Here is a 261838-nt window from a genome sequence, read left to right as displayed (position 1 = left end):
AAGGGTTAAAATAAATAATTAGATTAAAATAAATAAGTAAATAAATAAATAATGAATCTAACAGTTCAGCTATAATGAGTTAAAAACTCAATATATTTTCAGAATAATATTTTAGACATCTACAACAGTTCTTTCTGGTTCTGGAATCTGAGAGCCTTTTCCAGCCATGCTATATTCAGCCAATATCACTACGGGAACCATTTCACCGTTTGTATTGCTCTGCTGGCAGCATTTCTCACAGCGAGTGGCATGGCGAACGAGCAAATCCATCCATAATTTTAGAAATATTACTGTTGTTGTGTCACGGAATTTAGATTTAGTTATTTAGACCTCAAATATGTGCCTTGTATGTAAACATAATTTGTTTGTCAGTCTTTGGTTTTATTAATCTACTTGCTCCAGAGCAAATCGATTTGGCTAAGGGCGAAGTTAAGTTTATTAACTTTATATTATGAAATGAAATCCTGTAGCCTAACTAGAGTGCTGCTTTTGTACTTTTGACTGAACTGTTTGCCTATGTTTATTTCCTATTGTACAAACATATTTTACTTTTATAGTCTAATCTTTTTAAGTGACATGACATGTGGCCAAGTAGTGTCCCATACATACTCTGAATTTGTGCTCTGCATTTTACCCATCCAAGTGCACATACACTGTGAACACACACCCGGTGCAGTGGGCAGCCGGTTTTTTCCTGCAGCACCCGGGGAGTGATTGGGGGTTAGGTGCCTTGCTCAAGGGAACCTCAGATGTTGGTAATTAGAGTGGAAGAGAGCGCTGTTCATTCACTCTCCCCACCTATTTCCTGCCGGTACTGAGACTCAAACCTGCGACCTTCAGGTTACTAATTGTGATGAAGATATCTCTGGCTGTAGTCCATACACAGTGTCATCGTCTGTGGCTGCAGAACCCAGGAGGGGGGGGTTATCGCGTGTATTTCACACGTATTGTGTGACCACATAATTCGTGAGCTTTGGCTTTACGTCGTATGCGATCTACTGAAACAGTGTGAGTTGATACCTTGTTGAAAATATTAGTGTATGCCCGCCCTTATTGTTAAAATGACAAAGATATCGCTTTCCTCGGCGGACATTCAAACTGATTTTGTGATTATGAATATAAGACCTGAAGATGAAGGTAATGCACTCGTAGATAATGCATTTAGTTGATCTCTCTCTCATAAACAATTCAGTCAAACATACAAATGAGCAGTGCTCTAGTGCAGGATTTAAGTTAAATATAAAATTATGAACTTAAAGGGTTAGTTCACCCAAAAATGAAAATTCTGTCATTTATTACTCACCCTCATGCCGTTCCACACCTGTAAGACCTTCGTTAATCTTCGGAACACAAATTAAGATATTTTAGTTGAAATCCGATGGCTCAGTGAGGCCTCCATAGCCAGCAATGACATTTCCTCTCTCAAGATCCATAAATGTACTAAAAACATATCTAAATCAGTTCATGTGAGTACAGTGGTTCAATAGTAATATTATAAAGCGTCGAGAATATTTTTGGTGTCACAATTTTGGGGTGAACCCTTTAATTTTCCCCTTAACCCAAATCGATTATATACTCCAAATGAATTATATCTCATGTTTAACCACTATCTACATACAAGCCACCAGCAAATTCCTGAAGGACTGGCCCGCTCTCTGCGGGTACATGAGCATTGAATGGGCGCTGACAGCCTGGAGCTCACATCTTGCGAAAGCGTCTAAACAAATTGTAAAATAGGCGCTGTTTATATATGAGTCATATATTTCAGGTTTAAATAACTACATTATCGCCTAAAACTCTTAAAACTACCTTCCATGACACAGCAACAGTAGTATTTTAAAAAAATAAAAAAATATATGGTGGATTTGCTCCACCGCCATGACAGTCGCCACAAGCGGAGTGATACAAACGGATGCAACCGTTCCAGTGCAGATACTGCGGGAATATCATATGGCTCTCAGCCAATCAGATTCGAGAACCAAAAAGGACTGTTGTATAAAGAGCAATCTGGCACGGCTACTCTTGTGATATTGCTCATATTTTCCACAATATAAATTGGGTCTTTGTACAAGAAACAATATAGATGCCTTTTAAATTTAAAGGGCTAGTTCACCCAAAAATGAAAATAATGTCATTTATTAATCACGCTCATGCTGTTCCACACCCGTAAGACCTTTGTTCATCTTCAGAACACAAATTAAGATATTTTAGTTGAAATCCGATGGCTCAGTGAGGCCTCCATAGGGAGCAATGACATTTCCTCTCTCAAGATCCATAAAGGTACTAAAAACATATTTAAGTCAGTTCATGTGAGTACAGTGGCTCAATATTATTTTACAAAGCGACGAGAATATTTTTGGTGCGCAAAAAAACAAAACAAAATAACAACTGATTTAGTGATGGCCGATTTCAAAGTACTGCTTCAGGAAGATTTGGAGCACAAATGAATCAGTGTATCGAATCATGATTCAGATCGCGTGTCAAACTGCCAACGGCTAAGATTACGTGACTTTGGCGCTCCGAACAGCAGATTCGATACACTGATTCATTTGTGCTCCGAATCTTACTGAAGCAGTGTTTTGAAATCGGCCATCACTAAATAAGTCGTTATTTTGGTTTATTTTTTGGCGCACCAAAAATATTCTTGTCACTTTATAATATTAATATTGAACCACTGTACTCACATGAACCGATTTAAATATGTTTTTAGTACCTTTATGGATCTTGAGAGAGTAAGTGTCATTACTCCCTATGAAGGCCTCACTGAGCCATCGAATTTCAACTAAAATATCTTAATTTGTGCTCCGAAGATTAACAAAGGTCTTACGGGTGTGAAACGGCATGAGTGTGAGTAATAAATGACAGAATTTTCATTTTTGGGTGAACTAATCCTTTAAGGATGGGGTCCCTTGCATGAGGATGATTATATTTGGGGGTCCATGGCATCTAAAAGACTAAAATATTTCTGACTTAAGTAACTAGGGCACTTTGGTAGACACTTTAATTTTTTGTAATGGAACAGAGATGCAATGTTGTAACTGACTATTCTTTTATAATTTTATTAATGATATGCATTAACTATAAAAGGTCCCCTTATTTTCCCATATTGAAAGAGGCATGTCAACAAACATTTTCCAGCCCCTGAAAATTCGGGAAGGATGTTCTTTTTCCCAGATTCCAGCCCTGTGACCACAACGAGACGTGCAGACCAGCATATACCCTGTGTCTCATCCTTTTCCACAACCCAATGGAAAAAAACTGAGAACATTTCCCTGAAACAGGCCGTAACACGTGTGTGGACTCTGATTTCTTCTACAGCAATCATTTAGAATACACTTGAAGACTATTTAAACATACTGTATGCATACGTATACGTATATGAATGAGATCCTATGGAATTATGCGAATGAACTACTAATTTGGCAAAATGTAAAATAGTTCTAAAAATGCAGTACAGTGAGTGTGTTGTCCTTTCTCACTGTAATGTTTTGAAAATCACAATTACAGATCCTATGTAATACAATGAAGTTCAAGGAACTTCAGGTTTGAAGTTTCCTTTTTGAATCCAGGGGATATTGAAGCGAGTGCAAACAACAGGGATGAAAGAGTTCATGGCCATGCTCCATCTCCACTGTGTCCTTGAGGGAAACATTTGCTCTGGTGTAGTTTCCGGCTCAGGGACTGTTCCTGCCAGGTCTATTATACGTTGTGTTTGGACGAAAGGGTTTCTGTGAAATTCAATTTTGAATTTATTAGCATTGCCTCTGCTGGATTGCGGTAAAGAACTGTGCTGTTGGTGTATATGAATGAGGGAAGCAGATGGACACGTGCCAACTCTAATCTGCAGTAATCTCCTTCATCCTCCTGTTCAGAGATGATCTCTCCATCCCTCAGCTGCAGCTGAATGGACACAAGGGACTTTGAAGAGAGGGATCAGAGAAACATGCAAAGATCTTTTGCGTAGCACTGTGCTGATGCAGTACAATAAACATCAAGCTATAAAAACACACACACACGTGCATGTATCATTGCCCTGTCAAGACTCTTTAGGCAATAAAGAAGAAAAGACCTGTTTGCTCACACTTGCCTCTTAAAGCACAATGAGTGTAGCTATACATCTGAAGATGTCTTGATGTCTTGATGTCTTTTTTTACCCACAGGGACTCCTGATCTAATCGTTACACCCTTCATTTATCAAGACAGAAATCAATAAAATAAACAAAATCGGTCCATGACAAGGTTTTGGAGCTGAAGTGGTGCTGAGACTGAAATGGATTTTCTGCATCCAATAAAGGGGATTCGTACAAGCAGAATAGAAATCAATAAAATGTAATTATGGCCCACTGGACCTGGGAATGGCTGGAAACTGATCTGTCACCAAGGCCTTTAAGAGACGCATTACAGAAGGCTAATTTTATAACAGCTAAAATGAGTTTAGATGCGAGTGGGAAGGACAGCAGTCTGTCGCCAATACACAAACTGACTATTAAATCAGGGCCGTACAGTTCCATGTCAGCTTGTTTGATTTGCCTATATTGATATGCATTCTAAACCAACATGTTGCATGCATGCTTATAGACTGTTGTTCAATAACTATATGCCAAGAAAAAAAATATATACATATGCAGTTCTGCAGGAATAAAGCTAAAGCCTGTGAAATATCTAAATTATATTAGATATATTAAATATACAGTACTGTTCAAAAGTTTAGGGTTAAGATTTTTTTTTAATGTTTTTGAAAATTAGAGTAAAAATAGGAATACTGTGAAATATTAACGCAATTTTTTTAATTAATATATTTTTAAATTTAATTTATTCCTGATGGCAAAGCTGAATTTTCAGCATCATTACTCCAGTCTTCAGTGTCACATGATCCATCAGAAATCATTCTAATTCTAATATGTTGATTTAGTTCATTTTCAAATTAAAATTACCCCAAGCTTACTCTCCCCTCAAGCCATCCTAGGTGTACAGTATGACTTTCTTCTTTCTGATGAACACAATCGGAGATATATTAATAAATATCCTGATGCATCCGAGCTTTATAATGGCAGTGAACGAGATCAGCGAGTATGAAGCTGAAGAAAGTGCCTCCATCCACATCCATCCATCATAAACTAACTTCACATGGCTCCAGGGGGGTTAATAAAGGCCTTCTGAAGTGAAGCAATGCGTTTGTTTAAAAAAAAAAAATCCATATTTAACAAGTAAAATATCTAGATTCCGCCAGACCACCTTCCGTATTCAACTTATGAAGAAAGTGTAAACTGGCGTCGTGTCAGTTAAGCTTTTTCCGTAAATTGAATAGGGAAGGCGTAGGATGGCATCTACGCTAATATTAGTCTTTCTGTTTATCCCGAGGTTTACCGTAGTCAACCGGATCCGGGCCGTATCCAGCTGAGACCAAGGACCGGTGCCATAACACGACCACAACGCAGCCCTGAAGTATCAGCAGAGATCGAGTCAACTAGATCATCCATTGTGAAGACATCATCAACACGACAGCCAGTGCCACAGTTCCTCAACAGACCGTCCATCCCGGCGTGATGAATACGATCCTCAACTGGACACGACCACAACACAGCCCTGAAGTATCAGCAGAGATCGAGTCAACTGGATCATCCATTGTGAAGGCCTCATCGACACGACAGCCAGTAGCACAGTTCCTCAACAGACCGTCCATACCGGCGTGATGAATACGATCCTCAACTGGATGGAACTGAAATAAATACTTTGATTGCTGCGATCCTATCAGACTTATGATAGCAACCTGATTGTAACAAAGCACTGTTCGCCAGAGGAGAACTGGCCCCCCGACTAAGCCTGGTTTCTCCCAAGGTTTTTTTTTCTCCATCTTAACACCTATTTGCCACCTGTTTGCCACCTGATGTGACCTGATGGAGTTTGGGTTCCTTGCCGCTGTCGCCTTTGGCTTGCTTAGTTGGGGACACTTGACATTTGATATTCAATAGTATTCTTGACATTTATTCAACAGTGCTTTGATCTGCCTGCATTGACACTATTATTTAAGAGCTGCTGTGCAGCCAAATTATGTACCAGTTATCAATGTAAAGCTGCTTGGACACAATCTGCATTGTAAAAAGCGCTATATAAATAAAGGTGACTTGACTTGACTTGACTAGGATGTAAGCTTTTTGAACTGCTAGAGTTTTACACTTTCTTCATAAGTTGAATACGGAAGGTTTTCTGGTGGAAGCTATATATTTTACTTCATAACTTGTTAAAGATGGATATTTTTTATACAAACATATCGCTTCACTTCAGAAGGCCTTTATTAACCCCCTGGAGCCGTGTGAAATACATTTATGATGGATGGATGTGGATGGAGGCACTTTCTTCAGCTTTATACTCGATCTCGCTCAATGCCCTTATAAAGCTCGAATGTGTCAGGATATTTATTAATATATCTCTGATTGTGTTCATCAGAAAGAAGAAAGTCGTATACACCTAGGATGGCTTGAGGGTGAGTAAAGCTTGGGGTGATTTTTATTTGAAAGTGAACTAATTCTTTAAGAAACACTTCTTCTTAATATAGTATATTATTATCTTATTTTTATAACATATCTTATTATTATAGGATATTATATTAAAGGATTAGTCCACTTTTAAATACACTTTTCCTGATAAATTTACTCACCCCCCTGTCATCCAAGATGTTCATGTCTTTCTTTCGTCAGTCGAAAAGAAATGAAGGTTTCTGATGAAAACATTCCAGGATTTTTCTCCTTACAGTGGATTTCAATGGCTACCAACAGATTGAAGGTCAAAATTACAGTTTCAGTGCAGCTTCAAGGGCTTTGAACGATCCCAGATAAGAAATAAGGGTCTTATCTAGTGAATCGATCGGTCATTTTCGAAAAAAATACAACTGTTTATGCTTTATAAACAAAATATCGCATCGAACGTACTTTCTGCTTCCGCATTCTTCATAACGCTTACGCGGAATGTTCTACGCCTTCCCTATTCTACTTACGGAACGAGCGCGGCGCCAGTTTCGTTTTTTTTCCGTAACTTGAATAGGGAAGGCGTAGGACATTCAGCGTAAGCGTTATGAAGAATGCGGAAGCAGAAAGTACGTTCAATGCGATATTTTGTTTATAAAGCATAAACGGTTGTATTTTTTTCGAAAATGACCGATCGATTCGCTAGATAAGACCCTTATTACTCATCTGGTATCGTTTAAAGCCCTTGAAGCTGCACTGAAACTGTAATTTTGACCTTCAACCTGTTGGTAGCCATTGAAATCCACTGTAAGGAGAATAATCCTGGAATGTTTTCCTCAAAAACCTTCATTTCTTTTCGACTGACGAAAGAAAGACATGAACATCTTGGATGACATGGGGGTGAGTACATTTATCAGGAAAAGTGTATTTAAAAGTGGACTAATCCTTTAAGTTTGGTTGCATTATTAAGAAACTTTCAAACATGTAAGTTACCATGTTTGTCATTAGAAAAAAATGCAATGTACAAAATAAGGCTGCCATGGTCAGTCAAGCAAGAGCCATTCAAAACCGGAAATTTGCAATATAACAGAAATTGCATTTCATAGTGCACTGAGGGGAAAAGAGCAAGTCATGCAGGGCACAATCTTACAACATGAATGGCCTGATGTGACGAGATCAGCCATCTTACAGACCATGTAGCTTTTCTGCAAAGAGAACCATCACCGGCATTCACAATGAATGAGTCTACACAAAGGACCACAGTACAAGAAAAGTGTATGGCAAAAGATGGAGATGCTGAAAGATGTATAAATGACTGATATTAAGCAAGAAACATAGAATAACTGTGTTAACTGGCATTGAAGGACCAGGAAACTCTGAGTGTAGACCGTTTTAAGATGAGTCATTCAAGTGCCACAAGAGAGTGTCCTTGACCATACAAGGACTTCCGTGTCTGCCTATCCCCACATTGCATGACTGTAAATGGTTCTAAGCACTCAAGTCAGTGCTGTGTTTGTTGGTCTCCCACAGGAAAGTGGGCTGCTGACGTTGATTCTCCAGGAAATCCTCCTCTAGTGTAATTGGGGCTGGGCCAGACTTGTAAGGGCAAGTTGCTTAATGGTGTCTCCCATGACATCTCTAATGTTTTTCTCACTCAAGACCAGAGACCTGTTGCTAATTTTTATTTGCTCCATTTGTCACCGCTAGCAAAAGCATGATAAAGCAAAAATCAACCATTCTATTTTGTAGGATTTTACTGAGGTAGTGGAAAATGTTCAGGGAATACCCAAAGACACTCATTACTATTCTCATTAGGTTAATGTTTTCTTCAAAGCTTGACTTTACCTTGCAAGCAACCCATCAGCAACCAACCTTAATCTTTTTTAAAAGTTGATGAGGATCCCTACTGACCATTAGCTTCTTGTTTGATTAAATGTAAGAGGTTGCATCACCCTCCCTTTCCCTAATGAAAAAAAAAAAAACATGGTTAAACCAGCCTAAGCTGGTTTCCTGGTCTCCCAGTCTAATATTGTGCCTATACAAAGCGACCTTTGCAAATCCACGTCCTTTGTGTCAGAAGAAGCACAAGCATGTGGATTACGTCATAAATGGCATCAATTTCGTGTCGGGACTTGGGGACTTCATTGTCAAGGTGGAGATCTTGTACATATTCGTACTATGTGATGCATATGGAAACTTACGATTTTTAGAAAAAAGGTCCAACTCTACATTGAAGGTTTTCAATGGGGTGCAAGTAGAAAAAATTAGATCATATTAATTCATACAAATTATCCACCACTCAGCTAAACTGCAAAATAGCTACAAACTGCAATGCGAGTGTGTTGGAAAAAACATTTAAAAACTAAGATGAGCAAACCGTCTTAGGCTTGTTTTTTTTAAGCAAGGAATACTATTTTCACAACAGTTTACAGTTTTCACAACTGAAACTACTGCACAAAAAGTAATAATGGGAAATCAGTGGCAAATATGCAGAGGCATGAAAGCAAACGGCAAAAAATGTTTTGCTCTGCTCGGACTGAGAAGATCCATATAAACAACATTAAAGAATGATGAGGATAAGGAAAAGTCACTGGCCTCAATATAAAAAATTGAAACTGGTCAGCATTTCACCTGAGTGTGTTAGCCTTTAACCCCTCATAACAACAGAGGTGAGATGGCTTCTGGTAGATAGTCACAGACAGAAATGGTCTAAGAGAACTCAATACTGCAACCTTTATCAACAATAAAATACATCTACAGATGCTGGAGTGAAATTCTGACCTAAAACGTAATAGCAAACAAACAAACAAATAGACAAAACAACAAACTGCACACGTAAACTGAAATGTATGAAAATATTTTACAAAACTAGTTTCCATTTAAAATACATTCTCATGGGTCTGATTTTGAATCTTGTTCCTTGACACCAGAATGATTCGGACAGAATTAGTGATGCTCCTGCATGACATTTGTCTGTGTTGGAGACAGCAAGTGCAGAGGGGTCAAATCAAGTTTCCTAAACATTTAGATATGAACACTGTTACATCAGTTAAATACAGACCAGCTCATCTGTTGATCAGATTGGTGTAAACTGGTGTCTTCTGGAATAAAGCATCTCATGGAGATCTTTGCGAATCACTTACAATGCATCTGACACAAAGACAATTACACTCTTGTGCTGAAGCAGAAACATAGGCCAAAAATAATCTTATAGCTTAGGTACAGACCAAAAAGCTAGGCCACTGAAATGAACCGGCTTTGATAAACTGGTATCCAAATGTTCTTTTAGACTGCTCCGGCAAGTTTCAATTGTCACAATGAATTTGGTTCTATCACATCACCGAATTCTCCTGCATTCCGTTCCTTCTTCATAACATCCCACGTTTCTTCGTCTCTACTTTGCATTTCCGAAACCACTTTCAAGAGTTCAGAAGAGGTAAAGGAGAAGTCACGGAACTCGTCCTGATTGATGGATGGGATGATGCCGTCATCAATGGGCGTAAGAGTAGGATCCTCTTGGGTGAAGTCTGGATCAAAATTATTCACATCTTCTGCAGTTTTCTGGGGATTTTAGATTTTAAAATATATAAATCTGCATTTACATTTACAGTATATTATATTTGTTATTTTATATATATATATATATATATATATATATATATATATATATATATATATATATATATATATATATATATATTTTTTTTTTTTTTTTTTTTTTTTTTTTACTCACAATTCTGGGCTTGAAAGGTGGGTCAAGCTCTCGCCGGTTTAGCTTGTCCCAGTCAATGCCAGTAAAAAATGCGTGACTGGTTACAGCAGTCTCTCCACCCTCTGCAGCCACACAACCCAGACGGCGGGATGGATTCTTTGTCAGAAACTGAGCAAAATAAAACCAAAAACATTGTCATCATGCATATGTCTGTAAAACAAGCACCTACTTTAAATGTGTAAAATGGCAATACACACCAGATACTGTATATATTAGTTTGTTTCTAAAAACAAATTCACTAATAAAAAAAAGAAAGTGCCCAAAGCTATTGAATGTTGTGAATCCTATCAAATCTCCATAGTAAGATTAAACCTTCAATATCAGTAATCAGACTCAAGTCCTTCGAGAACGTGTATGTAACACACAATCATTTGTGGGAGGTTGTGTCGAGAGTATCAGTGTGTGCTATCAAATATAACTAAATCATATTAAATCAAATCGAATCAAATCAACTCCGGCCCTACTTCTATGGTTGTCTAAAACACATACATGTACACACACACACACACACACACTTCGGGTAAATCTAACACCCATTAGGAAGCGCAGCTGGGTACCATACATCAATGACAAACTTGTTGCTCAGAGGGATCATCCAGTTTTACTGACCAAAAACAACATAGAAAAAAAAATATATAGCCTTTATTAAAATCCTATAATATTTTGTCTAAATGAATAAAATACTAAAGTCTATTTATTTATTTTTTTAAATGGTACAAGTGAATTTAGGCATAATGTGCATTATAAAAAAAACTGATACTCATTTTGATTTACTAAAGATTGCATTTAATGGCATTACTAGTGTTTTTAAGATTAACTTTAGGTGAGCATTAGATGACAGCAAAGGTAATCTCAATGTAAAAATAAAAAATAAATAAAATATATATATATAAAATATTGGCCAATAACCTATGCCATATTGTCCATTGCTCCTTACAATGGTTTGTGTATATTTCTGGGCCGTCTACATCAGATAACAGCACAGCAGTGCAACAGCACGGAGGTCTGCTATTCCAAAATTAGAATGCTTTTTAGCCACTCTATTGATCTATTCTTTGACTCTTGTAGGTCAATGTCATGTTGGATGTCCTAGGTTTTCACTATTTTTCATCCCAAGCAAATATCAAGACATTCTGCTGTAGAATTTCCAGATTCAACTGGGAATTTAATGGTCCTTCAAAAATTGCATGTTACTCTAAGGGAGAAAAAAAAAAATCATCCCCAGTAATATTACCGGTACTATGCTTCACAGTGAGAGCAAACACTATAGAGTGAGAGCAGGGGGTTGTGTGGCTGTGTATATTTGATGTGAAGAGTCGTTATTTTTAGCTAGTCATGTGAGAGCAGTGGATTGTGGATCGAGGCTAAATATAGTTATGTAAGAGAAGGAAAGAGTATGAGGGACAGAGACAGATCAGATGGGAGTTATTTACTGTTTACTGATGTTCATTGTTGCATGAACTGACAGTTTAAATCACACCATATGCCTCCCACTAATCAAAACATAAAAGCAGACACTGCTCCATTCAAGGCAATTCATGTCTGGACGACTCCAGGTCTCTTAAGCGAACACTGAGCAGCTCACCCCTTTCAATATGTTCACAGCATTTGTGCCGAGCCAGGAAGCGTAGACAATCTCTTCGGTTAGGATGGACTCAAAAAGGTCATCCTCATTCTCTGCCTCAAAGGGGGCGTGGCCAGATAGCATCTCATACAGAAGCACACCGAGAGCCCACCAATCAACCGACGGCCCGTACAGCATCTCCTGAAGGATCTATAGGAACATATAAAAATCACATTTATTACATTTAGGACATCCTACCATCCTACCTATTTTTGTGAGTGGATATGCATTGCTAAGGACTTCATTTGGACAACTTTAAAGGCAATTTTCACCCTCAGATTCCAGATTTTCAAATAGTTGTATCTCGACCAAATATTGTCCAACAAACCATACATCAATGGAAAACTTATTTATTCAGCTTTCAGATGATGTATAAATCTCAATTTTAAAAAAAGTTGATCCTTATGACTGGTTTTGTGGTCCAGGGTCACCTTTTTTATATTGTTCATTTTGTATATTTGGTCATTGTTAATTCATGTTAGTTAATGCATTCACTAATGTTTACAAATGAGAACTTATTGTAAAGTGGTACTGTAATTTTAGTACTTGAACTTAAATGAAAATGAAAATGAGAAATGACGCTTTGGCAAATAAAATACATTTTTCATGTATTATTTAATTTTTATTTTATTTCAGCTTTATTTCAATTAACATTGTGAAATAATTTATTAAATATTTGTAATATTTAGTATTTTTTTCATTAAATATTTTTCTGTTAATAACATCAAAGCCAAAAAAGGATCCATATTTGTGTTGCCATAGAAATAAATGATTTCAGTGAACGTGAACAACTCTGAGCAGAAATCTGAAGTGGCATCTGATACTTAAAGTCCTTCTGACGCACTTCTGATTATGCTAGAATTCTGAGATGCATAATTTTGTGTGTGTTTTAGACAGCCGCTGAGTGCAAGATAGAATGTCATGAGTGTTTGAATCACCTCTGGAGCAATGTAATCAGGAGTTCCACAGAAGGTACCCGTGACAAGACCCTCAAACATTCCCTCCTTACACATGCCAAAATCAGCCAGTTTACAATGACCATCCTTATCCAGCAGAACGTTATCCAACTTCAGATCCCTGAAATAATACACATACACGTATAACAATATGTCCATATTCAGACCATTATGGCAGAGAGAGAGGGAAAGAGAAATGTTATGTGTTAATATTTTTTGTTTACTTGGTAAATCACTTCTGCATTAAAAAAAAAATTCACTTGGTAAATCACTTCCTTCTTAAAGAAAAATTACAAATGGCACTTCATGTCAAAATGGTTATTTAGCTCTCACATATACTCAAAATAATGTTTATACTATATCATGAATTCATATTCAGTCAACAGTAACTGCATGAGTGCTGATATTTTGCCATTTGCCATGTAAGCCAACTCATATTTTATCGTTTCCCAGTCGAAGCAGTAAAGCATTACAGCTTTAAAGGTCCATGTGGTTTAAGGTTTGTAATAATGGAAACGCTGAGGTAAAAGGTCTCGCGGTGGTAATAAACCTCAGAGGACATAGGAGTGGTAATTAAAAAAGGAAGTGTAAGGAAAACATTTCAGAGAATTCACCGAACAGAAAAGTTCAACCGAGAAACAAAATTTCTGTCATCATTTGCTCACCATCATGCTGTTCCAAACTCTTTCTTTCTTCCATAGAACACAAAAGAAGAATAGCAGTAGTTTGGAAAAGGCAGCTTGAACATTCATCTAAACTTCACCTTTTGTGTTCTATTGAACAAAGTGTTCGTAACATCATGGTGATGGTGAGTAAATGATGCAAGAATTGTCACTTTGGATGAAATATCTTTTTAATTTCTGCATCTAACCTGTATATAATCCCTTTGCTGTGAAGGAATATGAGAGCAGACGTGATCTCCGCTGTGTAGAATCTGGCTCTGTTCTCCTCAAACTTTCTGGATTTCTGAATATGAAACATCAGATCTCCTCCATTCACAAACTCCATTACAAAGAACAAACGATCCTGTGAAAGGATTAAAACGTTAAGATAAATATTCAGCTATAAAACAACGATAAACACGAGATTACCACCTACAACATTAAGAAATCCAGGTTCATACAGGAAGTCTCTTAGAACAGTTCTTAAACCAAACAGACGGTAAAACCAGCATGTCAGAGCCATTCGAAGATTCATGGGAGAGCGCAATGTAGCAGAAACATAAGTGCTGTTTAGTCAGCAAAGTAGACTGTAGGAAACACAGGATTATGGGATTAAGATGGTTGGAAGGTGATCTAAAATCAAAAGCATCATAAATTTGAATTGAGAGCATGCTTGAGTTCAGCACTGCATATTGTATATATCAAACTCAGACCGCACACCCAGGGACCACCCATAGTCAGTTTACTGACCTTATGATCCGTGTTGCACACAAAGCTGGAAAGCAATTGTGAAAAGCAATCATTTTCAGATTGTGAAATAATCAGAAGGGTAAGATGTGGGAAGACGAAGGGTAGGGTAAGACTTAACAGTGCGCATTTACTGCGAAACTGACCATATTTTGATATGACTTTAGCATACCGGGTGATGATGCATAATCCAAAATATTAAGGAAAATGATAATTTTCTCTGTTACAGAAAAAAAAAATAATAATAATGAAAGGAGGCAATTTTTACCTGAATACTGGGACAAGAATCCCACCAGGGAAAATTATTCCCAATTTGATTTTTGCATAATACAATAAATACATCTAACATTTTTAATTATTTATTTTTCTTTACTTAATTCATGTAACATGCTAAACCAAATATTCCATTAATTAATATTATAACTAGATATATTATACAGTTACCCCTGTTCTCAAGAAACCCAACCTCGACCCCTCTGTTCTATTTCAAATTTACCCTTCATAGCTAAATTACTGGAAAGCGCTGTTGCCTCCCAACTCTAGTCTTTTCTAAGTAATCTCTTCGATCCCTTTCAATCTGGTTTTTGCCACCTCCATAGTACTGAAACTGCACTTGTAAAGGTATTGAATGATCTACTGCTTTCTGGTGACTCTGGTTCTCTGTCTATACTTTTGCTACTTGACCTCAGCTCTGCCTTTGATACCGTCTCCCTTGAATTACTTGTTTCTCGTCTCTCTGATTTGGGTATTTGGGGTTCTGCTCTTTCTTGGTTTTCTTCCTATCTCTCTGACAGACAATTTTACATCTCAGTTAAGGATTTTCGATCACCTACTGTCCCCCTGAAGCGAGGTGTTCCCCAGGGATCCGTTCTTGGGCCTTTATTATTCATAATTTACATCATAACACTTGGTCAGATTTTACAACGTCATGGTCTCAACTATCATTTTTATGCTGATGACATTCAATTATACTCAATCCGCACACCTACTCTCTACCTCCCCAAACAGACAAAATCTCTGCTTGTGTGAAAGACATAAAAGATTGGCTTAATTCAAATTTTCTGAAACTCAACATGGACAAAACTGAGATTATTTTCATTGGAACTCCCTCACTTACCAGCAATATTTCTACAACATCCAATACTGTTAAAAATGTAGGTGTAATAATTGACTCCACCCTTTCCTTTCAGTCTCATATTACCTCTATAACCAAATCTGCATTCTTTCATCTAAGTCGCATTGCCCAACTCCATCCCTTCATCAGTACCAAAGACGCTGAAACTGTCATCCATGCATTTGTCCTAATCACGCCTTGATTACTGTAATGCCCTTTTCATTGGTCTACCTGCCAGCTCCATTTCCAGATTACAATACATTCAAAACTCTGCTGCTAGAATACACACCCATACCAAGCGTTCTGCTCACATCACCCTAATTTTGTATGATCTCCACTGGCTCCCAGTTGCCTACCGTATTAAATTCAAAATTCTCCTGCTCACTTTTAAATCTTTGCATGGCTTGGCTCCCCCTTATCTTTGTAATATGCTCGTCCCCCACTACATTCCTCTGACTCTGGCCTCTCTTCAATGGGGGGCAGATCATTCAGTACTATCGCACCCAAACTCTGGAATTCTCTCCCCAGCTCACTCTGTTGTGTTAATAACAGCACAGGAATAAACAACAACAAATGTGTATAGCCAATCAGCATTAGGGAGCATATGACGGTGAAGGAGAGAGAACGAGCAAGAGGAATATTTGAAGAAAGACTGCAGAAATAGAGATAAGGCACAATAAATCAGAGAAAAGTTCAGAAGAAACACTGGAAAATTAAGTGTTGTGACTAGGCAGGAGCTTTAGAACCTGCATTAATATTAGGAAAATAGGGCTGCACGATATATCGCATGAGATTGTCACGCGCATTTCGTCAGTAAAGCCGGTTCCCTGATTACCGCTAAATCGCCATCACCTGCTTTCAAATGGAGCGGCATTTAATAGACAGAACCGTAGATCACTGAAAAGCCACGCAATATCGCGTTCATATCGCAGATGAATCGCCTTTGATAATGAACGCGATATTGTGTGGCTTTTCAGTGATCTACGGTTCTGTCTATTAAATGCCGCTCCATTTGAAAGCAGGTGATGACGATTTAGAAAATCTTTCCAGCGCGGGAAGGCCTGAAAACGGACACGGAGGTTGCTTTGATTCCGCTCCACATGTGAGTAACACTGAGTTTGAATGTCATTTTTTTTGCCTGTGCTGTTGGCAACTTACAACAAATTCTTGTTTGTATTTACTATTGTATTGGCCTACATTTTTGTGCTTCCTCGTCATCCATCATCTGCGCTTTATTTTTTGTGATGCATTATTTTGTTGCGCTTCTGCCATGATAAACAGACATCCACTCTTGCATTGCATGTGTAACGGAGGCCAGCTAGTGAGAATTGTGCTGGTAAACTCCTTAACTCAAAAGGTCGCTGACGACCGTTACAGAATGTTTATCGTCCTTGTTAGTGCACTCGCCTTGCATGCCGGCGATCGGGGTTCTAGACCGACTCGGAGCAGGGCGGGTAGGATTGGAGGGTGAGTTTTGGAGGTGGAGCAATGATGAGAGGGGTGTGTTTGTTTGAGTGGATACAAAAATATCGCTTACCCCACCTTTAATGATAATTTCTACTGTGTTTCTGTACAACTGTTCAAAGACCGGTGCTCTTCCATATCAATCTGTTACTGTTTTATGATCCATTTCCAATTTATCCTCCCTTAAATCACACGTAAAACCTTAACTGACTGTGGTTGGCTGCTTTTAATCAGTCAGACGTTTACTTCCTGTCCAAGTGAGCGGCTCTTCACTAGGATATGCAAAGTGGACCAGATTTGCACTATAGCAAAACAGCATGGCACATCCACTAATGATCAAACCCATCACATTACCAAACATAGACACACGCAATCATTGTGAAACAGTCCCACACACCGCAGGCCCTCTGAGATCATTGATTTTTACCGCCGCATTGCATTGCTATCTCAAGAAACCTGGCCCCCGAAGGTCATGAGTGTGCTTTGTATGTCGCTCACGTGTGGAGGTTTAAGAGATTGATTGCGTGTGTCGGGGCTGTGAAGGAGCAGAGAAAAATCAGTTCATAAATTCCTTTCCTCATCACAATTACACTGTACACACAACAGTGAGACCTTGAGGATCTTCCTGTACATCCATGTTCACGTGAACTCTGCAGTAATAAATCCCGAGAGGTCATCATGTCAGATCTGTTCTGTTGGAATGAACATGAAGTCTGTCTTTATATCCTTTTGCAATCAGTGTTGTTAAAACCTTCTGTGCACTTAAGGTAGAGTAAGTAAATACAACACCATAACCAAATGTCACAGTGTATAATATTTCAAGTGGGTCTGTGTGATTGTAAAAGCTATGCTAGGGGATTCAGTGACCTCTAAATTATTCTACATGCTTCAAGTAAAACATGCAAGCAGATTATAGTGGACAGCTGACCTCTTACAACATACAAACAGGGAAACTACAAATACACAGAAAATGCCAAGCAGAATGTAACCCAGAACAAAACGCATTGATGACGTTTGACCTGTGCTTAATCCTCTACTGCCACCTACCGATAATGTGAAAAACTACATGCTCTTATTAAGAGAATATTGTATATACATAAAGCAAGGGCATGCAGTCCATATAAGCTGTGAATGCTCTGCATACATAATTAATATTAACAACTATAAATTCCTTTTTATACCATAAAGTGTTTGAGGAATATCATAAAGCTTACATGATAAAATATTGGTAATGTGTATGCAACTGTCCGTCATTTATTTATTTATTTGCCAAACCACGGTAATTTTCTTCAAATTCTTACAACAGCTTTCCCGCCTATGCTCTGTTGTTATGTATCGTCATGACTGTCATGTGTTTGCGTATGTATGCGTTTCTCACCGGTGTCTGGAAGCAGCAGAAGAGCTGAGTGAGGTAAGGATGAGAGGAAGCGAGGGATAACACTCGTTTTTCTGTCATGGTGCACTCCACATCATCATCCTGCAGTATAATATCTTTCTTCAAGACCTTCACTGCAAACACTTGATCTGAATCATTCAACCGGACCAGCATCACCTATTTACACACAGTATCAACAGCATGACTTAAAAGCATGTGGGGGGGTCTTTCCTTTAATTTGTAATGGCATAGTCAGTCTGAATTTATGGTACAAAAACTAAATATTTTAATATTAAACAGCACAGCCCACTGAGGCATATTACACTGTATAGAAGTTATTAGTACTGCAATGATCTAATGTTTTTTCCAGAACGTATCAGTTTTTCCAGTGTACAGCAAAAATAAATTAAAAAAGGTTAGTTTTTTAAACATTTTGCATAGATTCAAGAGAGTAATATTGGCATAAATTATTATATTATCAGTGACTGTAGCATGTATTTTATTTCAGATAAGGATAAAAATGTGAATACTTTGCGTAAAAAAATAGTCTGCGAAATTTGTGCTACATGAACTTAAAGTAAATAGGAATAATATTAAGCACAGACCTTGCCAAAGCTGCCTTTTCCCAACACCTGCAGAAGTGTGAAGTTTGAGATTCCCAGTTTCCAACTCTGCTCTTTTTTAGATTCCTTTCGATCTCCTCTCACACTCATCGTCCGGAACTGAGTGTCCATACCTGTGAGACCCTGAGAAGAGAGTGAACAAGTGATTTATTTTAAGACTTCATTAGATTATTACTTGTTCAGTGCTATACATTTCACTATTATTCTGTGGACGGTCTTGTGCTACTTCTCTTATTTCGTTGTTTACTTCCCTAAAGTTTTGTTTTGCCCTATTTTCCCTGCATGCAGCATTGTGAAACATCAATAAAGCACAATAAACTTCAACTGAGAGAGATTTACACAGATAATCAGATCACATATTTTACTTTCTAAAAGATCGTGTACACATGCGTGTATTTAACGTACCATGGAGTTGCGTTTGGTCATTCCTCCCGGCTGAAGGCCCATTTCTGCCAGTTTATTGGCCAGTTCTACATTGTTGACTCCACAATTTGGTGCAACATTTCCCTTACAGCGGATATGGACGTTCATTTTACAAACTACAGACATAAAAACACAACACACTAAATGAGCATCACAAAACGTAAAGTATGAATAAGACTGATGGGTTTCAGAGGAACAAGGAGTGTTGACAAAAAAGAAAAGAAGTGAGTACTTTTGCATTGCAATCCTTGCCGTACGAGGCCCCACAGCAGAGAGCCACAGTGGTCACAGAAGGTAGGAACCTTATAATTGTGGATGTTGAACTTATGGGGAATGTTTATACTGAAACCCTGATTTGTAGTCTGTAATGAAAAGGAACAAATGCATAATAAATAAAAATTTACATTTCAGCAATTCTTCTTCTGACTAGCAGGTGGAGAAATGGCATCTGTGTTTATCTGGACACAGCCAATAGACATTTCTCCAACACACAGTTTGCAAGTTTCTCTGTAATTCTATGGGCAAAATTTCAAATAAAAAGCCCAAAGATGAAAAGCAAAACCAGATCAAATCATCTTGTGAAAATCCCCACACACAAAAAATGAACTATAGGGTTAGGGTTGCGTGTTACCTGTTCCTTGGCAGGTTTCTTCATGCGTGGACACACTGTAACCACAAACTGATGGCATCGCTTGTGTACCACACAGGTGCACACTAACACACACAAACACACACAGCTGATTATAACCTACATTACAATGAATTTAAATACACATAATAATCATTAATACAGAGACAGAGTGTCTACTCACCTTGACATTGGTAGCCCTGTTTTCCAAAAACACCCCTGAAACACAAAGAAAACGCACATAATGTTTGTGAAAGGTTTGTGCAGTCACTCACTTTAAGCATTTGGACACAAACATACGTGTAAAATACTTTTTACATAATGAACCCTATTTATGTTATGTGCAATTTTTGATTATAATAATAACTTTGTCTGTATAGAAAAGCCATTCTACATACAAAAGAAAGTGTCACCTAAACTGGGCTTGTCAATAAAATTTAGCCCACTTACCAAATAATGAACTCTGCATGACATTCTGCAATGTTTTAAATGTTACAAATAACTAATTTGTAGGAATATATGCCTGCAGCATGTCTCTGTCTCTTCGAAATTCAAATGGCAATCATTCATAACATTTTACACATCACCTAGTGAGTTTATTAAATATTTTAGCTAATTTGATTATGCTTTCAGCTGCCAGTATGAGTGTAACATTCTCAGGGGTTTAAATTTTTCTTAGCGTTTAAATTCCACCTGCAGAATTCCACAGATGCACAATTTTTAGATAATGCTGTTGTTAAAAACACTTACAATAACCTTATTACAGGGACAGTTCCCATGCAAATGAATATTAATATCTTGCTCAAGGACTCATGGGGATTTTAACTTGTACAGTTTCAGTTGCATGTTTTAAAATTCACAAAAAAAGTGTCAATTATAAAAAAAGAATGTGTTAAAAAAAGACGTGAATGTACGTGTTAGGTGCACTACCATATAAATTCTTTGCAGTGGAAGCAGAACGTTGGTTGCTTTAGGAAGGTCGACATGAACTTGTGCCCGTTAACTTGGTGGATTTTCCTTCGGACTGCCTGCTGCCGTACTCGATTAAATTCCTTATAGGTACGTGCGTTTCCTCCAGCGTCATCTAAACACAAAGATACCGAAAAAAAATTATTACTTCTTTATGAATCATGATGCATGATCTTTTTAGAACACATAGACATTTCCTGTAAAGCAATGAAACATTCTTTTGAATATGCGAGGGGGGAACAGTGATAGATTGCAGGCCCCTTAGTTCACTGCTATTATTAAGTCTAGTCTATTCTCTGAAGGCCTAACCACAGGCCTTTAAAGGAAGCCAGCTTTACACCCTCCTGCACAGTGTGTGTGCGATTCACACATAGCGTACACTTCATGCATGATGCTCAAGATGCTCTGACAGATGTCTATTAAAAAAAAACGTGTGACTGAAGTTGGCTTTGTGTGTCTTCGAGCACCACTAACATGTGTTGACAAGTCTGGTAGAAGTTTAACAGTTAGTAAACAAATATCTCAACAGCAAGGGGAGGAATTTAGGATTTCTTCTTTTAGTGAAAAGTGTATGTGCGTTTTTCCATCATAATGGCCTAGACAGTGCAATTCATTTTACTCCATCAGTAGCTACGAAACAGACCCCGTGTGTTCTCGGTACGCTTCTACGTTCCCGTCGAAACAAAGTCAGATTGACTGTCGAATCAATGTTTTCAAATGACATTCAGTAAAAGTTCTACTTCTGCATAAAGAAATTTAAAAGAAAGAAAGACTGAGACAGAAAGAAAGAGCTATGCAAATGAGAGAGGAGGGACTTACCGTCTATAAATGAGCCTGTGAGATTAACATGGATGTAGACCTTACCCTCAGGCTCAAGGTCAACCTGCAACACAAACACAGAACTTGAGAAAAACTTTTAAATTGCATTAGATATAACTTTAGATATTAAATACTAAATAAGCTATTCTTACATTAATTATTTACATTAAATATATTCAAAATTTGAATAATAGTGAAGTGATGAAAATGACAGAACAGAAATAGAAATAGTAAAGGTATGCAGTGACAAAAATGTTAAACAAATCAAACTTATAATTTAGATTCTAGAACAGGCTTTCTGACCAACACACTTCTGTTTTTACAGATATTTGTGTGACAAAGAAACACTTAAGAATGGAGTGTAACTACAAAAAAAAAAAAAATAATAATAATAATAATAATAATAATAATGTTCAATGACTACAGAAATTCCAATTACTTTTCTATGACCTAAGAAGCAATAACTGTGCCAAATTCAACCAATCATGCAAACACTGCTTTGCTATCCAACACTGATAGCAGTTGCACTTTTACACCACGGAAAATGTAAATGAGGTCAGGCAGAAGTGAAATATTAGAGCTGGACTTCAGTTTACTGTAGAGCAAAAAAGAGAAAAGAGATAAATGGAAAGACAAACTCAGAAATGGAAAGAGACAGTGAGAGATAAAGTGGGGCGGTCATGGGCCTGTGGTAAACTCGTCTGTGGAAAACCAATTTTGTGGGCATGTGTAGACCTGCATTTGATACAGAACTAAACCCTGTGTGCTTGTGTGAGTGTTTTTTATAGAATCATGGGTAAAAGAAATGTTCCAGATGATTAAAAAAATTTATATAAGAACTATGTTAATCTATGTAAATCTCCCTTTATTCAGATTTTATGTTTTCATTTTTTCACTATTTTATAGTTTATTTGCAGATAAAATAACTGGAAAATATAAAATATATTTTATGAAATATATTCTCTGAAAAATCTCAGAACAATCTGATTTCATAGAAAAAAAACAAAAAAATGTAAACAAATTTAATAAATGAAAAAAGAAAAAAAAAACAATGAAAAAACAAACAAAATGAAAAGACAAACAAAACAGAAAAAAATCTTAAAAAGACAATGCAAACAGATCTGTTTGTAAATAGATATGAATTGGAAGTCATATATGACTTATTTCTGTACTTAAGTACCACACATAAAATACTAAGGGACACATATCACTGAAATAGTTATCCTGAGATATTGCACAACCAGCCAACCAGATTTTCAGAATTTTTAGCTAATTATTGATTCATTCAGAATTTTTAGCCAAACAGAAAAGCTCTTTACAATCATTTATTTTGTGTGTTTCGTTTTGCGGACATCAGGTTGGCGGACATCTTTGAAAGACTAGGTTGTGGATAGAAATAATATCATCATTAAAGAATACTGTGATATATACAGTTATATATACATAATTAGCATATGGTATGTACTTAAAATCACTACTAAATTTCTGTCTCTTTCACATTATTTTAACTGTACTTTTTTTTTTTTTAAACAGTGTTTGCTTAAGCAACTTTCATCTGAGTTCAAATGAAATGGGTTTTTTTGACCACACACATACTTCCTTTCATTTGGTCTGAACTGAAAGTAGACCAATTCACACGGACTGTGTGGAGTCTCGGCAAAATATACGACTTCCATTTTATACAATTTTTTTTAATGCTAGTTTCACTGACTGATAATATTGCATAACAGAAACTGCTGGATTCCTAGAGGCAGTTCCCATATAAGCTAACACACACTTACTTGTGTGTAGTGTTTTGAACTGCAGGTTTCACTACATACCATTTGTCCCAAAAGCCTGAGGCTCTACACAAACACAGATACAAACACACTGACAGAAACAAGAGACTGAACCTTGGCGGCAAAAGAAAAAAAAAGAAAAAAAATCCCACAGCCCAGACAGAAAGAAAGTGGAGTTTCATTAATTAGTGGTTATGTGATCTGCAGCTGCAGAACCTGCAGAGGCTTTTTATCTCTGAGGTTGACTAAACTTCATGTGGAACTCAATAGAAATTGGTCATACACACACAATAGTTCAAAAGTATGGGGTCAGTAAGAGACTCTGCCAAGCCTGCATTTACTTGATCAGATATACAGTAAAAACAGCCCGACTTGGTGCTTAAGAAACATTTCTTGTTATGATCAATGTTGAAAACACTCACAGCTTAATATTTTTGTGGAAATGTATTTTTTTTCAGGATTCTTTCATGAATTTAAAGTTCAAAAAGAACAGCAATTATTTGAAATAGAAATCTTTTCTAACAATGTAAATTAATACTTGCTGAAATAAAGGGATAGTTCACCCAAAAATGAAAACTCCGTCATCATTTACTCCCCCTCAAGTTGTTCTAAACCTGTATAAATTTCTTTGTTCTGCTGAACACAAAGGAAGATATTTGGAAGAATGTTTGTACCCAAGCAGATCTCAACCCCCATTGACTACCATAGTAGGGAAAAAAAATGGTAGTCAATGGGGGGCGAGATATGCTAGGTTGCAAACATTCTTCCAAAAATCTTCCTTTGTGTTCAGCAGAACAGAGAAATTTATACAGGTTTGGAACAATTTGAGGGTGAGTAAAAAAAATTAAATTTGGGGTGAACTAATCCCTTTAAAATATTAATTTCTTTTAATAGAACGGTACTGACCCCAAAATTTTGAATGGTAGCGTATACTTTCATTACTGTAAACTGCAATACCAAAACCCCTGCTTCGGCCCTTAAAGATGTGATCCAGGTGTCACAGTCAAAACAAAGAATATTACACAAGCCAAAGGTATGTCCTATACCAATTAATTCATGCACACTTTAGTCTGGGCTGACTAGATATCCCAATTTTTCCAGAATTGTTCTGTTTTGAGGCTCTTATCCTAACATTTTCTTTCTTATTTTAAACATTTAAACCAGAACCTTTTTGAATCTTGAGTGAAATTTGTTTTTAGATGCATACTGCACAGATTACATTGGTGGTTATCAACCATGGGTCTGGGGCCCAATCGGGGGCCTCAACAAACTTCAAGGGGGCCTCAAGATGACTCAAAACAAGACAAAACAAGCATTGAAATAAGCTAAAACAACTAAAAATCAAGATATTATTAGGTTCAAGCTGTGACAATGTCATACTTCATCCAAAACTACTGTAAACATTCCTTTAACAAACAATTCTATTTTATGCATTATGTTTTTGTTTTTTGTTTTTTTTTGGGGGGGGGGGATTACATATTGAGATTACATTTGTAAAAAAAAAAAAAAAAAAAAAATTAAACAAGCACTTTAAACAAGTTAATAATTTAAAATATATACTTCCCCTTATACACAGTTTAACCTAAAATAACCCTGATGCTAATAACAAAGTTTAAGTCCATGTTACTGTCCACTACATGAACAAACGTTCAAATTTGTCAGGACACGTAAAACAAGACGATCGGTCAATCTAAAAATAATGTTCCTGTGCACATGCATTATGGGAAAAGAGAACTAATGGTACTTGGGTTGATTAATAAGGTTAGAAGAAGACATTCACCACTTCTGCTGAGTACAGACAAGCAGTGTTGTGTGTGCATGTTTGGCCTGGTCACTGAAATGCTGACACTAAGTGTTTTATAACTACTGTTTTCCTAGTAGTTTGCAGCAGTGTTGAGTTAACACGCACACTGAAATAAACTAGATCTGAGGGCGATGTGTAGACATGGAAATTGTGGTGTTCAGACCATACGAAGATGCTAAAACCACAGAGCAAGATGTCAGCCCGCCTACAGAGCAACCCACCTATAGAGAAACTGAGGGTCCAAACTGTACTGACTGACTAAGTCCTGACTTCCTTTCATTAAACACTGATCATGCATTAGCATCTCTGTGTCTAGAACTGCAGTCAATCGTCTGATTCTGGATCAGCGAGCAATGCATTGCCGGACATATTGGTGTAAGTGTGAAGCCACTTCTGATGGTGGAAAATGATAACACTCATAACCTCTATATGTATCTGCTGTTCACACACACAGAGAAGAAAAACACAATGCACAAAACAAAAGAGATTAAAAGAAACAACACAACAGAATACAATAGAACAGAACAGAATAAAGAAAAGAACACCGCGCAATACAACACAGTATGACAAAACAAAGATACACATCAAAATACAAGAGAAAGAACATTGAGGTTTAGGGGAAACAGAGTGCTGCAACAACCTTAGTTTAACCAACTAGAAATGAGCTTTACCGTAACCATAGAGCACTATGCTACAAGACTAGCACCAGATTCTCATTTCGTTTAATATAGAACACTGATATAACGTTTGTATTAAAATAAAGTTAATTTTAAAAAAATAATAATAATAATTTCAAAAAAGTAGAAATATCATAGCCACAGATAGAGAGGGCTGTAATGTGTTCCTACAGTAGACACAAAGATTGCACAAAAACAATGTATAGCCTACTTTGCCGAAACAACTAAAGCAACTTTAAAACTAAAACAGTATAGGCATACGTTGCTTATGCTAATGGTTTCCTTTGCCGTTTTGTGTTTCAGTTGTGGTTTTGAATTACAATTCCTAATTATTTACCATTTCATGGCATTCCTGCATCTCAAACAGTAGAGCATGGTGCTAATAATGCCAAGGTTGTGAGTTTGATTCCCAGGGAATATGAACTGATGCAACAAACTATACCTTGAATGCACTGTAAAGCATTTTGCTCTACCAAATGCATAATTGCATACGTAAATTTTGAATCGAAATGTTTAAAAACACAAGAAAGTTGGTGGGATGATGGTAATGACATAATATTTACATTGAACAAGTAAATTTTATAACCACAATACATTCATGCATACATTTTAACATGTTTTCAAGTAGGCCTAGCGTTCCAACAGACCTGGTAGGGTGGGTAGATCGTAACAACAGTATTCTTTATACTTGATATTAATTTATAAGTATATTTCTAAACTTTTTTCATTTGCAGAAGGCAAATATGGGAATACTCTTGCAAAGCTAGAAACACATAGCACAAAAAACAGTTTCGAGACATTGAAATACTGTAAAATATAACGCTCCCCAAGCCATTTTGTAGTATGCTGACTGTTTATGATCCAACACTATGGTTGTTGTCATGTCTTTAGTGTCCAAGTAAGTATATATCAGTAATGCACAGATATAAACAATACTAATATATTTATTTTAGCATTATTAATTGAATTCTGGCCTTATCAACATGCACTTTTCTACAAACACAATACCACCAGTTAGATCCATAGACGCTCGCGGTCTGCCTCCTCAGAGCAAACATATCTGAACTTTTCAACTATATGATTCAAAGTGTCAGATGTCAACATCATACATGTGGAAATTAAATCCCTACCAATTTAAAGGCAAAGAAATTTCTCAGAATTTTGTTATCAGGTGAAGGAGAGATATCTATATGATAAACATTCCTCACCCATCCTTCAAAAGACTCCTCTCTGTTCGTACTCTTCATTCAGATCATCAAACTGGATGGTGCAGTTGGCCACGAAGTCATCGTACCCGATCGGTGCGTCATGAAAAACGGCCAACTCTAATTGCTTGCCGCTGTTGACGTTAACGGAGAACTCCTCGTTATAAGTGGGCATGTTGGTTTTTTGCTTGGTATGCGTCTGTCCGATTTTATACTCGTCCACTTTTACGATGATATACGGGTCCAATGTCTGGTTCGCTTTGTTGAACATCACGGCGTGTCGCAAAGAGGTGGTCGTGGGCTTCAGGTCCACCGCCTCGCCGATGCGCAACTTCAGATACCCGTTAAACTTCATGATGTCCTCTAAACTGGAGCCTAGCAAATCTAATCCTAACTGACTTAGTGAATGTTGGACATTGTGTCACTTAAATGGGAGAGTGTAAATGCGCAAACGCACACCAGTTAAAAGCATCTGAAACAAGGCGCTGTTTAAAACACCTGCTTTGCGGAAGGACTGAAGCGAGAGGACTGACTGAATAGGGAAGTGAAGGAGTTTACGCATGAATACGCGTCTCCCTCAGGGGATTCAATCATAACAATAACAGTTTCTTTCAAGCTCTCTCTTTAAACCTTATTGTTTTATTTGTTACGCGAGGTATTAAGAGATCGGCTTTGTAAAGTTCTAATCGACTCCGTCCATATTTGCTTGAAGTTTGAACTCAAACGCGTGTAAGATAAGAGCGGTCTTTACTCATAAACTTCTGAGTATGTTTTAGGCAGACAAACTGAGCGATAGGGTGTTGCAGGAGAGAAACTTAGATATTTTTCTTTAAACAAACACATGGGTGCACCATCTTTGAAATAGTCCTACCTGCATGTGGAATATGTGGACAAGGAAAACACACCTGTTTTATTGTGAGCGTGACTCTGGAAACCTCCGCCACCTTTCGGCAGGATTTTCTAATGTACATTTATGTTGATTAACGGACGCGCGCACCTAGCGGTTTCGCAAAGGAATAACAGTCAAAAGGATTAAAGTCGTCATTTTATAATAGATAAAATTATTGAATATTTTATTTAATGAAATATGGAAGATATTGTAAATAAACAAATGAAAAAAAATTATAATCAATAGTATAAATTTATTGGAAGGTTAATATTAGCTAGGCTACTTAAAAGGGTTAGTTCACCCAAAAATGAAAATTCTGTCATTTATTAGGCTACTCACTCTCATGTCGTTCCACACCTGTAAGACCTTCGTTCATCTTCAAAACACAAATTAATATATTTTTGATAAAATCTGATGTGATGAGGCCTCCATTGCCAGCAAGATCAGTTCCTTTTTCAATGCCCAGAAAGCTACTAAAACATATTTAAATCAGTTCGTGTGACTACAGTGGTTCAACCTTAATATTATAAAGAGACGAGAATACTTTTTGTGCGCCAATAAAACAAAATAACGACTTTATTCAACAATATCTAGTGATGGGCGATTTCAAAACACTGCTTCATGAAGCTTCGAAGCTTTACGAATCATTTGTTTCGAATCAGTAGTTCGGAGCGCCAAAATCATGTGATTTCAGAAAACGAGGCTTCATTACGTCATAAGTGTTTCGAAATTTCGAAAGTTCACGTGACTTTGGCAGTTTAATACACACTCCGAACCACTGATTCGAAACAAATGATTCATAAAGCTTCAAAGCTTCATGAAGCAGTGTTTTGAAATCGCCCATCACTAGATATTGTTGAATAAAGTAGCATTCTTTCTTTCTTTCTTTCTTTCTTTCTTTCTTTCTTTCTTTCTTTCTTTCTTTCTTTCTTTCTTTCTTTCTTTCTTTCTTTCTTTCTTTCTTTTTGGCACACAAAAAGTATTCTCGTCGCTTTATAATATTTTATCAAAAATATATAATATATTTTTGATAAAATCTGATGTGATGAGGCCTCCATTGCCAGCAAGATCAGTTCCTTTTTCAATGCCCAGAAAGCTACTAAAACATATTTAAATCAGTTTGTGTGACTACAGTGGTTCAACCTTAATATTATAAAGAGACGAGAATACTTTTTGTGCGCCAATAAAACAAAATAACGACTTTATTCAACAATATCTAGTGATGGGCGATTTCAAAACACTGCTTCATGAAGCTTCGAAGCTTTACGAATCATTTGTTTCGAATCAGTAGTTCGGAGCGCCAAAATCATGTGATTTCAGAAAACGAGGCTTCATAAGTGTTTCGAAATTTCGAAAGTTCACGTGACTTTGGCAGTTTAATACACACTCCGAACCACTGATTCGAAACAAATGATTCATAAAGCTTCAAAGCTTCATGAAGCAGTGTTTTGAAATCGGCCATCACTAGATATTGTTGAATAAAGTAGCATTCTTTCTTTCTTTCTTTCTTTCTATCTATCTTTCTTTCTTTCTTTCTTTCTTTCTTTCTTTCTTTCTTTTTGGCACACAAAAAGTATTCTCGTCGCTTTATAATATTAAGGTTGAACCACTGTAGTCACATGAACTGTTTTATATGTTTTTAGTAACTTTCTGGGCATTGAAAAAGGAAATGATCTTGCTGGCATGCAGGCCTCACTGAGCCATCAGATTTCATCAAAAATATCTTAATTTGTGTTCTGAAGATGAATGACGGTCTTACAGGTGTGGAATGACATGAGGGTGAGTAATTACTGACATAATTTTCATTTTTGGGTGAACTAACCCTTTAATTTCAAGGGTATAGGCTACAAATAACATACAGTAACATTATAATACGTCATACAGTCATAGGAATTCAGCTCACAAAATAGTTTGAAAATTCCTGTTTATGAACATCATCCCATTTTCATTTATAAATAATTAAATCAGTAAACAAACAAACAAAATTAATACATATCCTAGGCTATATAAAAAATAATATGTAGGCTAATATAGTAATTGTATACAAGTTAGGCTATATAGGCCTAAAGTCATATATCTGGACTTGACTTCATTTACAGGATGTTTCTCATGAATTTGAAAACCTTTTGCTTGAAATATAGGCTTATTAGGCTATAGTACAATGAATTATATATGAATTGTCTACATATAAACAAAATGGGTTGAGTGTACATGTGGGCTCTGATTAAGTTGGCCCAAGTCTATAAAGTATAAAACACTTTTCCAGCTGTTGTAAATTCAAAGGGGAGACTCCAAACACTCTCTGCTCTGTCCAGTGTCAGCTGTCTGAGAACAGAGAAGTATAGAATAAGAGTTTATCTCAGACCGTCACCTTCAGTGATGAAGCTGAGGTCTGGCAGATCCACTCTAATGATTCTGGTGTAGCATCAGAAATAGCCAGCAGGAGTCACTCATGCTCAAGTATTCAACCATCAGGCCTACCTGTATTTTACAAACATATACGTTCAGTTTCTTTATGGACAGCTTACTCATAAGTTAAGTTGTCCTCTGACTTTGTTGTTCCAGCTGTCATACCCTTACATCTCAGCATCTCTCTCTCTCTCTCTAGTTTTGTATGGAATGAACCAGTATTAAAACACTTCTTCAGCACCAAATCACCTTTAATGGTCTTCATGGTTTAGCCCCCTCCTGAGTCTTCATTAAAGAACTGCCCTTTTCACCCAGAGCGCAGTGTGGGAGAGTTTAAACTCAGGCCATTGTGGAGAACAGAACTGTTCTGGTCACAAGGATTTTTCTGAAATCAGGCAGTTATCCTGAACTTGAGCATGTGTTCAGAACAGAGCAAATGTGTATTTTACGACATATGTGTGCCTCTGGTGTTTTATATATATATATAAGCTATATATTATTTATATATAATTTCTTTGTACACACATACCTTAAAGTTTTAGCTACTAAAATAAGCTGTTGTCCCAGTAGTGGGGTAAATTGTCACAATGGAATTTGCCATTAAAAAGCTTATATGTGTCCCTGGACCACAAAACCAGTCATAAGCGTAATTTTTTTTAAATTGAGATTTATACATCATCTGAAAGCTAAATAAATAAGCTTTCCACTGATGTAGGATATTGTCAGGATAGGAAAATATGTGGCTGAGATAAAAACTATTTGAAAATCTGAAATCTGAGGGTGCAAAAAAAAAAAAAATCGCCTTTAAAGTCCTTAGCAATGCATATCCACTCACAAAAATACAATTTTGATATATTTATGGTAGATTTAAATTTACAAAATATCTTCATGTAATCATGATCTTTACTTAATATCCTAATGATTTTTGGCATAAAATAAAAATAGATACTTTTGACCCATACAATGTATTGTTGGCTATTGCTACAAATATATCAGTGCAACTAATGACTGGTTTTGTGGTCCAGGGTCACATATATAGTCTTTTAAGCAGAAAAAAATAATTAATAAAACAGTGAAAATATAAAAGGTAACATTAAAAAATAAATTACATAAAATTATGGCATTTAAAAGACACAAATGTAAAACACAAACAACATGATCCATCCTTGTTCTGAAAAGAAAAAAAATTTCAGTTAAAATCTGTCTTGATTTATTTAAGTTTGTAAATAGTCTCTTGTATGTTATAACAAAAATATATCATGATTTAACATCAAAAAATAATTGATAGGTAGCCTACTATGATGCGACTGCATCCCGATGTGACAACTAGCCCCAGTTCACAGTCACGCATGTTTACTGAAGCTCTGTTATAGACATTAACCATACCTGACCAAACACGTATACACATGTACAAACTCAGCAAAGCCTCCGAATCCCATTCAGCACATAGCAGGAGTTTGAAATAGTTCCCAAATCTGTCATTTACACACACACTGTTACGCTTACATTTATTGAACTCTTGCTACACCACGTCAAGCCGTGTGACTCGTAGAGATGTGGATGAGGTATTTATGGGTGAAAGGCCAAAGTGTGTGTGAGTGCGCGTTTACTGGCTGGTATTATTACTCAGTGTTTGGGAATGGCAACAGCTGCGGCAGGAGGGCGTAAAAGAAGAAAAACAAAAATCAGAGAAAGAAAGAGAGAGTGAATGATGGAGTGTTTGGGGAGACAAGTTAAAAAAGAGTGACAGGGAGAGAGAGCAGAGAGGACAGAACAGAAGTGTTTTAAAGCAGAGGAGAAAGTGTGTGACACAGGGCAGGGTAAGTGTGTGTGTTTGAGTAAAATGAACTCCAGATGTGATATGGTCTCAGCTCAGACCAAGGCGTCAGAAACAGAATTAGAGGTTTTAGAAGGCAAAGAGAGCGGCAAGAATTTTAGAGAACACTAAAGAGTCACAATAGAGGTAAGGCAGTGTGTGATTGGGTGTGTTTGTTTCTTCCTAACAGAGTCTTCAGAATGATTTACTGGATGTCTGTGACACAGGGAGCACGGTTACTGATAGAGCATGAAAATCAATTCAGGAGGAAGGAGAAGAACAGAGATGCAGAAAAAGTCCAGGGAAAAAGCAGATGTCTGCATGAAAGGGCCAATCGACATGAAAAGAAATCAGACAGTCATACAGCAAAATCACCTTGTGTAGGCAGGGGTTAACGGTCAGCAGATGTCTCTGCTGGTGTGTGAATATGGATTGCGGTCTAAAGGTAAAGTAATCACTGCAGGACTAAATTCAGGCTGAAAAGAGACATAACTCCTGTCTGATGTCCAAGAGCAGTGGATCTCATTTTTTCACTCACTGAAACTTAGCATGAAATGTTGTTTTAAAGGCTTTTTTTTTCTTTACACATTTACTCAAAAGGCCCACAGGCACACATGATTTCTTCTACTTCCACATTTAAGGTGAATGGGTGAATTACAAAACCTGTCAAACAGTTCACCCAAAAAAACAAAAATGTAATGTGACATTGTATGTAATAATAGAATAATATTATATTTACCCATTATATTTGTTGTATTCATTTAATTTGATTTTTTAAAAAATCAACTGCAATTTTTTGTTGTAATGCTATAAGAATTACTGTATTAAAGGTGCCCTAGATTCAAAAATTGAATTTACTTCGGCATAGTTAAATAACAAGAGTTCAGTACATGGAAATGACATACAGTGAGTCTCAAACGCCATTGTTTCCTCCTTCTTGTGTAAATCTCATTTGTTTAAAAGACCCCTGAAGAACAGGCGAAACTCAACATAACACCGACTGTTACGTAACAGTTGGGATCATTAATATGTACACCCCCAATATTTGCATATGCCAGCCCATGTTCCCAACATTATGAAAGGCATTAGACAAGGGCAGCCAGTATAAACGTCTGGATGTGCACTGCTGAATCATCAGACTAGGTAAGCAAGCAAGAACAATAGCGAAAAATGGCAGATGGAGCAATAATAACTGACATGATCCATGATATCATGATATTTTTAGTGATATTTGTAAATTGTCTTTCTAAATGTTTCGTTAGCATGTTGCTAATGTACTGTTAAATGTGGTTAAAGTTATCATTCGTTTCTTACTGTATTCACCGAGACAAGACTGTCGTTATTTTCATTTTTTAAACACTTGCAGTCTGTATAATTCATAAACACAACTTCATTCTTTATAAATCTCTCCAACAGTATAGCATTAGCCGTTAGCCACGGAGCAAAATCAAACTCATTCAGAATCAAATGTAAACATCCAATTAAATACTCTACTTACGCGATTAGACATTTTGCATGACGAACACTTTGTAAAGATCCATTTTGAGGGTTATATTAGCTGTGTGAACTTTGTTTATAACTGTTTAAGGCAAGCACGAGCTCCGTGGGCGGAGAGCACGAGATTTAAAGGGGCCGCGCTGCATAAATCGGCGTGTTTATAATGATGCCCCAAAATAGGCAGTTAAAAAAATTGAAAAAAAACCCCCAACAACTATGGGGTATTTTGAGCTGAAACTTCACAGACACATTCAGGGGACACCTAAGACTTATATTACATCTTTTGAAAACATGTTCTTGGGCACCTTTAAAGTAATGAGAAACTAATTGCAGTCATCATTGAGAATAAAAGGAATTATAAAAAGAAACAAATGCTAAACAATATGACAATACAAAGGAAGATATTTGGAAAAATGAGCAGATCTCGCCCCCCCATTGACTACCATAGTAAATTATATACTATGGTAGTCAATGGGGAGCAAGATCTGCTTGGTTATAAACATTTTTTCACATATCTTCCTTTGTGTTCAGCAGAACAAAGAAATTTATACAGGTTTGGAACAACTTGAGGGGGAGTAAATGATGACAGAATTTTTATTTTTGGGTGAACGCTCTCTTTAATTGTCATGAAAATAGTGCCATAACAAAGAAAGAAAATACTTTTTTTGCCAAATATTTTATCTTTAGTAAAACGTGTTTTTTTTTGTGAGCTTCACCTCAACACCAATCCTCTGCAAACCATAAAACATCTTATTCGATTTCACTACACTATGGTTTCATCATGCGTTTTTGGTAATGCCACACAAAGCCGTTATCTTGACCATACCTCTTACCTGCAGGTGAAATCTTACTGTCATCCTGAGCTGCACAATGCTTTATTCACACACCTCAAGAATAACACAACTACCATATTTCTCTAAGTACATGTGAGATTGTGCATGTGTTACAGACAGCCTTACTTTGGGCGGTCTCTCAAGCTAATGCAGCATATTAGAAACAGCAGGAGAGAGCAAAGGCCACAGACTACATACACACACACACACACACACACACACACACACACACACACACACACACACACACACACACACACAGAGCATTTGTTTTCCATTATCTGACATACAGAGAACCCTCTGTCCAAATCAATGAAGAAAAATCAGCCTGTCTATCAATCTTTCTCACATGCAAACCAGCAAAAACACACACTAATGCTTGGATCTCTTAGACTAAACATGGATCACAGACTCCATTCCAGATGCCACAGTACACAAGCCAGTGAGAAACCAGTTTTAATTCTTATTTCCCTTTATTTATTTAATTCCACATAAAAATACATCAAAATTGTCATTTTGGACATATAAACAGGGTTGCAATGGTAAAACAAAACACAAAAAAAGTATATTTTCAATTTATTATTATTTTTTCTTTAAAAATAGAATGAAAAAATATGTGTTCTAACCTTAAATCATCACAGAAAATCTTTGGATAGTGTGTTGGTATAGAATACACTGAAAGGTCTGAAAAATCTTCAAAAATCGAATCCATAAAGGTTAAATCATTAAACCAGAGGTGTTTTTTTCTTCTTTTTTCAGACAGACACAATTTTCCAATTCATTAAATATCTGCATAAATCTAATATCCACATTCAGTTATTGAAAAATCAGCAGTGCAGCTGCTTCATTCATTGGTTTCATCTGTCTTTTTACAGATCACAGCAACCGTCTGATTCAAAGATTGTCAAACTCTGCTGTCATTCAGAATAGATTACTATCCATTTCATTGCTCTACTGGATATTGTGAATTTGATCGTGTCTGCGTTCAATATTCAAGTGACATTATAGCTTTATGAGAACATTAGGAGTGTCATAAGAGTACAGTTGGCTTATCTCATTGGGATTCCCTTCTTGAAGCAGCATTTGGTCCAGTAAACAGTCTGACTGGTGTATAACCTGTAAAATTAGGTTCTTCTTCAAGGCAGCATGCGTTCGCGCTCTCACAACTCATGCAGTGCAACGTGTCCCACAATGATGATGTCAAAGGTCAAGGACCTTGAACCCAGGAGACAATGATGACACACAGGCTCAGTGTACCCACAACCAGGCCAATGACCAACAGAAAAACTGCCTAGAAAAAGAGAAAGGTGGAAAAGATGCTTACAAAAAGAAAACTGAAGAAAGCAACATAATCAACATATTTAAAAAAAAAAAAAAACCTTTACAATACAAAAAATGGAAAGCCAGTTATGAGTCAGACATATTGTACACTACCAGTCAAAAGTTTGGGGTCATTAAGTTTATTAAAATATATATATATATATATATATATATATATATATATTTGCTGATGAATAGAAGGTTCAAAAAACATAATTTATTTGAAATGGAAATCTTTTTTGAACCTTCTATTCATCAGCAAATCCTGAAAAAAATGCATCATGGTTTTCACAAAAACCTTAAGTAGTACAACAGTTTTCAACATTAATAATTAAAAGAAATGTTTCTTGAGCACCAAATCAGCATATTAGAATAATTTCTGAAAGATTGTGACACGATGATGCTGAAAATTCAGCTTTGCCATCACAGGAATACATGACATTTTAAAAGATTTTAAAACAAAACGCAGTTATTTTAAACACTAGTAATATTATACAATATTACAGTTTTTACTCTATTCCTGATCAAATGAATGCAGCCTTGGTGACCAGAAGAGACTTCTTATAAACATTAAAAATCTTACAGGGTTAGTTCACCCAAAAATTTAAATTCTGTCATTAATTAATCACCATCATGTCGTTCTACACCCGTTAGACTTTCATTCATCTACAGAACACAAATTAAGATATTTTTGATGAAATCTGAGAGCTTTTATAGACAGCTACGCAACTGACACTTTGACGCTTCAAAAAGTTTATAAAGAGATCGTAAAACTAATCCATATGAACTGAGCGGTTTAGTCCAGATTTTCTGAAGAGACACGATCACTTTATATGATGAACAGATTGAATTTAGGCTTATATTCACATGTAAACATTCATCAACTCACATCAGTTTTGGCAAACGTAAACTCAAGCATGTTTACTTGACGTGCGAGAACCAGTGAGGTTCATTCTCGTGTGTTACACAGCACATTTGAAGTTTCAAGAAGAGGTTTGTTCTCGCGCGTCCAGCAGGTTTGGTTGAGCTATCTATTTATGTTCACTGATCAATGTTTATATGTGAATAAAAGCATAAATTAAATCTGTTCATCATATAAAGTGATCATGTCTCTTCAGAAAATCTGGACTAAACCGCTCAATTCATATGGATTAGTTTTTCGTTCTCAAAGCGTCAAAGTGTCATTTGCGTAGCTGTCTATGAAAGCTCTCAGATTTCATCAAAAAGATCTTACGGGTTTGGAATGACATGAGGGTGAATATATAATGACAGAATTTACATTTTTGGGTGAACTAACCAACCTTTTACCAACTCCAAACTTTTTAACGGTAGTGTATAACAAATGGGTAAAACTCCCTCAGAACCAACGGTCTAGTGCAAAGCAACTAATGTGTGTAGTACTGAATGTATGCAAGACTTTAAATACCCCTGCTGAATTGAGAGATCTGATTGGGTCAGAGCTGATTCTCAAATAAAACATTCCCGGATACACAAACAGCAAACACGTGGAGGTCGTAGAACCTGGAATCACACATGAAAAGGTATGCAGACACACACATATATAAACATACCTGTTTAACTGCTGAGCAGTGAATTTAACAGTCAAGCACATGTAGAGCGTATGGACACACACTCACCGACCACACCAAAGACATTCCTGATGTCAGGGACGAAAATAGCGAACACCAGCACAAGAGTGAGGATGAAAAAACAGGAAAGTGTATGAGAGAGCCAGGAGAACTCCCTCTCTCTCCTGCATAACATCAACAACGCTTTACGTGCCTGAGAGATAGAAAGAAAGAGAGGATGTGTTTTCTGTATTTCTTTTTTGAATAGTTCACAGTCTGGTTTTTGACTTACTGGGAAGTGAATGAGAGGCACAGTGAGCAGAACGGCCAATAGAATCGCAAGACGCACTGACATCACCAAAACATCCCGCGGAAGGTAGGTGTCGTATCCTAGCAACAGCTCTGATTCCACGTGTTCTGCGGATAAAGAATGTTTGATAAAATCAACTTCTTCATTAACAGATTAATCCAAAGAGTACTGATCTAAAACAGTAAAAATTATATTCCAGGAGTGTGAGACACAAACACTAACCAAAAACACATCATGCAGCTAATCATGGGCTTTATTCATGCTGGAATATTAGCATACTAATAAGTACACACTGACTCTCATCAAATATTTAAAGATACTTTGTGAAACCATAAACAACTTTTCAAATATTAGTGTTCCAATAGCCTGAATCGTCAGCCCCACTGCAAAAGGGATCATATTTTCCCCAGTTGTTAATGTGTTAATATGCACACAAAAGCAAGACAATATGCATACAGCAAAATCAGTGTAGTGCTAACTAATGAACAAATAACTGGTACGAGCCTGTTCTTTTTAGTGAATCAAAAAACATACAGCACAACCTGTGCAGTGTGATTCATGAGCAAATGACACTTGATTATGATTCAGAATAAGTTGTGTAGTTTAGGTTTGTTAAACTTAAACCAATTTTTTTTTTTTAGTAATTCTAGTTATCATCTCCCAAATAAAAATGGTTATTTCACATTGGTTGGATTTAAAATGATGGTCAGGGTCTGACATTATTTTCGACTCGTTTGTGACACTAAAATGTCACATCAAGCATTGCAGGATACAGTACAGAAATGAAGCTAAGCACTGCAGGAAGGTTGATCTCCAAGAGCAGGATTAACACACAAAACAAACACTTTGAGGATCTTGTTGTGCAGCTTGAGCAATGTTCTTACTATAGAAGGTGAGGTATCCAAAAAGGGCAGAGATCAGATACACTACGAAACTAAGAGAGATGCTGACATTTGTCACATTCTGCATTCTCCGCTTTGTGGGTCTGAAAAACACACATATTCACACAGCAAGGCAACAACAGACTATATATGTGGCAGAAGCACAGAAAGAACGGCGATGAGTGAACTGACCTGTGTAACTCACAATAAATGGGTAAAACCGCCGTATGGCACAGGAAGGAGAAAGCCATTGTTGGGACAGCATAAGCACTCTGCAAAGCGCGCACACACAGTCATTTCTCACCCTCCTGATGCGTGTGCGGTTATGCTATAATATTACAACTAATATTTGGGTTTCTAATAGTCCTGCAAGGCGGTCTTTAAATCAAAACATAGCTCTCCTTTCTCAGGAAAACACACACACACTCACCTTACTAGAGATCACAAACAGTTGTGGGGTGCACTCGGAGGTATTTAAGCTCTGTGGATAGAAAAACAATGTAAATTTGATGTGAATATGAAGATTAGAATGAAATCAGGACAGTAACAGAATGAAAAACTACTTTCTGATATTTAGATCACATTATCTATAGCTGAATATCATGAAATTAAGGCTTTGACCTATGGCTTAAGAGGGTCAAAGGTCACATCCCTTATTAAAACAATGCTACTTCCTTTTTCTGAAGGGCTGGATCCAAACGTACTCCACAAAATATCTGAGAGTTAAAAAACGTTTTTAGTAAGGAAGCCCATTTCCTCCTTGCCTGGAAAATCCAGCCTCACCACTGTACCAGCGGATGAGTCTGGTCGGCCATTGAATCAATTCAATTTCTAGGGCGGATATGACGTTAGCAAAGCGACAAGAGAGTCAACAGCGAAAAGTAAATAATTAATGTGTTTTTGGTCATTTAAAACAGAATTCACGGCTGAATAGAACGAACTCTCGGGTCTCCCGTGCGCAATCTTTGTTGATATTGAAGGGACTTTCGCCACACTAGAGTGATGTTGTTTGCGTCACTGAAATAAACAAATCTGATTGCATGGTACGGTTTGGAGTTGACTCGAATCGCGACAGAGGGCGGACTGACCAGACTGAAATATCTTGTAGAAGATATATCAGTCTGGCCTTGCCAGGCAAATTTACTCCACCCACACCAAAAAAATGCTCCGATAAATTGTAATTCAGACATAAAAAGTCAAAATGATGGCACACTAAATCATTTATGAGATGAAAAGACAAAATTACGACTGTCATAATTTTAAATTTTTGTCAATTTTGACTAAATTAACTGACAAAATTTTAATCTCATAATTATGACTTTAGAATTATGAATTAAATTATGATTCAGCGGCCCGGTTTCACAGACAGGGCTTAAATTAAGCCAGTATTAGGCCTTAGTTCAATTAGGGCATTTAAGTTGCTTTTATAAACGTACACTAGAAAAAAACATGACTGGTGTGCATCTTGAGACAAAACAATGGCTCTGACATATTTTAAGAAAGACAGTGCAAGTTGCTTTCAGTTAAAACAGCTCAAACATGCATTTTAGTCTAGGACTAGCTTAAAGGGTTAGTTCACCCAAAAATGAAAATTCTGTCATTTATTATTTACCCTCATGCCGTTTCACACCCGTAAGACCTTCGTTAATCTTCGGAACACAAATTAAGATATTTTAGATGAAATCCGATGGCTCCGTGAGGCCTTCATAGGGAGCAATGACATTTCCTCTCTCAAGATCCATAAAGGTACTAAAAACATATTTAAATCAGTTCATGTGAGTACAGTGGTTCAATATTAATATTATAAAGCGACGAGAATATTTTTGGTGCGCCAAAAAAAACAAAATAACGACTTATATAGTGATGGCCGATTTCAAAACACTGCTTCAGGAAGCTTCAGAGCACAGTTATGAATCAGTGTATCGAATCATGATTCAGATCGCATGTCAAACTGCCCACAGCTGAAATCACGTGACTTTGGCGTTCCGAACAGCAGATTCGATACACTGATTAATTTGTGCTCCGATGCTTCCTGAAGCAGTGTTTTGAAATCGGCCATCACTAAATAAGTCATTATTTTGTTTTTTTTGGCGGACCAAAAATATTCTTGTCGCTTTATAATATTAATATTGAACCACTGTACTCACATGAACTGATTTAAATATGTTTTTAGTACCTTTATGGATCTTGATGGAAGTGTCACTGCTGGCTATGGAGGCCTCACTGAGCCATCGGATTTCAACTAAAATATCTTAATTTGTGTTCCGAAGATTAACAAAGGTAGACTGGGTAAACCCAGCCTGATCTGCCGGCGATTTGATTTTGCCCGGCAACTCAGTCTAGAAACCCGTACATTCATTTCTGCTGCATCTGTTACACTTTTGCGGGAACCAATCACAGACTGGCTTCTCCACCTTGCTCGCTATTGGCGGGTACAGAGCTCTTTCTATGGCTCTGGGCGGGTATAACACGATGACGTCTCTCGCACGACCGTCAATCCAATTCCTTTTAACCTCTCAATGATGCTAAATGACTTCTTTAGTTTAGCAAACAAATCGCTCAACTGGGTGTAAATACCACTCACTTTCATGTTTTTTTGCACAACCTGCAAAAATCGCTCGATGCCATTGCTGCTTCTGCAAACAGCTGATCAATGCTACAAACCAATACAAACTTAAGCCTGTCTGGAGTTTTCGCATCGCTCTGCAAAAGTACCTCACCCAGATCGTTGATCTGATTGGTTGAAGGACTATCCAATTGAGTGCTAATAATGCTTGTTGATCACGCCTCTTGTGCAGTAGGAAATACATAGCAAACTCCCCAGACCAATGTTCAATTTTAAATTGAGCTTGGTCTGGTGATAGCCAGACAATAACAAAGGTTTTACGGGTGTGGAACGACATGAGGGTGAGTAATTTTCATTTTTGGGCGAACTAACCCTTTAAGCCTTGTCTGTGAAACTGGGGGTAAATGTCTTAAAGGGATAGTTCACCCAGAAATGAAAATTTGATGTTTATCTGCTTACCCCCAGGGCATCCAAGATGTAAGTGAGTTTGTTTCTTCAGTAGAACACAAATGATGATTTTTAACTGCAACCGCTGCCGTCTGTCAGTGGTATAATGCAAGTCAGCGAGAACTTGGACTATAAGAGTAAATAAAACACGACAGACAAATCCAAATTAAACCCTGCGGCTCGTGACGACACATTGATGTCCTAAGACACGAAACGATCAGTTTGTGTGAGAAACCGAACAGTATTTATATCATTTTTTACCTCTAATACACCACTATGTCCAACTGCATTCATCACTCGATTCGTGAGGTCTGATCGCGCTCTGACAACGGCAGTGATGTCTAGCACTCATTGAAGTATATGCGCGAGACATCACTGCCGTTGTCAGAGCGCAATCAGACCTCACGAATCGAGTGATGAATGCAGTTGGACATAATTTATAGGGTTTAATTTGGATTTGTCTGTTGTGTTTTATTTACTCTTATAGTCCAAGTTCCCGCTGACTTGCATTATAAGACTGACAGATGGCAGAGGTTGGAGTTAAAAATCATCATTTGTGTTCTACTGAAGAAACAAAGACACCTACATCTTGGATGCGCTGGGGGTGAGCAGATAAACATAAAATTTTCATTTTTGGGTGAACTATCCCTTTAAGTCATAATTTCTTAGCATGTCATAATTTAATAACTTAGTATGTCATAATTTCAAATTTTTATGTCACTTTGACACAAAAAGTAGTGTCAATTTTGACTTCATCTAATAAATATGTCTTAGTATGCATGTCATAATTTCAACTTTGTGTGGCAGAAATGGGTTTCCATACTTTAGCCTGTCTGTTGTGATGAAAACGAAGTTACATGGAGGTTCTACATGGGTTGTACTGAAGCCTACTGTTCCAGAACTGCCCAAGTTGTGTTTTGGGTATTAATTTGGGGTGTATTAGGCTAACAGACTGGTTGTGAGGGTGTGTGTGGGGTCTTTACCAGGCTCACAGTGGAGTTCAATGGCAGCGGGCAAGGAATGGACCATTTTTTTACCACCACCTGTGAGAGACATGAAAACATCAACAAGAGAAAGAGAGAGATGGAAAGACAGATAAATAGAGAGAGAACAACTCACCACTACAGTAAAAAACAACATGAAGAGGAATGCAATACTGCTGGTGTATCCCAGGAAACCTGAAGAGAAGAGAGAAACCAAAGATATGCATTCTCTCACACACAAACAATATTGAGAAAAACAAACCCTGATGATACTCACCAATCTTTGGAAGTAGAGCCAATGGCAACACTATAATTACAGTGACTAAAATCAACAGGGTAACGCCATTCTCAAACCACTTTCTATGGACAGAAAAGAAATGCATGACACACTTTTCAAAATTTTGGGGTCAGAATGATTTTTGTAATTTTTTAAAGAAGCCTCTTATGCTCATTTATATTTGTTATATTTATTTAAGGATGCATTAAATTAATCCAGAGTGGTAGTAAAGACTTTTAAATTCTTCAGAAAATGTATATTTCAATTTGTTCTTTTGAACTTTCTATTCATCAAAAATCCTGAAAAAAAAAAAAATGTATCACCGTTTCCACAAAAATGTAGAAAAACAAGGTATGTGTATTGATGCTTTGCCAATTTTGAAGACAAAAGAAGCATTCCAAAGTACTTTAAAAACTTTTACTTTAAAATTGTGATTGAGAACCAGAAGACTGAATCTTTAACAGGTTGGTGTTTGTGAGAGATCTCCTGTGGTTCTCTCTTAAAAACAGGGAGGTACTAGACATCCCAGCTTCAGAAATGAAGATAAATTACTCCACTGAAAGAAAAATGTTATTTTACAGTAAATGGCTACAGTCTCAAGCGTTTATACTGTGGCCAGGTTGTGCTCCTCCCAGAGAGATGGAGTAGTAATGTTTGTGTGTGTCTGGGTCTGGTCACAGTAATTGTGCTGGTGAAGGGAATCTTGGGCAGCACGACTCTCAATGGTCAGAACATATGTGCGAGATTTACGTGAACGGACCTGTAATGCAAACCAGCTGTGTGGGGACGGGGCACAGTCGAACCACAGCTCAGAACAGCGGCTAATAAAATAATGACCATTACGTTCTTACTCTGGAATACTTTCTCTTTCCTTTCCTTTGGAAACTCGCTTAAAGGCAGAGGATCGAGAGAAAGAGTGTTTATCTGCCAGCGAGTGAATGATCCTGTGTGAAAGTGTCCCTTTCTTCCTGAATCATGTTTCTATTTTGTCTCTGCTCATGGATTTCCTGTGGATTCAGCCATATTCTGTTTTAGCATGAAAACATTGAATTCAGATGTAAAACATATTTGTTCTGATAAATAAACCACAAACGCTACCATTCAAAAGGCTGTAAGATTTTTAAATGTTTTTGAAAGAAGTCTCTTATGCTCATTTAGGCTACATTTATTTGATCAAAAATACAGTAATATTGTGAAATATTGAAATTTATAAAAATTGTTATCTATTTTTATATGTATATTATAAAATATAATGTAATTTATTTCAGTGATGGAAAAGCTGAATTTTCAGCATTGACTACTCCATTCTGATATTATGATTTGGTGACCAAGAAACATTTCTCCTTATATTATGAAAACAGTTTCTTAATATTTTAGTGGAATCCATGATACATATATCTTTTCAGGATTCTTCGATGAATATAAAGTTTAAAAGAACAGCATTTACTTGAAACAGAAATCTAACATTATAAATGTTTTTACTGTCAAAAATGTAGTCAATGTAAAGCTTTTTTTTTTTTAATCTTACTGACCCCATACTGTAAACGGTAATGTATCTTTCATTTTAATCTGAGTTTTTCTCCAAAATGACACTGTAAATAAGACATTTTGTTGGTTGCTTGGTTTCTACTTTTTGTTATACTCATTCTAAACATCAAATATGTTCTGATTATCTAATATTTTTACTTCAATAAGTGTTTCAATTTCAGTGAGAACAGAAAAAAAATGAGTGGACACAGGAAACTTGCATTGCACATCATCATAATGGGTTATGAGGGTGTGGTAATGCAAACATATATATATTTACCCAGAAGTCTCTGTGTTCATAAAGCCGGTGATGGCAGCAGGCATTTCAGACTTCAAGATGAACAAGTAGCTGGACATGGCTAGAGAAAGAGAATGACAGCACATTATAAACACACGCTATACAACACCTCACACATGCACTATAACAGCTCATAATGCAATCTCTCTCACACACACACACCAAAATCCACTCAGCAAAATCCAAACCATTCCACCGACAGAGTCACAGCCCTTTTAAATCCCAGCACAGTGCTGAGGTCAACATACTCTGAACTAACACCAACATGCTAACAGTCACAAATTCATATCATATGGTCATATATACACACACAGATGATTAACACATAGCTGATGCCATGATTGCTTTGCATCCAGACTGCAAACCTGACTGCAGCCATACATTTGTTCTCACACTATCACACAGTTACTGCTGTATTAAAGACAGTGTAAAAGTGAGATGAAATTTATGTTAAGTCATTATGGTAGATTAATAAGACATTCTGTTTTACTGCTTCTAAACACCACATAACATGCAGAATACTCACTACGGTTCACAGTGAGTAGTGACCAGTGTGGAGAGAAAAACAGAAAGAAAGAGAAAAGACAGTTTTAAATGTTCATATTCACTTTACACCATTCTTTAGTATAGCTGTTGTTCACAGGCTAACCTTCTATGCTAACTTCTTTGGTGATACAAAATAAAAGTAATATATCCTCCCAATAAAACATGTTCAAACTGAGAAAGAGAAAGAGAAAGAGAAAGGAGACTCTCTGCCTCTGGGAATACCAGGTTAAGATTAAGTAATATGACTTTAACAATATAAACGGATAAATAAAAGTGAAAGTGAAAACCTCACCACCAATGTTCTGAATGAGAATAGTACAGGCCACCAGAATCTGCACAAAACAAAAGGAAAACATGTTTTACAAGAGTAACAAGGTGCATTTAAAATCTATGGTGAATTCAGTTATGATGAGGACATCTTAGATAATGACCACAGTTATTTATTTAAATGAAACATTGCAGTGCATTATTCCAACTTAGCTGCAGGCGATCTTCAGACAAAGACAAAATCACATAAATAGAGCATTGATTTATCAGCTAGGTATTAGATCTGTGATATTAACCTTGCCAGGTCTGTTGAAGGCTTTCTCTCCAAGAGCTTCATAAGAGTTGATGCCTAACACACATAAACACATGCAATAGTGAGGCCTGTTGTCTGTTACAATGTACAATTGTGAAAGACCATTTCAGTTGCCAACAATTCCACTGTCTGTCAGCAGAGATTTTTGACCTGATGTACAGCATGTGAGGAGTTATAGACACAGAGTATGCAAAGTAAACAGTGAGTAGGGTAAAAAAAAAAAAAGGTCAAAAGTGTGAGTTGATATTACCTGTCTTGTCACAGAGGAGCAGCAGGAGATGGATAGAATAAACAGCCAAACTGGAGACCACGAGCAACAGAATACTGTGAAAAACAGAGTTGAAAAAACAGCTGATCTTCAAGCTCAAAGGATTGTTCTGGGGTCAAATACGTGGGAAACTCTATTGAAAGCATTTGTGGAATAATGTTGGTTAGCACAGATAACAATTTTGACTTGGTACGTGCCTTACTGTAACTGTATTTTTTGCATAAAAACGGATGAATGCATCAAAATAATTGTCTGTGTAATCAACATTATGCCACAAATGTTATCAACAAAGCTGAACTTGTTTTGGTTCTGGAACATTGTCTGCGTGTGTACCTGAATCCAATAATGCCTGTATTGGCCATAGCATATGAGAGACCCAGGATGCCACTGCCCATGATAGCATTCATCAGATTAAAGGCAGAAGACATGAAGGACGCACCTCTAACCTGAACACCCTGTGAGGAAGATAAATGCATCAGAAATTAGACATGACAGCGCAGCAAACACTGGAGCAAACCGAGGCAAAATAAATCCTAGATTTTAGGCAAAAGACAAAGCATGCACAATGAATGTCATTACTGTCTGCTTACGCAATGAATTACTGAAAGCACAAAGGGAAGCAAATTTTTGCAAAGACAATACATTTTCATAAGATCATGTGATGATGTGAAAGCATGAGGCGGCAGATGACATGATGTGAAATACAGATACTCTATTAATAATTTCCAGAACAGCTTTATAGATTTAATACCATGTGTAAATACTAGTACAGCACTGCATGTAAAGTTTAAACTGGATTTACTTTAATAATGCACATTTATTTGCTTTGACATGTTCATGTTCATGCCCCTGTAAAGCACTTTGTAAATATTGTTTTTATACTGTGCTGAATAATGAAGCTTATTATCATCTTAAGGTAAAGTTTAACATTTTGGGAAGTAGCTACTTAAAATTTTTAAGCAGCAGCTACTAAGAATTTTAATGTCATTAGGAAAAAAGAATAAATGGGGGACAACCTCAGTTCTTTTTAACATATTATTATGTCCACTAAAATCTAAAAATTCTATACGTCTAAAAACATTGAGTAATATAATAAATCATAAATACATAAAATATAATACATACATATGAAAGCCCATTTCTGCCACATAAGAAAAAAAATTGACCGTTTGGTAGATCATAATTATGACATAAAAAGCCTATGTTATTATTAGTCACAATTATAATAAATCACAATTACAAGACAAAAGGTCAATTGTGAGATAAATTATGACAATTACAAGATAAAAAGTAAAAAACTGGCATAAAAAGTGGGGAATGTGAGATTCTATATCACAACTATGATATAAAAAGTTTAAATTTTATGTTATAATTATCCCATAATTTCATTTAGAATCTACTTTCCACTTCTTATGTCATAATTTACCAAAACATGATTTTCTTTTCTCATGTGGCGTAAATGGGCTTCCATACATAAATAATAATAATACAAAATAGTTTATATTTGCTAGTTTACATAGGCATATGGATTCAGCCTCGTATATCATAAAACATAGTACACCTAAGTATCAGATTTTCATTGTTAATCATTTACACGTTCACGAGGGACAAAAAAACGCATCCTTTTCGTTCAGTGACACTACTCTTCTTGTTCTGGTTCTTCTTCTTAATTATTATCATCATCGAGAAATGACAGGGTGTAGTTTACCTGGGCTAACAGCGGTCTGCTCTCCTCCCCGATGGGCTCATACTCGCTCTCCGTCTGTACGCTGTAGTTTGCGCCGTTTTTCCCCATGTTCCACCGTGTAGTGTCTCTTTACTCTTCTGCACCGACCAAAAACCAGCCACTCGCTCTTAGACACCGCCGGGTCCGTCAGTGTATGTGACCGGCTCTCATTCCACCGGCTTCAGAGGAACACAAGCAAACGTAAACATCGCTATTCACGTGATTATGGACGCACGGTCACATGTCTATTTATATTTTACGTCACAGACCAATCACCGCTCTAGCACAGCCAGAGTCTCGGTCGCTTAGAAATGACGTACTGAATGTAAAAGCGTGTTCGCATGGCAGCTGTCTGGAGAGGGTGAGCTGGTACAGTTTATTTTGTTTATAAAATTAAATTTAAGATTATTTGTTGAGTTGTGTTTAAGCTATGTGGTTAAACAGTTCATTTTGTAGTTTATTATCAGGTATAGATAGTCTGCTGCTAGAAATGGGCATTTATGTAGACTGTTATGTGTATGCATTCACGAATATGCTGTAATGTTTTTCTCTTTAGACATTTTTTGTACAGGACATGACTTCATTTCTCTCTCTCTCTCAGATCTGGCAGACTTTTGTTGCTAGTGCAGAAACATCACAGCTGTATCTCTCTGTCTCAGAATTTAAACCAATTTGCAAGAATTTCCCTCCAGTTTTCCACTGTGGTCAATTATCAGAAAGCCATGACTGACAAACCCCAGACATCAACTGATCTGGGGCTCTACAAACCCCCTCCCACAGTCCGAGGAATGACAGAACTGGTCCGGGCTGCTTTCAGTCAGACAGTCAGTGTTCCTGCCATACGGATACCAACCAACGTTCTCAACAAAGTGGTGAAGAGTTTGAAGAAAGTGGCACTACAGAGGCCAGGACTCAAACGGGTCGTGGATGAACACAGTGAAGATGGCAATAAAGATTGTAGTAATGGAGAACATCGGCTGCTGCTGTTGGACCCGAACAGCATTACATCTAGAGATTCGTTTGGCAGTGAGGAGGCAGAAGCTCTGAAAGCATATGGGGTGCCTCAGGAGATCCAGAGATATGAACTGAAACTGACCTATGAGAACCTTAAGAGTGAAGAGATACTGCGAGCTGTACTTCCTGAAGGACAGGATGTGACGTCAGGATTTAGCAGGGTGGGCCACATCGCCCACATGAACCTGAGAGACCACCAGCTCCCCTACAAAAAACTGATTGGTGAGGAAAGATAATAAATGAACCAATAACTCCCCTTAAAGAGATAGTTCACCCAAAAATTGCCATCATTTATTCACCTCAATGTCATTCTGAACCAGTATGACTTTCTTCTGTGGAAATGTGTTGGTGTTTTTATCCATACAATGATAATCTGTGCGGTCCAATTTTGTTTGGCCCAAATGTTATTATATACACTACCGCACAAAAGTTTGGGATCGGTAAGATTTTTAATGTTTTTAAAAGAAGTTTTGTCTGCTCACCAAGGTTTAATTTATTTAATTAAAAATACAGTAAAAACAGTAATATTTTAAATTGTAATAATTTTTCACAATATTACTGTTTTCTATTTGAATATATTTTACAAAGTAATTTATTCTCGTGTTGACAAAGCTGAATTTTCAGCATCATTACTCCAGTCTTCAGTGTCACATGATCCTTCAGAAATCATTCTAATATGATGATTAGTTCCTCAAGAAATATTTGTTATTATTATCAATGTTGAAAACAGTTGTGTACTTTTTTTTCAGGATTCCTTGATGAATAGAAAATTCAAAAGAACAGCATTTATCTAAAATACAAAGCTTTTGTAACATTTTACACTACTGTTCAAATGTTTGGGGTCAGTAAGAATTTTTATTTTTATTTTTTTGAAAAGAAATTAATACTTTTATTCTGCAAGGATGCATTAAATCAATCAAAAGTGACAGTAAAGACATTTATAATGTTACAAAAGATTAGATTTCAAATAAACACTGTTCTTTTGAACTTTCTATTCATCAAAGAATCCTGAAAAAAATTGTACACAAATATTTTGTACAATTGTAAACAATAAATGTTTCTTGAGCAGCAAATTGACCATATTATAATGATTTCTGAAGGATCACGTGACACTGAAGACGGGAGTAATGATGCTGAAAATTCAGCTCTGCCAACACAAGAATAAATTACATTTTAAAATATTTTCAAATAGAAAAGTCATTTTAAATTCTAATAATTTTTCACAATATTACTGTTTTTACTGTATTTTTAATTAAGTAAATGCACCCTTGGTGAGCAGACGAAACTTCTTTTAAAAACATTAAAAATCTTACCGATTTTTTTTAAATGGTATATTTATTAGAATTTTACATTTTACAAAAAGCAAAAGAAAACAAAAAATACATTTAGAAAATATATACAAATCAATGAGTGATAATATTAACAATAAAAACAAAAATATAAATGATTATTAATTAATAATTAATAATAATTATTAATATCATCAACCATTAATAATAATATTTAAAAAAAAAAAAGAAAATAATAAATAAATAAAAAGACTAAGAACCAGGGTGTATATGCAGTTCCAGTGGTAAAGCACAAACAAACAAGTATTCAGTAGAAGGCAGAGCAGACAGCATATTATGCCCTACATTACTGATCAGAGCTAGCATTTTACTGGTTAAGATGATCCAGAAATGGTTGCCATATACTGTAGAATTTATCAAGGTTACCCATAATTCCATACCGGACTCTTTCCATATGCAATATTCCAGTAAGATAAGTCAACCAGGTCTGGAACTGAGGAACAGTATCTGATTTCCAAAGTCTTAGAATAATGCTCTTAGCAATAATCATTCCATAAATAATGGTGCTTTGTACAGAGATATTATGGTCTGACAAAGAAACAGAATAACCAAATAATGCAATCTCTGGATCAGGCCCAAACTTTTGAGCAGTAGTGTATATATATATATATATATATATATATATATATATATATATATATATAAAAAATATAGAGCATTATTTCAGTTCACAAAAATGGTTTTAATAGTTTTAGTTAACAATAATCTAGTTTGGAGCGACATGAAGGTGAGTAAAATTATGACAGAATTTTAATTTTGCGTGAACTATCCCTTGAAGTTTAAATCTGTCTTGTCTTTTCAAGACTATTGCGACAGAGATTCGATTCTACAATAATGAGAAATCATGAAATTATTTGCTAACGCTTCTTGCCACAAATGGACTTTGTGTTTTGTTCCAGGACAAGTAATCATAGATAAGAACCCCGGCATTACCTGCGTGGTCAACAAGACCAACACCATTGATTCCACTTACAGGAACTTCCAAATGGAGGTTTTGGCAGGCGAGAGTAACATGGTGGCAAAGGTGAGTTCAGCTAATACATGGATTCAGCATGAACATGAATTATTAAAGATACATCTGACTGTAACCTACCTTTTTTCCCTCTCTCAGGTACGGGAGAATGGCGTATTTTACGAGTTTGATTTCTCTCGAGTGTACTGGAACCCTCGACTCAGCACCGAACACGAGCGCATCGTTGCCCTCCTTCAGCGCGGCGATACCGTAGTAGACGTTTTCGCCGGAGTCGGTCCGTTTGCGATCCCAGCGGCCCGTCGAGGCTGCGAGGTCATTGCTAATGACTTGAACCCGGAGTCCTTCCGTTGGCTCCAGCACAATGCTAAACTCAACAAGGTCGACCAAAAGATAACATCGTTTAACATGGATGGACGGGACTTCATCCGGGGACCGGTCCGGGAGCGTCTGCCTGCTCTAATGAAGGGATCACAAAAGATTCATGTGGTGATGAATCTCCCTGCGCTGGCTCTCGAATTCCTTGATGCTTTCAGAGGTCTGCTGGGTCCGGAGCCAGACCAAAGTCTTTCCTGCCAGGTTGACAACCTGCCTCAAGTGCATTGCTACGGGTTCTCCAAGGAAGACGATGCACAGAGGGATGTAGTGGAGCGGGCGGAGGCGAGTTTAAAGATTTCCCTGCAAGGACGGTGTTCTGTACACCTGGTGAGGAATGTGGCACCTAATAAGGAGATGATGTGTGTGAGTTTTACCTTGCCTAGAGGGGTCCTGTACGCCACACACACCCAAGATAGAGGTAAGACACGATCACACTCACTAGTGTCATTTAGCAGCAGCAGTATTAAAACATGAAATAAAGACATACAGACATGTCTTAGTGATGGCTGCTGTACTAAAATGTGTCTCTTTTCCTCCATAGACAGTTCAGACGAGCCGTGTCCTAAGAAACAGAAGTGTGAGGATTTGACAGACTGAATAAACTCAGTTTGTGTGTTAATTTTCCTGTTAAAATGATTTAGTATTTTGTTCTTTTATTTTTTTTTTTAAATAAATTATCATTCCATGAGGGTGAATGCTTTTGCTTTTCTTTGAGACGATCACACAACCATCACTGACAAAGACTTTTTTTGTGTGTCTTATTTATTTGAAACAGCATTACAAAAATAACAAAACTGATTAACAAAAATATCTGTACACCTATTAAAGCTTATGTTACTCTTCAACATAAACGTCATAATATTCTGAACCTGGCCTTCTGAAGGGGCCGTTTTCACATGAAGTCCTTCACAGGACTCTTTCCCATGCATCCAAACACTCGCAGTCTTTCCCTTTGCTTGTGCTCGAGTGAGTCTTTAGGTAGACTGATGATCACAAGGGAAAGAGGCCACTGAAAGCGTCCTGGATGGCGCGATGGCAGGCCAGTCCTGATGAATAACCACCAGCCTGATCTTGAGGAGACGCTGTGCGCACATGATTCAGATACCTGCATATAGAGAGAGGATGATTAGCTATAACTGAGTAGTTTAACTGAGTGGCTTTGAGTAAAATCTGGTTAATCCTCTAGAGGGAGCAGCTCTGTTGTTTTACATTCACAGATTTCACAATGACAAGAACCAATTTTATTTTAAAAGAAAAATAAAATGGCAACTGTCATTACTAGAATTATACTGCATATAAATAATGTAATAATATATCATACACTACCGTAAAAGGTTTGGGTCAGTGAGATTTTTTCAATGTTTTTAAAAGAATGTCTCAAACTCACCAAGGCTAGATTTATTTGATCAAAAACAGTATTACTGTGAAATATAATTTAAAATAACTTTACTATTTTTATATAATTTAAACTATAAATTTAGTCCTTTGACAATAAAGTTTTTTTGATTAAAATCTTTGACAAAAGCAGCCAGTCTTTGTCACATGATCCTTCAGAAATCATTCTGTTGATTTGTTGCTCAAGAAACATTTCGTATTATCAATGTTGAAAAAAGTGATACATTTTTTTCTTTCAAAAAAGTTCAAACAGCATTTATTTGATGTAGAAATTGTTTTAACATTATAATTGTCACTTTTTATCAATTTAATGAAAGGATAAAAAAATTACTGACTCAAACATTTGAATGGTAGTATATATTACTTAAAGGGATATTCACCCAAAAATGAAAATTGAGTCATCATTTACTCCCCCTCAAGTTGTTCCAAACCTGTATGAATTTCTATCTTCTGCTAAAAAAAAAAATCAGATATTTTGAAGAATATGGGTAACCAAACAGTTGATGGGCCCCACTGACTTCCAAAGTATAGAGAAAAAAAAAATACTATGGAAGTCAATGGGGTCCATCAACTGTTTGGTTACCCATATTCTTCAAAATATCTTCTTTTGTGTTCAACTTGAGGGTGAGTCAATGATGACAGAATTTTCATTTTTGGGTGAACTATCCCTTTAAGCCACAAAATATGTAAGAATGTAGTTGCTTTACATAACTAAAATATCAATATTATATAACAATATATAAAATATTTCATTTCTTTATCCATATATTTTTCACAAATCGACAACTGCTTGTTACCCACAAACCACCAGGACATCAGAAACCTAATGATTGTGGGTGAGACTCTGAGATCTCACACTAGCCCAGCACCCTCAAAACACTCCAGCAGCTGGAGTCCACAGCGGCCATTCATTATGGGAGAACCGAAAATTACATGTAAACTGATACTACAGTGAGAGGAAGAGAAAGATGGAAAGAGCGAGAGGGATAGAGGGGGTCAGGTATCATCAGAAACACTTAAGCTCTTCTCAGCTTCACACGCTTTCTAAACAAACAGAGATTACTGAAGCGCTGGACCATGAGCTAATGCACACAGAATGCTGCTTCGGTTCTCCATCATTAATCCACAAACCACACAAGTGAATCACTGTCATCACATTTAATCCAGATTCTTTTGCTTTTAGTTTTGCCCAAAGTACTAAAAGCATTGATGATTGGAACAATAACAAAATGGCAAGAAAACTGCATTCATGTATTGTAACAAAATACACTAAAATTGTTTTATTCAAAATCTGATTTGGATGTTGGGGGAAAAATCATTTTTAATTAAGGATCTTTAAAAAGAAAAGGGAACAAAATCAGGTTTAAAACTAAAAAAAAATTGTTATAACTTTCCTTGTTCAACAAAAAGTCAAAATGAAAGTGCTTGACCTTTAGACAACGTATGTCCACCTCAGATGGAAAATTATACATTTAGTATAAATTAAGGCTTTTTGCAAACATTTTTGGGACAATTTAAAACCCTGATCGGTGGAATTTTATTTTCTATAAAAAACAAGCAAACAAATTACATCTACACTCTAAAAAATAAAACATTGGTTCAACAACAAAAAAAAAAAATGTTAACATTTTCCACTAGAATTTTTAACTTATGCCAATTGGGAGAATTACATTAATTCAAAGCAATATTTTGAGTTGATCCAACATAATGTTTTAAGTAAGGTGAAGACCTTTTTTTGCCACAATAAAAACACATTTTTAAGTAACATGAACTTAATAATTGTCAACATGAATGCAACTATTTAAGTTGATCCAACATAATGTTTTAAGTAAGGTGAAGATGTTTTTTTTTGCCACAATAAAAACACATTTCTAAGTAACATGAACTTAATAATTGTCAACATGAATGCAACTATTTAAGTTGATCCAACATAATGTTTTAAGTAAGGTGAAGACGCTTTTTGGACACAACGCATTTCTAAGTAACATGAACTTACCAAGCACCGCTTGTCACCATGATGGTAAATTAACAGAAACTCTTTTAAATTAGCATAACAAAACACTAATTACTGCTAAATCTCCCTTACCATTGATCTTGTGCAAAAAACATTATATAACACTTAATTTTAGCATTTACTCTCCCTTTCAAGTGTCATGAGCAAAGCATGATGGGAAATATAAATCACAGCCCAGTTTCACTTAACTTAAGTTCGTCTAAATTAAAAGAAGTGTTCATACAACTCAAAACAATGAAACACGTTTACACGTCATCAGATTGTATTTTACATTAACAGAACTTAAAATTAAATACATTTTTGATTAACTGAAAATGTTAAACTATGACAAGTCGTGATAGTATATCGAATCAATAGGCATAATTTGTGTAAACAATTACAAGTAAAAAGTCTAACAGCATTTCAGAACTTGATTTTTTTATTTCACAACAATCTTTTATATTTAAGTAATGACTAAAGGTCCCCTGAATTAGTTTTTGGAGTGTAGCTTGTTTGCGACCAATGTTGGTTTGTAGTTATTAAAAACATACATAACTGTTTGGGGGTCGGTAAGATTTTAAAACATATTTGAAATGAGCTTTTATACTCATCAAGGCATTTCATTTGATCTCATATTGTGAAATAGTATTACAATTTAAAATCACTGTTTTCTATTTGAATATATTTTAAAATGTCATTTATTCCTGTGTTGGGAAAGCAGCCATTACTCATCTTCAGTGTCAAATAATCCTTCAGAAATTATTCTAATATGCTGATTTGGTACTCAAATAAATAAATAAATAAAATCAATGTTGAACACAGTTATACTGCTTATTTTTGTGGAAACCGTGATATATCTTTTCCAAGATTCTTTGATGAATAGAACATTTTTGTAACAATGTAGAAGTCTTATCCTTGCTGGATAAAAGCATTAATTTCTTAAAAAAAAAAAAACAATTGTGTATATTTTATTCATTAAAATAAGTCAACAATAATACATATTTGACATGAATGAAACAGCCTCACACTAAAAGGAAGCAAAGATTTAGAAGAAAAATTGGAAGGTTGTTTAAGAAGTGACTAATGGGAGAGTCTGGACTATGACTAAAATGTTTGGGAGGATTTTAATGGCTGTTTGACTCTGGCTCCAGCTCTCTGATATATCCTTCTTAAGATGGACATGTTGTTGACATTGCTCATGTAGTCAAATGGATATCAGGGTTGAAACTCTGACATGAACTGAACAGTGTTTTTAGTTAAACCACACAGCTGTATCAGTGCTGACACACTGTGGTGATGATGGTGTGTGTGTTCTCTGTCAGCGGGATCTGTGTTTCATGCCAGCCTTTAATACCTAATAGAAATGTGCGTGTGTAGTTTGAGAAAGTCTTTCCGAGCACAGGATTCAGCACAGAAATGTTGCCCTCAGAAAAAAATAGAGGAAACTCTCAAGCAGCTGCTGTACAATCTGTCATTTTAACAGGGTCAGTGTCACACACGCATTCCTCAAACAGATCTGGTTGCCCGCACTGCTATGTCAGACACACATATACCAAACTACAACTCATCCACAACACAAATATCCTCATCAGAGTTCAGAGAGCAAACTCATCTATGCAGGAGCCAAGAGGCGACCTGCGATCCTCCAGGGCATAATGCGTCATTAAAACCTACTGGTCCAAAGGTACATTGCTGTTTACAGAGGCAGCAGCGTGTGTCCGAAATGCATGAAGACACAAATCATGTTGAAAAGAGAGTCGGCAACAACCAAGTCTGAATGAGGCAAACGAAAACGGGAGATCGTGTGTGTGAGCATTCCTTGTACAAAGGAAAAGCCACACCAATGCGAAATGCAAAATTCACTCAAATCTGTGGATTGAGAGAGAGAGAGAGAAGGTGAACAAGTTTAGTTTGTCCATCCATTATCCATAATCTACCCTCAGGGTATGGTTTTAAAGCTTAACTCTCTCTTGCTACCTCAGAAACAGGAGCCATTTTGCAAGCCAAATTTACTCTTGAAGCCAAGGCCAGAATCTTTGTTTTAGGCTTGTTTGCATATGCAAATTTCAAATCAGGCCCCTCAAAATGCAGTTTCCAAAAAAAAACGTACAGGCCGAGAGAGATGGAGTGATGGATGCGAGATGTGTCTGCAGTCATTAACCCCTCTAACCATACAATCTTACAGTAGGAATTCATTCACACTCGAAATGGCATTTTAAAGTATTTTATAAAACGATCTGGACAATCCAGCCATGATAAAATACACTACATAACCGTTATGATCTGAAACACCTTTTTTAGCAGTGTAAAGCATACTAAAAATGAACTAGATCTTCTATCAAAACGATGACACTCACTGAATTAGCCTACCTAAAAAATGATACAAAAAAAATAACGTATTGCTTATTGTAAATGTGTGCTTAATATTTTTATTAAGTATTAACTGTTTTATTAGGTTTTAACTGTTTGTCTTTTATAGGGGCTAAACGGATCGTTGTTCATCCGTGATCCATACGGACCAGGCCCCATGGTTCAGCACGCATGTGATTCGCGGATTAATTTCAAGTTTGACTGCCGTATACTGAAAGTTTATATTTTGCACGTTTTGTCTTACTAGTTTACACATTCAATAGATTTTAAACCATTCCGGCGCTATAAGAGGCAACAAAGAATTTACTCGCTCTGTTATGTGTGCGCACAGCCGCACACACCCGAGGCGCATTTCAGATAGCGCACAAACTCCGAATTGATTCCTCTTTCGCATCTACTTGCACTTCCATCGACACAAAATTAGGTCAAAATACCAGTATCGGCAAGTATTCTCGTAAACACAGTCGGTTATGTCTCAAGAGAAAGAGAACAACAGAAGGCTGTGTATCATTTTGGATCTTAAAGTGACAGCAGCCTATAAATACTTTTATAGCTGTTGTCTGTATGTTATTAAGGTTAATCAAACTACAAAACACAACTTTAAAGGTCCCATTTTTCGTGGTTTTTTGAAGCTTTGATTGTGTTTATAGTGTGCAATATAACATGTGTTCATGTTTCGCGTGTAAAAAAACAGTATTTTTCACATAATTTACTTATCTGTATACCGCTGTTTCCACTGTCATAAAAACGGGCTGATGACTTCCTTGTTCTATGAAGTCCCTCCTTCAGAAATACGTAACGAGTTCTGATTGTGCCAGCGGTTCCTGTGTTGTGATTCGACAGCAGCTTAGCGCTCCTTGCCCGGAAAGGTCACGCCTTTTACCATAACGTGGAGATGCACGCGCTCAGTGTTATTGTAAACATGTCTTTAATTTTACCCTATCAATTTGAGCCGGAATCAGACCCGGTGATTGGACTGCGGGATGAAAATAACAGCGTTTCGACGACATGGCGACAAACACACTCTACAAACGCAACTCTTGTGTATTCCTGTGGGCGGAGGTTAGTCAAAAAACTGTTTTAGTGACGTCATTAAAGAAGGAAGTCGAGGGATGTAGTCCAAACTGGCCGTTCGATGTAGGCGACTTCTGTTAAATAAAATATCTCGCTTGGCATTGAACTTTGAGCTTTAAAATTTTACAGATTTTATTTATACTCTAACAACAACATTACACACTAACTAAAGTTTGAAACATGGGATCACGAAGAACGGGACCTTTAAAGGATTAGTCCACTTTCAAATAAAAATTTCCTGATAATTTACTCACCCCCATGTTATATAAGATGTCCATGTCCTTCAGTCGAAAAGAAATTAAGGTTTTTGATGAAAACATTCCAGGATTATTCTCCTTATAGTAGACTTCAATTGGCCCCAAACGCTAAAGGTCAAAATGACAGTTTCAGTGCAGCTTCAAAGGGCTTTATATGATACCAGACGAGGAATAAGGGTCTTATCTAATGAAACGATCTGCCATTTTCTAAAAAAAATAAAAATGTATTTGCTTTATAAACACAAATGATCACCTTGCAAGTGCTTCCTCCAAAACCGCACTTTCGTACTCTTCAAAAAGCTTACACTGTATGTCCTACGCCTTCCTTATTCTACTTACGGAACGAACGCAGTGCCAGTTCCGTTTTTTCCGTAATTTGATTCCGGAAGCACTTGCAAGGTGATCATTTGTGTTTATAAAGGAAATACATTTGTATTTTTTTTTAGAAAATGGCAGATCGTTTCTCTAGATAAGACCCTTATTCCTCGTCTGGTATCATATAAAGAACATATATAAAGGACATCTTGGATGACATGGGGGTGAGTAAATTATCAGGAATTTTTAAATTGAAAGTGGACTAATCCTTTAGCAAAGATTAATCCATATTCAATTTATACAGTGAACATAGTGTTATTTTACATTTAATTATTACATTTCTGTACCTAAAATGAATACTACAGTTAGGCTTTACTTTATTTTAACTTTGTTAGGCTATATTGTATTTATCTGTTTGTAATTTGTGTATTTGTTCTTATTTTTTACTGACTGTTCACTTGCCTTTAATAATGAACTTTATTAGTTAGGCTAGTAGTTTTTGCTGTGGTATCGGAGTACTTAAAGTGTGCTTTAAAGGTGCCATAGAACGTCTTTTTAAAAGATGTAATATAAGTCTAAGGTGTTCGCTGAATGTGTCTGTGAAGTTTCAGCTAAAAATACCCCATAGATATTTTTTTAATAAATTTAACTGCCTATTTTGGGGCATCATTAAATATGCGCCAATTCAGGCTGCGGCCCCTTTAAATTCTCCTGCTCCCCGCCCACGGAGCAGCGCTACACACTGTTGGAGAGATTTATAAAGAATGAAGTTGTGTTTATGAATTATACAGACTGCAAGTGTTTAAAAATGAAAATAACGACAGTCTTGTCTCCGTGAATACAGTAAGAAACGATGGTAACTTTAACCACATTTAACAGTACATTAGCAACATGCTAACGAAACATTTAGAAAGACAATTTACAAATATCACTAAAAATATCATGATATCAATGATCATGTCAGTTATTATTGCTCCATCTGCCATTTTTCGCTATTGTCCTTGCTTGCTTACCTAGTCTGATGATTCAGCTGTGCACAGATCCAGACGTTTTGCCCTTGTCTAATGCCTTGAACATGAGTTGGCATATGCAAATATTGGGGGCGTACATATTAATGATCCTGACTGTTACGTAACAGTCTGTGTTATGTTGAGATTCGCCTGTTCTTCGGAGGTCTTTTAAACAAATGAGATTTATATAAGAAGGAGGAAACAATGGAGTTTGAGACTCACTGTATGTCTTTTCCATGTACTGAACTCTTGTTATTCAACTATGCCAAGGTAAATTCAATTTTTAATTCTAGGGCACCTTTAAATAATAAAAGCAAAGTTACCCTCACCCCCAAACTTTTTTTTCTTGCCGATCCGAAAAATGATCCAATCCGTGGCTCAAAAACCATAATATGATCCAAACCGTGAGTTTTGTGATCCGTTGAACCACTTAGACATGGCTCTATTCATAATATATCTTGTATTTTATTACTGAATTAAACAACAATCAACCAGATTTATGTTGTAAAACACAATAAAGCTACTGACCCTGTCCACACATGCTCCCTCTTCTGATCTGCTGATGGATTACTTCCTGTCTGGCACATGATGACTTCCTGTATGACAAAGTGTGTTTCTATAGAAAATGTCGTCTAAACATTGGCATGGTGATGAAAGCATGTTTTTCATCGCCTTAAGGAAATTGTACTGAAAAATTCCTAAACTTTTTCAAATAAATTCTGCATTAAACTTGAAAATAATGCAAAATAGAAGCATATTTACTAGTGGTTTCAAATTTTTTGGACCCCAATGCATAAGCACAACAAAATAAATAAGAGAGAGAAGCCAAAAAAACTGTCAAAAAAAGTTGTCAAACAGCTATAAATTCAGTTTTGCCAACACGTGAATACTTTACATTTTAAAATACATTAAAATAGAAAAAATAATTACTTTTATGCTCACTAAGGTTGCATTTATTTCATCAAAAGAGCAAAAACATTAAAAAAAAAAAAATCTTACTGATCCCAAACCTTTATATTGTAATGTAACTTGGATTATTTCAAAACTTTAACAAAACCTAATTAATATAAACACAAACTCGGATACAAGCGGTGTCCTGTCCAATAACTAATGTCTCTTAAACTAAATACCTTGCCCAAAACTCTGCAGACATGCCTCCAAACTCACCAGGGACATCACTCAACACTGACTGAAAATGTGTGTGTATTCTGAGAGTGTTGGAATGGAAGATTACTGATCCATCAAGGGGGACTTGTACAGCCAAACTTTGAAATATATTTATATGCAACATTGTAAGAGAAGAGGGACATATTAAGGCATTGTTATCTCCCAAAAAGTGAGGGGACAAACTACTCCTTTGTTCATACGACACACACATACACAAAGGCGACTGACTGCGCTTGAAAACTGTGTGTGTGTGGAGAAAAGGAAACTTCAACCCAATCACCTCCTTTCAAGACCCACACACAGCTGTCTTTAATAAAATGCCCCACCCAATCTGTATTTATACAGGTACAGAACAGGGACGGACACATAGGACGGGGTTCGCCCCGGGGGGGAAGGAGGAAGTGAATACATACATGACCCTCCAAAAACACAAACCAGTCCAACATAAATCTCAACTAACTCACTGTCAAAACACACTAAGACAAATAGCAAAAAACAATCTGTCTCTCTGTCAACCTCACACACACATACACACACAAACACTTAGAGTCTCGTCCGCTCTCGACTTCAAAAGACTGAAGCTGGTCAAATTCTTTGATGCAAAAACAGAGGAAAGAAAAAGATTTCAGAACGGCAGAGAAAAAGAAACAAAGAGAGAGTGATCCACCCTATCGTCTCTTTTCATAACCCTCACTCTTTTTCTTCTCCTGTCTTCTGCTTTTCAGCTCAAACCACATCATAAGATCCTCTGCTGAAGATTCCGGTGTGTATCTATGTGTGTGTGAGTTCAATACAAGTTGAGCTCTATCAACAGCATCTGTGACAGAAACACACTTACAACGAAAGGCAATCATTGCATTTTTGCCCTATAGACTTCAACTGCAAGTGTATAACTTAGGACTGCACAGTAATTTTTTCCTCAAAAAAAAAAAAAAAAAAAAAAAAATAGAATAAACATTCTTAAAGGGATCGTTTACCCAAAAAAACGAACATTCCGTCATCTGAATTTTCAACAGAATCCCTTTAATACAATGCTCTTAAAAAAAAGGTCTATAAAGAACGCTAGGGTTCTGGACTTAATTTTAAAGAATGCTTTATGCCAAAAAGGTTCTATATAAAATGTCTTAAATTACTGCATAATAATTTCATGTTTAACAGGGTTTTTTTTTCCTAGTGATAAAGTATGTTTACGAGTTGTTGAATTCATAAAATTTAATTCAACTTAAAAATGTATTAAAACAAAATTAATTAATTAAAACTAAATCCATAAAATGATCCCATGGGAACCCCTAAGAGGTTAAATGAAGCATCTTCACAGAACCCTTTAAGGTTCTATATAGTACCTCTTCTTCTAAGAGTGTACTCATTAGTAGACTAATAAAAGCTTATTTATCAGATTTTTCACAGCTTTGTTGCGATGATTAAGAAATAATTATAGGGGTAGGATATAGTACATATGAAATGAAAATCAATGCTAATCACAAATATAGCTTCAAAGACTGTGTCGGTTTGAAAAGAGAGAGAGTGTGTCTTACAGAGAAAGTCAAACTTAAGTGAAGTGTAAAACTGCAAGCATTGCAAAAATGTCAGCAGACTTCCTGTTTATCCTGGGAGCAGTGCACCATGGGAGATGTGGTTTATTTGTTTGAATAAGAGGTCATTTATCTTTGTCAAACACACACATTCTCACTGACAGAAAGGGGAGAGAGAAGGTATAAAAAAGAAAACAATAACCCTAGGCATGAATTTAAAAAATAAAATAATTTTATTTAATTAAATGTAGTCTGTTCCTCAATGCCCATTAATATAATATAATATAATATAATATAATATAATATAATATAATATAATATAATGGTAACACTTTACAATAAGGTTTCATTAGTTAACATTAGTTAACATGGACTAACAATGAAAAATACTTCTAGAGCATTTATTAATCTAAGTTCATGTTAATTTCAATATTTACTAACACATTATTAAAACCAAAAGTTGCATCTACCACAGCTAACATGAACTAACAATGAATAGTTGCATTTTTATTGAATAATATGTATTTTTAACAGAGATTAATACATACGGTAACAAATTTATTGCTCATTGTTAGTTAAAGGGGGGGTATCACACACAGTTTCTCATGTTAATCTTAAATACCTATAGAGTAGTATTGCATCTTTCATATCGCTGAAAAGTCTTTAGTTTTATCATATTTATAAAAGATACATACGCTGTACCGAGTCTTTCCGAAAACAGCCGAGTGCCTGGAGGCGTGCCGTGTGAGCGGAGCTAAAGAATTACGAGCACGAGCAGCTTTTGTGTAGAGATCGACTGCAAGCTATCAATGGTCAGCTAAACAAATGTATTTAAACACACGCAATACACCATTGTGTTATCCATGGATAACTTTTGAATCCCTATAATGAATATAGCGCATAGTGAATGATGAATAATGAATTTATAAATTCACTACGTTCGTATTGTTTACATTATATGTAATAAAAACGCGATTGCAATTATCAGTTTCTATGGTTATTTTAATCACAAATATCGAGGAGTACATCAATGTAATGCGTGAGAACAAAACTCTCAGCTCCACTTAACGCTGGGTTCTTTGGGAAGCAAGGTTATCTTTGCCTCATAACCAAAAACACACTTCTTTGGTGACATTGTTGATTTTGTGAAGTCCTGTGACCTGTGCAGCGCTGACGACGACTTCCGTAAACCCAAACGCGCGTTGATGGACATGCTCTTGCTCTCTCTCTGGTCGACGTGTGCGCGCGCTCTTCCAGGAGAAGTGCCCGTACAAGGAATTCCACCCCCGTTTACGTCACTCAGGCCCATACTCGAAAAAAAACCCCCCGAAATTTGTGAGGATTTGGAAGAGTATTTTGGCACAGAAATACTCCGTCATACGTCCAACTCGTGTTTTGAAACTTTGGCCATGCTTAGCATGATAATCCAACTCTTTAACAGTGTAAATAAGTCAGAATGCATGAAATAGCATTATACCCCCCCTTTAATGGATTAACTAATGTTAACTAATGGATTGTAAATTGTTAAGTGTTACTAAAATAAAATAAAATAATAAAATTAAATAAAAAAAAAAATAAAAAATAAAAAAAAAACAATTTCACAGTAGTAAAATGCAAGTGATTCTTACCCTTGTCGGCCCAACTGATCCAGTTCTGGAACGGGTGGCCCGTATGTGTCAATGTACAGAGGCTGATAGACGTACAATGCCTCCTCCACACGAGACACAGATGCCAAAGACACGGTCTGACCCTAAAGGAAAGAGACAGACAAGAAAGACACATTTTTGCACATCACATCTATAAAAACACTACTAAACAAAATTTTAGACAGATGCCCTCTCTCCAAAACCCCACCCTCCCAAACACGTGCATTGATTGACAGGCAGGGATCTCTTCTGATTGGCTAAAAAGGCATGGGCCACTCCCCTGACACTTGTTTACAGGGCCATCACAGAGACAAGTGTGATTTCTCAGGACAACCACTGAGGAAGTAGGTACATTTTATGCATAGTATATTAAAAAAATGCTTAGAGCACCTTAAAATGTTACATTCAAAATCTATTACTATTATTTCACATTACATTTTAATTTACCACCATTTGTGGTGAGTATTTAACACACACTCATTGTTTAAATGGAACATTTCATGTAAATGACCTCATTTAATCAAAACTAACAGACATTCTGTCTGAGATGAAGTCACACACATAAATGCATTAGCGCCAACAAACACACACATCCCTCTATGGATCCAGATCCAAGCAGGGGATCTAAAGATGTATGACAACATCACTCACTGCCAACACACACACACACACACACACACACACACACACACACACACAAGGGGGAGACTGAACTTGCTGGAGACAGACAGAAACCACAGCATGGAGGGAGTGTGAGTGTGAGTGTGTGTGTGTGTGTGGAGGGAATTTCCATGGGAGAGCTAGTCTTTACTTTGGCCTGAAAGTACTGCATGCATTTAAACAGCAACAAAACAGCAAAGTAAAATAATGGAAGACATAACAAGGAGAGAAAAAGAGAGTGAGATACAAGTAAACAGAGGCTAAAAACTAACTAGTAGTTTATAATGAACTCAAAATAACAAACATAAATCCTCTTGTCTACCCAGGCTGATCAGTTCCAAACTCACATCTCACACAATCTAGAGACTTCCATGTCAACACATACAAACCATCCCACCATAGATTACACTGTCAACAGCCTGATGCCAGTGGAAAACTCTTCAGAACTCTGGCACATACACACACACACTTCACAGTAAACCACTACCGCATCTTAACCAACTCAAAAATCTTCGAACATCTGCGCTCAACATTAATTTTAGGTGTTATATATATATATATATATATATATATATAAAGAAATGCTGCTGATGCTGTGCATGTTGAGTGACTATAGATACATATTCACTCCCCAGGGTCTCTAAAACAGAGCTGCTGGCTCGATCCATCTTCATTACTGCGCGGGGGTGGAGAGGGAAGGAAATCCCTGAGCTGAAACACCCCTCCAGTTGTCTGTGCATTCAGAGTTTCACTCCGAGCAGTTAGACACTGTTTAACGGGTCCTTGTGTTCAAATCAATCATATATCTGCAGCATTTCAACATTCAGTGCTGTCCAACGCTTTAACCTCGCCCCTGCCTGGGCAGTGAATCAGTCCGTATGTTTGACATTAACACATAGTAAACATCATTTTACGAGGTGGACTTGAATTTTACATTTTTAAAATAAACCATCGCCCCTGGTTCTGCATTTTAGACTTCTGTCTTGGGAGGCACAGAACATTTTGACTGGCACAGGAAAGGCACCACGATGCAATGGCTCATTTGATTGTTCATTCTGCGGGTGTGATAATTTTCCTTACCAAACCAACAAATACCGGTTATTATTTCTGAGGTGTGTTTGTCTTGCTTCTTGCCAACATTTAGCTACCAACCAGAATGTGTGGACTGGATTTGGGAAATTTTGTTAGAAACTGTTCCTTCTCAAAGTTGATTTTGGGAAGAAAACCAAAAGAAGGCACTGTTTCCAAAATAGATACAAAATCTTAAAAGGAACTATATACAATTCTGTAGGTTTTTGTTTAAAAAAAAAATTAAAAAAAAAAAATCACTTTTTATTCAATCATCTTGCACAAAAAGAGTTTTTGTTACTGCACCTTTAAGACTTTATGTAAATTACTATTATGATTGGCTATTCTCTTTGTATCAAGCAATCACCATAAAGTTTGGTCTACCTTGGAGATTATTCGGCCAAGAACTGCCCACTTAAAATGATTTTAATGTAACATTTGGGCTGAATAATTAAGAAATACATAACTATATATATAATAGGCTAGGTGAAATACACAGAAATTATCTTTAATTCTTTCTCCTGATGATTCTGCAGTTCAGGAGTGATTAGTGAAAGTCCACAGGGATCTTTTCATACATACAAAAGACTCAAGTGTGTAATATACATGTGCTGATTTTGTTCTGACTGCTGGGGGACTAAATGGCTCAAAACTGCCTTCTCTTTCTGCGTGGAAGACCAATCTACCCTAATCAAGATCTAATGTTTGCTATTGTAAATCAAAGTATCAGTCCTCATCGGAGATTTCAATAAGCATTATAATACGATGTGGACTGCATATAATGCTTAGAGTTCAGTGTATTTCCCCTGTACGTTTCTATTAATAACTGCACTTATTTTTGTGCAAGTGAGATGAGTAAAGAGCATCTGTTCAATAAATCATTATCTGTATGGTGTCTATAAGCAGCACATACAATATATTTGCTATGAGTAAAATATACACACAACTCTTATTTTTACTTAGCTATTTTGAAAACTGTTTTCTCACTACAGTTAAACAAAAATGTAAATTAATCACAACTATTTATTAAGATTAACTTTTTACAGCCCTTGTTTTTATCTAAAAAGATAATTGATGCAAAGACAACAGGGTGTAAATGTAAAATATGTGGTGACTATTGAAGCAAGTTGATGTAGGCAAGTAAAAATATGGGCAGAATTGCGAAAATAGTATTTATGGAGATAAACTGTAGCCTGTGTCTCAGAGGGCAAACGTTTGAATGTTTACAGAATATTTTATGCAAACAATTCTCTAATCATGGTTATTCCTGTAGTTGTAAGCTTTCATTTGAGTAGTCTGTTCTCAGAGAAGCACAAAACATATTTTTCTGATCCAGGTCGGCTACAGGTTTCCAGTGTATAGGTATAATCATTTTAAGATATTATTTTTATACCTGTTTCAGTTAAAATGTTGCACAACAATTGCATGTATGTAATACAAATATTTGCGAGAAATAAAATATTTCTTGATGGTGTGGATGTGAGGCTAACTAATGGGGCTGTCTTACCTTGTTTTTACACAAGGTAAAGCTTTGCTATATTTTATTTTTAAATTTAGTTAAATTTACATATATGTACATTTACAGTAGGCATAACTGGTCTGGGATTAAAGGTCCCGTTCTTCGTGATCCCATGTTTCAAACTTTAGTTAGTGCGTAATGTTGTTGTTAGAGTATAAATAAAATCTGTAAAATTTTAAAGCTCAAAGTTCAATGCCAAGCGAGATATTTTATTTAACAGAAGTCGCCTACATCGAACGGCCAGTTTGGACTACATCCCTCTACTTCCTTCTTTAATGACGTCACTAAAACAGTTTTTTGACTAACCTCCGCCCACAGGAATGCACAAGAGTTGCGTTTGTAGAGTGTGTTTGTCGCCATGTCGTCGAAACGCTGTTATTTTCATCCCGCAGTCCAATCACCGGGTCTGATTCCGGCTCAAATTAATAGGGTAAAATTAAAGACATGTTTACAATAACACTGAGCGCATGCATCTCCACGTTATGGTAAGAGGCGTGACCTTTCCGGGCAAGATGCGCTAAACTGCTGTCGAATCACAACACAGGAACCGCTGGCACAATCAGAACTCGTTACGTATTTCTGAAGGAGGGACTTCATAGAACAAGGAAGTCATCAGCCCGTTTTTATGACAGTGGAAACAGCGGTATACAGATAAGTAAATTATGTGAAAAATACTGTGTTTTTTTACACGCGAAACGTGAACACATGTTATATTGCACACTATAAACACAATCAAAGCTTCAAAAAAACACGAAAAACGGGACCTTTAAGACATTGTATATGTATATACACCATGAGTCCAAGTCAATTTTCTCTTCATGGACAGTAAAGTGTATTGCATTCACTTAGGGTTGTCAAAAGTACTGACTTCGGTACCAAGTCGGTACTGAAATTTTAAAAATGTGACGATACCAGCGTTTTCCCCTAGCATTTTGAATTTAATTGGCCATTGTGTTCACACGCTCAACAGATATGTCTGTGACTGGCTACAATGATCAATGCTTCAAAAACATTTTGTAAATAGGCATATTTGACGCAGACGTCTATCAGTGGATCCCTAATATATCCTCTGATAGACGCCTACTTTCAAAAGTTCCTGTGTGAATCTGTGTCAAAGATGTCTATTTACAACATGTTTTTGAAGCGTTGATCATTGTAGCCAATTACAGACATATCTGTTGAGCGTGTGAACACAATGACCAATCAGAGGTGTTTAAGAATCCGCTCAACAACGCTCAAAATGCTAGGGGGAAATGCTGGCATAATCACATTTTTAAAATTTCAACACTGACTTGGTACCGAAGTTGGTACTTTTGACAACCCTACATTCACCTGACACAAACATGAGTGTGTTTTAAATGCCATTGGCTCATGTAATAGTAATATCGGGCTTAGTAGTATTTTAAGTGAGAAAGAAATTTATCCTTAATAATTTACGTTTACATTTTATGTATTCGACAACAGAAAAGCAACAGGGCTAGAAATCATCATACACAATATTTTTTCATGCACATTTCATGCATTTTTTAAATTATTTTTTCATGCATTTAGCATTTTATACATTTTGTCTCTCAATATCCAAGATGTTGATTTTGCTTTAACAACTTCAAATATTTAATGATCAAAATCATTATGAAATTATGTAATAATTTCAGTTTACATCTTACATTACAGTTAGATCATTTTAATATATTAATAATTAAAATAGTTTTAAGTCATCTTGCATACCCCTTTGAATGTAGTGGTTCAGAAACATTGCTTTAAAGACATGTGTATTGCAATACATAATTTTTGCTAATAACTATTGCTTAAACCGCAAACAAAAATTGTCCATAAAAACTTTTACAGTTTTCACAAAACCTCATAAAAAACATGTGTTCTGAGCAAATTTCTGAAAAAGGTTTTTTTTTTTTTTTTTTTTTTTTTGGTTAAATCCAGAGGAATGCAAGAGAACGGCGAAAGGTTTCTGTTTCACATGAGGGATCAGGCGGGAGAGAGCATCGGGACTCTGACTATGCAAGTCTTCAGGACGCACCAAGGTCAACAAATATAAACTGTCTATCAGCACCTCTGCTGACCTTCACACACACACACACACATACACATTCACCTCAGATCAGCACATTTTAAAATGATCACACACTCACACTGCTCTGCATGGGACACAAGAGAAAAATGTCACAAAAGCACACATATTAGCACAAACACAACAAAATATACACATAATCACATGATCTTAAATATCTTGTCCTATTCACAGCAAAACAATCACCAGTCACTGAATTCACACTGAGAAAGTGTCCTGAATTTACTGTGTAACACTAGTGAACACACATACAGGTTCAGTGGGGATAAAGTGAGCTTTGTGGACCCTCCAGCTGGCATTAACTGAGCTCAAGTAACAAGTGTGAGAGCCAATGCCCTCTCTATGCCCTGTAACACACACTATTTTGATCTCAAAGCCTCTACTGGCTCTCTCCACATGTATGTGGAGTATGAATCTGCCTGCAAAAAGTCAGACAAACGCACATATTGCTTAACTGCACAGCTCTGAAACATCTGTGTGTTAAATATAACCGTATAAGCGTGCCTCCTGCCTTGTAGCGAAAAGCCATCTATAGCTGACAAATACTTTTTTGCCGGTACTATCCTCCCTGTACCAAGATCCATGCCAACATACACACCACTCATCTCTTCATGCCAACCACAAGACACATTTGTGGAAACATATGCACTTGGATACACAAACACACACACAATTGTGCATGCTGTTTCTGTTTTTACTTTCAAACGGCAGTTTTTAAGATGTATTGCTCCCCCCTGATCCAAGTTTGCATACACATTCATGACATGTTGGTTCAGGTCTATGTCCTTTGCAGTGACCGCTGAAGGGATTTTTTAAAAGAACAAACCTGTTTTACCTGCTTTACAACACAGACGCACCACAAAATGATATAAACACACACACTCCCACGTCATACTCAAACACTGCCTAATACAAACATGCTGGTGTGTCTGTGTGGATGCAAAAGCTAGAGCACATGTATAATGTGATGAATATTACACAGGTAACAGTGCATGTGATGCTACATAAGATGTTTATAAACAAATGAATAGCATTTAAGATGTAAATTTAGCACAATTAATTGTAAAAAAAAATAATAATAATAATAAAATCAACATTCACTGCCCAGCCCAAAAAAAAGTTGCTGTTTGGATTTAAAGGATTAGTTCACCCAAAAATTAAAATTATTCCATGATTTTCTCACCCCTTTAAGCAAACCTAGGTGTATACGACTATGCTAGTACATCATGTCTTTGTGTACTACGTCGCGGAAGTTAATGCTTTTTGGACGTATGTCAAACGTGTATGGCTGTCCCACCAGAAGCTCATTATTTTACTTCATAAAGTTTTAAATAAGGATATTTGTTTTAAACAAACACATCGATTTGCTTCAGAAGGCCTTTATTAACCTCCTGAAGTTTGAATTTTGGGCTGCCATTCACAACCATTATAAACCTCAGAGGACTAAGGATATTTTTAAATACATCTCTGATTGTGTTTGTCTGAGAGAAGATATACACTTAGTCATAGTCATATACACTTAGGATGGCTTGAGGGTGTCAGTAAATCATTGAATAATTTTCAATTTTGGGTGAACTAACCCTTTAAAAAGGCAAATGCTTGAGAGTCTATGATTGGATCATTATTGCAGTGATTATTATGTTTCTAGCATGTTATATGTTTGCCAAAAGTTCTTCTAACTCTAATTGATGAAGTGTGTAGCTTGACCAAAGATCTTGACCAAAAAATTATGGAAATAACATCACAACATTTATTTCTATCAAGAGTTGCATCAATTTTTGGTCAAGATCTTGTATTGACAATGCAAGAGGTGAGCACTCTGAAGTCTCCTCCAGTACATCCCAAAGACTTTCAAAGAATTCAAGGTCTGGACTCAGAGGTGCCAATTCATGTGTAAAAAATATTTCTTCATGCTCCCTGACAACCATTCTTTCACAATTTGAGCCTGATGAATCTTGGCTATGTCATCCTGGAATATGGCCATTATGTCTTCCAACATTGTTGTTTTTAAGAAATGAAAAGCTACACACTCCAATTAGGGTTAAAAGAAAACATATGCCAAACATATAACATGCTAGAAACACAATAATCACTGCAATAATGTTCCAATCATAGACTCTTAAGCATTCGCCTATTTAAAGGTGCCATCGAATTGAAAATTGAATTTACCTCAGCATAGTTGAATAACAAGAGTTCAGTACATGTAAATGACATACAGTGAGTCTCAAACTCCATTGTTTCCTCCTTATATAAATCTCATTTGTTTAAAAGACCTCCGAAGAACAGGCGAATCTTAACATAACAACAACTGTAACGTAACAGTCGGGGCATACGCCCCCAATATTTGCATAATGCCAGCCCACGATCGAGGCATTACACAAGGGCAGGACATCTGGATCTGTGCACAGCTGAATCATCAGACTAGGTAAGCAAGCAAGGACAACAGTGAAAAATAGCAGATGGTGCGATAATAACTGACATGATCCATGATATCATGATATTTTTAGTGATATTTGTAAATTGTCTCTCTAAATGTTTCATTAGCATGTTGCTAATGTACTGTTAAATGTGGTTAAAGTTACCATCATTTATTACTGTATTCACGGAGACAAGAGAGTCGGCGCTATTTTCATTTTTAAACACTTGTAGTCTGTATAATGCATAAACACAACTTCATTCTTTATAAACCTCTCCAACAGTGTAGCATTAGCCGTTAGCCACGGAGCACAGCCTCAAACTCATTCAGAATCAAATGTAAACATCCAAATAAATACTATACTCACATAATCCGATGTATGCATGCAGCATGCATGACAAACACTTTGTAAAGATCCATTTTGAGGGTTATATTAGCTGTGTGAACTTTGTTTATGCAGTGATAGAGTCGAGAGCTCGGGAGGGGGCGGAGAGCGTGCGATTTAAAGGGGCCGCTGCATGAATCGGCATTTCTAATTATGCCTCAAAATAAGCAGTTAAAAAAATTAATTAAAAAAAATCTATGGGGTATTTTGAGCTGAAACTTCACAGCCACATTCAGGGGACACCTTAGACTTACATTACATCTTGTAAAAAAACGTTCGATGGCACCTTTAAATTCAAATGGCAACTTTTCTTCTGGCGGGGCAGTGTGGGTGTATACATGTATAAATTAAAATAAATAAAAAAAATTTAAATACAAAAAAAATTACAAAATGAACATTTAATTATGACTAATCATAAGCCTTCACTTGGTGGCTTTTCTTCAGCAAATCCTAGGATTCATTTGATTAATTATTAATTAATCTGATTAAAAATGTAATCCACTGACAGTCCTACAGATTATGTGTGCATGCATGTGTGTTGTTTCCTCACCATCATTATTCCAGTTGAGAAGATGTTTGTTGGTTTGACGTTTTGCTTCTGTTTTTCTATCTGGGTCTCCAGTTGGGCGGCTCGATCTTTATGTTGGGCCAAGAGCACAGCCGCAGGTAACTTGGAACTCTCCTGCAAATGCAAAAAGTGCTTTTCTTTTAAATTTTATTTTGACACTTTAATTGATAGTAGAGAGGGAACAGTGATGGGTAGGAGGGGAAAATTGGGAAATAACACAAGTTGGGCTCAAACTTGAACTGCATAAGCACCACAGCTCTACGCATTTTTTCGGCGAGAGGGCGGGACAACCCGTCACTCACGTGAGATCACAGCAATAGCAAACCACAGTGAACCAATCAAATCCCGATGGGCAAAATCAAACAGCTCAATTTTTTCTTGTTCAAGAAGCCGTTTACTCAGATATATCACAATAGGAAAGAAAAGACTATAGTAACTTGCATTTCATGCCCACTTTAAAGTGTGTGTGTACTGTGTACCAGTTTATCCAGCAGTGCCTGTTTGTTTTTCCTCTTGGCCTGTAGTTGTCTCTGTTCTTCCTGCAGGGTCTCCAGTCTTCTCTGCTCTGAATCCTGCTGCTCCTGTAACAACAGCTCCTCCAACTCCTCCTGCTCACGTGTCTAATTTAGAAACGACAATCAATTATAAATAAATAATTAAAATTAAATAAAGGAGGTTCTCGCTTGTGAAATTATCCATCTGTCCAATCAGAACCATGCACACATACTCACCAGCTTGGCTTTGTTTTTCTGTATAATGTCTCTGTTATCTCGCTGGTACTGTTCCATTATTTGCTTGGTCCTTTCAACATCTACGTTATTAGTCAGGTTAAACACTGGACACACAAGGAAATACATTTAAAACACTAACAATAACATTTTTTTTAAAAGATAATTTAAAAAACAAATGTATCATATGAATGAGTAAATTAATGACATGCGTATCTCACCAATATCCTCCACCTGCTCCAAGTAGTCATTATATTCTTTCAGAGTGGAAAAATCAAATTCCCTCTTATTATAACTGAAAGATGAAAGAAAGCAAAGACACATCATTAAAATATTATAATTGGCCATTAAGATAATTGGGTCATTCCGTGTCAACTCAACCAGTAGTCCCTGGATAAAAAATTTGATTTTGATCTTTTTATGGTGAAAAAAAATACATAAATGAAGGAGAAAGCCAAAATATTAAATATCATGAATTTATATTTCATGACCTCTACAAACCCTCTACAAAATAGTGGATTACTCAGTTAATATACATCCATTACATTTAATATTTTGGCTTTCGTCGCTATTTATTTTGGTCTTTCTTCAGAAAAAATATTAACAAAATCAGACATTTGAGCCGGGGAAAGTTTCTGAAATTTGGTTGATTTGACATGAAATGACCCAATTTTGGATGCACGCCATGCACACAGACACTTTTTCTGCCACATACATTTTGAGAACCTTCTTTCGGATCTCCACCTCTTTGTCGATGGCTGGATCTTCGAAGAGCTGCACGCGGAAATTACTCTTTCTGAGAGGAGTGTTACACTGCACACAGTTACCTGAGCCACGGACAAACAGCATGTCCACACAGCTCTCGCACCTGAAACACACACACAAACACAGACATTTTACTCAAACTGGCAGAAGGTCTGTTTAAAGAGAGTCAAAATAAACAGTAATGAAATGTGAAATCTGCTGGAAAAACCTTCAGAAGCGATTCCACACAAACACACATTTCAATCATCTCACTGCTTCAGAGAATGAAATTTGGCCACAGAAACTTTCCAAAAGGAACCATAAATTCGACTAATGGATATAACAGAGCCTGATATTTGTGTGTGTGGTGGTCTTATTCAATCATAATGGAGTGATGATGGGATGGGTTTGAGGCAAAGCAGACATACACATTAAGGGCTGACAAAGTAAAGTGTGTATTAGAAACCAATGTTACTTCTTGCCCAGAATTTATGCAAAATATAACTAATGCAGGGTTTCAAGTAGATTTCTTAAAAATACAGTAAACAATTTTTCCACTGAGCAGTTTAACTTTCCTTTTCTCTACCTGTTTTTCATTCCTCCCTTATTTTTGTGTCAGCTTTCAAACTTGATTTTGATTTGTGCCTGTTCAAAATGACAGGGAGTGTAAATAACACCGTGGACAAACTTTCTGTAAACAAACTTTGAGGGGAATGAGGGGAAATGACTGGAAAATAAATTAATGCAGATGAAAATTATTGCAAATATAAAACCTAACAAATAAGAAAAGCTTATGCTTTTGTTAAGAAAATCTAACTAAAAATATTTCTTATTTTAGATTTTTAAAATACATTGATAAAATATAATACAAAGGTTTGAGATAAATAATTATTTTTGAATTAAATTAATGCTGTTATTCAGCAAGGATGCAATAAATTGATCAAAAAAGATGTTTACATGTTTTACAAAAAGTACAGGTGCTGGTCATATAATTAGAATATCGTGAAAAAGTTCATTTTTTTATTGTAAATTATTTTTTTAAATGAAAATTTCATATATTCTAGATTCCCTACATGTAAAGTACAAAAATTTCAAAAGTTTTTTTTTTTTAAATTTTGATGATTAGAGCGTATAGCTAATGAAAGTCCAAAATCCAGTATCTCAAAATATTAGAATATTTCCTAAGATCAATCAAAAAATGGATTTTCAAAACAGAAAAGTTCAAGTTCTTTAAAGTATGTTCATTTGTGCACTCAATACTTGGTCGGCAGCACATATTACAGCAAATGACTTGCTCCTAGCACAAATTACAGCAACAGTGAAGTGTGGCATGGAAGTGATCAGCCTGTGGCACTGCTGAGGCACTATTCAGCCTTCAGATCATCTGTATATTGTTGGATCGACGGTTTCTCATCTTTCTCTTGAAAATATCCCATAGATTCAGGGGTCAGGCATGTTGGCTGGCCAATAAAACAGTAATATCATGGTCAGCAAACCACTTATAAGTGGTTTTTGCACTGTGGGCAGGTGATAAAGTCCTGCTGGAAAAGGAAATCAGCATCTCCATAAAGCTTGTCAGCAGATGGAAGCATAAAGTGCTCCAAAATCTCCTGGAAGATGGCTGCATTGACTTTGCACTTGATAAAACACAATGGACCAACAACAGCAGACGTCATGGCCCCCCAAATCATTACTAACTTCAGAAACTTCACACTAGACTTCAAGCAGCTTGGATTCTGTGCCTCTCCAGTCTTCCTTCTGGGACCATGATTTCAACATGAAATGCAAAATTTACTTTTATCTGAAAAGAGGACTTTCGACCACTGTTCACTGTCCAGTTCTTTTTCTCCTTAGCCCAGGTAAGATGCTTCTGACGTTGTTTCTGTTTCAGAAGTGGCTTGGTAGTCCTTTTCCTGAAGATGTCTGAGTGTGGTGACTCTTGATGCGCTGACTCCGGCTTCATTTGACTCATTTTGAAGCTCTCCCAAGTGTTTGAATCGGCTTTGCTTAACAGTATTCTCAAGCTTGCGGTCATCCCTGTTGCTTGTACACCTTTGCCTACCCAATTTCTTCCTTCTAGTCAACTTTGCATTTAATATGCTTTGATACATCACTCTGTAAACAGCCACCACATTCAGTAATGACCATCTGTGACTTACTCTCTTTGTGGAGGGTGTCAAGCAAGGACCATTGCCAAGTCAGCAGTCTTCCCCATTAGTGTGGTTTCAAAGAACAAGAGATACCCGAAATTTATACTGTAGGGATGGTCATTTAATGAAACTCAAATGTAAATATTCTAATATTTTGAGATACTGGATTTTGGACTTTCATTAGCTGTACGCTCTAATCAACAATTTAAAAAAAAAAACTTTTGAAATGTTTTACTTTACATGTAGGGAATCTAGTATAAATGAAAGTTTCATTTTTTAAAATAATTTACAATAAAAAAATAAACTTTTTCACGATATTCTAATTATATGACCAGCACCTGTATATTTCAAATAAATGCAGCTCTTTTGAACTTTCTATTCAATCCTGGAAAACTACAAACAACAAAAATATTGAGCTGTGTAGCATTGATAATAAAAATAAAAGTTTCTTGAGCACCAAATCAGTATAATAAATATCTGAAGGTGAAGGATCATGCAAAACTGAGGACTGGAGAAATAGCTGCTGAAAATTCAGCTTTCCAACACAGGAGAAACATTTTAAAATATATTAAAAGAGAACGCTGTGCTGAAAACCATGTAACACCTTCATTGACCAGCCAATTTTCAAAAAAACCCAGCCTTTTAAAAATTGCTTAAGTCACTCGTTATGCTATATTATCACCAAAAATTGGATTCAATCTTTTTGGATTCAAACTTGTTTTCTTTCAATTCAGACAGATTTTGTATTTATTTTTTTTAAAAAGATCCAATATTTGGTGATGATATTTCATAACAAGAGATTTATAAGCTATTTTTTGTAGGCCGGTCATTTTTGACTGGGAACACCACAAGAGTAACAAGATGGAAAATAAATTGCATAAAAGTACAAAAATTTTCCAAAACATTTTGGGAAGTGGTTATACCCTCTGTGAGCAAAGTCAATAAGTTTTAGTCCAATGCGATAACACTAAACATTTTCAGGAAAAAGAAAATCCTCTCCGGGTCAAAAAGACCCGAAAAGATAAATTGTAATAATATTTCATATCACCACACTTTTTGATCAAATAAATGCAGCCTTGGTAGGCATGAGAGACTTTGTTTGTTTTTTTAAACATTAAAAATCTAACAGGCCCCAACTTTTGAACTGTAGTGTAGTGTTTTTGTTTGTGACGGTGGCAGTGAAAAATTGCCTGGGCATGTAAAAATATGAAGTACTAGACCGACTAGACCAAATGCTCCTTTTTGATCCATGAAATGGGATCAGGACACATCACAGACCTGAATATGTGTAACCTGCATGAGCAGTACAACTCAAAAGTGTCAGGAACGTGTACTAACCACCGCATGAAGCACCATTTCTCAGCTGATGTCTGCCCTGGGTTTTCTCTGAAGAATCTCAATTGTTTACTTCCAAATTACTTTAGAGGATAGACTCTCCCTGACCCATGACCTGAACAACATGGGCATGCATGTGTGAGTGAGAGAACTACAGACCTCAAAAAGCCTGCAAAACAGTACGAACACAGACTTTCAAGTGAATAAATGCTAGACATTCCCTGCTCGTTCCTCCTCTCCCGATCCGTGTTTGTCAGCATGTTGAGAGGTTACTACACTCCTCTAACTCAGCACAACTGACCCCATCATGCACACACAAAATCTGCAAACCCCTGCATTTCACACACTCACACACACACACACACACACACACACACAAGCTACCTGTGTCCCTCTCATCAACTATCTCTCACACACACCTACCTGTGCCCTTCCATCTTCACTGCAGCAGGTCAGAAGGACACACTCGCCATCAGCCTAATAGTCACAAACACGTGGGTTTCTTCAACTACCTGTCCAATTGGTGATTTTTAATAAAACAGATTTCAAGTTTTCCAAATGCTTAATCAAATATCTATTTAATTATTTTACCCTTGTAGATTTTCAATCTTAAAATACAGGAAATAAATCATAAAAAATATTAATTACATAATTACTGGACTATTATAAAAGTTATAACAATCAAAATAAAGAGTGAAATAAATATTAAAATGGTTAATAATTATGTCAAAACATATACATTTGTGTACAAATTTTGTCTCTCCAGTTATAGCATGATTTCCATCACAAGAGGTGCTCTACCAAGAGGAGGTGCAACCAAAAAATCAAAATGCATATGAACCTGAAAAGTGAAAAAAGGTGATTTCCATCACAACCAGTACATTTTTTAGTTTTATCAAAAATGTTATCAACAGTGCCGATGAAGAACATTCTTGTGATAATAAATATGAGGTGAAGAACTAAGAAAACAATTGTTAAATATTAAAATATATATAAAATCACTTTTTAATTTGTTCAAAAGTACATATCTCTAAACAATTACTTCAGAGATCTGATCTGAATTTCTTGTTCAATTTCAACTAAATGCACATGGTTAGCTAATCAAAACTGATGAGTTGTTTCTCAATGAAACTGTCATACTCTTCACAACTTCTAAACATTCTTTCATTATGTGATGACACACATGCATCCAATCAGTTATCAAAATCTTATCAATAACTAGGTTTGAAATGTTTTGAGAGAGTTCCTACAGTTTCAGACAATGCAATAGAGTTGCAATGTCCCATAAAACAGTTGTGACAATTGCACTTATACAGTTTAGAGAATGTTTTAATAAATGAATGACATAAAAACTGAGAGTTTATTTTCTCTCTCAAGCCCAACGGGTCAGAAGTTCTCATAGTTGAAGAAACACTAGAAGCAATATCTTCTTCCACTCCATCAACTGTATTTAATCACAAGCTACAGTCATTTATTAGCTGTAATTCCTTCATCCTTATGTTCTGCATACAGAGGTAAACTATCATGAAATGAGCAGGGGAGAGTATGCTGGACCGTCTCCAGCAGTGTGTCATCAGTGTGTAATATATTCATACGGTCTCTGAGTCCCAGGTCAGCAGTCCACTGTGAATCCTTAAGAGGTCAAGGGCACGCAAAGCACGAGGAGTCACATGACTTCAGACACATATCTCCCATGAGATCCACATAGTAGTCCCTCTCTGTTCAGGTTTCTGTGGCAGAATGTCTACTCCCATGCTCCAAATGAATAGCTAGTTTGATCTCACTTGTTGACTGTATTCATCTTGAAACGGAAGTTGCAATAGTCTTTTCTTCCCTATTGTGATGTATATCCGAGTGAAACGGCTTCTTGAACAAAAAAATTAATTAGGGCGGGACTTGATTTTGTTCATCAGGAATTGATTAGATGGTCATGTGAATGACAGGTTGTCCCGCCCTCAAGCTGAAAAATCATTTATAATAAATACTGCACTATTCCATAATATAACATAAGAATTGCCCATTTTGATTTAATGGGGAATTCAACACACTTCGTGGAAACAATTTCCACCAAAATACCATAATTACTAGTTATTGTTATTACTACACCACCAATTCTTTAAAGGTGCCATTGAATGTTTTTTTTACAAGATGTAATATAAGTCTAAGGTGTCCCCTGAATGTGTCTGTGAAGTTTCAGCTCAAAATACCCCACAGATTTTTTTAAATTAATTTTTTAACTGCCTATTTTGGGGCATAATTAGAAATGCGCCGATTCAGGTTGCGGTCCCTTTAAATCGCTCTCCGCCCCCGGAGCTTGCGCTTGCCTTAAACAGTACATAAACAAAGTTTACACAGCTAATATAACCCTCAAAATTTTCCTTGCTTGCTTACCTAGTCTGATGATTCAGCTGTGCACATCCAGACGTTAATACTGGCTGCCCTTGTGTAATGCCTTGAACATGAGCTGGCATATGCAAATACTGGGGGCGTACATATTAATGATCCCAACTGTTACGTAACAGTCGGTGTTATGTTGAGATTCGCCTGTTCTTCGGAGGTCTTTTAAACAAATGAGATTTATATAAAAAGGAGGAAACAATGGAGTTTGAAACTCAGTGTATGTCTTTTCCATGTACTGAACTCTTGTTATTTGACTATGCCAAGATAAATTCAATTTTTTAATTCTAGGGCACCTTTAACCTTTATTTAACTTTCCAGTGTTTCCCAATGTTTTCACTGGTCAATTTTATTTTATTTTGTAAATATAAACAAATTTTGATTTTGATTGCTGCAACACACTCCAAAAAGGTTGGAACAGAGGCAAAATAAAAGTGAAAATATTATAGAATATCCAAGATAAACGGTTTTGAAATAGTCCACAATTCACCAGGTGAATTGGAATTAGGTGAGGGTCATGACTGGGTTTAAAAGGAGCATCCACCAAAAGCTCAGTCTTTGCCAGCAAAGATGTGTCATGGCTAACCACTTTGTGCCAAATTTCATGAGAGAATTGGCAAACAATTAAAAAATTACATTTCTCAATGCAAGATTGCAAAGTATTTAGGTATTTCACCATCTACCATACATAATATTGTGAAAAGATTCAGAGAAACCAGAGAAATCTCAGGCAAGGCAGGAAATCTCTGTATAATGTGCGTGACCTTCGAGCCCTCAAACGGCATTACATGAGAAGCCGTCATGCTACTCTGTTAAATACTGTCACATGGGCTTGGGAGTACTTTGGAAAACTGTTGTCACTTAAAACAATCTGCCACTGCATGAAGAAATGCAACTCTAATCTCTGATATGCAAGGAGAAAGCGATACATCTGTTCAATGCAGTTCTCCGGGCCCAATCTCATCTCAGATGGTCCAAAAGAAGGAAATGTGTGCTGTGGTAAGATGAGTCCATGTTTGAGACCAAAAATGAGTTCCCAATGCCAAAGACGAAAGGGACCATCCAGACTTTCATCAGCGACAGGTGCAAAAGCAAACATCTGTCATGGGTGACTTGCATATGTGTGAAGGTACCATTGAAGTGGAGGCGTATACTGGGATTGAACAGAGACATACTGCCATCAAGATGACATCCTTCCTGGGAAGCAAGACAATTCTGATTCTGCATGTGCTACAACAGAGTGGTTTCGTAGACACTCTACACTGTAGAAGGGATGTACTTGACTGCAGTCCAGATCTGTCTGTTATTGAAAATATTTGGCCCATCATGAAAAGGAGAATCAGCCAGTGATGACTACGGACTGTTGAGCAGCTGTATTGTATCAGGCAAGATTGCGCAAAAATTCAATTGCAAAACTGCAACAATTTGTATCCTCAATTCCCAAACATTTAAAAAGTGTAATTAAAAGGAAAGGTGATGTGACACAGTGGTAAACACATGTCCCAACTTTTTTGGAGTGTGTTGCAGTCATCAAAATTCAAATTTATTTATATTTACAAAAAAAAAAAAAAAAAAACATTGGGAATTTTCTCTTTGTTCTTTTGTCAATTAAATAAAGGTTAATGAGAATTAACAAATCACAGATTCCTGATTTTATTGCATTTTACATAATGTCCCAACTTCTCTGTAATTGGGGTTGTAGAATAAAACTGTCAGTTTTGGGTCGGCTGTTCTGACAGATCTGTCACTTTTCCTCTTGTTTCAGTCCTGCGATGTCTCTACATCTGACGTCCACTGGTCATGTATCAAAAAACTATACTATTTGAAGTACATTACATGTTAAATTACTATGGTTTTACAGTAGTAATATTAACCGTATTGTGGCTGAAACCATTGTCGCCATGGTAACTTTTTTGTAAGGAGAGCCTCGCAAACAGTTGAACAACGGAAGTTAGATGTCATAAAAACATCGGTTTACTTCACTCACAGGTTGAAACACTGGCCTGGTTACAGCACATATACAAGCAAAAACAAACCAGATGCAAATAATAAAACGTTTTGTCTTGGACATCATGAATAAAGCCTCACTTCTGGATCTGTGAAGGTTTAAGATCTGCACAGGTTTGAGTAAGAAATCTGACAGCAGGTACTTACAGCGTGTGTCCACACACATTGACCATCAGCTTCAGAGATGGATTTCTGTATTTAGTCGTCTTGCACCTCGGGCATCCCTGGTCATCCATTATTGTTAATAATATTAGTTAAAGTCCGTCTGCAAAATAAATAAACAAACAAACATATAACAGTAATCAATGCACTCTGCAGCTCACAACAGAGCGCACAGCAATGTTACATTCAAAATTGTCCGGAAAGAAACACGTACGTGTAGTACAACCGTTCCCATTCAAACATTGCTGAAGTTTGATATCTGTCCAGCGCTGAGTTTCAACGAACGAACGAACGAACGAACGAACGAACGATAGATAGATAGATAGATAGATAGATAGATAGATAGATAGATAGATAGATAGATAGATAGATAGATAGATAGATAGATAGATAGATAGATAGATAGATAGATAGAACATTCACCAACATTGTTTTCAATTTTGATATTTTATTTTATGTCTCATTCCTTTTATTTCACCTTGTTTTCTGTTTATTAAAAAAATTAATAGCCTAAATAAATATCAGTTGTGGTTGTAGCCTATTATAGGCTATAACAATAATTGTAGAAACTAAGTTTTTAAGAGATATTGCCAAAAAGAAAAAAAGAAATAAGGGGTAGGGCTTCTTATTTTGTAAATGTCTGTATCGTTTGAAGTGTTGTAAGAGAAGTCTGAGTCTGTTCAGAGTAAGCTCAGAGTAAACACACAGCAGCACACAAAGGGCTCGAATGATTTCTCACCTATAGCGCAGGTGAGCTGCGGGAGCGCGTCACGGCTGAGTGACACATTCGTTTTAATAGTTTCGCCTTGAAGCTGCGTTCGCCCCGCCCCTTTCGAAATTTCTTGTAGCCAATCATGTGTCCAACCCCCCAACCATCGGGCTGAGAAGTCACGCTGCCGGAGCGAAAGGGGAAAGCTATCCACTTACAAAGAACCCGATATCACTCGCATGGCGCACGGGTAACCTGATCGGCTTGGGCAGAAACGAGGCGGGGTGACGGACTAAAGGAATCTGAGGAGAAGAATAAAAACAATGTCTGTTTCCTCTAGTGAAGTGACAGTGGCAGGCGACATCAAAAAGGAAAATGTGAAGTACACGGAGATTCTCGAGAGCTCCACGGACAGTCGGGGGCACGTCAAACTCCTGACTCTGGAGACTCCGGTGGCCGCCGGGATGCTCGTCGGGCAGCAGCAGCAGCAGCAGACCTCTCCACCGGAGCGCAAGATGCCCACTATGGACTCTTTGTCTGCGCACACTTCACCCGCAGCAACCGCGAGCTCTTTGGCTTTCTCACCGGAGCAGGTTGCGTGTGTTTGCGAAGCGCTTCAGCAGGGGGGCAACGTGGATCGACTCGCCCGGTTTCTGTGGTCTCTCCCGCAGAGCGACTTATTGCGCGGTAACGAGAGTATCCTCCGCGCTCAGGCGCTGGTGGCCTTCCACCAGGCGCGCTACCAGGAGCTTTACAGCATCTTGGAGAGCCACAGCTTCAGCCCCTCGTGCCACTCTGCACTGCAAGACTTATGGTACAAAGCCCGGTACACGGAGGCGGAGAAGGCCCGTGGTAGACCGCTAGGCGCAGTGGATAAATATCGCCTGCGACGCAAGTTTCCCCTGCCCCGGACCATCTGGGATGGAGAGGAGACGGTGTACTGCTTCAAAGAGCGCTCCAGGAACGCGCTGAAGGACCTCTATAAGCAGAACCGGTACCCGTCCCCGGCCGAGAAGAGGAATCTGGCCAAGATCACAGGACTGTCCCTGACACAAGTCAGCAACTGGTTCAAAAACAGGAGGCAGAGAGACAGAAACCCGTCAGAGGCGCAATCCAAAAGGTGAGCAAACCTGGAAATGATCAATGAATGAATGAATGAATGAATGAAGAGTTAAGGAGTTTGTCAAGGATTTTAATTAAGTTCTGCTGGCAAGACTATTGAGATACAGTAGTTAAAGCAAAGTTCTTGAGTGATCAAGGCATTTCTTGGCACATCTTGGCAAGTGATCAAGGCATTTCATGGTTTTAAAAAAGGTTTCTGATTGTATGCTTGTGGATTGTCTTCTACATTTAGATTTAAATCTTTAATTTATTCACAATGATCTTAAATCACAGAGGAGAAAATCAGCTTCTAAAGGTCATTATGTACATCCAAACGTGTGCATAAAATGTATCGCGTGAGTCACCACCTCGTGTGCATGTGTGTGTTTATTTTTGAGTGAGTAGCTACTCAGGATCCATTGACTCGTAAGGTTTGCCCCACCACATAAATCACTCTGAACTATTTACTTTTCTTTTTAGCCAGAGGGGATAGGAAAACCTCCTCTTCAGCACTCAGTTTTAACACACACACACACACACACACACACACACACACACACACACACACACACACACATGCACTGGTAATACAGGATTCACTTTAATGTTTAAAACTCTTTGTGAACAAAGCTCCAGCGCACCTGGTGGAGGTGACCTTACACACATACATATATATGTTTTTTCCATTCACAGAAAGCTGATGTCACACGCTGCTTGAAGCATTTTGAAGCAATTGTATATTCTTATCACTTGAATGAGGCAATTTTATAATTTACAGCTTCACTCCATGGCCAAAAAAAAAAAAAAACTAAATAGTTCTTATACTCACAATTCATGTTTGGACTTGTAATATCACTCAGAAAATGCATATATTTGTTCTATATAGGACATCTTAAATGCCTCATTCACTCATTCATGCTGCAATGCCAAATGTGGGGGTGTGGCATATGTGATATTAATAGGCCACGTCAGGCGTTTTCAACCTTTAAAGCAGGGATCCCATTTAGAGTCTCAGCCAGGAACCCCTTTTACAAAGATGTAATTAGCATTTTATTACTAATATATTGACAAACATTTATAATGTATAATAGATCACCAATGTTTGAAATTACATTTAAAATGTATAGAATATGTTTGAAAGTTCTAAACCCTATGTATCTAAACCCTGGGGCTATATGATATTAAAATTAAATTATAATATATTTTATGTTTTTAAACTCAAAACAAGCAATGGGTCAGTGACGCAGTGGTTTCGAGACGAGTTTACATTTATTTTTAAACGCGACGCAAAGAGTAAAGACGCTTGTGTAGACAGACAGAACGCGTCTTGTGTTCAAGCTCCCAAACACGTAATGACGTTATAACTAAAAAAAAAAAAAAAAAAAAAAAAAGGCAAAATCTTTTAGCTGGCTGTGAAGAGGAACACATGACAGTTGTGGAAGTCCTGTCGGAGTCACACAGCTGCTGCAGTCATTCATTATACGCGCCCTTCTCTCTCAACTAGACGAATTTATGTTTGAACAGCTGAAGTCACTGTGAAATATCGACTTCAGCGCGCAGTGGATGTATCGCGCTGTATCAGACTTTAAAACATCAGCTAAATTTAACTTCTCGTTACTGGCGGGCCCTGCCCGTTTGGCGAAGGACACTGTGAACATAAAGTTGACCATTTGTGAAGGCATGCTGTGTTCGCGGGGTTGTGTCGCCATAGGACCAAATGGTGTGCGTAAGTGCGTAAAAGAGAGTCTGTAGTATAGCCAGGATTAATCCTGACAGGCGAAGGCTGTGATCTAGGGGGTCCCGCGGTGTGAAGTGGATACTCACCTCTCCATTTGTCTATGCGCGCTCCCGTCTCCATCTTCCTGCAGCTGCGTCAATCCGCGCTCACGTACAGTTGAAAGAGTGAAAAGTTGGTTGGTTCATAATACAACATTCCCCCTTTCATTTTCAACGTGTTTTGCATACAATATTGCCAAAAGCATCAACAGTATGAAATATTAAAATCATCTTTCAGCATCTCTTTCACACAGTTTAGAAATATTGGAAGGTAGGTATAGGTTTGAGAGTTTGTCCAAGTTTTTCTTTCTTGTTTTTTAAAATATATCACAGTGAAGGAGAAAGCTTGTCTCTCAACTTCACCATTGTCACAGTGAGCGCAGATTTTTTTTGTCTGTGATATATACTTTTATATATAAACTTATATAAAAGTTTGTTTTTACATAGCTAATATATGTGTGTGTACTGTGTATAATTATTATGTATATATAAATACAGATACATGCATATATATAAATTTAAGAAAATGTGTTATATTTATATATAACAAATTATATAAATAAATATATAGAATATGCATGCAAATATTTCTTATATATGTACATATTTAAGAAAATGTAATATATATTATATATAAAATATTTAAATTTATATATAACAATTATAAAATATATACAGTATATATATGCAAATATTTCTTAAATATATATACATATTTAAGAAAATGTAATATATATTAAATATATAATATTTAAATTTATATATAACATAATTATATAAATATATATACAGTATATTTATGCAAATATTTCTTAAATATATATTTAAATATTTAAGAAAATGTGATATATTTATATATAAAATATTTATATTTATATATAACAAATTATATAAATATATACAGTATATGCATGTAAATTTTTCTTATATGTACATATTTAAGAAAATGTGATATATTTATACATGCAAATATTTCATATATATATATATATATATATATATATATATACACACATTTAAAAAATAAATATATATACTGTATATATTTAAGAAATATTTGCATGTATATACATGTATGTGTGTGTATTTAAATGTACATAATTATAAATGGCACACACACATATTATGTAAAAACAAACTTTTATTTTGGATGCGATTAATCGTGATTAATCGTTTGACAGCACTAATATAATATAATATAATATAATATAATAACAACGAAAGGGACAGATTTCAGTTTCAGACCAATACTGAAACTGGAATCTCTGTGTGCAATAAAAAATTGTGCAAAATAATAAAGTAAAAGTGTCGTGATGGAGACTCAAAGGTTCACTGTCTTTCACTCTCTCTCAGCGAGTCAGATGGAAATCACAGTACGGAGGATGAGAGCAGTAAAGGTCAGGAGTCTCTGTCCCCGTGTCCGATGTCGACCTGTGCTGATGGGACGGTGGGTAATGCAGTCGTGCCTCTCTGCTCTGGAGCTCTTGAGGCCGGGGTTATCGTCCAGCAGGTTGGAGACAGCAGGAATTCTGTCTCGTCATCGTCTGTAATCTTTAACGGAGTCTCAGTCAACACGCCCGCCTCCGTTTTCCACAACGGCACCCCTTCGTTCCTCTCCACCACAGGACATGTTCTCTTCAGTGGCATGAACTTGGGACTCCAGTCGCTGGCTTGCAGATCAGTGGCAGAGTTGGAGATGGATGGTGAAGGACAGGATAAAAGGGTAACGGCAGACCCTGCACTGGTGTACCCCTCATTTCACTGCAGTGTGAATGGGACAGATGTAGAGGTGAAAGCAGAGGATGTTAGGCAGGATGTGTCAGTTCAGGACCAGAACACGTCCATTAGCTCGCCGTTCACTGTCACCTCGACCGATGGCTTGCAGCTTGAAGGTTACAGCTTGGTTCCTGAAGCCAATGGGACCTCACTGCTGAGCAACAAGATGGTACTTCCTCCCTTGCAACTCCCATCATCCTCTTCACCCTCATCAGTTACACAAGGTGAGTGAGCCTCTTCAAACATCATCAAAGATTACATCAAGCATTTGAGAAGGATGAGAAGAGCACAAATCTTGTGTTTGTTATGAAGGTCAAAGACGTGATCCTGCAACTCGTATGTACGATGACGTTAATACACCTCTCTTATGATAAGCATGTTTTAATTTCTGTATTAAATAATATTTAATTTTTAAACATTTAATTCACTTTGATATGTTTTTGAGGGCATAATGTCAGAAATGTCAGGGTGATACAACTGACCTGATATCATACTGAAGGAAAATCTTCAGTAAAAGAATGACATTCTTGAAAAGGAAACCTAAATGGCATCAATTATTCAATTATTATTTGTTATTAGAAAACAGAAATAAGTTTGGGATCAATAAGATTTTTAAATGTTTTTAAAGAAGTCTTTGTTTTTGAAAAACAGCAATATTGTGAAATATTATTACAATTTAAAATAACTATTTTCTATTTTAATATATCTTAAAATGTGATTTATTACTGTGATGGCAAAGCTGAATTTTCAGCATCATCACTGCAGTCTTCAGTGTCACATGATCCTTCAGAAATCATTCCAATATGCTGACTTGGAAACATTTTTTAAAGGGATAGTTCACTCAAAAATGAAAATTCTGTCATCATGTACTCGCCCTCAAGTTGTTCCAAACCTGTATAAATTTCATTGTTCTGCTGAAAACAAAAGAAGATATTTGGAAGAATATTTGTAACCAAGCAGATCTCGCCCCCCACTGAGTACCATAGTAGTCAAAAAACACTATGGTAGTCAATGGGGGGCGAGATCTGCTTGGTTACAAACATCTTCTAAATGATGTAAATGATGACAGAATTTTCATTTTTGGGTGAACTATCCCTTTAAGAAACATTTCTTATTATTATCAATGTTGAAAACAGTGTATTGCTTAATAATTTTTCAGGATACTTTGATGATTAGAAATATATTTGAAATACAATTGTTTGTAACATTATACAGGTCTTTACTGTCACTCATGATCAATTTATTGTATCCTTGCATTATAAGTCACATAATTTGACCTTTTATGACAATGCAAGGATAGGTCGTAAAATGTCACGATTTTCCCTATTCTTTATCATGGTCAATCTTATTCACTGACCCATGAACTGTATATCCTTAATATTTGTTTACCACCAAAAAAGGTTTAAGAGCTTTATCTTTTCTCTGATCTTCTGTCATCTGTCAGGTGTTGTTGATGGCAGTTCTCCTGCTCCCGCCTCTCTGTGTCACCTCCGGGTGGAGGAGCAGGACAGGCTGCAGCTGACCTCTCTTGAGCCCAGCGCCGCTCTCTACGGCCTGGCTAGCGTACACACACTGTCTGCTGTAAAGAAGGAACCTTTGGAGACTCCTGGTAGATACCTTTACCACCTGGGTTACTCCCATGATCCCACCCACAGCTCCCCCACCTCACTTAACACCACCATGACAACGACCCAGCAAGACTACACTACTCTCACAGTGAGCGTACCCTTACTCGCCCAAACGGACCTTACCGGCGAGTTCAGAGGTCATGATGCCCAGATGACCTCGAGCCTAAATGGAGACTTCCTATGTGCAGTTTCAGAGGGAGGGAAGGGAGAGATGAGAGAAGTGGAGGAAGAAGAGGAAAAACATCTGACAAAACTAAAAACAGTCCATATAGAGGAAGAGATGACTGACCTTTGAACTTAATAGGAGAAGGAGGTAAAATACTTTTTACTGAAATCACAATATTATTTTGGATTATTGATTGAGTTGTTTTTTTTATGTTTTCAGCCTCTAAATGTTTTATTGTTTTTTAATGTAAGTATTAAATTATTTTGGTGAATCTGACTCCAGTTTGGTTTGGAGAACCTATGCAAAGTTTATTTGAAGAATACAGTTTTTGAAAGTGTTTGTTTTTGTCTTTCCACACACAGATAATTTTTTCAACTATACTCTATCAATAGTTATGTATAACAGGGGTTTTCAAACAAGAGACTTCTAGGGTGTCCATGGAAAAGTTTACAGAAAAAATCTAGTGTAAATAAATAATAAATACATAAATAAATAGAAGTTCACAGAAAATAATAAATAAAAATAAATACATAAAAGTTCACAGAAAATAATAAATAAATAAATAAAAATAAATACATAAATAAATAAAAGTTCACAGAAAATAATAAATAAATAAATAAATACATAAATAAATAAATAGAATTCCTGTTTTTGTTATGCTTTCATTTGATTTCATTCTTCTTTCTAAAGACTGGCTGAAAATCCAAAGATTAATCATAATTATTTTATTATTTATGTTTCTCTACATAACAAAACTGATGTGTTGAATATAATAGAAACATAATAACATAATAGAAACTAAATATTTTTTCAGATAATTTATAGTATGTGTACAACATTATCTAATACTAAAATATTATAGTAGAAATTGGGACTTTATACCTAAACATATATAGCTTTTTATATTTTAGGAATTTTTATTGAGGCCCTTTCTAAGGGAAATATTATTTGAAATGATCCATGGTATCAAAACTTTTGAAAACCCCTGGTATATGAAATATATATATATATATATATATATATATATATATATATATATATATATATATATATATATATATATATATATATTCATATTTCCTCCATATTCCTTCTATTTCATACTATTTTAAGAGTTTACATTAACTTTTGAGCTACAGGTAGCAGACAGCTCTTATTTTCGCTCCCTCTTACAGTGGGGAGTGTGGACATATGTGTGTTTTATGAGAGTCACCTGCTAGTTTCTGCCAAGAAGAGTTGAGGTTAGCAGACAGGTGGACGTCTGGTCATGCGTCATCTGAGTCGAACCTTAAAGGTCACGTCCCTACGGAAACACATGCACAGACACACTTTATAAAAAATACAAAATCTGTGACAATCTTCATGGCATTGTCATGGTCACTATGCTGACTGCATCTTCCAATTACAATAATAATATGCAAATAATATGCACTGTAGATATCAATACAAATCCACAATGTTTGCTTATACAAATTAAAGGATGAGTCAGAATGGTTGGTAATTGACAGCTTGCCACAGATGCTGCAAAGTTTAGGGTGTTATCAGTACACAAAATGTACTGAAAACTACTTGATTCGTTTGAGATGCAAACTGTTTTGAGTTCAAAATATGGGTAACTTAAAGGGATAGTTCACCCAAAAATGAAAATTCTGTCATCATTTACTCACCCTCAAGTTGTTTCAAACCTGTATAAATTTCTTTGTTCTGCTGAACACAAAGGAAGACATTTGGAAGAATGTTTGTAACCAAGCAGATCTATTTTTTTATGGTAGTCAATGGGAGGTGAGATCTGCTTGGTTACAAACATTCTTCCAAATATCTTCCTTTGTGTTCAGCAGAACAAAGAAATTTAAACAGGTTTGGAACAACTTGAGGGGGAGTAAAAAAAATTAATTATGGAGTACACTATCCCTTTAAACATTTGATTAATCTCATCATTGCAAGCAGATCATGTGAATTTGCTGTCAAACTGAATGTCCCCTTAAAAGCAATAACAACCAATAAGAAAAATCAAGCTTTTAATTTAAATATTAAACAAAAATATCTAAACAGATGTTAAAAGGACATGTCAGCACAGCTGTAAATGTGAAAAAACTTTATATGATTGTGTATGTGAGTGAGTTGAGTGTTTGTCAGAAAGTTTGTACGGCAGATTGTGTGCATCTACAGTAGTTTTTGATTTTGAGTTTGTTCTTTGTGCCTTCCTGCTTTCTGAAGGTCAGCGTTTGGTTGGTCTTCAGGTTGCCTGTCATTTTTTTAATTGTTATTGGTGCTGGTTTGACATCTGCAGTATTTAACTCCAAGCTATGCAGCCATTTTGGGACTGAGAAACGACTTTTAGAAATCAGAGATGGTGAATGAAAACTCTTCTACAGCAATTAAAAGGTTATACGTGTGAAATGAGCTAATGTACGACTAATGTAAATGTATGAGCAAAAAGCAAAACGCATTGTGAATATTATTTTAGCATGAACAAAAATGTTATTATGTATTTTTCTAAAAAAAAAAATGTGATCCATTAAATATTTATACTGGAAAAACAGCCTCACCCGAGTGATTTCATTCATGCCTGTGAGAGATCTTGTAAACTCCCAACGTAGATTTGTTTGCGTTCTCATGTTATGTCTACAGTGGATGTTAAATATTCAGACGGACAGGAAACATGCAAATAAAAAGATTTAAGTAGCCAGGGAAGGGAGGGAAGCAGAGACCTGATACAGAAAGGCCAGGCCGGGTGCTGGAAAATCAGCGGTGATCGTTTGCACATGCCTGGTGGTCTGGAGCTTGTTAGCAAGCTGCTCTTGTCTGAGACTCCTAAATTCAAATAAACAGGAGGGCGATTTCTGGAGGCCCTGCCGCCTCCTGTTAGGAGGGGGTCCAGAAACAGACAGAGAAATTGTCTCTGATTTGTAAATGACTGTTACAGATGGCATTGACAGGCATTGTGTGGATCTCAAATGCATTGTTACAGCTTTAAAACCACAGAAACTCAAGCTAGCCAGCGGAACAATTTTAGATAAACTTTTCCTCGAAATTTAGCTGAGAGAACTGGTTTGGATGCCAAACAAATCTGAATATACAGTACCATCATCTCAGCAATATTGCTCTTTCAGACTCCTCTTGCAGAGTTGGGGGAAAACAGGCCAGGACAAAAGAGCGAGTGAGATAATTGGAACAGATTGTATGAGGAGAGGAAATAGGAGCATTGTCACCTGTTCCCTAACAGCCTAGGTGACCCTGTTGCCATGAGAGATGGCCAGGTATCAGATAACACCAGCTCGAACAATGAACGCAGTGGGAGAGAAGAGTTTTTTGGCGAGTTGTGAGCTGATTCTGATACCGCGCAATGGTTTCATGTCATATTTTTGTCATTAACAACATGCGAATAAAAGCGTGATGGTGATCTAAACCACTCAAGCATACCTCACACTGAGCATCGGTGAGATGCGGTAATAAAAAATACGAACCTCTCAAACCGAGCCTTATTAAAAACTATGACCTCTCACCTTTGGGGGTTTCAAAAGAGGGGGGACTTAACCCTGAATAGCAAACAGAGCTGGATTTGTAACCTGAACCTCCCCCCACGCCCCCACTAATGAGAGGTGAAAGGGCACACGCTGCTCCTCAGCTGCGTTTCATACCTGCGTGTGTGAGTGTAAGAGAGAGAATTTACTGGTTTGGATGATGTTTATGAACCAGACCAATAAGTGTGAATGTGTAAATGTAAATGCAGAGTGCCAGATATACTTGCTCACATAGGGAATGTGAATACCAGTGTTTATTTGAAGCCTTAGGCAGAGAAGATCTGGGAGATGTGAATAAATGCCGTTATAAGAATCATACAAGTTGAACCTGAACTACAACTATCTGCTTATGAGTCTGAATATCAAATTGTGTCATCAAACTTACATTCTTTGCCTTCAGGGATATGAGACTGCCATCCTGTCATTCATCTTTACTGAACTTTGACCTCTACAGCCTTACACAATTTCTTTGGTATGCCTGCCTAGAGAGAGAGAGAGAGGGAAGGAGAAGTATGGGGCAAATTTTTCAGGCATACAGCACAAGTTTTGTATAGTTACAGGCCACTAGTACTTTTCAGATGTGCAAAACTTAGTGTGTTTCTGCAAACAGCTGTAGGCTTCTACAATTTAAAAGGGGTTTTTGATTAGTCTGGAGTAATTATTGATATGGTATGTCATCATTTAGATAGATAAATGTGTAATTGAATGGCACAGGTTGTTAAAAATGAAGAGAGTAAGCATTAGAATTTCAGTGAAACATGCACGCACGCACACACACACACACACACACACACACACACACACACACACACACACACACAGGGGTTAATCTATGCCCCCTGGTGAAATTGGACCACAGAGTGAGAGAGCACAACTGTTTTTTTCATTACTTCTTCTGACAGCCCACACACACCACTTTATAAGAGTGCAGGACATTATTCTTGAATTCATTTAATGAGTTTTACCTTGTTCCAGATGATCTGTAGCGTGAATAGAAGAACGTAAGAACAAGACAGAATTACAAACTAAACAAAAAATATATATATTATTAAAGTACATGAAATAGATCATAAATATTTAACAGAAGGCATTTCATATAATACTCATTTGTTTATTTGTGGCAAAAGCAGATAGATGTCACTGACTGGCGCCCTCTTCCTGTAGTACGAAAAAGTGACACTTTGAGTCTGGAGATTGCTATGGATCTATTTGGGTTTATTGTGCAAGTAATATATAGTTTTCTTTCCCCTTTAGAAATGTATTGGTATTGAGCCTGTTTAAATAAAATATGCAATTATAACACAATTCCTACATGTTTGATGAATATATGTCTAATTATTTTCTTTCTAATTATAGTCTTAAAAGATGTGTGTTTAGTTTCAAATATGTCATCTTCTTTCATCACCAGATTGCTTTTTTAAAATCCTTAAACGATTCAAACCTGTTAAAACATTGAATTATTTTAAGGACAACGGAGATTAAGAAGAGATTATTGCACTGTAAAAATGTAATCATACAACAACAAAATCCATTTAACGTATTCACAATAATTTCACAATAATTCAGATTGATTGATCATTAATTCATTTCAAATTGTTCGAAAAATTAGTGCAATTACGTTATCATTGCAGGTTGTGACTAATAATTTTACTTAAAAAAAAAGTTAAATAAGCAACACTTGTTTTCTTACAATCTGTTTTATTTGATAGTTAATATAATTGTTTTCGTTTGCATCCAAATCAGAAACAATCAGTCCGTTCAAATAATCTCATACAGCTCAGACTGATTTACCTATTTTTCAACGTTTTTGACGTTTTACATAAATCAAGTCAATATGGGCCTATAGTAAGTATGACTTTGTTGCATCTAATTACGTGCCCCAGTCATTAAAACTGTTGCTACGCCCCTGCATCTAATTAAAGGCATGACAAATGCGACAAAATGTTTAAAAATGCACTCAACAATGCAAAAAAAAAAAAAAAAAAAAAAAAGAGTTGCTGTTTAAAACGAATTCAAATAAAAGGCTCCGTTATCCAATCAATATTAGGCTACTTTAAAACTGGAACTGGTATTATGCAGTAGTGCTGGGTTGTTTTTTCTCCCTAAAGCGGCTGGAACAACGTCTAATTAGCGGTGGATTCTCCTCCGCTCAGTCTTTCATTTACACCTCACAGAAAACTCATAAACACACACTCAGTGAAAAGCAAACAGTTTACACCTTCACAGTGGTGGAGCACGGACTACTAAACATGAAATATGGTGACATTTATGCTGCAGGATCTTTTGTGTGTGTGTGTGTGTGTGTGTGTGTGTGCCCTCACCCTGTATCATCACAGTAGAGCTCATTGGCAACGTCGTGGCCGCGCTGTGCGTGAGCGCGCGCGCTTCTGTTAGTCATACCATAACATCTTGAAATGATCATGATCTGAGAGAGGGCACGTCGCCGTGCTGGGGGCTGGTAGAGGATCTGGTGTGGGATGGAGGGGGTGCATTGTGCTGGACATACTACCGTAACCTGAGCAGAGCAGCCTTCGGCCCACGTACAGTTCAGGAGTTAGGCAGCAATTATGTACACATTTAGATATTTTAGAATATATTTATATAAGCACTGAAAATACCTAAGTGGGTCACACTTCACATTATACTGTGAATTTACAAAAACAACTAATACTAATGAACTTGATATAATTCGTGATTAATTTTAAACAGTGTGTCACGATAATAAAAAATTAAGCAAATCATGTAAATTTGACTACAGCAGCAGAAGCTCAGATGTATATTTTATTTACATTTCTGATTCTCATAGAATATTTAAATTAAGTAGATTATTCTAAAATGCACTTAACATCTGCTTGCTGAGTAAACCATGTCTGTTCAATGGCATTAAAAACCATTTAGAAAAAAGAAGAGGGCGGATAAACGCCTCGGTTCGACTGAACACGAATGATTGTTTTCACAGGTGTCGAGGGGACCAATTAAAGATTACACTGATACTAATTAGCATTAGGGAATATTTAGAGTCAAAAATTCTCACACCGTTCTAGAGGAAAAATGAGAGGAATATTTTTTCCAAAAAATTAAACAGCCTCAGGCGGGCCAGCTGGATTTCCCGGTGTCATGTTACGGATATCTTGAGAGATAAAGAGCTGTGACCGGGAGACTAAGAGCTCGTCAAGCTCACAAGTTATTCGCTAATGGATCGGTATAGTGTTTCAGACCCACCTTACAAAACCACACACACCAAATGCTTCAACGACGGGGCTTATGTGCATTTTCAACAAGACGAAATTGTTAAAAAATTAAAACACTAGCTATATACACTGATAAAATAAAGGTTCTTTAATAGAGATACAGAGGTGCCAGTATTGGGTCATACAAAAATCAGAATAAATAACTATTATTGTAACCTATAGATTTTTGGCATCAAGCTGAATAACTTTTATTAATTCTGACTGGAACCTTTTTGAGATTTTTGAGACATTTTTAAGAGTGCATTGGCTATACAATGGATTAATCGAAGCGATATGACTATATCCACAAGTTACCAGAAAACACTAAAAGTCGAATTCATGTAGATTTAGGACGGTGTATTGAATCCATCATTAAAATATAAAAACTAAAGCCATTCATTCTCAAGGCCAATGACTTCAGGAAGCTCAACTGGCAGAAATAAGACCTCAGGTAATTCATATCGTATTTTGACGCATGAAAGACAAAATGTTATTATCTCATGTATGAAATTATTTCCACATGTATTAATTAATTATTATAGAATGTTGCCTGTATCATTTATTAATTAGTAAAACGAAGTCAAGAATAATGTATTAGAATATCTTTACTACATTTACGATAACTGAAACTGAATAACATAATAAATATTCTTCTGCATCTCCCTTTGAGCATGTCTGGCGCACTCTTGAATCCTTCATCACACCTTCTGACCCTCTACAAAATTAACAAGCTGTGAAAATAACACCCAATTAGGCGCACACATTGGCCTCGTTTTTTGATGATTAATTATAGAATCTATAATAGCCAATAACTAAAAACAAAACAGAAGTGCAAATCAATTTTAACTGAAAGAGCCCATGTAAATAGTGTGATGTCAAGAAAAACAGAAGGCGATGCAAATGCAGGATTCAAAGTTGTGGAGGTGCTTGTGATAATTTAATAATTGATTAGTAGCCTTTCAACGGTATAGTGTGAGTGAGTGAGTGAGTGTGTGCGTGTTTGTGTGTGTGTGTGTGTACAAAGTCTCCAGTTTCAGGCCTTGACGTCCGCCCTCCGGGGAGGAAACGGAACGGATCTGTAGATGCAGTTCTGCTCTGCTGGCCGGTTCCAGAACAGACCGGGACGAGCTAATCACGGAATGACGCTGTGCTGGGGTTCTCTGTCATATATCCATACTGCATCTGATTTTCACGTGTGCAGCCCAGAAGGGTGACAGAGGTGCCACACAACCGGATAGCAGACGGTTATCAATATTGGAGCTGCATCAACAGATAAACGTGGCACGGGGCTTTTTGTCCCAGGGATCATTTGAGAGGAATACCAACAGAGCCTTGGATTAGGAGGGTATTACGTAGTGGATTGCATCGGGGCGCCATGTCAATCTTGCCCTCTTTCGGCTTTACACAGGAGCAGGTCGCGTGCGTCTGCGAGGTGCTGCAGCAGGGTGGGAACCTGGAGAGGCTCGGACGTTTCCTTTGGTCCCTGCCAGCCTGCGACCACCTCCACAAGAACGAATCCGTGCTGAAAGCGAAGGCCGTGGTGGCCTTCCACAGGGGAAATTTCCGTGAGCTCTACAAGATCCTGGAAAGCCACCAGTTCTCCGCGCACAACCACCCGAAGCTGCAGCAGCTGTGGCTGAAGGCTCACTACGTGGAGGCGGAAAAATTGCGGGGTCGCCCGCTAGGAGCTGTGGGCAAATACCGAGTGCGCAGGAAATTTCCTTTGCCCCGTACGATCTGGGACGGTGAGGAGACCAGTTACTGCTTTAAGGAGAAGTCACGGGGCGTGCTGCGTGAATGGTACACGCACAATCCCTATCCATCTCCACGGGAGAAGCGGGAGCTGGCGGAGGCAACGGGACTGACCACCACACAGGTCAGCAACTGGTTTAAAAACAGGAGGCAAAGAGACCGGGCAGCCGAGGCAAAAGAGAGGTGAGATCTTGATCTAACAAAAGTAGCCTAATAATAATAAATATATAAACATGAGTGCCTGAACTAATGCTTTCAAAAATAAAGCGAAAAATAGTTAATTATTGCAGTCACGCGCACTGATAACAACAATGTTTGACAAATTTATCACTGTATCAAAAACATAATGTAGTCACTCAAATTTTACCCTAATAATTTAACCCATAGGCTACGCGATCTAATTTTATAATTTGTATAAATAATTCATATTTTATAATTATTATTACTTTGTACATTGTTTTTTTTTATAATTTGGTTAGGACTAAAAATCTCTTTTTGCTATAACGAATTTTTCTTATTGCACTGAGAATTTATGTATGCTCATGTTCGTATAATTTAAATAAAATTTTTTGAAAGTTTGATTCAGTATAAATACTGATTTACTGATACGTTTTGTATTACATTCTAAAATCGTCTCGAATTCTTGAAAAGTTTTCTTTCGTAAATCTGTGATGACAGTTATCTTTTTAGTCATGTTGACATACGCGAAGTCAGTGCGTAAACAATCAGAAGTTTTTTTCTTTTTTTAAAAAACATAAAGCAAACATAAAGCATCAGCTTTTCTTTAGCCGATGTAATAATTAATTGAAAATTAAACTATTTTGAAATCATAACACTAGGCTATGTTAAAGTTAAACACTTTCTAATAAGCTAATGTGTAGCCAAATTCGAGGCCTATGACATGTCACTTAGCCTGTATATAATGTTAAAATGTAATATTCATCCAACAGAGAAAACAGCGAGAACAACGGCGTTGGCGGTAAGCAGAACCAGCGGTCTCCGCTCGACGGAGTCAAGTCGCTCATGTCCAGCTCGGAGGATGAATTCTCTCCGCCGCAGAGCCCCGAGCACAACCCCGTGCTCCTCCTGCAGGGGAACATGAACAATCCCGTGGCTCCCTCATACCCAATGCCCGGCCTCGGTGCACAGCATTCGGTGCACAGCATGCAAGGACATCCGCATCAGATCCAGGATTCACTACTGGGATCTCTAACATCCAGCCTTGTGGATTTAGGATCTTAGGATTTCTCGTTCACGTTTTAAGCGACAAGACTTATAAACATAACCAATATTTACGACATTACCGCATATTCTTATGACGCAGAGGACGTTTGCTGATGTAAACTATTATGTTGCAAATGATTAGAAACGGGGGGACGATCAAGAGTTTCTCTGAGTTTGGGGAATTTTGAGTTTACTGTAAAAGTGCATCAAATTTGTAAAACCAGCAAGGCCAATATTTAAGAATATTCACAGTATTGTTGAATGCATAAACTTTTAATAATTTATGATGTTTTAATCAAAGTTAATTTATAGAAAGTGTTCTGAATTGGACAGGGATTCTAATGAGAAAAGCATTGGTTTCAAACATCTTCAACTAAACTATAGATGTGGAAACTGGGTTTCGTTCTTTATTTTTTATTCAGTTTAAATATAGCCTAATATGTAGCCACTAGCCTACATTTACTACATTCTTGTAGTTTTAAAAACAGTGGCTCTCCAACGTCAATTTTTTTTTTTTTAAATCACAAATTTTTAAAAACTCTTTGAGCATTTGTCTTTTAGCGTGTTAATAAAAAATATCATAAATAGACAATAAATAAACACAAAGGCATATTTAATAAAAATATGTCAATCCACGTGACACGTACAAGCCGGGAGCGAGCATGGGCGCGTGAAAAATGAGAACGCCTGAAACGTCAACAAGAAAAATTGGCCCTTATGCAGAGGGGCAGAGAGACGCCAAGGCGCCAGGCTGCGCGCAGGGCCGAGTTTGACTTTTTGACCGTTATTTAAACTGGTTAAAAACGCACATATTGAGTCACTTTAAGCCTTAACTTTAAGTTTGATAAAAATTATATATGTATATAAGTTCAATACAATGACCGACTTAACAAAAATGAGAGCGGAAGAAAGGGGGAGTGTTGTTGTTTTCACTGAAAATTGACACGATCCGCAAGTGCCGCTTTAAAGACCCTCCACCCAAAACGCCTCGTCCACCAAAACCTCTACAAAACCGTCGACCCAAATTAAAACAATTGTGAACTTTTTGTTCTTCTTTGTGTACAAACTACAGACACTGCCAAACAATTTTCAACAAATGGAAAAAAATAAAATTTAAAAATCGAATTTTTCGCATTTAGATATAGGTTAGCATTTGCTAACATTTCAAGACAGAAAGATAAAATATGACAATACATTTCCAAATCCGTAATGAAAGCTAAAGTTTCTGGAATATTCTGCTGTGAGATCAGCTCGAATTCGCCAACTCTTTCTCTCTCTTACCTCGATAGTCTCGTGTCAGTGTAAGTGGTTCTGAACAGAGAGCGCAGAGGGTTTCCGGGCCCTAATTAGAAACATTCTCCGGGTGTAGAGGGGCTTGATTGCAAAAATGAGGGGGACACCCTTTCCAGCCTCCACAGGGTGCTGCACTACAGAAAATTACCTTTGGAGTTCAATAAAGTCTGTTTGTCTGACTGTCTGTCTATCTATCTATATGGGATTTGAAAGGAATATTTATAGGTTATTCCCTGTCACATAAACACAGGTGATTTTTACAAAATATCTTTAGAACTGAGTGTAAATATCATATTGTGCCTGACCTAAATTCAGGAATTCTTCCAACAATAAGGCCAATACTGGGCCTGAATGTCGGCTGTGGTTTTAATCAACAGTCTAATTATATTTTGCACATATAAACATTCCTTACATCTGCTTTCCTCTTATTGGTAGTTTCTACAAAACAAAGAAACTGAGAACTCCAAATAGCAAAAAATTGGATTTCACTTTTGTGTCGGTGATGTAGCCAATTCTCTGTTTTCTCAACCAATTGGTAGACCACATTTTGGTAGCACAGTAAAAGATTAAAAACACACTCTTAAACACAATATTGTTCCAAAAGGGGCTTTTCACATGCAGTGATGCCATACAAGAACCATTTTTGGTTCCCCAAAGAACCTTTCAGTGAACAGTTCTTAAAAGAAAAATTTTTTTTTTCTTAGTGTGAAGAACATTTTAATAATCAAAAGAACCTTTTTCTACTATAAACACATTTTTGTGCAATGGAAAGCTTCCATGAATGGTAAAGATTCTTCATGCACCATAGATGCCTTTAAAAAACCTTTACTTTTAAGAGTGCTTATCAAACCCCCAACCGCAGTGTCATTATTAAACATCTTGTTGTTCAGTCTTCACATTGAAGTGAGAGCAGAAGGTAAAAGCATTCTCACACTACACACATCTCAAATGATTGCTTGAGGTCAATACTTTTTAATTAAAGAATAAAAGGGAAAAAAAGTGCTATTTTTTAAATCTAAAAATATAACTAATAATTTTCTGTCCACTGATGTTATGTTTAAATAATTTCTCCAACTGAAAACCATGAAAGAAATTGGACTAGACTGAGTATTGATCAGATTATGATGTCAAACGTATTGTATTCTCTGGAACAAACAAAATGCTGTGAAAAACTTCTGGTGGCAATCTGTATGTGTCAGTCACTCTCACACACTATCTGTTTGTCAGGTATCTTCACCTGCACAGGTATTCACTCATCCAGAACTCTCAAGAAAACTGACCCATAAATGGGTTTTGGGGGAGGGGGCGGCACTGAAGGAGCTTTTAAAGTGAGTCTCAAGAGAGCCAGAAGAGGGGGATTTTGTTACCAGTGATGCATAGAGCTGACAACACTTCAACCAGCCAGACCCCCGACAAAGACTAACATGTGTTTGTGGGAAAGGGATATGGGTGATACATCAGTTTTGAAATCCACTTTTCTGAAGGTCACTGAAACTGAAGCAGCCATTTCTCACTTGCAGTATTTTATCAGGACACACACACACACACACACAACTCAGAGATAAGATAATGCTTATATATCCAGCAAGAGGAACTGTAGGCTATGTGTATAGACATTTACATTTGCACAGATGTGTTTCTCAAATTAAACATCTTGGCAATAAAAAGGTGCATCTTTGAAACAATGCCTGTCAGAAGAAAAAAATATGATTAATTTTGGCATCTCGTTCAGGCTTGGAAGCATTAAGCCAAAGTTTCACTCCCCAGAGAGGGAGAAAACAGGATAAAACTCTAGATGGCTCCATTAAAGAAAGAAAAAAAAACTCAGGAAATGAAAACAGAAATATGATAGCTTCCTGTTTTTCATTGGGACTTGGAGCATTCTCCTTTTGGGGTTATAATTGTTACAATGAGATCAGTGTGATATAGTCCAAAACCTTAGACACACACACACACCCTCATCTTGTAGTTTAATCCTGGCGTGCTTCTGCTGGCTGACATTCCAGTGGCAATTTTGTCTCTCTGGATCACCGTGATCTAGATCCACATTGATTATGGAATTCCGGTAAAGTCCTGATATCAGCGGGAGAATTGGACAGACTACACAAAACCATTCCCTAGCATGGATTACTACAATAGGGCTTCTCTCTCTTTTCTCATCATTTACTTCTCTTCTTACTATCTGGGTTTTCAGTCAATATGCTGTCAACACTTCTGTGATTAATTATTTAGCTAGCTATATAACTTACATATTCATTATCTAATAGTGCAATTAAATTAAGCATCATCAGCTTTGAATACAACATTTCAATAAAGAGGCTTCCGGAACAGACATATCTATTTTCCTGATAAAACAGGAAGGGATTCATGAGCATCCGAAAACACAAATTTCCCTTATTTGTCTATCGCACACATTTTAAATGTCTGTACACTTTGTTTTGCTAACACGTCGACTCTGTTGTCTTGACTAATTATCTCATTAGTTCTAGCAGGAGCTGGTAAGAATCATAATTACTGTGGCTGCAGGGTTACTTACCACAGTGTCTCTTCTGCCCTCTGGTGGTAATGTTAAGCATCACCTAAAGTTCGAATCAGGAAGGCTGATGGACTTCTGTTATTCTAAATCACAGCAAATGGGTGAAAACAACGAATTATTTAGTTAAACAATGAATATAAGTTGATCTATAGCTTTAAAATAATAAAATTAAGAGAGGCTACCGGAGAAATGTGGCTATTCATGCGTCGCGGCAATAGAAAACAAGGTAAGAAACTGCAAAGAAAAACAGCCTTAGATATACAAACAACTATAGGAGGTTGTACACACATTTTCTATAAATTACGTGTGTATCAGTTCTGTAGGCTAATGGCAAATCTTAGAAATTTTGTAGAATGAACTGTGGGCTACAAATAAACAACTTTGATAATTATTTCATGTCAAGATCAGGTATTTGGTATTTGTCTCCCCCTAGCGACTGACAGGAGGAATTGCATTATAAAACATTGTATTGTATAAACTCTAAGCATCGTAGCCTACTGGTATAAAGTTCAGTTGTAATTTGGTGGTTGTCCTGCAGGAGTCTGTCTCCTCGCGGTTATTCCCGAGCACTAGATGTAGGCTACGACGGTTTTCAGGTAAGTTACCAAGCTTTTGAGTTGCCAGAAGGTTGTCGCTGTAGTAAAAATACTGTTAAGAATTTTTAGTGAAAATCAATGAGAGGCTACAGATGATCATGTTGGCTATGGTCACGTGGACCGTAAAATGCTCACAGTCAAATAGCTCTATAGTGTATTGAGAAGCTGTCAAGCTTCGGATCGAGCACAATTACTGACAGACTGTCGCTTTTTCAATAACCCTCATGCTAGTTTTCTTCTGACAGCCTTTATGTGACATTAATTGTCGGCTTCATTCTTTCTGACTGGAAGTGATGACGTACTTCACCATTGCCCCTGGATTTCAATTCACATTCGTTTTCTTTAAAGACTTAAAGTTTCCGGTTCTTGTTTGAAGTTGTTACGAGGCAGCGGTCGAAAAGCAGTTTTGTATCTTGCCAAGACAGACGACAACACTTTCTCATTATTGATATGTCTGTAAAGATCAGACTAGAAAAAGACATCACTACACATCTGCTGCACAGACATCAAGAACCTCAAATGAATATATGTACAAGTCTGAAATGTTCAGGAACTTTGTGTGAGGTGAAAAAAAAAACTTTTTTGTGCAAAATGTAATCCATTTTGACGATTTGTTCATCAATGTCATTATCGTTATTTTATAATAACATCTGTTTCGACCCATCTAGCCTACCTTTTAACAATAATTTTGTCATTTCTATTATTTTCAGAGTTTCAGTAATTCTATTTAAAGTGGCAAAAAATATATATATATTCAAAATATAAACCGAAGTGGATTGGATATTTGTATCAGTGCATGTTGTTGGAGGTTTATCATAGCCTTAAAGGGATTTTCCACCCAAGTAGTCCATTGTTGTTTTGGACCCCACTGACTTTCACTGAATGGGCAAAAACAGTTGAAGCATTCTTCAAAATATCTTCTTTTGTGTTTCGCAGAACAAAGAACGTGTTTGGAATGATGGCAGAACTGTGTTTTTTGGTGAACTGTTCCTTTACGTTTACTTATGTTAGTCTAGATTTGAAATATGACAAACAAATCTGTTTTAATCTGATTTAAAGTGTATAAATGTGAACCAATATACAAGGAAAGGTCCTGTCGTGTAGCTGTCCACGGTGCTGAATGGCGCCTATTTCACTGAGTGCGATTCTGTCATTTACAGAGCAAAACTTTTTTTTCCTTCTTTTTTTTTGTGTGTGAGGATTTCAGTGACATCCAGAGTCTGTAGATGTCCATGTAGGCTACATTTGAACCATGAGTTTATCTGTAGTAGGCTATGTCTGTGTAGCACCTCAAATGGCCGAATAATCTTTTAAATGAACTGCGTAATTTCTTAACTCTTCGGTGAACACTTCACCCACAACTAACACACCTGCTCATGAAACAACTAGGTCTATATCCGTTTTAGATCATAATTCGTAAGAAATTATGTATAATGAACTCATTTGTAAGTCGCTTTGGATGCTAAATAAATAAACATTAATAACACAGTTATACGGTGCCGTCATTCATGGTTGTTTTGCGGCATTTGTTTCAGTATAATGATGCAGGCAGTGGATCCGTCCGGCTAAAAAAGGGCACTGAGCTGGGAGTCATGCCACGCCACATTTGACCACCAGAGGTCGCAGCCAAAAACAAATTCTTCAAAATAATCATGTATTTGTGACCAAAGACAAATGCACAAATATGAACCCGCATGCATATATATATATATATATATATATATATATATATATATATATATATATATATATATATATATATATATATATGCGGGTTCATATTTGTGTATATATTATTATGATTATTATATATATATATATATATATATATATATATATATATATATATATATATATATATATATATATATATATATATATATACACACACACACACACACACAGTACAGTCCAAAAGTTTGGAACCACTAAGATTTTTAATGTTTTTAAAAGAAGTTTCGTCTGCTCGCCAAGGCTACATTTATTTAATTAAAAATACAGTAAAAACAGCAATATTGTGAAATATTATTACAATTTAAAATAACTGTTTTCTACTTGAATATATTTCACAAAGTAATTTATTCTTGTGATGGCAAAGCTGAATTTTCAGCATCATTACTCCAGTCTTCAGTGTCACATGATCCTTCAGAAATCATTCTAATATGCTGATCTGCTGCTCAAGAAACATTTAATGTGTACAATTGTACAAAATATTTGTGTACAATATTTTTTTTCAGGATTATTTGATGAATGGAAAGTTCAAAAGAACAGTGTTTATCTGAAATCTAATCTTTTGTAACATTATAAATGTCTTTACTGCCACTTTTGATTGATTTAATGCATCCTTGCTGAATAAAAGTATTCATTTCTTTCATTTCTTTTCAAAAAAATAAAAATAAAAATTCTTACTGACCCCAAACTTTTGAACGGTAGTGTATAATGCTACAGAAGCTTTGTATTTCAGATAAATGTTGTTCTTTTGAACTTTCTATTCATCAAGGAATCCTGAAAAAAAAAGTACACAACTGTTTTCAACAATGAAAATAATCATAAATGTTTATTGAGCAGCAAATCAGCATATTAGAATGATTTCTGAAGGATCATGTGACACTGAAGACTGGAGTAATGATGCTGAAAATTCAGCTTTGCATCACAGGAATAAATTACTTTGTCAAATATACTTAAATAGTACACAGTTATTTTAAATTGTAATAATATTTCACAATATTACTGTTTTTTTACTGTATTTTTAATTAAATAAATGTAGCCTTGGTGAGCAGACGAAACTTCTTTTAAAAACATTAAAAATCTTAGTGGTTCCAAACTTTTGGACTGTACTGTATGTATATATATATATATATATATATATATAAAAGGCACATAGGATACTTAGCCAGTTAAGTGCTTCAAGAAGAGGCATGTTTGCAGTGTTTTTTGTTTGTTTGTTTGTTTGTTTTTTTAAATGAATTAGACATTTGCTATTTGACTGAAGCACAACAGGCGTGACTAGCCCACAGAAACAAAAAAAGTGTAGTTCACACAAACAATTGGGAGAAGAAGAAAAATCGTCTTTCTCTGAGAGGAATATACAAGACTTGTAAATTTTAAATAGTCACCAAAACTTAACAGGCAACCTCAGGCTACATGTATGAATGTGTAACTACACGTCCTTTTCAAATGGGACCTTGGGTTTATTTACATATACATAAGCTTATTTGACCATTTTCTTTCCACTTGCAGAATGACAACTATGCTATAAAAGCGTAAATAACTGACATTGCTGTTTTTTTAGTGTTACATCGAAAGTGATAAAAATGAGGTTTATTGGGTATATATTATTATGATTATTAATATTATATATTTGGACTTCTAGACAGTGAACTCCTCAATTAAACGTCCCAGAACGTTACACACTCACTCACACAAATGAAAAAAGTTTGGATTTCTGTACCTCTGGCAACCCCCGGCGGAGAGTTTTCACGCTGAGGCTTTGGGGAGGGGAAGGCGGGGTGGTTCTTTGTTAGCTCGGCCCTCTCCAACTCGTCATTAGTGCTGATTACCGTTGACCAATTTGACAACCTTATTGACTGCTAAAAAGACTTTTTCATCGTCCCACCCTGCACTCCCCAGAGCTCAAAAGAAACGGAAATTTTCCACCATTCTGTATCCAGTGTTTAAATAAAGCCGTGCTCCTTTCCCCTCCCTTGCTTTGGCTCCTATTTTCTCCTTTTTCTCGGAAGGAACACTTGGTTTGGCCCCGCCGTTGTTCAGACTGAAAGAAGATTGAAAAATACAGCTTGTGCTTTTTATTGGGAGCGTTAATGAATGGCGCGGGTTAAACCCAGGTGCGCGCCGTGAACTCTTCAGGCAGTTGGGAAACAGAGGCGCTGTGTTTTTGCGCCTGCTCCTTCACTCATTTACGACATAAACAACTTAAGCAGATTTGAGCACTAAGAACAGCGAAGCCGTGCTTTTAAAATATCATAAAATATTTACAAACATTTATTTTTCATCCAAATATGAAAAAAATGAAGGTTATAAAAAAACGAATAGGTTTGCTTTTTCTCTTTTTTTGTAGCTTCTGGCTCTTGACAAAGATAAACCATTCTTTTTTGAAAATAATTACGAAAACGATGTAAAAAAAAAAAAAAACAAGTTAATTAAGTAGCCTATTATGTAAACAATTAAGTATTTTGTTGTGATTATAGCTTAACAGTCGATGAATGTAAATCTGAATGTCACAAGGCGAATAAACCTACTAGATATAAAGAAAAATATAGTAAGTTATTATAGCCATGTACATAAAACAAGCTTGTAAATTAAATGAACACAATTTTGCGCATAGAGAGAACATTCATAATAAAATGAAAAATAAACAAAGAGTATTTTCAGCAATTGGCAGCAGTGCCAAACTCCTTTGGTAATAAATTATTTGTATGAAGCTTGCTTAGACCACTAGCCTAGGTTCTGTTTAAACAGCAGATCACAGCTTAGGTTGTGTTGACATCCGGGAGAGCGTCTCGGCCTTTCGCTGACCCTGTGCTGTCAGAGCGCATTACACCACGCGAAGCGTTTTAGCCAATTACTGCTCGAGTGTGAGAGAGATTGAGCTCGCAGAGAGGCATTAAAACATGCAACATATTTGATCCCCGTCTGTTCTAAATCTGTTCTGCAGCATGTGACATTCACATTTTGAACTGCATATGTTTACTTTGGATTGACACATGGACATCAATTAAAGAAACAAACATGAAATAAAACATATTTGACTAATTGTGTCACTGGACACACAGGAATAAGTGTCGTAAAGAAAATACCGTTGTGAAATTGCGATCGTTATTTAGTTCAACAGTGATTTTATTTTTTCAATCATGTTTTTTTTTTTTTTTTTTTTTTCAAATTCACGACGCTCAGCATTACGCACAACAAAAATGATAAAAAAGCACACAAATAAAAGGCCTAGCGGCCGATGATATTTTAAATAAGCAAATAAACATCGTTTATATATTAAAAAAACAAGTGAACATTAAAACATTATTCAGTCTTTTCATGATAAAGTACGCACATACATAATAGGTTCGGCCCTCAGATAGCCTATGAAGATTTTTTTTTTTTTTTTTTTTTTGGTCTTTCAAAAACTCCCTTTAACTGTCTTCTTGAGAAGCACTGCGCATTTTGTTGATCACATCAACGGATGGAAAATGAAATTGTATGACGCTATTTTTCCATCCTTCATTTTAGCCTCTCTTTGGGCCGGTTGCAGGCACTAAATTTTTGTAGTTGTTAGATTGTCTCTTACAGTTCTTCTGTTTGCTCTTTTGAAGCCTGTCACGCTAGATGTCACATTCACTGTCGCTGGAGGTGATGGAGATGGCGGAGGTGGCGGCCTTGCTCGAGAGACTGACTTCTGGGCTTGAGGCGGGACCCAGGCGGTCTACTGTCGTGTCATCGTCCCCCAGCGATCGGACCGAGCCACCGGACAGAACCTGCTGCTGTAGCCTACAGGGGTGAAACGAGACAAAATGTCAAAGAGGATACACAGACATTCGTAGCTTTCAGTGGGGTGAAAATGTCTTAAGATCTCTGATATAAGGTTAATCACTCTTGGATGAAGATTGAATTATTCGACTGTGGGAAACTACTAAAATAATTTGACAAAGATAGTGCAAGGTTGTAAGTGCATTTACATAAACTAATATCAAATACTGACTGCTGACAAAGTAAACTTTTCTTATAGCATTCATACAGCTTCAGCACCAACATATTTTCTTGGGTAGAGCAAAAAAGATTTATAGAAATATATGTTGCAGCATATAAAAACAAACCTTGAATTACAGAATTTAAAGCATACTGTCAATTTAACGATTTGATAAAGTGAGAATGCACATTAGCATCTGTTTTGTTTATATAAGCTTCCTAACCCTGAGAAATTTTAATTTTATTTATTATATCTATAGAATTTCTATTGCCAAACCATTCCGGCATGAAATGTTATGCATCAGCAGATATGCAATAATAATAAATTTTGGTAACGTGAACAAAAGCAGGTTTGCCAACAACTAGTCGATTTGGATATGAATTTTAAGTGAAATTACGCAAGAATCTCCAACGAAATCTAATGTTTATTTTTTTGGAATAAAGCTAATAATGGCAGTAAAGTAATAAATAATATTATAATAATATAACATAATAATAAGCAATTGATTAGCGTCTTTATGCAGCTCAGTGGAGATCCCTGTACCTGTTCTTGGCCGCTGCCGCCCGGTCTCTCTGCCTCCGGTTTTTAAACCAGTTGCCCACTTGTGTGGGTGTGAGTCCGGTCGCCTGCGCCAGCTCTCTTTTTTTGCTCGGGTTCGGGTAAGGGTCCTGCAGGTACCACTCTCTCAACAGATGCCGCGTCCTCTCCTTAAAGCAGTGTGTTTTTTGTTCACCGTCCCATATCGTCCGAGGCAGTGGAAACTTCTTTCGGACGCGATACTTGTCCACGGGTCCTAACGGACGCCCACGGAGTTTCTCAGCCTCCTGGTAATGCGCCTCGAGCCAGAGCGCCTGCAGCTTCGCGTGTGAGTCCTTGGTGAATTTGTGGTTCTCCAGTATGTGGTAGAGCTCGCGGAAGTTGCCCGCGTGATACGCCACGACCGCTCGCGCGCGCAGGACAGACTCGTTCTTCCCGAGGACTTCGCAGGCGGACGGCGCTACCGGGAGTGACCAGAGGAAGCGGCCGAGCCTCTCCACGTCGCCGCTCTCCTCGAGCGTCTCGCAGACCCCCGCGACCTGCTGGGGGCTGAAATTCAAGATGGGCAGCTGGAACATGGAGACTGTAATCTCTCTCTTCTTTGGCCCTCCTTTCTGGTGTTGCTCCTCGTTTGTCTCGCTCGTCTTTTTGTTCAGCCTGTCTGTCAGAAAACGGCAAAAGTTAACAGCCGTGTCACAAAACGAGCCAGGGAGCGATGCCGTGCGGCAGGCTCAAGCAGCCTGGACGGCAAAATCTCTTCTTTGATTGAGTGTGAGCATAAAAAACTGGAAGCAAGGTGTTTTCTGAGGAGCAAAATAAAAGAACATTTAGCCCCTGCTGCCGCTATTCTATTGGAGTTGTCAGATTGGCTGCCTGGTTGCCATAGACACACGTCAATCACTGTCAGGTCTGCCAATCACGCGTGAAGCTGCACTAGATTTCAGCACCACCCAGCGCGCAACAGCGCCTTTCAGTGAAAACGTCAAAGCGTCATTTTGACCTTTACGTTTGTGCTCAGAGACGCTGAATGTAATGTTGTCGTTTGGTGGAAATCTGGAAGCAACCCCCTCTGAGTCGTCGATAAAACGATAGGAAGGAGGGTCTGTTAAAATACAGCACACACTATGGGTTGAAAGACATTAGAAAGACTTTCTATGAAAAGCATATGCGGTATAAACAATACAAATGATTGTCTGTTCAAAGTTGCACTTTTTACGAAATATTTTCACAGCGAAAACGTTCCTGCATGTAAATAAATAGCTTAAAATTTAAAGCTTTCCAAGATTTAGAACCTAAAATGTCATGAGGCACGAAATATAGTCTATCCAAAAAAAAGTTAAGAGTTGAGCGTGAGTTGTCATTGAACAACCAGTAGCCTAGGTCTATAAGCTGTCATCTCTAAAAAATACAACATGGATATCATATCTCGTCAGGAAGAAAAAAAACCCTGTCAGGATGTAGAAAGAAATGTCATGCATGAAATCTATCAGAATTGGCACCACAACATATCTTGTGCGGCTGGACTAACTCACAACCCCTAACCAACATTACAAATGATACGTATATGATACGTAGATGCTGTCCTCTGATTTAATACCACGCACTTCTTTTTGTGCTCGCTTAAGATGAGATGGTTGGCAGTGTCCGGTCTTATTAAGGCATGCCTCGTTTCAGAGGTAAAGTTCAGTCTGACGGAAGGGAGAAGATATTATTACACAGATACACATAACTTCAACCGAAAGTGCTTTTTGCATGTTTTATATCCAGGTATGGTTAGGCATGAAATTGTTCTTCCTCTATAAGGAGATGTATGATGCGCCTCGCGCAGGATAAGCAGAATGTCCACAGAATTTGAGTACATCTCAACTATTAATGTAAAATGGATGCGTTTAACGTGTTGAGACTGACGACAGATTGTATATGACAGGGAACTTAAAATCCAATGGACACTGTAAAACCATTAGCATTTAACATTCTTCATCAGTAATAACATTCAAAGTAGTCGAAGAAGTCCACTGGCAATTTAAATTTTAGTTGATTTTTTTTTTTTTTTTAAACAGTAAACCTTCCGCATGTCACCTCTTCATTACAAAGCGATTGAAAATAGTAGCTTCCCAATGAAAGATTGTCAAAAATAGACCATGCACACATAGATATCCAGCCTATTAAATCTAGGCGGAGGATCGTATTGTGTTTGGCAGCAGAGTTAATCAATTATCTATAGGCCCAAGCAGGTTTAAACCAAACAATAATGACTTGACAGTTGGCCGTAAGAATGATAGGTAGACACAATAAGACGATTAAAGCGAACATTTAATCTATCTCAGTACAGTTTTAACGCCGACCAGTAAAATAACCAAAAACAAAGGATTTGCGATTCCCTATACGTATATGGTGACAGGCTTTGGGGAAAAACAATACCAATGGGTCAGAAACAGAGCTGAAATATTCAGAGTTCTGTAAATATTTCATACAGTAGCCAAGACATACTGTAAACTCAACATAGGGAATGCTTTTTGGCTTTTGATATCATTTGACGACTCTGGTCAATAAATAATGACTTTAAAAACACGGACTTTGTAAGGGAGGGTAAGGAGGGAAAGTCGAAAGATTTTTATTTGTTGTCAAATAACCCATTACTCTTAAAATAGCCTGACTGTAATTTCACATTCACTCAAATTGTTTTTAAACAACTAATGTCTCTGCTTAAAAACAAAATGGGACATTTATGCATGGTAGTTATCGCCCAAATAAAACGAGGAGACTCATTCGTTCCGCTCTTACTCTTTGCTTGTGCTCCGTAACTTCAGCGGCGAAATGACTGACACTCTGCGTCATGCCAAAGCGCGAGCCCGGGATGGAGCGCGCACGAGCTGAATAATAAGGATTGCACACATATAATGCCTGACACCGCTATCCCTGAACGGCTGAGAGAGAAAAAGAGAGAGAGAGTAAAGATAAGGAGTGACACTCATACAAAGAGTTCTGTTATCTGCTTGTTCTCTGATACAACACAGACACACAAATCAGAATTCATAACCCATGAATTCTGTTAGAAAAACTTATCATGTGCCTATAAAAAGTGACATTTCTGCATTTAGCAGATGCTTTTATCCAATGCGACTTTCAAGGTACACTGCATTTAAGATAGGCGTGTTCCCTGAGGATACATGAATATTTATAAAACAAGAATATAGGCTACAACATATAACATAAACAATATATAAACAATACCTGTCTATGTTATTTTTTCGCACAATCCAAAAGTGAAGTTGTTGATGGAATACCAGTACTATATTAGAATGATTTCTGAAGGATCATGTGACACTGAAGACCGGAGTAATGATGCTGAAAATTCAGCTTTGCCATCACAGGAATAAATGACATTTTAAAATATAATCAAACTGAACGCAGTTATTGTAAGTTGTAATATTTCACCATATTACAATTTTTACTGTATTTTGATCAAATAAATGCAACCTTTAGTAAGCATAAGAGACTTCTTTCAAAAACATTAAAAAGCTTTCCAACCCCAAACTTTTGAACGGTAGGCCTATATGTTATTCTGCATATGAGAAGGCTTTTGAACCCATATTCTTTCTGTTAATGCAGCGGTTTCTTTTAAACAGGGTGCACACACATTTGAAAAATGCCATCCGCTCCGTTGTCCTCTCAGCTGGTTGAGGCCGAACGCTGGATGACTCCTAGGCCAGGGATTTACGTTCTAATTAAGATATCATGTCTGGCAGAGCTGAAGTGGATTGCTAATACTCTACTGGCCCAGATAATAGCAAATGAATGAGGGATTCAATTAAATAAAGTCTTTGCTTGCTTTAGTACATAGACAAACCAGATGAGTTACAGACCTCTGTGAGTGTGTGGGCGTGTCTTTATGACAGATCGGTGTCCAGCCATGGCATTGTCCCGTTTGGATGTAATCTGGGATTTGTGGTAACAGAGAAGACCTCTTATCCTATGACCCTTCTGGCTTATCCTGCTCCCTCTCTCTCTGTTATCCAGCAGCAGGACAGGGATAAGCGACATCCATTTCCAAACCAACAGGATCCAGTTTATTTCTTTATCATTCAGTATGTCATATCTTTTTTTACATTTAAAAAACGTTGAATCTACAAAACTGCAATCTAAGTCAGTCAGTTGACTACATAGCAAAAGCAAATCTCTGATGCTGCTCTCATTTAATTTCTTTTTCTTAAATACGTACACCCAAAATGAAGACACCTTCATAGTCCAAGTGCAAACAAAGTGTCACAAACAGCACACACCAATTGCTAATGTTACTAATACTGGAATCCCCCTATTAGCATAACAGAATTTAAACACCAACAAAACAACAACCCTTGGCTTTTAAACCCTACAATGCAATATCTAGTCCATCACAGACACAAATGAGACAGCCATTTTTGGTCTACATTAACTGTTACCTGGCAACCAGACACACCACTTACCCCTGATCTGAAAACCACAGCTCAGTCACAACGCTTGTACGACTTATGGTGACGTATGTGGGCCTCATATGTTTTGCTTTTTCTTTTGAATCATAATGGAATGAAGTTAATGATTTGATGAAGTGAATTATTTTAAACAAGCTAATAATCTCCCAACAATACATTTATGAAGAAACTGCTTCATTTACAACTGAATGTCAATACCTGATGTGATGACAGAAGAGGGAATATGTCTTTTTAAAGTCATCTTTATATACCTTTTTGATGAAGAGCCCTACAAAAAGATAGTTTTACTGTAAACCTGAGAGCAACTTCAGATAGGGAGGGGGGTGCAGAATTTCAAAACACACTGTTAAGAAAAATCTGTCCTTTTTACAGAAAAAAAAAAAACTGTCAGCTGTTGTTGCCAGAATAATTCAGAAAAATTACAGTAAAAAATGTATATTTAGAGAACAACCTGTACATTTTTAAGCAGGTAAATCCAACAGCCATTTTCTGCTGAACCATCATGGTAACAAACCAAAAATTACACTAAAATAATGCAAAAAACATTAATTTAACAACATAAGATGTATTATAAACCCCTAATACACATAACTGATAACAAAAAACTAAGAAGAAACAATTAAAGGTGCATTATGTAAGAATTTTGCAGTAAAATATCCAAAAACCACTAGGCCAGTGTAATATATTTTGTTCACTTGAGTACTTACAATATCCCAAATGTTTCCAACTATTTGTAAATCGTGAGAAAATTGCAATTGTAACCAAGGAGTCGCCTGTCAATTGCGTCATACCTGCGTAACCCTCGGTTTCCGGTTTTATTTTGTAGAAACCATGGAAACACCAAAGACGCTTTAATATTTACAAGTTTTAATAGACAAGAGAACAACTGTTTTGATATATATAGCTTAAGTTTAGTCTTATTGTTTAAATCTAATTTTCTTGATTTTTAGCGAGTACTGTGCTTTACCATGCCTCAGAGAAAAACACTATTTTGTCAAGTAGCTAACATAGCATAATCAGATGCAGCTTTATTTTTAGTAACAGTAATACAGAATTTTCTCCATCATACAATACGTTTTACAATTAATTTCATGCCATTTATCAACACAAGCCATCCAGCATTTAATAATATGATATTCTAATATCAATCTAATTTACTGCAATGTGCACCAAGTGTCTCAGAGCAGCCGCCGAGCAAACGCACACAGTGACGTTATATAACATCATTTTCAACACGTATCTAATATGATAAACAGAGCTGTGTTACCTCATACTCATGACCGGAAAAGCGGAAGCGGCGCCGGCGACTGTGGCATAATAAAAGTTCTGCTGCTCGCGGTGTGTGTTGCGCAATCGCTCCAGCGGCCTCGTTCAGCTCCCACAACACTCGGTCCTGCTCTGCTTCATACTACAGTAACGTTAAGAATCGCATTCATGAACATGATTTCTTCCCGAGTCCTATCCTGATTATTTTCTACCGGCCGTTGATGTGAAGACCACATGTACCAAGATTCCACGCTCAAACTTGCCATCACCAAGCTACGCCTTTGTTTTGAATAGGCCTCTAGCGGATAGAAAATTTTACAGTGGCAAGAAAAAGTATGTGAACCCCTTGCAGAATCTGTGAAAATGTGAATAATTTTAATAAAATAAGAGAGATCATACAAAATGCATGTTATTTTTTGTTTAGTACTGTCCTGAGTAAGATATTTTACATAAAAGATGTTTGCATTTAGTTCACAAGACAAAACAATAGCTGAATTTATTAAAATAACCCCATTCTTAAGTATGTGAACCATTGATTCTCAATACTGTGTGTGGTTACCTGATGATCCATGACTGTTTGTTTGTTTTGTGATGGTTGTTCTTGAGTCTCTTGTTTGTCCTGAGCAGTTAAACTGAGCTCTGTTCTTCAGAAAAAATATCCAGGTCTTGCAGATTCTTCAGTTTTCAAGCATTTTTTGCATATTTGAACCCTTTCCAGCAGTGACTGAATGATTTTGAGATCCATCTTTTCACACTAAAGACAATTGAGGGACTCAAACACAACTATTAAAAAAGGTTCAAACATTCACTGATGCTCCAGAAGGAAACACCATGCATTAAGAGCCGGGGGGTGAAAACTTTTGAATTCAAATATCAAGGTAAATTGTACTTAATTTTTCTTCCAGGAAACATTCAAGTATCTTCTGTTGCTTCCGAAGGGCAGTACTAAATGAAAAACAATGATATTTAAACAAAATAAGAAAAAATGTGACATCTTCATCCTGTTCAAAAGTTTTCACCCCCGACTCTTGATGCACGGTGTTTCCTTCTGGAGCATCAGTGAATGTTTGAACCTTTTTTAATAGTTGTGTTTGAGTCCCTCAATTGCCCTCAGTATGAAAACGCCGATCTCAAAATCATTAAGTCACTGCTGGAAAGGGTTAAAATATGCAAAAATGCTGGAAAACTGAATAATCTGTAGGACCCAGAGGATTTTTCTGAAGAACAGAGCTCAGTTTAACTGCTCAGGACAAACAAGAGACTCATGAACAACCATCACAAAAACAGTCAGGGATCATCCAGGTAACCACACACAGTATTGAGAATCAATGGTTCATATACTTATGAATGGAGTTATTTTAATAAATTCAGCTATTGTTTTGTCTTGTGAACTAAATGCAAACATCTTTTATGTAAAATATCTTACTCAGGACAGTACTAAACAAAAAATAACATGCAATTTGGTTGATCTCTCTTATTTTATTAAAATTATTCACATTTTCACAGATTCTGCAATGGGTTCACATACTTTTTCTTGCCACTGTACATTTTGCACCTTTAATATAAAAACCATCAAATGTAAAGTTTCACTGGGAATTCTGTCAGTTTATGGCTTTTCACTGTAAATTCTAAGATGATTTGTTCTTTGTACTTAAAAAAAATGTACATTTAACAGTATTTTACTGTAAAATTACATGTATTTTTTAATATATATAGCAGGAACTTACTCTTAACTAATTAACAGGTTTTTACTGTCACATTTTTACAGTGCATTTTTTAACTTTTACAGTTAAAATTACAATCATTTTTTACAGTGCATTTTGGGGCATTATTAAATATGCGCCGATTCAGGCTGCGGCCCCTTTAAATTCTCGTGCTCCCCACCCCCCGGAGGTCGAGCTTGCCTTAAACAGCATAAACAAAGTTCACACAGCTAATATAACCCTCAAAATTGATCTTTACAAGGTGTTCGTCATGCAGCATGTCTAATCGCGTAAGTATGGTATTTATTTGGATGTTTACATTTGATTCTGAATGAGTTTGATAGTGCTCCGTGGCTAAAGCTAACATTACACACTGTTGGAGAGATTTATAAAAAATGAAGTTGTGTTTATGAATTATACAGACTGCAAGTGTTTAAAAATGAAAATAACGACAGTCTTGTCTCCGTGAATACAGCAAGAAACGATGGTAACTTTAACCACATTTAACAGTACATTAGCAACATGCTAACGAAACATTTAGAAAGACAATTTACAAATATCACTAAAAATATCATGGATCATGTCAGTTATTATCGCTCCATCTGCCATTTTTCGCTATTGTTCTTGCTTGCTTACCTAATCTGATGATTCAGCTGTGCACATCCAGACGTTCTGCCCTTGTGTAATGCCTTGAACATGGGCTGGCATATGCAAATATTAGGGGCGCACATATTAATGATCCCGACAGTCGGTGTTATGTTGAGATTCGCCTGTTTTTCGGAGGTCTTTTAAACAAATGATATTTACATAAGAAGGAGGAAACAATGGTGTTTGAGACTCACTGTATGTCTTTTCCATGTACTGAACTCTTGTTATTCAACTATGCCAAGGTAAATTCAATTTTTAATTCTAGGGCACCTTTAAATAAAAAAGTTTGCTTAATTTAAAATGAGAAATAAAGCTACAATAATAATAATAATAATATAAGAAAAGATAGATTTATTTTGAGAGAAATGTGCCTCGATATATTTTGGATAGACCCTCCCCTAGGCTAAAGGGCACATAAAAATAAAACGGCTAAATAAAACATACTAGAATATCGTTTACCTTTTGACAAGAAAAACATTCACACATTGACCAAAACGGATATATGTTCTAAGATGGGAGACTATCCAGAAGCCTGCAGACAAGTCATTGCTCTATAATCTCTAAAATAAAGCATTTGATTAAACAGGGCAAAATAAAAGTCAGACATATGGATGTCTGCTGCTGTTGTGCTTTTCAGAGAAATACATAATCTCCGCCTTTGCTGATAGTGAATGAACAGACTTTACTGCTGCTGAATGAGCTCAGCTACACAGCTTACAGACAGACAACAGCAATGTGCGTATATATGCAGATGACAAGGTCAGCCAGTGTGTGTGTCGGCAGGATGTTTACGGCTAGGCTTGATCCCTCTACTTGGGGCGTATGTCAAATGCCAAACTGACACTTTTGATTTTCATGAGAAAGATCAGGAAACTGCATGTTTGTGTGTTGGAGAGCATTACAGATTTAAGGCAGATCATTCACTGGTGACAGGTATGTGTTCAAGTTGTTTGTGTTACTGAGCTAAAGGAGAAGAGACAAAGAGAAGTCGGCCATATCTCTATGAAAGAAACTACCACATGTATGTGTGATGCAGTGATTCTGACAGCTAGTGACAGCAGAGACTCATCTCACTTTGACTCCCAGCAGGCACACACACACACACATGCACAGTAGTGAGTAAATGTGGCGTGTGACTGCACTAGGTCTTCTGATCGTCTGCTGTCTGTCCTATGAGAGTTGTGCTGTGATACTCTTGCAGAGAGTGACTCATAAACTTGAGATCAAGCCTTAAGCCTTGCAACAAAAGAAAAATATTCTAGTTCACAGTATCTCTCCTGTACTTAAAGAGAGGGGTGGTCTTTAGTGGAGTGAGTTTGTCTAAGACAATTCATCCTCATAAAGATACACAGGTTAATCCTTTTAGCCAATCAGCTAAAAAGACAAAGCCGTCTGTTATAGGGTTATTTTTAAAGTTCAGCATCACTTAACATGTTTGTTTGTTTTCTGTTGTGGAAGTGGCTTTCCATTGACTTCTAACTGAGTCAATTATTATCTCCTAAACTGACTCGCACAAGAAGAAAAAGAAAGAAAGAAAGAAAGAAAGAAAGAAAGAAATTATGAGACAATGAAGGTAGTTGTAATAAAAAAGAAATGCAAATCTATCAAAAAGAAAGAAAAAATGCAATCTTTTTGTCCACAGTATACAAGGTGGCTGTAAAGACATTTACATGGTTTTAAAATATTCTGTTTTAAATGAATAAGAAATAAATTCTATTCTTTTGAACTTTCTATTAACCCTCTATGGTACAGCTATGGCAACAATTCATTTCTACTCATTTCCTTGTTATTCAGAAAATAATGCAATATATTTCACTATGTTAATTAAAAGGGCAGGCCAATGATATGCTGTTTTTAAGTCAAATGACATTTGAATGTCCCTCAAAAACTCTCTTTCCCACTGTCACCCTCACACGGAAGACACCTGTCGAAGTGCTCCAGAAATTGCTCTATTAACCTCATTTCTAAACATCTCTTCTCAAGGGGTATTTTTTTTGCAGCATCTTTGATAAGTAAATTAGATATTTTTATTCACAAATCAACTTTGTCTAACAGAGCCTTTCTTTAAATTGCGAAAATATACCAAAGTGGAATTGCAGTAATGTATTTTCCCACTGGGATTTTTTATAGATGGTAGCATCAACAATATGATTGTGGTTATTTATTTATTAGAAGTGTTTATTGTAGTATAGTTGTATGTATGTATAAATAACTAAATTATTTCTTCTTTTCAGAAAATGAATACAGCAATATTTTACGGAAAGGGCAATAGGAAGAGTGCAGAGTTAGCTCTTCCATGTGATGAGAGTTAGCCAAATGATAGGAAATGATGGGGATTAAATGATAGTGATCTACTTATTTTTGGTTTGCGTAAGTTCCAAGAATATGAAACTATCAATTACTAAAAGAAATGTGCATTAAATAGAATAGAAAATCATAATTTTATAGAAAAATCTTTTTTGATTTGTGTGATTGAAGCTATTTCATGTAATAACTTATTTGAAAAAAATATTTCATGGTTAGAACATAATGCGAACCATAATCAAAGAATTTGGGTAAAAATCATCATGGTTTCCACAAAAATACTAAGCAAAGGTCAATTCTACATACAAAAATATCTGAACACAGAACTCTGAGCAATCCAATAAGAATCAAGTATTCCAATAACAAACAATACAGTATTCATTGGCAATGATGCTTGCTAACATGATTCTAGTTCCAGCCTATGTTTTCCTGTGAATCTATTCAGTCAGTCAAAAATTTCAGAAAGACAGACTTTAGCTTTAAAAACCGGGCCCTGACTTGAGCACTTGTCTGTCAGTCACCTAGCAACAAGTCCTCACAAATGCACCATCCTGTCGTCTCTCTCTCCGCGCTCCGGCCTGCTGAGAAGGGTCTGAGTCTGTGTGTGTGTGTGTGTGTGTGTGTGTGTGTGTGGAGTGTTTTGGGAGCTGTGGAGTTCACGGTACTCTACTCCCTATTGACCAGGAAGTCCTTTCTCTGAGCAGCGCACAATACCAACAGAGACAAAGCAGCCAGGAAAGAGGACAGTCCCTAAAAAACACTCACACTCACACACACACACACACACAGAGTCTCTCACAATCATACGCACGTTCTCGCTTAAGAGGCATATCCCAAGGAAACACACACATACACAACGCACAAACACAGCAGACCTCCCCGAAAACATGGGGGCCTCTGCCTTTGTCTGGCAGCCTAATGAAAATGATGTTCTTTTTCTATTTGGAGCTTGTTAAGGCTCACAGACTCTTTCGCTTTACTCCCGCTCTCACTCAACTCCCCCACCTGCCCTCCGTACACGGAGGTGAAGGCAAATACTGCAGAACAGATGAGGACGATTCCTTACGTGTGTGTTCTTATATGATTTATGAGGGCAAAAATGTCTATAATGGCACGGTAAACATGGTTCCCGTGTCTCTGTAAACCAAATGGCTTAAAAAAAAACATAGGCTACTAAAGTTTTTTATTATTATTATTAAAAAAAATAGGCTAGCTTACCAAAAGTTTTCTGTGATGGGTAGTGAAAGGATTAGTGCAGTTTGTAAAAAACATTTTGCCTATGGAGAATCCCAATATAGTCACATTTAGGCCTATGTGTGTGTGTTATGCTTTTTCAAAATAAAGCCTCTCAAGATGAGACGCTACAAATCAGCACAACGAATGCGTTTGAATGTTCTGAAATCACCAGACATATAATCTCGTGAAAACAGACACTTGAAGAGTGTCATTTATGCTTTTAGTTTCAAGGAATAAATAAAACAGAACAAATAGCGTGGATTATTTTGAGTAGGCTATATGATTTCAATTCACATCCATCACATAAAAATACAACAGCTCTCTCAACGAGTCTCTTGAAGATTCACGTCCCCTTCGGCTCTGGTGAAAGGACAGAGTATAAATAGCGTGGAGAGATCTTACAATTTCTTACAATTTACAGGGTCGACGTTTTTGCATAGGAAAGTCAGTGGCCTGTAGCAGAACCACACTTTATTTAAGAAAAAAAAAAAAATCCATTAGAAAAAAAGACTCTTAGAAACAAGATAAGAATGGCAGACTTTCTGTTTCTCCTAACCTTCCTGACTTAGGCTAAGTGTTCACGGTCTTTGCTGTGGCTGCTAACCTTGACTGTCCACACCAGAATACGGTTTCATTTTAGATTTGCTGTCATTTTCAACAGTGACCCACGCAGATGCATACCAGGGAGGTAGCCTACATAACAGAGACGGCATGCAAGGCAATGAAAGGAATGTTTCTGAGGTGAAGGCCACTCAGTGTAGAAGCAAAGCTATATGAGTCTTTAATAAAGGCTGTGAAGACATTTTAACAGAGCATGGCTGTTGGATGTTTTTTTTATCCATTACATCAAAATTCCATCTGTTTTGGATCCATAACAAATATTTACTACAGATATTTCTAAGGCATCTAAATGCTAAAAATTCTTTAGGCTATGTTGGTCTCTGCTTTGGTGATAAGATGATTTAACACTTTAGGGGTCAAAAAAGGGAAGATTAGTGAATGGAGACTTCGTCATTGCTGTTATTTGGGTATTTTGAGATTTAATCCCTTATACAGGAGACTACATTCCCGTCAGGTTTATGTTGTTTTAGAGCTCATGGCTTTACAACCAAGACGGCTTAATTAGAGAGATTAAATCTGAACCTTCGACCTGCTTCTTCAGTGCCAACAACACCTGAAAACACCTAAAAACATCAGTGTAATCTAAACCACTGGGTAAAATTCATCACACTGCCCCAAGCTATAGGGGAAAATATATCAGAGTAGCCTAAATTAAGGATAAAATCAGAGTTTCCTAAAACTGCAGGGTACATTTCTGATAAGTTGGTTCTATAAATTGGGATGTACAAGACGATTTAGATTTGCTGTTATATCGGCCTTGTGCATTGAAAAAAAAAAAATATTTAGGCTACCTCTGAAATCTTGTTGCTTCATAAGTAGCCTATAGTCTAGTTTCTATATTAAATAGGCCTAATACTGCCGTAAAACGATTAAATATAGACGATTATTGTTATAAATTTAAATATAGCCTAGACTTTTTGCTGATAGCCTACAAAATATTCTGCACATTTCCTAAAGAATATCTTTTAAAACAAAGCTGCTCAAAACCTTTTTCAAACCGATTATAAGTTGTCATCAACAACAAAAAAGAGAAAAAAAAACGATGAGCTGCGCACTATTTTTTGCTAGCTATAGGCTAATCAAAAGCAGCTAATAATAATAGTAATCATTTTTAATAGTAGGCTAATATTTATTTACTAGGCCTATTAAAACAATAATTTTAACCATCATCAAACAGATTGAACAAGACTGAGGTAGGCCATGAGAAACGGATGGTGTGTTTGGAGGTCGTCATCAAAACGATTCATTATAATTTTGTCTCTTGATTTAGCACTTGATTCTACTGTTTAACCCTGTCAGGACAGATCGACCGGAATAAAAATGTTCACCAAAGAAACCTTTTCACAACTGAAGTCACAACCTACAGAGGCCTACACAGAATATCAACATATGCGGTGAAATTAATATAGGCTATTTAACAGACGAATAAAATTATATAACAAAATCTATGTCTAAAACTTGATTTCTTACCTTGAAAACAAATTGGGTTGAACGCTCTTCATACTTTAAATAGTACAGAAAGTGCTTTGAATGTTCATGGCTGCTTCACTGGTAATTGGAGGCGGTTGAACTGCGAGCCGTAAATCAACAACCTTCAAGTAGAAAAACGTCCTCATCATAATTGGGCACCGCGCTATTGTAGGCCGCGGGGGTCTGTCAGACCACCCAAAGAAGCGCTTCCTCCCTCCGGGCTTCTGTGGGACAATAGCGGGCCACTCGAACCGGCCACGCACGGTAACTCTAAATGGAGCCTGACAAGAAATAAGAAGTCTGAAGTCTTTGTCACTTGTTAAAATGTTTCAGTAGGGTCGTGCTGTCCATTTAGAGCATGTTTCTAAGCGTAAACCACTTAAAATGCATGTTTTTTATATTTATATGGCGCTTTTAGTGACTAGATGGAAAATACATAAATAGATAGACGTTTTTATTAGGCTATCTGAACGTTACTTCTGTTTTTCCAACTGGGAAACTTTTTTTAAATTTTTGCCACATTTATGTGTCTAAAAGAGTAATTAAAAAGGTCAGACACACCAAAGTATTTCAACTAATTTTTTTAACAAACTTTAGATTTTTGAATCATACCTGTAAAAGGTGTTAATTTTGTAATGCACCTGTCTAAAATATATTAGTTATTTTTCTTAGTGAATAATTAATCTGCTTCTTCATGAATATAACAGAAAAATTAAAACATTCTGAGATGTAAGGTGAGGTTTTTTCAATAATCCGGCCTCATCAAACATTCCAAAGAATTATTCCCATCAAGCAAATTAAATATCCGTTGACTATATAAAAATATTTTTCTAAAAATTCACATTTAAAGTTGCTGAATTGAAGGTGAAGGTTCAGCCACTCTTAGTCTTTGCTCTGTGAATCTAGATGCGTTAAAGTCACAACCCATGGTAATTGCCGACCTGTTCTTTTGAATTTAAATTTTATAGTATTTGCCTGCCGATTAAATCAAAACAACAGAGCTTTTGAGAGACAGCTTCAAAAGACATCTCAAAAGTATATTCAATCAAGAATCTGTATTAACAATAAAATTAAATCTATAGGTCAAATTAGTATATCAGACTTTAATGAATATGTCCTTCACCTCCACTGGAAACAAAAAGCAAGTAAGAACAAGTAAAAAGAAAAACACTTCTTGGTTCATTCCTGCATGTGATCAGCTGTGTAAGCTGCACGTGAACTCCGTTCAGCCCTGGATGAAGATTACATTAACTTGGAATAAGACTTTACTAACATATAGAGGATAGTGGTCCAGTGACAACTTACCCCACACGCTGTCAAATCCAGAGTGACTGAATGGTTTACACTACAAAAACTATAAAAGACAAAAGCATTTACTATAATGTATAATCCTATATTTCTGAGTCATATTTTACCTCAAATACACTGGTATACGGCCAAATAAATAATTCTGGGTCACTGAGGACAAAAATCATGCTTAAAATTGTCGATTGCCTCTAGTTTGCAAGATATGCCATTGGGTCAGTATATGACCCTTGACTTAAATGGCATAAGATTAGTGAGTTATAAAGAGAAGGGATCTCAATTTAAACCTTAAATGCAACTTTGACTGGATCTATGAATATGGGTGTGAACAGCAATGAATGATGCAGTCATACATGATATGAATTGCATCATATTGTTCTTAGAAGTCAATCATAACAAAGCTTACATCACTCTGTCAACAAATTGCCTTATATCGGCTCTAAAAATCATACAGCAGGGGTGCAAAACTCAGTTCCTGGAAAACCACAGGCCTGCAGAATTTAGTTCCAACTCTGCTCCAACTTGCACAGTTTTCAAATAAGCCTGAAGGACTTGAGTTTATGGTTGAAGCTATGGTTGAACTATGCCCTCCAGGAACTGAGTTTTGCACCCCTGTCATTCAGTGTCGTGCTCTCTTATTTGTCAGTGATTGATTTAGCATTTCCGTTTAGCCATGGTGAGCAGAGATGCTTCGTGCTTGTGTGAACAGTGCAGATAACTTCAAGTGGAGCCATCAATGCTTGCAGACTATTGCGGGACAGTGACAAGAGATGCTCCATTTAATGAAGACAAGAGACAAGCCAAGAAGCGCAGAGTAGACACTGAATATGACTAAACTATGTACATGATAGTTTTTTGCCTTTAGTTTCATAATAAATTTGATTTATGTAACCCTTTTGCTGATGTTTAAAGTTTCACATAAACAGGACAGGTGTCTACACAATATACATAAAATGTAAAAACTTAAATATCTTGGAAACAGTAGCCAATCAGTTGTTTTAATTGTCATATTTGAATTCAGCACATCAAATACAAATAGCACTATCTCTGAAGCATGACTTTAGACTAGTGTTATTCACATATTCATAAACCATGAAAAGGGATAATATTTTGAAATTATTTTGCAAATGTTCGCAATATTTTGTAATAGTATTTCATGGGGTTGGAGTGAAGCTTATTATCACTTGACACATTTGCTAACATTTTGGGAAAATGCTCCATTTAATATTTTATTCTTAGGCTAAATTATTCACATGGTTTTATACTGACAATTTATCAACATTTATGACATTTTCAGGACTGTTGAAACTTGCTTTAACATAAAACTAATTTTATCTGCTAGAAAACGTACTTTGACATGGAAAAGGTTTCAGAAATTAAAATTATTATTAATCATAATAATCTCACTCATCTTATCTTATGCATCTCTTAGTCCCATGAAAAAAACAATGCAATTTGTTAGATCACTGACACTTGAAGCACTCTTTCCTAACAAATTCTCCTTTTCAGTGATTACATTTGTATTACACACAGCAGAAAGGAAGTCAGAAATCTGATTAATATTATCACTAATTACATTTTACTTGCCTAAGTAAAACTTTCACTTCTGTTAGTTGCTAAGAGCCTTTGTAAAAAGCATCAGCTAAATGACTAATTAATAAACTAGCTTCTTTTAAATCTAGCAGGGTTCATTTCATGTGCATAATGAGAGAATTAATGATTTTTGTCAATGTGCTAAATAAAAAAAAATAAAAATTATATCTAAGGTGATCCTTTTGCCAGCTTATGTTATCAACATTTTGTCCATACAGTGACACTAAGCTGTAAATGTTTCCTTCTCTTCTTATTTTTTACTTCCTTGCAGTTATTTTCTGAATTACGTCTTTGTGTCTCCACTGGCTCAAGAATCGTGCCAGGCAGGATGTCTTCACAGTGCACCATTTACATATTTACCAACAAGCCTTTACTCTCTCTTGTATAACGCTAAATCAACAAGGGTGATGTGCCAAATAATCTCTTCCGCTCTTTTTTCCTTCCCTCTGCCCATTCCCTTTTTCCAAATGGCAAACAGAAGCAGAAGGCGTCCCACTGTGCAACTGAAAGACAAACTTACAGCACTATTGTCGCTGGTCAAAGTGGCACCTGTTCAACAAAGAAAAAAACAGAGAGGAAGAGCGAGAGAGAGAGGGAGGCAGTCTCACACAAAATCCAGCAATATGTATGAATCAAGAGGCATTATGATTCACATCAAAATCTATAAAAGACAGGAATCCCCTCTCTCATATTCGGTCTTTCCTCTTGCGGGAGACACTTTCTTACAGTCATCAAGCATCAGACGTCACTCTGATCCTCAACTGTGAGCTGATATATGGTGTCTATGTTTGTGTCTGACATGAAATGCCACGAGGAGAGAACTTCACACCTAAGGGTGTCAGTAACACAGCACAGTGACCTTTACTGAGAACCACATTCACCCTCAGTTGTTACCTTAAGGATCTTTTTCTACCTAATATGACTCATAGAATGACTTTTGCTGGTGTAAGCCAATATAGTCTTCTGCCATAATAAATAATATTGTGAGAGAATGCTGTTTTTATTCTTTATTAATTATGTAGCACCATACAGAGAGAAAAAAAGACAGCTTTGACAACCTAAACTGAAGAAAACATGCTCATCCTCACTGATTCTTGAGACATGGGGGAAACTGAAAGTATTTGAATTTTGTTCGACATAAGAAGTATTCACTTATGTTTGGATGCAATCTCCTGCTTCTGTTATCTCACAAAATGTGTTTGCTCTTTCCTTTTAACTCAATATGAATCAAGACCTTCAGAAATAAAGTGAAAATATTCATAAATGAGAAATAATGAGAAATCTAGTGTTCTATTTGACAAAAGAAAGAATTGAGACGAGGATGATTTCAAACTTATGTTTTGCTCCATCTATTGAATTCTTATCAGCAGTCAGAAAAAAAATCTAATGTCATGTCTCAAAAATCTGTGCCCTTTAAATCTCAATCTGATTTACATGAGGAACTAGAACAGTAGGGGTGTAACAATATATCGTGCCACAATACAACAAAATGCAACAATATGTATTGTGTATAGTTCACCCAAAATGAAAAAAATTCAAGTTTACAGAGTTTTATTGTCAGTATTACATTAAACTACTACTATAATGATGTATAATAATGCAGTGGAGGAATATTTGTGGGTCCTGATAATGCCAAATGTCTTGTGTTACCAGTAAAAATGTAATGTAACACCAAATTTTCCATTTTAACAGTTTTTTTTTTTTTTTTACCTTTTACCATACACAGTATGTCTTGAAGTATCGCACTGTGCACTGCACTGTAAAAAATGACCGTGATTTTAACAGTAAAAGACTGTAAAAATGCTGCGGTGAAAAACTGTTGATTGGTTTACAGAAAGTTTCCGTACTATATACGGTGAATAACTGTAATAGATCTAATGGTACATTTAATGTAATTTAACGGTAAAATACCGTTAAATTCACAGTTTTTGGAAGTGAAAAATAACAATTCATTGTAAAATTTACAGTGAAAAACCGTATATTGACATTCCCACAATTCCCTGCGTGATACTTCACATTTGATATATTTTCGTTGAAATAACTCTGTTTCTTCTTAGTTTTTCTCATTTTTTTCTAATCAGTTATGTACATTAGGGTTTTATGTTACATCTAATGTTGTTAAATTAATGTTTATTGCATTTTTAAAATTTCATGCATGTTACCATGATGGTGTTTAGTGTGTGTGTGAATGACACTGTGTGCACCTTCTATATATTAGTATTGTGCTTCTCAGCTTGTGGAAAAGCTGCTTGTGATGAACTTTGATTCATCATGTGACTCATCACCCCTGTGTTTGGTGACTGTCAGTGTATTATAAAGATCGAAAACAGATATTAGTACTTCATTAGGTTGGTAAATTAACATTATATCAGTTAATGAAATACATTATTTTACCGTAAATTTAACAGATTTAAAATGTAAAATTCACATGTAACTCAGTAAGTATGTTTACGGTTTGATGTCATTTTTACAGTATTGTTCTGGTAACCACAGCTGCCGGTATTTTTCCGTAGAAACAACGGGATTTTTTTTTACAGTGTGTAAAAAATGACCGTGATTTTAACAGTAAAAGACTGTAAAAATGCTGCGGTGAAAAACTGTCAATTGGTTTACAGAAAGTTTCCGTACTATATACGGTGAATAACTGTAATTGTTCTACCGGTACATTTAATGTAATTTTATGGTAACATACCGTTAAATTCACAGTTTTTGGAAGTGAAAAATAACAATTCATTGTCAAATTTACAGTAAAAAAACATAAATTGACATTCCCACAATTCCCTGCGTGACACTTCACATTTGATATATATTCGTTGAAATAACTCTTTCTTCTTAGTTTTTCTCATTTTTTTCTAATCAGTTATGTACATGAGGGTTTTATGTTACATCTAATGTTGTTAAATTAATGTTTATTGCATTATTAAAATTTCACGCATATTACCATGATGGTGTTTAGTGTGTGTGTGAATGACACTGTGTGCACCTTCTATATGTTAGTGTTGTTCTTCTCAGCTTGTGGAAAATCTGCTTGTGATGAACTTTGATTCATCATGTGACTCTTATCACCACTGTGTTTGGTGACTGTCAGTGTATTATAAAAGGTACAAAACAGATATTAGTACTTCATTAGGTTGGAAAATTAACATCATATCAGTTCATGAAATACGTTATTTTACCGTAAATTTAACAGATTTTTTTTTTTTACGTTGCTACTGTATTTTTTACGGTAAAAACTCTGGCAACCACAGCTGCTGTTTTTTTACCGTAAATTTTACTGGGATTTTTTTTACAGTGTGAGTTCAGTATCGTGACATGAGGGTATTGTTACATCCCTATAGAACAGTGTGAGCTGGAACACTCTTGAGTTTAGAAAGGGGGAAAAAAACTAAATCAACATGACGGCCATCCACTGCTCTAACTGAGATATAAAATCACACAGCTGGATCTGTCTGAGGCCAATCTGGTTTGTTGTAAAGTAACTGAATCCCTCTGAGGTAATCAGTACCATCAGCACCAATGAAAAGCTCTCTGAGAGTTTCTCTGTGGACTGGTCCCTTCAGAAGCACCACGTCTCTTCTCTGATGGTTAGGAACTGCGGTGCGGTGTGCTCTCATTACAACAACAGAAAGCAGCATCACATCAACCGCCTGCTATCAAACTCTTCAGTACTCTGCCTGTCAACCTGATTTCATGGTCAATGCATCATTGTTCCCTGAATTATTTACTTTTATTGCATGTTAGATGTGATTAGAGGGCTGTTTCATGCCTCATAGAGGGGAAGAGGATTTTCTTTTGGTTTTCATGGCACAATGCCTTTTGAATTTGGAAAGCTTGAAGATTTACACGAAGAAGACCCGGTCATGGAAATGATATATACACTACCATTCAAAAGGTTGGGATCAGTAAGATTTTTTTTTTTTTTTTTGGAAAGAAATTAACTTTTATTCAGCAAGGATGCATTAAATTGATCAAAAGTGACAGTAAAGACATGTTACAAAATATTTCTACTTCAAATAAACGCTGTTCTTTTGAACTTTCTATTCATCAAAAAATATTAAGCAGCACAACTGCTTTCAACATTGATAATAAATGTTTTTTGAGCACCAAATCAGCATGTTAGAATGATTTCTGAAGGATCATGTGACACTGAAGACTGGAGTAATGATGCTGAAAATTCAGCTTTGCCACACACAGGAATAAATTACATTTTAAAATATATTAAAATAAAAAACAGTTATTTTAAATGATAACAATAATTCAAATACATCTGTTTTGCTGTATTTTTGATCAAATAAATGCTGAGCACAATAGACGTCTTTCAAAAACATTTAAAAATCGTACTGACCCCAAACTTCTGAGCGGTATTACATATCTTACTGAAAGATGCTGTCAAGTTTAGGACACATTTATAAATATACATATGTGATATGAGACTGAGTCAAAATCAAGCAAAATCATAAAAACAACCAACACTAAGATGCCAAACTAAATGTGCATGCTAACCAACAGGATGCTCATTCCAGACATCATCTCTAAAAAGCATAAATCTTAAGAGGGATACACAAACTAACTAAAATGGAGGAGGACAGAAGTAAGGAGAAAAGGGGAAAAGAGAAGGCTTGCGCGGTATCTAGCAGAAACCTCTGAAGAAAAGGATGACTGGATCCTGGAGGAGAAGAATAGAGAGAATTGACTACAGAAAGGAGAGATGCAAGGAACATTTTTGAGAAAGGGTTAAAATAAAAACACAGCAAAGCCAACACATACACAGAAAAAAAAAAAAAAGGCACACTGGCTGGGAGAGAAATGTACATTTCTCTTGTGCATCTTATAGAAGGAAAGAAATCTTGCAAATTCCTGCAAAAAAAAATCAAAGCTCTACCGTTAACAAACATGCCCAGGAGCTTTTAATAAGGTCTAAATGAAAACGCACAGCAATGCCCTCCAGTCATTGAATAACAGAGAAAGATATGTAGACACATAACCGCATGCATTTGAAAAAGAGTGATAACTGTTAAGAGAAGTATGAGAGAACATGAGAGAAGAGATACAAAAGAGGACAGAGATGTAATAGCACGGTCAATATTATCTGTCTGCTATTAGCAGGCTGAGCTGTCTTGTAAGACTGTGATGAATCCGTGCAGCCGCAGCAGAAGGATTTAAGTCTTCCTTTCAAACGTATACGTGCACATATAAGAGTGAAACAATAAGAGGTCAGCAGGACTGAAAGTGTTTGTAAGCCCTCTAAGAGAAGAAAAAAAATGCAGTTGTGCCAAACAGCGAGGCTGTGAACCCCTCTGTGGCGAGTAGTCATCATTTCATCACTTATTTACTGCAATCTACTGCTATCTGTAACTATGCTGTAATGTAGACCCGCATTGAAAATTACTATAATTAGAATTTCACTCTAAACTCTAGTTTGCTTTATTTTACTAAACAGCTTTCATATAGATTTTTTCCCCAATTTGCTGTCTGGAGGAGTCAACACTAGTTGCCAAAAGTAAAAAAAATAAATAAAAAGTGCAGATTTTGGGTTGAATGATTTCACAGAAAAACATGTAGTGTAAGATGGTTACAGACTCCAACATTTTAGATTATGATTCCATCCAATTTGAGGATATCAAATATGTTTGATATTTTGAGATGATTTTAGAACACATCATTTATTGTTTTCATTTGTCCTCAATCAGACGCATGTTTCTATGTGAATTTGTTGTGTTTTAAAGGACTCAACTATCTGGAAGTGTGTGATCCCGAGCCATTTAGTGTAGGAAACATATATATAGTGTATGAAAACACACATTCCCGTTTTTTTCTCTCTGTAACCATTTACAAAGTCGGCAAGGGGATGATGCCGATGAGTGTTGTAAAATCTGTTCCAATGTTAAAAGTCAAGTAGTTTATTCCAGATCCATCTGATCACAGAACATTGAGAGCTTGGCTCAATATATTCCAAACCTGTATGAATTCTTTTCTACTACAAAACATAAAATGAAGAAATTTTTTTTTAGGATGTTGGCAACTACAGTTTTGATTATCATTGACTGACCATTGTCTGAGACATTTCTCAAAAAAGAAAGTCATACAAGTTTGGGATGACATGAGGGTGAGTAAATGGGTGAACTACCCTTTAAATACACTTCTGTCTGTCAGATCTTGGGTGAATATGTGCAATTACAATTCAAAATCTACCTGAGCAGCATTCATTGGTAGCAAAAATGAAAGTTTATCAGAGCTGGATTTATAAATTCTTACATCAAAAACCCCATTAGATTTTTAGAGGGTCAGAAATTATAAGCCATTTACATTCATTTAGATGTAATGTTAACATTAGTCTATTCTAAACTGACTGAGTTGGTTTTGACAGTTGCTTTTGACACTTTTTAGTCTCTTCATTCTATTCAACACACACTGCCCCCACCTGGCTGCTAAAAGACAACAAAACAGTTAAAGTAGTAAAACATTTCAGATCTGTAAATGAATAGTAGATTGACATAAAAGATCACCCAAATACACCATATGTGATGAGAATGACTACAGTTAAAGGTTGGCTGAGAAGTTAAATCCCTGTTTATCTGAAACACACATACACATAGTCTGCCCTCTCATTATGAAAAACAAAGCATTAATCTATAGGATTTCTAGCAGACATGAAAAGATTACCACTGTTACTCCCTTTTTTAATTTACCAGTTCTGTAATGAACTCCAAAAATGTTGCACAAAAGACGCACATTTGCTTTCCCCTTTCAAGATTGATGTAAAAATGAAACATCAATACTCGCATAACAAATTCATCAACATATAAAAAGTAAATGAAAAACCTCTTATATAGAGATCAGTCATTCAACTCTAAAATTAAAGTGTTTAATAACTTCTCAAGGACACTCTGGTCAGGCTAAAACAAATCACCCACAAAACCCTTGTTGGTTCCTAAGCATATGGGGTAAAATATCACTAGTGACTGAAACGCTGCCAGCATTATGAGACTAATATTTAGGATCTCTGTTGCTTCGTAATAGTATATTTTACATAAATTTAAGGCCCGTTCCCTCAGAAGCAAGAGACCACACCCACCTCAAATCTCAAAGAATGGCACATAACTGGCTATGACAACCGCTTTTACATTAAAATTCAAAAGCACTAGTAATAGATGTCAGAATTACCTTCAGCTTCTTACTGCAGATCTTGGGTCATATTGGAGGCCAGTGCAAAGATTTGCTAGGCAGAAGAAAATACTTATTTACATTCACTTACATTAAGTTTTGCGAGGGACAGAAACTATAATCCATTTGTAGTCTATTCAGTTTGCCGGACTGCTGCTTTAATTAAAAGACTTCCTGAATAGCACTTTTACCTATAAAGCTGTGCTATCCACAAATACAGGATAAGTATGATAACCATAACCCTAACCCTAAAAGAGTAAATACATAAAAACTAAAGCTAAATCAGAAATAGTTTATGGAAATCTGCAACTGACCTACACTACTGTTCAAAAGTTTTTGAAAGAGGTATCTGACAGAGATGCTGCATTTATTTGATCAAAAATACAAAAACTTGTACAAATGTAATTTAATCCTGTGACGGTAAAGCTGAATTTTCAGCATCATTACTTCAGTCTTCAGTGTCACATGATCCTTCAGAAATCATTCTAATATGCTGACATTTTAAAGGGATAGTTCACCCAAAAATGAAAATTTGATGTTTATCTGCTTACCCCCAGGGCATCCAAGATGTAGGTGACTTTGTTTCTTTAGTAGAAAACAAATGATGATTTTTAACTGCAACCACTGCCGTCTGTCAGTCAAATAATAGGAGTGAATGGGAACTTATAAGAGTAAATAAAACTTGCTTAGACAAGTCCAAATTAAACCCTGCAGCTCGTGACGACACATTGATGTCCTAAGACAAGAAACGACCGGTTTGTGCGAGAAACCGAACAGTATTTATATCAATTTTATTTTTAATACACCACTATGTCCAACTGCATTCAGCATTCGCTTAGCGAGGTCTGATCGCGCTCTGACAATGGCATTGATGTCTCGCAGTTGGACATAGTGGTGTATTAGAGGTAAAAAAATGATATAAATACTGTTCGGTTTCTCGCACAAACCAATCATTTCTTGTCTTAAGATATCAATGTGTCGTCACGAGCCACAGGGTTTAATTTGGATTTGTCTAAGCAAGTTTTATTTACTCTTATAGTAGAAGTTCCCATTGATGGCAACGGTTGGAGTTAAAAATCATCATTTGTGTTCTACTGAAGAAACAAAGTCACCTACATCTTGGATGCCCTGGGGGTAAGCAGATAAACATCAAATTTTCATTTTAGGGTGAACTATCCCTTTAATATGCTCAAAGAAACATTTCTTAATATTATTAACAGTGAAGATGGTTGTGCTGCAAATAAGTTCAAATGTACAGTATTTGAAATAGAAATCATTAAATGTCACTTTGATCAGTTGTATTGATCAATTTTGATAATGCATCCTTGCCGAATAAGAGTATTAATTTCCCAATCCCAAAAAAAAATCCCAATCACAGGATATTGATATTAAAACAGGCAAAAAAGCAAACCTTTTGTATATCATCCATTTAGGACACATCCTTCTTTGATTGTGACTTTATAATATTTCTAATCCACGTGTTTCATAATCAATATATCATTAAACCAACATATACAATAGACCTTCTTATTAGGAAATTGGGAAAAAAGCATGATAAATAAACTACACAGATCAAATAAAATAGGTTTATTTCCAGTCTGAAAAGATTAAAACAACAAAAATGGACAGTGGAACAGTTAGAGGATGACCAGTGGGTCACAGTGGGTTACAGGGAGGAGAGATTATCCTTGATTACTCACTTCATTTTGTGTACATATTTATAAATGAATACAAATATACATATCAATTATTTAACAAAAATAGCTTAGCTTATGAGGACAGCAGATGACTGAAATCAGCAAAAATAATCCTGTTGGGGTAGGAGGTGGAATTTCACAAGAGTAAAATACCATACGTGTGTCTATAAGAACGTGTGAGGCCGAACCACTGGATTACACACCGTGCTAGAAAATTTAGTTCCCTTTAGCACAAAATTGTGGTGTATTTGTGTAGAGAGCTCTGTAATATAAGAGTAAAGCCCAAAAGTTTGGGGGTGGGGTTTTGCAGGAGGCATTAAGGCTGCATTAATCACTTGGTTTATACATTAGAAGGCAGGTCCGGATAAATCATCTAAAATGAGCTACCAAGCAAACACTACAGAGCTAGCAACCACAGAAATAGGATTTCAGAGCATAAACCTAAAATACGGGGCAAAAAACTGTTTGTGACATATTTAGAAAGCGAGTCTATGCGCAATTAACAAATGCAACTGATCAAGAGTCACTGAAATTCCTTGCAAAATGCCCTTGTCAACTTGAGTGACAAGATATAACAGTAAAAACACATTCATAAACATCTCTATTACTTACAACTGGGTTTGTCTGTTTCATCGTAAGCCATTATATAACCTTTCCACACTTAAATGGACCTGTGCTTATGACTATCTTGAAGCTAAAATTTTTTTTTTTTTCCATTTAAAACCATCTGGATGTCTTACAAATGATGAGGGGGAACCTATATAATAGCAATTTATGGATCTCAAAACTGCATAAATACATCAAAACGCATTGCAAAAACATCTCAGAATCACGTCATTTGTCAATTTTCACATGAGAGAGTTTAAAGTCCTTATAAAGCCAAAACGAGGGTTAAGCAAACCAACAGCATCCTATTAAGAGTCGTCGTTCCTCATGTCTACATTCCTAAAGTGATTCCACGCAGCTTTTCGGATGCAAAAAAAAGCTTAAAAAGACACATGAAAACATCCTGGCCTCTAAGACCATCCTAAAATGTCCTGTTAATTTTAGATTCGTTTCATAAATCCTCCTATTACACAATGTTCCAGCTTCCACTGGGGAAAACACAGCTCACCAATCCACACACAAACACAATGATCTTTAAGCCCGTGTTACAACACAAGCCGAAAGCATAGAGGATACAAGGAGATTTCTTTCCGTTTACATTAGCTATACACTGTTAGATTGTCATTTTGTTACAATATTAGTTTTAAAAGTTTATTAATCACCCTGTGAGGTTCACGAAAAAGACTCAAAGTAGTGATCATTTTACCTACCCTTTTTTAAATATGCAAATATACGGGATTAGACAAAAAGCTAACTTATATTTATCAGACGCAAGGGAATTCCTGTTCATATAATCTATTCCATACATAAAAGATTTCGTTTGGGGAGGTAAGGAGGTAAGGACGCAGGGGTTTGGATTTTATCATGTCACGTTTCAGACAATCATTAGGACAAATGAACAAGCGGCAATCTCTCTGAAAACAATACAATTAAATTAATTCAGAATTATGTTACATACAGCATTGAGGGGGGAGGGGGGGGGGTGAAAAGGTGCAGGAGAATATAAACTAAGAGCATTCAAATGAATGAACGAATGATTCAATCACACACTTTAGCAGCAAACAGTACTCTGTTGCGCTCCCTATTGGTCAGAGGAACACATGTAGGCTCCGCCCAAAACCAGGCCAGCTCACTGCATCACACTGGATTTGTTCTTTGAGAAAAAAAAAATAAAAATAAACATCCAAAAACAAAAAAAGAAACATAACATATAAAATCAAAACAAGATGAAGCAAATGGTATAAGAAGAAAAATCTGAGAGTTGAGTGTTAAACTTGAATTCACTCATCACTCTCTCAGCAGTGCAGATGGGTGAGCGAGCGCTATAGCTAAAGCCTTATATGTTTGTGTCAAAAGCCTAAATATCCCCATTAAAACCCACATCATTTTAAGCACAATAAACATGCAATCTCACACATCCATTCATACAATATGCATTGATAACCAAACACATACGCTCACTTAAGACGGCCTGTCTCAGTTCTGAGTGCTTATTAACAATTGCCTTATTTCCAGCAAGTTCAGGAGATCCTCTAAGATGCTCCGAGGCCAACTTAAAGTAAAAAATCAAGAGCTGCGGTAGTGCAGAACACTGTAGAGAAGAGTTCTAGTGTTGATGATAAAAAAAGAGAATCAGTTTTAGCCCATCAGGTAACAGACACACACACCTTGCACTATGGAAGTACACACACACACACACACACAAATCACTGATTTCTCATCTGAGGCACTCAATCTCACACACCCAAACATGCACACAATTTCAGCTTAGTTTAAGTAAGTTAAAGCGGTTTCCTCAGAAAAATAAGGGGTAAAAATAAAAGACCCACCCCACCAGAAAAAGAAAAACAGTAGTACTGAGAGAACATGATTACTGTCATCTGTGCTGTGAGATTTACAAAAAAAGCTTACTGTACTGTGCTGTGAGCCCATGTCATTTACCCGTTTCACTTAAAAAGTAACAATACAAAAAGTTATTTTGTTTTTGTTAAAAAAAAAAAAAAAAAAAAAAAAAAAAAAGGAAAAAAAGACATTAAATGAAAGAAAGGAAAATGGGGAGGCAGATGAGAGGCAGATGTGTTGGGCTTCAGCGGTTGGAGAGGAAACAAAAGCAGGCAGGGCATAAAGGTGTGCCTTTTTTTCTTTTTTTTTTATAAACTTAAAACTTAGGCTGCATTTGATACAGGCTTTTTCTTTGTACAAGACAATTGCACTTCACAGAAATAAAAGCTGAAATATACAAACACACAAGGAAATGTGAATCAAATTAATTACACCAAAAAAAAAAAAAAAAAGAAAGTGTTGGATTTTTTTTTAAAGAGGGTGATGTTAAGGATAAAAGGTTTTGGGAAGAAAGTGATTCAGGACAAAAGAGTATGCAGAAAATTTCCAGAAGGTACCATTGCCTTGCACTGAGAGGGAACATTATGTGAACAAGGGGAGGGAGCCCTCATTCCCTTCCTCTTCCTCCTCCTCTTCCTCCGAACAGTCCAGAGCGGCTGAGCTGGGCTGTGGTAGGGTTCTTGTGCAGGTCCTGTAGTAGTTGAGGGTTCTTGTGCAGGGTTCTGGTGCCGGGTCCTGTAGGAAAGGTTGTTGTGCAGGGTTCTGGAAGGTTGTAAACTCTGTGCAGTGTTTAAAGTGGCGGGGCTACCACATGTCATCCGTGGATGCAGAGTCCTTGAATGGAGAGAGGAGGAGAGCAGCTGTGAGATGCCACCAAGCTCCAACCGCCAACCACTCAGGAAAACGCACGTGTGTGTGTGTGTGTGTGTGTGTGTGTGTGTGTGTGTGTGTGTGTGTGTGTGTGAGACACAGTATGAAACAAGATGAAGATAAATCAGGAATGATTCTAGGAAATGCTGATGGAAATGATGGAAAGATCCAAATTGTGGGTTTAAATGGTCAAACTGATATGCTGATTGCAACTGACAGAAATTACAGCACTTGATGTTGTTTGTGTGCCAATAGGCTTTTTTGAGATCAGAATGGTGACCTCCAGAAATAAATTCGCAGTCATTGTGAACCGGACTTGAGACACACTCAAGCATCTAAAATGCAGGATTAATTATTAAGCTAGCATCTTTGTGCGGTCAATGTATGCAATTTTTACTAAAATTTAGGGCAGAGCAGTAAATTACAGTCATGATTTGCGATGATATTGCTGCCGCTATGCACTACTATTCAAAAGTTTAGAGTCTGAAAGATTTTGTTTTTGAAATCTCATACCCAACATGGCTGTATTTATTTGATGAAAAATGAAATGAAATATTACAATTTAAAATAACTGCTTCCATTTTAATATATTTTAAAATGTAATTTATTCCTAAAATGAACTTTCAACTTAATTACACGTCTTCATTGTCACGTGATCCTTCAGAAATCATTCTAATATGCTGATTTGGTGCTCAGGAAACATTTCTATTATTATCATCAATGCTTGAAACAGTTGTTTTGTCTTTTAACTGTGATACATTTTTCAGTATTCTTTGATGAACAAAGTTCAAAAGAACAGCATTCATTTAAAATTGATTTTTTTAAACAACAATAAATGTCTTTAGTGTCTTGCAATAAAAGTATTAATAAAAAATCTTTCTGACTCAAAACTTGTGAATGGTAGTGTAAATGTACGGCTGTGACTATTACTCAAAAGGATGATTCCTCAGATTGGGGAAAAATACAGAGATTAAAATATCAAACTACACTGAATATATTAATTATATACATATTTGGATCCAGACAAATCCAAGAGAAGCTTTTTAATTTTGTCTCTGGTGTGATAGTTCACCAAATTCAGAATTGCTCAAGTCTTGTAATAGGATTAGATTATCATGTTTAGTCCAAGACTTAATCGATATTTGGAAAACAAGCATTAGAGTCAGCCTCTCTGGGCCTATTTTACACCAGTTTACAGGAACCCTGTTAATTTCTTTTTTTGTAGAACTGAAAAAAGAAAAGAAAATGTCTTTCTCACTAAAAACCTACAGGGTGTACCCAACCCAAGAAATCTATGAGGCTGCACCTACAAGCAAAGCACCGCCCAAAAAGAAAAAATAAAGAAAAATATCACCAATGACTCAAACAGCTTTAGCCCATCAATACACACACCAACCCACCACAGTTCACACTTCGCAGGCTGAACTGCCCCTTATAAACATGAATATGACATGAACAAAATATAAAATGAATATGAAGAAAAATGACAAAACTGAAATGAATAGTTTCATTGTTATTTTGGGAAGGCCTGAACCGGTTTTTAAAACACATTTGGCACTAACTGGAAGAGCAGCCTGAGATGTGGCAGGTCAAGGCTGGTAACCATGAAAAGCATCAGAATCAAGTGATGAGTGAAGTAAAGAGCACCTGAGGTACCTGATTTTCAGTCAGTTCTTCAACACTATCAGTCAAGTCTCTATGAAAAAAAAAAAAGGGATATGTGTGGATTTTTTTTTCATTTGCCACTAGTGATGCGAAAAGTATCAGTAACAAGTACATAAAAAAAAAAAAATGAATTAATAAAAATTAAAGACACCCGTCAATCGTACCAGTCATTCTACAATATTGGCAGTACCATTTGCCATAAAATGCCACGTTTATAAAGAGCAATCACGAGTCATGATAAAATGCAATGAAATCTATGTCATTGTTTTAATTTAATACAGTAACATTTATATTAATATTTAACTTTTTAAATAAAGAAGTGTGTTAGATAGATGTTTGCTAGTATTATTGACTATTGAAATCTGGTACCATGATAACCCTAAAAGGCACTATTACATCTTTTGTAAGTTCTTTTTTTTTTTAATATCAAGAACTGTACTGAATCAAGAAAGCTATAATCATTGAAATCAATCAATGACAAATTTATTCAAAAAACACTTTTTTGAAGAATTTCTTTTAAATCTAAAATCAATTTGACCAACTATTTTAAGGGGCTTCACCCTGCACTCAACCAAACCATTCCCAAGCACAGCTCAGCCTAGCCTATCCAGCACCTTCAGTATAGAGCAGATAATATGGAACAGAATGGAAACATGCACGAATGAAAGAACAAAAACTGGAACACTTGAGGTGGTGACAAACAACATAATAGTGCAATGTGACTGAATTCTAGAGCACAACAAAAATCATGCAAGCAAAAATCTCAGCATTTATACACACACAGGCTCAGGCTGGTGTACTCACTGTATCCTCGTTCCTGTATGGGTTAAGTTTGTTGTATACTGCTTCAATTACACTCCGCCTATGAAAAACACAGGAAAATGTATGAGCTTCTGAGGGAAGAAAAAGAAGGAAAGAACCATCACCTCTGTTGCAAAACCTACTGAGCTGGCCATTCATTTACATGACAATGGCATTCGGGGGCCTGAAAGAGCAAACGTTTGAAAATGGGTTTTAAAAGTCTGAGTTTTTAAAACAAATTCAAACTACAAAAACGTGAAATTGTGACTACGGTGACCTCATGTGCATGTGTATTATGTGTTCAGTCTATAGGCAAGCAGTGTTTCTTTACAAAGTGGCATCGCCAACTACTGGCCTGGCAGCAGAATACAGCATTTTTAGTCGTTTTGGAAAATAGTGTCATCTGTATGTGAAAAATGCAAAGGAAAAATGCTTCCGTTTTTAGTACATTGTCGTGTAAATTTACCCTAAAAGCATGAATTAGGGCTGCACGATTAATCGCATGTGATTGTCACCCGCATTTCGTCAGTAAAGCCGGTTCCCTGATTACCGCTAAATCGCCATCACCTGCTTTCAAATGATCGGCATTTAATAGACAGAACCGTAGATCACTGACAAGCCACGCAATATCACGTTCATATTGCAGATGAATCCCCTTCGATAATGAACGCGATATTGCGTGGCTTGTCAGTGAACTACGGCTCTGTCTATTAAATGCCGCTCCATTTGAAAGCAGGTGATGGCGATTTAGCGGTAATCAGGGAACCGGCTTTACTGACGAAATGCGCGTGACAATCGCATGCGATTAATCGTGCAGCCCTAGCATGAATCAATGGTAATTTTGATTTTGGGGTGAAATATGACAGACATAGGCTACATAATTCAAAACTTTTGAACGTTATGGCCCCAATATACTCACAGCGAAGTTTTTTCATTCTTTGTCTAAGGGTAAAACGAAGTTCGAAATACGTGGGCAGCGATATACTGTTATCGAACATCTGACGCCGCCCACACTGCTAATAGCAAATTTTAGATGAATACGTAAATATGTGCTGCGCACTTTCCCCTCAGTAACAAAATAAACAACAAAAATGAGAAAACAGCAAGCATTTTTTTATAGAAAGCATAAGAAAAGCATCTGAACATAACATGGGTATTTTAGCATGAGCTCTGCAAATTAACACTCCAGTAAAGTCACGTCACATTTATTTATTTATGTGGCATTTTATTCAATAGATTGCTTTACAGCAAGCAGCTTTACAGTATCAAACATGAAAAACAGTGTCAGTGCCTCATTTCATCAGAAGCACAACTTCATTTTCTACTATAAAGCGGCTCTCAAGTGTGTTCATGTTTTTCATCCGGAGATCTTCCTTCGAAGGACTCAACAGATGAAATGAGTCAGAGAAGAGTTCCACGTGAAAGAAGGAGGAGCCTCAGCGCACACCTCCTATTACGTTATCGTCACAGACCAATAGTAGTATGAAGGTGTTTTGCATCTGAAGCGAACTTTTCCTGAGAGTTCACTTTGGCAAGCCGTTTCAAACTCCCAAAACAAACACAAAACGAACTTTGTTTTTGCCCGATTTTGTTTGAAATCACGTCACATCAGTTCTGTTCTTCAATTTCGTTTGAAGTATATTGGGGCCTTTAGTGTATTATTGGAAAAAAGTGCTAGACAGGGAGATCATTAGGTTTTGGAACTAGAGATAAAGAGAGAGGGAGAGGTACTAACTTGCTGGCCAGCTCTCCTCCAGGTGGTAGGTTGGGGATGCTCTCAGATGCTAATGTGCGCATCACATGTACCAGGTCAGGCACACCTTCGTCCCCCTGCCTCTTCAGGATCTCTGTTTTATCAACAACAATATTTCAGAGCAATTATTGATTTTATTGATTGATTTTATTTAATAACAAGAAGTTTGTAAAGGTTAGCTCATACCTTCTACTCGGCCCTCTAAGTATTTATCAAGCTCCGCTTCCCTCTTGACAGCTTCAGGGGAAACCTTCGGTGCACTGACGAAACACACCAACACAACACTCATGTTGTCACGACTTCCCTGTCCAATCACAGAAGAAGAGCAGGGTTAATCAAAATTAAAATCAAATAAAACTAAAACAACACTGAAACAATTTGGGAGCTAAGATCGTTTTATGAGCACTCCCTCAATGTAAACATTTTAAAAGGCGCAGTAAGTGATTTCTGGTAAACGCTGTTGATATTTGAAATCACCAAAACAAACACGCCTCTACCCAAAAGGATCACACCTCTATTTTGATGCCTCCTCGAGTCCTTGCCCACATTCACGTACACACTATACTACACAGGTAACGACTATGGCAGAATCTGCTGTGCCTGCCACCCGAGGATATGATGTCATCAATAAATGAAAGCAATTTGTGTTACTATGATAATTCAGGTTGAATGTCTAATTGCTATTTAGCTCATCTAGTCCTTCGATGACAAAGTCATCCCTTCCATCCCCCCCCAAAAAAAGTTTTCATGAACAGCTCATAATAACATGATAGTCCAAGTAACAAATATATTACAAATGTGACAAGATTAGGGGTTTATAGTGACCACTAAAGGTGGAACCAAAAGAAAAACCATATATTAGGAGTGTTCTCACTTTTCGGACACACTTTGGAGGCCGATGCTTGAAACAGGAGGTGGAGGAGGTTTAGACATTCCACGCTTATAATAACGAACAAGCGAATATATCAAGCGAAGATATTCACGCAAGTATATTCCAGCAAAAGACAGCATATCTTAATTCTGTGAAACACAGCAAAACCAATGTTACTCGCGTATTGACAAGAAATAAATCAACCTTGGTGTCCGTTTTCAGGCTTTCCAGTGCCTCAAGTCTCCAGCGCTAAAAAAACTTCTCTGATATTGACGTGGGTCCTACCTCTTGCCTGATCATAACCCTTTTTTTAAAGGGTATACTCCATTGGCATTTTCCTCTTTTGCATTTTCTTTGCAATCTGTCTTTCTACAGTCGTTCTGCTAATGTCTGTCTTGTGGACTGAGCTCTCCTCCCTCATCATGTCTGGACCGCTTGCTGCTGATTGGCTACAAGTGTGTTTTGGTGCCCACTTTTCAAAAGTCACTTACTGTACCTTTAACTTGTGTTTAATATAGAGCTAAGAGTCACATATGTTTATTGTATACTAGTGAATTAGATAACTAAGAACTGTATATGTAAACTAAAAACAAAACAAAAAAATATAAAAATCTGGCATTACTTATTACAATATTTGTTTGCATCACATTAATCATTTTGTTTTTCTGAACACCAATTTAAAACACTTGATCATCAAAAACAATCAATAAATTTCAGCACCAGAAAGTTTGAGGTCTGTAATTATAATATATTATATATATATAAAATGTAATTTAATCCTCTGATGGTAAAGCTGAATTTTCAGCATCATTACTCTAATCTTCAGTGTCACATGATCCTTCAGAAATCACTCTAATATGCTAAAGTTCAAAATGTAATGCACCCTTGCTGAATAAAACTATTAATTTCTTTCATAGAGGAAGAAAAGAAAAAACAAAATTGTACAGACCCCAAACTTCTGAACATTAGTAGAAACTGATTGCATAAAATACCGTGTAAACTCTCAATAAGTGTGATTTCTGAATCATCTGCAGATTGTGATATTTTCTTTGTATTTTTAATAGACAAAAGAATTCATCTGACTCACTGGTAAAGGTCTGTTTACACTCACCTTGTACAAACAAGTATCTACAATTTCATTGCAGACCCTCTCCAGATCGTCAGTCACCTCAAGTCGTGAACGAACAAAATCGCACAGCTCCTCATTGGCCATCACATCCCAGATCCCATCGCAAGCAAGAACAATAAACTCGTCCTCCGCCTCCGACCGCTCGATAGCATACACCTCGGGCTCCGGCGACACCAGCTGCTCCGTGGGACCCTTACCATGAACACACTTATAGTCAAAGTCCCCCAGAGCCCTGGACACCGCCAGGGAGCCATTGACACGCTGGATCATCACAGATCCTCCAGCGTTCTGGATCCTCTCCTTCTCCAGGGGGTTGCTGGGTTTGTGGTCCTGTGTGAAGAAGTGCACAGCCCCTCCGCGACTCAGCAAACCCCGCGAATCTCCACAGTTGATGAAGTAGATGTGGCGGGGTGAGATCATCACACCGACGGCCGTCGAGCCACTGCGGTCGGAGCCGCCGTGCTTCTTCTCCGAGATCTGCCGCATGTGATCATCGATCTGCAGGAAACCCGTACGGATTCCGGATTTCACGCTGTCCACGCTGGGCTCCACGGCTGGACCCCCTCCTCCGCCTCCACCTTGGAAGTCAGGGTTGCTGGTGATGTGCTCCAGGAGGTGCTCGCAGCAGTAACGTGCGACCTGCGATCCCGCATGCCCGTCATAAACAGCAAAGAACGACCAGGGGTCCAGGCCATTGGGCAGACCGATGACAGCGGTATGCGCATCCTCCATCTCTACACGCCAGCCTTGCATGCTGCTCAAGCCGTAGCGCAGGCCGTTGCCGTCCCCATGTGCGTTGTGTTTCTCCATCTTTGGCTTATCCAGAAAAGCACCCATTTCTGCTGCTTAGGAATCTGGAACAGAAAAGTTCAAGAATTATGAGTAATATAAAAAAAAACAGTGTGTCATTTCTATGCCACTAACGGCAACAAACTGAATTGCCATTTGTGTTCCAACTGGGCCACACATAGAGCTGAACAATTATTTGAAAAATACATTTTGTATAGGGATGTCATGGTGCGAAATTTCTAGTCAAGCAGATCATGAAATTTATGGTATTTCAATGAATTTCAAAGAATGACATTCATACTATGGTAGTCAATGGGGGGCGAGATCTGCTTGGTTACAATCATTCTTCTAAATATCTTCCTTTGTGTACAGCAGAACAAAGACATTTATACAGGCTTGGAACAACTTAAGGACGAGTAAATGATGACAGAATTGTCATTTTTTGGGTGAACTATCCCTTTAAGAGGACTAAATGATTGTCCAGCAGAGAAGTCTGTTGTTTCACCAGAAGATGCAGTTATGACATTTTGGTCAAAAAAATTAGCAATAACAATAGCAATTTAGAAAATAGCTGAATGTTCATGTCAAATTTAAACAACTGTTTACATGAATTTATAATACCTGTAATGGGAAGTTTAACGCTAACGAATCAAGTGTTAACACACACACACACACACACACACACACACACACACATAGTATCACGCCCAGCAGCACAGGGCCTCTATTTATAATTCATGATGACTGAAACTACTAAAGTCTTGTCATGCCAGTGGCCACTTTAGAAATAAACTATGACATGCCACCAGGCACAAGTAACAAGTATAAACACATACACACACCGTCACAAAGGCAGGCACACATTCAGCGGGTTTCCAGCCATGTATGGCCGTCAGCTAACACACTGCTATGCACACTACACACTCGCATACTAAAAATAGACAAGTACAAATGCATTCTGTCCATTGTTCACCACTCAAATAAATCACATCTCACTCTGAACACAACACCAGTGCAATTTATCAAACGCCAGTCTTGTGAAAGATTTGACAGGTCTATTTTTTACAGTTACACTCTCTGTGAATCTGATCTAACTGCAAAGTGGGTTTACTGCCAGACTACATTCACGTTTTACAGTGAGATATGGGCAATCAGTGTACTTTGCACTGCTGAACAGCTCTGAACTGAAAGTCTGCGCGTGCAGACCTGCCGCATGTTCACGCGCCCCTATTCCGCATTACGTCATGGTGTCGCGAGCATGTTAGCACGCCAGCCTCATGCTAACACAGACGTATGTGTTCATTCAGTTTGTTTGTAATGTTTCGACGAGGTAAAATAGATTAGTGTGTGTAATCGGTAAAAATAATGAATTAAGGATCTGGCAAATTCTCACTGCTAATGCTTGGGGTATGACGAGCTAACAGGCTAAATGCTAACGGGAGGGCCATGTAAAGCCTCGGGTTTGGGTTCAGACTTGCTACCCTCAGTGCACCATACGACGGCTACATACAGCAGGTCAGCCCGCTGAGCTCACACAACACCCGCCTACTCCCTTAGCATACATGCTAACAGGCTAGCTCTGTCATTCACAAACGTATATTACAAGAGTACATACACTTACCCCCTAAAAATAAATCCTGGAGAGTTCTGTAGTGGAGGAGGTAAAAACCAGATAAAAGAAAAGGACGAAAAGAAAGAGAGAGATATAAACTGAGCGCGTCGGTGGTGAGAGAGAGACAGGCTGGCGGATTGTTTTGCTCTGCATTCAGTCTGTGAACGAGAGGATCACCCTTATCTGTTTAAACCAGGGATGCATCATTCCCATTTATTCTGCGTCCTGAATGTAAATGAAAAGTGGAAAGTGTCGGGTTTGACCGCTGTTTTGGTCCGCTGTGTTCGGGACCGAATCTCTGCACACCAGCAGCAGCGCAGGACCCGGATGTGGATTCAGCAGGGCTGCGCACTTAAAAGAATGACATCATCATCATCATCATCCCTCCATCTGTACATCACTCTGTCATCACCATCGCATCCTTCCCTCATCCGTCATTCATTCATCATTCCCTCTGTACATAATTATTTTACAACTATCACCCAGTCATCAGTCCTGCTGCATCCTTCATCTGTCAAATCCTGGTCATTTTTAACCCTAACAGAGACAAAAAAAGCTTCCAGAGTCACATAATAACAGACACCCCTTTATACACAATTAAATGGATGTTAATATGTTAGGTGGAAAATAAAATAAGAACAGATAAACATGTCAAACTATAGATATCAAGTTGTTTTCAAAATTGTTTTTCACAAGCCATGAATGCACACAGCTCAGTGCAATCATTTATATAACACCCGATCTATCTATCTATCTATCTATCTATCTATCTATCTATCTATCTATCTGTCTATCCGTCTATCTATCCATCTATCTGTCTGTCTGTCATCTATCTATCTATCTATCTATCTATCTATCTATCTATCTATCTATCTATCGTCCATTTCGACTTTATCATTTGCTTGACAGAAAGGCAAATGTTAAATTAATCGTGGAGTTGTTTGAATCAGGTTCCATTAAGAACATTAACCCGGAAGGCTTTGAATCGTACAGTAGGTTCTGCCGGGTCGTTCGCTGAACTTCGCATTGTTTCGATAGAATCAGTTCCAGCATGTCGTAACACAAACGGATCTGTCAAGCGCCCAGCAAGCGCTCAAACCAGTGCTCTCAGACAAGACACTGCTCTGTGAAATAGCTGGATTTTGTCCAGTTTCTCGGTTCTTGTGCAGACATTATGGATATATGCTGGCTTTGTGTGATTCTCTATGGGATCGCAGTTTATTTACTAACGCAGTTCATACGCTTCATCTTCGCCGACGCTGATCTGACTTTACTATGGGCGGCTCGGTTCGGCAGCACACCAGGTAATATATATGATGAATCTCACTTTTATAAATTTGTAGGCCTATACATTTTTTTTTTTTTTTTTACATTGAAATAAGTTTGTAGTGTAGAATGCACTACTGTGTAACGTTAGATCGATCAGTTCCTGGGCTTTAAAGCGACAAAGTCAAGTGTGACACAATGCTGCCAGATTGTGGAATTTGCACTCTGTGGTTAACATGACCACAGTAAATAGCAAGGTTAATTTTGGTTAACTTTGCTACAGTAATAGCAAAGTATTAACTTTTAAAAAGTGTAAACGAAAGTCTGTATGAATTGATGGTTTTAATCTAATGTATATACAATACATCTAATGTAACGTTATATTTCATTTTTTTAATAATAAGGTTAACTTTTACACACAAACACACACACATGCTTGTTTATACTACTTTGTGGGGTCCAAATGACCCCTCTAAGATGGTAAGATGAGAATAAAAAAAAAAAAAATCATAATTTAGTATGTTTATTAATCGGTTTCCTGCTAGCTGGTCTCCACAGTAGGTGATCTCAGATTTTACTATCCTTGTGGGAACCATTTGGTCCCCACAATGTAATATAAACCTGTACACCGAGAGAGAGAGAGAGAGAGAGAGAGAGAGAGAGAGAGAGAGATTGAGAGAAAGAGAGAGAGATTGCAAAATGCTTTTTATTGCAAGTCTTTTTACAATAGGCAATTGCTAGGACATATTTCTCAATACTTTAGGTCACTTTTTCAAAGCTCTTCACACTTCTTATAACCAACCTTCATCTTGGCACAGCAGTTAATTTTATATTTAAAATACACTAAAACTACCAAAACACTTAATACATGTCTCAAATAAAGCCATTTAGAATATATTTTAATATGTAATACTGTAATATTACAGTAAAATGTAGCAAATATCCGTCTTATTCTTTTATTATGCATTATATTCTGTGCAATTAGGTTCTAAATTTTACCAGTTTTGAAAAGAGTATGTAAATGTGCAAACTGGCCTGTAAATATAGTTTTGGCGGTCTTTGTGTCTAAGCGAGGAAAGAATTTGTCATTTGAAAGTAGTCACTGAATGCATTTTGTACAAAAGCAATAATAAATGATCCACAGATAAGCCCACACAGACTGCCACTTTGCTCACCATGTGAAGTTATGAAAAAGTGACCCAAGTATTGAGAAATGTGTTCCAGCAACTTAAAACTATTACTTAAACATGTTTAAACATGTAAAAATGTATTTCACCTTATAAAACATAAAAGCAATTTTTTTAGACTGACCCATACTGAGTTTACAATCCTGCTCTGTTCTTGTATTCCCTTCATTCCCTTTTTTTTTTCACTATTTTTGATAATTTAATTATTAAATAAATAATACAGTTTAAATGACTGTAGATAAGTTGTTGTTTGTCTTTATTTCATAGAGTCAAAGTTGCGAGGCAAAGTGGTGTGGATTACCGGAGCCTCCAGTGGCATCGGGGAGGAGTTGTCCCTTCAGCTCGCTGCGCTTGGTGCTCGGCTAGTGCTGTCTGCCCGCAGGGAGAATGAGCTGGAGAGGGTGAAGCGCGTTTGCTTAGGTATGAACAGTCCCAAGAAACTTTTGAGAGACAGGAGTAAACACACAAAAACCCTCAGAGGTCAAATAAGTAGACTGTCCCTCCTTCAGAGCTGCAGAGTGTGGACCTGAATGTGTATACACGGATCTTTGCTGTCAATACCAGACTAAAGTTATGAACTTAAAGCATTTAAAAGACCTACTGACCCATTTTTTTTTTTTTTTTTTTGTTAGAGCGCTCCTCTCTAAAGGATGACGATATTCTTGTTCTTCCACTCGATTTGTTGGATCGCGCATCACATCAAGAAAAAACTGATGCAGCTCTGAAGCACTTTGGTGATGTAAATGCCATCTGTATTTCATATCCAATCTTCAGAGTGTTTCTTTTGTTTCTCATTGATCTACATTTCAGTAGCGGTACTGACACCAAAATAAAGTGTTCATTTGGACGTTTTCATAATATTGATTTTGATTGAATTTTTCTGCCTGAGGAATATTAACTACCTAAGAATTAAATTATGCACTGGCTAATCAAGCTATATTCATACTTGGAACGATATAATAGAACATGACTTATAATGAGACATGAAACAAAATTTGACATTTTGAAAATATCATTGCAGTAACAAAGGCACCCAGGGAGATGTACACACTTAATGATCAACATTAATATTTTAAGCAAATTAAAGGATTAGTTCACTTTCAAATTAAAATTTCCTGATAATTTACTCACCCCCATGTCATCCAAGATGTTCATGTCTTTCTTTCTTCGGTCGAAGAGAAATTAAGGTTTTTGATGAACATTCCAGGATTTTTTTTTTAACTAAATTGTCATATACAATATGCTAGTGCAAGTATATAACAGTTAGTTCAAACTTTGACCTGTGGAGGGCAGTAATACACTTAGCAGTGTCTACACTGCTGGAATTCTAACAGAGAAGAAGAAGAAGAAGAAGAAGAAGAGAGCTAGTTCAAGATAAGCATTTATGGTTAAAATGTATAAAATTTTACCTTTTTTTTTTATAGAAAATGAGTGATGGTTTCTCTAGATAAGACCCTTATTCCTCATCTGGGATCGTGTAGAACATTTTGAAGCTGCAATGAAACTGTAATTTTGACCTTCAACCGTTTGGGCTCCATTGAAGTCCACTATATGGAGAAAAATCCTGGAATGTTTTCATCAAAAACCTTAATTTCTTTTCGACTGAAGAGAGAAGGACATGGACATCTTGGATGACATGGGGGTGAGTAAATTATCAGGAAATTTTAATATGAAAGTGAACTAATCCTTTAAAAGCTTCAGTTAGCTTAACTCATACATCCTACACGCGAGAATACAACTTGAAAAACTAAATGTTTGCAGAGACAAGTTTGTAGTAAATAATCCTCTGCAAAAGCAATAGCAATTTTGTTTCTTTATACTGTACCTTATCTGAGCATCAAGCAATTAAATGCCTTATGGTCAGAGATATTTTAGCATGTGTGTATCTGCATTTTCAGATAGACGTGTTGATAAATAACGGAGGGCGGACCCAACGTTCGCTGTGCATCGAGGCTGATGTGGATGTGTACCAGGCACTTATGGAGCTCAACTACCTTGGCACCGTATCTGTCACTAAGCAGGTGCTGCCCCACATGATCCGCCGTGGTAGTGGTATCATAGCAACCGTCAGCAGCGTTGCAGGCTTTGTAGGGGTGCCCCTGGCAACGGGGTATGCTGCCAGCAAGCATGCGGTGCAGGTGAGAGCAAATAGTAGACAGAATTCCCAGAGAATCTGACTACCCCTTTGAAACATTGTCTGGTAAAGGAAAACATTCATAAAAGCCCCTGATTTGTTGTGTTTCTTCAGGGTTTCTTTAACTCTCTGAGAACAGAACTCGCTGACTATCCAAACATCACAATCAGTACCATCTGCCCCGGACCTGTAGTATCAAGCATCGTTCAGAACGCGATCACCGAGAAGCTGGGCAAGGTACCTGCACAAGTGTTGTTTTTTGTGAAGTGAAATGAAGCTGAAATTAAAATGAGAACTACACGAAAAAAAAGCACTTGTTTTTCTCTGCAGTCTGTGGCCACAGCTGGTGATCAGACACACAAGATGTCTACAGAGCGCTGTGTTCACCTCACTCTGGTAGGTCTGGCCAACCATGTGAAAGAGATGTGGATTGCGGAGCAGCCCTTTCTGCTCTTCTGCTATATGTGGCAGTACACTCCCACTCTGGCCTGGTACGTGACTAAAGTTCTAGGCAGAAAACGTGTGCAGAACTTCAAAGCTGGACTGGTGAGTACTGGGAGCTTGCTGGAAACAGATCCTAGAACTGGTTTAATTATGCTACAATTGCTGTAATATTTTTTTGGGATCATCTTTTCTTTCCTAGGATGCAGACTCTGCATACTTCAGCAAGCCAAAGGTCAAGACAACTTGAAAATCTCATTTCAAGAATCAGTGATTTGTGCATTCCTTTGCAGAAGGACCCGGGAAGTTTGAGAGTCCGGAACATTCTGAACAGTGTCACACTATTTCAATATGCCATTAAACACCTTAAATTTTGCTTGCTGTATAAATAACATAGACTAATGGCACTTTCTTAAAAACAAAGAAAAAAAAAAAGCTTATTTATGTATTCTTTGTTTTCCGAATCAATAATGTAACAATTAAAGTTTGTGAACAAAACAGACAGACATTTATACAAAACATCTGTATTTTTTTATACATACAATTACACAACCATACAAAGACCGAGCCCATGTAGGATGAATAAAGGTGCAAGAGCCAATTTACCTTGATATTTATAACACAAGGTGGTCACATGAAAAAAATATAATTCACTGAAAATGGTAACCAAGGCACATCCTTGATATTTGACAAAATATCAAACAAACAGGCTTTTTAAAAGAAGGATGCTCAACAAGAAAGTGGAAAAAATGAAAAAGAAAAAATAATAAATTATAAAAAATAATTTGCTCAGTGTGAGATGAGATTCAGTCAAGGACATCCAGAGGTCCATTGTTGAGAAAATAATAAATCTGGGCTCTGTCTGAATAAGTTTACAGTTTTATTGTGTGAAGAGGATTTTGCTGATCGTCAAACAGATCCCATTTACTTCATTCTGCTGACGTTCATAAATTCACGCATTCTTTCAGAAGCCAAATGTCACTACAACAGTAGCAATTTCAAATGCTTCATACGTTCAATAAAATAACTCGATGTACCCTGAACAAAGCAGAAACTGAATGCAAAAACACCTGACTATGAAATTCATGTGCTGGTAGCATCAGTGTGTGTGCTGACCTCAGGAGGAGTGTGGGGAAACGAATGAAAGCTGGGGCAGGTGACGATCATAAGCAGCGTAAGTGGATGGGTGGGGATGAGTAGATAGGGTATCCCAGAGGAGGGTCAGCTGCTTGAACGGTCAGGTTCCTCAGCATCACAGGATGGGCCTGAATACTGTAGCGCTCCTCGTCATCATTTGTGGCATACAGGAGCTCCCATGACAGGTTTGCCCACTGGCCCCTCACACCCTCCTCATTCAAAACTCCCACCTGGACCAGATTGTCCTGCAGAGACAGCACACGGCTTGTATATGCCCCCTGTGGAAAAACAGAAAATATTTACCACATCTGTAAATGATCATAAGGAAACTTTCTAAAAAATTAAATGTAAACTCATGGAAAATGATCATGTATGAAGAGCAGGTTTAGACCAATATTAAAATTCTAGTCAATACCAATAAGCTGATAATTATTTTCATGTTATGATCAATAAATGGCTGATGTTAAATTCTACAACATTTTGTCTAAATAAAGTAAAACTAAATCTAAAATCACTTGTTTTAAATGCTAAATGTCAATTTAATAAGCACAACATTTCAAATGTATGGTATGAAAAAAATTAATCTTGAAGTAAATCTTAAAATATATATATTTTGAGATTTACTTCAAGATTACATTCAACAGTTATTAAATTATACTTAAAAACATAATTATATTAAAGGGAGAGTTCACCCAAAAATGAAAATTCTGTCATCATTTACTCACCCTCAAATTGTTCCAAACCTGTATACATTTCTTGATTCTGCTGAACACAAAGGATGGCCTGGTTACAAATTCGGAACAACTTGAGGTTGATTAAATGATGACAGAATTTTCATTTTTGGGCGAACTATCCCTTTAATATAATTAAATTATAAACGAGTTAGATGACAGCAAAGATAATCTGAATGGAAAAAAAGAGAAAGTAACGTACAATTAAATATCCAATATTGACTGATACCTATAAATAAATATAACTAAATATATAATATCGGCCAATATTGTATAAATACATTGTTCAGAAAAGTATCAATATAATACCATGTCCCAACCAGATGCAAGAAGTAATTTTTCTATACTTGTTTAAAGCAGAATTCCAACACAAAATTACACAATCACAGCCAATTTATGTGGAGCAAGATTCTGGACCAATGAGATTTTATTGTGGGCCAGCACAATTTCACAGTATTAGGAAGCAACAGAGCCTCAAAATGCCCTGACGCACATTACAGCCATGACTAGTTAAAGCAAAAACTAATGTACTCAGAAGAGATTTTTTTTTATTGCATCACACCTGGTTATGACACAGCCCAACACTTAATGTTTGGTAGCCATGGTTACATTCCAGTAAATATGATGCTTACCATGGTGAGGTCATGTCCAAGAGAGAATAGGAAGGGTTTCTCCTGTACAACATTGTCTTGCCAACTGCGGTCTGTTACCAAGCCGATGAACCAGTTTTCATGGTAATCCTGTAAAGTTGTGTAGAGCTCATCCAGACTCTCTACTGGACCAAGAGATGCCTGGTCTACCAACAGTTTTACACTGTACCTGCACACACAGAACGAATCAAGTACAGTTATGTTTTAGGTAACAGCTGATATAAGGCCACCTTTTAATGTAATGTAAGAATCTTACCTGAAAGCCCTGAGTGTGAGCTGATGCAGCTCTTTATTGGCTCTGAGCCACTCAAGTCCCTCGGTCCAGGGGCCGTCCCCGCAGTACAGTCTGAAAAGTAGATTGGGGCTGAACATCTGAGCATCTGCACCCAGTGCCACACAGCATGATAGCACCACCTGGGTATAAAGCTCCCGCAGGGCATGGTCCTCCTGCAAACCCAAGGTCATCTGCTCAAACTCTCCCTCCCCAAAGCTCTCCACCACCAGCTGGGACAAACAGAAGCAGAACCAAGCCTCTGGGAAGCAGGGTCGCAGTACCTGGAGTTTGGAGGAAGCCAACTGGGTGGTCCGCCACTCTGCTGGCAGAGAGAAGAGCTCTGAGTGAGGGCTAGTGAAGTGGAGAGGCTGGGAGTTACTCGGGACGGTGGTCGAAGTAAGTGCAGGGATTTTATCTTTCCCTTTATCTACGATGGGCAGACCGAGTCCCAAGCCCAGACCGAGAGGTCTAAGGGTAGGGAGAGAAGACAAGGCCATGCTCTCATACAGGCTGTGGATTTCAACAGAACCTGGAAGAGACACTCCCAACCCTAACTCGGTCTGCCCTTCATCTGTCCGCACCATCATTCTCATCGGTCGCCGCATGGGGACTGGACCGAACAGATCGTCCTCGTCTGACCAATCAGCAAAAGATGAGAGGCTGGAGCTGTCCTGCCCCCTCAATTGACAGGATGAGGAGGATTCAGGGCGTACTTGAGAGTCCATGGCAACTGTAACTACAGCCGGATCTGGCTCTGAGGGCACGGCATGCTGGGAGCTTTGCGATTTGCGTCCAGAGGTCTGTAGAGACTGACCTTTTGTTCGCTGAGCACCATGTGTCAATTCCTGTACACAGTAACGCAATAAAATCCAGACAAGCGTTTTAAGGAAGTCAGAGTTGAGCTGACGCAGGTGGTCAGGTGAGTCAATGATTCCTGTTAGAACGTTCTGGGCGTCAGAGTAAACCCTGACAGGCAACATAGAGCAGGGGGTCAGAGCATTACCCCAGTGAGGGTTCAATAGTCGGAAACACTGGCCGGGCCGCTCCACGTGATCGAACGCTCCTTCAAAAACCTCATCCACACGCCGAGCCTCCACTGTGTGGCATGATGTTTCCTGTAGTTCCAGACCCTGTGGTGAAACATGGCAGCCAATGAGAATTCATCAACTGGTGTTATGTAGACCTCAGGATAAAGCATTTAATTTGTTTCAGAGCAAAGGCAAGAAAGCAGGCATACCTTAATGTTGACAGTGCAATAGCCATAGCCTCTCTCTAGAACCGAGATCCACAGAAGTCGACCCTGAAAGCGACCAAGGTAATGAGATCCCGGAGTACAGGAACCTGCAACCAGATGCAAGAATATTAGGGCTGCAAATTTAAGTAAAAATAAATTTTTAACAATAATTAACCATGTTCCTTTTCCTTAACATGTACTTAACAGCAATACTAAAAACAAACAATATAGGCTATCGACTTCCAAATCCATTTTTTTGTAATGCCTATTGAGTGACTTGCTCATCTGCAACAATAATGTTTTAAATGATCTAATTAATTCTTAGCAAATATTTACATTTACACTAGTATTTAAAAGATTGGGGTCTGTAATATTTTTTAAATATTTTTGAAAGAAGTCTCTTATGCTCACCGAGGTTGCATTTATTTGATCAACAATAGAGTGAAAACAGTAATATTGTGAAATTTTTGTTTTCTATTTTAAAATGTCATTTATTCCTGTAATGCAAAGCTCAATTTTAAGCATCATTACTCCAGTCTTCAGTGTCACATGATCCTTCAGAAATCATTTTAATATTCTGACTTAATAATAAGAAATGTTTCTTTTGCACTATCAATGTTGAAAACAGTTTTGCCGCTTAATGTTTTTGTGGAAAACATCTATTTTTTTAGGGCATTTTTTGCATTGTAACAATGTAAAGGTATTAACTGTCACTTTTGACCAATTTAATGCATCCCTTAAGACCATTACCATATCTGAATTTCAGCTCCAGAGGCTTCCTCAGCCCTTATATACACACCCAGGTGAAAAAAGTACACTTCCATAATGTACTTAAAGTGCCCTATTTTTGTGCACTGATTTTGTACTTAATATATACTAAAAATTCTTCTTTAGTACTTCTTAAAAGATTAGTTCACTTTCAAGTTTCCCAAGCTTTACTAAACCTCAAGCCATCCTAGGTGTATATGACTTTCTTCTTTCTGATTAACAATCAAAGAAATATTAATAAATATCCTGATGCATCTGAGCTTTTTAATGGCAGTGAACAGGACCCATAATTATGAGCTGAAGAAAAAGCTTCCATCCACATCCATCCATCATAAACGTGTACTCCACACGTCTCCGGGGGTTAATAAAGGCCTTCTGAAGCGAAGTGATGCACTTGTATAAAAACATATTTAAACATGTTATGAAGTCAAATATCTAGCTTCCGCCAGACCGCCTTCCGTATTCAAATTATGCAAAAACGGAACTGGCACCACGTTAGTTCCGTAAGTTGATTAGGAAAACGCGCTCTGATGCCGGAAGTGATCTCTCGCATGTATATGTCAATGAGTGCGAGAGATCACTTCCGGCGTCGTAGTGCATTCAGACCTCACACACCAGATGCTCAAGGCAGTTGGACATAGTGGTGTATTAGCGGTAAAAACTGATATAAATACTGTTCGGTTTCTCGCACAAACCGATCGTTTCGTGTCTTAGGACATCAATGTTCGTCCCGAGCCGCAGGGTTTAATTTGGATTTGTCTGTGCATGTTTTTTTTTTACTCTTATGGATGGTGTTCCCATTGACATGCATTATACGACTGACAGACTGCAACGGTTGGAGTTAAAAACCATAATTTGTGTTCTACTGAAGAAACAAAGTCACCTACAACTTTGATGCCCTGGGGGTAAGCAGATAAACATCAAATTTTCATTTTTGGGTGAACTATCCCTTTAAGAAAACTCATGTGTTTTTGTTTTTCAGCTGGAGTCACTCACCAAATGCACCATTAGCGAGTGCAGGTCTGATAGCCGATGCCAGTCTTTTGCAGAGCTGCTGGTAATAAACAGAATCTGGGCAAGGGCAGGCGGTGCCTGGAGTGCCTGGCCATGAGCGCAGAGGCCTGGGAAATCCCACCAGGAACACAGGTAGTGTGAATAGAGGAAGCAGAGGGGCAGACAGAAGGGCAGAGAGAGCCACAACACCCAGCAGAAGTGGACACAGAGCAGCGTTGAGTGCCAGCAAAGTGCCCGCTGACTGACGACGCTGTTTACTCTCCGTCCAGGATGTAATCAACACCGTAAGAGCAAAACTCAGCTTGCATACAAACTGTGACACACGATTCACAACCAAAGAGACCTGCCAGAAAAAGGTTATTACACAAATGTCCCTGCAATTTAATTACAGTAAATGCATCAAATTAAATTTGGCTCACCAGAATCAGCTGCACTGTAGTGCCCAAATCATGCCAGAGTGCGATTCTGTGCGCCCCTGCAAGTCTGATGATCACCACCAGCACCATCTGCAGCAGAGCAGCCTCAGAGCTCTGCCACACCTACCGTACAACGACCAATGAGTCAAGGGGTCAAAGATCAAGGGGCAAATAGTTCTGCTCATGTTCTGATAGTGCTTAATTTAGATGGTTTACTGATAAACTCTCTTACCATCCTAAATGCCCGCGTAAAGCCAATGGCGAGAGAGGCCGTGTGCAGCTTCTTTAGAGATTCATCCACAGACAAAAAAGCAATCATAGCCAACGGACTCACTGTAAAGTCAAACACGAACATTAACATCAAATTACACACAAGGCATTATTATGTGTTAGTAAAAATGTAAAGAAATATATAAATGATATATAATTATAATTTATAATATATTGTATTATATTAAGAATTCTGTACTATTATTATGAATTCTATTCTATTTTGTCTAAATAAACAGAGCAATAAAAACTAAACTGAATCGATGCATCAATATAAAAGTTCTGATCAGCAACTGGGACTGGAATACTGAACATACATGATTATACTATACATATTTTTTATGTTTTTTGTTGTTTTGTAATTATTATTGCGTCAGGAATTTTTCCCCAACCTTTTTTTCCGCAAGTACATTACTCTATGTAAAGACTGAAAAAAAAAAGCTGCAATTTTCATTCATTCTTATGAATGACAATGTATGCTGAATGAGAATTGTTGCCAGTGTTATGGTAGAGCAAGCTTAGTTTGAGACATATATGAAGTGTTTTGTTGGTCTGAGTGAGTTTTGGAGGTGAGACTAACTGTTTGGCCAAGATTCATGTTGGTAATGCAGCCTGTATGAAGAGTTTTGAAAAAGTGGCTTGTTAGCAATTGAAAAAAACTAGTAGAGGTTCTGGCATAATGTTAAATTGCTTGAGTCCAGATTTAAAAAATATTTAACTGCATTTATTTTATTTTTTTAAAATCAGTTTTAAATTAATGATTCAATGACTCGCTCATAAAGACTTCACTTGCTTCATTACTGGATGAATTAGTGTTTTTTAATCAAATCTGTTGAATGATTCAAAATTAGCCCATACTAAAAATTCTTCTTTAGTACTTCTTAAAGGATTAGTTCACTTTCAAATGAAAATTACCCCAAGCTTTACTCACCCTCAAGCCATCCTAAGTGTATATGACTTTCTTATATCTGATGAACACAATCGTAGTTATATTGATTTTCACTTTAAAGTGAACTAATCCTTTAATAGACATAGCTAAATTGTTTTTATTTAGGAATAAGCTTGCATGGGTGTTTGAATTGAGACTGTAATCTTTTAATGATTAATCGTACAGCTCTAATTTGTTATCAATGAGAAGTCAACGTCTCACTCCAACAGGCAAACAGAAAGCACATCTCTGACAGGATTGTTTGGTTGGTACAGTGCACATATCTCCTCACCCAGGTTCAATAAGATCCTCCGAATGATTCCTGCGACACGCAGACCATGAGTCTTCCTCCTGAAAGCCTGGGCAGTCATGACCCGTTTGGGGTAAAGTGGGTTGAGCATCACACCTCCCAGCACGCAAGCCCCCTGGAGCTCTCTCAGCAGACGGGTGATGAGAAACAGAGCAATAAGGAGCCAGCCGATCACCTCTTGTGGGCTTGGAGGTACCACAGAAGACTCCCAATGCTCTACAGAGTTCACACCCAACGTTAGATTCCCTGAGTCAATGAGATACAGCTGATGAAGGAGTCCAGCCTCAGTCAAGGCTCCTATTATGAACAGCAGGGAAAGAGGAAGCCCCCACCAGCCCAGGCCCAAGGTCGAAGAGGTTCCCTTCACCAGCACTAGCAGCTGGGTCAAGTCCTGGCTGAGGAGGTAACCCATGATGACGGTGAATAGAACCACACCCAATGAGGAAGGAATGAAGAAGGTACAGATGGCAACACACACGGATGACAGAAACATCACCAAGAGCCTAATGGGAAAAAAAGAAAAGCAGATCACAACAGGCAATTTTATACCGCAGAAGTCAAAGTGTGTAGCTTTTCACACTAATGTAGACCAGACTTTATGTCAAGAAGTATTTAGGCCTAAATTTAAGATTTATTGAAATTATTTGAATTGCATATAAAATTCTCATTTATTTGGATTACACAGTTTTAACATTTTAACAACTAATCAACTAATGCATATTTGTCAGTCAAAGATAAATGAAACGGTTAAGATTTCTGCATTAAAAAAAAATCATGGCATAGTTTATTATTAGCTACAGTATTTGCATCTATTTGATTTTAATAATCAGATTTTCAAAATGCATTTGTTAAAATAGTTTAGAATCAGCATAAATATGTTAAACATGAAATATGTGAAAACAATTCAATGTATTCAGTTAAAAAGAATGAAAATAGTTAAAAATTGTGGAGCAAACAATATTCAGTTAGTTAAAATGTGAGACTGACAAACTGGATTGATTGATGATAAATATATGAACCTGATTATTGTGTATTTAAAACATAATAGGATTATTAGTACCATTTATGAGTACCATTTGTTTCATTTATGTATGACTGACAAATATGCATCACGTTAAGTTTATTAGTTTATTTATGTAATCAATGAAAAATGGTATGGAAATTTTATATGCAATTCAAATACATAAATCTTAAATTTAGGCCTAAATATTCTTTGAGTGTGAAGTTGGTCAAAAGTCTGGTTATGTGAGACAAGGTTCCTGTGAGAGAAGGTTTCAGTGCTCACCTGATGTCGGTAGACATGGCTGACCCACCCAAGCCGTGCACCAAGGTCTGCTCCATGGCCCACAGCAGAAGAGCGTCCAGCGGAGAGAGCATTCCCAAAGCCCAAAGCACCGGCAGAGCCACAAACAACACGTGAAGCACCTGAGCTGCTACCTGCAATTCCACCACACCAGAACCTGAAAACCTGAGAGGAGAGAAACAATGAGATGCATGACATGAGATGCAACACGTATGTGTCACTGACATGATGCTCTTTTAATTTATTAAAAAAACAAAATAAAAATGTAATTCATACATACAATGAATGACATACACGTCTTTATGATGAGCATGTTTTTAATTTCAGAATATTAATTTTAAAGGGGGAATGAATTAAGAATTCAAATTTTTCATGATCTTTTGACATGTGAGAGGTCAGTGTACTATAAAAACATACTGTAAGCTTCAGAACTCAAAACTTCCCTGTTAGTCCAAAAACAGCTTGACCCAAGCACCAGATTTTGTCAAATTATGACGTAATACTGTGACAGTGAAGACATTCATAATGTTACAAAAGATTTCTATTTTAAAATAAATACTGTTTTTTTTTTATTCATCAAAGAATCCTGAAAAAAGTATCATGGTTTCCATGAAAGTATTAAGCAGCACAATTGTTTTCAACACTGATAATAATAAGAAACTTAACTTGAGCAGCAAATCAGCATTTGTCATTAGAATGACTTTTGAAGGATCATGTGACACTGAAGACTGGAGTAATGATGCTGAAAATTCAGCTTTGCCATCACAGGAATACATTACATTTTACATTATTCCATTTACATTTTTCCAGCCTTGGTGAGCGTAAGAGACTTTTATCATAAACAATAAAAAAACTTTTAAAGACTAGTGTATATAATATTTATAAATTCATAATTCATGCTATTTGTAATTTTTTTGTAATTGTAATATTTCAAACTAAATTTTTTAAAGTTTGTTTCCTTTTCTTTATTGTGGACAGACTTATATGCTGTCAAAGAGTAGTGTTGAACTGTTGGATTTGTACCTTAGAGCCAGGTCCACAGCGATGAAAGCGAGTATGTAGAGCGGTCTGTTGAGTGGCGTGATCTCATACGTGTCCTGCGGCTGAAACGTTGCTGTTTCTGTAGCCGTGTTGACGATGAGCGAATACTCCCCGATACAGACAATGACCCAGCTCAAGACAAACAAAGGCATGATAGCTCCCAGTCCTGCACCCGTGTGCCCATACAGGCTGCTCAGTCTGTCCGGCAGCAGGTACCATGTGGACAATCCACAGAGTGCGCCGGCAAGACAGGTGTGCAAAATTATATTACCCATAAACTTCTTTCCAGGCACTACAAATCGTACCGTCTCAGGAGCCACGCAGTGAGTAAACTCCACCTCTTCCTCATCTGCAAGGATGTTACTGGCAGCAGGCAGCCTTTGTACCAATCCGGTCCTACGTGCCATACACCGTGCCAGTCCCTGAAGGGTGGCACCCACGCCCAGCATGAGCACACCCGAAACAACGCCCGCACAGGCTTCATCCAGCACCCTCAGCTGGTACAGGAGGGTCCCGATGCCTCCCAACAGCCATGGTGTCAGGAATAAGACCAGCTGGTGCACATAGACATACGGTGGGGCGCAGTAACCGAGTTTCAGCCTTGGCCCCCCTAAGATAGTCTGAGGGAAACGCTTCCAGAAGAACTCCTGCTTGTAGTCGTTGAGCAGGGGCACATCAGGCCCCATGATGAATGCAGCGCAGGAGGGACAGACTCTGTCATCTCCCCCCAGTTGCTCTGGAACACACACACATGCCCCGCTGACAATGAGTCACTGGAAACACACACAAACACACAACATACAATCATTTTTCATAGGACATATATGGAAAAGAGGGGTTTATTATGAAAACAATAGCAAGTATCAATCTCAAACTCCTCTGTTTGATATACTGTATAAGACAAGACACTCCAGGCAAAACCATGATTTTTTCACGCATTGGTTAATATAGTAATTTTAGGCTATTCTGCTTCCATAACATGTTTTGAGATTAGTGGAAAGAAAACATTAAAAAAATAGAGATTTATTTTATTACACTTTATCTATTAGCATCTGTAGACATCAATTACAATATATATCTTTAAAGTGTTTTCTCAAAATGAGTTTTTTCCCCTGCACTGAGCCAGAAATGTACACTTCAACAACACCTACATACACCAAACATTTGTTTTATTCCTATCAGTATTCTGAAGGTTTTTACAGGGGGGTTGTTCATATATAATTTGTCTGATTTACATATATTCTTCTGATTTATGAAGTGATAAAAAGAGATATTTAAAATCCCCCCTGTATGTCAATATGATAACAAAATGAAGCAAGGAAAAAGCCTGAAAATGAATTCTGAACCTGGCTTTATCCAATATTCAGATTTCTGTTCTGGAAATGTATGCAAATTTGTGCATATTTAATTGGATAATGCATCTTTTGCATATTTAAACATTTAAAAGCATAATTAAAATACAAAATAACTGTGTGATTTATCAACTGGGGAATTATGTTGATATTTTTACCGTATTCACCTATGGTGTCTTGCCTTAACAATAAGCTCAAAGCATCCGTGTATTTTTTTTCCATTTGATTCCCAGTTTACCTGTTTGTTGATGTTTCAAGAACAAAATAACAAGCAGAGAGATGATTATAGCCAGAAGGTGATCCGGAGTCAATCAGCATCAAACCAGAGACGTTTATCCTGTGAATTATGTGCTTTTATCCTTTGATTTGTGGTTATAATCCTCAGATTTAGGTTTTTAATGCAGTCATGTTGATTTGTATCCAGTGATCTGTTCACATGCTAACACTGCAGCTATGACAACAAGAGGCAAACATGAACGTGACAACTGATTTACAGACCATTACAATAACTAAACACACAGCTTATATCATATTACATTATAATATTGTCTTGGTTTCCTCCAAACACAGCAGATAAAGAAGAGAGGCGAGGAGAAGCGGCTTTAAACTGGTTAGCGCGGCTAGCGTTAGCAGCTCGTATTTGGGCTTAGAAGGCGGGTTTTTTTCCACATGGCAAAAATTGAAATAAAAACAGCATTTTCTGCTTTTATTATCACATACCTCTAAATCAAAACGGTTGGAGAGGTGCTGGAGGGGTGGTTAGAGGGTTTGTGTAGTGATAAAGCGGACCCGTTATCCATCATCGCTTTTGCTGATGCTGCAGTTGGCCTAAAGGGCGGCGCTAGACGACATACACGGTTACGTGTTTACGTATAGATATATCTACATCTATTGCTCCTCACAGAATTAGTGGTGAAAAGATAAAATGTCAAAATTGCAAACTATATGTAGGTAGGCTATAACTATCAACAAAGTAGCTCTGGGAATGCAGTGGACTACCTTTTGAAAATATGCTTGTGTTGTGAGTTAAAGAGGTATGGTTTAACTATTGCAGAAATAGCCTCTTGTCAAGCTCAGCCATTTAGATTTGATAATTATATATAATAAAATGAAAAACATTTTTATGTCTTGATCATTTTTATCTTAAAAGTTGCATATCAAAAAAGTCCAAGTTCACTTAATTGTAAAATCATGATAAAAGAAAATATGATTTCTTCCTTTTGTTGATCTGATTATTTAATCTAGTATATTTAGACATGTTGAAATGACAATATACTGCATAAAATGAATTATAATCAGACAAAATTTGAAATAATTATGTGAACAGACACTTGATTTTCAAAGCAACCGTTTGGCAAAAATATTTACTTTTTAGTCAAAAATAACAATCACTGGGAAGACACTCCAGCAACAGTTTATATCTGCTAGTTTATGAATTTAAAAAATCTACAATGTGAAGGGTAGGGAAGCAAGAATTTAAAAATGCATGTGTCAAAAAAAAAAAAAAAAAAAAATCTAGAAGAATAGGGAAAAAATAGTTAAGATTAGTTCATTATAATTACAAACTACTGGCAAACACGTCCCTGCATGAGACCAACAGTGAAAGAGACATCAACTGATAAAAAGAAAGGAACCGTCCTGCTGTAAAATGCTTAGATGTATCTCTGTTTTCCTTTAAACAGAAGTTGGGCAACACACTGTGCTCTGTGTTATTTCCACAGCAGGTCCACCATTAAATTCAGCAGCATTCACTCCTTTCTCATTTTCTCCACATTTTAATATATCCTCTTTTATTCTGTCGGTTTTGGTTCTCTCTCTCCTCTGCCAACCCCCCACCATTATACTCCAGCGGAAAACAGGAAGAGAATTACCTTGAGCTGTGATAACAGGTTTTTACTGGGCACATTATGTGTGTGATTGCCTTTGAATTTTTCCAGACATTGGATTTTCAGCTGTGCTGCTAAACTGCCCTCATAATACAGCCCACTGAAAATAAACACATCAGACTAAAACCTCTGCTTTCTTTTCAGTGTCACAGTCTGACACAAATCACTGTTTGCCATAGCTGTAACGAGAACTATTCCACCCCAAAGTGGGCTTTTATGTCTTAGAGAAAAGCTGATGGCAAAACTCTGAAGCGTGTGTGTGATGTGTTTGACCTAAAAAGAAAAACCGACACAAATGTGCAAAGCTGGCAATAGTGCATGTGTTATAAATAGTTAGGCTATTAGTAAATGTTTTTCCTGAGTGTTCAGGTACAGTCATGATAGTGTTGTTCTATAAAATAATAATAATTATTTAGATTTATTTTTTATTATGCCTTTGTATAATAATGTACAGGTTGTATTATTCTATGAAACCAATAATTTTTCCTTCTTCTCATGCTCTATAAAAACAAATAATGTATTATTATTATGTTCTATAAATTAATAATTCTATAAATTGATAATAATTTAAAAATAAAAACTATAAAATTATATTTATAACAAATATAATAATTTTATTTTTAAAGTGTTTTAATATTTTAAATGTGCAACTGAGTCCCTTTCAAGGAAAGTCTGTTTTTTTTTTTTTTTGAGACTCAAATAATAATGTTCTAGGAACGTTCTTTTTAGGTTTTCTTTTTGCAACCAAAAAATAACATTTCCAGAACGTTGCAGTGTGGTCATCTTTCAATAACCTAAAAATAACTTATATAAAGCGTTTATTATAACGTTGACGATAAGCCTCCATACATCCAATTTCCATATCGCTTATACTATACTGGGTTGTGGGTGAGCTGGATGATTACTGATGTACAGCATTACCGACGTTGGAACATTAGAATATCTAACATTAGAATATAGAATATTTTTTTGAAAGAAAAATCAAATAAAATAAAAAAGTGAGATTGTTACATGGGCAAAGACTTAAAATAAAGGACACCACATAGCAACTTGAATAGAAAACATATATTTAATGTCTATGATATTGACATAATTCCAAATAAATAAACATATTGTGAATTTAAGTCCTATTTAAAATTCAAAGATTGAGGAAAATATGTGTGAGCCTTAATGAACAACAACACAAAGCTGAAATATATGACACACATAGTGTGTCTCTATGGCTCTGTTGTTACAGAGGAGGAGGAGGTGGTGGTCTGGGTCCACTGTGACACAGATACCTGTGGAGAATATCAAGATTGTTATACCCTCTTATCCTTCAACATCACATAAAGACCTGCGTGTGTGTGTGTGTGTGTATACAGACCTGGTCTCGGGATCAGCGTTAGAGATAGTAGAGAGAACCCTAAATCCGGTCTGCTGCAGCGCTGTCATGTAATGGCCGGAAGACCCTCTGATCTGCCTGAAGTTAACATCACTCTGAACTCCACGCAAGAGAGAGACAACTGCTCTCTGCTTCTTATCTGAAAACACACGGAAATGTGTACATGGTATGCGTTTGTGTTTAGCCTACACAGCTGGTGCGTGTCTATTTGTACTGTATGTATACGTACATCTGCTGGTATCGTGCGTGTCGTCCTGTTGATCAGGTATGTGTGTGTGTATTCCTGTACCTCTTAAAGGAGCCGGTCTGGTCACCAATGGTACCAAACCAGGTAGCGTCATTTCAGCACCTGAACTAGAACCCTACAAACATGCACAAAGTAATTGTCTCTATCTGCATTATAAGTTGATCCATTCAGTCAATCTATATAGTAAGCGTAAGCTACCTGTGCTTCATTGTTTAAAAGCTCTGCTCTGGTTCGTTCCTCCAGTGTGACCGTAATGCCATCCAGAACCTGCAGTGTAGACAGATGCAGTACCACTAGCGACCTGTGCAGTGATCGCCGTGCCACCTGTAGTGTAGTGCAGAGTATGCCTTATTAAAGTTACCATGAAATCAAAATTGACAATTTTTTTTTTTTATGAAATATTGATGTATTTATAATAAATGATTTATCTGTGCACATCATTATTTATGTTTTTTTGTTTTTTTTTTTAATTTATGGGCCCTCCCTCCTAATCTTTAATTACGAAGAAGGAGGGAGGGACAACAAACCACAACCATCCAACAATCCAACTAAAATTAGTCCAGTTCTACATTTTTTCTTGATCAAGAAGCCCTTTTACTTGGATATACAACACAATAGGGAAGAAAAGACTATCACAACTTGTGTGTGTGTGTGTGTGTGTGTGTGTTTGAGACTCACTGGATTGCCCACTACAGACAGTTCTATGAGAGAAGGGAGCAGCTCTAGTTTCTCCAGCTCTGAAATATCCTGTAACACAAACAAAAGACACATTAGTTTCTAAAGATGCTTTTGATATACATATACTACATCTACTCATTTACAAACAAATAACATTAGCTATTATATGTTTTATATGCAATATTAAAAAAGTTTAGGGTCAGTAAGATTTTTTAAAGACATTAATACAAGCAAAGATGCATTAAATTGATCAAAAGTGACAGTAAATACATTTATGATGTCACAAAAAACGTATTCAAAATGCTTTCTATTGAAATTTCTATTTATCAAAAAACCCTGATATATAATCCTGATATATATAAACCTGATATAATATATATTTAATAAGAAATGTTTCTTGAGCAGCAAATCAGCATTTGTCATTAGATTGGATCATGTGACACTGAAGACTGGAGTAATGATGCTGAAAATTCAGCTTTGCTGTCACAGGAATAAATTACACTTTAAAATATATTAAAATAAAGACATTTTTAAATTTTAATAATAATAATAATTCACAATACTACTGTATTTTTGTTCAAATAAGTGGTTTGGTGTACAAACAAGACTTCTTTCAAAAAGATTTTTTTTTTAAATCATACCGACCCCAACCAATTTTTATATATAATACATTTTATCTACATATATATTTCAGCTGGACTTTAGAGAATGTCATAATCACCTACAACAAGAAACTACCATGATATTCATTATATTTATACACTGTAAAAAGTAATACACTATATCTACAATATATCTACTTGATTCCTTAAATGTCAACCATTTAAAACGAGTAAAATTTAAACAAAAGTATCTGAATAACAGACGTCAAAGATGAATTAAGAACTCTTTATTTTTTATTGCCAAAATTGAAGACACCTGATAATAACAAGCAGAATCACTGAAGGAAAGAGAAACACAAGAATTAACAGAGGTTTAGATGTTGATGTTGATTTTATTAAAAATGTTTGGTCACCATTATGGTGATTGGTGTTTCATTTAGTTGGGTAGTTTGATTCTTTGCTTTTTATGTCAGTTTGTAGTTTTTGTAATGGTGTTTGCTATTTAAAGGTGCTAAAGAGGATCTTTTCGTCGACTGAGAAACCAAAGACTGTTAGTGAGTTTTTGAAATGAGCGCATGCGTAAGAACAACCCCCCTCCTTCACAGCTCATTTCGAGGGAACGCCTCCCAAAACTCGTGCACGAGTATTGGAACACGAGTGTTTACCACCGGCATTCACTGTGTCGTGTTTTTTGGATTCATTATGTCAGACTCACCGCAGGTAACTCATAATCTGCAGTTGTTACTCCTGTCTCCTGACAAAAACATTGCATGCGGCGCCTGTAGAGTGTGGAAAGTTACTGGAGAGCGCAGCCGCGCACGTCTCGCACAAGGAACGTCATGGCAGTGATTGACAAGCCAGAGGGCCAATCGTGTACGCGATGATCGCGTAAACGATTGGCTGATGTTTTTAAGGCCATACCTCGTGCACAGATGACGTATATTAATATTATTACTTTCAGTGCACCTAATAAATAGTCTTTTATCAGTTAGTAAAGACAGTTTCAAGTAATATTGCAAAAATGTATAAAACAAAACATCCTCTTTAGCACCTTTAATTCTAACTCAATTCTTATATGTTGAATTTAATTAATAATATTGCTCGTAATCTGTTGCCACAATTTTATTGAGTACATAGAGCATTATATTTTTTACAGTGTATAAAAAAATGTGATATTTGTTCAATTAAATATATTGGTCTATTTTGAAAAATATGTTTAAAAACATTTTGTCAGAAGCAATTAAGGTGCATACACTCATGTATTCAAGGTGTGGAATTTTTTAATTTTATTACTTTTTACTTGATGGTTACACCACTTTAGTTTATTAGTCATTAAATCTTAATTTTAAAAAAGTATGAAAACAACATGATGTTTTTTAGATTTTAAAAGATTTCTCCCTTTCTGCATCCTTAATTGTCCCTTATTTGACTTTCACCCATGAATATTTGTCTATGAAAATGATTAAAATGGAGTATACATCAGTGCTTTTTAATTTCAAATATTTTAACAGTTTTTGTCATGTTAATCATATGAAGAGGAGAATAAACAATGAAAAAAAAAATCAATATTAAGGAAATGGGCAGAACACAAGCAACATCAAATTAAAGATTTTTGTTAACATGCCATGTCAGAGATAAAGAAATGGGGAGGTGAATAAAAGATCAGTGAATCTCAAGAACACATACACAAACAAACATACACACACCTCTGACCTTCAATCAATATAAATACTGCTTAATTGTCCCCTTGGGCTGCGGTGCTGGTGCAGTAATAATGGCTGTCTGTAATTACTCTATATTCAGGGGCAGGCAAAAGGCAGAGCTCTCACAGGGCCTAACAACACTAATACAAACACACTAAGTGACTGAATTACTGTAATTTAGTAATTACAGTAAAACTGCAGCCACACACATACAGATAGATGAGAATGGAGAGGTGAATAATAAAAGCAAGACCCAAGCACTCAAACTTACACACACATTTTCAATGGGGTTGAGAGTAACAGTGTTCCTAAGTTGCTTGGTAGATATAGGCTACTATCTATGTGGCTACAGAAATCATGTGTAAACCTGATCTGCCACACTTAAATATATCCTGTTAGTACAATGAATTACACCTATCATACGATTAACTATATGACAGAGATTCCTGTCTAACTAATGAATGCCAACCAAGCACACTATTTATTTGATCTAGAAATATGCCATGACTCAATGTTTTCATTGTTAAAAAGGTTTTTACAATGGTTAAATTATAAATGAAAGGGATAGTTTCCAGCTTTTTCCAGCATAAAATGAAACTATGGTGTGTTTCACATAAGAAGTCACAGTTTTTGTCATTTGTGGAGCTTTACAATCATAGCTGTAACTTTGGGTAGATGTTTATTGTGTATCTGTATTATATGTACGTGTTTATGGTTTATTTTGCGTAGATGTTTTTTGTGTACCTGTATTTTGTTCATGTCTAAGAACAGCCTCCGGAGCCCTTTGAGAGGCTGCAGGTGGTTCAGTTCACGGATGCGATTCTCTGCCAGGTGCAAATCCAGCAGAACTCCCTGTCCACTGAAGGAGTTCTCACTCAAAGATTTAATTCGATTTCGATCCAGAACCAACTCACGTAGCCTTCGTAAACCATCCAATCCATCCACCTGACTAATATCATTCCCTTAGAGAAAGAGAGAATATACGTATATCATAGTAAATTGAACTAAGTGACTCTGACTCTACAATCAATACACATACTGTATTTCAGTATAGATATGATTGCAGACAATGCTGAATAGCTATACAGGAGAAGTATGCAACCTTGTAGGAACAGTGCTCTGAGGTTAGTCAGCCGGCTGATCTGTAGATTGATCAGGTTGGATATGCCATTATGACCCAAATGCAAAACCTCCAAACTGGACATCAGAGGCTCCAGATTATCACCAGTTAATCCCTCCCTACAAACAAAGAGAAGGAAGAAAGGAGTGGGACATTTCAAAAGAAAGTGAGAAAAAGCAAATGTAGAGGCAAATGTAGAAGTGTGTGTCGTCCAGAAAAGTACAGCACCTACACACTGCATTAAAGGGTTAGTTCACCCAAAAATGTAAATTCTGTCATTAATTATTCACCCTCATGTCATTCCAAACCTGTAAGACTTTCGTTCATCTTTGGAACACAAATGAAGATCTTTTTAATGAAATCTGTGAGCTTTCTGTTCCTCCATAGAAATCCTTACACAATTGAAAACTAATCCATATGTATTGAGTGGTTTAGTCAAAATTTTCTGAAAAGACACAATCGCTTTTTATGATGAACAGATGTGATTTAGGCTTTTACTCACATACAGTATAAACATTGATTAGCGAACATAAACAGAAACTCAACCGAACCTGAATGATCCACGAGAACAAACCTCTTCCAGAAGAAGAATGAATGAACCTCATTGGTTCTTGCATGTCAAGCAAACATGCTTGAGTTTCCATTTACCACAACTGATGTGTGAGTTGATGAATGTTTACATGTGAATAAAAGCTTAAATTCAATCTGTTCATCATATAAAGCGATTGAGCCTCTTCAGAAAATTTGGACTAAACCACTTAATACATGGATTAGTTTTAATATCTCTTTTTGAACTTTTTAAAGCATCAAAGTTTCAATTGCATAGGTTGTCTATAGAGGGACAGAAAGCTCTCAGATTTCATCAAAAATATCTTAATTTGTGTTCCGAAGATGAACGAAAGTCTAACAGGTTTGGATCGGCATGAGGGTGAGTAAATAATGACAGAAATTTTCATTTTCATTTTTGGGTGAACTATCCCTTTAATACCGCATGCAGTCAGAGGCGTCATGCCCATTCACGTGCCCCCTCATATTTTTAAAGCAGCTTCCAAAAGATAAAAATTAATAATATTTTTTACATTTGATATGATCACATAAGTGGCACAGCATCAAGTGATAAATTCAAATCTGCTGCATACACACTGTGTATGTAATTATAAAGTTTACTTTCATGTCTTTTTGAAGAAATGGATGAATTTAGCTACACGTTGTAAATCCGACAATCCACTGGTGCCCACTCAAAAATACAAAGTGCATGACGTTTATAGTCTGTTAATAAATGTGACTGTCACTCCTAAAACGTTGCAGCATAAGAATATGCGAGTTATTCTCTGAGCTCATTAAGACATTCACTGCTGTTTGAGAATCTTTTTTATATGTAATTGTGACGCTCCCTAGTGGTTAGACAAGATACTACAGTATATAACCCCAATGGATTATGATGGAGTGATGTTGTGTTTGTGTACCTGCTGGGCCTGCTGTTCAGCTGCCCATATCCACTGGAACTGACTTTATGATAGAGAATCTGCTTGTTGCTCATGTGACTCTGAACTTTTTGACGTGGCAGAATTGACTCAATGTGGTTATAGTTCAGAGACAACACCTGCAAAGGCCATATATACAAACATAAAAACATGCATGGATATGTACATAGATGCACAGTTGCTGATAGTATATAATGTTATTATACTGTTCCGACCATAGCAAGTAACATAGACGAAGACATACAGTACAGTCCAAAAGTTTGGAACCACTAAGATTTTTAATGTTTTTAAAAGAAGTTTCGTCTGCTCACCAAGGCTACATTTATTTAATTAAAAATACAGTAAAAAACAGTAATATTGTGAAATATTATTACAATTTAAAATAACTGTGTACTATTTAAATATATTTGACAAAGTAATTTATTCCTGTGATGCAAAGCTGAATTTTCAGCATCGTTACTCCAGTCTTCAGTGTCACATGATCCTTCAGAAATCATTCTAAAATGCTGATTTGCTGCTCAATAAACATTTATGATTATTTTCAATGTTGAAAACAGTTGTGTACTTTTTTTTTCAGGATTCCTTGATGAATAGAAAGTTCAAAAGAACAGCATTTATCTGAAATACAAAGCTTCTGTAGCATTATACACTACCGTTCAAAAGTTTGGGGTCAGTAAGAATTTTTATTTTTTATTTTTTTAAAAGAAATTAAAGAAATGAATACTTTTATTCAGCAAGGATGCATTAAATCAATCAAAAGTGGCAGTAAAGACATTTATAATGTTACTAAAGATTAGATTTCAGATAAACACTGTTCTTTTGAACTTTCTATTCATCAAATAATCCTGAAAAAAAATATTGTACACAAATATTTTGTACAATTGTACACATTAAATGTTTCTTGAGCAGCAGATCAGCATATTAGAATGATTTCTGAAGGATCATGTGACACTGAAGACTGGAGTAATGATGCTGAAAATTCAGCTTTGCCATTACAGGAATAAATTACTTTGTGAAATATATTCAAATAGAAAACTGTTATTTTAAATTGTAATAATATTTCACAACATTACTGTTTTTTACTGTATTTTTAATTAAATAAATGTAGCCTTGGTGAGCAGACGAAACTTCTTTTAAAAACATTAAAAATCTTAGTGGTTCCAAACTTTTGGACTGTACTGTACATAAGTGTAGTAATTAATCTCTGTCCTAAACATATCCATACCTTAATGTTGGGCAGGAATATCAGACCACTGAATGAGGTGAGGTTATTGTGTTCTAGATTAATACTGCGTAAATTAACGAACAAATCAGCAGGAACGAGATCCACCATCCTAAATCACAGAGAAACAGAAAACATAAAGAGTGAACCAAAACATCCAGTTCCCTTTCAGTCGGTCACGTTCGACGTATGTCAGTAGTGACCGACGAATTGGGATATCGCTAGAGAGCCCCTATCAGCTTCGAGAAGACTAAAACAAGCCAATGAACATTGGCGTGCGATATTTGCATAACGCACCCCTCCCCATCCGGGGCATATAAAAGGGGGAGGAGATGCAATCGCACTCTGTCTTTCGCTTCGGAGCCAAGCTTTGGTGTCCTACGGCTGAGAAGATCTTCAAAAAAAGAAGAAAACAGCACACTCTTACCGTGTTTGGCGCTACGACACTGCAGCGAGTCCACGAGCTTCCGGGTCCGGGCAGCAACATCGGCTGTGAGACAGCGTTCCGCTGTAATCCCAACATTGTTTGGTCTGCGATTTGGCCGGGTCCTGTGTGTGTGTGTTTAACACACTTCGTGACACTCCCTGTGTGTCTCATTCACAAAAGAGCTGTGAGTTCCCCCTCTATTAGACTTTACAGACGAACCCTGCATCTGGGGAGATGGCATTTCGTCTGTGCGCTACTGGATGTGGTCGTTCCCTGGTCCCTGCTGATGGGCACAATCGCTGTATCACGTGCTTGGGCGTTCAGCACGCTGAGGCCGCGTTTGTAGATGGTTCATGTTCTCATTGTGGGAACATGACTATCGCGGTGCTGAGGTCGAGACTTTTGTTCCTTGGTTCTCAGGGAGCGGGGGTCCCCTCCCCTATGCCCCGTGCGGCCGTTTTCTCTGGCTTCGGTCGGAGTGACGGTTCGTCGGTGTGTAGGCAGGGTGACTTGAGGGTCACGGTTAGGGCTTCCCCGCCGAGCGTTGCTCCGCGGGCCCCTGCCGCCTCTACAGCACCGCAGCCAGTGGTGTTACCGCCGTGTCATGCCGGGCCCTCTTCGGAGCGTCCGGTATTGTCCTTCGGTGCACCTGCGGAGGACCAGATGTCGATCACGGTATCGGAAGGCGAGCACGAGTCCTCGGGAGAGGATGACTCGGCTGAGCCCCCGTCTCATGGCGTGGCGGCTGTGGCCGAGTCGGATCCTGAGTTGATGGCTGTGCTTTCCCGGGCAGCCGAGAGCGTCGGGCTCGCGTGGAACCCTCCACCCTGTCCCGGCCCCTCTCGGCTTGACGATTGGTACCTCGGGGCGGGCCGCGCTGGTCCTCAGCGTCCCGCCCCGATGCCTTTCTTCCCGGAGGTGCACGACGAGGTGACCAGGTCTTGGCGGACGCCGTATAGTGTTCGTTCGAGACCAGGCCCCTCGTCCGCCTTCACCACCCTGGATGGCGGAGAGGCTAAAGGCTATACGGGGATCCCTCCAGTCGAACGGTCTGTAGCGATGCAGTTGTGCCCTACGGCCGCCGGCTGGCGTGGTGACCCACGCCTTCCGTCCCGGGCCTGTAAGTTTTCTTCCTCTCTGACGGAGAAGGCTTATAGAGCTTGTGGGCAGGCCGCCTCCGCCCTGCATGCCATGGCCCTTTTGCAAGTATACCAGGCAAAAGCGTTATCGGAGATGCCGCAGGGTGGTCTTGACCAACATCTGTTGGGGGAGTTGCGCGCTGCCACCGATCTCGCCCTCCGGGCGACTAAAGTGACAGCACGCTCCGTTGGTCAAGCGATGGCTACTATGGTAGTCCAGCAGCGCCATCTATGGCTAAACCTGGCTGACATGAGGGAAGCCGATAAATATCGGTTCCTGGACTCCCCCGTGTCCCAGGCTGGCCTATTCGGCGACGCGGTGGAGAGCTTCGCCCAACAGTTCTCCGCTGCCCAGAAGCAGGCTGAGGCGATTAAACACGTCTTGCCCCGCCGGCCCGCTGCTGCCTCCACCCCGCCGGCGGCGCAACCTCAGCCTGCTCGTCGCCGAGGGCGCCCACCCGCGTCGTCCTCCACCCCTGCTAAGTTGGCCAAGCAGCAGCCTCCACCAGCCAAACAGCAGGGAGCCGGCGCCGGCCGGGACGCCCAGCCCGCTCAAGCCAAGCCAGGTGGCAAGAGGTCGAGGAAGTCGCGATCCTGAAGCGGGCGACCTGGAGGAGGAAGTTGCAGCTCTTCGGGGGGGATTCCATCTGCCCCTCCACTCCCGGGGGAGGGCCGGGAGAAACTTGTTGTGTCTGTCCCGCCGCTGGCTCTCCGGAGTCCAGCGGTACCCACCTTTTCACAGAAAGAGCTGTTTCCCTTCCATCCTCCAGGTCACAAGAGGGCGCGGTTGTCAGGACCCGGGGCTCTGCCTCAGTGTCCGCAGCCCCCTCTCATTTCGCCAGTGGGGGGCGCCCCGATGGTGCAGGCCGTACCACGTGTACTGTCTCCCATCGGTGCTGTCACCCCGCAGAATCTGACTCCACTTCGGGCCGCTGTGCTGTCCGAGTCGAGTCCCAGTATTCTGCCTCGCTGCCCCACTTCCGGTGCACCTGTGGTGCCCTTGGCCCCGCTCGTTCTGTGTCTGGAAGCCTGGTTAGCGCTTCCCAGCCCGTCCCGCTGGCTCATCCGCACTATCAGGCTCGGCTATGCGATTCAGTTCGCCCGGCGTCCCCCGGTGTTCAGAGGTGTCCACTACACTCAGGTGTCACTGGACAGCGCTCCTGTTCTTCGGGCGGAGATTGCTGTCCTCCTGGCGAAGGGTGCAATCGAGCCGGTCCCTCCAGCCGATATGAAGTCAGGGTTTTTCAGTCCCTACTTCATTGTACCGAAGAAAGGAGGTGGGTTACGGCCAATCTTGGATCTGCGAGTCCTGAATCGGTCCCTTCACAGGCTGCCGTTCAAGATGTTGACGCAGAAACGCATTTTTCAATGCATCCGTCCCCAAGATTGGTTCGCAGCAATAGACCTGAAGGACGCATACTTTCATGTCTCGATTCTGCCTCGTCACAGACCCTTCCTATGGTTTGCGTTCGAGGGTCGGGCATATCAGTACAAAGTCCTGCCCTTCGGGCTGGCCCTGTCTCCCGCGTCTTTACGAAGGTTGCGGAGGCGGCCATTGTTCCCCTCAAGGAACAAGGCGTTCGTATTCTCAACTATCTCGACGACTGGCTTATTCTAGCCAGTTCGCGGGAGCAGTTGTGCGAACACAGGGATCTGGTGTTGGCTCACCTCAGCCGGTTGGGTCTTCGGGTCAACTGGGACAAGAGCAAACTCTCCCCCGGGCAGAGGATCTCTTATCTCGGTATGGAACTGGACTCGGTCGCCCTGACTGCGCAACTCACAGAGGAGCGCGTCCAGTCGGTGTTGAACTGCCTGAGTGCGCTCAAGTGCAGGACAGCGGCCCCACTGAAAATGTTTCAGAGGCTCCTGGGGCATATGGCATCCGCAGCCGCAGTCACGCCGCTCGGATTGCTTCATATGAGGCCGCTCCAACACTGGCTCCACGGCCGGGTCCCGAGATGGGCGTGGCAACGCGGCACGTTCCGTGTTTCTGTGACACTGAGCTGCCGCCGTGCCCTCACTCGATGGTCAGACCCCTCGTTCCTGCGGGCAGGAGTTCCCCTCGAACAGGTGTCCAGGCATGCTGTGGTTCACACAGACGCCTCGACCTCAGGGTGGGGCGCCACGTACAACGGGCATGCAGCCTCAGGTCTTTGGACGGGGCCTCAGCTGCATTGGCATATCAATTGCCTCGAGTTGCTGGCAGTTCGTCTTGCGCTGGGCCGCTTCAAGGAGCTGTTGTCAGGCAAGCACGTTCTAGTCCGCTCAGACAACATCGCGACCGTAGCGTACATCAATCATCAAGGTGGTCTACGCTCCCGCCGCATGTCGCAACTCGCCCGCCATCTCTTGTTATGGGGTCAGAAGCATCTGAGGTTGCTTCGTGCCATTCATGTCCCGGGTGTGCTCAACCGTGCAGCCGACGAGCTCTCACGGCAGCCTCCACTTGCGGGCGAATGGAGACTCCATCCCCAGGTGGTCCAGCTGATTTGGCATTACTTCGGCGAGGCTCAGATAGATCTGTTTGCCTCCCAGGAAAATGCTCAGTGCCAGTGGTTCTATTCCCTGACCGCAGGTACCCTCGGCACGGATGCACTGGCACACAGTTGGCCCCGGGGTCTTCGCAAGTATGCGTTTCCCCCAGTGAGCCTTCTTACTCAACTCTTGTGCGAGCTCAGGGAGGATGGGGAGCAGGTCTTGCTGGTGGCCCCTTATTGGCCCACCCGGACTTGGTTTTCGGACCTGATGCTCCTCACGACAGCCCCTCCCTGGCCCATTCCTCTGAGGAAGGATCTTCTGACTCAGAGAGGGGGCACCCTGTGGCACCCGCGTCCCGACCTGTGGAACCTCCACGTGTGGTCCCTGGACGGGATGCGGAGGTTCTAAGTGATCTCCCGCAAGCGGTTGTAGACACTATCACTTCCGCAAGAGCTCCTTCCACTAGGAGTCTCTATGCGTTGAAGTGGAACCTGTTCGTTGACTGGTGCTCTTCTCACCGAGAAGACCCCCGATCATGCTCGGTCAGATCCGTGCTTTCCTTCCTGCAGGAGGGTCTGGAGCGAAGGCTGTCTCCCTCCACCCTCAAAGTGTATGTTGCCGCCATTGCCGCACATCACGATGCAGTTGATGGGAAGTCCTTGGGGAAGCACGATCTGGTCGTCAGGTTCCTGAGGGGAGCGAGGAGACTGAATCCGCCTCGTCCCCCCTCCATACCCTCTTGGGATCTCTCCTTAGTTCTTTCATCCCTTCGGCGTCATCCCTTCGAGCCCTTGCAATCAGTCGAGTTAAAAGTACTGTCCCTTAAGACCGTCCTCCTGGTTGCATTGGCCTCGCTCAAGAGGGTAGGGGACCTGCATGCATTTTCGGTCGACGAATCGTGCCTGGAATTCGGGCCTGGTGATTCTCACGTTATCTTGAGACCCCGGCCTGGATATGTGCCCAAGGTTCCTACCACTCCCTTCAGAGATCAGGTAGTGAACCTGCAAGCGCTGCCTTCGGAGGAGGCAGACCCAGCCCTGGCTTTGCTCTGTCCAGTCCGCGCTCTGCGCGTTTACGTGGATAGAACTCGAAGCTTCAGGACCTCAGAGCAGCTCTTTGTCTGTTACGGAGGCCAGCAGAAAGGGAAGGCTGTCTCCAAGCAGAGGATGGCCCACTGGATTGTGGATGCCATCGCCCTGGCTTATGATTCCCAGGGCGTGCCTTGCCCGTTCGGGTTGAGAGCCCACTCCACCAGAGGAGTGGCCTCTTCCTGGGCGTTGGCTCAGGGCGCCTCGCTGACAGATATCTGTAGAGCTGCGGGCTGGGCGACACCAAACACGTTTGCTAGGTTTTATAGCTTACGTGTGGAACCGGTTTCTTCCCGTGTACTCGCTTCCACGAGCCGGTAGACGCGTTGAACCTGTTCTATGTGTCGGCTTGCAATGCCATTCCCGCCCTCTGGGCTGGATACGTGCATCTTTGACTCCAGTCGTGTTCCCCGATCGGTGAACCCTGTCGAGTTCCTCCGCCTCCCCTTTCGGCTCGGACATTGCGGAGTGTCTGATGCCAGACCAACGTCCATCTTCGATGTTGTCTGTTGGTTGGGTTCCATATGTTGCAATCCCTCTAGGTGAGTGACTCCATATGTGTATTGTCCACGGTTACTCCCTACGGTGAGCCCGTGTCTTCCCCTTAGCAGAGTTTCTGCTGTCACCTGCCAGATGAGTCTCCCCCTACTCAGGTGGAGCCATCCCAGGGACTCATATGCGTTCTGCCCTTCGGGCCAGGCCATATGTTCCACGTAAATTCCTTCCCCACTGGGTGGGTAGTGGCTCCGCAGCGCCCCCCTACGGGTTCGCTTCCCCAGTGTAGTCTAGTTTACTTAGTGGGTATATCGGAACAGCAGTAGACTTCCCGGCGTAAGCTCGCCCCCTTCACCGTCCCAATTGGTGCGACGGGCGGCTGAGCTTGCGCTGGGCACTGGAAGGGGTTCGTAACTGTGGCGTTTGATTTGGGATCCCAATTCGTCGGTCACTACTGACGTACGTCGAACGTGACCGACTGAAAGGGAACGTCTCGGTTACGTATGTAACCCTCGTTCCCTGAAGGAGGGAACGGAGACGTACGTCCCGTCGCCACAGTTTCTGTACCCTCGCTGTTGTGCGGACACCAGTTGTCTCCTCAGCGAAAAACAGAGTGCGATTGCATCTCCTCCCCCTTTTATATGCCCCGGATGGGGAGGGGTGCGTTATGCAAATATCGCACGCCAATGTTCATTGGCTTGTTTTAGTCTTCTCGAAGCTGATAGGGGCTCTCTAGCGATATCCCAATTCGTCGGTCACTACTGACGTACGTCTCCGTTCCCTCCTTCAGGGAACGAGGGTTACATACGTAACCGAGACGTTTTGTTATGTTTATGTATTTCTGACTATAGCATTATAGTGAGAGTTGAAGTGAACCTGACTGAGCTGGACTGCAGGTTGAGCTCTGACAGTTCCCTGTAGTTGGTATGGCCCAGCTTCTCGGCCACCATATCTGCATTGAGTCGCCCTTCAAACACGTCTTTAGCAGTCTCTGATTCACACGTTTCCTACACAGACAAACAGACACGTTTGTATTTGTAAAACTTATACTACTGCACAAAAGATTAGGGTCAATACATTTTTTGAAAGAAATTAATATTTTTATTCACCAAGGAAACATTAAATTGATCAAAAGTGACAGTAAAGACATTTCTAGTTACAAAATATTTCTTTTTTAAATAAATGCTGTTCTTTTGAACTTTCTGTTCATCAAAGAATACTGAAAAAACAACAGTTCCTAAAACATTATTAATCAATGACTTATGACTAATAACTTTTTTTTAACATTGATAATAAGACGAAATGTTTCTTGAGGACATTAAAATGATTTCTGAAATATCATGTGACACTGGAGTAAAAATTCAGCTTTGCCATCACAGAAATAAATTACATTGTAAAATATACTGTATTTGTAATTGTAAAATTGTAATAATATTTCACAATGTTACTGTTTTATTGGATTTTTGATCAAATAAATGCAGCCTTGGTGTGCATAAGAGACTTCTTACATACCCTAATCTTCTTAACAGTGGTGTACATAAATATGAAGAAATAGAAAGGAATAGGTCACCCAAAAATGTCATTCCTCGTAACGATCCCTGTCCCTTTCATTGTATGGAAAAGAGCAGCTCAGACATTCTGCAAAATGTCTTATTTTGTGTTCCACAGAAGTAAGAAAATCGTGAGTTCACGAAGATGAGATAGTGTAAGTAAATGATGACAGAATGTTCATTTTTGGGTGAATTGTTTATTTAAAGCATTTTAAAGACTACATTCTTATGAAGACAAACACTATACATGTTTACATATTTACCACGGCTACTCCATCCAGTGCTTTGAGTGATGGCAGATGGAAAACCATGTATATCCTGTAGTTCTCCAGTTTGTTCACTAGGGGATTCCCGTACAGATCCAGAATAATTAAACTAGACAGTGCCTGAGAGAAACAGACATTGCATCACCACCACACTCTCACTCTATTCACTTCAACATTCCCCCACCTACACTGTTGATGGGTTCTCGTCACCAGGTACTTTGAATGAATGTTTTGAAAAAATCATTAATTGCACAAAATGATATTCAGAGCTTTAAAATCTCCTGACCTTTAAGTGGTATATGTCTCTGGTGGTGCTGATGTCATTGTTACCGACATACAGCTCGAATAAGGACCGTGACCTCTGGAGTCCATGTAGAGAAGAGATGATGTTGTTCTCGACAGACAGGAAGTGAAGGTTAGGTAGCCGGTCTAACACATCCCCGTCTAAACACTGTAGGTGGTTGCTGTTAATGCTCAGACGAGTCAGACGATGCATCGCACACAAACCTGCCATACCCCAAACAAACAAGAGAGAAAAAAAAAAAAAGAGTGTGATGAACTAATTAAGGTTATATAACACAGCTAACAAAACTAATACAGTAAAAGAAACCGAGAGAGAGAGAGAGCAGTACCTTCAAGTCTACTGATACTGTTGTTGTTAAGGGAAAGTTCCTCCAGTAGCAGGCAGTGTTCCAGACCCTCAATTCGGGTTAATTCATTGTTGTCAAAAGAAGCCCAGCGGAGATTCACCAGCCGATCTAGATTACTGAGCCGGCTCAACCGCTGACCATCAAGATTCAGCGCTGTGATCTGATCCCAAATGGCAAAGTATATTATTTAAAGGCATGGCTCACCCAAAAACCCTCATGTCATTTTTAACCCATATGACTTTCTTTCTTCTGCTGAACAAAAAAGAAGATTGCAGAATGTTTCCACATAATGAAAATAAGTGGAAAGTGGGGCTATTTAGCACCAAAAAGAAAAAAAAAGTAGTGCATAGAACAGTCATACAGGTTAGGAATGACATAAAGATGAGTAAACAATGACAGAACTTTCAGTTTTGGTTGAATTAACCCTTTCAAATGTGTGAGAGGATGAGAGAATGTGAGTTTATATGTCATACTTTGGTGGTCCAGCCTGACTCAAGCTCTTGCGAGTGTTTCCATGGAGACGGGCTGATCTGTGTGAGCAGGTGTGCTGTAGAGAGCAAACTCAGACTGCGGGGACGTTCACTGTCAGTCCGAGAGTGGGTCATCAGAGATGCCTGCACACACACACACCCGTTCCAGGACAAATGTGGACACAAATTTTAACATTAAGTATGCTATAATGTCCAGAATATACATACTTGGTTGATTCTAGATCGGGCAACCACTTGAATAGCAGCAGCCGCTTCTTCCTCCATCACTAAAACATCATCTAAATGAGTGAGGGTCTTTAGCCGGCCGAGAACCACCATACGCACACACTCATTCTGCAACACACAGGTGAAATGCATTTATATTCGCATTTAAACATAAACATAAATTAAATACTCATACCATGTCAGCAAGACAAACTTGGTTGGTGATTACAATAGTAAATTGTGAACATTTTACTATTTTAATTGTTTTAATGTTTTTGAAAGATGTCTTTTACGCTCATCAAGACCGCAGTACAAACAGTAATACTGTGAAATATGGTTACATATATGTGCTGCTTAATATTTTTGTGGAAACTGTGATCACTTTTTTTCAGGATTCTTTGATGAATAGAAAGCTTAAAGGAACAGCAGTTAACAGCCTCTGAAATATAAATATTTTATTACATTATAAATGTCTTTACTGTCACTTTAGTTCTGTTTAATGCATCCTTGCTGAATAAAACTATTCATTTTGTTTTAAAAAAAATGGTATTGTATGTTTTGCCTTGGTCATTCTTCATTTGATCTTGATGCTTCATGTTTTCTACTGTCTAATATGAAGATCAATCAAATTAAGTGACTTGTACCCTGTGCCAAGGATTGTGGCGTGTGTCTAGTCGGAGCAGGGCCGGGGCGTGTTTACGCAAAACGTTCATGTCATCTCTGACTTGGGTCAACTGATTCCAGCGAAGATCCAGTTCTATAAGCCGACCAAGTCCACGCAGACCATCCAGAGAAGAAATATGGTTAAAACTAGCATCCAGATACTCCAGATTTGGCTAAAGGATTGAGAGAAAGACGGAGGGACAATAAAAGTCAAAACTCTCTATGCTTCATATTCTTGGACTTAATATTATTTATTTAATTGGTTATATCATGAAAAGCATTTTTTTTTGTATGCCAGGTGGTTAAAAAAGGTGTGGTCACATTTACCATTGTTTGGCAAATTTTGAGGGGAGAAATTCAGTAACTTCAATAGGAATCCAATCTATCAGGAATTTCGCATGAGGGTGGAAGATTTCCCATCAAATTCAGTTGGTCATGCAAATTTGCAGTGTTGACCAGCAGAAAGATGCTTGGTTTGAAAGTGACTTCTGTGTGAGATGAGATTCATACATTGCTACACAATGAATTTGTCTGCACATATCGCTGACATTTCACTAATGTGACCACCTTTAGTGATATGAATGCCTTTGAAAAGTAATTTCAGAGGAAAACATGGAATGCTTTAGAGGCGAATGAAGACCAAGAATGTGTATTCACCCAGTAAACAGAGTTTTTGACTTTTGCCTTTAAAAGGTTAGTGATAATGTCATGTTTAGAAAAAGGTTATGAATGAATAGTATGATCTTATCACCATGTGTGAAATATCATCCAGATGAGTGAACTCATTGAAGCTAAGGGTCAGATGCTTCAGAGCTGTGAGTCGAGAAATCTCAGGCAGTTTATTTAGACTGTTGCCATGAAGATTCAGCACCTGTATGTGAGGAAATAAGTCAATAACATTACTATACTGTCAGGATCCACCACTGGTCATTGAATAAAGTCTTACTATTCAGCTGAAACAAACAAAATAATTGATTCAAGATTCAAGGTTTATGTGTGTGTTAGGTATTGTAAGTCTCACTGTGATCTGACTGAGGACGTTTGCTCTGGCCACCGTCAGTATGGATTTCTCATCTAGGCTGAGCATTTTAGGGTGGGGATTGAGGATGGGTTCCAAATTTAATGCCTCCTCATCCAGGTCCAGCTCAACACGTGACACAGATGGAGCATCAGAGGGGGATGTATGAGAACTGGACAGGGAGTCTAGAAAGGGCTGGGTTGTGTCCTAGAGAAAGATGTCATTAGATAAAGATGGTCTGATTACTGAATAATGCATTCTGAAGGACATAATAGTGGATGTTATGTAACACATATACCTGTGATACGTATTCAAAGTCCACAAGGTACTCTGGCATTACCATTTCATGGTCAAAAATGTACCACAGTTTCTGCTGCTGTCTACAGTCGCAGCTGTCTGGCAGGCTGGAGGGACACAGCACGTCTGATGAACAAAAACACACACATTAAAGACACTGAAGACACTTTTCTATGATGAGTACACACATTCCAGCTCACCTGTTTGTGCAGTTTGATTTTGCGTTTTAGAGCTAGTACTGAGATAGACAGAGTTTGCTTTGGGGTAATGATGACAATCTATTGGGCGACCCTCCCTCACTGCAGCACTGCGGCCCAGGAACACTTTAGAAATGATCAACTGTCCTAGAAACATACACACATGCATGAAAGCAAACACATTCAAATATCAGTGACAATTATTCATCATTGATGTACACTACACCAAGCAACCGTTCCAAAGTTTGGGGTCAGTAAGATAATTATTATTTTCAGCAAGAACGCATTAAACTGATCAGTTTATAAAGATATCTATTTCAATCAAATGCTGTTCTTTTGAGCTTTCTATTGATCAAAGAATAAAAGAATCAAGTATCATGGTTTCCACAAAAATATTAAGCAGTACAATTGTTTTCAACACTGATAATAATAAGAAATGGTTTGTGAGCACCAAATTAGCATATTAGAATGTTTTCTGAAGGATCATGTGACACTGAAGACTGGAGTAATGATGCTGAAAATTCATCTTTGCCATCACAGGAATTAATTACATTTTAAAATATAGTAATATAGAAAACAGTTATTTTAAATTGAAATAAAATTTCACAATATTACTGTTTTTACTGTATTTTTGATCAAATAAATGCAGACTTAAAGAGCATAAGAGACTTCTTTAGAAAACATAAAAAAAAAAAATTTATATTGTATATAATTTTCTATTGAATTATAAATTGTATAATTTCTGTGACACTAGTTTTTTTCATTGTGCTGACTGGATGATGTTTTGGGGCAAGAGCTACCTGCTTGTCCAAATAAGGGATATGGTCATTAGGCTATTATTGTATTTTTGTATTGTTTGGTGCCACTAGTAGTGCAGAAATGACATTAAATTGAATTAATTAAACTAATTAAATATAAAGGTTCTGAGTGAATCCAGACCATGTCTGAAGGGAAGAGGGTCTGCAGGGCTACTTCCCGATGTTGAGCAGCTCTTCTTCTGCATGAATGCCATTCGGAGTCGATCAGACGCACTCACACTGTTAGAGAGGGGGACGGCTCTCTCTCTGCCTAATGCCTGAAGGCAAGACACACACATCCGTACTCAAGGTGATAGGTGCATTTAAAAACAATACAAACAACAGAAACTCATAACCACTCCTCACTGAGCTTTAATGGGTTTTGTACCTTATATGCATCAGCAGTTTTAAAACCATTTTCTGGGATTTGTAGTATCTCATCACTTTCACAAGAATGTTCTGGATCGGGCACGTAGAACAGATACTCCATGCAACATTTATAGTTCCTGTCACACACACATACACAAATGATAACTCTGCAGATACATATAATCTCTTCCACAGACATTGTGCTGAAGGAATCATTTCTCTTGAAATTAAAAATCGATATGAGCTATGAATATGGATTATTAGGATTATATGGGTATGGATCATTTTTTTTATTTATGAATATAAAATTAAAAATATATTTTGAATCAGCCATTTTGTTTAATGAAGAAAGATTTTGGAGGGTTTCTAGTCTTAAATGGCATGTATTGAACCTGAGACAATGCTCACACTGTTTAAGTGTGTTTGAGGACAATTGAAGACATCCTAATGTATATAGAGGCTAGTGGTGTAACGGTACATGTATTCGTCCCGAACTGTATGGTACAGACGTCACGGTTCGGTAATGAAGAATATTGGTCAGTCACAGGTGATCCACACTCCAATCCAGAAGGCGGCACTCGCAGTAATGCATTGTTGCCTAACCACTTTTAACCAGCATTAACCACCAATAATCGCAGTAAGCTCTGTGTTTTTGTCACTTTGTTTTGAAATTCGATTTTATCATGAAATTCAAACAATAAATGCCGTTTTGATGCTTTTTGACATGCCGTAACAGATGCTGTATAGGCGCCTGAGTTCAAACGGCAGCGCAGAGCGCAAGTGAATCCTCTTCACAACTAGTTACAGAATTAATATGAATGAACATCTGAAGGTATGTTGAAAGATACAGTACAACTTGCTAAAATTTAAATAAAACAGCTTGTAAACAATGTCACGTAGTATTATTACATTTACCACAGAAATGTCATTCAGTGTCCACAGCTTGTTACTTCGCTAGAGAAATGAACTCTATCGCTAAATATATGCACTATATTAGGCTATATTTTAAATATATTTTACTTAACCTGTTAGTGATGTCCAAATTATTTAATGTTTAAATAAATCGGTCATGAAAACAAGTTATGACAGCCACTGTGTAAATGATTATATTTCAACAACGAATTGGAGAAACGTATTTTTATAATTAGATATATATAAAACTGCTTTATATGTGCACTTTACATGTTTACAGTTTTTTTATTATTAATTTTTGAGTGTTAATGATTATATCTAAAAATAAATAGCAAATGAATTTAATAATTTAGGCACTCTTGTTACTCCCTATAAAGTTTACATCATTAGCAGAGATGTATATTTTTTTATCTTTAAGAAAATTAATTATAATTGAATTAATTTAAAGACAGAGACACAGTTTGTTCAGTAAACCACTGTTTAATAATTTTTTTTTTTAGTTTTTCACCCTGCTGTCCCCAAACCCGTACCAAACCGTGACTTCAAAACCGAGGTACTTACTGAACCTTCACTTTTGTGTACATTTACACCCCTATATATATATATATATATATATATATATATATATATATATATACAGTACAGTCCAAAAGTTTGGAACCACTAAGATTTTTAATGTTTTTAAAAGAAGTTTCGTCTGCTCACCAAGGCTACATTTATTTAATTAAAAATACAGTAAAAAACAGTAATATTGTGAAACATTATTACAATTTAAAATAACTGTTTTCTATTTAAATATATTTGACAAAGTAATTTATTCCTGTGATGCAAAGCTGAATTTTCAGCATCGTTACTCCAGTCTTCAGTGTCACATGATCCTTCAGAAATCATTCTAATATGATGATTTGCTGCTCAATAAACATTTATGATTATTTTCAATGTTGAAAACAGTTGTGTACTTTTTTTTTCAGGATTCCTTGATGAATAGAAAGTTCAAAAGAACAGCATTTATCTGAAATACAAAGCTTCTGTAGCATTATACACTACCGTTCAAAAGTTTGGGGTCAGTAAGAATTTTTATTTTTATTTTTTTGAAAAGAAATTAAAGAAATGAATACTTTTATTCAGCAAGGATGCATTAAATCAATCAAAAGTGGCAGTAAAGACATTTATAATTTGACAAAAGATTAGATTTCAGATAAACACTGTTCTTTTGAACTTTCTATTCATCAAATAATCCTGAAAAAAAATATTGTACACAAATATTTTGTACAATTGTATACATTAAATGTTTCTTGAGCAGCAGATCAGCATATTAGAATGATTTCTGAAGGATCATGTGACACTGAAGACTGGAGTAATGATGCTGAAAATTCAGCTTTGCCATCACAGGAATAAATTACTTTGTGAAATATATTCAAATAGAAAACAGTTATTTTAAATTGTAATAATATTTCACAATATTACAGTTTTTTACTGTATTTTTAATTAAAGGTCCCGTTCTTCGTGATCCCATGTTTCAAACTTTAGTTAGTGTGTAATGTTGTTGTTAGAGTATAAATAAAATCTGTAAAATTTTAAAGCTCAAAGTTCAATGCCAAGCGAGATATTTTATTTAACAGAAGTCGCCTACATCGAACGGCCAGTTTGGACTACATCCCTCTACTTCCTTCTTTAATGACGTCACTAAAACAGTTCTTTGACTAACCTCCGCCCACAGGAATGCACAAGAGTTGCGTTTGTAGAGTGTGTTTGTCGCCATGTCGTCGAAACGCTGTTATTTTCATGCCGCAGTCCAATCACCGGGTCTGATTCCGGCTCAAATTGATAGGGTAAAATTAAAGACATGTTTACAATAACACTGAGCGCGTGCATCTCCACCTTATGGTAAGAGGCGTGACCTTTCCGGGCAAGATGCGCTAAACTGCTGTCGAATCACAACACAGGAACACAGGAAAATCAGAACTCGTTATGTATTTCTGAAGGAGGGACTTCATAGAACAAGGAAGTCATCAGCCCATTTTTATGACAGTGGAAACAGCGGTATACAGATAAGTAAATTATGTGAAAAATACTGTGTTTTTTTACACGCGAAACATGAACACATGTTATATTGCACACTATAAACACAATCAAAGCTTCAAAAAACCACGAAAAACGGGACCTTTAAATAAATGTAGCCTTGGTGAGCAGACAAAACTTCTTTTAAAAACATTAAAAATCTTAGTGGTTCCAAACTTTTGGACTGTACTGTATATATATATTTCAATATGCATGAGAACTGGGGCTGGGGAATGTGCTTGACTGTGATAAGAACTAAGTGATTTTGAAAAAATGTGACAACACAAAAAATCTTAATGGTCTGAAAAATGATTTAGGTTAATATGTGACCTACACATGTTCTTGATGGATTTTGTGACATCTCTACTCGTTTAATTGGTGCATACTGAACTCAAAAATAGCATAAGACAAAATTGCAAGTTCTAATCTGATTTAGCTGTCTGATATGAAACCTCTGGGAGTTTATAGATTATCAGTCTGTCTGGAAACAAAGTCCTCTTTAGAATAATCTGTATTTATCTGTAATAATCTGTATTTATAATCTGTGTGGTCTGTTTTCCTGGTATCAATTTCAGATTTATCTGCCCATAAACAATTAGTAAAAAAAGACAAGAAATTGACCATATATTTTGCATGTAAGTCAGACTGCCTCTTTTGATCTAAGTGGGTGTTTTTGGCCAAAATAAGTTGCAAAGTAGACAAGGCTTTATGTCGCTATAGTAAATAGTCAGGCTCTGCGAGACTAGCGTCTGACTGACTCACTGTGAGAAGGGTGAAGACTCCTGTCTGCAGATCAGAGAGTGCACTTTGTCCTGGAAGCGTTGGCGCAGGGCTCGGTTATGAATGCGGATGATTCGATTGATCTTAATGCCAGTGATGTGCTGAGGCTTATAATCCCACACACAGAAACGAGATAGCAAAAGATCATAACAGGACGTGAACCTGAGAGAGGAAGCAGATAACAGTACAGATCAGTAATCCTGCATGTTGTGTATTTGTACAACAGATCTTGTGTACATATATGGGGTACCACGGTTCGCTGGTGTTTCCCTCCTCAAAGCGAATGTTCCCCACGGTTTCCAGCTCCAACAGCAGGAAATGCACCATCATCTCCTTTCTATCTGAGGCCAAAGCTACATTGTGCTGGTGACATGACACTACCCTGAAAAAACAAAACAAAACACAGACATGCAAAACCTAACAATAATCATGCACATGGGTTTACTTATAGAATGATACACACTCACTCCTCCAAACGCCGTTCCCAGAATTTCAGTCGGCATTTAAGAGCATCCAGTTTGTGCTGCAGTCTCTGCTCATGACGAAGGTCAGAGGTCAAGTCTTCAGGTTCTCCTGACTTCTTCCCAGCACACTGAACATGGGACAGCTCACACTCCAGCTGCTCACAGAGGGCAAGTGTGATTTACTGCAAATACTCAGCTATAGTTTGGGGACAAATTTGTGCCCAGAAGTTGAATATGGATTTGAGGATGTCGTAATTTGGGGGACCATCTGCATACTGAACATACTCACATTTCTGAGCATGCGTGCTAGCACTCGTATTCTCTCCTCTGGTAGTTGTATCTGGTCTCTCCTCTGCTGCCTGAGCTTGGCTTTAAGTTCATCAAACTGTCTTTGCGCACAACGAACCCGCATGGTGTAATACATAACTTTCTTCATGACTGTAGACTGAAGCACAATCACACGTTCCCATAATTCTCATCTCTTTGGTTAACCTGAAACCAGATGCATAAAATATACATTCTCTCACCTCTGCAAAATCTTTGAGATGTTTGCTGGAAATGTCATATGTGTCCAGGCACTGCAGGTGTGGCATGTGATATATGACATGTATGTAGTAATTATAGAGCAGACACAGTGGGTTTGGAACAGACTGAGGGTCCTTCAGACTCAGGTGCCTCAGTCGTTGCAGCCGAGTCAGATGGGTCAGTTCCTATAAGGAAAACAAGAATTGTACAAATTTCACATACTATATGTTTTGCTTTCAGGGATCAGGAATATTCATGAATATAAATTATGTTTGAAAATTAACAAACGAAAAAAAAAATATTCTACAATAAGTGAGTAAACCATATATTTTTACTGATGTTTAGTTGTCAAGCAACACTATTATTACTCATACTTATGGTATATTTGTTTACACTATGGGCATGAATCATGATGGTGAACGTGATTTCACTAAGAACAACAGCTTTGTTGATCCTGGAACAACATTCTAATCAACCAATCAGATTTGAGGGACAAGCTTACAGTTTATGTCAAGTTTAGGCTAACAACCAGGGATAGGTGCTTCTACATCAACGTTATTTACCTATCTTTTCCCTTAGATTTTAGGGATAAGTTATGGATAGGGTTAGGTTTAGGGGTAGGGATAGGGTTATTTTTCATAAAGGAATATTGTTCCAGGATCAACAAAATATGTTGATCCAGGAACATGTCTGTACTTGAAAAAATCCCGGTGAACATATTGAAGGAGGGACCTGAGCTGTATTTAGGGACCTTTATAGAGTCTTGGCTTTTTTGACCTGGGCCAGTAAGAAACAACCTAGCAAACACCCGACCATCCTAGCAACCCGTATAGCAACGTACTAAATATCCTTAAGAATATCTTTGTAACTGGCAACCACTCAAAACACTGTAGCATCAAGTTGGCATCTTTTGCAAGAATGTATAAATCCTGTTTGTTATTGTTATTTTGCCATTAATATTTATGAAATAGGAAACTTTTTCTACACGTTGGACATTAAATGGAAGTGTATTAGTTTCCCATTAGAGAAAAGAGCCTCAAATTATAGCCTGTTCACCTGAACAATGAGCCCACAGACGAACAGCAAAAAAAGCACCATACAAACACCTGTCAGCTTGTGTCATGGTTCTGTGTGTGTTAGACAGAAAGAGCTGTGAAGAACCATCTGACAAACAGAGGAGCTTTCAATCACCCGACTCACACAAAATAACAAAGGCTCCCATTTAGAGATGCACACCCCATTCAGACCCCACACCACTTGAAAATGAAAATATTTATGTGTTATTGAAAAAAAAAAAATCCTCTTTTTCCTCTCGTAAAAGAGAGAGAGGTGAAAACTGCGTGGGCAGAGATGTCGCATTACGATAATGATGCGAACCGAAAAGGTAAAGCTTGAATCTTGCCATTACTGAAATGATCAGGTCTCTCTGGGGTAGTTGAGAAAGTAGGGAGTATGCACAGAAATAACAGTAATCAGATCTATAGTCGGCAGGAGAGGGAGGATGCAATAATGGCCTGTTGATATAGGCCTGCAGTAATAACGATGTGAAGGCCAGAAGGAAATTATTACTCTGTAATCTTGGACACAAACAAACAAACAAACAAAATGCGCCCTACACAAAGGGCAATCAACAATCTGATAATAGAAAACTCATGAAAATTAGATTTTTACAGAAAATGTGTGTGGTACTTGGCCATGGAAAACTCACTGCCACAATGTTAGGGTGTAGGGATAAGATTTTTGGCCTGTTTTATTGTACACCATAGAAATAGTTGGATTTCTTGGAAAGGTAACCATACACAGCAAAACCAAAGTTTATTATTAATCATGGAACCCTAAACTACACTTTCTGAGTTGTGTGTATTTAATGTGACCATCTGTTACTTTTAACTATAGAAGAAAACTAGTTAATTTTAAGCTTTTTTTTGTACTATTTTCATCTTCTGGGTTTAAATTCGACTTTGTGCCAATGTCACAGGATGTGACGTTTTCTTGTACCATAGTACATCTATCACTCATTGGTGTTTCAGAATTATTCATGAGACTGCATGTCCTTATCCTATGAGAAGATGCCTCACTTAATTATTAACAACGGCACGTGTTGATTTCGTATATGACAGGTGCTTCAAACTGTGAGATTGCATACAGTGAGAGATGCATTTATGAATCAAAAATTATTTTAAATGAATTTGTGGAAAACTTTGATTGAGTGAAATAAAACTGTCTAAATTGAAACTGTTGTTGTGTTGTCAGTCTCTTCCCCTCCACTCCACAGCTCACCATGCCCACTTTTGAAGCATTTTTTTTTAAACTGTGGTGAGAACTAACTGGTGCTGAAACGGGATTTCATGACCCTTTATTGTGTGGCCAAATTAATGAGATTTCATCAAAAAAAGGTCTATTGTCTTTTTGTCAATGGCATAGTGATGTATAAAGCGCAGCTCACACATGTATATCACTTTCAAACCAAGCAGCTTTCTGTTGGTCAGCATGGCGAATCTTCGTGGGGAATCTGAACATGAGTGAAATCTAGAAGGGGAACTTTTTTGCCCTCGATCTTATTCGTATTGAATTGAATACAAAATTTCGCCAAGCAATGGAACATGTGACCTCACCTTTAAGGTTAAGGATTTAAAGGATTAAGAATTAAAAATGTAAGTATGAGCAATAATAGTAAGGTTGCATGAGTAGCATAGGTTAGCAAATACTATTGATTTTGATACAGTTCATTAAAATGGCAGGTTGAATAATGTTATATTTCTCATACCTTGAAGGAACTGATTTTGTTCCCTGAGAGGTTTAGATTTTGAAGATTGATGTTGGGATCCAGGCTATGACCTCAGAAATAAACATTTTAAATTTTAGAGTATTCAGCAAAAGATTTTGAATATCTATGTGCATTCTACAATTATAGTACTAAAATTGCCAAAATGTGGTGTTTTACAACCCCAAATCCAGAAAATTTGGGACATTTTGTACAATTTCTTAATTACCTTTATTTAACCAACAAATGAAAAAAAATCCAATGTTTTCACTGGCCAAATGAATTGTATTTTGTAAATATAAACAAATTTTGATTTTGATTGCTGCAATACACTCCACAAAAGTTGGGACAGAGGCTAAATAAAAGTAAAAAGATTATAGAATATCCAAGTTAAACTGTGAATTGGCATTAGGTGAGAGTAGTGATTGGGTTTAAAAGGAGCATCCACCAAAAGCTCAGTCTTTGCCAGCAAAGATGTGTCATGGCTCACCACTTTGTGCCAAATTTCATGAGAGAATTGACAAACAATTAAAAAATTACATTTCTCAATGCAAGATTGCAAAGTATTTAGGTATTTCACCATCTACCATACATAATATTGTGAAAAGATTCAGGGAAAGCAGAGAAATCTCAGGCAAGGCAGGAAACCTCTGTTGAATGCGCGTGACCTTCAAGCCCTCAAAAATGAGTTCCCAATGCCAAAGACGAAAGGGACCATCCAGACTTTCATCAGCGACAGGTGCAAAAGCAAACATCTGTCATGGGTGACTTGCATACGTGTGAAGGTACCATTGATGTGGAGGCGTATACTGGGATTGAACAGAGACATATACTGCCATCAAGATGACATCCTTCCTGGGAAGCAAGACAATTCTGATTCTGCATGTGCTACAAAAGAAGCATGTGCTTCTACACCATAGAAGGGATGTACTTGACTGCAGTCCAGATCTGTCTACTATTGAAAATATTTGGCCCATCATGAAAAGGAGAATCAGACAGCGATGACCACGGACTGTTGAGCAGCTGTATTGTATCAGGCAAGATTGCGCAAAAATTCAATTGCAAAACTGCAATTAGTATCCTCAATTCCCAAACATTTAAAAAGTGTAATTAAAAGGAAAGGTGATGTGACACAGTGGTAAACACATGTCCCAACTTTTTTGGAGTGTGTTGCAGCCATCAAAATCAAAATATATTTATATTTACAAAATACAATTCATTTGTCCAGTGAAAACATTTAAATTATTTTCTTTGTACTTTTGTCAGTAAAATAAAAAGGTTAAAGAGAATGAACAAATCACAGATTCTTAATTTTATTGCAACTGTAATTGGGGTTGTACAGTGGACCTACCAAGAGTCTCAATAGCATTATCAGCAAGATTCAACTCCTCAAGGTTTACAAGTGAATTCAGTCCCTGTAATACAGTGGTGAAAAACACAAATATTACACTTTGAAATTCTATTTACAGTATGTCCAGACATAAACATAGGCTACCTGTATGTCAGAGATTTGGTTCTTATTAAGCCACAGAACGCGAAGGTCGACCAACATCTCTAGATTTGAGATCTGCTGGATGTTGTTGTCATACAGAAATAACTTCTGCAGATGCACACAGTTATGTAGGCCTGAAATCTCCTACAACACACACAAACAATAACAAATAGGTTAAAATAAGCTAGAATTATATAAAATAAACTAGATAAACTAGATAAATAAAACATTTCCAGAAATATTACAATATGCCAAATCTTTTCATTAACTTACATTAAGTTTGCACTCCACTACCCATAATTCTCTGAGGAGTGGACAATACTCCAGGCCCTGGATTGAGCTGATGCTTTGGCCTACAATAGTGAGTCTGGACAGTCTGGGGAAGAGAGAAAGTCCCACCATGCATGGGAACCCAGAGAAAAACATCTCCAGAACCGTTTCAACACTCCCCTCCTGACACACCTTCTCATAGCAGAGTCCATTAGACACACACTGAGGGAATGAACAGAGCACAAACCAGAGAAACCTCAGCAATGACCAGCACATCTGGCTTTGATTAGAAAACAAAACCTTGAGAGCAAATTGCACATGATGTTCCTATAGTTGAAGAAGCTAATGTTCATTAATCAAACTTTAGACAACCTACAAAACTCAAGTAAATGAAGCATCACACAAAAACTCACCAGCTCTTTTATAATTTCTTCATCTGCAGTTAGACCCAGCTTTTCATTCTGTGTCATGATCTCCTTAAAAACAGTATTTTTCATTCAACAAATGTAAACTATTAAAAATGTAGTCACTAATTCTTTACTGAACATTACCAAAATTGTACTGTATTTACAAACCTGATTCCAAAAAAGTTGGGACACTGTACAAATTGTGAATAAAAACAGAATGTAATGATGTGGAAGTTTCAAATTTCAATATTTTATTCAGAATACAACATAGATGACATATCAAATGTTTAAACTGAGAAAATGTATAATTTTAAGGGAAAAATAAGTTGGTTTTAAATTTCATGGCATCAACACATCTCAAAAAAGTTGGGACAAGGCCTTGTTTACCACTGTGTGGCATCCCCTCTTCTTTTTATAACAGTCTGCAAACGTCTGGGGACTGAGGAGACAAGATGCTCAAGTTTAGGAATAGGAATGTTGTCCCATTCTTGTCTAATACAGGCTTCTAGTTGCTCAACTGTCTTAGGTCTTCTTTGTCGCATCTTCCTCTTTATGATGTGCCAAATGTTTTCTATGGGTGAAAGATCTGGACTGCAAGCTGGCCATTTCAGTACCCGAATCCTTCTTCTATGCAGCCATGATGTTGTAATTGATGCAGTATGTGGTCTGGCATTGTCGCATTGTCATGTTGGAAAATGCAAGGTCTTCCCTGAAAGAGACGACGTCTGGATGGGAGAATATGTTGTTCTAGAACTTGGATATACCTTTCAGCATTGATGGTGCCTTTCCAGATGTGTAAGCTGCCCATGCCACACACACTCATGCAACCCCATACCATCAGAGATGCAGGCTTCTGAACTGAGCGCTGATAACAACTTGGGTTGACCTTGTCCTCTTTAGTTCGGATGACATGGTGTCCCAGTTTTCCAAAACGAACTTCAAATTTTGATTTGTCTGACCGCAGAACAGTTTTCCACTTTGCCACAGTCCATTTTAAATGAGCCTTGGCCCAGAGAAAACACCTGCGCTTCTGGATCATGTTTAGATATGGCTTCTTTTTTGACCTATAGAGTTTTAGCCAGCAACGGCGAATGGCACGGTGGATTGTGTTCACCGACAATGTTTTCTGGAAGTATTCCTGAGCCCATGTTGTGATTTCCATTACAGTAGCATTCCTGTATGTGATGCAGTGCCGTCTAAGGGCCCGAAGATCACGGGCATCCAGTATGGTTTTCTGGCCTTGACCCTTACGCACAGAGATTGTTCCAGATTCTCTGAATCTTTGGATGATATTATGCACTGTAGATGATGATAACTTCAAACTTGTTGCAATTTTTCTCTGAGAAACTCCTTTCTGATATTGCTCCACTATTTTTCGCCGCAGCATTGGGGGAATTGGTGATCCTTTGCCCATCTTGACTTCTGAGAGACACTGCCACTCTGAGAGGCTCTTTTTATACCCAATCATGTTGCCAATTGACCTAATAAATTGCAAATTGATCCTCCAGCTGTTCCTTATATGTACATTTAACTTTTCCGGCCTCTTATTGCTACCTGTCCCAACTTTTTTGGAATGTGTAGCTCTCATGAAATCCAAAATGAGCCAATATTTGGTATGACATTTCAAAATGTCTCACTTTCAACATTTGATATGTTATCTATATTCTGTTGTGAATAAAATATAAGTTTATGAGATTCGTAAATTATTGCATTCCTTTTTTTATTCACAATTTGTACAGTGTCCCAAATTTTTTTGGAATCGGGTTTGTACTAAACAGTATAATAAAATGAATCTGCATTTCTATCAGAAGAGTGTGAAGTTGATACAGATTCAAACTCCTACAATGCTGCAAAAACTTTTACTTATATATTAAAATAAAAATTCTCGCACAAAATCTCACACAAAAATACACATTCTTATTTTTATTTTTTTAATAATTGTATAAATGCTTATAGGCTACTAGAAAATCCTCACCTGTTTGTGTATGTCCGGCTGTATAGTCCAGACAGTGAGATGACCAAAGTCAAATTCCTTCACACTCCATGATTTAGAACTACAAATCCAACAGATCTGTTAGCTCTCTTTCCAACATAAAGTTTAACAGCAGCATGATGCCTGTCAATTGTAAACATACCTTTTAACAGTGAGAACATATCAACTCTCCAGTATCGAGCCGCACTTTTAAGTTAGTGATTTTCCTTTTTATTTTGGTCGCCGCAATGTTTACATCAGGCTGTTGCTAAGGAAGCGTGGCTCGCCGGTGCTAAGGAAGCACTGTTGGAATGTGTTGCTGTTCTCCAGTAGACGGTGCTAAAACACCGGATCACGGCACAACCCGCTCACTTCTGTTTTAGCCAACTTAAAGGGATAGTTCACCCAAAAATGAAAATTCTATCGTCATTTACTCACCCTCAAGTGGTTCAAAATCTGTATAATTTTCTTTGTTCTGTTGAACACAAAGGAAGATATTTTGTAGAATGTTTTTGGGGCACCACTGTAGTTTTTTTCCTACTATGGAAGTCAGTGGTGCCCCAAAGTGGCCTGGTTACAAACTTTCTTCAAAATATCTGCCTTTGTGTTCAACAGAACAAAGACATTTATACAGATTTGGAACAACTTGAGGGTGAGTAAATGAGAAAGCGTTGCAGGGCTATGTGCACTTTTGGAACGAGGTTTAAATGCGACGCTTCACGTGGTATTAGATAGAATTGATAGAATTAATCCGTGTTTAAATTTTTATTTGGAATTTCACTAAATTAAATACTTTGTAATTACACTTTTTAAAATTACTTATGAAAAAACGTACATTTCTATATAATAAAGAAAGAAAATAAATAAATAACATCCTAATGGTATTAGACACAGTCTTTGGTAGGCCTAATTCCCAACCCCCTACCCACCAAAAACAACAACAAAAAACAGAAGACATCTCTCCCACCCCAAACCCTCAGAACCATATATTTATATAGAAATAAAAGACAAACTAACCATCACAATTCTGAAGAAAAGAAATAAAAGGGAGCCAAATTTTTTCGAAAAGTCTGTTCAGGATGTCTTCCTAGAATTAATCCAAACTCAACCAATTTTGTCCGATTTAATGCTAAATAAACAAATACATTGCTCATATAAATATTTAAATGTCTAATATTTAAATAATAAGCTATAAATGAGCTAATTTCAGTAACCAGGAAAAAGTCGTGTTTATTAATGTATTTTTCATCGTTCATTTTATGAATGTATCTCATTTCCGTTGACGTCCATTTAAAAGGCTTAAATGTTGGGTGAGTATTATGTGTACTGTGATGTATCATGAACCACGCCCTTGGTGTGGAGGCGCGCGCACACGGACTGTCCTCTAACCGGAATGTCGCTCTCGCTCTCCGTCCTAAATCCGTGCCAACCGCGAGCCGCACAGATACAGTGACGTCAGCTCCGAGACACTGAACCAAACACATCAAGCCCACTGGCTCCGCTGCTGCGAGACGGGAAGCATCGGTCAGGATCGGCCATATTAAGCGTCACATCTTTCAGTTCCTTCTGCCATCTCACGGAATCGTTCTCGCTTCGGAACAAACTCTCTGCGCGCGATTACTTGCAAGCATGTCCGCCAATTCGAGCGAGGGGCCGGGTTTGGATGGGAAATGGTTCGAGGAGGATGAGGAGAAGAACGGGATGTTTGGGAGCGCAGGGCCCCGTTTCGACGAGATGCGGGACGATTTGCACGCGCCCAAGCAACAATTCCATCCCTTTGAAGGAAGCGGCGTTGCCATGGAAACTGCATCTACAGGTAAATTTGGGCTTTGTCTAATTTCGCTTTGTGTGTTTTAGCGGCGACAGCCGTATTTTGTAGTGCCGGGGATAAAAGAAAAGAAGCAGAAGAAGCCGACGACGATGATGATGAATTGGAGATGAAGAGAGACAGACCAGGCCATGGGTGTGACAGCGCCTGGATGTCTCTGCATACACAAACGCGCAGTGTGCTCTAGGCAACCGTGCTAGTTCAAACAACACGATCAAACAAACGACACACAATAAAACAAACAAAAACATTCTTATGCTGCTCTCTAATGGTTTTTATAATTACGCAACGATGATGACAGAACTCCTAGAATGATTATGCGTGTTCATAAAGCCACAATAATGTAATCATCATCATTTCTTTGTCTTTGTGTTCATCGTGTCTCACAGCTCTCTTTCTCCTCAGCCTGTCTAAAACACAGGGTATGGCTCAGTGATTGGGCTTTGTCCGCCCCTCTAATAGACCTCTAGCACAGCAGGACTATGAAAACTTTATCTCAATATTGACAACACTGTCTGATCTCATGAGAAAATGTTACTATTTTACAAGCTGGTGGTTTCTAATGAGTTAGTACAATGTAATTTGTACTGAAGCAATTTTTAGGGGAGAAAAAGGTAAGAATGAAGGTCCACCCTTAAATCTAACCTGTTCAGGCATAAGCAGATAATGTACAAATTAAATTGTGAGAATTCAAACTAATTAGCATAAAGATAAAATAGTTAGCTTTGAATTAACATGAGAGTGTGTTGTCATACCTGCTGATGTACATCAAACTTTAAAAACACATTTGCATTCAATTGATTAGTATTTTATTCAGTAGTCTGGTGAGTTATGTCTGGTTGTTGAGTCTGACCTTATAGTGCACTTAGTATTTTTTTCCGTACAGAGGAAGAATTGAGTAGCAGGCTGCTTGAAAATGATATCCAGTCAAATGACGACTCCAGTAACATCAGTAGCCTAATCTATTTTACATGGAACACTACCTCGGGCCTGAGGGGCCACCATGTTGAGATCACATGACCAGCCAAAAATACCTCAAGTTAGCATCAGCTAGCCATTTAGCATCGGCTAACAATATTTTTCAAATAGGCTATTATAATGATTTTCAGCATGTTTCATTAATAATATTCATATTTATCTACTGTTAACTGGCTTGTCTTTTTAGTTTTAAGCAAAACTGCTTGTATTTTAAGCAGTTTTTAAGCTAATTGCTTTGTCATAGTAGGGGCATTTTACCCCACCTGTGGGGGAAAACACCCCCTTGGTACAAATTTAATTTTTGTTAAAAATCTAATAACATGAACACTCTTGACATTTTTCATTCTAGGTATATAATTTATGTCATTGTCACTGAAAACTAGGAAAAAATTACACAGTCCTTAAAGGGGGGCGTTTTCCCTCACTCTACCCTACTCATTTTGTCCCGGTTATTGGACACTTTTGCCTGCTAAATAAATTCATTTGAACTGCACATTTCTTGAAAGACATCGGTAACAAAAGGTTGCATAAAAGTCTAACATGACTATCATACTGGCCAGTGCTAATGCACAACTGCAACTGCAATGCATAAATGCTAATGCAACTGAAGACAGGGCGATATATCAAACATCCCTGCCCATTTTTTAAAATAGCTAAAAGCATTTTGTTAATATCACAACTCGGCCAGAGCTGTTAAACTCAGTAAAACCTCTGTTTCCTTTTAATATCTAACCGTTTATCCTCCTAATCTCCTCTATATGACTTTAAAATATAGCATTCTGTGCAGAATTTAAAGAGTTAGTTCACCCAAAAATGAAAATTCTGTCATTTATTACTCACCCTCATGCCGTTCCACAACCGTAAGACCTTCGTTAATCTTCGGAACACAAATTAAGATATTTTAGTTGAAATCCAATGGCTCCGTGAGGCCTTCATAGGGAGCAATGACATTTCCTCTCTCAAGATCCATAAAGGTACTAAAAACATATTTAAATCAGTTCATGTGAGTACAGTGGTTCAATATTTATATTATAGAGCGACGAGAATATTTTTGGTGCGCCAAATAAAAACAAAATAATGATTTATTTAGTGATGGCCGATTTCAAAACACTGCTTCAGGAAGCATCGGAGCGTTATGAATCAGAGTGTCGAATCACCTGTTCGGAGTGCCAAAGTCACGTGATTTCAGCCGTTTGGCGGTTTGACACACGATCCGAATCATGATTCGATACACTGATTCATAACGCTCTGAAGCTTCCTGAAGCAGTGTTTTGAAATCGGCCATCACTAAATAAGTCGTTATTTTAGTTTTTTTTGGCGCACCAAAAATATTCTAGTCGCTTTATAATATTAATATTGAACCACTGTACTCACATGAACTGATTTAAATATGTTTTTAGTACCTTTATGGATCTTGAGAGAGGAAATGTCATTGCTCCCTATGAAGGCCTCACTGAGCCATCGGATTTCAACTAAAATATCTTAATTTGTGTTCCGAAGATTAATGAAGGTCTTACGGGTGTGGAACGACATGAGGGTGAGTAATAAATGACAGAATTTTCATTTTTGGGTGAACTAACCCTTTAAATGGGTCCGATACCTTTCATGGTCTGAGGCGACTCACTGATATGATCCTCTCTGTGCTCTCGTGTCTCTGGACCAGATCAGACTGTGCTCGCGCTGTGGCGGTTCACGTTATACTAACGCGAAAACGGACTTCATTCGCGTCAAAAGAAAGTATATTTACACTGTCTGAATCGTTCACTATTCTCTATATATTGCACTATTTGCCATTCACTAGTAAATGTGTGAACAAATGACCGATTTCAGCCTCAGTTTAAGTGTCTTTTGATAGTGTAGGAGGGGGCGGGACTTCAGATTCTAGAGAGCACTTGATTGGACAGAAGATTTGATAAGAAGCTGAAGTGCGATGTGATGTCAGGAAAATCCGCGGTCCATTTTAGCGGAAGTGAGAGACTGTAAGTTTTGAATTCTTAAATGCGAATTTTGTCATTGTTTTGGAACACACCAGCTTATTCATAACCTTAAGGCTAATATATTTATACTAAAAGCTAAAAAACTTAAATTTTGATTTCAGGGGGACTTTAAACTAGGGATATGCCCGAAGCCTAAATCCAAATTCGGAAAGGCATGGAAAATGAATCCCGCATTCTACAGAGCCACTAAAGGGACATTACAGTACATCAGATTTCACTTATCATGTGAAGAGAGTAAGTTGAGATGACTGACAGGACGATGGCAGAGGAAGTGGTGCGCAACAGACCCTGAGCGTGATTGATAAATATCTTATCTTGTAAAATGTGTGGTGCCGGTCCCTTCACAGAGTATGCGTTATCACGAATTGGAAAGCGAAATTAAAAAGCAAGCTCGCATTCAAAAGTGATTTCAATAACCCAAAGCGTAACCCATACATTTATTTATTCAAATTTTTACCACACATTTGCTGGTGTTAATACCGTACCTGTTGAGTCCTACCTGTTCCCTACTCTGCCTTCTCTTATAAAAAACATTTTTATCATAGTAAAAACTACATATATTTACCAACAAAAGTATTTAGCGTAAAACATGTTGAAGATTAGGGACAGGCTGTTGATTCATTAAATGGTGAGCTATTTCCTCACAAAAGCAGTTTAATCAGTATAGTGAAGTGTTTTTTAATACGTTCCACAGCGTTAGAAGGCATTACACTTTTTTCTGGCTTGCCTTCACGTGGCTTTGACAGTATTCAGCTTCAGGCACATTCCTACCTTTAACTATTTTAGAGATGAGTATATTAGAGATGTTCGAGAATATATTAGAGTTTTCTTGAGTATGCCATGATTATAACACAGAGGAAAGGCTAGTTCTGGCTACAGTTTTGTTCAGGATGTTGACATTTATGGACACATGTAGGGCAAAGATTGTATTATAGGCTTAAACATGATGTTGCTTCAACCTTTGAAGCAGCTCTGATGTAGCTGTTTGAACAACATTTGATGGAGAAAGTATTATCCTGCATTGAAAAACCAGAGTTTTCTCTCTTTTTTTCTGAGCTGCTAAAACGAAATCCTCACTGACTCTAACAAATAATGACAGTGAGTTCATTAAGAAAAGACGGTCTGCTGTCTTAAAGCCTGATACCTAAACCTCAGGCAATGACGTGGATTTGATACTGGACAACAATAAAACATAAAACCTGATCAAGAAGGAAGTGTACATGATTGCAGGTTCGGAGATAGACATCCAGGCACTCTTAGTGCTACTTTAATTGTACCTCATGCTGCAGCATTTAATGTGCTTTTAGTGTTTCTGTGGATCAATGTGACAGATAAAGTAGCAACGTATCTATAGAAACCTTCTCAGAGCGAAGACATGTGACTACAGCCTATCACGCACATATCATGCAAAATACATAAGGTGAAACACACACTCACACATGCTTTAAACTTTCATAGAAAACCATCAGAGCTTTTCACTGCTTTTTCATTCTTGCTAATTGTCAGTTTCTGCTTCTGCAGGTGCTCCTCGGTCCATTAAGAGTCTGAATGAGCTGCCATTATGGCTCAGAGTGCTATTATTAGCTATAGGGAAACTGGGCATGCACACATACACACACATACGCCCATGCACAGTCTCTCTCACATGCTCAAATATTCATGAGCCGGGGCCTGAAATCCCTCAGCTCCCCCCGTACACTGCATGGTTGGCTTTTATACACACACATACACCCACGCTTACACAAGCCCAGCTAACAAAAATATATTCTAAGAACATTTTGATAACGTTCCCACTAAGTTACATAAGAAACATTATTTCTGAATGGTCTCAGAATGTTTAAAACATCATTTTTTAGGTTAGCAAAAACATTAAAGAAACATTCCATTTTATTATTTTACAAACATTATGTAAACATTACTTTTTGAATGTTGAAAATGAAGTAATATTTACAATAGATGAACGTTCAACTAAAATGTTTCATGAACGATGTACAAATACAAATTCAAGTTTTGAGAACATTATTACGTCTAGATAACTAAATATTTATTAATGTTCCTGGAATAATGTTTGTTCATAACTTTATGAGAACCTTGCCAGAATGTTAGCCAAAGAATGTTGCCTGTTAGCTGGGAAAATGCACACAAGGTCTTTCCTCCTCTCATGGACTCGAGCCCAATTACGCATATTCTCTTAAAGGCATTCAAATGCACTCACACAAAGACTCTTTCTCTCTCTCTATCCCTCTTTCACACTCTGGCTATGGTGAGGTTCTTGTTTCTTCCCTCCTTCCCCCCCCCCCCCCCCCCCCCCCTCTCTCTCTCTCTTCCTGTCTTTCATGTTGGTTTGGGCTGTAGTTGGCTCAGTCTTTAGCATTCTCCCTTTTTAAACAAACAGAGGGAGGTCTATTTATAGGCTGAGTGAGAGCAAGACATAGCTCAGTCTTTTTACAGTAGCCAAGTCAAGGAGCTTACAGCTCTTTAAAAGAGCTGTAAAAAGATCTGTCCACATGGTGAGCAGCTCAACACAACAGAAATCCCATATCTCTGATTGTACCATCAGTAACATCACTCACACGTGTCAATATGTCCACCGTAATCCACTTCTGACTGTCTCTCTCCCCTAGTTGTCTCTCTCTCTGTCTGCCTGTCTAATACACTGAGAGGAAAGGCCTAGACGAGGAGGAATGCTGGAGCGTACTGTCTGTCTGCATTCACAAAGTCACTCGGGCATAAGAGAGAGGCCGAGCGAGATCAACAAACAGTGCAGGGTGAATGTGAAAAGAACATTCCTTATGTCACTTTCAGCCAAAGGCAGTCAGCAGCATACAAAGACCACTCGAAAAGAGCGCAACACTAGGGGTCTTCATCGAGAAATTGATTGTATAAACCGTTCAAGACAGACCTACCTAGAATTTTGAGGTTGTTAAATGGTGGCACAAAAGTCAATGTGATTTCAGATTAATTTAAACAAATTTTTATTAATGTTATAAATTCTGTTATTAACTTGCCTTCATGTCATTCCAAATCCAAGCCTGTATGACTTTATTTATTCTACTGAACACAAAATTAGTCCAAACAACATTGGACCCTGATTATGTTCTTTGTATCGACAACTAGAGACTTGTTTTTGTTTTTTTTTGGTTTTTTTTACAATATCTTCTATTCACAGAAGAAAGAAAGTTGTACAGAGTTGGAGTGACATGAGGTTGAGTAAATGGTTTATGGGTGAAATGTCCCTTTCACTGCCAGTAAAGAACTACACTATCCATGATCCTCCACCAATCAGAGTAGTCACTGTTACCATGGAAATGCAAGTCCTGCCAAAAGAGCTCAGCAGTGGCCTACTCCCAGCAAGCATTGCAAATGACATAATTGACCCTGCTTTCCAATGTGCATACTATCTCTCCTAAACAGTATGTGAGATTACAATAAGTGTGTCCCAAATAGTTGAAAAGAGTATGCCAAAAGTCCCTGGATGGTTTACTATTTCCGGTAGATTTTCGAAGTGTGGATCCGTGCACGCACTTAAAGGTGCTAAAGAGGATCTTTTTGTCGAGTGAGAAACCAAATACTGTTAGTGAGTTTTTGTCAAGTGAACGCCTCCCAAAACTCGTGCACGAGTATTGGAACACGAGTGTTTACCACCGGCATTCGCTGTGTCGTGTTTTTTGGATTCATTATGTCGGACTCACCGCAGGTAACTCATAATCTGCAGTTGTTACTCCTGTCTCCTGACAAAAACATTGTATGAGGCGCCTGTAGAGTGTGGAAAGTTACTGGAGCGCGCAGCCGCGCACGTCTCTCACAAGGAACGTCATGGCAGTGATTGACAAGCCAGAGGGCCAATCGCGTAAACGATTGGCTGATGTTTTTAAGGCCCTACCTCATGCACAGATGATGTATATTAATATTATTCCTTCCAGTGCACCTAATAAATAGTCTTTTATCAGTTAGTAAAGACAGTTTCATGTAATATTGCAAAAATGTACAAAACAAAACATCCTATTTAGCAGTGTTAAGTGTTAAAAACTACAAATATAGCGGATGTACACGACCCACAATTAAGTAGAAATGTCGATAAAGGGATTTGAGTGACTAATAATCAACATTTAACCTAATAACAAAATATTTTTTTGATGTTATCAGTGTTGTATTTTATCTGCAACAGTGTATACTTTTATAAGGATCTGTTTGGCCATTCATTTTTAAATTCATCATTATGCAAAAATATGAGGAGAGCCTCCGCCTGAAAGACCCAAGACTGGCAGATTAACATGCCACGTTTCTCTCCAATATGGTAGGAAATTAAATTAAATGTGGAGGATGTTAACTGTGAGAAGATGCTTGACAGGCCAGTTTACTGTGACATGTAACTATGACAGAGCATCCATTAAAGATGCAATTTTATGGAGTGATAATATATCTCAAAGCTTGTCTACTCTTCTGCTACACACTCAAAAGTATGTACTTTTTATAAAAAAAAAAAAAGGTACATACTTTTAGGGCGTAGTATAAGTAGGCAAATTGGGACACAGCATGAGTCACTGGCTGAATTCTCTACACGTAGAGACATGGCTGAAATAGTAGATTTTGCTATACTGAATTCAGCCACACCCGTAAAAAAAAAAAGTATCTTTGTCAAAGTACTTTTCCACTTTGAAAGATAGGTTGTGGTTGTATTGGTCTGTTGCTTAAAACTCTGTATTGAAGAATTTTGAAACGTCTGTGGCTAAAATGAATTCCAAGATCAAGGCTGCTGAAAAACGGGCGGTCTTGCAATCTGTTAAAAGAGAGAGAGCGTCCTCCATTTATCTCATTCTGTTTATTATGTGTTGGCAAGACACACACATTGTCAATTTGTCTGATATTAAAACATTAAGCACACAAACAAAAATGGAGAAGGCAATTCCATAAAGCACTGTGACAAATTCAGTGTAAAAAAAATCTATCAAAACTGGCAGATGAAGCAAGAGAAATGTTGAAAATAAATGTACTCTTCTATACTGGAAAATTTCTAATAAGCTTTATTTTTTATATATAAATAAATTAGTTTTAGCTTTAATAATTTTAGCACTTCAACTTATTTATTTGGGTTCATTGCCAAGACAGACAACATTTCTCATTTTCATTCAAATCTTTCATGTAATATAGGCTGTAGACAGCAAGCTTGCTAGGTTTTGAAATCCCATCATTTCTTTCTTCAAACTGCAGTCTGCCGTTGGTCCATTATGATCTTATTTCCTACTGTAATTTTAGAGCAGGGTGATGGGCGTGTAATAGAAGTGTGTACTTGTTATTGTAGATGTAACAGTCACAGGGTTCGTTGTCAGCTTTCATTAATCCTCTTAAGACTAGACTGATTTCACAGAGAAAGAGCAGATGTTTCCAGCTGTGTCTCAGAGGGCTCACAGTGCCCAACCAGTCTGAATGTCACTACATGTTCAAACTTCCTATCTGCTCTTTCTCTCAGTCAACTGGGAATCAGATTTACAGCACTTCTGGAAAAAGAATCGACTATCATGTTGACTCTGCGTAGATTCTTTTTCAGATCTCTTTTCTTATTTGTTTCTAATTTTTAGTGCACAAATATACTCTAAAACTTCATGAGTGTCAACATATCTAAATGTAGGAAATCTGACCTCTGACCCCTGCACTTGGTGGCTGTGCAGGGAGTCCACTGCGTGTATAGGCAAAACTATAAGGGGCTTTATGTGTCAATGTCCTTTAAAGGGATAGTTCACCCTTAAAAATAAAATTCTGTCATCATTTACTCACCCTCAATTTGTTCCAAACCTGTATGAATTTGTTCCTTCCACTGAACACAAAAGAAGATATTTTGAAGTGCTTAGCGGAAGGAACAAATTCATACAGGTTTGGAACAACTTGAGGGTGAGTAAATGATGAGAGAATTTTATTTTTGAGGTGAACTATACCTTTAAGTGTTATACGAAGTGCTTTTCTAACATACTTATGTATGAAAGCGTTTAGTGAATTCTACAGAATTAATGCAAATTCTTTTGTCATTTTGTCCCACCCAAATGGCAAAGGATTACTAGATTGAAAATCCCATATATTTTTGCTTTTTGACAAAAAGTATTAATTTAAAACGAAGCATGGTGGCATAATTCTAACTTTTATTTTCAATATTATCTTTAAACCATGTAAATCATAGGATGAATGATTTATGATGGTAATTTTTTTTTTCATTGATTATCATTTATGGCTGCATTTAGAAAGGAACTAAAGCATGGTCATATTATTTTTCCCTGGAAAGTATTTTGGGTCTGAATAGGTGTTTACTACAACAAACTGAATTTCTGAATTTATATCTTTGAATGCACATTATCATATGAACAAACATCCTTTAAGTCTCCAAACACTTAGTATTTTAGTATGGTGTTTTGTGTTTATCAAGCAGAAAAATGCACACAATCTTGGAAACAAACATTCAAAAAACATTTGAGTCCAGTTATCGATTTCCATTTCTAATAACATATGTTGTCTCTCTTTCTCTAGGTGACTCTCTGTCTGACATGTTTATGAAGTCATCGCCAGGGGAGGGTGATCTGTACACCTCTCTTCTGTCCTCAAAATCCTCCTCCAATCCGTTTAATGATGGTGCCTCTCTCTTCTCCTCTGAGGGCAACCGTTCTCCACCTGCTCCCACTGGAACCGACTCTGGAATCGGCATGACCCCAGGTGACCCCTCAGACCATCAGACGACCCTGCAGGGCTCACACAAGACTGACCATTACAGCTACATGGACATGGGGGACGATCTCTGTGATTTTGGTAGTGTGGGCAATGTCAAAAACAAGCAGCAGCCTCCAATGTCTGGCTATGGAGATGACGAAGATGAAGATGATGAAGACGAAGATGACATCCAGGACTTCAAGCCTAAGATTCAAGAAAAAGAAAGTAAGGAATCCAGCCATGACCCCTTCGATCTGGGTCGCTATTTGGAGAAGAGCCCTCTTGGATCTGAAGATACAGAGGTGAAGAACAGTCAGGGATCAGCCGGCGGGCAGCACGCGTTTCCGTACGTGGAGGATCCTTCGGACGAAGAGATGGCAGATTACCGATCGTACCGTAGGATGGAAACGCCACAGAGTGCCAGTCCTGTAAAGATCACCGTGACAACAGAGTCCCACACTGCGACGACCCAGCCAGTGAGAGTGTCTCCACAAGGGGGAATGTCTGAGAGAGAGAGCGTGCTCAGTTTCGGTCAGCAGGGTCTTCCCACTGTAACACTGTCAGAACCAGAGGATGACAGCGCAGCCTCGTCCGCTAACCACTCCCCTAATCATTCCCCTACAGGTAGATCCCTCCTAATTGTGATGCACCTGCTTCATGCACCAGGGTTGTACACCATTCAGAATACTCTTTATATTACAAATCCATTTTGGTATTTAAAGTGAATTTAAATAGGGGTAGCAAACAGGATACAGAATTAACTGAATTCATGTAACTAATTTTTGACTTGAAAAGCAAAGTTAAGTCAAGTCTATTTTTAAGGTAGTTTGGATTGAAAGGTAGTTATGGAAAGTATACAAAAAAAAAGGTCAAATAGAGATCCTCAACCAGCTGAAGAGGTGCAACCAAAAATCAAAAGTTTATCCTAACTAAAGAAAAGGTTTAAAGGTAGGGTAGGCAATTTCGGAGAGGCTAGCAATAGCAAGCTAGCTTTGGAAGCATTAGATCCCACCCTTCCTTCACCTCCTTCAAACACATGAACGCGCAGGTCACGCACAGCCAGAGCAAATTCTGCAAAGCGTCACGAGAGACGGCGTTAAATTACCTCATGTCTCAAAGCACATAACGTTACAATAATAATAAACGTAAACAACTTACAGAGCTCCGACTTGTACCACCTGACTGCTACAGGTTAATTTCGGCGTTGATAGTGTTGCCAGAGAAACGCATAAATCCAAGTCTGAGCACGTGAACAGCTCCGGGTAGAACCTCATGGGTTGCCATCTTGTAATTACGGTTACGACATGGCGTGAACGCAACATAGGTTTGTTGTTTTGGTTCAGAAGGAATTGTAAAGGGCAGCTGCTGTTAGTTTGCGGTGCTCTGTGACTCTCTCCAGAACTCTGCACAGCCTTACGGAACGCGCCGATGACGTGTGATGTCTGCACGAGCAGGGTGCGCTGAGGTATGGAAATATGTCTGCTAAATGCATAAATGTAAATGTAAATACATATGTTGACAGGAAGGTAGGACATTGTATCATTGCATTTGGACCGACTGGACAAACATTTTTTGGTCTTGAGACTTCCACAGAAGATATATGTACATGTTTTAAAGGGTTAGTTCACCCAAAAATGAAAATTCTGTCATTTATTACTTACCCTCATGTCGTTTCACACCCGTAAGACCTTTTTTGATCTTCGGAATACAAATTAAGATATTTTAGTTGAAATCCGATGGCTCCGTGAGGCCTCCATAGGGAGCAATGTCACTTCCTCTGTCAAGATCCATAAAGGTACTAAAAACATATTTAAATCAGTTCATGTGAGTACAGTGGCTCAATGTTAATATTATAAAGCGACGAGAATACTTTTGGTGCGGCAAAAAAACAAAATAACGACTTATTTAGTGATGGCCGATTTTAAAACAATGCTTCAAAAAGCATCGGAGCATTGTGAATCTGTGTGTCGAATCTGCTGTTCGGAGCGCCAAAGTCATGTGATTTCAGCAGTTTGGCGGTTTGACCCGCGATCCGATTCATGATTTGATACACTGATTCATTTATGCTCCGATGCTTTCTGAAGCAGTGTTTTGAAATCGGTCATCACTAAATAAGTCGTTATTTTGTTTTTTTGCCGCACCAAAAATGTTCTCGTCGCTTTATAATATTAATATTGAGCCACTGTACTCACATGAACTGATTTAAATATGTTTTTGGTACCTTTATGGATCTTGACAGAGGAAATGACAATGCTCCCTATGGAGGCCTCACGGAGCCATCGGATTTCAACTAAAATATCTTAATTTGTGTTCCGAAGATTAACGAAGGTCTTACGGGTGTGAAACGACATGAGGGTAAGTAATAAATGACAGAATTTTCATTTTTGGGTGAACTAACTCTTTAATGTTTAGACCACTTCTGTTATTGATTGCTATCAGGATGTGAAGAAAGTTTTAACCAAAATAACAAAACGTGTTTATGAAAAAAATTGCCTACCCTACCTTTAAAACAAATAATGTTTCGACAATTGTCAAGGCCTTCATCAGACATAGTTATGAAGAGTATGATAGATAGATCAGGGCTCTATACAATGCAATCAATTCAGTTGCATTTGCGACTAAAAATAACTGTGAAAAAATATTTAGGCGCACTGGTGTGAGTGATCCGATCGATTCTCATAAACAGATCTATAATACAATCAGAATAAAAAGCACAACTCCCAAAATGCATCTACACTGAACAGCAGTAATGTTTCATACTGCAATCGGCTGCTTTTCATACCTTCATTCAAAGACTTTGCTTCAGTCAGCAGAGCAAGTGCAAAAGACGTACGCAAAGGACTACAATTCAAAGATTGTATGAAATGGGTATGACGCACTTATCAGACCGTCTCATGCTGCAGATGTTTCAGACAAATTAACTGGAAATACTACATTTGGATTATCATAAGCAAGGTCGGAAATTAACGGGGGCTTGGGGCAAAAATGGCTCCAAAAAAAAAAAAAAACACCGTTATGAATGCCCGTGCGCATACTTTTTCACATTTACATTTCGCTTTGCAATCAAATCTTCATCCTTCGTCTTCTTCATTCAGAAAAGTTAGGCGAAATGGGTGAAGTGAGGTGAAATCTGACTCCTGCTGCTGATCTGTGCTGCCACTCTCGTTCGGCTCACTGAATTTAGCAGACGTGTTCCGTTTTAACTGTAGTGTCTAATCTCTAACTGAACTAATTGATTATTATTACTATAAAAAAATCTAAACGACGTTGGGGGCGGTGCCGCGGTCACGGTGGGTAACAAGTGATATAACCGGTGTTGCTGCTGAACACCAGTAACACCATCTATCGCAGCTCTTTCTCCGAGTATTGGCATGATTGCAAATGTGGTACTTACTGATCTTATTGAAGTCCAATAAACAAGTTGATATTAAGTGAACTCTATTTGATGAAAATAGTTTCAAACAAAGCCACACCAGAATTGTTGGGCATCTCCAAGCAACGGTGATTTTAAATGAATGTGCCTTTTGAAGGACTGAATGAATGAAACACTGTTTTTACTTAAATATCCCACTTTTAAAGTTTAATTTTTTACAATTTCTAAATTTAAAAAATTATATTTACCAATAGCTGCATGAAGCAGTCTATGTAAATGTGTTTAAATAAAACCACTTCAGATGGAGCTTCTGTGCCACTTCTGCAGTGCAAAGATGGCTTTTTTGATGAATTCTTTTAAATGGGTAACAGTCTCATTGGGTGTTATTGTTCTGAATCAAACTGAATTTATTGTTTAACATTTCTATTTTAATTTAAGAAATTGATGAAATATGATGCATACATTTAATACATTTAGAAACAAATGCTCTTATAATGGTAAAAATGCCCCTGGAAATCAATTTAAAGGGGAAAATATCGCCCTGTAATGGGGAAGTTAATGTATGTTATTGTTTAGAAAGTTCTCCTAAATTTTTGACTTTGCTCCTAATTTTTTTCCATTAGGAGCACAAGTACTCCTAAAGAGAAATGTTAGCGTAGAGCCCTGTAGATTGATGGATAGACAGATCTAGAGATTGGATGGTTTGGATAGATTACATTCTGTTACTTTCCTCAATACTCTTTTTCAGGTCGAGAGTCTCCATCTGATGTGCTGTTCCAGCCAGCAGGAATGAAGTCTGTGAGCTCCACCCAAGATTCAAGCAGCATCAGCTCTCAGCCCAATCTTCCTGCAGCCCAGGACATCAAGAGTTCAGCCAAACCCTCATCCCCATGGGACCAAGACCTTCATGAAAGTGGAGATGAGTCTGGAGATTCAGAAATTGAGCAAGTGGCTGAAGATTCCGATTCACCGATACACGACTTGACATCCAAGACCCCGCCTGCAAAAGGCGAATTCAGTCAAGCAAGCAACCCATTTGAGGAGACCAACTATACATCTGCCACTGATAAAGCTAGTAACCCATTTGACAAGCCACAAACCAACAAGGTCAGTGCTAGTAACCCATTTGAGCTATCTGGGGGTACCAAGATGGGCTTTGGTCAGTCCAGCAACCCGCCACTTTACAGTCTGTTAAGAGAGGAAAGGGAGGCGGAGCTCGACAGCGACCTGCTAATCGAATCAGCTTCTGAAGAAAGTCCCAAGAGGGAGCAGGAATATTCTGCCCCAAAACCTCCTGAAACATCTTCTCCCGTGACCACAGGCATCACATCCTCGAAGCCCATCACAACCTCCGCCGCCTCGGCCTCTCCCTTCACCGACCCTCCAGCCAGCACCCTGAGAGAAACAGAGAAAGAAAAAGAGAAGGAAAAGGAGAAAGAAGTGCCTGTTGAGAAGCCCAAGCCGCAACCAGAGGACAGCTGGTCCACCAAACCCAGGCCTGCAGTAATGGGAACGTCTACAGTGACTCCGGAGCAGCACTCCAGTCAGGAGAAGGAGAGTAAAAGCACAAGCAGTATTGTGAGTTCAACCACAGAGAAAGAGGCTGATCTGCCCTTGTTACTCCAAAGCTTCAGCAGACAGAAAGGTAAGACGCTCTGCGCTTATTCTTCCTACAAGCAGTGCTGTTTTATTATCATTTAAATAATATAATAATAATAATATTAAATAAGGCATTTTTAAATGAAAATAATGCATGCATAATTTATAGTTTCATATATAGTTTCAGTCATTCTTTTCACTTAGTAGGTACACTAAAACTATACCAAAATACATTTAAAATACATTTATTTCATACTAAGTATACTTCAAATGATATTTATTGACATATCACTTATATATAAATATATAAAATTATAATTAAACTTTATTTGGAGTATTTTTTTATTGCACAATGCACATTTCTTAATATTATGCCTAAAAAGTGTTTTAATATCACTATTAATAAGGATTGTATGATCTTTGTATAATATCAGTCTTTAAATGCAAGATATTTAAAGTGTACCTTAAGTATACTTGCAATAGTTCCACTTTAGCACAATCAAATATATCTTTAGTTGGACCTCAGCACTACTTCCACACAATTAAAGTGCAAAATTAGTTGTCCCAATTTAGCGTACCTTAAGTTTACCAGTTTAGTATACCAAAAGTACAATTGCAGGGTATTTTTATTTAGCACATAAATATGTAAAGGTTTTTGTAGTATACTTAGCACAAATAAATGTCAAATACATTTTAGTATTTTTTTTCACTAGGAACAAGTATGGCACAAAATTATTAATTAAAAACATTAATTAAAATTGAATCAAAATGCTAAAAACAACACACATAATAACTACTAATTTTATTGAAAATCAGAATATTGAATTTTGTAAAATCCCCATTTAATTCATTTAACTCTTTCTCTGCCAGTGTTTTTTAAAAAGTTGCCAGCCAGCGGCAGCATTTTTGATCATTTTCACAAAACTTTCATGGCCCCAGAATATTTTGCAGTATGAAGATCTGAACTTGCAGTATATCAAAAGAAAGAACAGAGCCTCTGCTTTTAAACAAACAAAAACATTTTATTTTTTATCAACACTTTGAATATGTGTAAGTTTCATAAAAAGCAACATTTTGAACAAAAAGCTGAGAAAATTGCATTTTTGTCAAAGACTTTGTCTAGAATAATGATCAAAACATGGATGGAGGAGATCGCTTCCATCAACACCCCCAAAGCTTGCACAGTCCTATACCTCTTTCAGGGTCGACATTTCCTTCGGTAACGACAGGCAGTTTTGATTTAAATGCTGTTTAACATTTGATTATTGTGTTATTTTACATGTGCATAAGCAATGCTTGTATTCTGTTGAATCCCCTACCGTATAGAAGTGAAAACATAAATTGCCAGAAAATTCCATCAGTGGTGGGGAAGCATTGTGTCAAAAATGACAGGAAAAGAGTTGATGTATCAACACCCCCATTTTCTGTTAATAAGTTTTAAAACAATCATAATTACAGCATAAATGCCAGAGAAAATATCTTAGCCAATATGGGGGGAATATTGTGTTGAACAATGGGGGGGCCTTGGAGTCAAAAAGGTTGAGATCTACTGCTCTAGAAGATTGCACGTTTGCAACCCAATTAACATTAGCGCTGTGACTCAGAGAACCTCCACTGCTGCCTGACAGCTGTGGTGAGAGGTGGAGAGTGTCATGAACTGATGAAGTGACGATGTAGGAGTACCAGCTCATCTCCTGTTTATCACCAAACGGCATCTTTAAACACATTCAGTACAAAAACCATTTTGAATAGATCCTATGATGCAGTATATCACCATAACAGCTTTAGAGCAACACAAGAGGTAGTTTACTTAAAGGTGCTACAGAGGATGTTTTGTTTTATACATGTTTGCAATATTACTTGAAACTGTCTTTACTAACTGATAAAAGACTATTTATTAGGTGCACTGAAAGGAATAATATTAATATACATCATCTGTGCACGAGGTAGGGCCTTAAAAACATCAGCCAATCGTTTACGCGATCATCGTGTAAACGATTGGCCCTCTGGCTTGTCAATCACTGCCGTGACATTCCTTGTGAGAGACGTGCGCGCTCCAGTAACTTTCCACAGGCGCCGCATGCAATGTTTTTGTCAGGAGTAACAACTGCAGATTATGAGTTACCTGCGGTGAGTCCGACATAATGAATCCACTAACACGACACAGCGAATGCCGGTGGTAAACAAACACTCGTGTTCCAATACTCGTGCACGAGTTTTGGGAGGCGTTCCCTCGAAATGAGCTGTGAAGAGGGGGGTTGTTCTTACGCATGCGCTTATTTCAAAAACTCACTAACAGTCTTTGGTTTCTCAGTTGTCGAAAACATCCTCTGTAGCACCTTTAATATAGGTCATTCAGAATTAAGGTATTTAACAGTATAATCTAATTAGCATATTTAAATTTGTCATGCCAGACAAAAGAGTTGTGAGTTTGCAGTCTATATTAAATGCAATAAAATAAATGACATGAACCACAAAATAATGGAAGAAACGGCCAGTGTATTGACCATTCCCCAAAACGATTGACTCTTATGTGCTGGTTCTTTCAAAGAATAGTTCAAAAAGGTGAGTTATAGTCTGAATCAATCTGAGATGCTATATAATTTACAGCATCAGAGACCATTTTTGTAACCAAAATGAACCTTAATTTTTATTGTATTGAAACCAAAATATTATTTAAATCATGGGTTTCTGGATTCTCTGATTCTTTATCATCATCTCTTTGAATGTGTCGTCATGCCAGTTCAATAATGCTCAGAGGATGCAGTGTTGAGTTGATTTGAGGATGCAGTGTTGAGCAGATTATTGTCACAGCTGGTGTTTTCCACAAAAGTTTAAACAGAAAAGCCTGCTTATGTTGCAAGGACTAATTTGATAAGCTGGTGGAGAGTTTGAGAGACAATGGCTGTGTCCAAAAACACAAAAATGCAGCCTTATTGTAAGGCATTAAAGAACATCTGATATTTGTGTAACATCCTGTCTACTAAGATGCCTTAATCAATTTATCTATCATTTTGAAGGCAGCACAGGTTTATGATTTGATGCATTTAAACTAGCCGTTGTAGCCAAAAGCTGACTAAAGCTCACTTTAATTTATTTATTGTTTATGTCTAGAGATCATTAGACATGACATTATGAAACGATATGAAACCATTTTCATTGTGAAGTACACACTGCTTGTGAAGTGTCTGACTGACCAGGCACAGCCACAGACAGATGCACTCTATGCTGGGGTCGATTGAGGTTGAATTAGGCGATAATCTCCCTCTAGTGGTTGTTTTAGCAACTGCACGGTGGCTTATTTACATAACTTCTCAATAACAAAGAACCAGCAAAAAAAGCTCTAGTAATAGTGTACCCTGACCCAAAAAAGATATCACAGCTTCTTCAAACTGTGGCATAGATCATTATTAAGTTTTGTGAATTAAATTAACACATCTAAACAACATTTAAAGTGAAATGTAGTACTGCTGTTGCTCATATTCTGTAGACCCATTAATAAAACTGCAAGCCTTTTGGTTTGGTCCAGAACCAAAACACACATCTCTAAACATGCTCATCTCTGGAGTCAGTCCACCTCGCAGTGTTTACGTGAACCTGAATGCCATGAAACTGTGACAGCGGTGGGAGGAATGAACATTGTGTTTTGTATTTTGGATCAAGTGGTTCTCTTCAGCAAAGAAGACTCTCTAGCTTGTATTTTTATATAGTATTTTATAATCCTCTTGTAAAATGTGGGCAGTTCATGCACATATGATGCAACAAGCATCTTGAACTGTTTTTCTTCATCATTTTGACTGAAGGAACAGCAGTTGAGATTATATATTCATTTGCTACTTTTCTTTTATTCATTGATTTCTTATATTACAATGCTGTGGGTGGCTACAGATAAATTGACAGATAGGTTGTATCTGATGTTGTGAATTGCGTTTACACAACACACACACACACACACACACATATATTCCATTCATTGTTTGGTGAGTGAAACTGAAGATTCTGGAATGTTTGAAAAAGAGGTCAACGCCTTTTCTGCAGCTCTCCCGTGAATCACCTGCAGAGGGCGATAGAGACCGCAGTTTTATACAACAAAGCTTTATTTATTTTTATTAAAATATTTTTTGTAACATTACCAACAGATCGCTCCGATGGTAGCCTATATCTTCATGTGAACCGGCGGGGTGTTTTTAATGTGGTGAGATTAAACCATTCAAAGAAACAACGCTCTGCATTTCACTGCAATTCTGAGACAATCTGGATCAGCAGAGATCAGCCTGTTGCCATAGCAACACTGGAGGCAGGGAGCTTAAGCGGTTACCCTGGTGAGCCCTTTGAGAGAAGATGTTATGGGAAGATGATGGAAATGAATAAGCCTACACTGAAATCATCAAATACCAGACCTTTTGAAAACATTCACTTTTTGTTTCTCTGTTGTAATGTGTATGTAGGTCTATTATTATTTGTAACTCAGTCTGTAAAACCTATATTTCACATTTAGCCTGCAATGTTCTGGTAAGTATGGAAGCTTGTTTCCGCAACGGAATAAAAAAATGATTTTTTATTTTTTTTTAATCTCGCAATTATACTTATAAATATTGTAATTGCGAGTTATGAAGTCAGAATTGCGGGATATAAATTCGCGCGAGAAACAAAAAAAGTCAGAATTGTGAGATAAAAAGTTTTATTTCCTTTTTTTATTTAGTGGAGAAACAATGCAATAACATAAAATTGCATTGTTTGCGGATATCAAGAAATAAAAAATAAAAAAAACCCATCAGACTCCACCCATTTTCAGCCGAAAACAATGCCGCTGAGGTCACATGACCGTGCTTATGTTTATGTATTAGCTTTGTTGGGTAGGGTGGGGCCTCTTTGATCTAATCCCCCCTCCCCATCACGCCCCGGGCGCTGCATATGGTACAGTCCGCTCTCTGCGGTGGAGGTTGCAGTGTTTACTGTTTCATCCAGCCGAGCGGCACCTCTCCTTCTCCTTCTCTTTCTCTCGTTCCGTCTCTCTGTCCGTTGAGTAGCTGTAGTATCTCTCTCCCCTGCTCTCTTCTCTCTTTTCTGGCCATTCATGCCGTTCGGACGTGTGAGATAGTGGGTCTCGGGAATACATAAGATCAGCGAAAGGGAAAAAGAAAGACGACAGCAGCGAGAGAAGCGACAGAGGAGGGGAAGACATGGATAAAGGGAAGAAAGAGTGCACCTGGAGCTGCTGGAGAGGGCAGGGTATACATATTTCATGTTTGTCTGTGTAAAATCGTATTCATTTTACAGCTCGATATTTGTTTATGCGTATTTTAAGCCATGAATGTGAGTGTGTATTAGGTTTTATGTGAAGCCTCAGCTTCCTCTCTGTCTCTGCGATGGTGGGACAAAGAGAGGAGAGGCAGCTGTTTTGGGATGAGGGCTGGCAGGTGGTCTGTCTGCTTCATAGTAATGCTGATATGCAAACCCCGCTGTGTCGTTAGATTAGGCTCCGGTTTCCATGGTACAGAGTTCAGGCTGTTTTTATATTCAATTACAGCAACGCTAGATGAGGCTGTCGCTATAGCAACCAGGTCACACCCATCCTGATTACATCATTCTCTTCAACAGGCATCCATGATACCTGGAGAAGGAAATGAGGGAGAGGATGGAAGAGAGAGAGGTTGCAAAAAAGAGACAAAGACAGATCTTTTTAATAGAGAAAAAACAGAAAACATGTTCTCTAGGCTGTTCCAGTAGAATGACAGGCACTTTTTGAAGGTCCACCCAGATAAAGGGAGTGCAGACATGGCAATTATAGATACTGCATTGTGTTAGTGTTAGCCGTCTGTGTTTGTAAAGCTACAGTATTTGTGTATGGTTGTGTTTAAAGCTCAAATTGTTGTCTGTAACTAGATGAAAAATTAAGCATTATAGTTATAGCTGACAACATTCTCAGTGTTAGACATGTAAGGTATTCTGGGTGGTTGCTATGGCGTCTCTAGTTTTTTGCTAGGGTGTATTAGTCATAGATAGTCTTCAGAAGATGATTTAGCTAAACTAACACAAAACAACAACACAAAGGCGTCAGCTAACACCATAGTAAAAGAAGAAACATTAAAAAGAACCATAGTAAAAACCTGTAATATTAAGTTAATACATGCCTGTGAAAGGTTATCCCATTTCTTTGAGAATTTAAATCTTGGTGGTTTTTACAATCGGAAGCTGCTCAATGTTGTGGCATCATTGATTCTTATTGTGAGTGACGACATGCTGACGTTTCAAGATGGTGCTGACGTGTCTGGACCGTTCAAATATGGCATCTTCTACACATATATATGGTTTTAGTTAGTTGCTAAGTGGTTGGTCGCTGGCTCAAAAGAAAAAAATCCACCTTTCTGGTGCCTATACATCTGCAGGACCCTTTTTAATGTATGTTTACCACTACAATACATATCAGGGCCATAACCACTATAGGCATTGAGGGGGACAAGTCCCCTCTAATTAGAAATGGCAAAGTTGTTCTCCGCAATATTGATATTCTTGATGCTGCTCTGCTGCACTCCATTACGCACACATTTTAAAACTTTACATTTAAGGCTGTTCGACCTCAGCAGCCTGAGACGACCAAACAGATAAAAGAAGGTGAGGCTTATTGTTGATTAAAGACTGCTGAAGAAGAGTGCGAATTCCAATGCAACACTTTAGTTTTTACACTGAAAGGGCGTGGTAAGATGTAAGTAGCTTAACATTTAATATTTGACAACTGTTTTACGATAGATATGCTTAACGACCCATAGTAATCAACAGTGATGCAAACTACTCAACTTTTTTATTATGGAATTTCGACATTTTGAATTGAAAATATGCTATCATTTGATCCATGCCATTCATAACTGAATGTGACGAGACAAAAAACGTTTAACTTTTTGACATAGACATACTAATAAGAGTGAATGTGTGCATACTAGTGCTGTCAAATCGATTAATCATGATTAATATCATCTAACATAAATATTATTTGCAAGGAGTTTAAATTACATCTCAACTAGGCTACAATTAGACCTAGCACTTCTTTTACCATTCTTATTTCTTTTCTTTATTATCTTAAATCCCTTTTAATCCTTTATTTAATTTCTTTAAATAAAAAGACTAATAACACTGTCCACCCCACCCCCAATGTTCAAGACATGCTTATGGCCTTGAGACATAGTCAGTCTGTGTCTACCTTTAAGTACAGAAACAATTTAGAAATTCTATTCATGATCATTTAACAACAAAAACATGAGTTGTGTCCCAAATGACATACTATACACTATGAACGTATACTATATGCACTATATATTCAATCGTCTCGCGTATGAATTTTATAAGGAAAGCTGTGACAGTTGTGCGTGAAGTGTCCAACATTCCACACGTTTTGGGACGCACGGTTTCTCTATATTTATGCTATTTGTATGACATCACATTTATGACATCACACCCCTGCAGGGCCGCATGACATCACTGAAATCATTTCTTGTTTTTGATGATTCATATTGAACTCTCTAAACCCCTCTAAATGCATTCTCATGCACACAGAGAGAAAACATTCAGTGCTGTATTTTTAAAACCACCCACAGACCTGAAGCCAATGTTTTATTTGAACTCATTTATATACATTTTTCTAGAAACTTCTGTAATTAAACAAAAGCAAGTAAATCAAATAATTATTCTAATTAATGGTTTTCTTCCTGATTATGCATAACTAAACCACTTTTAAATGGAAATGTGTACACATTGCATTGGTACAGTATTGTTATTTAGTTGTCTACTCATATAGAAGCATCTCTGAAAATTCAGTATAATAATGAATTGTCAAGAGTATGAATTCTGTGAATTGCCTCAAATCAGCTAGACACATCCCTTCCCTGTCACATGATATGTGTAATCATTAGGAACATATATTCCCTCTAGATTTAAATTATCGCTGTATCATTTGGTGGGGCTACACATCCTATCCACTTGGATTCCATTTCCTGTTTAGCTCTGGAATTTCCATGGTTGTGTGTGTGCAACGCTTTTGATTCTTACATATTACACTTGGCTTGCAGAAAATTGGATAGGTTTTTTAAATATTTTGCATAGTTTTTTTTATTCAGATTAGGAGCACAATGTACTGTATGAGTACCAGGATTCTGATTGCAGTAACTCTGCCGTCTGGGTCACCTATTTTTGAGATTTATGTGTCAGCAGCCCAGATCGTTAACCAATAAGCTACCACCAACCCTAATTAAAACTTAAACTGGCACAAAAATGTGACAAAAAAACATCATTGTTGGTGTGGATTCAGTGAAGACTGAACCACTGGCAGCTTGTTTTAAAGGGATTGTTCAAACAAAAATTTAAATTCTATCATTACTCACCCTCATGTCATTCAAAACCTGCATGTCTTTCTTTTTTGGAACATAAATAGATTTTTGATTTGTTTTTGTTTATACAATGGAAGCCAATAGTAATAAAAGCTGGTTGGTTACCAACATTCTTCAAAATATTTTCTTTTGTGTTATACAGGTAAAGGCAATGATGACAGAATTTTCAATATTTAACTTTTGTGGCAGTGAGTGTGGCCTCAGGCCAAATAATATGCTCATACAATATTAAAATGGTGGAAAATAAAGTGTCTAATGGGAATATAGTGCAGTAATTCAATATGCTTGGGCATTGTGAAGGTCATAAGTTCAGAGTTTAAGGAGGTCACACATGCTCCCTTTCTGGTCCAGGATGTGTTTCACAGCTTAGCATACTAGCTTAGCATAGCGCTAACTGATTAAGAAAGCCTCTTTTGATTTGCTAAAACAAAATATCTAGATATTCAGCCATTTTGAATGAACATTGAGGCTTTCAGTGCCAATAGAGTGCAACAGTGCCTGCCCACTTTCACAGCGGCCTCGGTTTCAGAAGTATTTTTCCCATTCATTTATCCTATTGGGACTTTTAAATTAAACCAGTCAGTTATATTACAAACTTTGAATTGAAGCAAAAAAGTATTTGAAAATAGGACAGAAAGACAAAGGCTTTAATGAGAGAAAGAACTGCAGTCCTATGGAGCATTGTGAATGACATAATTTAAATAATTACGATGGAGGAATATAAAACTATTAATCCAAAGATGTTGATTATGTAAATATAAACAATATATTTTGTTTATTTACAAAATATTTACTGTATATATATGTAATTGAAATCAATTCCTCTATGGAAAAAATGAATGAGATTTTTACTTCCAGAGCTCCACAGTAGCGCTCTATATTGGCCCGTGGCAATGACCTTTCACTCAGGAAGTGAATAGTTGGGTAAAGATTGCCCTAGCTGCCAAGCTCTCTGATGCTAAAATTACACTCCGACATTTAAACACCAGCACACATGCACACAATTACCCCCCACCACCACCTTCGTATTTTAAGCTGGCCCCCTAAGCAATGTGTGTAAGGGAAACTGGAACACTGTATCTATAGCAACTGCTGCTGCCCCCTTTCTTTTCTAACACACACTTGCCACATAGGACGTATGAAACAAGATGGATTAATTAGGTTCTGTGATGGGTCACAAATAATTCTGTTTTCGATTGTGTTTTTGTTCAGTTTGAACTATTTGTCACCCGGTATGCTGTGTGTGTGTGTGTGTGTGTGTGTGTGTGTGTGTGTGTGTGTGTGTGTGTGTGTCCATTATTAGCCAATGGTAGTATGAGCCGGTCCCCCTCCCTCTCATTCTCTGCCTTTCTCTCCTTTTGTGTGCGTTTTCACTCACTGTATCTCTCTCTTTTTCTTGCCGTCTGCAGTCATGGGTGGTTCAGGTCAGTATCTCTCTCTCTCTCTCTCTCTCTTCTGTTAGTTTTGGTGCTTTGGTGTTTTGACATCAGAAACCAGGGGCCTTTGTGAGAGTATCGTTTTATGAGTCTGTAATAATGGAGTTAACTATAGATGTCACCGGTTTTGATGGATAAGTGAATTCGGTGGTGCTGTAGTGTCCACTGTCCATATGTGATCATAGAGCCCATGTTAAGTCACCTAACTACTGTATATACTTAAACACTAGTATTATTAGTCTACATTAGTTAAGTCAATGATAAAAGGTGTGTGTGAGGAGAAAGAGTATGAGCGTTGCTGTTTTTAGTCTTGTTCTATTTAAAGAGGCGGTTAACAGAAGGATTGATCAGAGTAGGAAAGTGTATCATTATCAAGGGTTTTATTTTAATAATTCTGTTAAAGTGTTTAACATTGTTATTGATGAGATACAATCAGAATTAAGAATAATTGATGGTGTACGCAGCTCAGTCAAATCTGAAAACTGCACTTCATCTTGGACTTGGATTCGAGCAAAAATCTTGAGATAAAAATGGCCGATATTTCTGCCCTGCTCTAAGCTCTGCCGGGCTAAATTTAGCCTAGTGGGACCAATGGGAGAACAACACAGGGGACTACAGATGTCGTGCACACACTAGAGTGTGACAGACCAGCTTCCCTGAGTGTGTGTAACAGTTTCTTCCAAAGGTGTAAAAATATAGGTGTAAAAAAAGAAAACACACATCAGCTACAGGGAGCTCTCGGTTGCCGCAGAGACTGAAGAGATGATTCAGAGATCTCAATCTGCTGGTTCGCATGGCAACAAGTTATTAATTCTACTTGTGTCGTCTTTGTGATATTTGGGCAACGATATGGCCAGCAGCCAGATAAAAAAGACGTGGTCTTCTTAAGGGCTTTTTTACACTTGAAATAATTAACCCTGGGTCATTCTAAATCCTGGGTTATCTTGCTTCAAGCTTCACCCGGGGTTAACAGTTAATCCTGATGTTTCACACTGTACATTCCTAAACCCTGGGTTAACGTTCTTATTTGTGGTGTTAGTGTCATTGATTGGATGAACGCAGCATGTGACCTGTTTACATAAAAGTTCTAGCTTTGCACATCCTAGTATTGCCAACTGTACTATCGAGTTTATACTGAATGGACATTTTTGACTATAAAGGTAAGAATTAAATAGTCTCTTCACTCAAATTGTCGCGGTTTCTGTTTGACGTTTTTCCTCTCAAACGCTAAATTTATTGTTTATACGTATTCAATGCACAGTGTTTCCGCGACTGTCCAAAGCATGCAAATATATGAGTACCTGATTGAATGTCTGTTGCTAGCTGTAACATTCTAACACCGTATCATTTCACACTATAAGTTTGGCACCACAATGCGGGGTTAACACTGCAAAAGTGGTGCTAAAGTCCTGCTCTGGAGCAAGGTTTCATAACCCTGGGTAAAAAGCGGTGTTAACCCCGCATCTAAATTAAAAGTGTGAAAGGTTCCTTTACCTGGGGTTAAAAGCGGTGTTTAGAATGATGATAACCCGGGGTTAAGCGCAGTGTGAAAAGCTCTTTAGATACCTGCTTGAAGCTGGTCCACTATCTCACACGATTGCATTAAACCTGCTTGGTTAGAAGTATCATAATAATTAGAAAGAACTTGCATACAAGAACGCCAAGAAGTGTAAATTCTCTTTGACCAAATGAATGGGTCATAGCTGTTATTATATACTATACGGTAATGTATGTGTACTTTAGCATGGCTAGAATGACATATTGAACAATCAGCATACAGGTCTAAACATCCAAATATATCTACTTCCCTACTAAATATTATATGAAAAGCAGTATGTCAAATTATTAGTACCGGATGTTAGTTCTTCATCAAATGTAAGATGGTCAGATTCAAAATGAAAGCAAATATAAGCTCCAGAATGTTTCGAGTTTCTGTGAAAGGTCTCTTCCAGCAGGAACAGTGTGTTCTTGACCTATAATTAAAGTTATATTTGGTCGGCGAGTGTGCTTGGTTTTAATCTCTTTAGTGTAAATATTTTATGGTCAAAGACTTTCCCAATGATGATGTAATTGGTAGATGGCAGACGTGCATTGAAGAGAACGGTGGGACTGATTTGTACAGTTTGCATGTGGAGGATTGTATGATGTCTGGGCTGGTAACCAAAAGCTTTGAACCCTGCAAGGGGTGATCCTTGAGCAAGACAGTTAACATGAGGTTGCTTCAAGGGGGATTACTCTTGTAACTTAAGATGGTACAAGTTTATAGCGATGTTGCAAACATAAATTCAACTCCCTTGATAGAGTGACAATAATTTTAACTTAGATTAGAAGAGGTTTTGCTTCTTGTCTGTGTCATTTTACATGGTTATACTTTACCTTACCATATGCAAACTAAACCTGACATTTTAGAATGAGCAGGTTGTGGTGGCGTAAAAGTTTACAACCTTCATTCTCCTCTTCATTTTATTGCTGTTGATATATTAGCGAAGGCATATAGCTCACTGTGTGTGTGTGATCGTTACAACACTTCTGATAACATGACTATTTGCACTATCTTAGCTAACAGAAATAATTAACCCAGTACAGTGTGCGCACACAGATGGTTAAGGTTAGATAAGTTGACAACAGGTGCTGTGAGAGGTAGACAGGTGTGAACTGATAGCCTCAAGGTTACACATTTCCTCTTCATGGGAGGATTACTGTCAAATAAAATAAATGGGAGTTTTAAAATTGATTTTCAGATCTGTAAAAAGTTGCATCTATGGAAATGAATAAAAGTAATGGGAATGTCTATAGTGAACATACATTTTATTCACAGCTCTAAAATATTGGTCAGAAATTGTTCTTTGGAAGTGCTACCTCTATTTAAATGTATTTTGTTTATATGAAAAATGTAAAAAAAAAAAAAAAAAAAAAAAAAAAAAAATGAAAATGATCAGAAAGTGTCTAAATTGGGACTCATTGGGATTATTCATATTTTTACGGACAGGAGAACTTTCTACAAAACATTTCCGTCCAATTCACAACAGCTTCAATAACACATGAATTTGTTCATCTCATTTTACTGCTAATATATAGTGTTCTAATTAAATGAGCAACCATGTGCCTGAGGTTAGTATTTACATAAAACACAGCCAAAATATCTCCATATAAGGGTATTCCACTTAACCTTTCCGTTACAGCCTTTTGTCACTCTCAGCATATCTAAAGATGCGCTTTTACCAGAAAGCATGTGCAGGAAGACTCTCGAGCAATGCCAATTGTGCCATCCTCAAAACCAGTTCAAACACAATTATTAAAGGTGCCCTAGAATCAAAAATTGAATTTACCTTGGCATAGTTGAATAACAAGAGTTCAGTACATGGAAATGACATACAGTGAGTCTCAAACACCATTGTTTCCTCCTTCTTGTGTAAATCTCATTTGTTTAAAAGACCTCTGAAGAACAGGTGAATCTCCACATAACACCGACTGTTACATAATAGTCGGGATCATTAATATGTACGCCCCCAATATTTGCATATGCCAACCCATGTTCAAGGCATTAGACAAGGGCAGCCAGTATTAACGTCTGGATCTGTGCACAGCTGAATCATCAGACTAGGTAAGCAAGCAAGAACAATAGCGAAAATGTTAGCTTTAGCCACGGAGCACTATCAAACTCATTCAGAATCAAATGTAAACATCAAAATAAATACTTTACTCACATGATTCGATGTATGCACACAGCATGCATGACGAACATCTTATAAAGATCCATTTGAGGGTTATATTAGCTGTGTGAACTTTGTAAATGCGCTGTATTATAGTCGAGAGCTCGGGGGGCAGGGAGCGCGTGATTTAAAGGGGCCGCAGCCTGAATCGGTGCATAGTTAATGATGCCCCAAAATAGGCAGTTAAAAAAATTAATTAAAAAAAATCTATGGGGTATTTTGAGCTGAAACATCACAGACACATTCAGGGGACACCTTAGACTTATATTACATTTAGTAAAAACTGGTTCTAGGGCACCTTTAAAGATTAGCCAGCAGTACATAGGCTTAACTGTTTTTATGCAGGAACCTCGCAGTTCATACCCAGATTTCACACAAATTTGTCTGAATACATGGATAGTGAATGAGACCCAATTTCCTAATTTCATTTAGTAGTGATGAGTTAATGGCCAATACTCCCTAATAAAAATAGTGATGAGCATAACACAAATACTAAACAGCTGCTAATTTGAGAGATGTCTACATAAGCATGTTTTTCAGATCACAATTTCTTTACTAAAATATAACAATTGCAAAGAAACTTATATTCTGTGAATGTGTAGACATGATGCTGACCAGTCAGGTGTATGCTGTAATATTTGTGCACAAAAGTACATAAGAACTGACCACTGGATTGAACTCGTTTTAACTGTTCTGATCACTTTTCAACTTGTTTTTCTCCCTCTGTCTCTTCAGTGGTAGATCTGTTACATTGGCGGGATCTGAAGCAGTCTGGACTGGTGTTTGGCAGTGTGTTGCTGCTGCTGTTCTCTTTAACCCAGTTCAGTGTGGTGAGCGTTATAGCCTATCTCGCTCTGGCTGTCCTCTCCGCCACCATCAGCTTCCGAGTCTACAAATCAGTCCTGCAGGCAGTGCAAAAAACCGACGAGGGTCACCCCTTCAAGTTAGTTTAACACTCAGTTTGTTTTCTACATTTGTGTGTATTAAGCAATGAACCTGTTCATCCATTCTCATGGCTTCTCTCTTTTTCAGGAACTATCTGGAAGTGGAAATCGCTCTCTCTGCAGATCAGATCAGTAAGTATGTGGATAAGACTCAGCTGTACATCAACTCCACCCTGAAGGAGCTCCGCAGGCTGTTTCTGGTTCAGGATCTGGTTGACTCCATTAAGGTGAAAACAGCTATTAATATTTCATTTAGGAATATATAATTCCCAAATTTTGATGATACTATTGCAATTTCAATTTGTGTTAAAGGCACACTCACTAATTTTGCTTTACTGGTTGATACAACAGCAGTCTTTATACTGACACCTTTTAGCATGGATGAAGTATTTACAACAAAGTGTCCAATAATTTTCAAGCTTGCTTTCAACTGGTGATCTCAAACATGAGCGTCTCCCACCCATTTTAAAATGAAACGGCTGTTTTAGGCCACTGAAGTCTTCATCTCATGTAGGTGTACATCATTTTTAAGGTATTAAAGGGATAGTTCACCCAAAAATGAAAATTTGATGTTTATCTGCTTACCCCCAGGGCATCCAAGATGTAGGTGACTTTGTTTCTTCAGTAGAACACAAATGATGATTTTTAACTGCAACCGTTGCCGTCTGTCAGTCAAATAATGTGAGTGAATGGGAACTTCTACTGTAAGAGTAAATAAAACTTGGTTAGACAAATCCAAATTAAACCCTGCAGCTCGTGACGACACATTGATGTCCTAAGACACGAAACGATCGGTTTGTGTGAGAAACCGAACAGTATTTATATAATTTTTTTACCTCTAAGATCAGACCTCATTAAACGAGTGTTGAACGCAGTTGGACATAGTGGTGTATTAGAGGTAAAAAATTATATAAATACTGTTCGGTTTCTCGCACAAACCGATCGTTTCATGTCTTAGGACATCAATGTGTCGTCACGAGCCGCAGGGTTTAATTTGGATTTGTCTATGCAAGTTTTTTCGACTCTTATTGATAGAGTTCCCATTCACTCCCATTATTTGACTGACAGACGGCAGCGGTTGCAGTTAAAAATCATCATTTGTGTTCTACTGAAGAAACAAAGTCACCTAACGTTACATCTTGGATGCACTGGGGTGCTGGATGCACTGCACTTTTGGGTGAACTATTCCTTTAAGTACTAATAATTTTGTTGGACAGTGGTAGAAGTTAGTGAGTGTTTCTTTAAAGGATTTAAAAGATGTCAAGGTAATTTGACAGCAGAAACATTCAGTTAAAACAGCTGTACCTTTGAGTTGAGTTGACCATGTGTCTGTGTTTAGTTTGCAGTGTTGATGTGGTTGTTGACGTATGTTGGAGCTCTGTTTAATGGACTGACCCTGTTGATTCTGGGTAAGAATACAACACAAACATACAAAAGTTTAGGGTCGGAGTGCTTATGAAAGAAGTCTTTAATGTTCACTGCTGCATGTATTTGATTAAATATACAGTAAAACTGTAATATTGGGAAATATTACAATTTAAAAAAACTGTTTTCTATTTTAATATATTTTAAAATGTCAGCATCATTACTCCAGTCTTTAGTGTCACATGATCCTTCAGAAATCATTCTAATATGATGATTTGCTGCTCAAGAAACATTTTTTTATTATCATTGATATTGAAAACATTGTTCTGAATAATTTTTTTTAGGTTTCTTTGATGAATAGTAAGTTCAAAAGAACAGTATTTATTTAAAATAGAAATTTTATAACATTACAAATGCCTTTACTGTCAGTTTTTATCAATTTAATGTGTGCTTGCTGGATAAAAGTATTAATCTCTTTCAAAAAACAAAACAAAAAACCCTTTTTGAATGGTAGTTGCTGCTGTACACCAGTGGATGCAGACAGATGATTAATGTCTTGGAATTTTAAATACATTTTTGAAAACTTTCTCTTACATCAGCACTGATTTGTGAACGTTGTTGATGGTCTAAGAAATGTTTCTAGCGTTGTGTGTTTGCTGTCTGATTTCCATCCACATCTTAATTACACAACCAAAATTCCATGTCAGGAAGGTTGGTGATCTCACAAACACTCTGCTGTAGGTCAGGGTGTTATAACCTCAAACATCCGTAGTCAAATGACACCATGCAGCATTCTGGGAGAGCAGCTCAGTTGTCCATCTCTCTGTTGTCCTGACTTATTTCTCCTTTGTCTTTCTCTCTTTAGCGGTTGTTTCCATGTTTAGTGTGCCAGTGGTTTATGAAAAGTACCAGGTAATGTTCCCCCCAAAAAATCTTTTTTCTTTTCTTTTTCTTTCTAAGGTCCATATTGTGCCACGGTATCAAAATGCCAGATGTGGATTGCTATACCAGTGAAATTTCTTGATTCTCAATGCCAATTTTGAACAGTAGCTAATATGCTATTGAGCATACACCTTTATTTTAAAAAAGTTATATTAAATGAAATTAAAACTGGTTTATTTTGAAATTATTCTTATAATTCTAAATTAAGTAAACATTGATAAATGATTCAAGTACAGTCATTAAAAAAGAACAGTGAATGGTATTTCTTTTTGTTTTTACACTTTATTTTAGGTTGCACTTTATTTCACTGTACGTGCACTTACATGTACATGTTAAAGGTGCAGTAAGTGGTATTTGCACTACACTGTTGGGACATTGTTGATATTTGAAATCAACCCAAACAAACCCACCCCTCTCTTCATTGCTCTGCCTCCAAAATGCACCCTCCAATTCTAACCACCCTGTTCTAAGTCGGACTCGAACCGCTGCTGCCATGTGAGGCGAATGTACTAACAACGACGCTAAATACCTAATATGACAGCAAAACTCTCACTATCTGGCCTCTGTTACACACGCAATGCGAGTGGATGTCTGTTTATCACAGCTGGCACGCAACAAAATGCTTCACGAAAAATAAAGCGCAGATGATGAACGAACGACAAGGAAGCACAAAAAATGAACATACAGTACACGAGAGTAAATACAAAGTGTTCGTTGTTAGTCGCAAACAGCACAGCAGCTCCAGACAATCAAAACCCAGTGTTACTCACTTGATAAGCGGGATCAAAGCAGTTTTCAGGCCTTCCCTCTTAGCTCTCTCCAGCGCTGGAAAGCTTTTGTAATATAACCGGGCCCTAAAGCGCTTGCCCAGGCATAAACATTCATTCCAGTGATATTCTTTTGAGCTGTTTTGTATTGTGTCCCATTTCTCGTTCTGCAGTTTTTTTTTCCTTCTTATTTTCAAATCTCCCTCTTGCTCGTTCTCTCCCCTCGACCGCCCCCCTAATGCTAATTGGTTAGACGTTTGTTGTTGGACTTGGCCCGACTAACTTCCAAACAGTGTATTTGAAATATCACCCTTTAAAGGTGCTAAAGAGGATGTTTTGTTTTATACATTTTTGCAATATTACTAGAAACTGTCTTTACTAACTGATAAAAGACTATTTATTAGGTGCACTGAAAGGAATAATATTAATATACATCATCTGTGCACGAGGTAGGGCCTTAAAAACATCAGCCAATCGTTTACGCGATCATCGCATAAACGATTGGCCCTCTGGCTTGTCAATCACTGCCATGACGTTCCTTGTGAGAGACGTGCGCGGCTGCACGCTCCAGTAACTTTCCACACCCTACAGGCGCTGCATGCAATGTTTTTGTCAGGAGACAGGAGTAACAACTGCAGATTATGAGTTACCTGCGGTGAGTCTGACATAATGAATCCACTAACACGACACAGCGAATGCCGGTGGTAAACAAACACTCGTGTTCCAATACTCATGCACGAGTTTTGGGAGGCGTTCCCTCGAGCTGTGAAGGAGGGGGGTTGTTCTTATGCATGCGCTCATTTCAAAAACTCACTAACAGTCTTTGATTTCTCAGTCGACGAAAAGATCCTCTTTAGCACCTTTAAGGTTAGGTTTAGGGGTAGGTTCATGGTTATTACCTAGTTATTACCCATTTACAATAATAAGTGCATAGTATGTACATGACTGTAACATAAAGTGCTACCTGTTTTTAAAGTGTACTTATTAAAGTGTAATTATACATATAAGTACTGAGCAATAGTAATTAACTACACATACTATAGGATTAGGATTAGATTAAAGTGTTACCTTTCTTTGTTTTAGTATTGACTTTTAATATAGTACCGAAATACCAATGCATTTGACTTCCATATTGTCTATGGTGAATCCTCATAATCTTTTTCTCCCTTTCAGACACAAATTGATCAGTACTTGGGGCTGGTGCGCACCCAGGTTAACTCGATAATGGGAAAGTAAGTTCTGTATTACTATTAATGAACATTAAACCATGTTAGGACTAAATAAATTTGATTATTTTTTTTTTTTTACATAATATTACCAGTCTAATTTTCTGTTTATTTTCCAGGATTAGAGAAAAGGTTCCTGGGGCCAAAAAGAAGGAATAAACTCTTTGCTTCTGTACGAGTAAACACTATAGCCAGTAAAAACTACAACTTTTGCCAGCACTGAAGGACCCCAACTACACAGGAGGCCAATATATCACCTCAAAAAATAATGATAAAAAAAGCATCAACAAAAAAAGATCGTCATGTTAGTTTAGCGGCACCAGTAAACCCCCTCCTGTTGCCAGTCACAGGTGAAGCCCTGCATAAATAACTAACACTGATTCACATTAATGACACCTTGTGAGCGATCGTAGAGCTATAGATATACCAGAGGGACACACACGCAGTGCTTCTCTCTTTCATTGCTTCTGATTTAAGTGCATGAAGTCCAGTCTTGAGTAAATATTTGCTATCTCTGCAGTGCTCTTCCTCTCTGCTTTATTTTGCAGTGCATATTTCCTGCTGTAAAACGTGACACGAAAATGAAAATCATGCCTGTCATATAATCTCCTGCTGCCATGTCGATTAATCGCTTAATTCACCGTCACTGCTAGAGTGGCTCTGTGTACAGACATACTTATTAATATCAAGTTGAATTGTGGATTGTTTTTTTTTTTCTTCTTTTCTGTGTATTCGAGCACAATGATAATTTGAAGATGTTATTACTAAATGTGTAACTGTAATTTTTGCAGAACTGTAGGGATACGTGTAGGTGTTTAAAGACAAGCTTTGTGGTCCGTATCTAGGGAAAATGATGGTCAGACTGCAGAGCTCCAGCTGTACTAAACTCTGTCCAACTTTGTACGATGTTCAGTGTTCGGTTATTTTAAGGTCTTTAACTATTTGCACTCTGTATTTAATTGACGAATGAGAAAAAATAAATGTTCCTTAACGTAAGAGGGTTGGTGTCTTGTCATTCATTGGAAAATTAATCAGCAAGTTAGTCATGATGGGACAGAAAAGTGGTACAGTATATGCTGTATAATTTTAATGCACACCCAATTTTTTCTTTCAAAAGTGAGTTAATGATAGTGTTCCAATAAACATTGTTGAAACTTTTCTCCTAGTATTGTGTATATATTTTTCATTATAGATTTGGACAGGCAGCCAGTCTGTACACCAGAACTTATTAACAGAATCTTAGTAACCTACGGCCTTAAAAACTTTCACTTTTCTACCTTTAAAAATACTTCAACCTTCTCATTCAAGCTTTCTCATGCCAACATCAAAGTTTGTTAACTTTAACTTCTAGTTTTTATTTATATTTCAACAGTTAATTTTTATCTATTGAATAAAGTGTCCAAATTCAAACCTAAATGTTAAATGAAGACATTATCAAACAGATAAGTAGCAACAGATCTTTTCTTGAAACAGATGATCGAAAAGACAAAATGTAGGGCAGAACTTGGTTCTAGTCATTGGTTATTGATTGGATGGAGGCAGATCTGAATGCAAGCTTGCAGTCGATTGTAAGAAATGGAGAGGGTTTAAGCAGACTAGAGAAGTCCAGCATGTCACTAGACAGTCTGTCATTTCATCATAAGATTGAGTTGACATTTTGACTTAATTTTTTTTAATGAAGTGAGTGCATGGATGAATCATTAACAATAAGATCAATAAGAAGGATAGGGTGAGCAGTGTTTGGGGTAAACATTACAAGTAACTTGAGTTACATAGATTACTTTTTTAAGTAACGCATTATTTTTTTTACATTATTACAACAAAATATCAAAGTTACTTTTTCAAATAAGTAATGCAAGTTACTTTTTGACACTTATTGATGGACAGCTCTTCTGTCCCCATGATAAGAGAAATAAAGTACAGAGGTTTTGTGTGTGCTGTGTGAACATGAAGGTTATTGTAGTTCTAGACTAAATGTGAACTTGCATTTACTCATTTCACTGGCACAAACATTCAGTATTCCTCAAAATGAATAAAAACTTTTTTTTTTTGCATAAACCTGTAACAAACGTATCAAATTACACAAATATACTTTATGTATTTAATCTCACTATTGTATTGTTATTGTATCCTATTCTTCTTTAATCCAGAATGGCAGCACAGCTGAAACATTTGAGCTGCGCCCTCTACTGAACAGACGTAAATATGCATTTCCTTCAGCCTGAGGCTTATTCGTTTCCCTTTTAGTGTGAAAGGGCCCTAACATTTGCCAAAAACTAAACTACTTTGTTATTAAAAAAACAAGCAAGCCCAGCTGACAAAAACGTAATGGAAAAGTAATGTAACGCATTACTTTTAATAAAAAGTAACTAACGCAATTAGTTACTTTTTTAGGGAGTAAAGCAATATTGTAATGCATTACTTTTTAAAGTAACTTTACCAACACTGAGGGTGAATATACATTTCATGATGCCAACTTAAAAGAGATTCAAGAGCTAAAATTGGAGGAGACAATTATCAGCATATAAACTAACTTTAACAAATGGAACCTTATTTTAAAGTGTTACCTTTACATTTCTTTGGTCTATTCCTCAAAAAGCTATTGTACATCTTCAGAAGACTTGGAATGTAAAGCACAAATCATTCGGAAAACTAATAGGTGAACTACTGATGTTAGAGACAGTAAAGCATTTTCTAGGGAAAAAAAAAAAAAAAAAACTTTCAAAAAGAAAAGTCCAGGAATTTGAACAAATTATTTACTGTACACATCAAACTACAGCAAGAACTCAACTTAATTAAAACAGACATTGTTTTAAAAAGTTACAAACATAACATCAAAATTAGAAATACATTTCTCAAAAAACAAAGAAGTGCAGTTGAATACTATTTCTTCCAATACAGATTGAAGAACCCTGCATTGTGCAACTGAAATTATTTTTCTCAAGAACAAAAATGACTAACAAAACTAAAACACTGCACATTTAATAGGCATAACATTCAAGCATTTCCATCATCATTATCTTTGTTCGGATAATACTGAAAACCCAAAAAAACATCCTCTGTGATTCTGGGAGACAATTCTGTATGATGCTCCTCACATGTTCAGTAAGGTGATGGGATGTAGCTGAAACAGTACACCTTTGGATTTCCCATCATCTTTCTCCTGTAGCTCCATCTGCTGAGAGCGATCCACCTGATGACACACAGGGTGAAGAACCCAATTAACTCAATTCTTCTGAGGGGCTTTCAGAACTGAAGGCTTTAGGAATTAAGTATTCTTACCAGGTTCCATTTCTTGAATTTGTCATAGTACACAGGTGTGCATTCTGGTCTGGGAGGGTTTTTAATGAACAGTCTAAAGATAAAGAGTCACATGTTTCTATGTTAGTATTTACATGTCATGGACACACTCAAAATGTCTCTGAAGGAGGATGGATGGTGAATGAGTACCTAACAAGTCGATCCCGGGCCTCCTCCTGAAGGCTGCTGATCTTCTCAGGGCTCAGGTTCAGTAAGCCGTTTGGTCCGTCACAAACCAGCTTGTTCATTGTGCCTCTCAACGCATTGATCTACACATACACCTCATTCATCACTGCATGCATAGTCTCGCTAAACCAGACATTTTACTTTGCAACTTATTCTAGCCAAGAACACGTCGCTTATTCAGGAAGAGCCAGACAGACAAAGCTGACTACTGAATGCATAACCTCACTCTCCATTACACACACAAACACCAAAACATACCTCAGTGATGTCTTCGATGTCAAACTTGACATCAAAGGCAAGCTCAATGTCATGTTCGGGAAGCACTGCTTCTTGGGAAATGGGGTTCCAGCCCAGCCCGCACAGAGCACCAGTAAAACAGGTTCTTTCCTCGTTAGTACTGCAAAGGAAGTGTGCGTGCCATTTAACGCTGTCATATTTAAATGTTCATATAATACATGAAAAGCATATTCAGGAAGGTAAACAAGTGTGGATTGAAACCTGCTGCCTACAAATGCAAGGTGAATTTTCATAAGCATGAAGCACTGAAGGGGTTCATAAGCATGGATAGTTTTAACATCTGGTTGTGAAAATGTACACTCGGTGTGAATAGGGCTTGAGTATTGTGATTGGTGGGGCTGAATAAACAATCCCCTCAAGCACCAACTGAATTTTTTTTCTTTACAGACTGATTTGAGAATCTTTATATAAGTGAGTGAACGTTTCCATGGTGCCTGGTACCGCAGTTCCATGACAGGGGTGAAGAGCATCGTAACAAGGGAGGGAAGGCCGTGGATATGAGGCATCAGAGATGTTTCCTTCAGCAAGATATGAGAACCTGTACATGAATAACATATACAAAAAAAAACATGAAATTTATCTGACAAAGTATGGCAACCATACTACCACTAACCTTACCAGTTGTGGTAACTTAGCCACCACTGGCATAAAAATAAATAAATACAATTTAAAAAGTACAGCAAGTTTAATAAATAAACTGAAAACTTTGTATGTGTACCATTATTTACCGATATTTATTTCATAGTTTTACAGGCTATAGTGTGTTGTTTCACTGAGGAATAGCTAAAATAAACACGCACGTCTTTTACCCCTGTTGAAAAAACGAGCATATGCTGGTAAAGTAGGTTGCTGGTTTGAGCTGGTTTATGTTGGCCAGGACCAGCTTAGGTCTAGTATGGACCAGCAGGACCAGTTTAGGACCAGCATTTGACCAGCATACAGCTTCAAAACCTACCTTACCAGCATATGCTGGTTTTTTTCAACAGTACACAATGGATGTTTGAGCATTTATTTATTTATTTATTTATTTTTTTTTTTTTTAATATTTCAAAATGTATTTCATTGAGGTAGCCTATATACACACACAAACACACACACTCCAAATCATATTTAATATTTTTAAAATAGGCTATATAAAATAGTAAAATAATTCCAACAGATTTTGCTGTGGTACCGAAATTGGTACCGAAAACCATAAAATTTTCATGGTATCGGTACCGACTACTGGAATTTTGGTACCGTGACAACACTACCTGTGATAGCAAAGCTACATTTTCAGCATTATTACTCCAGTCTTCAATGTCACATGATCCTTCAGAAATCATTCTAACATGCTGATTTGCTGCTCAAGAATAATTTCTTATCAATATATATATATATATATATATATATATATATATATATATTTTTTTTTTTTTTTTTTTTTTTTTGCTGAATACTTAATATAATGTTGTTATAAAAGATTTCAAATTAATGCTGTTTGTTGGAACTTTCTATTAATAAAAATTCCTAAAAAAGTCACAGTATGTTTCCAAAAAACTGTCTTCAGCTTTGATAAAAGATTATTCTTGAGCAGCAAATCAGCATGTTAGAATGGTTTCTGAAGGATCATGTGACACTGAAGACTGGAGTAATGATGCTGAAAATTTAGCTTTGCTATCACAGGAATAAATTACATTGTAGAATATAATAAAACCAGTTCTTTTCAGTTGTAATAATTCACAATATTACTGTTTAAGAAAACTTGCTGACTCCAAACTTTCAAACAGTAGTGTGCACCATACATACATAATTTTGTTTTTTTTGTTTTTTTTCCTGACCCCAAACCTTTGAACATTAGCGTACATACATTTACCATGACAAACCCAACCAATCATCATGTGTGATTGTGTGCGCACCTGAGGCACTGAGAGACACGGTTGCAGCCACCAACATCCTCTCATGCCAGTCCTGTGGTTTTTCATTCACCATTACAGAGTTAATACTGTCCCTCTCAATGCCAACAGTCCTGCAAACAAAACCAAACCCATAACATTCACCCCTCATTCTACCCAGGGATAAAACTTGTCTTGTCTGTGAGATGGAAAGACAGGTCTTACCTGAAGTTGCTGATCCTGCTCATGCTGTGAACACTGACCTTATGTGGGCTGCTGGGACCGTGAACTAAAGCCTGTAAACAGGGAGAACAGATCTTAAGGAGAAAATACACACCTGAATGTTTGTAACCAAGCAGATCTTGCCCCCCATTGATTACCATAGTAGGAAAAAAATACTATGGTAGTCAAACCATAGTAAAACATTCTTCCAAATATCTTCTTTTGTGTTCAGCAGAACAAAGATTTTTATTCAGGTTTGGAACAACTTGAGGGTGAGAAAATGATGACAGAATTTACATTTTTGGGTGAACTAAACCTTTAAGAAAAGCCGAAATGTGTTTGAAAACACAGTAAATTTTTGTTTTATCAAATAGAACAATATGCACCGGAGAAACCGTGCAAAGAAAAGCTCAATCATATAAGTACTCTCTCTGAAATACACGACCAGTAAATAACTGAGCAGCCCATGATCAGTAAAAAAGTGTGCAAGTTCAAACACAGGTGATCACAGGGCTGCTATGCCAGCACCTTGCACTTGGGGGCGCTTCTGCCGGATGAACAAAAGTGCTGAAGGAGCTCGTTGACGAGCTGCTTGTCCTCCTCCATCCTGCTGTTCAAGGAACCACTAGCTGAACTAGGGGTGAATCTGCCACTGGCCATATCCTGATACAGAGAGATCAGAACCTCATGGGACTGCTGCAGAGACAAAAAAAATGAGAGGGACATTTAACTGGCTCATTTCAATTCAGGATGTTTAATAATGTGAAAACACTTTCTCTTATCATTTTAGTTATTCTGTTACCAAGCAACAGCAGACCATGAATTATATTATGATGGCAACAAAACTGTAGGGTTGACATGGTTACCTGACTCTCAAAGCTTTCAGGGGTGTGGCAGGCGTGTCCCTCCTGCACCAACAGGTCAGCCACACTGACGTCACCCATCTCCAAGGAGATGTGCAGGTCAACGCGCATGACGCCGTGCAGAATGGAGTAGAGGGACACGATGGCAGAGCGGCCGCTTGTGAGTGTCTTAAAACGGTTACGTGCCCGACTGCTCCAGCGATCGCCCAGAATCAGTGACTGTGCAGACGGACCCATGCCTGCGATGCAAAACTCCTGGGCCTGCAATGAAACATGCAGATACAGCTCGTCTCTCACTGAAATCCATTAATAATCCAGATGTAATACAGAGTAGATCTGGGAGATACACCATCCATATAATCACAATGACTTGATTTACTTTTTATTTGGGCATTAATTTTGCTAAAGGAGTCTTAAGACTACAGGCCAGTTCACATCAAGGATGATAACTATAATTATAAAGGTTTAATAAATGTCTTAATCCTAGGAGAAGAGTGATAGTCCACACCACAACTATAATGAGAGTGAAATTATATATTTGGAATCACTTTTTTTTCCAGCTGACGATTGATAAAATCATTAGCCCTTTCACACATACAGTCTTCACTGGTAAATTACTGTAAAATTTCCATTTAGAGATCATGTGTGAACAGGACCTTTTCTAAAATACCAGTAAATGCAAAATTTACTGTAAAAGCAAATTTCTTTGCCAGAACTCTGTTAGTTTTACATGTTTTTTCTCCATCCGATGGTGTGCTTCATGAATTGCCAACCAAACCAAAGCACATTCTATCCATGAGTGTTGTCACGAGTTGTGCTCTCGCTGACTTATATCTTATTATCAGTAGCGGTTCAATAAATTAAATGATTCAATAGATTCCTATTTACAATAAGCATTTAACTCAAAAATAACTATTAAATAATAAAATATAAAGAACTGGCTGATTAAAATCCACCTGCGAGCTTAGAGATTCGTGCTTGTGCATTACCAGGGTTCATGCAGGTTTCAGTAAGTCAAATTTAAGACCTTTTTAAAGGTCCCGTTTTTCGTGGTTTTTTGAAGCTTTGATTGTGTTTATAGTGTGCAATATAACATGTGTTCATGTTTCGCGTGTAAAAAAACAGTATTTTTCACATAATTTACTTATCTGTATACCGGGCTGATGACTGATAAAAACGGGCTGATGACTTCCTTGTTCTATGAAGTCCCTCCTTCAGAAATACGTAACGAGTTCTGATTGTGCCAGCGGTTCCTGTGTTGTGATTCGACAGCTCTGAGCGCACCGTGCCCGGAAAAGTCACGCCTCTTACCATAATGTGGAGATGCATGCGCTCAGTGTTATCGTAAACATGTCTTTAATTTTACCCTATCAATTTGAGCCGGAATCAGACCCGGTGATTGGACTGCGGGATGAAAATAACAGCGTTTCGACGACATGGCGACAAACACACTCTACAAACGCAACTCTTGTGTATTCCTGTGGGCGGAGGTTTGTCAAAAAACTGTTTTAGTGACGTCATTAAAGAAGGAAGTAGAGGGATGTAGTCCAAACTGGCCGTTCGATGTAGGCGACTTCTGTTAAATAAAATATCTCGCTTGGCATTGAACTTTGAGCTTTAAAATTTTACAGATTTTATTTATACTCTAACAACAACAACAACAACAACAACAACAACAACAACAACATTACACACTAACTAAAGTTTGAAACATGGGATCACGAAGAACGGGACCTTTAAGACATTTTAAGACCATAAAGATTGAAATTTAAGACCAACACGACACATTACCAAAAAATATTCAAATCAAAGAAATTCAATGAATTCAGTCATTGAAAAAGCATTAATTTAATTTACAGATAAAGCAAATCACATTAGTAACCTTCCACACCCAACAACGTGCCAAATGCCCAAAATGAAAATAGGCTAAAACAAACTTGCCCTCAAATAGAATAGATTTAATCTCATATTTATTTACATTACAAAACAGCATATTAATAGCCTAATAGAGATTGAACAGGCTACTCCAACCCATGTAACAACCAATGTAGCACTCACTCACTCACACCAGATAATCCATGTTAGATAGATAGATAGATAGATAGATAGATAGATAGATAGATAGATACTTACCTCAGGATAATTAGAATATCTATCTAATATGGATTATTTGATGTGTGTGTGTGTGTGTGTCCCGCACTGTCCCATGAACTGTGAGCCCAGATACCTCGATTTAACAATTCCATTGTTCCAGAAACAAACGTGGACATGATTCTGATTCTGAACGTGAACATCAAGCTCCTTGGTCCTGGTGGTCTCATTTTGGCTTTCATTGAACATTACGACACACGGCCCGTTAAGAGTACGAATCAATTCCCTCTTTATAAACTCCCCCAATCCAAATCGCGCCACATAAGCAATCTTGTTGGGCCCGCAGGAGAACATCTTCACGATTACTAAATCAGGGAACATCACTTGGAAGAGATCGCTAATCTCACTGTTGCTATTAAATGAGTGGTGTTTAGTCACTGTGTTTAGTATCCAAAGCACCTCGGCTTTCGATGTGTCAGTCAATCCAAAAGTACCCCGAAGGTTGTTCGACGGAGCTGCGATGGTATTGCACTGGAGACCGGAGGGACCAGGCATTGAGGAGACGGCAGTGGTGAGGCTAATTGGCCGAGTCCGCTGAAGGCATTTTGCGGCTAGCTTGTGTTTCTCCGCTCTGGCGTGTGACTCCAGTGCCTTCACACCCAGAGTCCCTAATTTAATTTTTTTTCAAAATTTTTTTTTTTTGGGGCAAAGTTTGCAGTGAGCCTCGTACCTGGAACTGGGTACCGCTTGTAACCAACAGCAGAAATCGCTGTGATCTAGCCATGTCTCGTTGAAAGTACACTTTCCCATTTTCCACACGTAGCCGAACTTTAACAAACTCTGAGGAGACGCAGATGTATTTCGCGGGCAGGTATTGCATTTATCACAGGATTTGTAGTTTTATCACCACGACAAAAAAATGTCCAACATGCCTTGAATAAATATTTATTTTTAATAGATTTGTATTGTATTCTACTACTAGACTTGTATTGTGCCATAGTGAATCTACTTGACTACAATGGCTGTTTGGGTAAAAAGCTGAAAATATCAAAATATTATTTTTTTGCAATATTGCCAAGTCTTAATAAAGAGAACTCAAACATAAAATCAGGAACAGAAGTACATACTTGAAAGGGAGGAGTCATGAGGTCAGATGGGAGCTCTCTCAGACTGCTGCATGGGACCTTAGAGGTGTTACCGTAATCCACAAAAAACACCTATGCACACATACATGTATATTTAGTCAAGTCACCTTTATTTATATAGCGCTTTAAAACATTACAGATTGCTTTAAAGCAACTTCACAGTAATAAACAGGAAAATAACAATTAATAATCAAATATTAGGCAAATTCTGCTGTAAAGCAGCTCTAAAAAAAACAATAGTGTCATTTTTCAGCTCAAGTCAATTCAGTGATGGTTCAATTCAATAATTCAGTTCAATGTGTAAAGTTCATCAATTATGAAATGAGTTTAATTCAGCTATGCATGCAGAGCAATAATTACGAATATGACTGTTTTGTTCTGCAAAGGAGCATTGTGAGTGTGTGTTGTACCTCTACGTTGCTGTCCAGGAAGTGCAGTATTTTGGCTCTGTAGTATTTGGCCAGTTGCTGTCCATCTTTGAATGGTGCCACACACAGCAGGTTTGGATAGAGAGAGACAGACACGGGTCTCAGATCTCTCATGTTTAGCTCTTCTGTTAACCGACACTGTTTCTCTACACTGCTTTCATCCGTCTGAAAGCCCCAAAAATGGCCCACATCGATCACCTACAAATAATAATGCACATTAACAACCTGCACACTGCTCAAAAAGATGAACTAAGAATGGGTCATAATTAGGCCATATTTTTCTAAGCACCTTCAAAAGCTTTCCAAATCAAAAAGGCTGATGTGTTAGTCCTCACCTCTGTGATGTTAATGATAAAATCCCTGCTGGATGGAAGTTTGTCTGGATTTACAGTGCTGCTCAGAACTCCAACAGGACACACGGCATGGCTTTGAACATCCACGTTAACCCTGAAAGACAGATTTCTGTTTGAAAACTGAATGCCTCCGTCAAGGTCTGTGTGTGTGTGGACTTTCGGCTACCTTGCGTAACGTAGGTGTGCGATGGGCTTTCCTTTAGCTTGGACCTCCACCTCGTCTGTGTGGTGCACCAGCAGGTGAAGACCGGGAGTCTGGCGAGCTCGCAACAATGCCAACGAGACCTCGGGTAACACGCCTGACTCCCTCACACACGAGCGATAAAACTCCACATATGCTCTGCAAAAATAATTGAAAGGATAATTGCAACTTTATTTCTCACAATTCCGAGTTCTCATCTCACAACTGACTTTTTCCTTTGGAATTCTGAGTTTACTTGACGTTACCTGGATCCATCGAAAGAGATTGATTTGACCTGTCCACACTGACGGAACAGCGACTGTAGCTGCTTATAGCACAGGAATGCAAAAGGAGGCAAATTCCTAATCTAAAAGAGAAAAAAGGCATTAGTCCAGAGTCATACTCTACACAAGTACATGGTCCATTCATTTGCAAGTGTAAGGTCCCATAGCACAGTTCTAGTTCTAAAGGGGGCACATTTAAATGTTAATACCTAAAAGTAAAGTTTTCTGTGCCAATAATCCAGATGTGTTATTCAGTTAGCTAGCTATAAACATGTCTATATCAAAGCAAATCTATATAATCAAACTTGCTAAGCAAGATTTTTTTCAAACTGTTGCTCTGTAATTGACAGTAGCTAACCTTAAAGAGCAAACTAACCATAGAAGTTACACTACTTTTACTGGAATTATTTTATAGGATTGTGGAGTGGAGACAGGAAATTAGGGATGAGTGATGAGGAATGGTTTTGGGACCTGACCCAGGTCATACTCAATAAGAGCCAACCGCTCTTATTTGTCCTGAGCATGTGCACCACAGCTCTGACTAAATCTGACTTTTATAAGGGGAGACACTTGTACCAGAATGGTTGTTTTTGGATCATTTCCAGAAAGTTCCTTAGATGCCAGCTGCTCATCAATCTCTCCCTGAGAGAAATAGTTTGGGAAGAATGCACCCGCAATGACCACCTAATCCAGAAAGACAAAGAAAGGATAAACAGATCACATTCAGTAGGTGCACACACAAAAACACACTCAAACATACACTACTGTTCAAAAATTATTACAATTTTAAATTAATAAATATTTAAACATGATACATTTTTTGAGGATTTGTTGAAGAATAGAAGGTTCAAAACAGCATTTTTGTTTGAAAATGAACCTTTTTTGTAACAACATAAAAGTCTTTAATGTTAATCCATTTTAATGCTTCCCTGCTGAATAAAAGTAAATTTCTTTCAAAAAAATAAATAATTCTTACTGACCCCAAGCTTTTGAACAGTAGTGTTTTGCTGTATGTGTCTCTATACCTGCAGGATGAATCTCTGTTTGTGCAGGCTGGTGTAGTCTGTGGGGTTTGAGGAGCTGCTGATGTGCATGTTAAATCTGGAAACTCTCTTCTTCAGATCCTCAAAGAGTTCTGCCACCTGTAACACACATACAATGGTGTTAGTGCAAAATCTGTACAAAATGAGCGTATGTTTGTGTGTGCACAGTGTGTTTACTTCTCTGATTCGTTTGATCTGAATGCAGTTCTCTTTGCCCCATTCCAGTTCGTCCTGGGGAAAAAATGGGGGAAAAAAAGTGTTGGAGAGTGCACACAGGACACATTCTTGTCTTTCTTTGTATTGTTTTTAATTGTTAGTCTAAGCACAGCCTGTATTGTGGCTCTGTTTTTCAGCATATCACAGCATGAGTGCCTTTAAGATTGTGTGTCAGGGTATTATAAAAAATGTCTTGTGTAGGGCTCCATCTAGCTGTTTTTGAAGGCAAGAACTTTGTATATTTTGAATATATGCCCTAACCGTTCCTTTCCCATCTTCAAATATACAATCTCTCTATCTATCTATCTATCTATCTATCTATCTATCTATCTATGTATAAATATGCTCTTACCTTTGGGTGTCGGAGTTCTCCTTTAGCTCTAGATGTGTACCAGGCCTACAAACACAAAACAAAAAAAGACCAATTAGGCCAGTAAAAAAAACAAAACAAAAAACAAACAAACTAATATTGTCCCATAATGATGTTGTCACAGATAAACGGAGCTGTAACTAAGATTTTACTATTACAGACATTTTATTCATTTTATAAGATTGACATCTATAGACATTAGGGTAGCAGCATATTTAACTTTTGACAGGAATGAAAAAAAGAGGCTGTGAGGGATAAAATACAGTGCATTCAGTCGATTGTATTGTTGTTTTACAACATCCCGATTGTTCAGATGATGAAACGTCTTTCCGAGAAAAAAAAAAAAAAAAAAAAAGTGTTCAGTCAACAACAACAAAAAAAGTTATAAACTACATAATCTAGGACCTTTACACACAGCATGCCATTGTAAAAAAATGTATGTCTATCCCTCACAGCCTCAAATTCAATATGGCATCTAAGGTCTAAACAAGTCTACTGATCATGTCAGAGCTGGCATTTTGTACCTTGAAGGCATTGACGAAAGCAATGAAGTCACTTGGAACATTTTGTGCAAAGCTCAACTTACTCCTGTGAGGTCAAACAGAGACAACAGGTACAGAAGAATCTCAGGATCAAGTGGAAGCCCGATTCAGAAAACCTATGATGTGTATATGGGATCAAAGGTCAACCTACCTGTACCCAGCCAGCTGCTGCAGTGATGGCAAGGCAAAGAAACTCTTCAGAGAAAGAGACGCAGCTGAAAGAAAGACAGATCTTTTCATCATTTTTTTTTTTTTTTATTTCAAGGCAACATGATATGACCTCATATTATAGATTATTCAGATGATATACAAATATTTTCACACACACTAATACTCAAAGCATTATACCAATGATAAGACACTCCTCCAGACAGCCAAACACATGTCCAAGAACGATCAGCTTCCCCAAGCGCAGGTCCACGGGCAGGTGCGCCAACACCCGTCCCAGAAACGTCAACTCGCCATCAAACTGCCTCTGACTGTTGCTCTGCACAGAAAGAGCTCCGATCTACAAACACAGGGTCACAAACCAGGGTTAATAATTATAGTTAATTAAGCCAAAATTAAAATCTAAATTGAAAATATAAAATTAAAAGTCAATTCAAAATATTAAAGGCAGGGTAAGAGATTTGTACCAGAAACATTTTTTGTTATGCTAGCTGAAAGTCTCTTTACATCCTGACAGCAATCACTAACTTATTGACCTGTTTGAGTTGCAGGACGGTCCTTTCGATGTCACTGAGGTTGGGTGGTGTGAGGGCTGTGGAGAGAACCGAGCGGGGATCACCCATATCCAGCAACTTTACCTTCAACAAGGTACTGGCCAACGGTGACCGCTGCAAGTCAAAACACACACGCACATCTAAAAAAATACTTTAGAATTAAAAAATGCATTATTTCTGAAGAACCTCCTAATTTTGCTGGCATAGGCAGACATGCGATCGCTCTCTTACCAGCATTTCTGGAATTGTGAAATCTGGAATCTCGTGCTCCCAGAAATGTCTGGACACTAGCCGGTAACAGAAGCCTTTAGATACCCGTCCGGCACGACCTTGGAAGGATGCACAGGAAGAGACGCATATAGGCCGCATTTAAAACCCATGAACAAAGTGCACCTTTATAGTAAATCTGTGCCACTGAATATCAGCCCACATGGGCAGTACCTCGACGCTGATTGCAACTGGTCTTGGATGCCCAGGTGATACAGAGACAGCTGTAATTGGTTTCTTTATCGCAAACCAACTGACGCACAAGGCAGAAGTCAATCACTGCATAACACACAAAATAACGCATAATTTATACTTCTCACTGTGGGATGATCTCAATAACTCAAGAGGCCTGGTGTAAAAATAAACAACCACCGTATTTAACGTCGGGCACTGTGACAGAACTCTCTGCGATGTTTGTGGAGAGAATAATCTGTAAATACAAACAGCAGGAATTTGCGTCATGTAATATCACATTCCTTCAAACCCTACACAAGGAAGTGACTTCAGGATAAATTTTACCTTCCTGTATCCAGGTACAGGAACCAGGAACACTCCATTTTGCTCCTCTAAAGTGACAGTAGAGTGTAGAGGATATACCTGCAACCTGTGGGCAAACAAACACGTTAACATTTATAAACAAACATGCTTGTATAAACACACACTACACACAGACGTACCTCTTGCGCACAAGTTTTGAAAGGGCCTCCTTCATATATTGGATTTCGGCGAGCCCAGGCAGGAAGACAAGCACACTGCCTCTCTCCGGATGAGTAGCACTTCCGGTCTGCTTTGAGCACCTGGATGCATTAAATTGATCAGAAATGACAGTATAGACATTTATAATGTTACACAAAAAAAAAATCTACTTCAAATAAATGCTGTTCTTTTGAACAAAAATATTAAGTAGCACAACAATTGTTTTCAAAATTGATAATATTAAATGTTATTTCCAAATCAGAATATTACAATTTCTTAAGGATCATGTGACACTAAAGACTAGAGAAATGACAAGGAATGCCATCACAGGAATAAATTAGATATCATTTCTGTGATATTATTACATCAAACCATAATATTACAAATAACATTACTGTTTTCAACGTATATTTAATTAAATAAATGCAATCCTATTTACATGGGTTGTACACGGTAGCATATGCTAGAGACACTACATCACAACTAAAAAGAGGGTTGAGTATACTTTAAAGTTCAGGAACAAGTCAATTCACCGACATTTTTTATTGTTTTGCTCCATTTGCACACTGAACATGGGTTGGAGCTCTTGATTTTGAACTCTCAAAGTGCACCAGATTGATGAATTTTACAGAAGAGGATTAGGGCCAAGCAATAATAAAAAAATAAAACCATCTAGAGATTAAAGTTGTTAAATTTCGAGAAAAAACTAGTTAAATTTCGAGAAAAAAGTCAAAATAAAATGTTGAGAATAAAATCATTAAATTACGAGAAAAAACTTGTTAAATTTCGAGAAAAAAGTCGAGATAAAATGTTGAGAATAAACTTGTTAAATTATGAGAAAAAAGTCGTTAAATTATGAGAAAAATGTTGTTAAATTTCGAGAAAAAAGTCGAGAAAATGTTGAGAATAAACCCATTAAATTATGAGAATAAAGTAATTAAATTACGAGAAAAAAGTCGTTAAATTATGAGAACAAATTCGTAATTTAACGAATTTGTTCTCGTAATTTAACGACTTTTTTCTCATAATTTAATGACTTTATTCTCAACATTTTATCTCGACTTTCTCTAAATTTAACGAGTTTTTTCTCATAATTTAAAGAGTTTATCAACATTTTATCTAGACTTTTCTCGAAATTTAACGAGTTTTTTCTCGTAATTTAACGAGTTTATTCTCAACATTTTATCTTGACTTTCTCGAAATTTAACAAGTTTTTTCTCGTAATTTAACGAGTTTATTCTCAACATTTTATCTCGACTTTTTTCTCGAAATTTAACGAGTTTTTTCTCGTAATTTAACGAGTTTATTCTCAACATTTTATCTCGACTTTTTTTTCTCTACAAAAATCTTGTGAGAAACACTGGTGTGTGTGTGTGTGTCTCTCACTGTGATCTCTGACCTTTGATCTTTAGCCTCCATTTCATCAAAGCTCTGGATGAGAGAGACGGCAACATTATACATCTCCTCTGTGATACAAGGGTCATCTGGGAGAGATAAGTCCACCTGTGACATAACACAAACACATTTATATAAAGCATTTGAGTAGAAAAGGTCAAAATATAGCATTTTTTGTTGCTTCCCATACATTGATTCCAAGAGGCAGGATGGCTTTGAGATCATCCAGGTAGAACTCTTCAATGGTGTATGGGGCTCCTTCCACCTCAAACACGTATGCTGGATTCATCTGATTGCGGATCGGAGTTCCAAAATACTCTGCAAACTCTGCACAGTTTATGGTGGCAGACATCAGAATGACCTGCAGCAGGAGAGGTGGGATAAATGAAGAATGGGTAAAAATGATTAAAATGTGCTTGTGTCAATGCAAGCATGTGTGTTGCACAAACCTTGACATATCTGGAATTGGATCGTAGAAGTTTTCTGACAACCAGCAACAAGAAGTCAAGTTCCTCTGTTCTCTCGTGGACCTGAATCGGGTTATAATCACACACAAATTAAGTCTGCATGTCACTGTTTTCATTTACTTTAAGTTTCATATTAATATTTAACTTTTTCATAGCCATTTTCATTTAAACTTTTGAATGGCCGTATCGATAAATTGCAGATTATTGTGTACCTCATCTATGAAGATGTGTGAGTACTCTGTGAGTGTTTTGGATCCCACTAATTTCTGCAGTAAGACTCCTGTGGTCACATAAATCAGCTTGGTGTGTTCTGTGGCCATCTTCTCTAAACCCACCTAGAAATAAAGAGAGAAAAAGACATCTATTTAATGTCAATGTATAATGTAAATGTATTTGTTGAGTCTAACAACATACCAATACTGTTTCCCAATACTGTTTCTGGAGGCACCCCAACAGTATACATTTTGGATGTCTCTCTTATCTGACCCATTCATTTCAGGTCTTGGAGTCTCTACTAATGAGTTGATTCAGGAGTGTTTGATTAAGAAGAGTTTAAAAATGTGTAGTGATGGGGAGCCTCCAAGAACAGGGTTGGGAAACTGCCTTGCAGTATTCTTTTCATACTTTTGAGGAAAAGAGTTTCTACTAACGATTCTTTCAATTCTTGAAAGAATCTTTCTTTTGAAGCACTTCAATCAAACTGAATCAAACTTTAGTTTCTGGTTGATGAAGCAACCCGGAAGTTATTACTAGCTAAATGTACAAAGGGCTGTATGACTGTAATGAGTTAGAGGCGGCGCCACGCTCGGTGCGTCATCGACAGTTATATAGTGTTAGGGGAGGGGCTATGCTCGGGGGACGATGTGCGTCATTAGACCCCCGTTTTAGCTCCGCCCAAAAAATCCTGAGCAGAGACTTGGTGAAAAACTGTTTAACGCTCTAACTTCACAATTAAGCATTACTCAATTCACAGACTTTGTAATGTGTTTCAGCAATACATTTGTAACATTTATAAAGTGTTTAGAAAGAATTCTCAGAATTGACTTTACAGGGACTTTAATGTGCTTTGCCCATTCATTTACATGACAATGGCGTTTTGGGGGTCTGAAAACGCAAACTTTATTAAAAAAAAAAAAAAAAAAAAAAAAAAAATTGTAATTCAAAGTACAAGTTTTATAAAACAAAACCGTTATTGTCTTAGTGTAAAACACGATTTTGTGAAAACGGTAACGTCATGCCCATGTGTATTATTTGTTCAGTCTATAGGCACTTAGTTTTTCCTTTTCAAATCGACCTCGCAACTACTGGCCTGGCATGCAAAATACAGCGTTTTTAATCATTTTCATGGATCTTCGTGAATGGGGATCATTTTGACAACATTGTAATTGCAAAGGAAAAACTTTTCCTTTTTTTTAGTACACTGTTGTAAACATACAACGACGTACTAAAGTTCAGTTCTATTCTGTGAACAGGCTTGACCAGTTACCAGCTTAAAACAACAATTTGTTTAAAGGTGCCATCGAACGTTTTTTACAAGATGTAATATAAGTCTAAGGTGTCCCCTGAATGTGTCTGTGAAGTTTCAGCTCAAAATACCCCCTAGATTTTTTTTTTATAAATTTTTTTAACTGCCTATTTTGAGTCATAATTAGAAATGCGCCGATTCAGGCTGCGGCCCCTTTAATTGCTCGCGCTCTCTGCCCCCTCTCGAGCTCTCAAATCTATCACTGCATAAACAAAGTTCACACAGCTAATATAACCCTCAAAATGGATCTTTACAAAGTGCTCAACATGCAGCATGTCTAATCGCGTAAGTATGGTATTTATTTGGATGTTTACATTTGATTCTGAATGGGTTTGAGGCTGTGCTCCATGGCTAACGGGCTAATGCTACACTGTTGTAGAGATTTATAAAGAATGAAGTTGTGTTTATGCATTATACAGACTGCAAGTGTTTAATAATGAAAATAGCGACGGCTCTCGTCTCCGTGAATAGAGTAAGAAACGATGGTAACTTTAACCATATTTAACAGTACATTAGCAACATGCTAACGAAACATTTAGAAAGACAATTTACAAATATCACTAAAAATATCACGTTATCATGGATCATGTCAGTTATTATCGCTCCATCTGCCATTTTTCGCTGTTGTCCTTGCTTGCTTACCTAGTCTGATGATTCAGCTGTGCACATCCAGACGTTAATACTGGCTTGTCTAATGTCTTGAACATGGGCTGGCATATGCAAATATTGGGGGCGTACATATTAATGATCCCGACTGTTATGTAACAGTCGGTGTTATGTTGAGATTCGCCTGTTTTTCGGAGGTCTTTTAAACAAATGAGATTTATATAAGGAGGAAACAATGGTGTTTGAAACTCTCTGTATGTCACATCCATGTACTGAACTCTTGTTATTCAACTATGCCGAGGTAAATTCAATTTTCAATTCGATGGCACCTTTAAGAATTGAACGTCACTAGTTTCTACTGCATGCATCTCACACCTGATACCCCACCAAGCTGCCCAGGGTGCATTTGCGTTCACGTGCCACCCAGCGGGCAATGCTGGTGGCGCCGATTTTGCGTGGCTGAGTGACAACCAGGTTACAGGGTGTCTTTCTCTCTGTATAGTGATCCAGGATGAACTGTGGCAGCTGTGTGGTTTTTCCGCTGCCTGTCGCTCCACGAATGATGATGACAGAGTTATTCTCAATCAGAGAGACCAACTACACACGCAAACACAGACAAGGATTGACATATGCACAGAGGAAAATACACAAATAAATCTTTAAAAAAACAAATCTTCTAATGAATTATGAATAAATATCTCCATATGTGCCTTGTATCTCTATGCATGTACCTCTTGTCTGTTTTTAGTAATGGGCAGAATTGGATACTCATAACTGGCCAGTGAAGGGGGAGTGGTTCCTGGACCTATAGTTCAGAGGTCACATGTCAAAACAGATTGAACAGTGATTAAGAGTTATGCAATTACATCCTAGTAGGTAACATAAAAGCTAAACATGGTGGTAGGACAGATGTTATGTTAATAGCATTGTACAGTACTGATTCAAGTTAATCAGTAAAAACAAACAATAGTTCAAGGAACATTCAGTGTAGTGTGTATGTGAGGAGCAGCTTATATGTAGGCTTGTTTGTAATTACTATTCGGAAGCTCTGCCCTCCTGCTCTTCTGGTTTCCTCCATCTGATCCTACCTTCTCTGGAGAGGTCTTATCAGATAACAGCTCTTCAGACCTGCTGCAAATGCACACACATTAAGAGAAAAATGCTGCTCTTGGGTCTCCTTCCAATCTATTGCTAAGTTAAGGGGTTTCTGATCTTTTAGATGCCATGGACCCACAAATATGAAAATCCTGGTGTGAGGGTGTCATATATTTCCATGTAAAAAGACCAAATTTATACTGTAAAAATTAATAGTAAAAACTTGCGCAGAATAGTATTTGGAAAACATTTAGTTTCAATTTTCCTACTCACTGTACACGTTTTAAAAAAAAAAAAAAAAAAAAAAAAAAAAAAAAAAATCAGTTTATGTTAACCAATGTTTTATTCATTTTATTTATTTAGTTTATTTATTTATTTATTTATTTTTTTATAGTTTAAATAATTTATACACCGTTTTTCTTTAGACTTTTCCACGGACGCCCTAGCACTCTCTTGAAAACCCCTAGCCTTAGTTTACTAACGGTCAACCATTTTAATTCACCTGCGCACATATATAAACTGCTGTGGATATTTTCAAAATGCTAAATGTTGTTTGGTATGGACAAACTTGGCCAAAGTGCCATGCACTAATATTTATTTAATAATATGAAAATGCATGTTCTAAAATATATGCGTATACAGACTGTGAAAAATAAACTACGTATCCCAAATGCACGTGTCTCCAATTGTGATTTCATTTTAATTTGTGATAACTGCACGTGGTCCAAAATTTCAGTTTCGTCAATGTTTAATGTCCAACATCTTTCTGAAATGATGAACTGCTCTTAAAGTAAGTTTGCATAATAAAACTAAGAGTTTTCATCAGTACATGGTAAACCACTCATGACTTCATTACCTGACTGCAGCTTCGGGCTCTGCTTCCTTTTTCACTTCATTAGTGATTCTGATATTTGCAAACTGTGCCCCGACTGTAAACCAGTGGGCTATCTGAGCTGATGTGATTGCCTGATGCATCCTGCAAAAAACATTCAAAAATCATGTAAAAATGGCAAAATGTCACACGCCGAGCAGAACTAACACGCGTCCGCTAGCGCGCCCCTCCAGCATCTCTTTCCGCCCAGCCAGCAGGTGGGGCGTGAACCAGGTTAACGTTCACCTTTTTTTTAATAAATAGCCTAAATAACGTTAAATAAATAAAAATAACGAAAATGTATTATGTTGTGTGTGATTCGTTGCAAATCATGTTTGTGAGATATTAACATCAAAATAAATGTATGCGTATTTAGATTAATTAGAGACGCTCCGGAATAACATCAAAAGTAGGAAACATTACATACGCAACCAGTGACGATTTTGTTTTTTTTTTTGTTTTGTTTTTTTTGTTTTTATTCAAAGAACAATAACATACAGCATGTCATGAAACAATATCAAAAGGAAGAAGAGAAAAAAGAAAAAAAAGAAAAAAGGAAAAGAACAAATTCAGTGACGATTTTGCCCGCCAAATCGAGAATACGAACCGACGTCACGCCTCGTTGCATGCCGGGGCGGCGCCGCCATTTTGACAGGATCGCCCTCTATTACTCGTACTGAAATTAATACGGATTCTTGCTTACCTTTTGTTTTGTTTCTGCCATTAAATGGAACGTTAACAATTTTAATGGTATTGTTTGCAGGGAATAGAAGCTATTTTATCGCATCGCATGATCATTTTATTTATTTTTTATTTTTTTCACTGAAGTTTTGTAGAATTTCGTTTACAATGTTGATCTGTTTACCGTGTCGCACGCTGGACGCTCACCGCTGCTTCAGCCATTGTATGAATATCCAATAAATCTATGTGATCGACACACTGAGAAAAGTCGATTCATTTATTTGTTGGAAACGTTTAAATGATGCTTAAACGAGCATATTGAGTAGGCCTACAACTTGTCCATGATCACAGATGATCGCCCTCTATTACTCGTACTGAAATTAATACGGATTCTTGCTTACCTTTTGTTTTGTTTCTGCCATTAAATGGAACGTTAACAATTTTAATGGTATTGTTTGCAGGGAATAGAAGCTATTTTATCGCATCGCATGATCATTTTATTTATTTTTTATTTTTTTCACTGAAGTTTTGTAGAATTTCGTTTACAATGTTGATCTGTTTACCGTGTCGCACGCTGGACGCTCACCGCTGCTTCAGCCATTGTATGAATATCCAAATAAATCTATGTGATCGACACACTGAGAAAAGTCGATTCATTTATTTGTTGGAAACGTTTAAATGATGCTTAAACGAGCATATTGAGTAGGCCTACAACTTGTCCATGATCACAGATGAGGAGAATCATAGATTATGGGTCAAATTCAGCGGACAGACGGACACGAACACACTGTATTTTTATATTTATTTTAAAAAATGACAACCACACTAAGCAATTTCCTACCTTTATAAAACCGTTATGAAGAAAATGTATAAAATGCTTGCATTTTAAGTGATACTGAAAGTTTATATTTTGGTCTCATCCGTTTTTCTGCATGTGCTTTATTTGTAAATAGAATTTGGTATGTTTAGTATCAGTCTAAGTGCATTAAGCGTTTTCTTGAGAGGACATGAGAGGAAACCGTTTAAGATATAAACGTGTTGCGTTCATATTTTGGGCTCATTTGCGTATCTCCACACAGTATGCTTTAATAAATATGTACAGAATTGTTTGTCACATGAAGCGTTTTTCTTGTTAAGCTTATGAATGTCCCCGTCAAGTTCTGCTAATTCACGAGCGCAGTGAGAGTCAGACTTGCAAAGGTAATGTTAATTATTAAACCAAACGAAATCCAAACTTTCAAAAAAACACTTAGCAATGTGATTCTTTTATTGAGTGATAAGCAGTGTGTTTAATCAGTGCCATTATTAAGAGATTTGCCATCCGGCGTCTTCTCGTCATCTCCTCGACCTGCTTCCCTTGGTGTTTTTACACGTAGAAAAGGCGAAAAAACGTTTTTCACTGTCTTGTTTTCTCTCAGAACGATGATCTGAGTTACTATCACAATTATCGATGCAGCATTAATGACATACAATGGTGACAGAAAACAAATTACTGCACTAAACTCACTAACGGAAAGGCTGCGCGATCCTGTCAAAATGGCGGATAAACAAAGAAATTACCCAGAACTCAATGCGGCGTGACGTCAGATTCATATTCTCTGGCCTGACAGAAAAAAAAGTTCAAAAATAATTTTTAATTGTAGAACATAAAATAAACCAATACAAAAAGGTTTGTTCAGTTTTTGACTATTGTTTCTTAATCTTTTAGATAAATAATAATTTCAATTTTCTTATGTGTAAGCTGATAGAGACAGTCAGAAGATGAACTAAGATTAAATTAAGAAAAGTTGAAATAAAGAGAAAAAACTAAAACATTAGAAATTAAAAACATTACTTACTTTTGTTTCAGTTAAATTATTGTTAATATCTATGCCTACATGTCAGTTAAAGTAGGCTATTGGCTGCTTTTAAGTGTGTACTCAGAGTTAGAGTAATGGGCAAGAAAAATCTCCAGCATGTAGAGTAAGGTAAGCAAAGCAACGTCTTTAGTTCATTGGCTCCACTGTGACAAGATGGTTTTTACCCCTGGGCAGTAACAGTGCAAATGTTCAATTGCGCTGTGTAGGACTTTCAGGTGTTCAGTTAGGCTACCATTACAGAAAAATATAACATCAGATTATGGTCAGATCTGAAGTCAGGTACATATAAAAATGAACATAATACTGAAGATTAACAGTCTTTTTATTGAATTTTTAACATGGGGCATATTACAGCAATTACAACATATTAAATCTTGAATCTGAAAATTATCTCTCTTTCACTTTAAAGGCACATATAAGATTTTTGGATTCAAATATCCAAAAACCACTAAAACAGTGTTGTGTTGTTGAATTGTGTAGTTACATTATCCAGAAGAATGTTTAAATCCAGAGAAATAAGCCATTTTAATCAGGACACGGACCATGTTTGTGCGTCGCCCAGACATCCCAACCTGCAAAAAGTCATTTCAGGGAGGTACCCCCCCCCCCCCAAAAAAAGGAAGGAGCTATAAGCTATAGGCATATGCAATTATTCGTTAATTATGTTTAAATGTGTAGATTACTTTTACTATTTAAATAAGCTGCTTATACTATTTATGTAAACTGCTTTTATTTATTTTCCATTGCAAATTTAAACAGGTCTAAGGAGTTTGTTGTTTTCATGTAGCCTTGGCAACTTGCCTGAATAATATGCACATGAAATGAAACTTGTCAACTCACCTCACTGATAATTGATTGGTTGATTTGCCGAAAAAGGACATTCGGGACGCTCTCTGTCATACATGCGCTTCGCACACACACGCAAGGTCTCTCTCTCGCTCCCTATCCCTCTCTGCCGTGCGCGCACTGGTTTGAAACACAGTCTCTATGCGCGCTCTTGCTCGCTCGTTCTAGATTCCGGGAGATTTTAACTAATTTGCGGGCATCAGGGAGCCGCTATCAATATGCGGGAGACTCCCGGAACTTCCGGGAGACTTGGGATGTCTGGTCGCCTATCAATGACATTACCTGTGTTACCCTTGAAACTATAAAAAAACAAGAGACACTTTAATATACAAACCCGATTCCAAAAAAGTTGGGACACTGTACAAATTGTCAATAAAAACAGAATGCAATGATGTGGAAGTTTCAGATTTCAATATTTTATTCAGAATACAACATAGATGACATATCAAATGTTTAAACTGAGAAAATGTATCATTTTAAGGGAAAAATAAGTTGATTTTAAATTTCATGGCATCAACACATCTCAAAAAAGTTGGGACAAGGCCATGTTTACCACTGTGTGGCATCCCCTCTTCATTTTATAACAGTCTGCAAACGTCTGGGGACTGAGGAGACAAGTTGCTCAAGTTTAGGAATAGGAATGTTGTCCCATTCTTGTTTAATACAGGCTTCTAGTTGCTCAACTGTCTTAGGTCTTCTTTGTCGCATCTTCCTCTTTATGATGCGCCAAATGTTTTCTATGGGTGAAAGATCTGGACTGCAAGCTGGCCATTTCAGTACCCAGATCCTCCTTCTACACAGCCATGATGTTGTAATTGATGAAGTATGTGGTCTGGCATTGTCATGTTGGAAAATGCAAGGTCTTCCCTGAAAGAGACGACATCTGGATGGGAGCATATGTTGTTCTAGAACTTGGATATACCTTTCAGCATTGATGGTGCCTTTCCAGATGTGTAAGCTGCCCATGCCACACGCACTCATGCAACCCCATACCATCAGAGATGCAGGCTTCTGAACTAAACGCTGATAATAACTTGGGTTGTCCTTGTCCTCTTTAGTCTGGATGACATGGCATCCCAGTTTTCCAAAAAGAACTTCAAATTTTGATTCGTCTGACCACAGAACAGTTTTCCACTTTGCCACAGTCCATTGTAAATGAGCCTTGGCCCAGAGAAAACACCTGCGCTTCTGGATCATGTTTAGATATGGCTTCTTTTTTGACCTATAGAGTTTTAGCCGGCAACGGCGAATGGCACGGTGGATTGTATTCACTGACAATGTTTTCTGGAAGTATGTCATTTCCATTACAGTAGCATTCCTGTATGTGATGCAGTGCCGTCTAAGGGCCCGAAGATCACGGGCATGCAGTATGGTTTTCCAGCCTTGACCCTTACGCACAGAGATTGTTCCAGATTCTCTGAGTCTTTGGATGATATTATGCACTGTAGATGATGATAACTTCAAACTCTGCAATTTTTCTCGGAGAAACTCCTTTCTGATATTGCTCCACTATTTTTCGCTGCAGCATTGGGGGAATTGGTGATCCTCTGCCCATCTTGACTTCTGAGATACGCTGCCACTCTGAGAGGCTGTTTTTATACCCAATCATATTGTCAGTTGACCTAATAAGTTGCAAATTGGTCCTCCAGCTGTTCCTTATATGTACATTTAACTTTTCTCTTATTGCTACCTGTCCCAACTTTTTTGGAATGTGTAGCTCTCATGAAATCCAAAATGAGCCAATATTTGGCATGACATTTCAAAATGTCTCACTTTCAACATTTGATATGTTATCTATATTCTATTGTGAATAAAATATAAGTTTATGAGATTTGTAAATTATTGCATTCCTTTTTTATTCACAATTTGTACAGTGTCCCAACTTTTTTGGAATCGGGTTTGTATTATATGTTTTCTTAGACAAGGGAACAACTGTTTGGATACATTTTATAGACAGAAAACTAATCATTGTTATATAGCTCAACACGTTTATTGTTTGAATCTCGTTTTCTTGATTTACCACGAGTACCATGTTTTACCATGACTAATATCATGACTAATACCATGATCTAGCTTACTGCAATGTGCAACAAGTGTCTCATAGCACATCTTAGCACATAGACGACATCTTTCATGAATTCGCGTTGACATCTTTCATGAATCCGCCAGTCTTGGCGTCATCAAGATACGCCTTTGTTTTGAATAGGCGAACTCTAGTGGTGAAAAACTACATATTGTGCCTTTAAAGGTCCCGTTCTTCGTGATCCCATGTTTCAAACTTTAGTTAGTGTGTAATGTTGTTGTTAGAGTATAAATAAAATCTGTAAAATTTTAAATCTCAAAGTTCAATGCCAAGCGAGATATTTTATTTAACAGAAGTCGCCTACATCGAACGGCCAGTTTGGACTACATCCCTCTACTTCCTTCTTTAATGACGTCACTAAAACAGTTTTTTGACTAACCTCTGCCCACAGGAATGCACAAGAGTTGCGTTTGTAGAGTGTGTTTGTCGCCATGTCGTCGAAACGCTGTTATTTTCATCCCGCAGTCCAATCACCGGGTCTGATTCCGGCTCAAATTGATAGGGTAAAATTAAAGACATGTTTACAATAACACTGAGCGCGTGCATCTCCACGTTATGGTAAAAGGCGTGACCTTTCCGGGCAAGATGCGCTAAACTGCTGTCGAATCACAACACAGGAACCGCTGGCACAATCAGAACTCGTTACGTATTTCTGAAGGAGGGACTTCATAGAACAAGGAAGTCATCAGCCCGTTTTTATGACAGTGGAAACAGCGGTATACAGATAAGTAAATTATGTGAAAAATACTGTGTTTTTTTACACGCAAAACATGAACACATGTTATATTGCACACTATAAACAATCAAAGCTTCAAAAAAACACGAAAAACAGGACCTTTAAAGGATTAGTTCACTTTCAAATAAAATTTTTCTGATAATTTACACACCCCCATGTCATCCAAGATGTTCATGTCTTTCTTTCTTCAGTCGAAAAGAAATTAAAGTTTTTGATGAAAACATTTCAGGATTTTTCTCAATATAGTGGACTTCAATGGAGCCCAAACGGTTGAAGGTCAAAATTACAGTTTCATTGCAGCTTCAAAACATTCTACACAATCCCAGACGAGGAATAAGGGTCTTATCTAGAGAAACCATCGCTCATTTTCTTAAAAATAAAGAAATAAAGAAATTATATACGTTTTAACCATAAATGCTCATCTTGAATTAGCTCTCTTCTTCTCTATTAAAATTCCGGCAGTGTAGACACTGCTAAGTGTATTACTGCCCTCCACAGGTCAAAGTTTGAACTAATTGTTATATACTTGCACTAGCATATTGTATATGACAATTTAGTTCAAACTTTGACCTGTGGAGGGCAGTAATACACTTAGCAGTGTAAGAAGATTAGCAGTTAGCAGAGAAGAAGAAGAGAGCTAGTTCAAGATGAGCATTTATGGTTAAAACTTATAAATTTTTTATTTTTTTTTTAGAAAATGAGCAATGGTTTCTCTAGATAAGACCCTTATTCCTTGTCTGGGATCGCTGTAAACTGTAATTTTGACTTTCAACCGTTTGGGCTCCATTGAAGTCCACTATATAGAGAAAAATCCTGGAATGTTTTCCTTAGAAACCTTAATTTCTTTTCGACTGAAGAAAGAAAGACATGAACATCTTGGATGACATGGGGGTGAGTAAATAATCAGAAAATTTTAATTAGAAAGTGAACTAATCCTTTAACTGTTCCATCAATTATCTTTTTCAGCAATAGAGATGTCTTTACATCTTTGTGATTCTTTTTTGTAGACAATAAAGAATCATGTAGAAAGTAAAATCAGCAGAAAACAGTCTACTATTTGATACAGTTGACATGTATTTTGATTTGTGTATATGATATGATCCCAAATTCAGCAAGAATTTTAAGAATTGTATTGTCAGTCTCGGTTAAACCACTCTCACAATCCATAAACAAGACCATTTAACAGTTACTGGAATAAACTTAAAAAAAAAAATTTATGAAACTTGAGACAAAAATAATTTTGTATAACTACAGTTAAAAAGTAAATGTAAGATTGTTTCCGACTGCTCTT

General features: G+C 37.5%; 13 protein-coding genes across 35 annotated transcripts; 5 read left to right on the top strand and 8 right to left on the bottom strand.

The window, feature by feature from the left end:
- Positions 1–9174: 9174 nt before the first annotated feature.
- Positions 9175–27969, bottom strand: prkcha (protein kinase C, eta, a). The gene is given in 15 exon segments (XM_048205310.1): positions 9175–10025; positions 10198–10344; positions 11822–12010; positions 12799–12937; positions 13688–13842; positions 18182–18355; positions 18784–18924; positions 19207–19340; positions 19457–19586; positions 19856–19938; positions 20037–20071; positions 20783–20936; positions 21641–21704; positions 27108–27146; positions 27148–27969. Coding segments are annotated over 15 exon segments (2145 nt in total). The 5' UTR covers positions 27460–27969; the 3' UTR covers positions 9175–9776.
- Positions 27970–35002: 7033 nt separating this feature from the next.
- Positions 35003–48062, bottom strand: slc38a6 (solute carrier family 38 member 6). The gene is made up of 16 exons (XM_048205299.1): positions 47828–48062; positions 46453–46574; positions 46102–46175; positions 45835–45887; positions 45564–45603; positions 44708–44786; positions 42901–42983; positions 42760–42818; positions 42624–42683; positions 39058–39108; positions 38820–38899; positions 38631–38731; positions 37729–37853; positions 37506–37650; positions 37295–37389; positions 35003–35839 (listed from the first exon to the last, which is right to left on the bottom strand). The coding sequence occupies exons 1-16, from the start codon at positions 47912–47914 to the stop codon at positions 35756–35758; spliced, it is 1338 nt and encodes a 445-aa protein (XP_048061256.1). The 5' UTR covers positions 47915–48062; the 3' UTR covers positions 35003–35755.
- Positions 48063–48100: 38 nt separating this feature from the next.
- trmt5 (tRNA methyltransferase 5) lies at positions 48101–52251 on the top strand. Of its 2 annotated transcripts, none has more exons than XM_048205297.1 (5): positions 48101–48206; positions 48447–49081; positions 51108–51232; positions 51320–51974; positions 52098–52251. In XM_048205297.1, exons 1-5 carry the CDS (start codon positions 48187–48189, stop codon positions 52151–52153), a joined length of 1491 nt encoding a protein of 496 aa, XP_048061254.1. In that variant the 5' UTR covers positions 48101–48186; the 3' UTR covers positions 52154–52251. The 2 variants fall into 2 exon arrangements, with proteins under 2 accessions (XP_048061254.1, XP_048061255.1); XM_048205298.1 differs by having other exon boundaries at positions 48110–48214.
- Positions 52252–52300: 49 nt separating this feature from the next.
- Positions 52301–90928, bottom strand: mnat1 (MNAT1 component of CDK activating kinase). Of its 4 annotated transcripts, none has more exons than XM_048205304.1 (9): positions 90910–90928; positions 82526–82643; positions 74461–74613; positions 73967–74040; positions 73749–73852; positions 73497–73637; positions 73000–73131; positions 64298–64419; positions 52301–52661 (listed from the first exon to the last, which is right to left on the bottom strand). In XM_048205304.1, the coding sequence occupies exons 2-9, from the start codon at positions 82612–82614 to the stop codon at positions 52547–52549; spliced, it is 930 nt and encodes a 309-aa protein (XP_048061261.1). In that variant the 5' UTR covers positions 82615–82643; positions 90910–90928; the 3' UTR covers positions 52301–52546. The 4 variants fall into 4 exon arrangements, with proteins under 4 accessions (XP_048061261.1, XP_048061257.1, XP_048061259.1 ...); XM_048205300.1 differs by lacking the exon at positions 90910–90928 and adding an exon at positions 86175–86197; XM_048205302.1 differs by lacking the exon at positions 90910–90928 and adding an exon at positions 83280–83418.
- six4a (SIX homeobox 4a) lies at positions 83425–90696 on the top strand. The gene is made up of 3 exons (XM_048205296.1): positions 83425–84369; positions 87480–88126; positions 89347–90696. Exons 1-3 carry the CDS (start codon positions 83573–83575, stop codon positions 89823–89825), a joined length of 1923 nt encoding a protein of 640 aa, XP_048061253.1. The 5' UTR covers positions 83425–83572; the 3' UTR covers positions 89826–90696.
- Positions 90929–97333: 6405 nt separating the features above from the next.
- six1a (SIX homeobox 1a) lies at positions 97334–100899 on the top strand. The gene is made up of 2 exons (XM_048205305.1): positions 97334–98385; positions 99153–100899. Exons 1-2 carry the CDS (start codon positions 97826–97828, stop codon positions 99442–99444), a joined length of 852 nt encoding a protein of 283 aa, XP_048061262.1. The 5' UTR covers positions 97334–97825; the 3' UTR covers positions 99445–100899.
- Positions 100900–107200: 6301 nt separating this feature from the next.
- Positions 107201–124275, bottom strand: six6a (SIX homeobox 6a). 4 transcript variants are annotated; one of them, XM_048205306.1, is made up of 3 exons: positions 123807–124275; positions 110093–110743; positions 107201–109350 (listed from the first exon to the last, which is right to left on the bottom strand). In XM_048205306.1, exons 1-3 carry the CDS (start codon positions 123836–123838, stop codon positions 109185–109187), a joined length of 849 nt encoding a protein of 282 aa, XP_048061263.1. In that variant the 5' UTR covers positions 123839–124275; the 3' UTR covers positions 107201–109184. The 4 variants fall into 4 exon arrangements, with proteins under 4 accessions (XP_048061263.1, XP_048061265.1, XP_048061266.1 ...); XM_048205308.1 differs by having other exon boundaries at positions 107221–109350; positions 110093–111188; positions 123807–124269; XM_048205309.1 differs by having other exon boundaries at positions 107221–109350; positions 110093–110889; positions 123807–124269.
- Positions 124276–131319: 7044 nt separating this feature from the next.
- ppm1aa (protein phosphatase, Mg2+/Mn2+ dependent, 1Aa) lies at positions 131320–147929 on the bottom strand. 6 transcript variants are annotated; one of them, XM_048205293.1, is made up of 7 exons: positions 147513–147911; positions 145085–145956; positions 143289–143406; positions 143085–143196; positions 141353–141410; positions 140531–140579; positions 135441–138847 (listed from the first exon to the last, which is right to left on the bottom strand). In XM_048205293.1, the coding sequence occupies exons 2-6, from the start codon at positions 145937–145939 to the stop codon at positions 140568–140570; spliced, it is 1155 nt and encodes a 384-aa protein (XP_048061250.1). In that variant the 5' UTR covers positions 145940–145956; positions 147513–147911; the 3' UTR covers positions 135441–138847; positions 140531–140567. The 6 variants fall into 6 exon arrangements, with proteins under 6 accessions (XP_048061247.1, XP_048061244.1, XP_048061250.1 ...); XM_048205292.1 differs by having other exon boundaries at positions 140540–140579; positions 147513–147908; XM_048205290.1 differs by lacking the exons at positions 135441–138847; positions 140531–140579 and adding an exon at positions 131320–131370 and having other exon boundaries at positions 147513–147928.
- Positions 147930–148517: 588 nt separating this feature from the next.
- Positions 148518–153033, top strand: dhrs7 (dehydrogenase/reductase (SDR family) member 7). 2 transcript variants are annotated; one of them, XM_048205294.1, is made up of 7 exons: positions 148518–148807; positions 150224–150376; positions 150589–150695; positions 151855–152094; positions 152205–152327; positions 152421–152636; positions 152734–153033. In XM_048205294.1, exons 1-7 carry the CDS (start codon positions 148678–148680, stop codon positions 152779–152781), a joined length of 1017 nt encoding a protein of 338 aa, XP_048061251.1. In that variant the 5' UTR covers positions 148518–148677; the 3' UTR covers positions 152782–153033. The 2 variants fall into 2 exon arrangements, with proteins under 2 accessions (XP_048061251.1, XP_048061252.1); XM_048205295.1 differs by lacking the exons at positions 148518–148807; positions 150224–150376; positions 150589–150695 and adding an exon at positions 151539–151598.
- A 6-nt stretch (positions 153034–153039) lies between these two features.
- pcnx4 (pecanex 4) lies at positions 153040–164840 on the bottom strand. 5 transcript variants are annotated; one of them, XM_048205282.1, is made up of 12 exons: positions 164680–164840; positions 164198–164410; positions 162590–163380; positions 161549–161731; positions 160246–160766; positions 158988–159088; positions 158759–158878; positions 158322–158682; positions 156561–156664; positions 155306–156453; positions 155032–155218; positions 153040–153946 (listed from the first exon to the last, which is right to left on the bottom strand). In XM_048205282.1, the coding sequence occupies exons 3-12, from the start codon at positions 163291–163293 to the stop codon at positions 153695–153697; spliced, it is 3681 nt and encodes a 1226-aa protein (XP_048061239.1). In that variant the 5' UTR covers positions 163294–163380; positions 164198–164410; positions 164680–164840; the 3' UTR covers positions 153040–153694. The 5 variants fall into 5 exon arrangements, with proteins under 5 accessions (XP_048061239.1, XP_048061240.1, XP_048061241.1 ...); XM_048205283.1 differs by having other exon boundaries at positions 162590–163343; XM_048205284.1 differs by having other exon boundaries at positions 164198–164296.
- A 2055-nt stretch (positions 164841–166895) lies between these two features.
- On the bottom strand, positions 166896–198469 carry lrrc9 (leucine rich repeat containing 9). Of its 2 annotated transcripts, XM_048205273.1 has the most exons (34): positions 198225–198467; positions 198065–198143; positions 196096–196158; positions 195686–195904; positions 195416–195556; positions 195272–195335; positions 193924–193994; positions 191159–191341; positions 190921–191076; positions 190635–190786; positions 190418–190549; positions 190150–190329; positions 186434–186551; positions 186188–186323; positions 185252–185395; positions 185053–185177; positions 184758–184961; positions 184488–184607; positions 183718–183909; positions 183077–183202; positions 182852–182992; positions 182361–182538; positions 182015–182235; positions 181726–181848; positions 180789–180919; positions 174289–174397; positions 173046–173182; positions 171562–171698; positions 171204–171421; positions 168155–168223; positions 167675–167800; positions 167459–167591; positions 167212–167368; positions 166896–167125 (listed from the first exon to the last, which is right to left on the bottom strand). In XM_048205273.1, exons 3-34 carry the CDS (start codon positions 196150–196152, stop codon positions 167077–167079), a joined length of 4449 nt encoding a protein of 1482 aa, XP_048061230.1. In that variant the 5' UTR covers positions 196153–196158; positions 198065–198143; positions 198225–198467; the 3' UTR covers positions 166896–167076. The 2 variants fall into 2 exon arrangements, with proteins under 2 accessions (XP_048061230.1, XP_048061231.1); XM_048205274.1 differs by lacking the exons at positions 166896–167125; positions 167212–167368; positions 167459–167591; positions 167675–167800 and adding an exon at positions 170470–170549 and having other exon boundaries at positions 168175–168223; positions 198225–198469.
- Positions 198470–199402: 933 nt separating this feature from the next.
- Positions 199403–234299, top strand: rtn1a (reticulon 1a). Of its 4 annotated transcripts, XM_048205278.1 has the most exons (10): positions 199403–199877; positions 209381–210181; positions 213679–214575; positions 224320–224334; positions 228795–229002; positions 229092–229230; positions 230343–230412; positions 231234–231280; positions 233251–233309; positions 233423–234299. In XM_048205278.1, the coding sequence occupies exons 1-10, from the start codon at positions 199691–199693 to the stop codon at positions 233460–233462; spliced, it is 2463 nt and encodes an 820-aa protein (XP_048061235.1). In that variant the 5' UTR covers positions 199403–199690; the 3' UTR covers positions 233463–234299. The 4 variants fall into 4 exon arrangements, with proteins under 4 accessions (XP_048061235.1, XP_048061236.1, XP_048061238.1 ...); XM_048205279.1 differs by lacking the exon at positions 224320–224334 and having other exon boundaries at positions 199404–199877; XM_048205280.1 differs by lacking the exons at positions 199403–199877; positions 209381–210181; positions 213679–214575 and adding an exon at positions 219489–219761.
- Positions 234300–236045: 1746 nt separating this feature from the next.
- tdrd9 (tudor domain containing 9) lies at positions 236046–254567 on the bottom strand. Of its 2 annotated transcripts, none has more exons than XM_048205276.1 (35): positions 254328–254567; positions 253413–253507; positions 253108–253181; positions 252752–252973; positions 250458–250580; positions 250228–250308; positions 249969–250139; positions 249783–249886; positions 248365–248484; positions 248207–248291; positions 248060–248117; positions 247862–247966; positions 247652–247749; positions 247403–247534; positions 247047–247206; positions 246850–246913; positions 246681–246744; positions 246139–246183; positions 245748–245801; positions 245553–245669; positions 245104–245211; positions 244510–244610; positions 244229–244402; positions 244045–244156; positions 243692–243907; positions 243264–243353; positions 240049–240306; positions 239711–239878; positions 239186–239256; positions 238985–239094; positions 237528–237624; positions 237048–237186; positions 236754–236872; positions 236586–236658; positions 236046–236496 (listed from the first exon to the last, which is right to left on the bottom strand). In XM_048205276.1, exons 1-35 carry the CDS (start codon positions 254444–254446, stop codon positions 236398–236400), a joined length of 4026 nt encoding a protein of 1341 aa, XP_048061233.1. In that variant the 5' UTR covers positions 254447–254567; the 3' UTR covers positions 236046–236397. The 2 variants fall into 2 exon arrangements, with proteins under 2 accessions (XP_048061233.1, XP_048061234.1); XM_048205277.1 differs by having other exon boundaries at positions 253413–253504.
- Between the last annotated feature and the right edge of the window lie 7271 nt (positions 254568–261838).

Source organism: Megalobrama amblycephala, linkage group LG10, assembly GCF_018812025.1.
Source record: "Megalobrama amblycephala isolate DHTTF-2021 linkage group LG10, ASM1881202v1, whole genome shotgun sequence".
Lineage (NCBI taxonomy): Eukaryota > Metazoa > Chordata > Actinopteri > Cypriniformes > Xenocyprididae > Megalobrama > Megalobrama amblycephala.
This window is presented reverse-complemented; position numbering and strand designations above follow the sequence as displayed.

Coding starts and splice junctions, on each gene's coding strand:
- ppm1aa (XM_048205287.1), bottom strand. CDS start 145,939: ATGGGTGCTTTTCTGGATAAGCCAAAGATGGAGAAACACAACGCACAT. Junction 143,197..143,288: donor CTTAGAGGGCCGAGTAGAAG/GTATGAGCTAAC, acceptor TTGATAAAACAG/AGATCCTGAAGAGGCAGGGG. Junction 141,411..143,084: donor GGAGGAGAGCTGGCCAGCAA/GTTAGTACCTCT, acceptor TGTTTTTCATAG/GCGGAGTGTAATTGAAGCAG.
- trmt5 (XM_048205297.1), top strand. CDS start 48,187: ATGGCAGCTGTCTGGAGAGG. Junction 48,207..48,446: donor ATGGCAGCTGTCTGGAGAGG/GTGAGCTGGTAC, acceptor TCTCTCTCTCAG/ATCTGGCAGACTTTTGTTGC. Junction 51,975..52,097: donor CACACACACCCAAGATAGAG/GTAAGACACGAT, acceptor TTTCCTCCATAG/ACAGTTCAGACGAGCCGTGT.
- rtn1a (XM_048205278.1), top strand. CDS start 199,691: ATGTCCGCCAATTCGAGCGAGGGGCCGGGTTTGGATGGGAAATGGTTC. Junction 210,182..213,678: donor CCCTAATCATTCCCCTACAG/GTAGATCCCTCC, acceptor ACTCTTTTTCAG/GTCGAGAGTCTCCATCTGAT. Junction 230,413..231,233: donor ACTGACCCTGTTGATTCTGG/GTAAGAATACAA, acceptor TTCTCTCTTTAG/CGGTTGTTTCCATGTTTAGT.
- lrrc9 (XM_048205273.1), bottom strand. CDS start 196,152: ATGACACAGAATGAAAAGCTGGGTCTAACTGCAGATGAAGAAATTATA. Junction 185,396..186,187: donor CCCTCTTCCCTTCAGACATG/GTCTGGATTCAC, acceptor GTATGTTTCTAG/GACAGTTGATCATTTCTAAA. Junction 181,849..182,014: donor GAGACATATACCACTTAAAG/GTCAGGAGATTT, acceptor TGTTTCTCTCAG/GCACTGTCTAGTTTAATTAT.
- mnat1 (XM_048205304.1), bottom strand. CDS start 82,614: ATGGATGACCAGGGATGCCCGAGGTGCAAGACGACTAAATACAGAAAT. Junction 74,614..82,525: donor AATGTGTGTGGACACACGCT/GTAAGTACCTGC, acceptor TGTGTGTTTCAG/GTGCGAGAGCTGTGTGGACA. Junction 73,853..73,966: donor GGAGCAGGTGGAGGATATTG/GTGAGATACGCA, acceptor TTGTGTGTCCAG/TGTTTAACCTGACTAATAAC.
- slc38a6 (XM_048205299.1), bottom strand. CDS start 47,914: ATGGGGAAAAACGGCGCAAACTACAGCGTACAGACGGAGAGCGAGTAT. Junction 46,176..46,452: donor ACAGGCATTATTGGATTCAG/GTACACACGCAG, acceptor TGTTTTTCACAG/TATTCTGTTGCTCGTGGTCT. Junction 37,854..38,630: donor TGGATACCTCACCTTCTATA/GTAAGAACATTG, acceptor CTTTATCCGCAG/AACACGTGGAATCAGAGCTG.
- six1a (XM_048205305.1), top strand. CDS start 97,826: ATGTCAATCTTGCCCTCTTTCGGCTTTACACAGGAGCAGGTCGCGTGC. Junction 98,386..99,152: donor GCAGCCGAGGCAAAAGAGAG/GTGAGATCTTGA, acceptor TTCATCCAACAG/AGAAAACAGCGAGAACAACG.
- six4a (XM_048205296.1), top strand. CDS start 83,573: ATGTCTGTTTCCTCTAGTGAAGTGACAGTGGCAGGCGACATCAAAAAG. Junction 84,370..87,479: donor TCAGAGGCGCAATCCAAAAG/GTGAGCAAACCT, acceptor ACTCTCTCTCAG/CGAGTCAGATGGAAATCACA. Junction 88,127..89,346: donor ACCCTCATCAGTTACACAAG/GTGAGTGAGCCT, acceptor GTCATCTGTCAG/GTGTTGTTGATGGCAGTTCT.
- pcnx4 (XM_048205282.1), bottom strand. CDS start 163,293: ATGGGGCCTGATGTGCCCCTGCTCAACGACTACAAGCAGGAGTTCTTC. Junction 161,732..162,589: donor GCTGTGGACCTGGCTCTAAG/GTACAAATCCAA, acceptor CTCTCCTCTCAG/GTTTTCAGGTTCTGGTGTGG. Junction 156,665..158,321: donor ACTCGCTAATGGTGCATTTG/GTGAGTGACTCC, acceptor ATCTGGTTGCAG/GTTCCTGTACTCCGGGATCT.
- tdrd9 (XM_048205276.1), bottom strand. CDS start 254,446: ATGCATCAGGCAATCACATCAGCTCAGATAGCCCACTGGTTTACAGTC. Junction 250,581..252,751: donor GCAGCTTGGTGGGGTATCAG/GTGTGAGATGCA, acceptor CTTTATTTCTAG/GTGGGTTTAGAGAAGATGGC. Junction 246,745..246,849: donor CAGCAGCTGGCTGGGTACAG/GTAGGTTGACCT, acceptor TTGACCTCACAG/GAGTAAGTTGAGCTTTGCAC.
- six6a (XM_048205306.1), bottom strand. CDS start 123,838: ATGAAGAGCGTTCAACCCAATTTGTTTTCAAG. Junction 110,744..123,806: donor CAACCCAATTTGTTTTCAAG/GTAAGAAATCAA, acceptor TCTGACAGACAG/GCTGAACAAAAAGACGAGCG. Junction 109,351..110,092: donor GCGGCAGCGGCCAAGAACAG/GTACAGGGATCT, acceptor TCACCCCTGTAG/GCTACAGCAGCAGGTTCTGT.
- dhrs7 (XM_048205294.1), top strand. CDS start 148,678: ATGGATATATGCTGGCTTTGTGTGATTCTCTATGGGATCGCAGTTTAT. Junction 148,808..150,223: donor TCGGTTCGGCAGCACACCAG/GTAATATATATG, acceptor TTTATTTCATAG/AGTCAAAGTTGCGAGGCAAA. Junction 150,696..151,854: donor CTCTGAAGCACTTTGGTGAT/GTAAATGCCATC, acceptor CTGCATTTTCAG/ATAGACGTGTTGATAAATAA.